This window comes from Gordionus sp. m RMFG-2023, chromosome 3 (assembly GCF_954871325.1).
Source record: "Gordionus sp. m RMFG-2023 chromosome 3, tfGorSpeb1-WG-v2, whole genome shotgun sequence".
Classification (NCBI taxonomy): Eukaryota; Metazoa; Nematomorpha; class Gordioida; order Chordodea; family Parachordodidae; genus Gordionus; species Gordionus sp. m RMFG-2023.
Genome location: NC_088777.1, coordinates 28,246,449 through 28,534,806, shown reverse-complemented (window position 1 = coordinate 28,534,806; position 288,358 = coordinate 28,246,449). Strand labels below are relative to the sequence as shown.

Genomic DNA, 288,358 nt, shown 5'->3' with positions numbered 1-288,358 from the left:
AAGATCTAAATTTTCAATTTTATCCTTGTTGTCAAATATTTCCCTTTTTTCTATAACCAAAATCTCTGAATTATTTTCAATATTTTTATCAGAACTCATAAGATTCACATCATCATTATTATTCACATATAAATTTCGGTAATTCATAAAGGCAACATTGGGATCTTTATTTGTCATATCGTAGGTGTTTATGACATATTTATTATCAGAAGATTTTGTAGGATGGTTGTTAATATTTTTAAAGGAATTCCAGAGAGTCTCGTTATTATACAGATTGTTTGTTCGAATGATAATATAAAAAAATTATTTATAGAAAAAATTATAATAAATATCTTGCATTTTTAGAAAATTTTATTAAGAAAGATTGTTGAAATTTTTGTGTTTCTTTTTCACACGGAACAATTTAGCATAGGGGAGATCGGGAATAAATGGCCATAAAGATTGACTGGCAACCTCTAAGTTCATCATACGTATATTCATAATTATCCTATGTATGTCCATATTCGGCTGATTAATCCAATCGTAATTAAAAAAACACTATAATAGCATATTTTTCTATTCTTCGCATGAAAAAAAATATTTTTAGTACCCTGTTGACAAATATTTTGTACTACCTTTTTTTGTTTAGCAAGGAATTTACTCATTCAAATTAATAATATAGATAATATCCTTAAACTTAATTATATTCATAAAAAAATTAGAACTTAAATGCTCTTAGCTATAATTTTTTGAGAAAGTTTTTAATATCTAATATATATTCAAAATCTATTTTAGGAAAAGTGGATTTTTAAACTTATTACTATTTCGAACCTGGTGAGATAGTTCGTTTATTAAGTCTCCTCTAAGATAATTATATTTATTTATCTTAATGTACAATCTTTATTGATATAAAATTACAACTTAGACTTACATATAAAATATTAATATGAAAATGATAAACTATGACATATTTTGAATATAAATATTTTATAAAAATTAAACTTAGAGAAAAAAATTATTTTATATTTTGCCTAATTTAATTGTGTGATATAATAACTATAATATTACTAATTATATATTAATAAAAAAATGTATTATTATATGATATATAAAATCTTCAAACATCAGTTAATTGGCCCGACCGCCTAATTCTTTGCTAGTCCTAAGGGTACTTCCTAATAACTTCTATAAACTATTTAATCATGATATATGATTCTAACATTTTTACAAATAACATCTTATAGAGTGCTATTTTATAAAAAATAATTAAACATATAACTTTAATAGCAATAAAATGAAATCAAGTGAAGAAGAACCTCGATCCCTTTTTCGACATCAAACATATAAAATTTTTAGAATCTTTCGGTTCACTTTCAATTTATCCGGAACTAACACAATTAGCAAGATGGAATCACGGGGGATAAACCTCGGAAAAAAATTCAAAATTAGCCACCCCCCCCCTCTCTTCAGGAAAATAAAATTGAGGTTTTTGAATTCTCTTCCGCTTACCTATAAAAAAATATTTTATGTAGAACACTAGAAATACAAACATGCTAATTATAAGTAAAAAAGTTCCATAGACAGTAGTTTTCCGATTTAACAAAAAAAATAATGGTATATTCAAAACTGTCACGTATTTGGCCTTAGGTAACTTTTTGCGTTCTTTTAATATATTTTCGGCGTTTATTAGTTCATCAAAAGAAGGACTGGGTTTCTCCCCAAATTCAGCGGTACCCTATTTTTAAAACATTATAAAATTATTAATTTAAATTTAATAATTAGAAAAGTAATGTTATTTGAGTTTATTTAAATAACGTATATCTAAATGCAATGAATAATATAATTTAAATTTACAGAGAGCACTTCATGAACACGAATATCCGTCAACCTTTTAAAATAATTAATCAATATTTAATTATTAAATTAATAATACAAATATAATCCGATGATAATTATAAAACATATTATTCTGATTAAAATAGGGAAAAATCATCAGCCTGATAAATCTATATTTCTACCACTCAATTCGTTTGAACCAAACGCTCACCACTTTAAAGTTACCATTCAAGATGAACTAGAATATAAAGGTCCCAGCTGAAGGTAACACCGTAATAATCCTGCATATAAATCTCAAAACTCTTCTTGGAATATTCCATATTACTCCCACAAATTCCCTTATTTTTTATCACTCACAGGGTTGGGAAAATTTTCAAGAAAATATATTCGAATATAAATACAAATACATTTCAATAAAAAGGTATTTGAATATAAAATACGATTAAATTTGTTTTATTCTAACTGTGTAATTCCTTAATAAATCGACTGAAATAACGTGATTTTCGGACGACCATTTTTAAAATGAATGAAACTTGACACTTTCTATTTTTCTTTCAGGTTGAATAACAAATCAAAATTTTAATACTCTGGCTATAGTATATCCTGAGTTATGGACTTTCAAAGTTCGATATAGCAGTCCTTTCCTTTTAACGAATATCAAATTACTCAACATTTTTATCTAAAGTAACAAATTATATATCAATTTCTCAAAATTCTCCTTTAGAAAATGCAAAAATTATTTTAAAATCTTCACTGTCATTGTATTTTCGGTAAAACAAAAAATTTATGAGAAGGGCCTAATTTGGAATAAAGAAACTCACTAAATATGTTTACTACCAATATATTTAAATATTTAAGTAAAAATATTAATGGAGAAAATAAGAATTTAAATTTTACTTAGTTTTTTTAATTTAAAAATGAAAAATCATTTCAAAGGGCGTTTGCAACGAAGAAGCTCATCAATTATCTTTATTACCAATATATTTAATTAAGTAATTTAAAACGATGAAGTTAATGAAATGTGTTTATTACCAATATATTTACATATTTAACTAAAAATATTTATGTAAATAAGCATTTAAATTTTATTTCGTTTTTTAGGAATAAATAAATCACTTATAGAGGGCGCTATTTTTAAAATAATTATACTGTCTTTTAAATAAAAATATAAATTTTATATTATAAATTATCATTAATATTTCTATATTAAAAGAAATACATTTTTTTTAAGTTCCAATAAAAAGAAAATATATTATAATTATCTTTATAGATAGTATACCTTCTATAATTGATTTTTTATTCCTAAAATATAAAAACAAAATAAAATTTGAATTCTTATGTTTTCCAATATTATTTTTACTTAAATATTAAAATATAAAGGGTAATAAACATATTTGATGAGTTATTGTTTTAAATGTCTTTTATATTCTATCCCTAAAATTATAAAAACTAAAAAAAATTTAAATTTTTATTTTCTCCATTAATTATTTAGTTAAATATGTAAATATATTGGTAATAAATACATTTCATGAACTTCATCGTTTTAAATAGGACAATTTTCAAAAAGCATTTTTTGTTTTACCCGAAATAAAATGACACTAAAGATATTTTAAAATAATATTTGCAATTGGGCTACAAATGATATATAACTTGTTAGTTGTTAATCAAGACCAAAAATATTTTGAGTATTTGATATTCGATAAAAGAGGAAAAAACTCCCATTAAACTTTGAAGGTCCATAACTTGAGATATATTTGAGTTAAGGTATTAAAATTTAGGTGTACATAAAAGATACATTCTATTTAACTTAATATCAAGTTACATCCATTTTTAAAATGGCTGTTCGAATCACTGGTTGATTTGCCATGGAATAACAAAAAAAATTATATATGAATCTACAAAAAATTTAGAAAATCTGTTTAAATACAAATACCTAATGAATACTTTTTGGAAATGGTTTTTTTATAGAATATACCATTGGCGTACGCAGCGGGGGGGGGAATTAAACCTTCCAACTCTCATCTTATCTGATTACAAATATCCTGATCATCCAAAATTCCATGGCAGCTAGCATCATCATCGTGTAACGCATATTCTTCAAATATGGGATCAAATTCATCTTCTTCGTTGTCAGTTAGTGCTATATCATCCTCCGATTCCCAATCAAATGCCATAGACTCATTGGCATACGCAGCAAGGGGGGCAGGGGGACAACCCCCCCCCCCCCCCCCAAAGCCAAAATGCAGATGCCGGACATATTTTTCAAAAATATTATTTTTTATATTTTTATATTTTATTATAATTATTCATATCTATTTCTTTTTAAATTTTTATATTATTACCTTTTTCATTTACTAATTTACTTTATCAATTAATTTCATTTTCAAGTTTTCCTTGTGGCGTAATATTTATCTATTATTTTTAAATTTCCCGGTATTATAATTTTCAAATTTCTAGTCATGGATATTAGACTTTTTTTTAAAAACGCTGAAGGTGAAAATCATGCCAAAAAGCAAAAAAGTATAGTATGATAATTTGAAGTATTTTGTGAACGAGTCGTAGACATTATTGTTTAATTTATCGTTTTATTAATATCAAGAAATTATTTTACAAAAAGAAAAATCAGATATATCTAAACTATAAAAAATTCAACATTATTTTAAACATAAAAAAGATTAATAAAGATTTTCAAAATTATTTTACAGGAAAAAATAAAGTAACCCTAAACTATAAAAAATTCGTCCCTTTTATAGGGAAAATAAAAGGCGCAATTATAAATTAAAATTAAATTGGCGCAAAGTGAAAAAAAGAACGTTTTTGTGGAATCGAGTTGTGTTAGTTTTATCGTACATAATTGGGGATAAAACCTACCCCCCTAAACTTACCGAAACTCAAAATATACCTTGGGATGCAGGGTGGTCTCCCGGACCCAACGGTCTAACTCATATTTTCGGATCACCTTACTGAGGACTCCTAAAGTAAGAAATCCAGTAAAGTGAGAGAAAACACAAAAGCTATATGTTTTATTTTCACTGTGTTTAATTTAAAACAAAAGAAGGACCAAAAAGAGAAACCTTTTTTTTAACTTTCATTTTATTGTAAACAAAGGAGGGGTATTAAAAAAAACTTTATTTATCTTTAACATAAACAAAAGAGGGGGATTAAAAAACTTTTTCATCTTAACCATAATAAAAGAGGAGGATAAAAAAAAACTTTTTTTTCATCTTTAACATAATTTAATAAACAAAAGCTGTGAACTGATGATTTCCTCAAAAGAATCAATTCGAAAGGGGGATATGATTCCCATTTCATCAATAATTGATAAAAATAGGGTTAAAATTGCAAAAGAAAATAGAGGCAAGATAAAATTAACTATTGAGGCTATTTTATATTGTGGCTTGCAAGGCCTAGCACTTCGTGGCCACAAGGATTCAGGAAGCTTAAATTTTAATAATAATGATAATGAAGGTAATTTCCGTGGACTTTTAAAATTTAAAGCATTAGGAGATCCTGTATTAATGGAGAGCCTCATTAGTACCAATAAAAATGCTACTTATCTCAGCCCTAGGATATAAAATGAGATAATTGATATTTGCAACAATATCATTTTAGAAAAATTGATTGTTGAAATCAATTCTGCCCCATGCTTCTCAATTTTGGCAAATGAGACCACGGACATTGCTGGCATTGAGCAGATGTCGTTGTGTGCGCGATATGTAGATACTCATAAAAACATTATCAAAGAAATGTTTCTCCAATTTATTCCTGTTTCAAACATGACTGGGTCTGCTTTAGCTGATGTAATATTTGTGAATCTTAAAAAATTAAAAGTAATAATTAGTCTTATTATATAATTATTTAAAAAAATATAGCTAAATATAAACATGATACGTGGGCAAGGGTATGATGGAGCACGTGCAATGAGTGGACAATTCAATGGGCTTCAGGCATTTATTTAAAAAAATGCCCAACAGCTATATATGTCCACTGTGCTGCCCATTCACTCAACTTAGCAATATCGTTCTTTACCATTAATATCAAATTGCTTAGGTTTTTAATTATTAAATTAAATTTTTTATATTTATATCAGGTAAAATATCTAGCATCTATGAGATGTTTAGATACCCCAAGCGTCAAAATATTTTGAACAGAATTATATCTGAAACTCCTTGCCCAACAAGGAGAAAAAAATTGCAAAAAGCTTGTCCAACAAGATGGAGTCTTCGACATCAAGCAGTAACAGCTTTTATCGAGTTAGAAGAGCCGATTATTAATGCTCTTATAGAAATATCACAATGTCTGAAAAAGATATTTCTTCAGAAGCAAGCAAGTTACTGAATTCAATACTTATACCAAATTTTTTTTCCGCATTAGAATGTATTAATAAATTATTTAATTATACAACTATTTTATGTAATACTTTTCAAAAACCTGATATTGATTTGATTGAGATGATGAGAATAGCAGAGACAATTTCATTAGAACTCAAAGAAATTAGAGCTAATGCTGATGAGGAATTTCATATTTTATATGTTAATGTTGAATCAAAAGCAGAGCTATACGAGTTCAATATTTGTCTCCCTCGACTTACAGTAAGGCAAACTTATCGTCCAAATATTAATATGCAGATATTACTTCCGCAAAAGCCCTCTGAATCTTTTTCAGATGGTCATAGAAAAAAAATAAAATATTTGGAAGATTTTTATCATGAAGACATTAATGTATCTCATGATGCTTTATTGAATGCCAACTATGGTATAAAAGATTAACTATGGTTGATATAGTCCCAAAAAAGGCTATGATGCTTTGCATCATTTCAAACATCTTTTAGATTATTTTCCCAATATATTGAAATTATTATATATATTAGCAACTCTTCCCATTAGTACTGCAACTAATGAGAGAACATGCTCTTCTTTAAGAAGATTAAAAACGTACCTAAGAAGTACAACTTCTGAAAGTAGGTTGAATGGTCTGGCCCTTTTGAATATTCATAGGCATTTGACGCCAAACACGGATGAGATAATTGAAAAATTAGCTCCCTCCCAACGAAGATTGGATTTTACATTATAAAGATATAATGTTTCTATAATATTTTTTGTGCTATCATTTTTTAATGTCATATATTTTTCTTTTACATAAAAAATATAATTATTCATATTTCCAACATTTAGATTTTTTATACTTTATATATAAATTTTAAAAGCTCAAAAAAATTTAAATTTCTATTATGGATTATTTATTTTATAGTCATCATATCCTGGTTATATCCACTTAATATTTTATAATTCAGATTTATTTAAAGTATTTATATGCCGCCGGTTATATTCGTTTAATATTTTTTAAATCAAATTTATTTTTATATATCGGTTTATATATTTAATTTTTTATAATTCATATTAATTTAAATTTGTATATTAGAAATAGTTATTAGTCCTAATAAATTTATGCTTGATATTTTTAAATAACAATAATTTTATTTTAAAAATTTGAATTATCCCCCCCCCCCCTACACACTAAATTCCTGCGTACGCTACTGGAATATACCGTATATAAAATTTTTGTAAAGATTTTTATTATCTATTTTCTAACTAATAATTATGTAAACAACATCATCGTATAGAAAAATTTAGAAATATTATATTTTTATCAGGATGAAACGGATGATCTTTATTTCTTCTAACTCAGATCATAAAATTAATATTTAAAATAAATAAACTGTAAATTTTTTATTTAGAATTTAATTTATAATATTCTTGTGAAAAATTAGGATTGACAGATTCTTCCTCAATCTAAAGTATCAGATAGATATATTAATATCGAAATTTGCAAGCTGTTCTTTTTACGACTAAAACGAACTCTTCACGCCATTGGTACTCATTTAAACTGCTTGATAGCCAACCCAACCTCACAATTGCTTAGACTTCAGCTCACTTGTTGATGTAAAAGAACCACACAGCCTTTACAGTCTCTCTTAAAATGGTCGAATCCTAAAACACACTCTTTGTATTGATCATACAACGGGCACTGAAATTTGCTCAAATGTCATCTATTTAAAAATCGCCAGGTGATAGAAATGTCCTCTGACAGAATTTAAACAATACTTTGGAAGAGAATTGGAGAAATTCTTGTATCAAACCCTTGGTTACCTCCATTAAATAATATATATAATATAACATGTTATTACCTGTGATTGATATGTTTTTTACTATGTTACCGATACTTGACGGTTAGTGGTATATAGTAGTGTGTAAATCAATTTTTTTGCTTGTTGCTGCACGACAGCAGGTTAAGTATATTTAGCTTATTAACTCTTCTTATACAACCCAAAGAATCCAACCTTGAGCAGATAGACTCCATTATACCATTATAATGTAGTCGTATTCTTAATCTAGAGGTCTAATGTATCAATTTAACCGTAGGCACATAGGTTTTTTCCTCATAACAGTTTGGTTGCAGAAAATAATATGGCTGGCTAGGTGTCGTTCCGAAGTCCTGCACTGAAGAATCCTTATTTAGTTTTCTTAATGAGTAATTACACATTCTTATTTATACTTAGGAACAATCCCAACCCCCATAGAATAGTGGGCCCCTGACTGATCTTAGGGGAAAGATGTTACCCGATCTAATACCCCCCCCCCCCACCCTCAATTGTGGAATGTAAGGGATATTAATATGTTTAGGTGGCACATAATAAAAATAAGACTCTTTTAATTCAACTATAATATACAATTATACTATATATATTTCATTCATTCATTCCTTCTTGCACGGCAATCATAATAAATGAAAAAAAATTTTTTATCAATGAAAGATCACAGAATTAGGATGATTTTTTTAAATATAAGATCGCTAAGCGACAAATTGACTATTCTTAGACAAGCTATAAAAAATCAACGATACAACATCTTCCTTTTACAAGAAACTCACCTGAAAGAAACCGAAATGCGAAATCTCTTAGGATACACCTTATACTGCAGCTCGAATGCTGAACACATATAATTCCTCTGGAACAGGACACGCTATATAGGCATAGCGTTATCTTCCAAGGATATATTTACCGGACATAAGACTTTTTTTTTCTCTTAAATAATAATCTAACCAGGCGTCAGGTACATTATTATTAATATTGTTTTAGTTGTATTACATGCCTTACATTTTTTTAACACTATCCTGCCGGTAACGGAACTCATAGATCACCTCTTTCTTACTCCTCTCTTCTTCACTATGCTAGCTGACTACATAGTGGTACCGTCCACTATAATAAAACGGGTATACATCATGTATAGAATCTCTATATTAGTGATTATACCTGGTGCACGCTACAACTCCTGGTGGATGATAAAATTGTCGTGCAATTTCTGGCGTGGTAATGAATAAATAAATGAAATTTAGCTAACTCTCATTGTTGTAAAATATTTACCCGTCCACCGAATGATCCACCACCAAGCGAGGTAAAACTCGCCCGTTGCAGACGTCTAGGTGTAATATTATCTTATTATAATGTAAACCTAGTGTATAAAGTTTAAATTTTTTAAAGACTATTTTGAATTAATAAAAAAGACGAAGGAGGATTCTTCAAAATAAATAAATTCAATTAAGCCCAAAAATGGAGATAGAATTAGAACTTATACAAATTTCTGACATAACTGTTGTTTGAATAAGGAAGAAATAAAAATTTCATTTAAAAGAACAAAATATATGGGAATACTTAATATAAATGGATATTAAGGATGAATTATTTTATTTATTTTTTTATGCTATGTAGAAAATTTAAACCCACATATGTTCTAGAAAATTAAAACATTTTACGATATTTTTATGCTAACCTAACCTGTGATTTTGATCATCCCATCTACCATAACATATATCCAATCCACCTAGAAAAGCTATACGTTGATCTATGCAAACTATCTTTTCGTGATGAGACCATAGAAAAACTTTAGATAACAGATGGTCTGGGTGCCTCAGAACCTTTAAATATTTAAAAAATATTTATTCCTAAGTTTGTAATTTGTAATTTTGGATAGGAATTCTAAAAATAATGGCATAGTAAAAGAGTTTTAAATCAAATTTAATATAATTTACATATATATTATAGGGGTGAACATTTGATAGAAAATTTTCTGTATAATAACTGTTGATTCCAAGTGCGAAAGGAAGCTCTTTATATACCAATATAAATATCTTTACCCCCTGTTCCTAAATATAAATATTACATAATTTATAGATGACTTATATTAAATTAAAATATATTAAACTCCACTCTTATAAAAAAAATTTATAAGATAATTTTTTTAATATTAATTTTGGGGAAATCACATGTTATTTTGGGAGTTTATCTGTCTTTACATCAAAAATATCAAGAAGGAATTGGCATCACTATGAGCATTAACATGAAGAATTTCACCTGGTCTTAAAATTATGCTTTAAATTTTTAATATTAATGATTATGAAATGTATTTAGAACAATAATATAAAGTGATTTATTTCATATAATAAAATATATATATATGTTTTTCTATTTTTATAAATTGTAATAAATTGTAGCTTTAAGCAAATATAAAAATCAATTTATTTAAATACATTACAGATTACAAAAAAATATGTAAAGTAAGTACACCTGTATCCTATAAAAAGAATGATGGGATATTATTCCTGGCAATGAAATGCTGGTAAGAGACCGGAAGACCAATAAGTAGGAGAATAAATATGTTATCTATACAAGAGACTAGATGGATTGGTTAAGAAGCTTGGTAAGAAGGTAGTCGTTATTAAGTAATTTTACAACAAAGACATATGTCTGGATAATTTTCTGCTATATTCTTAAATGTAATTTAAAAATGGGGCACACATTCTATCATAACAGCAAACCTAAATTCATAACCATCATTGTAAATGCGTAGAAGGTTCTTAAAATAATTTATATTATAAAAATAACTCTTTGACATTCACAATTTTTTTGTTAGTTTGTAATAGAGTATTGATAATGTAATATATTATTTGTAATAAATATAAAAGGATTACAGTTATTTTAAATTCGTAATTAATAGGTAGGAATATAGCCAAAAGGCGGCAATTTTTTTTAGGGAGGTAGGCATAGGCTTTTGAGAGAGGTTTATATTTAATACATTTTCTGTCATGCTGAGTGGGAAAGACTAATGATATGAATAAACTAAGATAAGTTGAAATAGCTTTAGTGTAGAGAGGGACTTAGCTAAATTAGAAATAAATGAACAAAAATACCGAAAGTAAACTACTTTCGTGTTATAGTATTATATTAGTTATTTATTTTGATATTTTTTTTTCTCTTTTAGCATTCACCTTTACTGGTGGTAAGCTACTTCAATATTTCTCTCCACTTTATGTTATTCATACTATCTCGTTTATCTAATTTATAGTTCTTCATATTGCTCTAACTTTATGGCCCCATTGAAGCTTTGGCCTTCCTCTTTTACGTTTACCCACAACTTCCAAACTCCTTATTTCCTATGGCCTTCTCATTGTATGCCCATACCACCTAAGTCTGTTTACCATTATCTTAGTCTTAATGGGCACTACCTTTAAACTTCCTAGTATTCTTGTACTTAGCACCTTATCCTTTCTTGTTACCCCAGAAATTATCCTCAGCATTCTCATTTCCATAGTTTGTAGACCTCTTTCGTCTGATTCTTTGGTTGGCCATGTTTCCGATATATAGAATAGTTGGCTCTGTTTTATCTCCTCCTATCACCATATACTCTCTCTTTTCTCTATTTACTTTTAGTCCATGCTTTTCTATATTTATCCAACTCACTAATCTTTCTTTCATTTCATCCTTGGATTCGGTAAGTATCACAATAACATCTCCAAATATCATATTCCACGGGACTGTTTATGGTATAGACTGTGCTAATACATCTATTACTGTTTTGAAGAGAAGTGGGCTGAGAGCCGACCCTTGATGCTCCCTAGGCTATTGTAAAGCCTGCTGAAGTACCAGTTGTGCTACGGATCATTGTTGTAGCCCATATATACATATATATACTATATTATTCTTATATATTTTTTCGGGACTCTTTTTGTGGCGTAGCGCCCACCAGATAGGTTTTCTTTGGATTCTATCGAAGGCCTTTTCTAGATCAAGAAAGACTATGAGTAGCTTTTTATTCTTTTCCCTGTATTTTTCACTCATTTGCCTAATTGCATGGATTGCATCAGTTGTTGATCTTCCAGGCATAAAGCCAAACTGAGTCTCTCCTATTTCGATTATGTCTCTTAATCTTTTTTCTATTACTTTTTCGTAGAGTTTAAGACAGTGTGAGATTGGTTTTATGCCACTGTAATTTTGACAATTGTGTGGATCCCCTTTATTTTTGAAGATAGGAACTAGATAGCTCTGCCTCCATTTTTGAGGAATCTCTTCATTTCCCAGTATTTTATTGTACAGATTTGTGAGGAGATGTATTCCATCATCTCCTAATGCTTTAAGGCTTTCTATTAAAATATCATCTGGACCCCTATCTTTGTTATTTTTCATATGCTTGAGGCATGCGATTATTTCTTGTTCTGTTATTGGTTGTACAAGGTTTTGACAAGGGGAGTGTTCATCTAGATGTAGTATGTGGGGATTAAAGTTGAGAAGCTCCTGAAAATATTCTTTCCATCTATTCATTATTTCTTTTTCCTTCATCATCAATTTCCCATCTTTATTTTTGATTACTTTCGGAGCTCCGTTTATATCCCTAGAATTTTTTTCTCGCTGTTTGGCTAATCTGTATATTTTATTTTGCCCTTCTTTGGTATGTAGATCTTCATACATGTCATCGTATGCCATTCTTACCTTTAAGTGTCCCAAAATTTAAACTTGTTAACCTTGTCTTCTTTGCTTTGATCTTTATTTTAATTTTCGCAGGATGGAGGTCTACACCCTGCGCGTCGCTTGGATAGCTTTCATATTCATATTTTCATTTGTGTCCTTTATTTTTGTTTATAGGACAAGTATCCTTAGCACCCGGCTGTCCAAGCCTGTCGGTGACCGGGGTATCATCTCTAAGCTCCGAAATTCATCCTACTATATGTCTTTACACATCAGTCATCGAAGAAAAATCGGAAAATTTTTACGTTCCTTTCCAGGATTGAACCTGGGACCTTCTGTTTCCAAGCCTACATCATAACCCACTAGGCCACCCCGGCGATTTATTTGATTTACTATATTTTGATAAAATAAAATCCTCTCTTTAATTCATCTAAAATAAATTTAAGAGTATTTATATATAGATCACCTAGTCTTTTCAAGTTTTCGAATTACCTTTTAAGCGAATTAAAATAATCTCCCTAGACATCTCCCCCCCCCCCCATCTTCTCATTCTAAAAATCATAACAATATGTTATTAATGATATAAATTGAAAGAAGTAAATACAAGCATTTCTTTCAAACATTTCCTTATCCCTCTTAGTTCCTATCGTATAGCCACATTCCTGTCCTCTTCTTCTTCATGTTGTTCTTACTGTAATTAATTTGGCATTTTTTTAAAAAATAATTAAATATCAACTTCTATGGCTTTAGAAAACAAGTTCTCAAATCAAATTTATCGGTCGTTTTACAACGGATGTTTTATTTTTATTTTATAAAGCAGTTTAATAACAAAATCAAGGACAATAATTTTAAAAAAAATTAAGTATAAGATACTATTTTTTAAAAAAAGGAGGGCCTAAAACTCTCCAATAAAATTTATGAGGAGTTCAAAAATCTCCCTTATGAAAATCTTAGTTAAAGTGGATAATTTGTTTTGGTTAAATATTCAAAATATATAAATTATATATTTTATACATAATCAATAACTCACAGCTTTTTTTTTCAAGATTGTATCTAATCTCCAATTGTCGCAATCATAACGCAGTGGTCTTTTTAAATACAATTGAGGACTCAACCTGATTTTTAACACATTTTTAAATTATATCAATTTTCAAATAAAAGAATCTATCTTTAAAAAACATATCTAATACCTCTAAGTTAGATTGGCTTAATATTAATACCAAGTTTCACTTTCCATAATTTTTTTTAAAATTCCAACAATTTCATTTGTTCCTTAATCCCCCGCTATTATGATCATAAGTTTAGAGATTTCATAATTACTTTAATTTAATTAAACCACTACCATTTTTAAAGTTAGGGGTGCTTTAGTGAGTTAAATATCTTTTGACCTGAGCAAATTCCCCCTTTTAATTATATAAATGCTGTTTAGGTATATACTATGATGGATTGAAAGTTAATTGAAATAATTTTATGAAGTATTAATTTTACATAAAGTTTGACGGCTTTATTGCAGTATTTATAGATATTACAATAAGTCAATATAATGCAAAACATAAATTTAATTTTTTATCAAATAAAAATACCACCAATCACATATGTAAATTTCTTTTGTAGCAGAGTACAGAGCATCGGCTAAGGTTGAAAAGTATTCGGATCCATCTACGAACCTAAATATAGAATATATATGCAAAATAAGGTTGCAGGATCTCTTTTCTTTCTTTTTCTTTTTCCTTTTCTTATTCTTACATTTTCTTTCTTTATTATTTATTCAATTTATTTTACCAGTAAGCGTGACAATTAAATCTCTCTGGCGAGAAGGAATTGTACCGATACTCCAGTCTGCTTCCCTCCATTTTAACAATTTCTTCATATTTTTTAAATATTTAAATTAATAACATTTGTATTTGTAAAGAAATGTCAGTGGGAGTTATTTTACGGGGTTTCATCAACAATTAATGTAGAAATTTTTAATGTTATTTATTTATAATAAAACAGTTTCATTTAAGAATACAGAAAGTATAGATATAACAATTAATAAAGTCCTAATAATATATAAAAAATTGAATTAAATTAAGATAATTGAAAAGGGCAAAACTTTAATATTATACCAATCTCTTTATCTTTTATGACATGAGTTTTATTTGCATAAATATCGTCATCGTTACTACTGACTGGCTCTTCTTTAATCTTAAGGAAATGGGAATAACCGTGAAGACATTTTCGACTTTTCCATAAAATATCTGCTAACCATTCTTTAGCGCTTTTTTCCTCGTAGAATTTCAACTTAAAAATTCTTTTTTTCCAAATTACTTTTTTATAAACGTTTTATTCTTTTTTTTTTTTATTTCATGTCTTTTAACAAAACAATGCACTTCTGTTTTGAAACCTTCAAAATTTAAAATTTTTTTTTAACTATATCGATTCAAAAAATATTTTAATTTTGATATCATATACTCAGAAATTCTAAATTAATAAATATTTTATTTGTTACCGAGTTCTATTTATGACTACTAAACTATTGTGTGACTTCAGGGGAACATCAATATGCAAATTATTGTCCAGCAATAGTACGCCCCCTATCCTCTGGTCTTTCATGTTTATGTAGGCCATGAAAGGTGTCTTCAATACTAACAACCTTTAATACCATAAATGAATTAAGCTCTATGATATGATTTTTTTGTAAGAATTTAAAAATTTGAAAGAGTTTCAATCTTAAAACGTGGTCTAACAATATAGTTGTTTTGATGTTATATTGTTCAATCTACACTTTTTCACGATTAATATTTTGGGCCCAATAAATTTTTTTTTATAAAATTGATGCTAGAGCTTAATTTTATTACTAAGATAAATTATATTAAAATAAATTATCGGGTTAAAAGATTGGAATAAATGTATCCAAATTTCAAAAGTGGATAATAAATCATGTACGGATAGGTAATCTTATGATTTTTAAATTATCATTTTTTACCTACTCCATATTCAGAATTTCAGTATTTTGCCTTAATGATAAACGCACAAAATAATGCCAAATATGTTGTTTTCTTTATAATAAATTAATGTTCTATCTGCAATTTTAAATTAAATCTTTTGATATTTCTATTTGGTACACTGAAATTATAGACGTCTACAGAGCCTACTCTGATATTTTGCCTAAAGAAGATCAATCGATTTTGCAAAATTCAGCAAGGATCCTTACGCCTTTCCCAACTTCAACAAAGCAGAAAGAGTGAGATGCTCAGATGTTGCAGGTACCGTTGATTACCTTAGTGTTGTTAAACGACTCGATTTTTAAAAACGGGTAACTCAATATTTTAGCCAAAAATATTACGCAAGCCTGGAGATTTTGTTCATAGATAGTAGAAAGGTTTAGATATCTTTTAGCGAAATCTCGAGACTTTCTTAATATTTTTTGGCTAAAATAATGAGTTAGCCGTTTAACAACACTATGTTCCTCCTTGGCTGAATTGAATAAAGGATAGAGGCTCATAATTTTAGAGACAATCCCATCCAAAAATTTTGGATTGAAACTTCGAGACCAAAAACTAGCTTTGCTTTAAACGGCAAAATAACTCCACCTCATAATTACGTGAGATGCCACAAACAGAAAGACATTGATTCAATTCATTCGAAGTATAATATATGAACCATTCGTCACCCTTCTTTTATTCATTGATTAAAGGAGCCCAGAGGTCAGTAGATTTTCCCTCAAGCTCGAACCTAGTCTTTTTGCTAATAATCGGATTACAGGATGAGGAATGGCTGGCATTGCGGATATATTAGTTAGTATTCTACTTGTGTCAATTCTCTGCTCAACATTGATGACCAAGAAAGGACTCATCGTAATGATTTTTTTCATATAATCATTCTTTCATATATGTTATTTTTATTTGGATATATTTCATCTAATTTAATATAATAAATAAAATTTGAATTCTTTTTTGAATTTTAGTCATAGAGATGAAAAAAATAAAATGCTTTTTTTTATTAATTTTTTTATGAGGCTTATCCGATATTTCTTTTTCGTAAAGAAATATAGTTTTATTGTTTAATGCTTAGTATTAAATTTTTATTTAAAAAATTTCATCAATTTTATATTTAAATTATTAGGACAGATGGTGCAGAAATTATGCCAAAGACTTTTAGTCCCTTAACATTTTACGGCAGATGATTTATCTTAATACATTTTGTCATCCTGAAATTTTGTCTAGTGGACATTTTTTATGCAATATATTTGTAGTTATGAACCCCTCCCATTAAAAAATGTATAATTTTATGAACATAGCAATATAAAAAATAAAAAAGCGGAGATTGAACACTATAAAAAATCAACGACATTAGGATTCCATTATTTATGGTTCATGTTTTGTTACTAAATTCTTTCGGTTTTTATGTTCTCTTATTAAAATTCAAAGTAAGATATTTATTTGAAAAATAATTTTTTTATTATAGTATAGAGGAAGAAATATTTAAAATTGGGTATTCTAAATATAAAATGAAAAGAAATTTAATGAAGTATTACAAAAAGTAGGTGGAGATTTAATATAAATTAAAACCTTCTTTGCCATCCTAAAAACCAATAAGTACAACTATTTTTCAGCTTAAATCCATAATAACCACCAGGTCGCTTATCACAAATTTCTTCTCTCCCCTTCTCAGATCCGTATTCCTTGCTGAAAGAGATATAACTAACATTGCAGAACATCAACTTTTTATTTATATAAAAATGGGTTAATAATAAATAAAACCTCGAAATATAACTTTAAACCATTATATCGCAATTTTTTTTAAAATTAGATGAATCAATGTTTTTATAACAAGATAAATAGATAACAATTTCATTAAGTTATTTTTATAATATTCTCAATTTCTCATTATATTCATTTTGAAATAAAAAACTATGAGTAAAGAAGTAATCTTAATATTATAGTATGTAACAAATAGTGACAACTAAACTGTAAATGCTATTATACCTTATTTGCTTTGCTTCGTATCAAAGATGTTTAAAAAATCAATAAATAAAGTTAATATTTTTTAAAATGAAAGACAGATATCTAATATAATTCGAATCATATTTATCACTTATTTCTTTGATGATTGACATAATACTAATCATTTGTAAAAAAAACTTAACTGTTTGTTTATGATTTTTCAATTCGACGCATGATAGGATTGTTTTCATATATCCCTCCAACATTTCCTATATAATTTTATTTTAATAGTTAACTCATAATAATATAAAGTTATTACTTTAGGCATACCAATGCCTCAAATTTCACTATAGATAAAAACCAGATAAATTAGAACTAGAGTTGATAAATTATAAAAATTGGTGATTTTTTTTTATCCTTAAGAAACCCTGTTCTGCTAATGCAGTAATATAACTGGAAAACTACAAATAAAAGGAAAGTATATTTTTCGTGTTTTAATTTGTTAATCATGTTTTTTTTAAAATATAAATATAAATCCAAATTAAGAAACAGATTAGCCTTTGTCTTCAATAGCAATATAAAATGCACATATTCGCACATTTTATTTTCGCAAATTTTTGAAAACAATATAAACAGACGTGAGTGTCCTAGCAAATGTTTGCGCATTTTATTATGTGCATCCAGGGATTATAACCGAACCCGAACCTGGAGAAGAAAACCCGGGTTTTTAGGAAAAAAATCTGAACCAGAACCCCGTTTATAAAATTTCAATGAACCTAACCCGGGAATTTTATTTGAACCCGGGTTCAACCGGGTTCAGTGTATTTTTAAAATCTATATTAAATTATTTGTATAATGTAAATACATATATTAATAATTTAATTGAAATTTTATATTATTTTCAATTTCAAATTAAGTGAAATGTTAATAAATTTTAAACAACTTAATTCATATACGCCATTTTAGATTTTTTAAAATTTATTATCAAAGATTCCTATTGGAGTGTTAATAATTTTTAAACAATTAAATTCATTTACGCCTATTTTTAATTATTATTATTGGTAAAAACTTAAAGTATTTGAGCAAGATTGAGCATTTTTAATTGATCAATAAATATATTCAGAAACACCATTAAATTTGTAGTTTGATTATTTATATATCGATATATAATATGTATTTTTAGAAAAAGGGTTAATTAATATATTTTTTTTACTGCTGGGAATGTGTTAAATAAATGTAAACCTAAATATATATGCAAGAAGAGGTAGGAATAATAATATATTAGAAAAATATTTTAGTCGACATCTAGATTTTTTGGTTTGGGGAGGGGAAGGGTGTCTCCTGCCTCTCTCCCCCTGCGTACGCGCTTGGTAATTAATTTAGATACGGCAAACGCCAGTCCATAGTTATCTTTAAAAAACTCAAACAGACCCAAGAGAAAAAAAAATGAAAGTCTTATACTTCCATAATTTTTTAGGTAAGATTCCTGAATGGGCCGGGCTTGGCAACAAATATAATTAAAAATGAGATATGTATTCGGCAGGGCTTCGATTTTAAATTTTTTATGGGCTTGGGCCGAACCTATGTTAAATATTATGTTTAAAAAAAACTATCCTTAATTTATAAGTAAAAAATGTATAAATTTAGAATGAGGGACGGGTTGGGTTTAAATTTTTAAAGTAATTATGGGTTAGGGCCGATATAAAACTGTTTTATTTTTAGACTGCTGGAAGGACCGAGCATAAATTAAAATATTTTATTTTCAGGCTTGGGCCATACCACAAAACCTCAGCCCTTAGAAGCCTCTGTTTTGGGTTAGCGGAGACCTATGGGTAATATTATATTAGAGAATAATAAATTATTTGGGATATAAAAATTATATTAAATTTGAAAAGGAAATTTTTATTACGATTTGGTGAGCACTTGAGTCATTGTTGGCAGGGAGACTCTTGAGGGTAGCTGAGTAATCTCTTAAAAAGGGAATATATTTAAAAAAATAAAAAAATTAGAATCAATTCTTTCTTTCTTTCTTACTTAAAAAATCTATATTTTTTTAACCTTGATAATAGTTTCTTTTTGGATTTGGAAATCACTAACTGGAAATTCAAAATTTTGAAATCAGATAGAGATCTATGAATTTCCCATTTGAAGATTCCGTGTGAAAATTTTATGTTGAATCTTAATTACGTTATAATATATAATTAAAAATGCATTGAAATTTACTCTTATTTTATTTCTATAAGCATAAATAAAAAAAATATCAACATAGCAAAATTCAGATTAAGGTTATATAGCAATCATACTATGTACAATTAATTTAATAGATATAAGTCATTTAAGAATCGATTAGAATCAAAATATGCCTTAAACAACATCAACATAATAATATCACATCATATTGTTTTTAGAAACATAGCCCTAAAATGTCATTTTCATTTTTAAAATACTTTATATAATAATTTTAAGATGTATAAATAATTCTCCTTTGTTCTTCATACATTATAATGATCTTAAATATAATAATTAAGAATGTAAATGAATATCTTGTAAAAGTATAAAATGCTATAAATATTCAGTTTATTTATAAATAAACAATTTAGAAGACGTGTCCAACTTCTCAATTCTGCAATAGATTGGGACCTTGAATAACCAACAAAAATAATGAGGCGATACCCATTTATATCTAAACACCTCGTGGATTAGCTTGAAAGGTAGGATCAATTCAGATTCGTTTTCTATCTTAATCTCGTTCGGGAAAACTATAATTCATTATATACATAAAAATATTATTGCTAATATAGAAACTAACGCCATGCACGGACCTATCTTAATCCAACCCAACTAAACCCAAATCGGTCGGATTCGGATAGATTTTCTCTGATTCTGTCTTACCCTATCTTGATCATATAGTTCTCAGCCAAACTTGAACTCCTGTAAAATTTAAAATTAGTTTTTTTCCTAATGCTTTTATTGATATCCTATCTAAAACAAATACATAAATCCTTCCTTCCTTCCTCCCTTCCTTCCTTCCTTCCTTCCTTCCTTCCTTCCTTTAGACAGATGATCAATAAACTATGATACATGCTAAAGAGTCATAATACACAACAAGCACATATTGAAATAGTTAAAATAAAATGAGAGCACGACATGCCGCAAAAGTCATCTATTCAAATTTGTATAAAGCCACCAAAGACATCGAGTACATATTGATTGTGCTGGACCATTTTAACTAGAAATATTCTCCATGACTAGTACAATTACAGAAAGCACGATAAAAATATTAAGAAATATCCAGATTCGGATTTTTTAGTATAAATAATTCAATGATTTTTGTTAAAAAAAAGGATTGGTACACTGAAGTCCATATCATCCACAGACCAACGGTATGAATTTTTGTTATTTGAATACACACGAAAAATGGATTATATAGTGAAATTTGAAATAAAGTAAAAAAAGTTTTTTTTATTGCTGTATATGCGTGACCCTTTTTCATTTATCATTTTGAGTGTAATATTTCAATTATAATTTCTCCTTTCGAATATTGTTCTAGTAATCTTCTAGACTTAATTTTTAATAGTTCTTTTTGTTCCTCCACTCGAATATTTGTTCCAGCTATCCCTTGGGTTTAATTTTTAATTGTATTTCTGATGGACTTGATCATTTTCTGTCCCTTGTGTACGGTAATTGTATATGAAAGTAGTTAAACTGTTTGCAAATTCCTCCTCGTTTCTTATTCATGCTATGTTTATAAGTCCTAACCAACCGTTCAAAATAGTGTTCATTGATGTTAATATATAACATTTATCTCTAAACTAATTGGTTTTATCCTTATGATTTTAGGATAGAAAGAAAGAAAGAAGGAGAAAGAAAGAAAGAAAGAAAGAAAGAAAGAAAGAAAGAAAGAAAGAAAGAAAGAAAGAAAGAAAGAAAGAAAGAAAGAAAGAAAGAAAGAAAGAAAGAAAGAAAGAAAGAAAGAAAGAAAGAAAGAAAGAAAGAAAGAAAGAAAAGAAAGAAATAAAGAAAGAATATAAATTTTAACAACTTGATTGTGGATAGGATAAAATTATGAGTGTTGCAAAACCTCTGGGAGTATTTTAAAATTGATAGCGTATTTTTTATTTACTCCACGTGGGCGAACCGTTAGATTTTTAAAGAATCCTATAGAGACTTAACAATTTGCTAAATTGTAATTTATAAGTTACCAACACATTGGGAGTCTTTGAGGACGAGCTCTTACTAATAATAAAAAGCCTCAATAAAAATATAACTCTAGACACCGGAGATTTCGATAAGATTTATTACTACAATGGATCTATTTAGAAATCTGTAGATCTAATCTCCTAAGGAGAGTACAATTATTCCTTGGATAACTTCATATCCTAAAAAAAGATAATTGTTTTGGTTATTTTTTTATAGTCCCTTTTTGTTTTAGCCTCCTTATAAAGCTTTAAATTAAAAAAAATCATAAATAACACGAACTTATTAATATTGACATCAAGATGATGGTTTTTTAGGTCATGCTTTTTCTGCATGTTGATGAGTCTATGTACAAATTCATATCTGACACTAACCTTAACTTGACTCTAATTTACTATGGCCTTAATATGCACCCGTTAAACTTCAATAACTCCCATCTACGATACTTTTGAATCATGATAAATCCGATAAAAATTAATTAAAAATAAACCCTAATTCAAACAAAATATTTCTAAAATAAGTAATTTATATCTTATTTAAAAAAAGAAATGTCTAAATAATAAAAACATTTTTATTGAATGAACATGCTAAAAACGGTGTATAAATTTCAAATTTTCTCTTTTCTGACTTTCTTCATCAAAAAATAAATGTAGTATTTTAATTACTTAATTGATTCATTGCTTAATAATGTAGGATTTAGAATTTTAGAAAATTGATACTTCTGTTATTTCTATCATTATCGAATAATTATAGCGTCGAAAAATTTAACGAATTTCTAAATTATAAAAATAAAATGTAAAAAAGTTATATTTTGTTTATGAATTTAATACAATACTTTTATAATAAATTACAATTTATATTTGACCAGAATTATTAATAACAATAACCTATATACTTCACTTTACCTAATTTTAAAAGAGTGTATAGATTGTATAAAAATTGTCAATCTTATTTTATACCAAAAATTGTTCTCAAGGGCAAGTTTTCGTTTGCTAATGGCTAAAATTATTTTAAAAAGATAAAGGGAGGAAAAAACTCACGTAAATTTTTCTACTAAAAAATAATTTAGAAATAACCAAAAGGAAAAAATATTATTCTTTATATGATGATTTACATTTTTAGCATATATTTAAGCACAACTTGTCCTGAGCGAGTCAGTAATCTGCATCGGTATTCTATATTTTTTAAATATTAAAAAAATATCAAGGACATATAATATTTTACTTTACATGTCCGATAGGTTTCTTTTTTTTAAACTTTTAATATATGTATATTTTTTATGGAAATTAGCGAATAATTTATAAATATACTATTCTTTATAAAGAATCAGCAATGAATGAATAAAGCCTTATTTCGTCAAATATATTTATATGAAAAAACATTCTATTTGTTAGGAAATTTATTATCAGAAGAATATGAATGGGTTTATTTTGTGAGTTAACTAGAAATCTCAGTCATTTAATTTTAGTGTTTCGTTAAGCTATTTAAAAAAGGAAATTAATTTTGAAAGTTACTTTTAAAGTAAAAATTAATTATACGATTCTTAAATTAGACTTATAAACATTTTTCATGGTTAAAAGTAATGAGACAATAGCGTAAGCTGTCTCATCAATATTAGATAAGTTTTTATAATTATACTAAATTTTTTATAAACTTATTATGCTAACGAAGTTTTTTAATGAAATTTAGACTTGTTAAAGAAACTAGTTTCTACAAATTTGTTACAGGATTAATTTAGCCAAACTAGTTTATATGATTTTTTTTACAATCTTAATAAACATGAAATATTTTCTTTTACTAAATTATAAAAACTCTCGTAAGACGACAGGAAGAGAGACACTCCCGACCGTAGTTCTAGCTCTCATTTCTGTTAATATTTAAGGTAACGATTTAAGTTCAAAGTTGTTTATTTTATTATTATATCTTTTTGTAAATATTCTAATTACATATTTATTATAATTGCGTCAGATATTCATGAATCTTAATTTTATTTTCATATATTACCTATAATTCAAATTCTTCTTTTTTATAAAAATAATAATAATTTAATCACCATTGATAGCGCGAAAATGAGAATAATTTAATTTAGTAAATAAAAGTTAGTTATGTGGTATATTTTTTTAAAAATAAATTTATTTTTCTTTATTTTTCAGCTTGAACCTACCCGGATTCAACTAATAAGTAAATATCCAATATTGTGTATCCTTAATAGAAAATATATTCGTGATTAAATTAATGATATTGATTAATTATGCAACATATTGACATCAATCAGCATGATTAATACTATTAGAAACAATTTTTCCAAAGGACATTGAAAAATAATATATTATAATCCGTGTTTTTGGCTAAGCTGGCTGTAATTTTATAGAAGAAAAGAAGACTGTACAAAACTAAACTTAATTGATTGTATTTGGATTCTCCTTAAATTTTTGGTTGAGCAGAGCCGCAATTATATTTCTGTTCCAACATCATTATCTTAGGTGCCCCTATCCCCCCACTATGTATGGATTTTGCTCAGAATTAAGAATAGTGTGTAGGGATTTTAAGTATCGTGTTAGTAAGAGTTAAAATTATTTATTTACGTAATACAATCAATAAATATTATATGTTTTTTTGTAATATAATTTTACATTTGCTTATATAACAAGAAAAATGATTATGTCATAGCAGTAGAACAGTAAAAATAAACACTTACATACAGAGCTAATATATATTTTTTTAAATTGATATATTAACTCTATTTGTCTTTAATTAAATAAACAGTATATCAAAATATATGCAACACATGATCGTAAATATAATTAAAGATAGAATTAAGTACTAGCATGGAATCTGATGAGTATGCCATAGAAGCCTGATCGATGGTTGCAACAATCCATATAAAGGAATATTGGATAAAGGAGTTGTAGTTCAACAAAGTACATATAATGAAATACATTTTAAACTTATCTTATTTATATTTTTTTGAATAATTAAGAAAATAGATTAATCATGACTAATAGAGATATAAAAAAATGGTTATAGAGTATTATATTAGTTGCATGATATTTGTCAATATTAATTTCTAAGAATTATTTTGCCTTGCGCGGTTTTTGAAAAACATTATCAATTGGAATAAATAAACATTTTTTATCACTTTTATAATTTTTAGTTGCGAATTTTTATTTTATCTACAATCACAAATATTTAATACTGTAAAAAAGCCTTGTAGGAAAAATGGATTTTTTTTTTCACTGTTGTAATTCTTTCTTTACTTGCAAAATTCTCTGATATTTGAAATCACAAATATTTAATGCTCTTTGATATTATAAATTATAATATATTTTAGAATCGCGAATATTAAATACTGTGATGAGTAGATAATATTTTATATTCAAAAATATTATCTTTACCAAATGTCTTGTATTGTTTTTGTAGTAAAGAAGTAATCTATTGTAATATTTTATCATATTATATATTATATTTGCCAGTTAGATATGATTATATATATATATTTATGATTAATATAATAGGTGTTGTTTAACTTCCTAATGTATTATGTACACATCAATCTATTAACGTGTAATTATATATCGCCATTTGTAATTAAGTTGCACCTTATGTTTAATTATACTGAATAAAAATGAAAACTGATACTTATTGTAAATGAGTTATAGAAATAAATAAATGTAATTAATGGTTCTACTTTCGTTAAAGTTTTATTTTCATTATTTATAGGCTTAAATATGTATGTATAATAAATGACAAAATCAGGAAATTTCAATTTAAAAAATATAATATATTACCTACAAAGGGGGTATGATAAAAACCTCCATAAATTTTTTTTAGCTGATATTATTTATTCAATTTTTATAATATTCTTGGACGAGAAATAAATAATAAAGTTTCATAGAAAATTGCAAACTACCGTTCCGTTAAAGACAACGACTAGGAAAGAAAATTGATTGATTATTTCCTTAATTCATTGTCCAAAATATATTATTTAACACTTATATAATAATAGTTTTTATAAGACTCACTATATTTCCCTTTCAAGATGGTTCTTGGTAATCCTAATACTATATATCTCAAATGTCGTATTTTAAGTTTGGCTATTATTTTAATTTAATAGACCGAGGAAAGTTTATCACAACAATATGCTAAATGAATAAATTTTATATCATGCATTCATAATCAGTTGCATATATTAGATAGTCTCTCACCCTGTCTTGAATATATGTTCTAAGTTAGGCAATTTTTAAATTTAAGGGAATGAATTATAGAAATAAAATAATATATCTTGCTTCATTAACCTTGAAAACTAGCTAAGTCCCAAACCCGTACTACCTGTTAGTTGATAAATGGTTTGATATATCTTGTATTCTAATAAAAATTAAGTTTATATTGAATATAATTTCTTCAAAATATATCCGGTTAAAAATATTTTTTTCCTTTTCCCCTTTATACTATTAAATATAACATATAACGAGTAAATCAATATTCCACTCTAATGCTTATGTTTTCTAAATACCTTATAATATAAGATAATAACCTGATCGGATGGCCCTGCCCTCCCCTTTTACAATATTTGAAACCAAGGATATCATCCGGAATATATCTTATGAGTAGCACAAAAAAATGAAAATGAATATATAGTTTGATTTCTTTATCTCCGATAAGGATTATCACTTGAAATATATCTTGTATAGAGATGTAAAGGTAGAGAAATTTCCCGGGAAATAACGGGAAATTTCCCGGGAATATTCCCTGGGAATATTCATATTTTCCCGGGAAATTTCCCGAATTTTCCATTAATATAAATATATTATTTATTTGCAAAAATTATGATTTATATTTTATAAAATATAATATTTTATTTCAATAATTATGATTTATAATTTAATTTATAAATAATTTTTATTTTCCTCGTGAGTCATTAAACTTATTTTTTTTATTAGTGCAATCATTGAGTGCAATTTTTCAAATCTATAAATTTAAAAGTACAAAAATAAAGGTAAAATGTTTCACATTATATTCTCATACATAATATTAATGTGATATATTAATGAATTATTAATAATTAATGATATATTTAGATTTGATATATAATAGTGAGCACAAATTGAGCGTTTGCAGTATGTTTGTTAATGTAACGCATCTTTGTTTAGATTGAAAGCAGTATGTTTTTTATTAAAGTTTTTTTTATAATTTCTTAAACAAAAAGAGTTTATTTCTTAAGGAAGTTTAATTATATTTGTTTATTTAGATTTCCTAAGAATTTATGATTCAATCAGGGTTTTCAAATTTTTTTGTGGCCTTGGATGCAAAACATATGTATATAAATGTTTCTTTGTTTATACTACCTTAATTTATATATTTATAATAATCTATATATTTTAATAAAAATGTGAAATAAATTTTGAATAGTTTGCATATTTATATATTTTATATTTTATTCAAGACACTAGATATAAAAATAAATAGATTTAGAAATATTGCTAATCAAATTTCAAATTTATGATATAATTTGATTAAATCTATCTAATAATTGCTAAATAAATTTTGAATAGTTGCTTATTTATATATATTTTACAAAATAATTTTAATTACTACATTTTTCAATCTTTAATTATGAAAATGTACACCATAATAAGAGTATTAAATGTCTTATTTAATAAAATAATTTTAATTATATTCTTCAAAAATGGACACTAGAATATGGAATAATATAACTTTCTTATGTATAAATAAATAGAATTACAAAAAAAAACAAATCAATTTTCATAGATATAATTTCATTAAATAATGAGGTTTGATTTGCAGGTATATCTGTTGAATTTGGAGGCCACAATTCAATTTTCCATTAAAGTATAATACAATGGAGATACTTCATTTTTGAAAAAATATGTTTGATTTATATTTTATAGAGAAACATTCTATAATAATGTTAAATTTATAGATAAATATATATATTACTGGCTCTCAAGGCACCCTTTCCAAAAGAGTCAATATATCCAACAATGCATTTAATTTTAACCCACTTGCCTTCCTTTGGTAAAATTTTTTTAGGACTAAGACTATCCTCTATTGTTGGCTCCATGAATATAATGTAATCATACCATCTGTATGAGAGTTTAGAGCCAGAAGCTCCTGAAACTTTGCACAATTATCTTGGTCTTTAAAGTTTTGCAACTTCTTCTTTATTCATTATACAGTTGTATCATGCAATAGAAATTCCATCCCCAAGCTATTAAAAATATAATTTATCATTATTTATATATATTTACCTTAAACTACTGGTTAATAAACCATCTAATACTAATATAGAATTCGTATGGTCTGGACGCTGCTGGCTTCAGACCATTTGTTGAGTTTCCAGTAAGGTACAAAATTTTTTAGTAACCTTATCATCCCTTCTAAAATTATAATATGTATCCTAAAATTATATAAATATAAATTCCAAAATTATATAAATAATCATTTCTAAAATTATATAAATATCAATTAATATATTCTAAATAATATAATATCAATTAATATATGAAATAAATTATACCTACAATTTGTATCCATTTTTAAATTTTAGCGCAAAATTAAAAAAGCATAGAAAAAATCTAACCAGTTTGCTTTTTTATTAACGTTTGCCGTAAAAAAATCCAAGCTGCACTCTACCATATTAGCTTTTAAAACGGAGAGTTGCAACGCTCAATTTGTGCGCACTATAAGTATCATTATATGTTAATCATACTATATAACTGATATAATGATTTATGATGTTTAATATATAATCATACTATATAACTGATATAATGATTAATTGATGTTTAATTTAAATTAATATGATTGCAATATTTTATAGATGCCTCGGAAATCTTCCAATATCTGGAAACATTTTATTAAAGATAGAGCTAATAACAAGAAAGGATACATATCAATATGCAAATATTGTCAATTAACATATAATTTCCCAAATTGAACAAAGATGTCTCAGCATATCAAAAAATTTCAAGGGTATATTAACAGTTTACAATTTAATGAAGTTGATCGTGATAATAATAATTCTACTGAAGAGGATGTTGTAGTATGTTTACCAGATTCCAGTAATCCTAATAAAATTATATCCCAAAAAAACATAAATAAAACCATTCTAAATACTTTTAAAGAAAATACCAATAATTTTAATGCTGGCACATCTAAAATTAAAAATTTTTTCGACACTATAACCGAACAAAATCAAACGCAACTTGACAGTGCTTTGGCATTGGTTATTTTTATGCCAAATTGCCCTTTTAATTTAGTTGAAAATAAATATTTCATCAATTTTTTAAAATTAATGCGTCCAGCCTATAAAATTCCTTCTAGACATGCAATTAGTAAAACATTACTAGATTTTGAATACATTAAAGTGAAAAATATCATTAACAATAAATTCAATAATTTAAAAGATTTTACTCTCATAAGCGATGGCTGGACAAATATTCGCGGAGAGTCCATTATTAATTTTATAATAATGACTCCAGAACCAATTTTTTTTAAATCCATGGACACAGGTTCCAGTGCTCACACTGGTGAATATATCGCATCTGAGTTGATCAAGGTAATAGAAGAAATTGGTTGAAAATTTATCTCACTAGTAACTGATAATGCAAAGAATATGAAAAAGGCCTGGAGTCTTGTTAAGGCAAAATATAATTATATTGAATGCTTTGGATGTGCCGCACATGGGTTGAATCTGCTTATTAAAGATTTATGCCAAATACCTTTTATTGAAAAGATCATCAAAAAAACCAAGCAAATAATTAAATATATAAAATTTCATGGTATTTTATTAGCAACTTGAAAGGCAAATATTGAAAGGATATAAATCTTCCTTAAAAATTCCAAGTCCGACAAGATGGGGAGGTTTTGTTATAATGTTGCAAAGTGTTGTGAAAAATAAGGAAGTTTTGCAAGAAATTGCAATATTTACAAACAAACAAAGAAGGCTTATTATATTAGACAAAGAAGGATACTGGGATAAATTAGAGTCTGTACTGACCTTTTTGGAATTTATTTATAAGAAAATTATATTTGTAGAATCGGATTCAGCGGTATTATCTGACGTTCCAGAAATATTTTGGGACATAAAAGATAAACTCAATTCATCAACTTTTATTTTTAATGAAAATCATTTGAAAAGTGTTAAGATGCATATTAAAAAACGAAAGAAATTTTGTTGCCGAGAATATCATTATGCAACAAATCTTCTGGATCCTCGATATTATGGTGTGAAATTAACAGACCGTGAATTAACAGCAGCTTTAAATATAATAAATATTATTTCAGGCCAAATTAATTGCCATATTGTAAAAATTATGGGTAATTTAGCAGAATATCGCTCAAAACAAGGTTTCTATAAAGGAGCTGGCATATGGGAGAGCTCAATCCATACCAAACCACTCATATGGTGGAGAGGGTTGTGTACAAATCAACCCCTTTGTCAAGTGGCAGTAAGATGTCTTTCGATACCACCCTCAAGTGCCTCTTCAGAAAGAGTCTGGTCAGTATTTGGAAAAATTCATTCAAGAACGAGAAATAGAATAAAGAATGAAAGAGTCGAAAAATTAATATCAATAAGGCATAACATACATTTAAAGGATCATACAAATACATCAAGTTCGGGATATCATTAAAAGAGTTCAGATTCCGATTTATCAATATCAAGTGATAATGATGATATTTCAATTTCATCCCATGAAGATATTGATGCTATTCCATTAGCATCCCAAGAATTTTAAATATAATTTCTTATACATGCCTTTTGTAATTAATAAAGTTATTCAAAAAATGATGTTTATAGTGTATTTATTTTTGTCTTTATTGTTTAATTATATTATTTTCCCTTAGTTCCCCAAATTTAATAAAGTTATTCCATAAAAAAAATTGAAAGGTTTAAAGTATATTTTGTGGTTATTTTTTAATTTTCCGTTATTTCCCGTTTTTTCCCGTTTTTTCCCGTTATTTCCCGTTTTTTCCCCCAATTTTCCCTTTTTTCCCCAATTTTCCCGGGGAAATTTCCCCTGAACGAATTTTCCCGGGAATTTTACATCTATAATCTTGTAGGTAGCACACAAATAAGTAATGGAACTTTATAAACTATATTTACATCAGAATGACATAATTGAAATGAATATATATATATTACTTTTTTCTCTTTCCCTTTCTCTGTTACAGAATCGGCACAGTAATCATAATAAATTTTAAAAAAATTTTCAATGAAGGACCTCAGTATTAAAATGATCTCTTTAAATATAAGATCCCTGAATGTCAAATTAACTATACTTAGTCAAGTCATGAATGATTAACATTATGATATCCTCCTTTTACAAGAAACCCACCTTAAAGTAACTGAAGTAAAGAACCTCTTAGATTATACCTTATATTGCAGCTCGAACGCTGAACACGTATGGGCTGGGGTGGCGATTTTAATACATAATAAATTAATAAAATTCGTAAGCTTCAACCCAATCTCCAGTCGAATATGCTGCTTTACCTTAAACTTAGGATACAAAAAAATTCATTTGTTTAACGTACAGTTAAAACCGTTTAATTGCATATCGCTTAAGTGCAAAAACTTTTAAATGCGAAAAAACCCCACGATTTTGATAATAATTACTATGGTATAATGTTAAATTACATTTATAATTTCGAATCGGTTAATTGCGAAATATCGGATAATTGCAAAATTTTCAGGTCCCATTTATATGACTATAACGGTAATTTAATCGGATAAGTGAAAAAATAAAAAAAAATTATCGAAAAAAATTATTCATCATTTTTATTATTTAACCTTTTTCCATTCATTCATTCGTTACCACGCCAGAAATTAATATAAAAATGGTAAAAAACACATTCCATACATTAACCCTGAAGCTTAAAAAAGAAATAATTGATAAATTAAACACTACATCAAAAACACAATTAGCATCAAATTACAATTGCCACGTCTCGAGAATCTACCGTTTAATAGCGAATAAAGAAAATATATGCTCACAATTTCTAAGGAATAAACCTCCTACAACTAAAAGAGTTAGAATGAGTTGTTACCCAAAGACAGAAGCAGCTTTATTGGTTTGGTTTACCCAAATGCGAAGTAAAAATTGCAGTCTAAATGGGCCAGTGATGTTAGAAAAAGCTATATTTTTTAGCCAAACATTCAATGAAGGTAATTATAAGTTTTTTTTAATAATATATATATATAAATTATAGGCATTCCTACTAGCAGCTGGTTGCAGAGATTTAGGAAAAGACAGAATATAAATTTTCATAATGTTTGCAATGAAAAGGGGAGTGCAGATATTATAATGCAAATGAATGGAGCAGAAATACACTCCCATCTCTGATTAAAGATTATCAAAGGAGTAATATTTACAATTGTGATGAGACGGGACTATACTACCGAGCATTACCAAAGGGCACAATGGAATTTGGTGGAACTCAGCCACTGGGCTTCAAACCAGACAAGGAAAAGGTCACAGTTCTATTTATCATAAATGGGGATGGATCTGATAAAAAGTTATATGTTGTAGGGAAATTTAAAAACCCTAGGTGCTTTAAAAATAAAAAATTACCAGTAAAATACTACTCCAATAAAAGCAGCTGGATGACAACCTCAACTTTTGAAGATATCCTAAGAGAATGGGATTCCTCATTAATGAAGAAAATTTTATTGTTTTGTGACAATGCATCTTGTCACAAAATAAAATTAAAATTTAACAATATAAAATTAATTTTTTTACCAGCAAATACAACATCATTAATTCAACCTTTGGACATGGGTGCAATTAGATCCTTTAAATGTCATTATAGATAGGGTATCATGAGAAAAATGATAACATTGATGGAAGGAAATGACACCAGCTCTTTTTATAAAAGATTTACACTCTATGATAGCCTCTATCTTATAAAATTTGCATGGGGTGAGGTGACAAGTACCACAATCATAAAATGTTTTATTGAAGCTAAATTTTTTGATAAGTCTATGCAGTAGCGTACGCAGGAATTTGGTGTGGGGGGGTGGGATAATTAAATTTTTTTAAAATAAAATTATTGTTATTTAAAAATATCAAGCATAAATTTATTAGGACTAATAACTATTTCTAATATACAAATTTAAATTAATATGAATTATAAAAAATTAAATATATAAACCGATATATAAAAATAAATTTGATTTAAAAAATATTAAACGAATATAACCGGCGGCATATAAATACTTTAAATAAATCTGAATTATAAAATATTAAGTGGATATAACCAGGATATGATGACTATAAAATAAATAATCCATAATAGAAATTTAAATTTTTTTGAGCTTTTAAAATTTATATATAAAGTATAAAAAATCTAAATGTTGTAAATATGAATAATGTAAAAGAAAAATATATAAGACATTAAAAAATGATAGCACAAAAAATATTATAGAAACATTATATTTTTATAATGTAAAATCTAATCTTCTTTGGGAGGGAGCTAATTTTTCAATTATCTCATCCGTGTTTGGCGTCAAATGCCTATGAATATTCAAAAGGGCCAGACCATTCAACCTACTTTCAGAAGTTGTACTTCTTAGGTAAGAGAATGTTCTCTCATTAGTTGCAGTACTAATGGGAAGAGTTGCTAATATATATAATAATTTCAATATATTGGGAAAATAATCTAAAAGATGTTTGAAATGATGCAAAGCATCATAGCATTTTTTGGGACTATATCAACCATAGTTAATCTTTTACACCATAGTTGGCATTCAGCTAATAAAGCATCATGAGATACATTAATGTCTTCATGATAAAAATCTTCCAAATATATATTTTTTTTCTATCACCATCTGAAAAAGGTTCAGAGGGCTTTTGCGGAAGTAATATCTGCAGATTGATAAATGTTTCTTGATAAATTAAAAACCTTTCATTTACTTGGGTTATAAATGTATCCAAAAGTGTTATAAAGACATTTATTTTATAATATTCTTCTATTGACCCTATACTAATATTTGGACGATAAGTTTGCCTTACTGTAAGTCGAGGGAGACAAATATTGAACTCGTATAGCTCTGCTTTTGATTCAACATTAATATATAAAATATGAAATTCCTCATCAGCATTAGCTCTAATTTCTTTGAGTTCTAATGAAATTGTCTCTGCTATTCTCATCATCTCAATCAAATCAATATCAGGTTTTTGAAAAGTATTACATAAAATAGTTGTATAATTAAATAATTTATCAATACATTCTAATGCGAAAAAAAAATTTGGTATAAGTATTGAATCCAGTAACTTGCTTGCTTCTGAAGAAATATCTTTTTCAGACATTGTGATATTTCTATAAGAGCATTAATAATCGGCTCTTCTAACTCGATAAAAGCTGTTACTGCTTGATGTCGAAGACTCCATCTTGTTGGACAAGCTTTTTGCAATTTTTTCCTCCTTGTTGGGCAAGGAGTTTCAGATATAATTCTGTTCAAAACATTTTGACGCTTGGGGTATCTAAACATCTCATAGATGCTAGATATTTTAACTGATATAAATATAAAAAATTTAATTTAATAATTAAAAACCTAAGCAATTTGATATCAATGGTAAAGAACATGAATCCGATATTGCTAAGTTGAGTGAATGGGCAGCACAGTGGACATATATAGCTGTTGGGCATTTTTTTTTAATAAATGCCTGAAGCCCATTGAATTGTATTGTCCACTCATTGCACGTGTTCCATCATACCCTTGCCCACGTATCATATTTATATTTAGCTATATTTTTTAAAATAATTATATAATAAGATTAATTATTACTTTTAATTTTTTAAGATTCACAAATATTACATCAGCTAAAGCAGACCCAGTCATGCTTGAAACAGGAATAAATTGGAGAAACATTTCTTTGATAATGTTTTTATGAGTATATACATATCGCGCACACAACGACATCTGCTCAATGCCAGAAATGTCCGTGGTCTCATCTGCCAAAATTGAGAAGCATGGGGCAGAATTGATTTCAACAATCAATTTTTCTAAAATGATATTGTTGCAAATATCAATTATCTCATTTTATATCCTAGGGCTGAGATAAGTAGCATTTTTATTGGTACTAATGAGGCTCTCTATTAATACAGGATTTCCTAATGCTTTAAATTTTAAAAGTCCACGGAAATTACCTTCGGCTTCCTGAATCCTTGTAGCCACGAAGTGCTAGGCCTTGCAAGCCACAATATAAAATAGCCTCAATAGTTAGTTTTATCTTGCCTCTATTTTCTTTTGCAATTTTAACCCTATTTTTATCAATTATTGATGAAAAGGGAATTATATCCCCCTTTCGAATTGATTCTTTTGAGGAAATCAACAGTTCACAGTTTTTGTTTATTAAATTATCATACTATACTTTTTTGCTTTTTGGCATGATTTTCACCTTCAGCGTTTTTTAAAAAAAGTCTAATATCCATGACTAGAAATTTGAAAATTATAATACCGGGAAATTTAAAAATAATAGATAAATATTACGTTACAAGGAAAACTTGAAAATTAATTGATAAAGTAAATTAGTAAATGAAAAAGGTAATAATATAAAAATTTAAAAAGAAATAGATATGAATAATTATAATAAAATATAAAAATATAAAAAATAATATTTTTGAAAAAATATGTCCGGCATCTGCATTTTGGCTTTGGGGGGGGGGGGGGGGTTTGTCCCCCTGCCCCCCCCCCCTTGCAGCGTACGCTAATGAGTCTATGGCATTTGATTGGGAATCGGTGGATGATATAGCACTAACTGACAACGAAGAAGATGAATTTGATCCCATATTTGAAGAATATGCGTTACACGATGATGATGCTAGCTGCCATGGAATTTTGGATGATCAGGATATTTGTAATCAGATAAGATTAGAGTTGGAAGGTTTAATTACTTAAAATTTTAATTAATCTTATTTTTTATAGAAGGTTATGAAAGCTCCGAGAATGACGAAGGGAACCTAGAGATATCTGATCATTTAATTACAAAAAATCAGGCTCTCAATGGTTATTATACTTTTCTTGAATATGCTCATGAACATCTAAGGGATCAAGATTCACTAAGAAAGCTAGAGAATATTGTGGAAAAAGAATTATTTACTCCAGAGTCTAGCCAAACCCTTATCACAAAATATTTTTATTAAATCTTACATTACTTTATAATAATTGTGATGCATGTATAATAAAATTAATTAGAATAAAATCTTATGTTAACAAAGCATTAATAAACTTTCATTCCAGCATGGTCTGTTAATACATTTACATTTATAATATTAGAATTCATAAGATTTGAATAGGCACAGGATTTTAAATCAAATATCATGTGAATGAAAACAAAACACTTAATTCTTTTATATTAATCTTATTGTTTCCAGTTTTTTAGGCAAAATATTTTAAAATTTGGCTTTAATAATAAATTAGAATTTAAAAAGTGATAATATAATTGTGTAAAATTATATTTCAGTAAATTTAATGAAGGTAAAATGCCAAAAGTATTTAAAATTAATGGAAATAAATATTAGGGTATTGTAAAGGAAAAAATGTTATTATCTTCCACAAAAGCTTTTTTTTGCTTTAATTCTTACATATCTTAAATAAAAAATGAGATAAAATCAAGTAAACAAATTTAATTTGAAATAATTTTATTCAATAAAAAATTATTTATTAACAACTATAATGCTAATACATAAATAATTGCAATCATTTTATTCAATAAAAAATAATTTATTAACAACTATAATGCTAATACATAAATAATTGCAATCATTTTATAATTAAAAGTCTTGTTTTCTTTGTTCCTTTCTGTCTATAATCATGTCTAGATCTAAAGAAAATATAAATATATTTATCAAAATATGTCAAATTACTTTCAAGTGCTTCAGATATTTTAATATTATTTGATTGATCTAAATTTATTGAATACTTTTTATAAAATAATAACTTGATGAATTGACATAAAAATATAGGATTATTGGTGGGAAGAAAAAAAGAATTCGGTACGAAACAGCGAAAACCAAAATAGCGAAAAATAAAAAAACATTCCCATTTATGTATGACTACACTAAATAATTTATAAATTTAAATAATACATATTTTATTTTTATATTAATTTTTTAAAGATATTATAAAAATTTTTTAATCTAGAGCAATAAATATGTATTAAATTTTTCCCATAATATAATATGTCTCTAAAACCTGTAATTATTAAGATATATAAAAATATTAAAATATCTTATTGATATATATTTCTTTTTAAAGTCACATCCTATAAGTAAAACTATCATAAAACTGAGAATTTAGGTTGTTTAATTATTTATATTTTAAATAATAACTCATTTACATTCACGATATATATAAACTATTTATATATTCCATAGAAGGATTCATCATTTTTATTTGCACTGGATAATATATAATATTATAATAAAACAATCATATAGAAACAGAATAAATAATTTATATAAAAATTCATATAAAATATAGATCTCAACAATATTTATTATTTACATTTTAATTGTATGGATAGTTATTTGATTAATTGTTTACATTATATATATTAGCACTTAAAAATAAAACGGTGACATTTATAAAGGTATACGTATTAAGAATATTTAATTGAACAAATTGCGATATATATGCCGAGAATAATGTTTATAAATAAAATATAAATCTAACATTTTAATTTAACAATTTTAGAAATTTCATCCAAAAATGTTAAAACATCTTCGGTTCCTTCATAAATATCGGTTAAGTTAGCGATCTTCCGATCCTTTATTTCATATGCGTAATTAATACGATTCACAGTTGACCCATTACTGGTGGAATCTTCTAAGTGATTATTAGTGTGAGGTCCTGCTACTCTATACCTAAATTAAAAATATATAAATTTGATAATATATAATTTTGAATCTTTTATACCTTGACCAACAGAAAAACCAAAATGATCACCTCAAATACCGATGCCAGTCACTTAAACCACTTTAACTTTGAGGGTAATACGATAGAGTTAGTGTCAGATTTTAAATACCTAGGAACCAGGATAACATCATTAGGCCTCACTTTTTTAGATACGAAATTGAGAACGAATAATGCTAGACTCCGCTATCATCAACTGTCGAAATTATGGTCATCCAACCAAATATCAACTAATTTAAAAATAAGACTCTTCAAGTCCCTAATTGTACCCATTTTTACCTACGGCCTGGAGACTTGGCAGGACTCAAAAAGTAACATCAACACAATTCAGACATTTATAAACAAATGCCTTAGAAGAATCACCAAAACGTATTACCCATACAACACATCAAATACAACGCTCTGGAATAGATGCGACATCCTATCAATCAATCGTCTCATACCCTTGAGGAGACTAGAATTACTAGGTCATAGCATAAGACACTCGCAGGAAAATATGATATTCTCGTCCTTGAAATGGTGCCCTGACGGTAGGAAGAAAACTCCTAAATACTATTGGTTGGCGAAATGTTTGAAAGATATGGACCTGATTAACCTCTCGTTTGCAGATTTCATGGCGCTCAGCAAAAACAAGAAACACCTAAAGGAACATTTACAATACATGTTAAAATATGGCCTAAATTAATATTGAAACCGTTAAATGGAATAAGTATATTTGATAATGAATAACCTGAACAACAACAATATAACTTAACTTCCTTTTATTAACCCACGACCTTCTTTTCTGGACACACGATATCGGCGACGATAACGATAACAATTACGAAACTATAAGTTGTATAATGGACAATGAGAAGATAAACTGGTTATAATAATAACGCAATAACTCGGACGAACCCAAATATCATTGGCACAGCACATACAAGATCTACAGGACATACGATATTTGGCACACCGAACAACAAACAAGGAATCTTCATGCAAACTTAACATAAACTCTCAATACTTACCAAGATATAAGGGTTATTATTTTTTGTTGCCTCACTAAATACCACTTAAGGATGCAGGTACATTTTTTTATATGATATTATTTTTTTTTCCTTAACACTATTCTGCCGGTAACGGAACTAATACATCACCATTATTGTACTTCTTACTTCTTCACTTTTCTAACTGGCTACATAGTGGTACCGTCTACTATAATAAAACGGGTAGACATCATGTATGGGATCTATATACTAGTGAAAATACATGATGCACGCTACGGTGCAATTTCTGGCGTGGTAATGAATGAATGAATGAATTTTCGTAAGATGTCTAAAGGTGCTATAAAAGTTATCAAAGAAGTATAAATATTCTTAATATAAATAAATGTTGTACCCTATAGATAGATGTTGTTGTGGTAAATAATCCTAATGTTTTATTTTTTATCTTGCAGGTTTATTATAAAATAATATCTCTATGTTAACCTCTTATTAAATAAAAATTAGTTCCCCAACAAACCTTCAAATACTACTTTGAATCAGGAGCCTATTTTATCGTCACGACTTTCAAATTTGAAAGATGAAGTGCATTTTATTTTCTCTACATTTAATATGAACATTTTTTAAGTTGGAAATTCATGTTGGACTTGACCCATTTCATTCAAGTCATTATGATCAAATGAAAGGGGAAATTTTTGGTAAAAATTACTCAAATATTGAAGAAGTTTTACCCAGCAAATATTTAGAAAAGTAATTTAAAATTTTTTATAATATGAATTATTTTATAGAAAATTGTACAAGTCTCAACATACATTATTAGAGGCACAGTCTAACTGCTTTGTTGGAGTTTTCAAAAATGGTAATATTTGTAAAAAAATAATTGATAGTCTAAAAATAACTTGTACCTCAAAAAATAATTTTATCCTATATCATCAATCTTACTACAAAAACACAACTAACAAATGGTAAACTAAACAATAGAAATTTTATAATTTAATAAAACTTCTATACTATACTTATTTTATAATTCGATAAAAATATGTATATATTTCATAATCAATAATTTTATTTAAGCCTTTGAGGTATGGAAAAATAGTGCCAATAATTTTTTATTTTTGCTAGAAAAGTTTTATTTTTATCTATATTACTTGGGGACCTGCAGAGGTACCAATTGCACAGTCTGCCCTGGATTTGTAAAAAATATTTTTTTTAAATATGCATGATAACTCCTAAAAATAGAAAAGCCTTTTATTCTACTAAAATGTTTATAGCTCTATATGTCTTTTATACATTATTCATGATATTTAAATAATTATTTAGCCATGCCAATTATTGAAAAAATTATTAGAAAAATAGTAAAAGCATAATAGAAAATAAAATTTTGAAAATTTGAAATATTAATTTTGATAACCAATATTTAAAAAAATTTAATTTTTCTACAATAATTATCAACAAAGTTATTAAAATTAGATTTAATATTCAAAATAATTTGGCTTTTAATTTAAAGCTTATTTTTTAAGGTAAAAAATAGATTTTTGTTTATTAATCCGCATTATCTCTGTGGGAAAAGCAAGAGATAGCTACAAAAGGCATCATGATGGTTTTGGGAGAAAGAAATGATGAAGGAAAGCATGTACTGAAATTTGACCAAGCCTTCAACCTTGTTTTAACCAACACCTACTATAAGAAAAAGGACAGTTATTTAATAACATATGAAGGTGTAGTAATACCAACTACTAATTATAAACAATACGACCACTGATTTATATTTCAATTTATTTTTGATATCAAATTTTTATTTATTATTTTTCGAATGTTCGATTCTGTTTTTAATATACAATATACATAAATAATCATTTATTAATTTATTACATTTCCTTCAAACAATTTAAAGTTAGATTTCTTCAATAAATCTCTTTGTAGGTTTACGGTTTCTTGATGAGCAACGTAATGTGGTATTTGTGTTTGTATTTGCTTCATTCACTGGCACAACCATTTCTGTAACTTCCAAAGAACTTTCATGATTTGGGATAACTAAACGATTTCTTAACTGATCTGCATGCTTCCGTAATGTTTTCCCGGAAGATTCAACAATATAAGAATAAAGTCCTATTCTTTCTTTAATTACTCCCTCTCTCCAACCATTGGTATTTTCATTATTTAACCATATAGGTTGTGAGATTTCAAATTCTCTTTCCTTTGAATGTAAATCATGATGAAGGCTTTGTTTATCATTAGCCCTTACTATTTCGTGTTCGGCATTTGGTCGGATCCAATCCAGACTTGTTTTCAATTGCCTCCCAAACATAATTTTAGCAGGAGATCTCCCTGTGGAACTATGCTCTCCCAATCGGTAGGTTGTTAAAACCTGTGTCATAGCTTCTTCAGGATCGCTAATTGAATCTCTCGTTGCATAAAACCGATTTTTCAAAGTTCGTACTGTACGTTCAGCTAATCCGTTAGTTTTTGGATGATAGGGTGCTGAACGTATATGACGTATGTTATTTAAATCACAATACCGGAATTCCCCAGATAAGAATTGTGGTCCATTGTCTGACACAATGTACTTGGGTATTCCAAACCTAGCAAACCATTTTTTTAGTCGTTTTATCATAGCATCAGCAGAGGTATTTTGCATTAGATCAACTTCTAACCATTTGGAATAGGAATCGACACCTATTAGCCAGTATCGCGAATCTACTGGTCCAGCAAAATCAATATGGATTCGCTCCCAAGGTTCCTTTCCAACAGTCCAAGAATATAGAGGTACTTCTTGAATACTAGGTCTATTTTTCTGGCATCCAGAACATATTTTGATAAAATTTTCTATATCAACATCACATCTGGGCCACCAGCAATACAATCTAAAAATAGATTTCATTACATTTTCCCCAGGATGTCCCCGGTGAATCATTCCTAACACTGCATTTCTTAATTTATTAGGAATAACCAATCTCCCATTCCATTCTATAATATCACGATCGACAGAAAGCTCTTCCCGTCGATTATAAAAATTAACTATTTCTTTATCTTTATAACGATCAAAGTTTCGCCAACTTTGCTGAATATGTATGGCTACTTTTTTTAATATTAAATCTTGCTTCGACTCTTTTCGTAGAATATTTTCTGACAATTGCATATCATCCAAATTAATACTTCGAATATCCAAAGCATGTTTAGAATCTTGATTCTCTTCCGTGTCTAATATTGGAAGCCTTGATAATGCGTCGGCGATTACATTTTTATTACCAGGTCTATATTCTATTGTAAAATCATAAGAAGCCATCTTCCAGGCCCAACGTGTCAAACGATTATTAGAAATTTTAGGTAAATCGCGTTTCTCCCCAAATAATCGCTCTAATGGTTTATGATCAGTTCGAAGTAAAAATTTTCTACCATAAATAAATGAATGAAATTTTTCAATACCAAATAAAAGTGCTCGAGCTTCTTTATCAATCGGAGCGTAGTGTTTCTCTGATTCTAATAAAGTACGTGACGCGAACGAAATAGGTTTTGTCCTTCCGTCTACTAATTGATGTAACAGCACAGCCCCTAATCCTGAATCAGATGCGTCGCATTCCAAAATTATAGGCAACTGCCCGTTATAAGGAATTAACGTTTCCTCGGATGACAATAATTTCTTAACCTCATCGAAGGAATTTTGTTCATCTTTCGACCACTGCCAAGGTACTTTCACGCTCGTTAATCTATGTAGTAGCGCCGCTTTAGAATGTAGATTGCGAATAAAACGTTCATGATAATTAACTAGTCCTAGAAAAGATCTAAGTTGTTGTATATTTTTAGGTTTTGGTGCATTTCGGATAGCCTTCACCTTTTCCGGGTTAGGATGTATACCGAATTTATCAATTATCACCCCTAAAAATGAAACCGATTTTTGTAAAAATCTCACTTTTGTTAATTTCGCCTTAAGACCTGCTGCATGTAATCTGTCTAACACTATTCGCAAATTATTTAAGTGCTCCTCATCATTTCGACCAGAAATAATTACGTCATCTAAATAGCAGAGTTGTTAAAAGATACTTTTTAAATGGATCTAGATACAGATACAGATACAAAGTCTCAAAAGTTATCTAGATACAGATACAGATACAGCGTCTAAAAAGTTATCAAGATACAGATACAATTTTTAAATGTATCTGTATACAGATACATTTTTTTATGCTCTTATAGGTTTGCATAAACCTAAATTAATATTATATTGTGAAAATTCATGAAATGAGCTAAAAATTTATTGACGCGATATAACATTTATCAGAATATAACTAAAATTATAATTTTAATATAATATATGAAAATATATGATTAAATAATTATTAGATTTCAGTAATAAAATATTTTCAAAATTTTGATCATTTAGGCATCCTCGTTTATCTGTGAAGACATTTTTAGCAACACTAAATAGTCTTTCCACAGGGGCGCTTGAAGGAATTGTAGTGTTATATTTAATAAATAACAATTTTATATCAGTTCTTTAAAAATGCTAAAATCTCTACATTTATTTTTGAAAAAGTTATTTAAAATTTGTTGATTATCAAAATTTAAATCATTATTAGAAATTATATCTGCTGTAGGGTACTGAAAAAAATCTGAAATTAAATTATTTGTTTTTTTTGGCAGGTTATTTGCTTGCAGTGAGTTGATGACTTTGATAATTCACCAGCTAATCTTTGTATCAATTGTTTTCTTTTATAATGGCTGCATGCCATCTATAATAAAAGCAATAATTAAATCATCTATAGTGCCTTGAGTTAAAGTCAAAGGTCTTTTAGCAAAAATATTATTGGAGGATGAGCCTTGCCAATATTTTCTTTAGTATTTTATTTTCCTTCCCCTTTTTTATTTTTGTTAACAAGGTTGGATATTTTCTCTTAAAATTTTAATTAGAATTTTAAATATATAATATCTATACCCTTATGTGCTTCACGATATTGCACGTTGAAGTCATACTGACGGATATTTTTGTATTTTTAGGTAGACACGGCAAACCTTTTACCATCAGAGAATTAATTGTTTTCTTTGTTTTGAGATATTATTTTAAAATATGCTCAATTTGGCCATGGTAAAGCAATAGAACTTGTTGCTTCCTCTTCTTCATCGATATAGATCTAAATAAATATATAAACTTAAAAATTTAGTTATAAAATAAAATTTACCATTTCCATATTGTAATATTAAAATTTGTATGGTTTATTGATAAACTCGGACATAATATTTAAATTAATGAATATTTATATATATTTTTTATATATAAGTTTTAATATTTTATGTATATATAATTCTTTATTATAGTATTAATAAATATTAATATATAATATATATATATTTATTTATTTCATAAGCTCATATGAAATAAAATAAATTTTACAGTCAAATATTTTTATTTATAATAAAAAAAGGGGTATATAAAATGTATCTTAAAAAGTATCTAAAAACAGATACAGATACCTCTAAAAAAATATCTAGATACAGATACAGATACCTTTCTAAAAAATCTATCTTGATACAGATACAGATACTACATTTTTATATCTAGATACAGTATCTAGATACTTGTATCTAGATACTTTAACAACTCTGCTAAATAGACACCAGTCATTTGGCAATCTTTTAGTAACTCATCCATATATCTTTGAAATATAGTTGGTGCACTTGCCAATCCAAATGGCAATCGTCGGTAACGGAAATAGCCCTTATGAGTCACTATCGTTAGTAGTTCCTGGGATTCCAATTCTACTTCCATCTGTAAATACGCATCTTTCAGATCTATCACGGTAAATTTATCACCACCTTGGATTTTCTCTAATAAATCGTCTAAGGTAGGAATAACATGATGGTCATATAATAAACACGGATTGAGTGTAACTTTGAAATCAGCACAAATTCGAATATCGCCATTACTCTTGCGCACATTTACGGTTGGCGTTGACCACTGTACCCTGGTTATAGTCGAATCAATCTTTTCAATAATTCCTGCAGCTACTAATCGGTCTAATTCCATTTCAATTGCTTTGCGAAGTGGAAATGGTACCCTATGGGCTGGAAACGATCTTGGTACAGCGGTATCCTTTAAATGTATTCGCACTGCAAAATCACGTATATGTCCCATCTTATCATCAAAAATTTCTTGATGTTTATTAATCAAATCTCGAATTCTAGAATCTAGTGTTATGCAACATTTTTCTTTTTCAATATTGTTGACCAAATTGCGTACTTGTTTAATCATAACCTGACGAGGCATTTCTAAATTGAATGCTATAATCCATGGTAATCCGAAAAGAGGCACCCCAGTTGTATTCATTATTACCACTGGTAGAGTCCTTGTCTGTGATCCAATTCTAACATTGACTTGGGTCTCGCCCTTAACGTCTAACGGATGATCACCATATGCAGTCAATGGACTGGTTGGCCTAATTTTTGGTCGCCCAATACTTGTCCATATATCAATTCCTATCAATGACGCTTGTGCACCAGTGTCAAAATCAAATTCAACATCTAACCCATTTATCTCTGCAGTTAGTTTTGCTCGATTCTCTCGATTTTGTTGAATCTTCCAAATATTATGAATAGAATCACTTGATGACACTCTTATATAATTTAAATTCTTTGATTTACAGCAAACTGCAAAATGACCAATTTTTTTACATTTATTACATGCCGCATTTGTAGCTGGACATCTCACTTCTCCGTTATGAATAAAACCACATTTATAACATTTAAGTTTATTATAATCTTTATCATTATTATATTTGTATTTATTATTCTCTTTATCAAATGTATTATTATACTTGACTTTATTATAGCCTTTATCAATTGTAGTCGTCGTTTTTATTGGATGTTTATAATTATTATCATTATCATTTCTTTTGTTATTAACATTTATCTTATTAACAACTGGCATATTTTTATTTGCCATTTCTTTATCTGCTCGCTCAGAAGCTAATGCCAGATCAAGAATAAATTGAAAAGTCAGTACATTATTATCTCTATCAAGACCGTCGGGATATAGAGCTCTAAGATCTCTTTCCAATCCCGGTATTTCCATGCCAACCATAAACTGATCACGTAAACGCTCGTCAATATCATTAAGATAATGACAACGCTTGCCAATTGTTCTAATTTTATCTGCAAATTCAGTTATGGTTTCAGTTGTTCTCCGTAATCTAACGAAATCAAATCTAGAAGCAAAAGCTGTTGACGTCGGTTTAATTAGTTTAAAACATATTGACTTAATTTCCTTAAAAGATAAAGTTTCGATCGAATCAGGATAACAAAAACGGTCCACCAACTCAATATTCTTATTGCCAAAAAATGTTAAAAATATATCTTTATATTGACATTCAGATGGGCTTACGTTTTTTAACCGAAAACTGGCTTCCCATTGAGAAAAATATCTGTGGATAGAAGTATCCAACTCGAATTTATCAAATTTAATCGTAGATAAATCGGCTATTTTTTTTGAATCTCCATTTAAGGAATTATTTTCTCCATTTAAGGAATTATTATCTCCATTTAAGGAATTATTTTCTCCATTTATCGTCGCCATTTGTAGTAATACCAACTACTAATTATAAACAATACGACCACTGATTTATATTTCAATTTATTTTTGTAATCAAATTTTTATTTATTATTTTTCGAATGTTCGATTCTGTTTTTAATATACAATATACATAAATAATCATTTATTAATTTATTACAGAAGGTACAAGGAAAACCCATATAGATTACATGCTTATCTCTTGCAGAAGATTAAAAGATGTAATAAACTGCAAAGTCATCCCAGGAGAAGATATTGCCACACAACACAAACTACTAGTCATGGATTTACACATCACAGATAAATCCACTCAAAACAAGATAAAACTTGAACTATGCATCAAATGGGGTAGATTAAAATCAATGAGAGATGCCTTTGCAATTAAAGCAAACATTGAAACAATAGATTCCTCACAAGTCAGTGAAAAAATGTGGACAGACCTTTCATCCAGATTAATAGACACTGCCAAATCGACACTAGGCTTGACAAGGGGAGACAACAAATCATACAAAGAACTATGGTGGTGGAATGTAGAAGTACAAACCACTATACAGGAGAAAAAAGCCCTATATAAAATATGGTACAAATCCAAAAACCCAGATGACAAGACAAATTACAAAAAATCTAAGAGTACAAAGGCGGTGGCTACTAGGGCATACGATGACATGTATGAAGAACTATATTAAAGAAAAGCAAAATAAAATATACAGATTAGCCAAACAGAGAGAAAAAAATTCTAGGGATATAAACGGAGCTCCAAAAGTAATCAAAAATAAAGATGGGAAATTGATAATAAAGGAAAAAGAAATAATGAATAGATGGAAGGAATATTTTCAGGAGCTTCTCAACTTTAATCCCCACATACTACATCTAGATGAACACTCCCCATGTCAAAACCTTATACAACCAATAACAGAACAAGAAATAATCACATGCCTCAAGCATATGAAAAACAACAAAGATAGGGGTCCAGATGATATTCCAATAGAAAGCCTTAAAGCACTAAGAGATGATGGAATACATCTCCTCACAAATCTTTACAATAAAATACTGGGAAATGAAGAGATTCCTCAAAAATGGAAGCAGAGCTATCTAGTTCCTATTTTCAAAAATAAAGGGGATCCACACAATTGTCAAAATTACAGTGGCATAAAACTAATGTCACACTATCTTAAACTCTACAAAAAAATAATAGAAAAAAGGTTAAGAGACATAATCGAAATAGGAGAGACTCAGTTTGGCTTTATGCCTGGAAGATCAACAACTGATGCAACCCATGCAATTAGGCAATTGAGTGAAAAATACAGGGAAAAGAACAAAAAGCTCTCATAGTCTTTTTGATAGAATCCCAAGAAAACTTATCTGGTGGGCGCTACGCCACAAAAAGGTTCCTGAAAAAAATATATAAGAATAATATAGGATATATATGTATATGGGCCATACAACAATGGTCCGTATAACAACTGGTACTTCAGCAGGCTTCACAATAGCCGAGGGAGTTCATCAAGGGTCGGCTCTCCGCCCACTTCTCTTCAAAACAGTAATAGATGTATTAGCACAGTCTATACCATAAACAGTCCCGTGGAATATGATATTTGGAGATGATATTGTGATACTTGCCGAATCCAAGGATGAAATGAAAGAAAGATTAGTGAGTTGGATAAATATCCTAGAAAAGCATGGACTAAAAGTAAATACAGAAAAGACGGAGTATATGGTGATAGGAGGAGATTAAAAAGAGAGCATTGATATAAATGAATGGCAGATATCGACAATTGAAAAAGCAAATATTTGGGCTCCACTATATAAACAAACGGCACAATAGAGAAAGAGATAAAGAGTTAAATTAATCAAGGGTGGTTAAAGTGGAGATCTTTATCTGGAGTGCTCTTTGACAAAAGAATCCCACACAAATTGAAGGGAAAAATTTACAGTTCCATAGTACAACCAACTATTCTATATAGTTCGGAAACATGGCTAACCAAAGAATCAGACGAGAGAAGTCTATAAACTATGGAGATTAGAATGCTGAGGATGATTGCTGGGGTAACAAGAAAGGATAAGGTGCGAAGTACAAGAAAACTAGGAAGTTTAAAAGTAGTGCCCATCAAGACTAAGATAATGGTAAACAGACTTAGGTGGTATGAGCACACAATGAGAAGGCCTATGAACTACATAGGAAATAAGGTTGAGTTTGGAAGTGATGGGCAAACATAAAAGAGGAAGGCCAAAACTTCAATTGGGCCATAAAGTTAGAACCAATATGAAGAAATATAAATTAGATAAAAGAGATAGTATGAATAACATAAAGTGGAGAGAGATATTGAAGGAGCTTACCACCAGAAAAGGTGAAAGCTAAAGAGAAAAAAAAAGGATCTCAGGTAATATAATTGCTAATGAGCTATTTCTTTTTAGATATTACTTGAACATATATAACATAATCTTACACATGTCATTCATTCATTTACATAATTTCCAAATTAACTTCTCCGTTTAATGGCAATTTTCAGTTTACCCAGATTTGACAGTTTTCCCTCTGATTTTTCTTTTCCATTTTTGATGGTCCTGAGCATCAGTATTTCTAAAATTTATCTTTCTCATATCCGCTGCTATCACTTATCCACGTCATCTTGGGCCTTTCTTTATTTCTCCTCCTACTTCCCTCAAGGTTCATCCCTTTAGCCAGTTATCTTTTGTCTTACGTTCCACATGCCCAAACCATCTTAGTCTTTTTTCGCAACCACTCCAATCATTTCTAATTCTTTCTCCTCCTTGGTAGTTTCTTTCTCTCTTAGAGATACCCCACACTTCCCTCATCTCTGTTCTTTCCAATTTGGCTTCATGTACCACTTTCATTGCCCATGTTTCTCTGCATAAACTATACAACTCTTCACACAGATTACATGAACTTTCTCCTTTAACTTCAGAGAGACTTTTTTATTTGTTAGAATATAGGGGTGTACCGATACCACTTTTTGGAGGCTGATCTGATATTAAATTGATACCGGCCGATTACCGATCCGATATCTTATCTAATTTTGTATTCTGTAAAGTTACCAATGGTTTTAATTTTTAATATACTTTTTATTAGTATAAAATCTATAATTTAACTATACCATAACATGTCATTTAAATATATTATAATGATCAGTTTAGTTTATATTCAATTCATTTGCAATTCTAAAAGAATATATTATATTTTTATTAAAAAATTACTTATTTATGTAATAAGTAATAACATTAATCTATTTACATAATAAGCAAATATATTATAAAATTTGAAATAAATATTTAAATTAATATATCTAAGATTTCTTTTTAAAAATACCAAAATTTCCAATCAGAGGTCAGTCTGCGGTGATGGGGACCATATCACTAGCTTCACTAAAAACAGATTCTAAGAGATTATTGCACACTTTTATAAACAGAATGCAAAAAATATAACAATATGGCAGAATGTTTATTAACTAATTATTACTATTAAAAAAATTAAACTTAAAAATGGATTTCGATTTTATTTATAAAAATAAATGGTTTTTAGATATTACTTTTTTTTTAAATTTTATAATATTTTATTTTTGTTAAAAACGCCATTTTGTATTTGATCGGATCGGAAAATTTTATAATATTTGCCGATAACCAATATTTTAAAATAGGTGAAATATTGGTACATATCTATTAGAATGACAACATCTCTCTGAACTTCTTCCTAGTGTTGTTAAACGGCTCTATTTGAGCCGATTTTTAAAAATGGCTAACTCAATATTTTATCCAGAAAAATATTACTCAAACCTGATGATTTTGCTCATAGATGGAACAAAGGTCGAGACATCTAAAATCTCTATCCTTAGGCATTATTTTTTTAGCTAAGATATTGAGTTAGACGCTTTTAAAAATCGGCTCAAAATGAACCGTTTGCAACAATACTTCTTCCATACTTGTCTGGCCATTGCAACAACATATAATCTATGCCATCGTCTGTGTTTAGCATATCACCCAAATAGCAAAACTTTTCCACTTTTCCCAGAGTTAATTAATTGCCATTATCCAAACCACCATTTTCTACGTTATCAGTATTATGTACCCCTTTTATGCACGTTTTACAACTAGAGGTCATTCTTGCTAACATCATACTTCCTTTTATCCCGCTACATCTTTTATGCACCCATTTCTGGCACCTGGTTATTGAATTAAATTTTTAGCAACTCCTTACCCACATACACCACACGGCCTGTTGCTGGATTCCTCCGTCTTCAGATTTTCCCACCAATCATCACCTTTGTCTTTACTACATTCATTTTCAGGTCCTTTGCTTCCATAGCCATCTTCCATTTACTAATTTATCCGTCAATTCTTCCTCACTGTTTGCCATTAATACAAAGTTATCTGCATATAATCGCTCTCAAGGAAATCTATCACGCATCTCTCTAGCCACCACATCCATTACTAAGATAAATAGTAACGGACTCATCATGGATCCTTCACTCTCTTCATATCCGTATGACAGTTTGTGCTCCTACAACATTGCCATCACTGCCATAACCAACCAGTCTTCCACGCCAGATTTTCTCATGGGCCATCTAGCAACCTTGCACGGCACTCTGTCAAATGCCTTCTCCAAATCAACAGACGCATAATACAGTTTCTTTTCCTTTGCAAGATATTTCTCCTGTATTTGTCTCACCACAGAGATTGCATCTGTTGTGCCTTTCCCTGTTGTAAAGCCAAACTGCATTTAATTAACTTTCATTTTTTCCCTTATCCGCTTCTTTAACACCCTCTCAATACTTTCACTGCATGTTCCAAGAGTTTAATGACTCTATAAGACCCGCAATCTAAAAATCACCTTTTCCCTTAACTGGAATAATTATACTTCTCCAATCCTCAGGAATAGTTCCTTCTGTGACAGTTAGATTGGTTAAATTCATTTACATTTAATTTTCTAAATCATCAGAACCATCAAATATTCTAATATCACTTTTGTTAAACCCGCTGCCTTATCTTTTTTTATCTTTTTCAATGCTCTCTTAATTTCGTCCTTGACAAATTTACACCCTGAACCTTGCACAACTAATATTATTATCCCAATCATTCTATTCGTTCAAAAGTCCTTCCATGTAGATCTTCCAGGTGTTTTTAATACAACTACTATCAATCATCATTTTTCCTTCCATATTTCCAAACATTTAACACCTACCCCATCCTGCCTCTTTTTTGCCATCTGCTTTGACCACTGACCATATCTCCCATTCCTTCGGTGCATTCCATTTCTTTAACAAACTCCTGCCTTTGTTCTTCTTGCGCTTTCGCTATTAATTTATTGGCATTTCTTTTCGCCACCTTGTAAATATCGTTATCACTATTTTCTTTACTATTATACCATTCTTTGAAACACTTCCGTTTCTCGTCTACAGCTTTCGCTGCCTTCGGATTTTACCACCATGTCTCCTTTTGTCTAGGTGGCCCTTTTGTCCATCCACATACTTCCTCAGCTGTCTCACCCAAGCTTTCTTCATGGTCCCACTTGTCATTTATCACAGATGTCAGTGCCACCTCCGCCTCTCTTATCGCCAATGTCATATTGAATTGACGTCTAGTACTCACCTTCAATTTTCAAATCTTCAGCCTTGCACAACTTTCTTTTAGACATCCTGGCACCTTTAAAAGTGAGATCTCGTATAACTAGTCTAAATTGATGAATACATTCTTCTCCCGGTATCACTTTGACATTTTTTACTATGTTTCTATCACATTTCCTCACCAATATTCCACCGCACTTTTAGCACTACCCGACTTGTAAGTCACCAGCTTCTCTGATTCTTTCTTAAACATTCTATTACAAACAATCATATCCATAGCATCACTAAAATACAAAATTCTCTCCCCTTCCAGATTTCTCATCCCATAACTAAATCCTCCACACAATCCCTCAACACCAGCCAGGTTAATTCCCTCTTCATTTGTCAGTTTTGATGTCACCTCCAATAGACTTTTCCAAAATGTATCTTTCTCTTCTTCACTTCTTCCAATCTGAAGAACATATGCTAAAATAATATTGCATAGCTTTCTACCAAACATCATCTTGATTATTATCTGGTTATCTAATCTTCTCCTTTCAATTACTTTATCCATCAATTTCTCTGCAACCAATACACCAACCCCAGGCTTACCATCATTACTTCCTTGCTAGAAAAATTATACTTTTCACTAGTCCTGCCAATCATTCTAGCGCTATTACCTTTCCATCTGGATCTATGCGCCTTCTATGCAGTGCATCGATCACTTCTCACTCTTCCCGTCATGTTCCCAACATGCAACTTTTACTCCATCCCCTGAACTGGTTTCTCCACTTATTATCAGGTCGTTTATGACCGTCATATGTTTCATTTTCACGAATCATGGTTCCACCAGGTTTCCCATACTTCTTTTTGTCGTAGGTGGATGAGGAGGCCCACGGGATACTTGGGACTGTACCCCGCCCATGCTTTGCTGCAGGGATGTGAACCCTAAATCCTCGTATTTTGGCTGTACCCAAACCCGGACTCGGAGTGTTTTTAAAAGCAGAGGGTCCAAGGGTTCTAGGTGTCATCAATATTTTAAAAAAATAAAATTATATTTTTAAAATATAATATAAATTTTATTACCTTTTTTTGTGGAATCATTTATTTTATCTTCCCGTTTTTCTTTCAATTTTCCTGGATTTACATTTTATTTAGAGATTGATATTATAAATTATTTTCTAGTGTAGGTAATAATTTATTATGTAAAATTATTAATATGCTATATTATAGAAATACGTTGATTATTTTGAAAGTGAATTATTTTGTAGTACAAGTAATAATATTTTAATTTAAATGATAATGCACAACACGCTTGTCCTTAATTTGTATGATGCTAGAACGATTAAGTTTGAAAGATTTCTGTAATGATTTTATTAAAGGAGCATGTGAATCATTTTGTCGAAAGATGATTGGTGCCAAATAAAGGACCTTACTAGTGTATTAGTTCCTTTAAAAATAACGATATTAAGATTACAATCAGAACAATTATGTTTATTTGATTTTTACGGCATATGGATTAGATGCCGATTAGATTTAGAAAAATTTACAGTCCTTTTTATGCGAAATATTAGAAAACATGAAAATTTGAGAGCAACAATATTTGCAAAATAGTATTGTATACGCTTCTATATATTTAGACCCTCGATATCAAGTTTTGGTATTGAGCCAAAACAAATGGCTAAAGACTATCTTAAGGATTTATGGCACATGCAAAACTCCATTATTTACACTATATAGGAAGATACACAATACCTACTGCTTGTAGTGATAATAATAATTATGATAGCAACATTGATGATCTTGAAATTTTACTTTTAGATAGAAAAAAAAAATCAAATTATCAGATAGAAAGGAGGATCAAAAAATGCCTATTGTATCTTTAATAGAAAAGTTCTCAGAAGTTAAGAGAATAAATAAGGATACAAATATTTTAAAATTCTGGAAGAAAATTCTTCAATATATCCAGAATTATATATCTTATCTACCAGAATTATATATCTTATCTAGAATCTTCATAGCTGTACCGGCGACACATTTTATAAAGATAACTATCTATTTTAGGTAAGGGTAGAACGTGAATTTTCATTTTGAAATATATATTGTCTAATTTACGTGGAAATCTCAAGGATGATATTTTAGAAGATATTATAAATGCGCGATTGAATAAAACATTTAAAATATAAATTACATTTGTAAATTATGAATATGTATATTAGAGATCTGCAAAAGTGTTCGGGCCGGGCTCGGGCCTATTTTTTAAAAATAAATCGGGTTCGGGCTGGGCCGGGCCTAATTTTTTTATAAAAATTCGGGCCGGGTCGTGTCGGGCTTAGGAAATATTTTTTAATATATCTAAATTTATTAATTTTATGTTGAATTTTTAATGTAAAATTAAATATTAGATTTTATTTATAGAAATTAGACGCCATATAACATATATCATTTATTTTGAGTAATTATAAAAATTAAATTTTATATTTAAATAAATTCTAGCCGGGCCTGTAAATTTTTTTTAAAAAAATTCGGGCCGGGTCGAGCTTGAAAAATTAGGCCCTGCAGATCACTAATGTATGTATAATAATAAATGAATGAAAAAAAATCTTATTTTGAGTCATTATTCTTATGTTCCTTGGACCCGGGTCATTTTAAAATTTTATTCCTGTACCCGGAACTGGACCCTTTTTTTTGTCGAAGGGTTTACATCCCTGCTTTGCTGTAATCATTAGGAAATTTTGGAGCTAGGTTTTTACAATCCGATACCCTTCCTGACATCAACCACTTTAGGTGGTTTTAACACCCTGTTGAGGAGACGGTGATCTTATTCTAGTCCCAGACCAGAGGTAACCTTTTAAACCTCCGTTAGTTGCCAAAAGACTTGCCACTCCCCAGCCATGATGAGACTGAAGGTAGTATTTAGAGAGATAATTTCCAGATTAACGATTTCTTAAATTTATATTTTGGACTAGTTAAAACCTTACACATCAGATTCTATCAAGTTATATAAAATATTTATTATATTATACTCTTAGCGGGTAATACCATACCAAATCGATAACTTTTCGGCCCGACCCTTGTAATTTCGATAAAATTTGCATACTGAGAGAATATCATTAGAAAGCATCGAATCCAAAATTTTCTCCTAGTACTCATAGTTCCTGAAATATCAAAGTGCCAAAAATGACCTTTTTTCGAAAAATACGATTTTTTGAAATTGAGATAAGTTAAAAAATATTGATTTTAAAAATATAAGTTATATGTCAGTTTGTAACTTTATTAAAGGCCTTTTATTAAATATTAAGGATTTTTTTGAAATAATATTTTACGGTTTTTATTTACGTTATAAATTTTAAACATAAAAATTCCAGGTGTTTCGCTTTCCAAATTTTTTTAAATTTAATATTTTCTTATTCTCTAACCTTATATCTATTCATAAAAAAAATTTAAACTTAGGACAGCCATGGGTTTTTTAATTATTACGATTTAAAAAATCAAAAAATAAATATTGTTTTTAAAAATAGATGGCGCTCTTTTATAAAATAACGTGTTTTGTTATATTATTTTTTTAAATTTTTTTTCACTTTTAAACATAAATAATAAGATTTTCCAGCATTAATATCAGGAAATGAGATTATTTAGCTCCGGTTATAAACATTTTTTTTATAAAAATTTTTAAATATTTTATAAATTTTGAAGATATAATAGATAAATTAAAATTCATGAAAGATATTACCTATTTTCGGTTTTTCATTAATTTTTGACGCCATGATAATTTGATTTTGCGATATATTATATGTACGTCCAGTAGCCGTTGATGGGCTAACTATTGTTAAATAATTATTTTTTAATATGAAAAGGATATCTTGTGCCGCAAAAGAATTTTCTGGTCCTTTAGGGTGAACAAAATTAATTTTTAATTCATCTCTAATTACACTTCTTGTACAAATCTTAACCACCAATCGTTTTCATATGCACATGTTACATATCCTCTAATTTCATCGATTAACAGATCCTCACGTGGATATACTATATTCTCCACAATAAATGTCTGCGAATTAGAATATAGTTTAGTGTTGAGTTTAGTTAAGCCAATCGGAAACACTGCATGAATTTTTTATGTCCCGGGTATTGAGATAGATTTACTAAATCTCTCACTTAGCCTTATCTCTCCTCATACTCAGGTATAGTGGCATAAGAAACATTTATACCTTTTATATACTCTTCCGCATATTTATAAAATTGTAAAGGTGTAATTATTTGATCAGTATAAGGTCTTTGTAAGCTTGCCTTGGCAACTAAGCGTCTTACTGTGCTGCCTATGCCGTTGAAGGCACTTCTACCATGTGCCGTAGGAAAAAAATGCCATTCTGCTTTGTTATGTTCTATCCCCCCCCTTATTTTTTTTTTGTTTCTTTTGTTTTCCCATCTTCCTTTATTTTGTTATGAAATTAATATATTATACCTTATTTTTATATTGCATTTGAAACTGGTTCTTACCAGTTTCATGAATGAATATATCGCGATTAAATAACAACTTTTTTTTCCCTTTTGTTTTAAAAATTATAAAGGTGGAAAGAAAAACACCATTAATTCATTAACGATTTTTCGTGCGTTTCAAATTGAATTTCTTTTTTTGTTGTAATTTCACTTATTTGAATAAACTTTGAAAATATTATTTTAACTACGTTATCCAAGTGATTCCAGGACTAAATCGATAAAACCCGGCCCCCTGGATTCCGTCATCGACCATCCCGGACCCCCGATCAGGACTGTATTTTCCCCATTCAGACTGGGGGACCCATCGGTCCAAATATTACACGCTTAAACACCAAAATCGATTTCATGGTAGCAAACATTGATGAGGTTTTTCCTATTTTTATATTGCGCTGCTGAACCATCAGAAAAGTAGTGAATTTTTTCTAGTGTGGAGAATTTATTTTTTAAAAAATGAATCAAAGATTGGAATAAATGGAATGAAACAGGATTATGAATTAAGGATTCCGATATTACCACAAAACTTAGATTGTTTATTTGATCTCTTATTTTATAATAAATTGAGAATGGATGCAACGTAACTTGCGAAGTTGTCCAATGATAACCCTGAACTTCGTCTTGGACAATAAAGGAATAATTTTTTGAAAAGTCACTTAATGATTATTTTCTAAACTATTTTTAAGGATATTGTGAAATGAACTTTGTTGTTTACAAATAAATGAATGGCGTATGAGAATATTCATTTTATCGAAAAAATAATTAATAAATTCGTCTGACGATTGAGTAGTCTCCAGAGTTGTTCTATCTACCGAAACCCACTGTTTAAACATAACAAGATATCCTATTTTATAAATAATTTTGCAATGCGTTCTTTTCAGAGTGCCGAGCCACATTCGTTGCAGTCACCAAAATAACATGTGGGTAACGGGAGATTGTAAATCATTCTACCTATACATCTCTATAAGTTGTTATATAAACCTCACCATTTTTAGTCAATGTTGCTAATTCACAGCTTAAAATCATAAGTTTAATCTTTTGGTGTATGCTACAAATGCTTACACTATGTGTTCCGCTAGCCCCTGCTAATATACAATTTTTTGGTCTTAAGCTAACAAATTTCAAAAATCCAATTGTTAACTTTGAATTACTCGCCTTAAAATGATTATATAATTCTTTCAAATTATTAAGAACTAACCTTTTTGAGCGTTCACTCGTTCCCCCTTTTCAATGATAGATATGCAATCTTTTTTTCATGGTAATACCCTACTAACTTTATCACTGCAATTTTAACAATATCAACTGTTTTTTGAATGAGATATTTTGCAGGCTTTCGATTTGGTTGAAAGAATCCCCTTTTCTTCTAAAATGATTTTGGAATTATATGCCAAATGATATGTAGCGTTGAATGTCGTTTTTATTTTACTTGCGCTCCAAAGGAGGCAGAATGGTCAGCATTTGATATTTTTTATTTTTAGATAAATTAGGATATTGTAATTTCATGATATTGTGTATATCATTATTATCTTTTGTATCCGATTCTGGATCGTTAATTATTATATCTTAAATAGCTTTTGATATTTTCGTTACCTTTTTTTTGAATAATTTTTTTTCGGTTAGTTTTTTTTTAATAGGAGATATTCCAAACCCATTACTGAACGGAGCATATATACACCACCTCCTATATATCATTTTTAAACATAGTAGTTTTTATTTTAAAAAATAATAAAAAAGATTTTTATATAGTTTAGACATTTTACCTCAAAACTAAAAGAAAAATATGAAAATTTTTTTTTATGTCCCTAAGAAGCCCTTAAACATGGCGAATTTATGAGGTCTAAAATGCAAAGTCTTCTAGGTGATCTCACGAGCATATTATGAAAATATTTCGATGAAAACTAGTGTCTATATTTTTTTTATAGATATATCAATATTTATCAATCATTTTTGAAATTTTAAATAATTAAAATTTAAACGGTGCATATATGCACCGTTAACCATCTAGAAGTATAAATTATTTAAAAAAATTTTAACAAATCAAATTTAACATAATGAATTATAATTTTTTATATTATACTTAAAACTATTACCATTACTAAGGAGGTAAGGGGAAAGGAGGTGGCTCGAGCCCCCTTAAAGTTTTGAAAAAAAATTTCATACCCAAAAAAAGGTCTTTTGAAAATATTTTTGAGCCTTCTGAGAATCGAATAATATGTTTCTTTTATAATTTTTTATCTCGACCTAATTACATGAAATTATTCGCAAATATTCGGTTCATAAATATTCGAAAATTAAAATTATTCATAAAAATTTTTAATTATTTGTACCCTCTTCCTTGCTGAACATTTTTTTTCTTATGCACCTGTTTTGTCAATTCAATCAAAATTATCAAAATAATTCATGACTAATTAAAAAATCAAGATTTTATAAAATAAATTAATTAAAATTTTTAAATGAATCGTTTCTAAAATGACTTAACAATTGACGGAGTTTTACCTTCAGATACTGCTGGTGAATTGGAGATACGTAATTCAATTGTTGACGACATTCCAGAACCATCTGCTACAAGAAGCTATTCTGTAATTTCTCCCCATTTAAAATGGAGAAAACATATAACTTATATTCTACAATCCCTTTCAATGGGGAAAATGAAGATATAATAAAACTTGAAGACAATTTGCATGGTAAAAATCCATCAGATATATTTTTTAATTTTCGGCGAAGACTTATATTCCCTAATTGTAGATCAAAGTAATATTTATGCAAAACAAATGAATAGGTCTAATAATGTATAACCATCCCAGATATTAAGAGATTTAGATTCTATTATTTACTGGATATCATTCGCTCCCACTGTAAAAAATGTATTGTCAAATAATAGTGATATTTCTATTCCAATAATCCGGAATACAATGTCCCATACTAAATTTGAAATATTCATTTGACAGACAATAAAAACATATACATGATTAGATTTTATAAATTTAGGCCTTACAAAACCAAATTATCATAAAATATATTTTGATAATTTCTATATCTCAATTAAACTTTTGTCATACTTAAAACAAATGGGATATTTTACAAATGGAACTGTGAGGGATAATAGAATGGAGCTTTGCCCAGTTGAATCTATAATTGCTGTAGCAAAAAAAGAAAGAGGATATTATGATCATAGGTTCGAAAAATTAAACGAAATATTTATAGTTCGTTGGAATCCAAGTAAATATCTTTTAAAATAAAAATTCCTCAACCAAATATGATCACTGCACATGAGCGGAGTTGATCTATGTGATAATCCCATATCTACTATAGAATAAAAAGAGGGGAAAAAAGGGCGGTGGCCAATATTCACCAATCTTATCGATGTAGCTTTGGTAAATTCGTGAAAAATTTGGAAATTCATGAATCGAGATGAGAAGAGATTGCTTGCATTTAGGAGAAGTTACTACTTCCTTTGAATATCAATAAAAATTGTTGAAAAAATTTAAGTACAGGGCACGCAAGCCAGTTTGCATTACAGAGCACCCTAGTGATTCATGGAAATTATTTATCCAAAATTATAGATGGAAAAAGACGTAGATGCCGATATTGCCATACATACTCAAAATATATGTGCCAAACATGTCAAATCACACTTCATACTAAATTTTTTAAGGATTTTCATAATAATCATTTTCTCGTTTTTATTATAAATTACAAAAAAAAGAGTTAAGATTTCTATTGTTTGTTGATCTTATAGTATTATACATAATTTATACTTTTCTAACTTCTTAATGGTTAACGGTGCAGATATGCACCAGGCTAGATTTTCTATTTAGGATTATTTTTTTCGGCTGATTTTTTTAGAATATCATATTTGAGCATTAATCAATATAATTTGAAATAATTGAGCATTTTTATCCACTAGAAAAATCTTAACCATTAATGGGTTAAAGTTATATTGATTTTATCTATGTTGCTGTGCTGTTATTTACATATTCACTATAGAATTTATATTTTCAATATTTTTTTGTGATAACCGTTTACGACATTTATCACAAATATTGTTCTGCCTCAATGTTTGGATATTGTGTCATCCACGTCATGACTTTACGCAGGTTCTTTTTATAATTAAAGTGTTTAGATTCTTTAAAATACACATTTATATTTATACATTATAAATAATTTTAAGATAAAAAATAATTAATATCAAAATATTAGTAAAATAAAAATGGGCAGGTGCATGAAAACATGCTTTTATCTTTCAACAATTAATTATTATTTTCTTGTATGAGATATCGGAATCTTAACTATCTTTTTAGGAAATTTTATCATTTATTATAAAAACTAATTTTACAAGACGATCTATATAATATTTTTTCCTGATAGTAATGCTTGTAAATCTTATTATTTATGTTTAAAAATGGAAAAAAGTTTAAAAATAATAATTAAAACAAAACACGTTATTTTATAAAGGAGCGCCATCTATTTTTGAAAAAAATTTTTATTTTTGATTTTTTAAATCGTAATAACTAAAAAACCCATGGCTGTCCCAAGTTTAAATTTTTTTATGAATAGATATAAGGTTAGAGAATAAGAAAATATTAAATTCAAAAAAATTTGGAAAGTGAAACACCTGAAATTATATAACTCATATTTTTAAAATCATTATTTTTTAACTTATCTCAATTTCCAAAAATCTTATTTTTCGAAAAAAGCTCATTTTTGGCACTTTTGACCATTGATATCTGGAACTATGAGTACTAGGAAGCTAAAATTTTGGATTCGATGCTTTTAAATGATATTCTCTCAGCATACAAAATTTTATCAAAATTAAAAAGGTCGGGCCAAAAAGTTATCGATTTGGTATGGAATTCGCCAATATTATGGAATATTAATCTATAACAGTTATGAATATTTTTTTATTATATATTTAAATCAAACCTCAAAATAATTTTAATCGGGTTGGGCTGGGACAAAATTTTGTGCTCGGGTTGGGCTCGGACAGGAAAATTATTTTTAAGTCGAGCTTGGGCCACTAAAAGATTGCAGGTTTCGGATATAATTACAGTATAATTTAAATTTTTCAAAAAGGTGATATCATGGATTCCACCACAATTTTAAAAAAATGATTAAATAAATGGGAAATGTTTCATTGATTTCACTTTCATCTTATTAAATATTTTTAGTCATCAGAATTAATAATTTTATAGCCTTAAATATAAAATCTTATCTTTTGAAAATTTTAACATAATTTAAAAATAATAATTGTCATATATAATTAACTCCTGTTTCAAATATTATATTATATAATTTTGTAATAAATAGAAAAATATATTTAGTTTGGTATTTTGGTGGTTTTAGATGAAATAGTTTGTACTTGTAGCAGAAATATGATTACTAAATTGTAGTTTCAAAACTGCATTGTGCCCCTCAAAGGGTTATTGGATGTTTATATTATAAAAGATATTAATATTATTTAAATAGCTTATTATCTTATTAACCTTGGAATATTTAACATTTTCTGAATTATGGCATTTCGGCATACTGTATTAAAATCATAGCCAGGAATTGGTTGGGGGGGGGCTCAAAAGCACTATTGGGTTGTGGGTTTTCCCAATTGGGGGTCTTTAGATCCTCCTATTGTTGACCTTTGACTATTTTTTGTTTTCACTTTTTTATAAAAATACTTATATATAAAAAATTTGGATTGTAGCTATTAGTTAAAAAATTATTAACTTTTACTTATTTCTCTTTAAAATATTCTTTATAGTGATATATTATATACATTTTTGAGAGAGAGGGGGGTAGGAAATGTGCAGAAAGAAATTTTTATTAGCTTAAAAATAATTTTTAAACTCGCCACTCATTTGGTTAAAAAATTTCAAACCCATCCGCTCGGTATGAACAAATATCGCCCATTAAGATAGGCTGGCGTGTTAAGAACCTGCCCATTGCAGACCTTTAATAAGTATACCTATTATGATAATAAATATTTTTTTTAAAACTAGGTGTATTATATTTGATTCCCATTCGTCACTTGTTGCAAATGAGGCCTGTTTTCAATTACCTTGATAAATCGAATAGAAAGGATCCAAGTATTTCATAATTTTATTATAATAATAATATGAGAAATATATAAATTTAATCAACAACATATTTATGGAATGAATTCTTATTTATAAAATCTGATAAACTTTATTTACTTTTTAGGCAAAAATTTAATTAATAAACTTTCGAATTAATGAAAACAAATAAATAAGCTATTTTAAATTTAAAAATATTAACATGTCCAAAAATAACATTGAATTTTAAAATTTGATTTTCAAACTTTTTTATAATGGTTTTGGAATAATATAATTTATTTTCCCAGCATTCATGAATTAATCCGTATTAGATTTAGAAACCTGCAGGAGAAAAAATTTTGATCCTGCATGTGGGATGAAAAACTTATCTGACCTACAAACCCCCAACAAATAAAAATATTGGCCTACTTACACAAAAGTATTCCTATTATCCCATCCTGACTTGAAAATCAAATATAAATTTTTTTTACTTGCAATATCTTATTTTTAAGCTATAGAAAACAAAATTGTAAAATATTTATCGCCGCCTATGGACTAAAATCAGGCTGACGGCTGCCGATTTTCATATTGGCTATGCATAGACACCTTAATTTTGTTTTAGAAAAAATCTATTTTAAATTTTATTAATGATTAAAGAAAGTATAATCAATAATAAATTTTTCAGAGCAGTGCAGCGTTCGAAGGTTTAAATATAATTACAATCGATATCATACAATCTTACTTCATATTTGGAAGTGAAATTGAAAACTATTTAATAGTGAATGATGTCAAAGTTATTACACCTATTACTAGTGTTACGTAATCGGTTATTTTGCCTAAGCCTAATTAGGCTTAGCCTTAAAATCGGTAAAACTAATTAGGCATAGCCGAAAAATTGGCTAAACATAATTAGGCTCATCAAGGAGCTCCTAATCGTCCATCGGTTTCATGTAAGATAAGTATAACCATAATTATTATTTATTTATATTTATTAAAATTATCTTTATATAATTATTTTATTTATATTTATTACTTAACGCTGATGGACGATTAATTAAGTGCCTTAGCCTATGCTAAATTTTTAACTAACTCGGCTAAGCCGTTTTGGAGTCAGCTAAAATTAGTCGATTTTGCCTGCCCTAAAAATTAAATATATTTTTTAACTCAAGCTATATCGTTTTTATACAAGGCGATTTAAATGTTGGCGAAATGGAAGATAACGAGATCGAAATGGGCAAAGCCGAAATAATCAATGTTAAATTCACCAACCTAAATATCCGAAATTTTGGGTTATATAAATTCTTTATATTTTATTTCTTTTTTTACATTCTTTAGACTTGTCTAATTTAAATGGCGAATAATATCAATAGATTCCATGACAAATCGACCATTGATTTAAACGACCATTTTAAAATGGATGAAACTTGGTATGAATGTTAAATAGATTGTATATTTTATATAAATCCAAATTTTAATACCCTAGCTCAAATATATCCCGAGTTATGGGCCTTTAAAGTTCGACGAGAGCCTTTTTCTTCTTTTAACGAATCTCAAAATACTCAAAGATTTTTTTTCTAAAGTAACAAATTATATATCATTTTGTAGCCCTTAAAATTCTACTTAAGAAAATGTAAATAAATAAAAATATCTTTAGTGTCGTATTTCCGGTAAAACAAAAGAAAATTATTTTTAAACGTAGCCCATAAAACGATGAAACTAATGAAATTTGTCAATACATTTACATATTTAAGTAAAAATATCAGTTGTTATAAGATAATTTTTAAATGGATCTAGATACAAATATATTTTAAATAATGTATCTAGATTCCGATACTATTTTTATCATACATATATACAGGGTTCGCCGTTGTTCTCTAACAGAAACCCTTATTATAAGAGCACAAAGCGTAAAACACATTTTTATTTTTTGTTTTCATTCAATTCGAACAGAGTTGTTAAAAGATACTTTTTAAATGGATCTAGATACAGATACATCGTCTAAAAAATTATCTAGATACAGATACAGTTTCTAAAAAGTTATCTTGATACAGATAAAATTTAAAATGTATCTATGTACAGATACATTTTTTATAATACTCTTAGAGTTTGAATAAACCTAAATTAGGATTCTATTATAAAAATTCATGAAATAATCTAAAAAATTTATTGACTCTATATCACATTTATCAAAATATAACTAAAATAGTGATTTTTAGATATTAATATAATATATGATTAATATAAATAATGATTATATATCATTAATAAAATAATATAATATATGATTAAATTATTATAAATAATATTTTAGTAACAACCACTGTCTCTCGGCAAATTATATTTTTTTTGTGGAGCTAATGTTTTGATCATTTTTATAAATGAAGGATTTTCAACAATTGAAAATGGCTGAATGCTATCTATAATAAAATCAGTTATTAAATCATTTAAAGAGGTATGGGTTAAAGTCAGAGATCTCTTGGAAAAAAAATCAATGGACGATGAGCCTAGTCCAATATTTTCTTTAATAGATTTTTTCTCCTTCCCCTTTTTTATTTGGATTAAGAGTGTTTGATGTTTTCTCTTAAAATTTAAAATTTAAATTATAAACATTTATTTAGTATCTATACCCTTAAATGTTTTACAATGTTGCAAGTTGAGGTAATGCTAACTGAAATCTGTATATTTTTTGGTAGACATGGCAAACATTTAACAGAGATTTGTTTTTTTTATTTTGAGATATTATTTTAAAATATGGTCTATAAATTGGCCATGGAAGAATGTCGTCATTTTCGTCATTAATAATATTAATCTTAAAAATTAATATATAGAATAAAATAAAATACCAATTCCATTGCAATTAAAAATGGCAAATTCCTTAAGATGGATTGTAATATCAGAATTTGCTTGTTATTGATAACTCGGACATAATATTTAATTAATATCTATATATTCTTTTTTATATATAAGTTTTCATATTTTACATATATATATATAATTTTTTAATATATATATTAATATTAAGTTATATACTCATATGAAATAAAATAAATTTTACATTCAAGTTTTTTATCTATAATATAAAAAAGCGTTAAATAGAAGTATATCAAAATGTATCTTAAAAAGTATCTAAAAACAGATACAGATACCTCTAAAATAATATCTAGATACAGATACCACATTTTTATATCTAGATACTTTAACAACTCTGAATTCGAACACTAAAAAAATGTCTATACCCCTTATTTTTACCGTTCTCGATCAAATTTCATTTAAAACTAGCATTTATTAAAAAACTTATAATTTATTCATTAAAAGGTAGCGGAATATCTATAAAGTTATTTAAATAAATTTATTTGCTTAAAATAATTTTGTGTATTAATGGTATTGTTTTTAATAATTAATGGGCATCATGGGTAAGCACTTCATAATCTTGAACCGAAATCTATCTATTTAAACGGGAAAAAAAATATTTAATGAATATTTATATATTTTATATATAATTATTATATATTTTTTTTATTATATGGTATTAATAGTTTTTAATATATATATATTTATTTAAATTATATGCTCATATGAAATAAAATGAACTTTGCATTCAAATATTTTTATTTTTAAAATAAAAACGCGTTAAATTATTAATATATATCTTTAAAGTATCTAGATATGGATACCGAAACTTTTTATAATTGTTTATCTAGATATAGATACGACATTTTGGTAAGATACCTTAACAACTCTGTAAAATATTAATATAAATTTTATAGTCTGTTATAATTTTAGGAATAAAAAATAAATTTTAAAATACGTTTGTGTTTATTACCAATATATTTAAATATTTAAGTAAAAATATTAACGGAGAAAATAATATTTTAAATTTTATAAATAAAAAAATCAATTGGCACTATATGAAAATAATTATAATTTATTTTCTTTTTTTTATAAAAAACGTTATTTTAAAAAATTTCTAGTGTATGTAATAATTTTATAGAAATATTAATGGTTATTTATAATAAAAATGCCTATTTTTATTTATAAAATACATTTAATTGATTTTTTATTGAAATTATAAAAAACTATATAAGATTTAAATTTTTATTTTATCCATTAATATTTAAGTATGTTAATAAACTTATTTAGTGTGTTTTATCATTTCATATTAGGCCCTTCTCAAAATAATTATTTTTTGTTTTACAGAAAATACAACGATACTGAAAATATTTTTAAAATAATTTTTGCATTTTCTGAAAAAGAATTTTGAGGGCTAAAAATTGATATTGATATTAAAAATATTATCAGTAATTTGATATTTGTTAAAAGGAAATGGCTCTTATCGAACTTTGAAGGTCCATAACTCTAGATATATTTGAGCTAGAGCATTAAAATTTTTATTAATATAAAATATACAATCTATTTGACCTGCAAAGTTTCATCTATTTAAAAATGGTCTTCCGAATATAATATTATTTTGGTTGATTTGTCATGCAATTACCCCAATCTCTTATCTTAGCAAAGTTATTATCCAAATTTAAGAATTAAATATGCAAACTGATTAGGGTTGTGTAAAATTCTTATGCACCTAATATATTACACATCTATTTAATATTTCTTTCTGTCTAACGCAGTGGTGCTACTAATTCAGGACTTTCCACAAGTCTCACTGGTCAATCAAAAACCAAGATTCTCAACGATACATGGGAAGGATGCGAAATATCGAAGACAAATTTTAAATCTCTTGAACAGCTTGAAAAAATCAAAAGCGAAAAAGCATGGACACAATTAAATTACGTTCCTTATACATCAGAGGTTTAATATATTATTTTGCGTTTGAAACATACAGCTTGGCAAGAGCAAGAAACTTCTTTAAATTTATCAGCACTTTTGTAATTATTCTACGTTATACAGCAATTTTATAGATATTGTAAATTAATTAATTATTTGGATTCAATTTTAATTATGAATGATATTTTTTAAATATGTTTGGTTTGAACATTTTAAATTTTTCCTTTGCAGAATAGTTTTTAATATTAATTAGAGATAAAATGATCTGAGAATAAATTACTTATAGAGTTGCTGGGAAGGAGAATTGGTCATCTTTATATATCTGTATAATTTATTAAAACATCTTTTGTGACCGTGATGTGTACAGAAATGACTTCATGATTCAACAACATTTTTAGAATAATTAAGTATCAAACCATAAAATTATAGAAAATGATATTTCTTAAAATAGTTCATTTACTTTTATATAAATTCTGCAATTATTCTTTTACTAGCTGATAGCCCGTCAATGACGGGGAATCAGAATTTTCTTCGTATCGATAAATAATAAATTTTACCTTCATTTGACGATGGATGAATCAGAATAGTCAAATGAGAAGAATAGATTATCCTTATTCATCTTTCCAAGATTTCTATAAATTTTTAGAAAAAAGGCCAAATATATTATGGAAAATATAAAAAAAAAATATGATTTGTGAGTTATGATATTTATCAATTCTTTTAAGAAATTTTCCACATCCAGACGCAATGGTTTTTTCTCTCTCAATTCGTAACATTCTTCTCAAAGAATCATTTAAATGCTTTTAAAACCTTCCTAAATACTCTTTTAAAAAAACCGTGCCACCATAGATTCGAATCAATTATTGGGGTAAATCTGATCATCTCACAAACACTGTGGGGGTATCCATCCCATTGCAATGGACTATTTAGAAGATTATTATCAAAAATAATTGCCACGGGTCAAAACCCAGGGACTTAACTTATTAAGTATACGTATTAATTAGGATTTGGTGTTAAGGGAGATGGCAAATAGTTTCACATGCCATTTGTATTCCAAAATCTCCTCCTAACTTGGCTATTATCAAAGTAGACTTTAAAAATGCTTTTAATAGCAAATTTCGTGAACATTTCATGAATTGTTTTTATCTCAAATTTCCTGTTTATTCAAAATTCCTAGAGACATATTGTAACATTAAAACTCCTTTATTCAGCCCACATGTCATAGATTCTGATGAAAGGATCCAGCAGGGGGCAAACATCCTCGTTTATTTTACCTTGGTATTCATTATCTCATCCATTATCTTAAATATAAATTTGATTTGGATATAAATATTTAATATCTTGTTGAAACAATCTGTCTCTTTCTAATATAATTGGTTTTTAATGTCTTGAAGCCAATTAAAAGACACATTCTTATTAAGTCCAAATTTGAAATCTCTTTCCATGATAACAATATACAAAACCCTCATTTAGCAAAATTAAATTTTTTATTGAGTACATAAATAATAAAAATTAAAAAAATTAGGAAATTAATATAATTAAAATAAAGTATACAAAGTTGGATTAAGAAAAAAATATTGCGGGATTCAAACCCAAAGCCATCAGATTCGTAAGCGCTGTTCTTGCCGATTAGGCCACAAAAGCTTTTCTAAGTTGACGATTTTTTAAATAAAATATATATTATAATTTGTGGCACTGTGACTGTGACACGGCTTTTATATATATTATTTATTATTATTGTAGATAGATAGATAGATAGATATATAAGATTGTTATATATTATTATGGATGCTTTGTTGAATGAGTGTTTGATATGGTATGATGCTATAAGAATACTATTGGCTGTTACTTTGTGAAATATTTAAAAATATAAGAATACCTATTTGATAGTTTTGATTTTAAAGTAGCAACAAATTTTGAATCGTATGTGAATATATCACACTTAATTATTTTATCTTCTATTTAATTAATTTTGCCAGATTAAGGAAAAAAATTCTTTCTGGGATTCGAACCTATGACCCTCACGTTTGTAAGCGACGCTTTAGCCGATTAGGCCACAGACGCTTATAAAAAATCTTGAATTTTTAAATATATACTCTTTTATAGTAAACTTGTTTAAGTGAAATTAATAAATCGTAAAAGGTAAAAAATTATATTATTAATATTAGTAAATGACTATTGATCATATTTTGACATAATGTTCGGTTAATATAGCCTAGAAAACAATAAAATAAATATTCGAAATTAACAACTTATGTTTTTTACCAAGCGTTATATCTTCCCTTGGACTTATGTCAAGCGGAACTTTGAATTTTTAAAAAATATAAGCAGCAAAATCAGACCCAATATATCAGAAACCTTTCTAAAACATAAAATTTAAATTACTATTTTAAAATACAATTATTCATGTTATGGGGGAACTTGTCCCAAATCCATTTAAATATGTATTTTTTAAATTAGTATATATAAATATATATATATAAAGTATTATAGCACGAAGGTTAATAAGTACCCCTCTTTTTTAAGTTTATTATATATTACTTTTTAAAAAAAAAAATAAAGGGGGAAGGAAGCTTATATTACGTCATTTCTTTATTTTAGCATGTAGAAAAAATGATCCCCTCGATTTCTCAAAACTCCTTAGAAAAGGGTGCCACAAGCAGCGACCATACTAAACCAACATTTATGGGTAAAACTAAATACATGACATCTTTAATTCATAGCCTAGGGAATCATTACCCACAAATAAACCAAGACACCTATCAAACTGGTGCTAAAAAAGCTGTAGGCATGAGAACCGAATGGGAAATACAATTATTTCAATTGTTGAAAAGAGGTTTGTTTTTTAAATTTTTTTCCTTCCATTTTTTTAGGGACTTGAGTTTAAAAAAAGAAAATTTGTTAAATGAAAAAAAAGAATACTAATGAATACATATATGATTGCTTAACTTTTATCCTCACTTTTGGTCATTTTCAAATAAAACGTTTTTGCAAACGGAAATAAGTAAACATTACATATATTTCCAAACTCAGTTTTAAATTTTAAGCTAAGTTATTTTTTTCCCCCGTTTTTAAATTATGACGTATTTGGAAATGGCCTTACATTGCTCTCATGGTCACCTCTATTATAATTGTTTCTACTTTGGCTTCAATTGAGTTAAGATTATATTATTTAATATTAATTTCTAATTTACTTTACTTTCTAAAAATGAGCTAATGCCTTCTCTAATTTTCAAATATTATTTTCTTTTATATTTAGTAAGTTTATGAAATCGGATTTATGAATATAACTAGTGAAACCTCTGAGGTGATTACTGATCCTATCCTCTTCATATTGTTCACTTTTTTTTCTTACCTTAGGTCGGCCTATGGCAAGCTCCTATCAAAATGTACTATCTATTAGACACCTCTATATTCTTTAAATCAGAGATTAGATATCTGCAATGGGCGGGTTTTTAGCCAACAACCCGCCCACTCGTTGTTTTGAAATTTTTTAATCCGCCTCTTAAAAAAGTTTAACGCCCATTTATCTATAAATTTTGTTTAACCCGCCCGCCTTATTTTTAATCACTATTTTAATGACTGGTTTTACTCTTTGTTTATTTTAATGTATTTTTAATTAAACATATATGATATGCAATATTATGAAAAAAATTTTAACCCACCCGCCTAATGTTGAAAATATTTTAGAAAACAGGACCATGCCCGTCCGAAGTATGCCTAGGCGGGTGGGCTAAAAACCCACCCATTGCAGACCTCTACTTTGAATATTAATAAGACTTTTAAACTGTAACATCGTCCATTGACACGTCTGCTTATGTAACTCCCAGACAGACATTACATTCTCTACAATGTAAATCAAAGATAGAAACGTATGTCACCTAACCTTATCCATAAGGTCATTTCTTCCGCTCACATTCCCCGTACTATAGAACTAGTGGGGCTTAACACACCAGATAATAAAAGACCTGGTGGTATAATCACGTTTTGGGCCAAAAGACAGCCCTTGGTTTGTGGATAAACTTGTATTGGCCCATTGCCAGCCAAATCTAATGCCTAAAACATGAGTTGTTAACATTCCTTTTTAAAAGGGGTTAGCTCCCGCCCTTACCATTTAAAAAGGAGCTAGCTCCCGCTCCAAATTAAAAAAAGGAACGCCGACGCTCCTTTGATTTTAATTTTTTTAAATACAAAGTCATATTTTTTTCTATATATTTTATTCAAAGAAAATGGTGCATGAAAAATTTCATGATCTTTTGTTTGCTTTTAACAGTAGCCAATTTTGTAAATTTGAATCTGATAAACAACCATACCTCCCCTAAAACCTATTTAGCAATACTAATGAAGCGCTCAACAGGAGCTCGAGCGGGAACAGGGTTATTATATATTAAATAATATTTTTTAAATTATTAGAATTATTGAATATATTTATTGTAGTATTTGTAAAAAAAAATTTGTCTAATATATTTTCTTCCTGATAATCTATTTAATTGACTCCAAAAAATCTTTTAAATCATAGGAAGGCATTTTTTATGTGATTATAGGTATATTAGGAATTTCTTTCGTTATAAAATTAATCAATTTATTTTTTAGTTCTCTATTATGCTGGTTGAATAATAGCAGCAATAATATTATCACCATTATAAACATTTGAAAATCTGCAAAAAAGTTATCTAAAAGTATATAATTTATTTTTAACAAATTATAAACCTTTTATTAATTCCAGTATAAGATAATCTACAAGAGGTTGGCAAAATTCTAAATCTGCAAAATCTTTTAAAATTTGAAATAAGTCTAGAAATACTTGTAGTTAAAAAACCCATATCCTTATGAAGCTCACCTTCGAGGATTTTCAAGATTTTTGCCAAAGGCTCGATAATCTGAAATTTATATTTTCGAATATTGTATTTACTTGGCTATATTAATAATTTTACGTTTTTGGGAGATAAAGCGAATATCAATTTATAACATAAATGATCAAGATTTTGCAATTTTTCGCTAAATATTTTATCTAACAATATGGATTCATAATATGAATTCCATCTTGTGGTATTTGGGCATATCAAATTTCTCAAAATTAACGGCCATATTTTATTTATTCCCCAAAACTAACTTTTATGAGCTTTGGAATATCATTTTAAAATTTTCTAAAACTTTCTACGCATCAACTCTGGCCACTAAATTAATGTTGTGGCAGGCACATTTTGAATACTGTTGTAGGACATAATTTTCTATTCTGTTAGTCAGGATATCAGTGATATCCACACCTTGAAAATCTTCATCTATTTCAGAACTTTTATCCTCAAGCATTTTAATAAATAAATATAAAGTAATTATAATTTTAAAATGATTAATATAGAATATCCTGAAAGCCTTCACAGAGTGTTTAACATTGTCAGTAATTGTTTTTTAAAAAAAATCTTATTCTGGATATTAAAACTTCTACATATATCAATTATAATTTTGGCAAATACATCAAAAGTGTGCTTACCTTCAACACGTTTTAAGGCTAAGTTGCAAACTTTCGTTGAGATGATTTGAAGTCGATCCAATGAACTGTTGCACCCATTTGTTTCATTAAGATCAATAAGATACACCTCTTTTAGTAGAGAAAAATAGGATGGAAAAGGAATTTTATTTCACCCAATTCAGTATCTTCACAACAACACTATATCGTCTTTCATTTTTATGATTTGAAAAAGAAAATAAAAAAATAAAATAACAAATCGCTTAAAATCTAATATATAGTTAGTTTCATAAATTTAAATAAATATATATTATTTGTATTGTAATTCAATAAAATAAATTTAATATTTAATACAGTTTTTTAAACAATATGCAATAAAATTAAATCCAAGAAAGGAGCTAGTGCTCCTGATTTTTGAAATATAACGATACTCCACGAGTTTTGAAAGAAATATAGCAGCGTTTTTAACAACTCTGTTTAAAACAAATTAATCGTTATAGCCAAGATATCTAATCATAATAATTTTGCTCATCTAAAAAGCCTAATTTTTACCGTTCGAAGAAGAAGTGACTCTTTTTTTAAAGTAGGCAGAAAATCTATCATTGCTGGGACTCAAACGAAAACCTATATCCTAGACACAAAATACCATTAGAAATTTATTTTTCTATTTTTTGCTTTTGGTCCGAACTCTAGCTATTGATATGAATTAACATGATTAATTAATTATGTTTTTTTTCAACAGAATTTGCACGAACCTTTAATTTTTTAATTAAATTAGTTTTTTGTACAAGGTTTCAATTTATTTAAAATAATGAATTTTAAAAAAATATAAGAATTACTCCTTTCCCTTTTACCAAAACCCATCCAGATAGTGGTCACCTTGAGGGTTTATTCAAATGTATAATATTTTTTATACTGTGTTATATGCGCCATTTATAATCCAACTGGGAAATCTTTTGACTTTGTGATTTTAAAAATATTTTTTATTTTATTTATACCCCTTGGATATTTTAGCTCAAGTTATACCCTTCAATCAAATTTGGCGTTATGCTCTTCAAAATTCTGCAAATAGCATCAATACACCCGATCATGGCGATATTTCGCAGTTTAAAAAGGATATAATAAATTATCTCGTCAGTATAGCAGATTTGGTTGCTGGTTCTTGGGTTATTAAAAGGTTTTTTAAATTAAATTTTTTTAAAAGTTAGAAAAATTATTTTCTCTTCATTTTATTATCTTAATATTCGGGAGAAAGATAATTTGGATTTTAGAGAGAGACAATATGTTTATTAGAATGAGACCTAATCGCAGTAAATTTTTTATATTGACTTTTAAAATAGTTATTGCACGTTATATATACATTTATATTAAAATATTTGTTAATATTTAAGCGAAAATAAATTATTAAATAGAGTAAATAAATTTATTAAGGTTTGGGTCAGTATTAAATCCCTACAGATTCAATTTTTTGGCCCCAGTCCAGTTTGAATTTTTTATTTTATTTTGAGCCTGATCCGAATTTTATTTTTAGATTCTAATTTTTAATTGCAAAATATATATTCAACACATTTTAACTCGGGGGGTTATGGGGTTATGACTATCAAAAATTATTCAATTTAATTTGAAATTTGTAAACGAATAATAAATGATTCTTAAAATTTAGTAAATATTTGAATTATTTGTTAATTTTAGATTATCTCTGTAATATTTAGTAATTAAATTTTTTTTAAATCAAGTCACTCTAATCAAATATTTTATTGTGATAGTGATTGTTTGAAATTTCCTAAAACCAAATTATAAAACAAAAATTGTAAGTAAGCACTCATTAAAGAGGAAATGATAGCGCTTTTTAAATATTGTGAGCCTAGTTTTATAGATATTTAAAAATCGATATCTAAAAAAAGTGACAATTAGGAAAGCCTTATGCCTTTTTAATATTATAAATTTGACATGTAATTAGTTAATTGAAACTTATACTTTATTATTATCAATTTTTTATAGGCTTAGGTGGGGTAAATACCCGACGCTTTTTTAAATATGTAGATATTTTAGCCTGGTTTTTATTAGTTTTCGCTAAGCTAAAGTAAATGTTTGCAAAATTATTATGCACTATTTATGAGTTAGTGGTAGATCTGTGTGCGATGAAAGGTGCCTTGAATTAGAAGACAATCAATTGATAAAGAAAACCCTGTTTTCCGATATATGACTGTTCCTATTCATTCATATTAGAATCAAAATTTGTATTTGTCATTGAATGTTTATTTGCCAATTTTGTTAGATTACTTTTATTTAAACCCCCCCCCCCATCTCCTCCGTCTTTCATTCTCTTACTAATTGAATATATCTTTCTCGAGAAAATTAAGATATTTTATAATAAATTCAGTCGACATTCAATTTTGTTATGTAACATATTTTGATACTATGCTTAATTTTTGAAATCTGGGATGTAATAAAAAAGCAACTCCTAGTTAATTTAAGTAACAAAAAAGTTTCTTCTCCGTTTAATGGGATCAGGTTGGGCAGTTGATTTTTCTTTTCCATTTTTACCGGTTCTGAGCATCAATATTTGTAAGATTCATTTTTCACATACTTGGGCCTTCCTCTAGGTCTTGGTCATCCTACTTTACCCAGTCATCTTTTGTCTTACGTTCCACATGCCCAAACCATGTAAATTAAAAAAGTATTTTTAATTTACGTAACTAATGGGGGGGAATCCCCCCCCATCGCAAATTTGACATTTTTCATAAATATCATTTTAAGCTAATAAAAATTTTACCCCCCCCCCCCCTTAAATCAAAATTTTACAAATATTTGAATATCAATTTTCCAACATTATTCAAAAATATTAATAAAGTGGAAAAATATTTAGTCAAAGAGATTGAAATCAGATAATAATTTATTTTATTATTATATATATTTATTCTATTAAATTCAAAATTATTAGTGAGTTAGAATTAATAAGTATTTTTTATAATATTTTAATTATTAATAAATATCTATAATTTTTTAAATATTTTTCATTTTTACTTCCATTTTGTAGAACAGAAGAAATAGAAATACAAAAGTTAAATAAGGCTGAGCATGAAAAAAAGTAATATGTCGTCAGAAGTGATATCATTATTGAATTCAATTGATCAATCAGAGTTTTGCTGCTAGTTGCATCAATAAATTATTTTTAGCTCACTACTTTGTAGAAATTTACAAAAACCAAATTTAGATTTGGTTCAGGTTATTGATTTGGCGGAAAATATCTATGAACAGGTAGATACAATAAGAATGAATGTAGATAATTATTTTCATAATATTTATCTAGACGTTGGATCGAAGGCTAAATTTTATGATATAACACTAATTAAACTTCGTCTAGCACCTAGGCCATTATTGAGATGTAAAATAAATATTGGCTCAACTGAAGAATATTATAAAATATCCATTTTCATCCCATTCTTAGATACTCTTTTGTCGCAAATAAAAGTACGGTTTTTAGATAAAAAACAAGTCTTTAGCAATCTTCAAGTTTTATTACCTAAAGATCCTTCTTCGTTTTCTAATGCCACTATTGGTAAAATTAAATATTTAGCAAAATTTTATTCCTATGAGATTGATACTGAAATAAATTTAATCAGTGAATTCGAATTGTGGTATAAATATTTACTACGTTTAGCTATTTTACCTGAGCATGCTATTGATGCGCTCAATTGGTGTAAAGAAACCTTGGCTCAATTTCCTAATATTTTGAAGTTGTTTTATATTCTTGCATGTTTGCCTATTACAACATGTACGAATGAAAGGACTTTTTCTAACTTGAGAAGGTTGAAAACATATTTACGAAGTACTGAATCTCGGCTAAATGGGTTAGCTCTGTTAAATATCCACAGAGATTTGGTTCCAACGACAAACGAAATTCTTGATGAATTTGCAACATTCCCACGAAAATTAAAAATCACATTATAATTATAGAAAATATTTTGTTTAATATTGTATTTGATAAGAAGTTTAAAAAAACTTGTTAATTTAATTATTTTCTAGTCAATATTATTTTCAATAAAAAAATTATATTCTACTTATATTGTATGAGAATTTAAGCTGAGGCTAGTTTTTAAAGCAAATTTTATAAAAAAAATGACATTACACTTTATTTCAACTTTACATTTAAAAAAACTTTATTAAATATAATATACCAACTTGAAATAATATAAATAGGCTTGTAATATCCATAAGCACGAATTAGTAAATAATAGTTAAAAATAGAAATATAATTATGAATAATTTAATAGAATAGCTAAAACATAAGACCCGGCCGAAGGCCGCGGGAAAGCTGGTCGAAGGCCAGGTAAAAGGGGTTTGGGGGCGAAGCCCCCAAAAAAAGCCCCCCCCCCACCCCTATAAGAAAATCCTGGATACGCCACTGTCAGTAGGGCTATTTTTTTATTAAATTTACCACTATAAGATTTAGTTTTTATCTCAAATTTTTATTCCTATAATAAAAAAAGCGAATACATCTTTCCTTGCCCTGATGAAGATACTAACTCTGAGTCCAGTACGGAAACTTTAGATCATATATCTCACACACTTAAAACAGATATTAAACCACACATATCGTTGCTTAACAAACAACTCAAAAGTTCTAAGAGACTTAATAATTCAAATGTAATTTCAGACCCTCCTTGGGATACCTTCAAGATACTGAGACAATGCCGGGATTTTATACTTTTTTTATTTGATTTATCGATTCAAAACACATCAACTACTAATAAAAAGGGGTTAAAACAACTTATAAATAAAAAATGCGAAATATATTTTACATAAGGCCCTTGTTTTAATTCCCAAGTTTTCTCATTATTACTAGATATTATGAGAATTTATATACAAAATAGATAATGATAAAAAATTTATTATTTAAAGATTTGAGTTATATTATTTTAAAGTAAATTTAATATAAATCAATTAAACATGCTTATATTATTAGCATTGTATTTCCATATAAAATCTAATTAAATTGATAAAATTTTATCTGTATTGATTATGCAATTTTATTTAAAATGATTGATAGGTGGTACTTTTGTTATCCCTGAAATATTTTTTGAGTTTAGTTTTATTTATCAACATTAAAAAATATAAATTAATAAAAGTAAAAATACCAAAAATTCACACCATTTATAATGGATGAAAGCGACGAAATATCATAACTACCATCTAAAAATTTCAAGGATGTAAAAACAAAGAAGGAGTAGTCTTAAATTGTATGCTTTTACTAATTATTAAATTATATTAGTACTTCTAAAAATGGGTAAGTGGATAGCTATTTGCCATTAATTTTAATACAAATCCTACCCAATCCATATCTCTAGCCTCTAACTTCACCTAATAGGTTGGTTTCAGAAAAATATAGGGTCGAATAAAAGAAGAAGAAAAAAAATAATGGTTTAATTGCTACCACTTCCTAAAAATAATATTTAATTGTTTAAATCGTTACATTAATCCTATTTTGGTATATTTTTAGCGATGTCTACTGTTGTATGTATTTTAACAATTTTTGCTATAGAACTTTGAGATTTCATCTCAAAAGTTGTTAATAAAAATAAATATTTATACATTTTTTAGTTATTTTGCTACCAGAAATGATGATTCGAACTGCGAAATAGTAATTACAAGGCAAAAATTAAACCACTTTCTTAATATACGGAGTGAAGATGTGCAAGGCATATTAAAGGGTGTGGCGCTATTAAAGTTTAATTTTCTTTTTTAATGAAAATTGATTTTTTCCTAAAAAACTTGATAACAAATGTTTTAAAATTTGATATAAGTATTGGAAAATTTTATAAAGAGGCTGTAAAACCTCCGATAGTGACCGCCTCATCGTACTGATAATATTGAAAAAGAAAGAATGCAAATAACAAAAAGAGACCCGTATTTAAATGATAATCAAATATTTAATATATTATTTAACCACCAATTTTTTTTTCTGTTACCTTTCTTTCTCTTAGACCCAAAATAGGTTGGGTGTTTAAATTCGATCGAGATACTGAATTCATTAACTCAACTTTAGACACCGATACTTTACGCCGGTTTGAGATACTTAAAACGCTTAGAAAAACCCAAATTTATAAAAATATCTCTTCGCACTTATCAAATTCCTTTAAATCAACGAATCATAATGTATCCTTGAACGATCATATGTTAAGAGAATTTTTTGATCCACAAAATTTAGAACCTTTTCAGAAAAAAATAGACGAAATAACAAGTTACGACTCTCCTAACAAACCTATGCCAGTCGATAACCAAAATATCACAATAATAAATGCAGTTAATGGCACTGAAAATTGCGAAAATGATAATGATGAAATAGTTTTAGATTTGAAAAAAGAATCGGTTAAAAAGGAAGAATATTTTATTGTAAATTCAGAAGATAATTATTTTCGCGGGAAGAAAAAAGACAATAAGGTTTCGCCTAAAAAGAAATCGCGAGGAAAACGTTAAATATTGCTCTACCTTTTACGTTAATTAATTTTAGGTTTATATGGAATTTTAAAAAATCCAAACTTAATACACATTAAAACAATTGCTATTAGTGCTAAGGATTTCAATTTAGGCGCTCTAAAAAAAGGCTAAGCCAAAAAATATTACCTAAACCTTTATTATATTTTGCCTATAGATGATAAAAAGGTGTGGCCCTTTTTAGACCATATAAATTAAAATTGTTTCTAATAGCCATGAAGGCATATAACTATTTTATTTGCTTATGGGAGGAATCGTTTTTATAATATTATTCTTATATCTGGATTATAAAATTTTCTAATCACGATAAATTGTAGATAAGTATATATTCGTTATATCAATCGCATTTGTAATGTAATGAATTATAATTATGTAAATTGAATCTTATTTATAATTTTACGCGAATTTTATGCCATATTATTGTTTCATTGTAATAAAAAAAATCGTTAGTGTCTTGCAGAATAATTTAATATTACCGCTCTTTTCCTAATATAGTGTTAATGAATTTGAAGATATTAAAAAAAAATTTGACCTCAATTTATTCAAATCTCTAAAGGTTAGTTGGCTAACCTTCGGAAACTTCATTTTAAATCATTTACCGAGGGCGATTTTTAAATTTAATATAAATTAAAAGTAATTTAATAGTTTCTGGTAAAATTGATTATATGAAGTTATTAGAATAGGTATACTCTACACATGTTGGATTACATTTCCTGACATTTTTCAAATTTAAAAATCATCCTCGGTAAATTATTTAAAATTGATATTCAAATCCCCAAAACTTTATACATTATATTAGAGGTCTGCAATAGAGGGGTTTCAACCCACTCGCCCATTTATTAAAAAATTTAGTTAAACCGCCCACCCAATTTTTTAAAATTCTTTTATTTGTTGATTTGGCTCATTTATTTTAATGTATTTATACTTAAACTTATAAAATATGCAATATTGTGAAATAAAAAAACTAATTTTTAATAAATAGAAGTCTGTTCTGCTCATTTTGCCCGACAAATATTTCAAATTCACTGGCCCATTATTTTTTGACCCGTCCAATGTTTAAAATATTTTAGAATTCTTGCCCACGCACGTAAAAACGTGCCCATTGCAGACTTTATATAATGTAGACAAGCAGATGTCATAATTTTAGTCCCAGCCTGGATTTGAAAAAAATAGTCTGATAAAAATAATTTATTTATTAACTCGGCCCAAAAACATGGTGGGTGATTCCATATCAAATCAATCACTTTACAACCCGACCATCTAAGATTTTGCTTAAATATATAAGTTAATGAAGTGTTGTAATTGACGAATCCAAAATATTAGCCCCTTAACTCTACTAGAACCGGAGATATAGGGTCTCAAAATAGCTCTGCTAGGTCATTTTTCGAAAAAAATAATTTTTTAAAATTGGGATAACTTTATTATTAAATGTAGTATATTTATCTATCACATTTTATAGGCCTAAGTAAACTCTTCCACATATTTTAAATGGAATTAATTTTGAATTTATAAATTTTTTTTAAATTGCGATCAAAAATTTGTAATTAATTTTTTTAAATGTTAGTATAAATTTTTTTCCAATTTTCAGATATTTTGTAAAGAGTATCAAGAACTGTTCATATAAAAATTTTCAGAGTGGTAAAAAAAGAATTAAGTAGAAAAAATCCAAAAAAAAAACCGCTAGATGGCGTTAATAATTTTAAATTGCCTAAAATTTAATTTTTGAAAATATAAGTCAATCTACCTTTTATTTAAATCCTATAATATAATATTTATTGAATAAAATCGCATTTTGGCGCAAAAATAAAATTCCCGCTAGATAGCGCAAGTATTCTAAAATAGATAAATATGATTTAAATTAATTATCTATATTACAAAGTTAATGATTCATTGAATCATATAAGTTATGTTGCCATAGAGTCGCTGGAACATAATACATGATTATTTCAAAAAAAATTACTTTTTATCAGAGTCTAAATACATTTATTATTATTCCAATGGGTCCACGGCCCAATATAAAAACAGGAAAAATTTCATAAACTTGTGTTATCATCAGGTAGACTTCGTTATCTCAGCATAATGGCATTTCTTTGCTACTGCGCATGGGAAAAGTGCCTGCGATGGAATAGGGGGAACTGTGAAACGCTTGACTGCACGGGCCAGCTTACAACGACCTTATGAAAATCAAATAAAATCTCCTTGCAATATCTTTAAATTCGCTGAGGAAAATATAAAAAATATTCATTTTTCTTATACATCCCATGAAGAATACCAAGAGGAGAAAGAATTTTTAAAAGATTGGTTTTCAAAAGCTCTTTCCATTCCTGGAACTCAAAAAATTCATTCAGTTTATCCTGTTAGCTTATCACAAATAATTACGAAAAAATATTCCAGTGCTATATTCAAAATCGAATAGGCGAGGTATCAACCAATGATATAAAAGGGTATGTTACATGCTTTTATGATGATGAATGGTGGGTGGCTTATATATACTAGCCATTATTAGTCCTGAGGAGGTAAAGGTTATAATACACCCTAATGGAAAATCTAATTCCTTTTATCATCCATCGATACCCGATATTCTTATTCTTCCGAAAATGATATTCTAACTGTTGTCCAACTTTTGACCACTACAGGAAGAACTTATAATCTAACTTGTGAAGAATCCGAAATGGCTGTAAAGAAATTAAATTTATGGAAATCAATACCAAGCTTCTATACTATAAGTAATTTTACTATGAATTAAATTAATAAATATTAAAGAATAAATAAAAATATCTACTGACATATTTCACAAAAATGAGGTTTTTATCTATTTTAGAATACTTGCGCTATCTAGCGGAAATTTATTTTTGTGCTAAAATGCGATTTTATTCAACAAATATTATATTATAGGATATAAATAAAAGGTATATTGACTTATATTTTCAAAAATTAAATTTTAAGCTATTTAAAATTATTAACGCCATCTAGCGGTTTTTTTATTTTTTGGATTTTTTCTACTTAATTCTTTTTTTTACCACTTTTATATGAACAGTTCTTGATACTCTTTATAAAATATCTGAAAATTGGAAAAAAAATTTACACTAACATTTAAAAAAATGAATTACAAATTTTTGACCGCAATTTTAAAAAAATTTATAAATTAAAAATTAATTCCATTTAAAATATGTGGAAGAGTTTACTTAGGGCTATAAAATGAGCCATGATAGATAAATAAGTTATCCCAATTTTAAAAAATCATTTTTTTCAAAAAATGGCCTCGCAGAGCTACTTTGAGACCCTATATCTCCGGTTCTAGTAGTTAAGGGGCTAATATTTTGGATTCGTCAATTACAACACTTCATTAACATATATACCAAATTTCAGCAAAATCTGAGATGGTCGGGTTGTATAGTAATTGATTTGATATGGAATGACCCTGGTCTAAATTAAATAATCTGGATTGTTGACTTATAATTGTGTCTTAACCTATTCAACAATACTATATTCTTATCACTTATAATTTACCTCATGGCCAAACCAATTTTGTAGACTATTCAACATAATTTTTATTTTCAGCGTCAATTTTTAATTTAATAAATTTGTCCCATAAATATTATAAATGACTTCAATTTTATACTAAAATTAAATAAAAGCAAATATTACATATTTTTACATTTAATTTATAACAATCGGGAATAAATTGTGTAGAATGAAATAAATAATTAGTAGGAATAAAAAAATATGGGAAAGGCCTTGATAAAATAAAATCGATAAATTTTAATCAAAAAAGTTAATCAGGTGAAGTGTTGCCACCAAATAACATAATAAAAATTTTCCAGTATTCAATCACTATCATTAATTTGATAAAACCTGTAATTATTAATGTAGGCTAATTTCGACTTTCAAATAAGTATAAAAAAAAATATGATATATTAGTAATGATGATAAACGCCAAGGGGTGATGAATAGACAAAATTATAATAAAATTGTCAACATCATTAAATATTTATGCAATTTTTCAATCAGCCGGCAATCCACAAACTTCGCAAGCATCTCTACTCAAGCGTTCATTAACGAAAGTACAATGATTGCAGGTCCATTTTTTATGGGTATTGCTGTTATTACCTTTTAAACTAATTATATGATTTATTTGAAAATTTAAATGTGAAAAATAAAAGTTATCATTAATATAAATCTTTTAGACCAAAAAATTGGTTCAAATTACAATGATATACGAAATAAATTTTACTTTGGAGGAATATTCTGAGCCAAGGATGTTGTATTGTTTATGTTGGTGGATTGAGAATTAGCAGGAATGGGTGAAGCTTTATTGTGAGAATGAAATAGAAAATTTTCGCTGAATGGTTGTGCTACTCTAGTAAGATTTGGATGATTTGTATTACTAGTGGACGGATGGGAAGGCAATTGTAAGGTTGGCCCTGTTTATATATATATATAATCAAATAGATTAATGTTAATCTATCTTAATCCTATTCAAAGCCCATTTTTAACTTAATATCTATTTAATTTAATTATTTAAAAAAAAATATTATCAAAAAGTATTGCTATAATGCGAATTTTTAGTTTACGAATTATTTAAATAGTTTTTGAGAGTTTTTTATAAAATTTATTTTTTCAAATATGATTTTACCAGATTTAAGAAATAATATCGCCTAAAAATTCAAGGGCGAATAAAAAAATAATTTTCAATATATTTAGGTGTTTTTGGAAATTTTTCATAAACGTCAAATTTTTTGTTTTCCAGCTTCTTAATTCAAAATTAAAGTTTTTATGCAGTATAATAGTTTAATGTGCAATATATTGTATTGCTCGTTAAACTATTATTATTTAAACTTCAATTCCATAATTGAAGGACTTAAAAAAATTAATTTAATGTTATTTGAATAATTTAAACCCAAAAATTCACATTTAAAAATAAAAAATGATTTTTAAATAAAAACTAAGCTGTTTTTTCTGTATTCCCAGCCCTATTTGCAAGGAGAAGCTGCAACTGACAATATATAGCCAATCTTACATTATAAGATTTATAGGGTGTTTTAATAATAAGTATCAAAACTGATTTTTTTTTAGGTGGAAAGAAAATTAACAAGCCCAATTAATTTTGCAAAAGGAACATCTTGTATAAATTTTCAAATTTTATCGGGTAGGAAGAAATATGGAAAACCGAATATATAATTATTTTTAGACTTGCCTGTTACGGCCTGCAATTATTAATTTATATATTTCGATGCGTGTTAAAAAATTAAAATAGAAAATAAAATCTAGTTTGAAAATTTTTTATAGTCTTAATAATTTAAGTAAATAAAATAATAATATTGATTTTTAAAACATTTGGATTATTTAAACTGCCAACTAGTGTAATCGGCTAATTTTAGCCGACTACAAAACGACTTAGCCGAGATTTTAGGTGGAAAAATCGGCTAAGCCTAATTAGGTAAAGCCTAAAAATCGGTTAAACCTAATTAGGCTAAGCCTAAAAATTGGCTAAAATAAATTAGTCAAAATTCTGCATTAACATTAATTATTATTTATTTATTTTAGTAAAATAATTTATTTTATTTATATTTAATGTAAATATTTTATTATTATCAACAAATAAACATGATATGATTTAATATTTTTTATTTATATTATTATATTTTGAAATGAAAATATATTTATTTATTTAATGTTTTTTTAATAAAAAAAATAATATGCTGCTATATTGTAAAAATGTAATATTCTTTTTAATAATTTATTAGTGATTTTCACAATCTTCTTTGTAAATGCATCTTTTATTGAGGAATTATATTGTGAATTTTATTAGATAAATAAACAATCTTTTAGGTGAAATCTTTTATCATTTTTTTAAAATTATCTATTTATTATTAAATGAGGTGGATTTTATGAAACTTTTTTGATGTTATTTTATATGATCTTTTAAGGATAATATTTCAATGTGACAATTGTCATAATCGTTCTTTTATAAGTTTTTTGAATTTTTTTAATGAAAATTTGTTAAAATAAGTATTAATAACATGTGTAAATATAAATTTAGTGAAGATGTACCATAGAAAAGTCACAATTGTCATAATCGTTATTTTTCAAGTTTTTTGAATTTTTTTGACGAAAATATGTTAAAATAAGTATTAATAACATGTGTAAATATAAATTTACTGAAGATGTACCAATGAAATATGACAATTGTCATAATAGTTATTTTTAAAGTTTTTTGAATTTTTTTAAAGAAAATATGTTAAAATAAGTATTAAAAACATGTTTAAATAAAAATTTAGTGAAGATGTACCAAAAGTGACAATTGTCATAATCGTTATTTTTAAAGTTTTTTGACGAAAATATGTTAAAATAAGTATTAATAACATGTGTAAATATAAATTTAGTGAAGATGTACCAATGAAAAGTGACAATTGTCATAATCGTTATTTTTGAAGTTTTTTGACGAAAATATGTTAAATTAAGTATTAATAACAAGTGTAAATATAAATTTAATGAAGATGTACCAATGAAAAGTGACATTTGTCATAATCGTTATTTTTAAAGTTTTTTGAAGAAAATACATGTTAAAATAAAAATTTAGTGAAGATGTACCATAGAAAAGTGACAATTGTCATAATCGTTATTTTTAAAGTTTTTTGACGAAAATATGTTAAAATAAGTATTAATAACATGTGTAAATATAAGTTTAGTGAAGATGTATCAATGAAAAGTGACATTTGTCATAATCGTTAATTTTAAAGTTTTTTGAATTTTTTTAACGAAAATTTGTTAAAATAAGTATTAATAACATGTGTAAATATAAATTTAGTGAAGATGTACCATAGAAAAGTGACAATTGTCATAATCGTTATTTTTCAATTTTTTTGAATTTTTTTGACGAAAATATGTTAAAATAAGTATTAATAACATGTGTAAATATAAATTTACTGAAGTTGTACCAATGAAAAGTGACAATTGTCATAATAGTTATTTTTAAAGTTTTTTGAAGAAAATATGTTAATATAAGTATTAAAAACATGTTTAAATAAAAATTTAGTGAAGATGTACCAAAAGTGACAATTGTCATAATCGTTATTTTTAAAGTTTTTTGAATTTTTTTGACGAAAATATGTTAAAATAAGTATTAATAACATGTGTAAATATAAATTTAGTGAAGATGTACCAATGAAAAGTGACAATTATCATAATTGTTATTTTTGATATTTTTTGACTAAATAAGTATTAATAACATGTGTAAATATAAATTTAGTGAAGATGTACCAATGAAAAGTGACATTTGTCATAATCGTTCTTTTTAAAGTTTTTTGAAATTTTATTGACAAAGATATTTTAAAATAAGTATTGATAACACGTTTAAATAAAAATTTAGTGAAGATGTACTCTAGATAAGCGACAATTGTCATAATCGTTATTTTAAAAGTTTTTTGATTTTTTGACGAAAATAGTTAACTTGCATTCATATTGATTTTAAAATAGAAAAAAATGTTTACCCAAATTTTAAACAAGATTGTCTGGTGAAAATTGGTAAAAAAAAAATAATTTCTAAATTAGGATTAGATATTATGATATTAATTTTGCATATTAATTTCCGACCCGATGAACGGATGTAATAAAATGCCAATTTGCTCCTGTTTTTGGGGAAGAATCTATTATTACCATATGTTTTTTCTATGGCATATACTCAGGCAATTTTAATTTTACAATCTATATTTTTACCCATTTACATCAAAGAAATTTTAAAAATAACGATTATGACAATTGTCACTTTTCTATGGTACATCTTCACTAAATTTTTATTTAAACATGTTATTATTACTCTTAACATATTTTCGTCAACATCAAAAAACTTATAAAATAATGATTATGACAATTGTCGCTTATCAAGGGTACATCATCACTAAATTTTTATTTAAACATGTTATCTATACTTATTTTAAAATATTTTCGTCAAAAAAATTCAAAAAACTTTAAGAATAACGATTATGACAATTGTCACTTTTCATTGGTACATCTCCACTAAATTTATATTCACACAATACTTATTTTAACATATTTTCGTCAAAAAAATTCAAAAAACTTTAAAAATAACGATTATGACAATTGTCACTTTTCTATGGTACATCTTCACTAAATTTATATTTACACATGTTATTAATACTTATTTTAACAAATTTTCGTCAAAAAAAATAAAAAACTTTAAAATTAACGATTATGACAATTGTCACTTTTCATTTATACATCTTCACTAAATTTATATCTACACATGTTATTAATACTTATTTTAACATATTTTCGTCAAAAAAATTCAAAAAACTTTAAAAATAACGATTATGACAATTGTCACTTTTTATTGGTACATCTTCACTAAATTTATATTTACACATGTTATTAATACTTATTTTAACATACTTTCTTCAAAAAAATTCAAAAAACTTATAAAAGAACGATTATGACAATTGTCACATTAAAATATTATCCTTAAAAAGATCATACAAAATAACATCAAAAAAGTTTCATAAAATCCACCTCATTTAATAATAAATAGATAATTTTAAAAAAATGATAAAAGATTTCACCTAAAAGATTGTTTATTTATCTAATAAAATTTACAATATAATTCCTCAATAAAAGATTGTGAAAATCACTAATAAATTATAATAAAAAGAATATTACAATTTTACAATATAGCAGCATATTATTTTTTTTATTGAAAAAACATCAAATAAATAAATTTATTTTCATTTCAAAATATAATAATATAAATAAAAAATATTAAATCATATCATGTTTATTTGTTGATAATAATAAAATATTTGCATTAAATATAAATAAAATAAATAAATAATAATTAATACTAAGCATCGATGCAGAATTTTGACTAATTTAATTTTAGCAGATTTATATAGGCTTAGCCGATTTTTAGGCTTAGCCTAATTAGGTTTAGCCGATTTTTAGGCTTAGCCTTATTAAGCTTAGGCGTAGTTTTTAGCCGATTACGCAACACTACTGCCAACCCTATTTCCAAAAAATAGAAATTTTTAAGTAACCTTCCATTTCAATCAATTTTTGAAGGGTTAGCCAATTATCCAAATTGCACCACTCTTCAAACATAGCTAGATCTTTGTTTTTAAGCGCTAATAACAGTTTATCCATATCATTCTATAAATTAAAATATTTTTAAAATATTATATAGTAAAACTAACCTTCCTTTTTTTGTTGATATAAAAGTCTTTTTTTATTATTAAATGACTAATTAATTTAAATTTTACCATAACATAGATATTTCTTAATTATGGATATATTGCTTTATAAAATATGATAAATAAATTTTAAAAATATTTCATCCAAAATAATTAGGATCACACAATCGTATAGATTTCGATAATTGATCCTCTAGTCGTTCCGCCAGCTTCAAAATTCACACTCTTCTTATTTTGCTGATGACTCACTTCCGATTAATTTTTGACAACAATCTGTTTAAAGAATACAGAGGATCAAATAAAGCACTAAATAATTGCCAAAACGGGAAAATGATTGCATTCATTTTAAGTTTTAGCAAAGTGTCAAAAATTTCTTATTTTGCTTAACTCAGTAAGAGTTAATTCCGCCGGTGTCCAGGTTGGAGAACAATTAAAGGGCTATTCAGTTGTATAAATTTAGAATTTGATCCTTCAAGTCATTCCGACAACTTTTCGCTTTTTTACAAGTTTAAAATGCTATAACTCAGTAACGGTTAGTGTAACCGAATTCGGTTTGGAGAATATTAAGGCGAATCTTATTTTTGTTATAATCGATTTTTGTGAAAACTGAGGATCAATTAAGGCACTACCTATTTGCCCGAACTAGAAAAGATTGCTTTATTTTAGATTTTGACAAAGTGCTAACACCTTTCTATTTTGCTTATAACTTATGAACGGTTAATTTTACCGGTATATGGTTTAATGATTCTAAGGACGAGTTACACAAGGCATGAGTTTCAGAATTTGATTCACACTTTTTTCAAGTCATTTCGCCAACTTCAATCTTTTAAATAGATGCATCTCCGTAATGGTTAGTGCTACAGGTATCCGGTTTGGAGAATATTAAATCACAAATTTAGTATTAAATAATGGACAAGTTTCAGAATATGATCTCTCTTATTTTCGGTTTTGGAAAAGTGCCAAACGTTTTACTTGTAATTCACTAACGGTTAATTTTGCTGGTGTCCTGAATATCAATTAGGATAAATTAACAGAATAATGGTAAAAGTTTTGGTAATATATCTTCGAGCTTTCCGTCAGCTTCAGAATTCCACACTTCCCTTATTTTGCTTATAACTCAGTAAGATTTGATTTCGCCGGTGTCAAGTTTGAAGATCAATTAAGACTCTATATATTGGCATAAGTTTGGGAATTTGATCCTCAAGTCGTTCCGCCAACTTCACGGACCTTGTAAAAAGAATTTGATTATTTTTTAAAATTTACATATAGAGTAAAAAAAATATATTTTGCACTTCTAGATAAATTTTATTTTAGTAAATCTGTGATAATAATATTAGGTGAGTACCTAGCTATATCGCCATATTAAAACATAATATTTTTTCTTTAAAAAATATTAGAAAGTGGGTATTATGGTTATATTATCATCCTAAAATAAAAAAATTATAAGAACAATTGCTCTTTTTTTAAGATAACGGTCCATTAGAAGGTTCATTATACAGGGAGACTATAAAGTGTTGGTGACATTAATGAGATAGCCATTATAACGAAATCCTGGAAATCTCATTGTAACTTTAAAATATCAAAAAACATGCCCCTTCTTCTCGTAAAAATTTTTTCAGAAAATATATAAAATATTTCTTTATTATGGCTTGAGAGCGACCCACTTACCGAATATATAGCAAACATGATATAAGCAAAAAAGAAAAGGGGGAATCTATGAATGTATTTTCTAAACTAAAAGGAAAATTACTCTCATGGGCAAAATATCCATATTAGCCAAAAATATGAGTAAATGAAAATCGTTTAGGCTTTTCATGAGCTTCGTTTTGTCGTTCAAGTAAGGCTTGACATGGTGCGCGAACGAATAGAATGTCTAAATTTCAATTATGAAAAAACATTAAAAAAAATACTTTAATTACGTTGCTTTATTCTTTCCCCATTTCCACTTTTTCATAGGTAATGGGAAAAATAACCTGTAGAAAAAAACTAGACCGCTTCCAGAAATAAAGTCTACGGAGAAAAAAACCTTAATGAAAAGAAAAATGACGGAAAAAAATCTGCGCTAAATAAAAAAAACGATTATTATTAAAGAGAATATATATAATTAATCATGAAACAAAAAATATTTTCATTTTTGGTTAAATTTTATTGTTTTTAAATATTTAAAAAATTTTTTTTATCTATCATTATTATAAATGAATAAATTTTAAACTAAATCGAATAAGTTAGAGAAAACATTTTTAAGGTGACTATTTGTTGATAAATTTTAATTGGATATTATATCAGAAAAAAAGTAGGACACCCACATCCGCAGGGAGGGGGGGGGTGTTAATTTTTTTGCGTTTTTATAAAAGAATGCAGTGTATCATAGAGAAATATAAATAATTAGTAAATGACTAAATTAGGGATATCAATTTCTCGAAAAGCTATAATTAGGTAAATTTGGAGAAAACATGGGAAATAAAAAAACTATTTCCTTCTATAAAATATTTTATAGATAAATATTGATTTTTTTTCATGTTTAGAAAACATTAACATATTATTTAAACAAGTATGATATAATTTCATTAAATTTGTTCGTTATCTTCGTTTGAAAATGAAAATAATTCCAGGTCAGAGATAAAACATTTAGAATCGAGCAATTTTCATTTAGCCCATAAGCTAGAGATTTGCTCCTATAAAAAGCAATTTCATTACCTTATCAATTTTTAACCTATTTCGAGATTTCGAAGAATATTTCCATATGAGGACCATTAATTTTTTCGATATTGATTTGATTGAAAAAATAAACCTAATAAAATATTGAATATTATCAACATAATTTTTTATTAAAGTGAGGTTGTTACTAAACTAAAAGGTATTTAGCCTTTCCACCGAGTCAGTGAATTTGTAATGTGTATAGCGTATACTTTTTTTTTTAAAAAAACCTTCATTATCAAGAAGAGTAAGTCTCTTATCTCTATCAATAAAAATATAAAGTATTGTCATTTCCAGATTTGTTAAAGTAGCGCGCTATCTTTTTTGGTAGTTATAGCTAGTAGCGGTTACTTTTTTTGTAATTATTTATTTTTTTAGCGCGCTACTTAGCTACTTTTAAAAAATATAATGATGATAAGTATAAATATGAAAATTTAAATATAATATCATAATTAACTATAATTTTTATGATTTATTATTTAATTTTGAAATTTATTTTCAATTTGTAATTTATATTTTCATTTGTATTATAAACCTAAATCACGTGTTAATAATTTAAAATGTCATCGCCTAGGGATATCCAAATCGTTGAAAGTGATTCAGACAATGATATTAATGTAATGGAAGATACCAGGGAAGAAAATGTTCTTAATAGCTATAATACAAATTTCTCATTCCCTAGATTTGAATTTTTTTTAAAATAAATATAAAAACCAAAACTGGCTATTTATTTGTTTAAAATGTAAAAAAAATATTTCCTCAAATCAATCCAGTTATAACCTCCAGAAACACCTAAAGGTAAATTGTCATTTTTACATTCAAGTAGTATTTATTTTATAATAGTTTTAAGGAAATGGAGAAATATCTAAATAATTTTGGTATAGGCGACTCTACATCCAAAAAGACTAATTCAATTCCAAACCAAATAAATTAATAATACAAATGCCAATATTTCTCAGAAATTGGCTGATAAAGTTATTGTTGATTTTATAATTGATATAGTTCCTTGGTTGATAATCCATCATTTACAAAACTCTATTCCCTGGTACAACAATTTTATGTCGCCAGACACTAATGAGTAAAATAGCAGATAACTTTAAAGTAGTGCTATAAACATTTCTACGCGTTCGCGTTCATGGACAAAAATCGAACGCGTTCACGTTCATAAAACCGTTCAAAATTTTATGATAAATTTTTTTAAAATTAAATTTAATATAAATAAATGTCTTATATTTTTTAATACAATATATTTTAGCCATGTTAAAAAATAATATAGTTTTATTTTGATAATATGATTATAAATAAAATATAATATAGCGAATAAAAAGATATTTTTATTTTAAAAAAAATTTTCTTATTAAATTTTAATAACAATTGTTTTCAAAATATTTATCTAATAGACAGGAACACTTGGCAGTTAATACGGCATTAGCTTAAAAACGCGCTCTACAGGGGCAGATGAGGGGATTGCGGTATTATACTTGTTGAGTTTGGACCGATGGGTCCCTCCGACAGATTGGGAAAAATACAGTCCGTGATCGGGGGTCCGGGATGGTCGATGACGGGATCCAGGGGGCCGGGTTTTATCGATTTTGTCATGGAATCACTCGGACAACGTAGTGGAAATAATATTTTCAAAGTTTATTAAAGTCGAAGTTACAAAGCAAAAGTAAAAAAAAATCAAACTCATCCAATAATTAATCAAAAAAATAATGTATATAAATTTCACAATCGCGAATTTCATTTTTCGTGGTCTTTATTAAAATAATAAAAAAAAGAATGTTAATAATGCAAGCCCATCTCGAAAACTGGCTAGAACCAGTTTTGAGGATGAAATCAAAACAAGCTTGGTATACGTGAACAAAGGAAAAAAAAGAAGATATACATGATAATGAGAAGAAAAAAACACATCACTTCTAATTGAATAAAGAAAATAAAAATATAAATGGTAATATAAAAACATATCACTGGAACAAAGACATAATATAATAACTATTATAAATTAGTTAAAACACAACAATACTTAATAAACAGCTCTTTTAATGTGGAGAATTAATTAAAAACATATTGTTTTGTTATTTGCAAAAAATTGAGATAAGTTATCCTCCTCGAATCCATTCTCTACTCTTGCCAAAAAAAGAATATCTCGAAATTAACAGTTCTTTAGGGTTTTCAAAGCATTTTTTTCAATAACGCTATAAGTTTATTTTTAATAGGCTCGTTCTGTGGAAGTTTTATCTATGGCCATTGAAGTTTGAATGCTGGATGTATAATTGCAGAAAGAATATATTGATCCTTAATATATGTTCAAATCTTTAAAAAAAATAAAATTTATGTAATTAATTGAGAGTGTAAGGTTTAATACCTTTTATTAATCCCATTTAATACGGCGTCTATCAATGATTGACCATATTTGAGGCCACAAATTTTTTAATTTTAAAATAACTATCATTATTGTTGGGGTCAAATATCCCAAATGCATTATTTCTTCAAAATTAATGATTTAACTTAGTTATATCATATAAAATCAAATAATTAATATTAAAATCAAATGTCGTTTTAAATTGGAACCTGAAGATTTTTTGACAATACTTTTTGGCCACATTTTACACTTGGTAAGCATTGGATTAGTTCCTTCAATATAGGATGTTAATGTAAAACATTTATCAAATTTGGCCATAGTAATGATAATTCATCTGATTTTGGATTTTCAGAATCAGATGATGAGGATTAAATAATAATATCCATGTTTATGCTAATCTATTAAATTAAAATATAAACAATAATATTCAAATTAATAAACTATGTGTTAAAAAAATTGAAATGTGAAAAGGAAATACACAGCTGATTATCGGAAATATTAAATTTTTCAAATAAATAAAAATAAAAATATTTTTAAAATTGAACGAACGTTAAATTCGAACGCGTTAGTAATAAAAAAGAAACGCGTTCACGTTTAAAGTTTGTCAAAAATAAAAGGAACGCCGTTCATCATTTTTTTCAAAAAAACGAACTTCTTACAACACTACTTTAAAGTGATGAAAGTGCTCTATTAGTAGAGTTATCAGAGATATCATATATATGTACCACGGCAGATAGTTGGGCACATAACAGAAGGTAAAAACTTATAAAATGCAATAAATTACCATAAATATTTATTTTTATTACATAATTTTTTTATAATCAAAACTAACTATATTTTAATATTTATAAATGTTGATTTTTATATATTTACTATACAATAACATTATAAGCAAAAAATACAAATTTGTTTCTAAATTTTAAAAAGTAGCTTTAGGAAGTAGCTAAAGCTACTTTTAAAAAATAGTAGCTAATAGCGCGCTACTTTTTCAAATAGGGATAGCGGTAGCGCGCTACTTTTAAAAGTAGCCTTTAATAACTCTGGTCATTTCTTGGAAAATATATTTTTTAACAGGATATTAATCCTCAAAACTATACTTGCCCAAAAAGTTGAGCTAGGCAACTTTAAGGAAACAGTCCTATTTTTATCTCTAATTAGTTGTTTTTCCTACTTATTTTAAACTACTTTTGGCCTTTCCTGGTAAAATTTGATTTGGACATATTTTATTTGTTGTATCATATGAAAGCAAATTTCCATAAGCAGAACACCCGATGCATTCGATAGTTGGTATTTATTTCTTAGAAGTGTCCATGCCTTCTTCATATTACTTGCATCATCAGTTAATACGGTGTTAATTTTTGTGTGTCCTAATTCTTCAATTATCTTAATAAATAGCGTATTAGTCCCTGTTTCAATTAATTTACAAAATATGGGGCTTGAGATTGCTATAAAATTTTGCATTCCGTTGTCCACCTATTACTAATGAGGGTCAAATTTTCATTCTTATCCAATCTTTCCATTACTGTATTTTTAATCTTTTTTTCATTCACAGTTTAAAATATCTTGAAGACATTTTAAATGCAGGTTCTAACCCCTCCAAGCAGGATAATATGAATTGGAAACTACTTATAAAATATTAAATTTAAATATATCTCTTTAATCCATAAGTAATATAATGTTTATATAGCAAAACTTTTTACTTTAACAAAAATAAAAAATTATCTTTCGCGCCGGAAAGGATTAAAGAGTGAAATAATTTTTCCCAATACACATATTGAGTTATGGAAATTGAATAATTTGACAAAGATTACTTTTGAAATTCAATATCTAGTTTACTTTGCTTTACAGATGATACACTATCAATTTCATTAAATTGTTTTGTTTGACTTGTATGGTTTTTTTAGAATAATTAATTGATTTCATCAGTCTAAATTATCTTTAAGATTTCTTATATTATTATAAATTTCATATAATTATAAATATTTTTTCTAGGCTAGGTAATTAATTTAGTAAAGTATCTTGCAAAATTTAATATCCAAAATTGCAAATAAGATGGAATAATTATTAGTTTAATCCCTATTCTTACTTGTTACTTCAGTTATTACATATTTTAATTAAATATATTTCTGCTAAGTAAATAATTTTCAAATGAACATTACTTGAGTCGAGCTATTATTATGGTATGGAGAATGATGTATACGTAAAAAAACAAAAAATAATTATGAACTAGGAGGGAAAAATATTTTAGTAAAATATAATAAAATCGTGATTATTTGATCAAAAAATATATTTTGAAAATTGGAAAAACTATAGGGTAAATTTGAATTTTCTAGGGAAATTTACCAAATTTCTGTTGTGTTACAATACAATCCATATTAAGTATAATTTATGCGATATTAATATCGTGTCTAATATTACGGTTAATTTATCAGGACATCGGGAAACAGATACGCTCGGCAATTATCACAAAATAATTTATATATTTTATTATAAGAACTGAATTAAATTATTGACAACAATTTTTTATAATATTTTTGCGATAGTTTTCTTTTCATTTAGAGTTAAAATAAATTTTAAATAAAAAAGATTGTTTAAAATATCTTGCAACATTTGTTCTATACTATTATTAAATATATAAGCATATTAAATATTTAAAACCTTGTTCTGAACTATAAATATATTGCTAATAAGGAGGGATCTGGAATGGACAAAATTTTCATTGTTATTTAATTTAAAAATACTTTTATAGAAAAGGTATAATTTTATAATTCTAATAATAAAATAATACAAAAATCAGAAAAAATTGGTTTGGAATTTTATGTTTTTAAGTTCCGATTTTCTACGGGCTAGGAAAAATGTTGAACCTATGTGCCTCAGAACAGAGACCTTTTAATCAAGCCCACTCCAGGTCCGCAGTAAAAAAAATTTATAAGGCCCAGGTCCGGCCCATATTTAATATTTAATAAAATACCCAAGCCGGACCTAAAGTAAGTTCCAAAAAATTTCCCCATGCCCGACCCAAGCTCATATCCATTTACTTAATTTATTGTATTTAATGAAAATAAATATTTATGTATATTTAGGCGACCATTTTGTTAGCAAAACTGAAATTTATTATTATTAGAAGAAAAATATTGCTATATTTTTTTTAAGTTAACCGAATGTCTTAAATAAGCTTAATTTAAATAAAAAGTTTAGGCCCATGCCTATTAAAAAAAAACCAAAAACCTTAGCCCGGCCTGGGACCGATAGAAAATATAATATTAGGAACCTATGGGCTAGCCCCATGACGGTCTCTGGTTCAGAACTCTACAAATTTAAAACAATTATTACACAGGCGTTCCAAAAGACGATTTCTACTTGCGACCCGATCGAACTGTACATCTATACATAGGTCATTAAGGCCCACGGCGTATCTTAAATATTTATTTCTATAATCTTTTTAAATTTTGTTTATAATTTTTATGATATGGTATGTATATTTTTAATATTAATAATCAAAATTTTTTCTTATGTTATTCTTTTTAATATTGAATTTGAAAATAAAGATCCTAATATAACAAAAAATGTTTGACTTTTTAATTAATATATAATAAAATAAAATATTATTAAAAAATTTTTTAATGTCTACTTATTTTTTAAATTTGTTATTTCAATCCAATCACAAATAGTCATTATAAAAATGTTTTTCCCATTATATTCAAGATAGTATATTTTGTTGCAATTATATTAAAGATTTTTTTTGAAAGTTTTTTGGTCAGGTTTTTTTCCGGGATTCCTTTCATAAAATTTATTATGAAAACCTACTTGATTATCATCCGTATATTTAATCCTATTTTCCAAAGGAAAAGGTGGAATATTGTGGTCAGAATTGAAAGTATAGACAGGTTGAAGAGGATGAGAGGCTGGAACGTTAATTATAGCAAATTCGACGGGAAAAGTGCCAGCTTGTTGGGTTACTTCATTACCGTATTCATCCTTGGTCTGTATAAAAAAAATATAATTTTATCTTATAAATAAATGTTGAAAACTTTATTTCTTGTTTTTTAAAAAAATCATTTATTTCTTTCTTTTCTTCATTCATTATCTTTTTCATATCTTTCGTTTTTCTCTTTAATAATTATTTCTTTTATTTTTTTATTCCGTCTATTCTCTTGTTATCTTATATATTAACTTTTTTTTGTCTTTTTCAAAAAAAATTTCATTAACTTGTATTGTGATATTTACCTTGTAGAATACGTCAGGCACGTATTGAATGTTAGTGGAAGGCTTGACAAATGCCAATTCCGGACACTCTTTGGTCGGCAGCAAGCAGCCATCCCTTACCAAAGCACAACACTGTTCGCTCACCTGGTAACCTTCAAAATGAATAGATTCATTTTCATCTCCTAGAAAATTTTAATTTTTTTAAGCTTTTAATATGTGATAGTAATAAATTATAATAAGGTTTAATTGCAGAAGAAAAAATAAATGGAAGAATAATTCCTGAAAACTATAAGGTTATAACATTTATCTATTTTACCTGTTACTATCACGGTAAAGAATTTGGACCCATAAACGTTATTGGTTGAAAGTCTACATATATTCGGGTTCAAATTTTGGTTAGACGCAGCTATCACGCATTCGCTAGCGCTCAAAAAGTATGTATCCTATTTCGATTAAAATGAAAAACAAAGAATATATATAATCAAGTTCAAAATAGAATGTTCTGATGAAATGAAGTATTGTAATTACATTTTTATAAATGGATGAATATGGAATATTAAAAAAAATATCAAATCAAACTTCTAAAAAAATTATCTTTTTTTGGTTTTAAAAATATTACCATCCTTAGTACCCCATAGTAGAGATCTGCAAAGCCCAGTCCGGCCAGAGCGGACTTATTCTTTAAAAAATCGGGTCGGGCCTAATATTTAAAAAAAATTAAAACCGGCTCGGGCTTTATTTTTTAAAATAATAATATTCAATTTTGTGAAATAAATTGATACATTTCAAAATTTTTGCAAGTAACAGGGCGACAATATTTTTCCATTTGCAGAATATTATTTTTACAGGGCTAGATCGGGTGTACAAATAATTTTTATTTAACTTTAGGTTAAGGTTAAATCAAAAAGTTTCGTTATGAATCAGTCCGAACAAGTTTTTAAAAAATAATTTCGGGTCGGGCCAGGCATGGTAAATCAGGTCTGATGTAGATCACTTCCCTGCAATCCTAATCAAACAATAAAAAAATTCCATAAAAGACGAGTTTTTGCTAGTGTTGTTAAACGGCTCGATTTGAGCCGATTTTTAAAAACGGCTAACTCAACATTATAGCCAGGAAAATATTGCCTAAGCTTCGAGATTTCACCAATAGATGTTCAATCCTATATGCTCTTTATGAGCAAAATCTTTAGACTTGCATAATATTTTTATGGATAAAATATTGAGTTAATCGTTTTTAAAAATCGGCTCAAATTGAGCCGTTTAACACTAGTTTTTGCAAAGGAAAATTAAAAAATCCCGCTATTACCCAGAAGGTAACCTGCATCGAAAATTCGGACTAAATCAAAATACCTCCTACCTACTGTTGCGTATTGGCTAAAAACAACGCCTAAGCCTAAAAATCGGCTAAAATAAACTAGTCAAAAATTCTGCATCGATGCCTAGCATTAATTATTATTTATTTATTTTATTTATATTTAATGTAAATATTTTATTATTATTAACAAATAAACATGATATGATTTAATATTTTTTTATTATATTGTTATATTTTGAAATGAAAATAAATTTATTATAAATTTATTTAATAATATGCTGCTATTGTAAAAATGTAATATTCTTTTTAATATAATTTATTAGTGATTTTTACAATCTTCTTTGTAAATATATCTTTTATTGAGGAATTATATAGTAAATTTTATTAGATAAATAAAATATCTTTTAGGTGAAATCTTTTATAATTTTTTTTATCAATTTTGTAAAATTATCTATATTTTTATTAAATGTGCTGGTTTTTTCTAAATTATTTTTTAAAAATATTTATATTAAACTTTTTTGATGTTATTTTTAGAGATGTAAAGGTAGGGAAATTTCCCGGGAACATTCATATTTTACCGGGAAATTTCCCGAATTTTCCCTTAATATAAATATATTATTTATTTGCAAAAATTATGATTTATATTTTATTTCAATAATTATGATTTATAATTTAATTTATAAATAATTTTTATTTTACTCGTGAGTCTTTAAACTTATTTTTTTATTAGTGCAATCATTGAGTGCAATTTTTCAAATCTATAATTTTAAAAGTACAAAAATAAAGGTAAAATGTTTCACATTATATTCTCATACATAATATTAATGTGATATATTAATGAATTATTAATAATTAATGATATATTTAGATTTGATATATAATAGTGCGCAGAAATTGAGCGTTTGCAGTATGTTTGTTAATGTAACGCATCTTTGTTTAGATTGAAAGCAGTATATTTTTTATTAAAGTTTTTTTTATAATTTCTTAAACAAAAAAAGAGTTTATTTCTTACCTTAAGGTAAAATAAGGAAGTTTAATAATATTTGTTTATTTAGATTTACTAAGAATTTATGATTCAATCAGGGTTTTCAAATTTTTTTGTGGCCTTGGATGCAAAACATATGTATATAAATGTTTCTTTGTTTATCCTACCTTAATTTATATATTTATAATAATCTATATATTTTAATATAAATGTGAAATAAATTTTGAATAGTTTGCATATTTATATATTTTATATTTTTTTCAAGACACTAGATATAAAAATAAATAGATTTAGAAATATTGCTAATCAAATTTCAAATTTATGATATAATTTGATTAAATCTATCTAATAATTGCTAAATAAATTTTTAATAGTTGCTTATTTATTTATATTTTACAAAATAATTTTAATTACTATATTTTTCAATCTTTATGAAAATGTACACCATAATAAGAGTATTAAATGTCTTATTTAATAAAATAATTTTAATTATATTTTTCAAAAATGGACACTAGAATATGGAATAATATAACTTTATTATATATAAATAAATAGAATTACAAAAAAAACAAATCAATTTTCATAGATATAATTTCATTAAATAATGAGGTTTGATTTGCAGGTATATCTGTTGAATTTAGAGGCCACAATTCAATTTTCCATTAAAGTATAATACAATGGAGATATTTCATTTTTGAAAAAATATTTGTTTGATTTATATTTTATAGAGAAACATTCTATAATAATGTTAAATTTATAGATAAATATATATTTTACTGGCTCTCAAGGCACCCTTTCCAAAGTCAATATATCCAACAATGCATTTAATTTTAACCCACTTGCCTTCCTTTGGTATAATTTCTTTAGGACTAAAACTATCCTCTATTGTTGGCTCCATGAATTTAATGCAATCATACCATCTGTATGAGAGTTTAGAGCCAGAAGCTCCTGAAACCTTTGGTCTTTAAAGTTTTGCAACTTATTCTTTATGCATGCTACAGTTGTATCATGCAATGGAAATTCCATCCCCAAGCTATTAAAAATATAATTTATCATTATTTATATATATTTACCTTAAACTACTGGTTAATAAACCATCTAATACTAATATAGAATTCTTATGGTCTGGACGCTGCTGGCTCCAGACCATTTGTTGAGTTTCCAGTAAGGTACAAAATTTTTTAGTAACCTTATCATCCCTTCTAAAATTATAATATGTATCCTAAAATTATATAAATATAAATTCCAAAATTATATAAATAATCATTTCTTAAATTATATAAATATCAATTAATATATTCTAAATAATATAATATCAATTAATATATGAAATAAATTATACCTACAATTTGTATCCATTATTAAATTTTAGCGCAAAATTAAAAAAGCATAGAAAAAATCTAACCAGTTTGCTTTTTTATTAACGTTTGCCTAAAAAAATCCAAGCTGCACTCTACCATATTAGCTTTTAAAACGGAGAGTTGCAACGCTCAATTTGTGCGCACTATAAGTATCTTTATATGTTAATCATACTATATAACTGATATAATGATTTATGATGTTTAATATATTTTAATCATACTATATAACTGATATAATGATTAATTGATGTTTAATTTAAATTAATATGATTGCAATATTTTATAGATGCCTCGGAAATCTTCCAATATCTGGAAACATTTTATTAAAGTTAGAGCTAATAACAAGAAAGGATACATATCAATATGCAAATATTGTCAATTAACATATAATTTCCCAAATTGAACAAAGATGTCTCAGCATATCAAAAAATTTCAAGGGTATATTAACAGTTTACAATTTAATGAAGTTGATCGTGATAATAATAATTCTACTGAAGAGGATGTTGTAGTATGTTTACCAGATTCCAGTAATCCTAATAAAATTATATCCCAAAAAAACATAAATAAAACCATTCTAAATACTTTTAAAGAAAATACCAATAATTTTAATGCTGGCACATCTAAAATTAAAAATTTTTTCGACACTATAACCGAACAAAATCAAACGCAACTTGACAGTGCTTTGGCATTGGTTATTTTTATGTCAAATTGCCCTTTTAATTTAGTTGAAAATAAATATTTCATCAATTTTTTAAAATTAATGCGTCCAGCCTATAAAATTCCTTCTAGACATGCAATTAGTAACACATTACTAGATTTTGAATACATTAAAGTGAAAAATATTATTAACAATAAATTCAATAATTTAAAAGATTTTACTCTCATAAGCGATGGCTGGACAAATATTCGCGGAGAGTCCATTATTAATTTTATAATAATAACTCCAGAACCAATTTTTTTTAAATCCATTGACACAGGTTCCAGTGCTCACACTGGTGAATATATCGCATCTGAGTTGATCAAGGTAATAGAAGAAATTGGTTGTCAAAAATTTATCTCACTAGTAACTGATAATGCAAAGAATATGAAAAAGGCCTAGAGTCTTGTTAAGGAAAAATATAATTATATTGAATGCTTTGGATGTGCCGCACATGGGTTGAATCTGCTTATTAAAGATTTATGCCAAATACCTTTTATTAAAAAGATCATCAAAAAAACCAAGCAAATAATTAAATATATAAAATTTCATGGTATTTTATTAGCAACTTTTAAAGAAAGGCAAATAATGAAAGGATATAAATCTTCCTTAAAATTCCAAGTCCGACAAGATGGGGAGGTTTTGTTATAATGTTGCAAAGTGTTGTGAAAAATAAGGAAGTTTTGCAAGAAATTGCAATTTCTAGTTTATTTACAAACAAACAAAGAAGGCTTATTATATTAGACAAAGAAGGATACTGGGATAAATTAGAGTCTGTACTGACCTTTTTGGAATTTATTTATAAGAAAATTATATTTGTAGAATCGGATTCAGCGGTATTATCTGACGTTCCAGAAATATTTTGGGACATAAAAGATAAACTCAATTCATCAACTTTTATTTTTAATGAAAATGATTAGAAAAGTGTTAAGATGCATATTAAAAAACGAAAGAAATTTTGTTGCCGAGAATATCATTATGCAACAAATCTTCTGGATCCTCGATATTATGGTGTGATTTTAACAGACCGTGAATTAACAGCAGCTTTAAATATAATAAATATTATTTCAGGCCAAATTAATTGCGATATTGAAAAAATTATGGGTAATTTAGCAGAATATCGTTCAAAACAAGGTTTCTATAAAGGAGCTGGCATATGGGAGAGCTCAATCCATACCAAAACACTCATATGGTGGAAAGGGTTGTGTACAAATCAACCCCTTTGTCAGGTGGCAGTAAGATGTCTTTCGATACCACCCTCAAGTGCCTCTTCAGAAAGAGTCTGGTCAGCATTTGGAAAAATTCATTCAAAAACGAGAAATAGAATGAAAGAGTCGAAAAATTAATATCAATAAGGCATAACATACATTTAAAGGATCATACAAATACATCAAGTTCGGGATATCATCAAAAGAGTTCAGATTCCGATTTATCAATATCAAGTGATAATGATGATATTTCAATTTCATCCCATGAAGATATTGATGCTATTTCATTAGCATCCCAAGAATTTTATGTAATTTCTGATACATGCTTTTTGTAATTAATAAAGTTATTCAAAAAATGATGTTTATAGTGTATTTATTTTTGTCTTTATTGTTTAATTATATTATTTTCCCTTAGTTCCCCAAATTTAATAAAGTTATTCCATAAAAAAAATTGAAAGGTTTAAAGTATATTTTGTGGTTATTTTTTAATTTTCCGTTATTTCCCCCTTTCCCTTTTTTCCCCAATTTTCCCGGGGAAATTTTCCCTGAACCAATCGGGAATTTTACATCTATAGTTATTTTATATGATCTTTTTAAGAATAATATTTTTTAATGTGAGAATTGTCATAATCGTTATTTTTAAAATTTTTTGACGAAAATATATTAAAATTAGTATTGATAACATATTTAAATAAAACTTCAGTGAAGATGTACCATAGAAAAGTGACAATTGTCATAATCGTTATTTTAAGAGTTTTTTGAATTTTTTTGACAAAAATAGATTAAAAAAAGTATTGATAACATGTTCAAATAAAAATTTAGTGAAGATGTACCATAGAAAAGTGACAATTGTCATAATCGTTATTTTTAAAGTTTTTTGAATTTTTTTTGACGAAAATAGGTTAAAATAAGTGATGATAACATGTTTAAATAATATTTAGTGAAGATGTACCGTAGAAAAGTGACAATTGTCATAATCGTTATTTTTAAAGTTTTTTGAATTTTATTGACGAAAATAGGTTAAAATAAGTATTGATAACATGTTTAAATAAAACTTCAGTGAATAATAACATGTTTAAATAAAAATTCAGTGAAGATGTACCATAGAAAAGTAACAATTGTCATAATCGTTATTTTAAAAGTTTTTTGAATTTTTTTGACGAAAATATGTTAAAATAAGTATTGATAACATGTTTAAATAAAAATTTAGTGAAGATGTACCAAAGTTTTTTGAATTTTTTTGACGAAAATAGGTTAAAATAAGTATTGATAACATGTTCAAATAAAAATTCAGTGAAGATGTACCATAGAAAAGTGGCAATTGTCATAATCGTTATTTTTAAGTTTTTTGGACAAATGGGTTAAAATTAGTGCTATAATAAATTTAATAGGTATAGAAATTAAGATACAAATATTTATTTTCTTTTAAGCTAAAGATAATTTGATTGATAAATAATCATTCATTAACTCGACATTTTCTTTTCTATTTTTTCATATAATTTGATGTAAATATTAATAAATTTTTTTATAAAATAACATCAAAAAAGTTTAATATAAATATTTTCAAAAAATTATTTAGAAAAAACCACCTCATTTAATAAAAAAATAGATAATTTTACAAAATTGATAAAAAAAAATTATAAAAGATTTCACCTAAAACATTGTTTATTTATCTAATAAAATTTACAATATAATTCCTCAATAAAAGATATATTTACAAAGAAGATTGTAATAAATTATATTAAAAAGAATTACATTTTTACAATAGCAGCATATTATTTTTTTTATTAAAAAAACATAATAAATAAAAAATATTAAATCATATCATGTTTATTTGTTGATAATAAAAAAATATTTACATTAAATATAAATAAAATAAATTATTTTACTAAAATAAATAAATAGCCAGCAGGACTAATTTATTTTAGCCGATTTTTAAGCTTAGCCTAATTAGGCTTAATTCACCTAAAATCTCGGCTAAGCCGATACCACAATTTCAATTATTAAATAATTCCATGGATCGAATATCTGATTATTTAATTCATTATTTTAAAATTGAATATTATTTTAATTACTTTATTCCTCAAACAGGAAACTTTCCCCTCTTCTCCTTCGCTTTTGTCCTTACGCATTTTACGTTTTGCTATAAGATCTGTGAATATCCAACCTACTTTACGCAATCCCAATTTTTCGGCCACGTAATCGGCCTTTGTTTCGTCTATTTTTGTTTATTCATGTATAAAAAATTTAGCAAAACGTATTACAGTTTCGATAAAAAAAGAAATCCTTCAATCAAAAATGAAGAGTTTGTTTAAAAAAGTTTAGTTATGCTTTTTTCTTTATTTTTATTAAATTATGCCAACAGATACATGCCGCTACTCACGTTATCAGCCAGTATCGATTTAGTCCGATACTTTCAATTTTAGTGGATAATTAACCCTCATAAAAAAATACTTTTTAGCCCATATTAAGCCATGAATTGATAAAAAAATTTAACCACCAATTTTTCAGATAAGAAAGAACGATATTTTAATTTATTTTTAATCTTATGTAAATATTAATTATAAATAATAAAAAATGATAATAAATGAAATTTAATAATAATATAATTTTATTATTATAGGAATTGGCGATATCGTATTGGCATCCAAAAAAGTGGTATCTACTTTTCTAATTTTTTTGGTTAATATAGGTAGGAAACATTTTTAAACAATGGTATCATTTCAGGGTAAAAATGGATATTTTGTTGCAAAATCTATGTCTATTAATACAAAATGAACTTTGTTTGAAAAAAGAAGGTTAAAATAGTAATGATATTTTTGTATATAAAATTTATCTCTAGCATAGAAAAATAAAATATAATAAAATTTAAGAAATTTTAAAGTGATAATTAAACATTATTCTAATAGAATAATAATAATCCTATCTAGTAGTAATCATAATGGTAAGACCTCACGATACCCTTAATTCAAGTGCTTCAAGCTCTGTCACTCACCATTTCCTCAGCTAAGTATATGTTCCTAGATTCTACAACAATCATAGGGGAGACCGGGGTAAAACGATAGGCATTTTGCATATTTACCATAAAAATTTTAAATAAGAGTCAAACACAACAAATTATAAATCAATGTGTAGCCCCATCTCTCTTCTACAAGATAAAAAAAAGTGTAGCCCTCTACCTATAATATTTTAGGAGCTATGATTAGTTATGTAAAACTACTCATTTTCGCCATTTTACCCTGCCAGGGTAAAATGGATAAGCACTAGGGTAAAGTGGTTAAAATAATATTTGACACATATTTATTGTTTTATTTAACAAATATTACAAATTTAAGATTTATTTATGATTTTTATTTAAAAACTAATTGATACAATAAGGACATGTAAAATAATTATCATAATTAGCACATTTAGAATGTGCCCATTCAAGGCACATTGTACATTTTAGCCATTCATCGCCCTCGCGACTATTTTTATTACAAATAACACATAAACAATTATTTTTTGATATTTTTTTTTCTCTGAATTAATAATTTTTTTTTATAAGGTGTAGATGTTAATATTTCTGAATTCTTTTTTTTAGATATTTTATCCGATGAAATATTGAATAATTTTGGAATAGGTATTATAGATGAAGGATTGAATACTTTATTATAATTTTTTGAGCATGATGGTAACATATCATGATAAGGTTCATCAATATCATCTGGAACATTTTCGTTCAATAATATAGATAAATCATAGCATTATTTTGAGTCACTGTAAGATTTTGAGTCACTGTAATATTTTCATCATTATTTTCAAATTCAATATTTGAGTTAGCATTTGAATTATTGCAGCAGATATAATCTTGTTCTGATATATTTGGGTTTAAAGGAAATATGCCACATGCTAAGAATCCATTTAATATATTATTTGATGTCACTGCCCTTGGTATTTCATTTTTTAACAGTCCTGGAATATCATAAATCTGAAATTGTTGCCCCACATGATTTTTAGATTGAGCATTATTAAAATTATGAAATACAATATAATTTCAATTGAGCATTTTTATTAAAGTTACCAAATTAATATTGATATTTAGATTGAGCATTATTAAAATTATGAAATACAATATAATTTCAATTGAGCATTTTTATTAAAGTTACCAAATTAATATTGATATTTAAATTGAGTTATTAAAATTATGAAATACAATATAATACAAACAATATAATTTAATTACTTGTTTAGGCGTTAATCCCATAAATGACCTACTTGTTTCTAATATGTAGTCACACAATCTAGATTCTTCTTCATTTGTAAATATTTGTTTATGATGATCTGAACTTTTAATACCAATTTTACATCTCCTTCTCAACGTTGTATAAGGTATGTTAAATTTTTTAGCAGACAAATTTAATGAAGTATTATTTGTTATTTTATATTTTATGGCTTCATTTATTATATTTACATCTCTGTATATGGTTTTTCTTTTATAATTTCTCATTATTTGATTGATACAATAAAAATTATAATAAATGAATTAATGAAAAATTAATGTGAATAATTTTATATTTTAACCGTTTTACCCATAACAGCTTTACCCCTAGGTGACATATATTATAAATATCGTTATTGCGTGACTTCTAATATAGCTAAAGATGTCAGATAAATTTTATTTTATAGCTAATACATTTAGGAACATGTGTGCCAAATTTTGAATCCTGAGGATATGTAAATTTTACTAAAAGCAAAATATACTAGAGAATGATTTTTATATTTTTTGGGTAAAAACAGTTTTTTGACAAAATAAATAAAACCAGGTAAGTTTTTTAAAAGATGAACATAGGTAAGAACTTAGATATAAAAATACATCTTCACACCAAATTTAAGGTCTTTATACTCAATGGTTAAAAAGTTATTCGCGTTAACATTGTTACCCCGTCAATCGCTTTACCCCGGTCTCCCCTACTCCTCAATTTTATATTTAGATGTCCCCTTCTACTTTACTTTACCCTAACTTTTTAGTCTTTCAATTTTTTTTCTAATGAATTCCGTTCTCCTTTCTACATGATCAAGCCAACGCAACTTTATATTTGAAGTAATCATCAACGTTCCACTAATTTCATTCCTCAAATGCTAAATTTATCTTATATCCAATTACTAATTATTGATTCTTTGGCTTATAATTACCTAAATATTTCAGAGACTTGCAAACATATACCATTCCCAATCTAGCCCAATTAATATGGGAATATTTAAATAAAATCCGAATCAAGCTATTTTGCGACGATTTAGGGTGTGTAAATAAAAAAAAATTTGATTTAAACCGCGAATTAAATCAATTAAAAAAATCTAAACCAATTTTTAGGTTGAATTATAGCGACCTTTAGGGTTCCTTACAACAAAGTCCTTAACATTAATAAAACAAAGGGACATTTATTGGTAAATCTCGAATATCTACATTTCAGCCCTTCTGAATTCGGATCTGGGACTATTCTTATATCGCCCTATGAGGTCTATAACAAAACCCTCAACATCATTGAGACAAAGGAGCATTTATCGATAAAGCCCTTATCAATTCCGGTCTGGAACTATTCTTATATTGTTCCATAGAGTCCCTCCAACAAAACCCTTAACATTATTTAAACAAAGGGCATTTATCGGTAAAATTTGGATGACTACAAATTCAGCCTTATTTACACTTCCCTAAAATGATCCCATTTGTAAATACAAATTAAAAATTTATTTTCAAGCCAGACCCAAAATTTTTAAAATTCGTTATTTTTAATAATTATGACTGTAGTTTGAAATTTTTTAAAAGGCACATTTTTCAAAATTAAAATAATCTGAACCCAACCCTTTTTAAAAGTTTAGGGAAAATTGTTTTCTTTTATCTATCTTTTGAAAGATATCATGAAAATTCGCTTAAATAAAAATTTTTATTTTTTAAAATTGTAATATATTATTCTAAATATAATGGTGATAAACTATTTTATTTTTCTGGACTCTGAACTCGTACCGGTTCAGGAAATTTTTATTGAATTCGGACTATTTTTTAGAACAGAGGTTCCCAGCCCTGTTCGAAAATGTAGAGTAATTAAACCCTTAACAAGTTGAAAGACATATGTAAGTTTAGTTTATTTTTTATTACAATACCCAAATATAGTTCGATAAGTAATTTAATATTATTTAGTTTCTCTGATAATAATACTCGATATCAGAGATGAATATTTTTTCTTAGTTCCTCTTTTAATTTCACAATCTTCTTAAACAATTTTTAAGCAATTTAAAACTTTTCAAACTTAGGCTCTATAATCTAGGATAATTAACAATATAAACAATTCCTATTCCATCGATATTTAATGAAATATTATAAATATCGAAAAAAAAATTTAATAGGGGAAACCGTGGATAGTGTTATCTTGAGGCAGGTATTCCTTTATCAAATAATTCTAAGCATAATGTACCTTGACATTATAAGCTACTTAAATGGTTCTAAAAATGTTAAACAAAAATTTTTAAATGCAAATTTAAATTTCAACATCTCGAAATTAAATTTTTTTATAAAAGTTTAAAGTAAATATCTATTCTAAATGATTAAACATTTTAAGTAAAAGTATTGACAATATTTATGTCAATTTAATATCTTAAAATTAACTTTTCATTTCATGTGAATGGAAGTCGCTGGTTCATATTAGTCATTATTAAGCAGATATTTATTTTTAAGACCGGGTAATTCCATACCAAATCGATAACTTTTCGGCCCGACCTTTTTGATTTTGATAAAATTTTGCATACTGAGAGAATATCATTAGAATCCAATCCAAAATTTTAGCCTCCTAGTACTCATAGTTCCTGAGATATCCATGGTCAAAATGCCAAAAATGACCTTTTTTAGAAAAATATGATTTTTTAAAATTGAGATAAATAATAAGATTTTAAAATATAAGTTATATGTCATTTTGTAACTCTATTGAAGGCCTTTTATTAAATACTAAGGATTTTTTAAAAATAATATTGTTGCGGTTTTTATTTACGTAAAAATTTTAAATATGAAAACTCCAGGTGTTTCGCTTTCCAAATTTTTCCAAATTTAATATTTTCTTATTCTCTAACATTATATCTTTTCATAAAAATTTTTTTAACTTGGGACAGCTATGGGTTTTTTAGTTATTGCGATTTAAAAACCAAAAAATAAATTTTTTTTCAAAAATAGATGGCACTCCTCTTTATAAAATAACGCGTTTTGTTAAGATTATTATTTTTTTAAACTTTTTCCCATTTTTAAAAAATAATATAATAGATAAATTAAAATACATGAAAAATATTACCTATTTTCGGTTTTTCATTAAATTAAATTTTTTTGACGTCATGATAATTTTGTTTTGTGATAAATTATATGTACTCCTAGTAGCCATTGATGGGCTAACTATTGTTAAAATATTATTTTTTGGTATTAGAACTTGTGCCACTGGATAAACAAAAGAATTTGCTGGTCCTTTAGGGTGAAGAAAGTTAATTTTTATTTCATCTCTAATTAAATTCCCTTCTTGTACAAATCCTAACCACTAATCGTTTTCATACACAGGTTACATATCCTCTAATCTCATAAATTAACAGAACCTGAAACAAAAGATCCTCAAGTGGATATACTATATTCTCCACAATAAATGTCTGCGAATTAGAATAAATCGGAAACACTGCGTGAATTTTTTGTGTTCCCAGATATGGGGTGGATTTACTAAATCTCTCATTTAGCCTTATTGGTATGATGGCATAAGAAAAATTTATACCATTTATATGCTCTTACGCATATTTATAAAATTGTAAAGGTGTAATTATTTTATCAGTATAAGGTCTTGTAAGCTTGCCTTGGCAACCTTTTTACTGTGGCGTCTATGCCGTCGCGGGCACTTAAAATGTCATTCTGCTTGAACACCAAAATCGATTTCATGGTAACAAACATTGATGATTTATATTGCGCTGCTGAACCATCAGAAAAGTAGTGAATTTTTTCTGGTGGAGTGTAGAATTTATTTTTCCAAAAATGAATCATGCGATTAGAATAAATGGAATGAAACAGAATTATGAATTAAGGATTCTGATATTACCACAAAACTTAGTGTTGTAGTTTTGTATTATTATGATATATATTTATACATATATATTATAAAATGTCAATCAAAAAGAATATATTTTATTATTAGTTATTTCTCGAGAATTGATATTCAAACACTTTGATTTTTTTACTTTTAACTTTTGACTTTTTATAATAATTTTTATATTGAAATTTTAATAAAAACGATATCTCTCAAATTGGTGCCATGACCAGAATCGAAACACTAATTAGGGAAAAATAAGAAAATTAAAAAAAAAATAGTGAATATTTTGTGAAAAGAATTTTAGATATGATAAAGGAAGAACAATTTCTAGCGGGTTCCTCAAAATAATAGTAATTCTGGATATGGTAAAAAATTTTGTTTTTATTGAATTATAAATTAAACACAACGCAAATTGGAAAGTTTTTTTTTAATAAATTAATTTTTTAGGATTTTAAAAATTTTATTTTTGATATAAATTTATGAAATCATGGTTTATCCTTTTATTACTGTACATAGGAAGCCTGATTTTAATAAAATTTTGATTTTTAAGAATAATTTTAATAAAATTTTTGATAAGAAATTTAATGAATTGGATGTGACCAATAGTGCGGTTACAGCTTTCATTTTTTCTATATTGTATATATTATTAATTGGTTTCAGACAATTAATTAATAAAATTCAGAGAAGATCAGTGAATAATAAAATAATTAAATTAGGTGAACTAAATAGTAATAAATCTTTAGATATTTCTGAGGATATCAAAAATAATTTACATTTAATATTATTAGAATTAAAAAATTTAAATGGTAAAAAAATTGTTATACCGGAAGAACAATCAGGGAAAATAATATATACGGGTGAAGTATTTAATTTTCCTCAAAATATTGACATATCGGAGGATATAAATAAAAAATTAAATTCAATTGTGATAGAATTTAAAAAGCAAATATCTGAGGTTTTAATCGAGAAACCAGTAGAAATTTTGAAAAATAATAATAAAAATAATACTTTGAGACAAAGTACCGAGGAATCTCTAATTTTATGTGAAATTAGAGAAATGAGAGAAAGTATGAAAAATTTGTCCAGTGAAGTTTCTAACTTAAGGATTAAAAATAATAATATGATTGAAAGTTGTGAACTTTGTGGAAGAAAAGGACATGTTGGTAAAAATTGCTATTCAAGAGATAGAAAACCCAATGTGAATGTTACTGCAAAATCAAGTGAAAAAAATGACATAGTGTGTCATAGATGTGGTTTTGTGGGACATATAAAGCGAAATTGCATGGTGAAAGAAGCCAATTTCAAAAGTAGATTTCCTCAAGAAGCCAATTTTAAAAGTGGATTTCCTCAACGAACATCGGTAGTGATAGATCCAGTGGTTCGAAATATACAAAATCCTAGTATTATAAATGTGGATAAAAAAGAATTATATAATACAAATAATGATCGAATGTGTTTCAGATGTGAGGAATTGGGACATATTGCAATACATTGTATTCAAAGTGTGAGTGGGCAGTGACTATTTGATTTGAAAGAGAATCATATAAAAATAAATAAATTATATTTAGAGAATATTAAATTTTGTGATATATATAGTTTTATTAAAAATTTTGTGGATATATATATAGTAAAATAGATAATCATTATGAGAATGATTATTATACATTGAAATTTAACTCGAATAAAAAGAGTTGTAATGTAGGAAATTTTTATTGTCATTTTGATGAAATAAAAAATTTTAAATTAAACAATAATTTGAATAAAAAGGATTATTGTAATCAAACAAGTGAGAAATATACATGGGAGATTTTTAATAAAAACATAAATGAAATTCAGAGACTTTTAAATTCTGAGGTGAATTTAGGTATGAATATTAATTATAGCGAAAATGTGATTAAAATAAATAATATTCAGCCGATTATAATGCATAAAAATTTAATAACTGAGGGAGTAAAGGAACAAAGTTAATGTCCTCATATTAATTTAAAAATTGGTGGACAAATGGTTGATATGTTATTCGATACCGGGGCAAGTATTTCAATCATGTCTTGTGAAAATTTTTATAAATATTGGCCTAAATATAGTATTAAAAAAATAAATATGTGTATAAAACAATTTGATGGATCTGAAATCGAAGCTTTGGGTAGAAGGCAGTGGGATGTTCTTTTCCATGATATTCCTATAATTTTGGATTTATGGATAGTAAAAAAAAATGTTGAAACAATTATGGGTTGGGATTGGATTATCAAACTGGGACCTAGAAATAATTATTGGGATTTATTTATCATTGATAGCGAATTGGCTAGAGATAATGCCGAAAGAAAAATAATGGCTTATGAAGTCAGGGAAAAGCTTAAAGAAAGGGAAATGAATAAATTAATGAGTGAAGCGAAAGAATCTATCGTTAATAAGAATATTTGTGAATATCCTGCAAAATTAATAATAGATTCAGATCATAGTGAAGTTGATAATGATAAAAAAATTAATAATGAAATTAATGAATTAAATAGAGTTGAAAATGCTATACCTATTTTAGTTGAAAAATATGATACAATTTTTGAAGACACTTTGGGATGTCTAAATGATTATCAAGTGGATTTAAAATTAAAAGAGGGATTTTCACCTATTTTCTTAGCATGTCGTAGAGTTCCTTTTGAGTGGAAAAAGGAAATCAACGAAGAATTAGATAAATGGGTTAATGATGGTATTATTATTCCTGTGGAATATACACCATTAGTACTTGTTAAAAAATCTAATGGAAAACTTAGATTATGTGCAGATTTTCGAGTAACACTTAACAAATGGGTTGTGGAAGTGAAATATCCATTACCTCGAATTGAAGAAATTTTGGCAAATTTAAAGGGAGCCAAATATTTTTCAAAAGTTGATTTTTCATCAGCATATTTACAATTGCCTTTGAAAGAAGAAATTCGTAAATTGTTGACAATAACAACGCCTAAAGGATTATTTGCTTTTTGTAGATTACCTTTTGGGTTAAGTGTATCTGCACCGATTTTTCAGAGAACGATGGCATCAGTTTTTCAGGTGGAAGGTGTATTTTATTATATGGATGATGTGTTGATAACTGGAGTGAGGCCAGAACAACATAATCAACGTCTTGAAGAGGTTTTCAAGAGAATTCAAGATAAAGGTTTAAAAGCTAGTAAAGAGAAAAGCATTCTTGGTGTCACCGAAATAGTATATTTGGGTCATCAAATTAATGGAATTGAAGTGAAACCACTTGATAAAAATTTAAAAAATATTTTAAACATAAATCAGCCTAGTAATAAAGCTGAAGTACAATCTTTTATGGGCATGATAAATTATTATCATAGATTTGTGGATAATTTTGCAAAAATAGCAGCTCCATTATATGACTTATTAAAAAAGGTGTTAATTTTGAGTGGAAAATTGAACAAAGAATTGATTTTGAAAATTTAAAGAGAAAAATTGGTGAGGAACCAATTTTAGTGTGTTTTAACAATGACTTGGAGATAATTCTTGCTGTTGATGCATTAAATAAAGGTGTCGGAGGCGCATTATTACATGTCATTGATGGTTTAGAGAGACCAATTATTTTTTTTTCACGAATATTTCATGAAGTGGAAACTAGATATTGTTATAGAACAGGAGACTTTAGCGATTATTTTTGGGTTGACCAAATGTCGCGAGTATTTAATCGGGAAAAGATTTGTGATTTATACAGATCACAAGCCATTAATTCATTTGTTCAAGAAAGATAACAAAGAATTAATGATGTCCCCGTGGTTACAATGGTGGTTGTTACTTGTGGGAAGTTTTAATGTGGAAATAAAATATAGGCGAGGAAGAGAAAATCATTTGCCAGATATATTGTCGAGATTAAAGGCAGGTTGTGCTACTCCTGAAATAACTGATAACATGATTATAGATAGAGAAGATGCATTGGTGCGAACTCTATCATATATCTTAAAAGGAGGTCCCACAGATTGGGAAACTCTTAAAATGAATACTCTAAAAGATAAAGAATTGAGTCAAATGGTAATAATTATAAAAAAAATTGAAAAAGAATTGTCCGTGGTGGATGATTGTGTAATGCGAGGAAATAGAGCTATAATTCCTTTGAAATTACGCATTAAAATTGTGAATTTATTACATGCCAGACATCAGGGTCGAGATAAAATGAAATCTTGGGCTCTTGAATATGTATGGTGGCCTGGTATGGGTAAGGATATTGAAAAAATTACAAGGAAATGTGTTCCATGTAATACATGTGCAAATATGCCCCGCAAAGAGTTAGGGCAAACATGGCCTAGATCAAAGAAACCGTGGGAACGTATTCATATAGATTTTTTGATTTGGATAAAAGATCATATTTTTTAGTGGTGGATTCATATTTAAAGTGGATAGAATATACAGAGGTACATGGTTATACAACTAAAATTGTTGATAATAAATTAAGTGAATTATTTGCAAAATTTGGTTTGCCGGACAAAATAGTGTCTGATGGAGGTCCAGCCTTAAGTGAAAATTTTAAACAATTCTGTGATGAATTAAAAATACAACACATACTTACTCCACCTTATCATCCTAGCTCGAATGGGCAGGCTGAAAAGATTAGCTATGGTAAAAAATTGGATAAAAAAGGCTAAACAAGAAAAAGGTGATATTTGGTTAGCGCAATTATTTTACAATAATTCAAAAAATAAGGAGAGAGTTACTCCTGTAGAGTTATTTTTGAATAGGAGAACAAGATTTCTTTTGGATTTTTTAACACCAAATGGAAGTAATAAAATATTACCTTGTGAAAAGGCCATTATAAAATTTCCGGTGGGAAAATTAATATGGGGTCGTATTTTTAATAATAAAGATCAGAAATGGGAGAAAGGTATTGTACTCGAAAATTTTGGATTAAAAATGAGTAAGGTTAAATTTTGTGACGGAAATATTGGGATACGTCATAACGACCATATGAAAGTAAGGAATCAATAGTGAATATATTGATTGTTAATTTTTATTTATTTTGAATACCATATAAATGTATATATTGGTTATAAATCAGTAATATTTAAAAAATACTCTATTAATTTAGATATAGTTATTATAAATTAATTATTGGGAGAATATTAGTGAATATAGTTCCAATAAATGCTTAATTATTGAGAAAAATTATGTTTAAATTGATTGGGAATTTAATTAGTGATTTATATATATTGTGCATATATGTAATTATGAAAATTTCTTAAATGTTTTCCATTAATTCTAAATTATTTATGAGTAGATATAGTTTCAATAAATGCTTAATTATTGATATTTATATAATGTTTTCCATTAAACGGAATTATGTTTTTAAATATGTGATTTAAAATTAATTTCGAGAAAAATATGAGTGGATATATAAAAAATACTTAAAATACAAACTTTTAAATATAATTAAATTCATATTTTTTAAATTAACATATGCGAAAATGAGTTAAATAAAAGAAAAATTTTCCAGTGGGAACAGTGAATTTAAAATGAAATTAACTCTTAGAGTTGATTATAATTAAATTTTTATAATAAAAGATAAAAAAAACATAAGTGAGATAAAAATTTATTATTATAATCTTTGATAAAACAGTTATAATAGAAAATAAAAAAAAACTTAAATAAGATAATCGATCTCCAGTGGTGTGAAAAGAAATAAATACGAGTGTATATATATTTATTTTTGTTTAAAAAAAAAGTAGTGTTCATAATTGGTTTAAAGGACCAAATGTGAAAGAAAAGAAAATATTAAAGTGTATTTTATGTTAACAAAATAAGTGTATATATGTCACAAAATTTATTTTACAAATGTTAACAGAATATTGTATATATGTCACAAAATTGTATTTACAAATGTTAACAAAATATTATATATATGTCACAAAATTATATTTACATATTATTATTAAATTGTACATTATATTTACATAATTATATTAAATTTTAACAAAATAATAGCGTAGATCACAAATTTATTATAATATGTAGTTTAGTATAATTATGTTAACAAAATCATTTTTTTTATAACACAAATGTAAATGAAAATTCAAATTTCATTTGAGACCAAAATATTGAGTAATTATGTTGGGAAAGAAGTAATATTTAGAAATTTCATAAATTTTGATTATAATATTTTGAAAATATATTTATCATATATGTTACATATAACCCGGATGTGTTGGAAGATAAGAAAATGATTGAAATATGGGAGTAATGTTGACCAAGAGCTATGACACAAATGAAAGGCTTGAGGATTATGAAGGAATGATATCAAATAAATGAAGAGAATTTGGAGATTATGAAAATGAAGCGAATATTATAAATTATATGAAATTATATTTAGGGATAAAGGAACACGTGGCCTATGAAGGGTGGGCGTGTTGTAGTTTTGTATTATTATGATATATAGAATATATTTTATTATTAGTTATTTCTCGAGAATTGATATTCAAACACTTTGATTTTTTTACTTTTAACTTTTTATAATTTTTTTTTTTTGATATTTTAATAAAAACGATATATCTCAAACTTAGGTTGTTTATTTGATCTCCCATTTTATATAAATTGAGAATGGATGCAACGTAACTGCGAAATTGTCCAATGATAACCCTGAACTTCGTCTTGGTCAATAAAGGAATAATTTTCTGAAAAGTCACAAATGATTAGATAGTAATTATTTTCTAAACTATTTTTAAGGTTATTGATGAATGTTGTTCACAAATAAATGAATGGCGTATGAGAATATTCATTTTATCGAAAAAATAATTAATAAATTAGTCTAAAGATTGAGTAGTCTCCAGAGTTGTTCTATCTACCGAAACCTGTTTAAACGTAACAAGATATCCTATTTTATAAATAATTTTGGGATGCGTTCTTTTCAGAGTGCCGAGCCACACTCGTTGCAGTCACCAAAATAACAGGTGGGTAACGGGAGATTGTAAATCATTCTACCTATACATCTCTATAAGTTGCTATATAATCCTCACCATTTTTAGTCAATGTTGCTAATTCACAGCTTAAAATCATAAGTTTAATCTTTTGGTGTATGGTACAAATGCTTATATGTGTTCCGCTAGCCCCTGCTAATATACAATTTTTTGGTCTTAAGCTAGCAAATTTCGAAAATCCAATTGTTATGATTGAATTACTCTCCTTAAAATGATTATATATTTATTTTAAATTATTAAGAACTAACCTTTTTGAGCGTTCACTTATTCCCCCCTTTCAATGATAGATATGCAATCTTTTTTTTCCTGGTAATACCGTACTAACTTCATCACTGCAAAAAAATTTTTTTAACAATTTCAACTATTTTTTGATTGAGATATTTTGCAGGCTTTCGATTTGGAGTTGAATGAATCCCCTTCTAAAATGATTTTGGAATTATATACCATATGATATCTAGTGTTGAATTCCGTTTTTATTATATTTGCGCTCCAATTAGGAGGCAGAATGATCAGCAATTGTTAGGATATTGTAATTTCATATTATTGAGTATATCATTATTGTCTTTTGTATCCGATTCTGGAAACTATTATATCTGAAAGTATCTTTTGATATTTTCACTAGCTTTTTATTTGGATAATTTTTTCTTAATAGGAGATATTCCAATTTCGTTTAAAGTTATATTGATTGTATCTATTGATGTGGATGCTGTGGTAATATTATTTACATATTCGCTATCAGAATTAATATTTTCAATATTTTTTTGTGATAAACGTTTACGACATTTATTAGAAATATAGTGTTCCGCCTCAATGTTTGGAAATTGTGTCATCCACGTCATGCCTTTACGCGCGTTCTTTTTATAATTAAAGTATTTAGATTCTTTAAAAGGATTTGCGCATTTATATTTATACATTATAAATAATTTTAAGAGAAAAAAACTAATATCGAAATATTTGTAAAATAAAAATTAATTAATATCAGGGCAGATGCATGGAGACTTGCTTTTATCTTTCAACAATTAATTATTATATTTTCTTGTAGGATATATCGTAACGTAACTATATTGTTACGAAATTTAAACATCTATTATAAAAACAACTTATTTTTATAAGTCATCAATATAGTAATAATAAATAGTAAGCTTATCAAACGATCTAAATAATATTTTTTCATGATATTAATGCTGGAAAATTTTATTATTTATGTTTAAAAATGGGAAAAAGTTATAGAAAATAATAATCTTAGCAAAATACGTAATTTTATAAAGGAACGCCATCTATTTTTGAAAAAATATTTATTTTTTAAATCGCAATAGCTAAAAAACCCATGGCTGTCCTAAGTTTAAATTTTTTATGAATAGATATAAGGTTAGAGAATATGAAAATATTAAATTCAAAAATATTTGGAAAGCGAAACACCTGGAGTTTTCATGTTTAAAATTTATAATGTAAATAAAACTGCAACAATATTATTTTAAAAAAATCCTTAATATTTAATAGAAGGCAAATAGAGTTATAAAATGACATATAACTTATATTTTTTAATTTATCATTTTTAAAAATCGTATCTTTCGAAAAAAGTCAATTTTGGCACTTTTGACCATTGATACCTCAGGAACTATGAGTACTAGGAGGCTAAAATTTTGGATTCGATGCTTTCTAATGATATTCTCTAAGTATGCAAAATTTTATAGAAATTAAAAAGGTCGGGTCGAAGAGTTATCCGATTTGGTATGGAATTACCCGATCATATTTCATAAAAACCAGAAAATATGAATTTCTCTAGGGCCGAATCATAATATGAAGATGTTTTTTTTCAAAATTATGACAATTTTTACATAATTTATTACCTATTTCTTGGATCAAAAAATATTATTATATTTTTAAAAAATACGGTTAGCTTTTCTCGCTTGCTCTCTAACTGTTTCATAAAGAATGAGACTTGTTAGCATAGCGCCTTGGGGTAAAATTAAACGTTTAAATTAGTTTAGAGACACTGCTTAATTAATAAATATACCCAAGCTTATAGTTGGATATAAAAGAAAGAAATAATACTCTAATTATAAATTTAATAATCTAAATTTAGTTTTTTAGTTAAATATGTATATAATGTTGCCTGAGTCATATTTATATAAAAAATTTTCAACCCTTGCCCTATTATCCACTACTATAAGATTTATAAAACTCGTTTTATGTGATTTTTTTCGATTTTGGCAAAAATAGCCTCCTCTTTAGCCAATCTTTAGCTAAATTTTCCACCTATACCCAAAATCTAAATGCTTTTAGTGAAATTTATTAATTGAGCATTGTTCGCTCCACGCTAACTCGTATTCTCTGTAAAACACAGTAAAAGAGCGAATGTAGGGAACTGGCTTATATTTTATAACTATTTGCTTGAATGAAACTTATTTTTGAAAATGTATATAAAGAACGAAATTGTTATAATAAAACACTAAAATTGTTGATTTAATAAAGATATGATTTGAAAATTTTGATAATTTTAAAAATAATAAAAAATTATCTAAAATTTAGAATATCTACCACTTATTAATCGGGTCGTTTTGAAAAATCGACCCAAATCGGGCTTTTTAACAACACTCGCTATTGTTATCAGCTTGTTTATTTGTTTTTATCATATATTTAATCAGAGTTTAGAATCTAAACGAAAAAGGTTTATGGCAAGAGTTCTGCATATATAAACCAGGCCTGGCATGAAAAATATTCGCAGTATACCCTTGATGAGTATTAATTTACTATAATCTCCGATTTTGATCTAGCCTGTGAGCGGAGATATGTCCCTTCATTTTTAAAATAATTTAGATATTGACTTTTTTGATTGTATATATATATCTCATATATGGAATAAAGATCACAGAAGACTACAAAGGCGTTAGACATCACATATTATTAGCTTTCAGAATATTTTAAAAAAATAAAGTCAAACCCGAAATAAAATGATGAAATGCATCCATGCAAAAGAAGACAATGTTGAATTTTTTTTAAAAAAAATTGTCAAAATTAAGGTTTTTATATTGCTTAAGACATGCAAAAAATTTATTTGTTAACTCAAACTGTCTTTAAGGTATACAAGAATAGATAGAGTATTTATTAAATTTGATCTTTATTTTTTCTAATATAATTTTTTTAACGGTAGAGGTCTAAAATTAATATTTCTTTTAATTATTTGATTGTAATATTCACTGATATTTATTTATTTCTATGAGGAACCTTTATTTACTTAATTTAAATTTTAGTTCACCTTTTATATTACATTTAACACTAACAAAGTTTCCTTTTTGAAATATTTATTTAAAATTAAACATTATAAAAATTCAATATTGATATAACAAATTACACCAATTGTTTTTTAATGAACCTCATAATTCAAGATGTCTTAATTTCTATAATATCTTGTTTGCTGAATTTAAAACTACACGAAAAATATTGATTTTCTGAAAAAAAATATAAAAACTTTTCTATGTTAATTATAATTCATAAAATAAATATTAACATTATTCTTCGAAATGAAATAATAAAGAAATAATATGCTACTGAGAAATGATACATTATTAAAATTGATGTATATCATCTCTTCACCCTCTACTATCGCACTAATCTGATCTACTTTTTCCAATAATCCCTGGGCTGTGCGATATTGTATATATATCATTATACATTTAACACAAACCACGTGTCCTTTAAAAACGATCTGATCGATCTTCTGATGTGAATCTGTTTCCATATCATCCTCCGCTACGATTGAGCTGTAAGGCATTAATGTTTTAAACCGAGTACGTACTTTCATTCCATATATCATGTAAGCTGGTGTTTTCCCAGTATTTGGATGAATTATGTTCCTGTATGCTAATAAGAATTGGAATATCATAAAGCTTTCACGAGGTTATACCATTTTCCTCTATAGCTTGTTTTTATTGTTTTCACAAATTTCTCGGCTCATCCATTTGAACAGGGATGATAAGGAGGTGTTAAGATGCGGTTTATTTTTATGCTACATGCAATATTTTTTACAAAGGATGCTCGTAAACTACGGCGAGTTATCTGATGCTAACAATTCAAGATACCCCCATTTAGAAGATAATTTCCCTAATGTATCGAAGGTCTTTCTGAAGGGGTGGTTTTCCTCTATATTAACTCCGCCAATTTTGTAAAAGAGTCGATTAGTATAAACTATATTGTGTTTTTAAATGGCTCTACATCTATAAAAATTTGTGCTTTTATATCTGCAATACAATTCATTTATATTGCATAATATTAAATGTTCGGCCTATGTACAGGATTATCATTTTTTATCATTAATAAAAAAGACTACATTTTTCCTATTATTCTGATATTTTGTTTATAATGTAATATTTTTTAATTTCATTATTTATAAGCCGTCTTGTAGAATTCAGTTTTTAATGCAAATCAATGAAAAATACCGATTGAAAATTTTAAATTTACAAAAACAAGGTTACTTCTACCGTTATTAAAGGAATCGTCAACCATGTTTTCGCTATCGTGAATGAACTCGATGTGATCTCTGGCACTCTCTTGCGGAGGTTCATAAAGGGCGCAGACGATAGCTTGTATAGAAAGTGGCGGCGGTATATTCGAATAAATATTATCGTTAGATTTTCTGATAGACCAAAATCAAAATTGTGTAAAAAATATTTTTAATCTAAATCTTCTAAATTTATTGTTGATTTTAAATAGACATAATTAAAGCTCGGCAACCAAAAAAACCTAGGAATTTCACTTTTGTTTTATATATCAAAAAGTAATCTTTTTGCTTTTAATAAAAATTTCATTTAATTTTTTAATTTATCACATTAATTAAATATAAATTTAAATGCAATTAATAAGACACAGTAGGTCTGCAATGGGAGGGTTTTCGGCACCCATCTAAGTGGACGAGCAGGCTAAAAAAATATTAAAAAAGGGAAGGCGAATAGGTTAAAAAATTTCAAACTATGGGCGGGTAGGTGGGCAAATTAAAAAAATTAAACAACTTAAGGAAATATATTTCTTAAAATTGGAGAAATGATAAAAAATTCCACTTGCTGATGTATTACTGATATGGGATGTGAGGATTTTACTAAAACCGATTATATATCTCTATCAATCCATTTTATACAAAATTTGAAATTAGAAAAAATATTCTTTTTATTTCACAATTATCTATAATATAAATCGAATATTTTATTAAAACTTTTTGAGGTGCAATGCTGAAAGTGATTTATTTTTTTTATTAGATGCTTAAAAAATTGAAAGAATGGTCATAATAAAATTTTATAATAACTGACTTGGGTTAAAACTTTTTATAATAAAACATTGGGTGGGCGGGTGAACTAAAAACCCTCCCAATGCAGACCTCTAAGATACACTACTGTCGATTCGCTTCAAATAATTTTTAATAATGACATTGCGTTGAAATATGTGAAAGCGTTTTAAACGTAGGTTCCTATATTAGTTAACAGAAAATGATATTTAAAAAAAGGAAAGGGATGGCCTGGACTTCTTTTTATCTATGAATGAAAATAAAAAATTATCCCCCACAAACTTAAAACTGCATTTACGCAATGGCATGTATACAGTTTATATCTTATGATTCTTACAAAAAATATTTTTCGATTTTGGACATATTCAAACTATTTGCCTGAGAATTATATGAACACGCAAAAGATTGATAATGTATCCAACAAAAAGTTATACAAACTCACAGAGGAATCTTCCACATAGTCACAAGGTCTACATGATAGAAAATAAGTTAGATGCAAACCCCCCACCAGACTCCTACAACCTCCCAATACGGCCTAGTCCAATCTAGCGATTGGCGCGACTAGGACCTTAATTATTTTTACCCTATGTGGAGGGGCATACAAAAGATGGGGATAAAGGTAAAAAGGAAGAGGGAGGTCGTGAAGATCAAGAAAGAAAAGCGGAGATATATGAAGAATTTATATACTATAATAAAATACTAAAATTTATTTATAATTATAATTAATTTTATATTATAATCTTTAATTTATATTTCAGAAAATGCTTTATAAATCTAATTTATGAGATCATTTATTTAAAATATTAAATGCCACAATAAAATTACACTAATATGGAATTACCTTTCCCCAAATTTACAAAATATTTTGAACTCATTAAAAAATTATAAAGGATTTAATTTTAGATAGCGATAGACAATATCGTTCAATAAATCAAGCAGCTTCAAATTAAAAAAAATGTAAAGATATTATTCATAATTTTAATAAAATTATTATCGACTGTTTTAAATATAGAATGTCCACATCAAATATTTTAGGGATTGAAAGATATCTAGATAATATTGGTTACTAGAAGTATGGTTGCTAAAAGCCAGATTCAAGTACCATCTATGAGCAAAATCTCCAGGCTTACATAATTTTATTTTGGCTAAGATCTTAATCGGGTCGTTTTTAAAAATCGACCCCAATCGGAGTTTTTAACAATCAGAGGCTACATCCAATAAATCAAATTTGTCCTAACTAAATAAATTAATCCTACAACATGAGAACCAGGGGTTCAAAAATTCGCTGAAAAAGTCATAATAATTTCCTAATTAATACAGTACAGCCAATTTCCTTGGAATAATCCCTTATTTATCAATCTGATACATCCATTTGTTACTAAGATATTCTGCTCACAGATGTTATTGACAAGAATTTTAGATAATTTTCAAGAAATGAAAGGGTCTTTAATATTAGATTTATCAGGTGCTTTTTGCATTTGTTGGTGGTAATAAAGTATTTATGTTTCAATATCTTATTAACTCAATTGGAAAGAGCAGCTAAATTGGCTATTGGTAACGTTAATTAATCTAGTACCAACTATACATTGGCTAATAAGACGCATTTTTAAATCTAAAATAATAAAATAAACATTTTAGGTCATTTTTCTTAAATAAAAAGTTTAAAAATAAAAAGATTAAACACACCACTTTGCACTCAAGTGCTACAACAATTATTTAGTAAGGCAAAACTTATACTTTCTGATGCCCACTCTAGCCTTGGATATGATAATATAGCGATGATTTTATTATTAATAATAAGCAATAAAATAAATAATGCATATATTTTATTTTTTCATATTTTTACATGTTGTGAATTTATGATTATATATTATGGCGCACTACTTTTAGTTCCGGTAAATAGGCCAATGGCGTTGAGACTGTGAGCCCTTGAGAGTTTTTTAAAGATCTAAAAGCAAACAAGTCAGGATTTTATATTTAAAGATTATCCTAATAAAACTAAGTGTTATTCAGAAAGTACAACATAAAACTAACTTACAGTGCACTGGAAATACTTTTTGCATGGTTAAAATGTGTTTACGGATACTAAAACCGTTTTTCCAAAGCCGAAATGAACTCACGACGGAGGCAGGGTGTATATTATGGATTGCAAGCAAATATTTTGTCTTTTTTGAATATGGGGCATCAGGGTTATACTAAAACAAAATTATTGGCTCAAGAAAACATTTGGTGGCCGAATATTAACAGAATTGTGAATTATGACAAACAAATAACCTTGGCGGTAAAATGATTATAGGAAAATGGCCCAAATAAACGATGGGGAAGAATTCAGTTAGATTTTGCCGGACCAATTACCTGAGATATATATCTAGTAATAATAGATAGTTTTAGTAAATGGCCTAATACAAAAATTGTCGACAAATAACTTTACTGAAGTAAGAAAAATTTGTTAAGACTTTTTGCTATTTTCGGTAACCCGAATACGATTGTTATGGATAATGAGCCTCCATTTCAAAGTAAATAATTTAGTTAATTTTGCAAACAATTATCAATAGAAATGTATATAGTGCCCCGTACTACTCTAGAACCAATTAAGAAAGAGAGCGGTTAGTACAAACTTTTAAAAATTTTTAACAAAACATAATGATTCTAATAAAATACAAGATTTTTTGTTTCATTTTCGAAATACGCCACAAATAACCATAAAACAATCACCAAGTTCAATTATGCTTAAATTTCAACCCATAGGACCCTTACAATTAATAAAACCAATTTATCCTCATCTATACATATCCCAGTTACCAGGTTTTTTAATATAAATGAGAAAATATATGCAAAAGATTTTAGAAAAGATATTTGGATACCAGGTATCATCGTTAAAAGAACAGTACCAATAACGTTTTTAGCTGAGACTGTGGAGAAGACATATTAATCAGTTAAAACAATAGGTTTGACGATTCTGATTTAAAAAATAGAGAGGAAGGAAGAGAAAGAGAAACGATGCAAAATGCACCACGAATGAATGAAATTGATCCTATACAAAACTCGATAGCCAAAGACATGGATTCTATATAAGACTCGATAACCAAAGACATTGATCCTATACACGACTCGATGACCAAGACATTGATTATACAAGACTCAATAACTAAGGACACCATCATAAATGAAAGATTGAAATCGACAGTACAGATCAACTCAACCCGTGGTAGAGAGCGAAAGTACAAGTAGCCGTTATCCAAAACGGATGAGAAAACAAACACTGTTCCAAATAGAGAGCCCAAAAAGGAGAGTATACATGTAATAGAATAAATTAACCTTAAAGGCAATTGATAATATGATTAATTGTATTCAAATATATTGTTAATTGTGTATGATGATTAGTTTATGTTTTAGATTGATTTGTAAAAGATATATAAACTGAAATACAAAATATAATAAGGCAGTTAAAAATATAATAAATTGTTCAACAGTTAGACATGTGCGCTGCAGGTGATTTTTGACCACGCCTAGGCCGCCGCCAAAAAGTGTCGAAGCTCTACACGCCGCTGCCGATGTAAAAATTCGGCGTGATAGAATTGTAATTAGAAGAAAAATAACTTTAAAATTTTTTGAATAATTAAAAAATACTATTTTATTTTTTAATATTAATATATATTATTTGCTATAAATTTGATTGTAACAATCCATATAATACAAGTTCGCTGACTTCGGGTAGGTCTGACTAACGTGCTAGATAAGATAAGATTAGGATAGTAAAACAGAAAAGATATTGAAATACTATTATATATTTTATTCTTTTAATTTTTGATGTTTCAAATATTTTTTATAAGACCATAAATTATTATATAAGGAGTAATACAATATTTTCTTAATGCAATCTACAACTCATCATATAAAATTTCTTTTTTATCATAAAAGTGAATTTTAACTAACGATTTTTATTTTATTGCCATTATAACATATATAAAAATAGAAGGACTAAAACAATTATAATGGATGCAGCATTGCAATACCCTGTAACAAAATATAGTATACTATGCAAGCAAAACCTTCTTTTGCATGGGAACATTTTGGATCCTTAATATTAAAAACTGAAAGAAATAATAAGAGAACCAGCAGTCTTTTGTAATATATGCTTGCAAATAGCACTTGATAAAGATGGTGAGGATATAATTATTCATTTTTAAAGTAAATTTTTTAATTATTTTATTTTAATTAGTTATCGAATCAAATCTTTTTCAAAAAATATCAGCACATCAAACATAATAAAACATTTACTTGACAAACATGATAGTGATTTATGAAGATCGTTTGGGGTTTGATGCAGATCAAAAATCATATGAGAAAAAACATAAAACCTTAAAATTAAATGTGCCTACAAGTTGGCATAGTATTTAAATAATGCTGGAAAGTGTGACTGGCAATAACAAAAATCCTATAAATAATATATTAAATGTATGGAGAAACCGGAGCTCAAATTATTTAACTCCGATTGGGACTTGGTGCATGAACTTTTAAATTTTCTTAAAACCTTCAAAAAAACTGTTGTATTTTATCCATCCAAAAAGGAGTTACTATATATTTTTCCTTATTATTTCGTAGTGAAATTAAAAATCATTTAATTGTAAAAGAATATGATAGTCCTCCCATAGCATCCTTTAAACAAAATATGCTTACCGAATTTGATCATAGATTTCCAGTAACCGATCTTCAGGTAGTATTTTAAATACAAAAATTAGTTTTTTTTAATATTATTACTCTTTGTTTTATTTTTTTTACTTAGGTGTTAGGAGCATTTTTGGATCCTCGTTTTCAAACTATAAACATAGTAAATGAATATTTAAAGAAAAAAATATTACTCCGATGCAATTTTTATGTCAACACGCTACTTCTCTACGGCCTTACAAGGACGAATTAAACGAATGTGAAACGACGGAAGTTAATTTAAAACTCGATTATCTTAACTCATTGGCTACGAAACATTCATTTATTCATAACAATAATCTGTAACAACAAGACTATTTAACTAGTTTAGAAAATGAGTGTTATTCATTATTTTAGCCTTATAATTTAGAGATAAAAGATGTCTTAGATTTTTGGAAAACTTTCAATATTAGCTAGAAAGGTCCTGTGCGTTCCAGCTACGAGCACACCCAGTGAGCGTGTATTTTCCATATCTGGGCTCACTCTGAACTCTAAATGATCATTATTATGTCCCATAAATCTAAATATAATGATATTTATACATGATAATTATAACTTAATAAAATCATTAAATTATAGTTACAAACATAATAAAGCATAAATTTTATTTCAAAAGTGTTTCCAATAATTTATAATTTTAATGCTGTCAGCGCACATGTCTAATATCAAATATGTCAAAGCCACACACACCCAGAAAAGGAATCGTGGATTTAAACTCAATGCAAAAATGACTTCTTTATGTCCCGCGAATCTTGAAATTCTATTTATACATGACAATTATATAATTTTACTAAATCTTATTTCTAATTTATTATATTTCCTACTATATAATTTGCTTGCATTACAAATTTATATTTTAATTTGTTTTAATAAAATCGAATATTACTAATTATGATTCTGACCCGAGTAAAAATGCAATTCCTTGCTCTTTTTCTAAGAATGAGAAAATACATAAATTTAAATAAATAATTTAAGAAATGAATTAAACTTTAACAATGTGTTAGAACTAAGAGCGCCCAAATAATGTAATACATTGAATTATAAATTAACATATAAAATTGTTTAAATAAATAGCGCGGCGCGCCGCCGAACGCCAATAAAAAAAATAAAAAGACCTCCACCGTCAATTGAGGCTCCGGCACACAGGTCTAAGAAAATGTATCTTGAAAAAATTATTTCTATATATTATTTATTTTTAACTTTATTATTCAAATCTAATTATAAATTTTTATTAATAAAAAAAAAATCTTTCCAGGGGGAGGTGCCAAGTCAGAGGGATATCAAAAAATATATTTTCAAAATGCTTAAAAAATTTGATTTTGATTATTATCTTAAATTTAATTTGGAAGAATAAAGAAAAATCATTTCTTAAAACTTTTCATTAAGACTATAGTCGTGGTTGTCAGCAGAATTACCGTTTGTAGTTGTGTAGTACCCATAACAAATAGCTGATCTCTGTAATCCCGTTCGACGCCAGAAATCCAGAAAACGTTCCACAAGGGAGCTATTCTCAAAGACTATGTTGTCCACATGGCGATAGGGCTGAAAATTTATAATTAATTAATGAATCTATTTTTCTATGTATTAATTATATTTTCATGCATTATGAAAATTAATTCATGTTAATTTTTCTTATTCCCTTTGAGTGATTCCATGTCAAATAATCCGATAAGTGGCTTTAACTGTTAAAGACGTTGACCGTTTAAAAAGACCAGTAACAAAAACGGATACCATTTTAACATCTATGTATTAGTTGAGATTCAAGGTAAATGTATATTACCCGTTAATTATACGAATAAAATTATATATCATGAATTTATAATTGTAAACAATGGTATTAATTTGATAGGTAGAAATTTAATAAACCAATTAAAGTTAATAAAAATAAATAAATGTAATACAGTTAATGAGGTTTGGGAGGATAAAATTGAACATAAATTTTCATCATTATTTACTAAGAAGTTAGGTTTACTAAAAGAGTTTAAAGCAAAGCTATCGGTAAAACCCAACCCCAACTTTCAATGTCTTAAAAGCAGACCGATTCCATTTGCGTGGAAGGAAAAACTAGAAACGGAATTGCAATGAATGGAATCCATGGGAGTTATGGAAAAGCTAAATTACTCGAATATCGCTTCTCCGATTGTGCCGATACTAAAAAAAGATGGATCCTTACAAATCTGTGGTGACATCCAACAAACGGTTAATGCTAATATTTTGATTGATAAGTATCCTTTACCCATTAGCCACACTAGGTAATGGATCCAAATATACAGTATTAGTTATCCGAAGCATATTTTCAAATAGAGCTAGACAAGGTAAAAAGGCTGTTAGTGATCAACACGCCGAGTGGATTATATCGCTTCACACGACTTCCGTTCGGGGTAGCCTCAGCGCCAGCCATTTTCCAAAAAGCAATGGATTCTTTATTAAAAGGACTACCCGGGGTAGCGGTATATTTGGACGATATAATAATTACTGGGGAATCAATTGAGAATCATAAAAAAAATTTGATAAATGTGCTAAATACGTTAGAAACAAATGGTATGAAATTAAATCTAAAAAAATGTATTTTTTTAAAGAAAAGATTGAATTCTTAGGTCATACCATTAGCGAAGAGGGAATCACAACAACAAATAAAAACGTCAATGCAATTTTAGACGCACCGTTACCGAAAAACGTTAAAGAATTAAAAGCTTTTATCGGTATAATTAACTATTATCAAAAATTTATAAAGAACTGTTCAACAATGGCCGCGCCATCGTATCGACTGTTACGAAAAAACGTGCCATGGAAATGGACGAATAATGAAACAATAGTAATTAATAATTTTAAAAAATAATATCAGAAGCACCAATTTTAACTCATTAAAATCCGGGAAAACCGATAATTCTAGCTGCGGATGTGTCGCAACAAGGAATAGGGTCCGTTATATCTCATATAATTAACAACGAGGAAAAACCAATTGGATTGGCATCTCGAGCATTAAATGCAGCCGGACGAAATTATAGTCAGATAGAGCGTGAAGCTTTAGCAATTATATTTGGACTAATTAAATTTAAACAATATTAAATTGGCAAACATTTTATTATTATTACAGATCATAAACCACTGATATCGTTACTCAATCCACATAAAAGAATAACAGATATGTCCTCAAGATTAGTACGGTGGTCATTATTGCTAGCCAATTATGATTATGAATTGCAACTGAAAGGGACAAAAAAAAATAATAATGCGAATATGCTATCCCGGTTCCCAATTGACGGTGAACCATCTACTTGGGAAGAGTTAGATATTAATTTAATAGTATCGGATGCTCCACAATTTATTTCAGCGTTAGATATAAAAGCAAGCACAAGAAATGACACGGTATTATCAAAGGTGTCATGTTACATTGTAACTGGGTGGCCGAAGATAATAGAGAAAAATCTAAAACCGTTTTTCCAGCGCCGAAATGAACTCACGGTGGAAGCAGGATGTATATTATGGGGTTTAAGAACTATAATTCCGAAAAAACTACAAGTAAATATTTTGTCTTTTTTACATATGGGGCATCAGGGGTATACTAAAACAAAATTATTGGCACAAGAGAATGTTTGGTGGCCAAATATTAACGAAGATATCGAATTACACGGTAGGAATTGTGAATTATGTCAGACAAATAATCCTGGAAATAATCATAGGGAAATGGCCCTCCGCAAATAAACCATGGGGAAGAATTCATTTAGATTTTGCCAGACCCATTAACGGAGATATATATCTAGTAATAATAGATAGTTTTAGTAAATGGCCTGAAATACAAAAACTATCGACTAATAATTTTACTGAAGTAAGAAAATTATTGTTAAGAGTTTTTGCTATTTTTGGTTGCCCCAATACGATTGTTAAGGATAATGGGCCCCCCTTTCAAAGTAGAGAATTCAGTTTATTTTGCAAACAATTATCAATTAGAAATGTATATAGTGCGCCCTAGAACCAACGGAGAAGCAGAGCGGCTAGTACAAACTTTTAAAAAAATTTTAAAAAAACATAATAATTATAATAAAATACAAGATTTTTTATTTAATTATCGAAATACGCCACAAATAACCACTAAACAATCACCAAGTTCAATGATGCTCAAATTTCAACCCATAAGACCTTTACAATTAATAAAGCCAATTTATCCACATCCATACATACCTCAGCTACCAGGTTTTTTAATATAAATGAGAAAATATATGCAAAAGATTTTAAGAAAGATATTTGGATACCAGGTATCATCTTAAAAAAACAGGTCCAATGACGTATTTAGCTGAGACTAGATTAGGGTTATGGAGAAGACATATTAATCAGTTAAAACATATGTTAAATGATTCCGATATTAAAAATAGAGGAAGGAAGAAAAGGAGAACCGTTACAAATAACACCTCAAATGAATGAAAGTGATCCTATACAAAACTCTATAGAAAAAGACATTGAGCCGATACAAGACTTGATGACAAAAGATATTGATCCGATACAAGACTCAATAACCAAAGATGCCATCATAAATGATAAGAGTGACATCGACACGACTGATCAAACCTTTTTAGAGAACGAAAGTACAAGTAGCCGTTATCCAATACGAATAAGAAAACAATTTATACCGTTCCAAATCGAGAGCCAAAAAAAAGGGGGAGGATAGATGTAATAATGTAATAGAATACCTTCATAATAAAAAGATATATTTCAATTAAATTAATGTATTTTAAAAAAAATGCATTTTATATAAAAGGACATAAAAAACAAATAAAGACATCATTGAAATAAAATATCATATTATTAAAATAAAATATTATATAATTACGACAGAAATATATAAATAAAATAGATGACGTAGAAGTTTATCTAAGGTTCAAATATTATTATGATATAATTTTTTTTAAATGATGTAAAAAATTTATGCTTAACATATCAATGCTAAAACAAGTTAAAAAAGTTGACCTGGTGAGACCTCAAGCTCCAAAAAACAAAATTAATTTTGACTTTTAAAATAACTATTTAAACAAAGCAACAAATTATATATCAATTTATAGCCCTTAAAATTCTCTTTAAAAGAATATTTTAAAAAATTGAAAATCTTTCTGAATGTTATTCCCAGTAAAATAAAAATTGAAAATTTTTGAAAGGGAATATTTTGAAAGATGAAATTTACCATAAATGTTTATTATCTTAATTTTTTTCATAAAAATTTTCATTTTATAATTAATTTTTTTTTTAAATTTCTTTTCTTTTAATTATATATTTTTATATAGATATAGATAATAGTATGTTAATTATAATTTTAATGTTCTTTTAATAAATATTTTATATATTTTTTTAAATTTTATTTTAATTTAGATTTATATAAAATTATTATACATTCGAAATTTAAAAAATATAAGATCTCTTCTCGTTATTATTTAGAGGATATTGTCTAAAAAAATAAAAATAGTTACATATTAACCTTGTCTTATTATATTCAATTTTATGGATATTGATATAATTTTCGTTAGGTTTGATTTATATCAATTTATTGGTGGAATTTTAATTAATCTTTTTTACTTTAAATATAAAGGAAAAATAATAAACATTTTAGGTAAATTTATTAGTTCAAAATCCTCCAAAAATTCATTCCAATAAAGATTTTCAAATCTTTTTAAAATATTTTCTAAAGGAGAACTTTGAGGGATACAAACAATCTACAAATGTAGCATAAAATCAAAATTTTGTCAACAGTTAATTAATTTATTCCAGTTAAAATAATTTGCGTCATTTAAACAAAGGGTGACATACATAACTAAATTTTAAAAATTATGAATTTTAAATGTATAAATGTATATGGTGATCGTTTTTATTGAAACAGGCGTCACTCTTTAATTTCATGATAATTTAGGTACGGCTAGAGAAAAATATCTGTTTTTACGTTTAAGATTGTTATGTAAAGGATTGTAGTATAATAACTTTATTGTCATAAAAGTTCATTAAAAATTTAGATCTTTATGTGTTTTTTTAATTTTCTAAAATTATGTGTCAGGTGAATTTTAAGGTGGCGTATTTTCCTCTAAATAATAAGATTTAGATACAAGTAATTTAAACCCTCTTTGAGTGGAAAATATTTGTAGAGGGGGTTATATATATAAATTCTTTTCGAATGATCAGCATTTCGTGGCAAAATGATTTTAAAATTATTATAAGAAAACGGACAAACTATAGTTTAAGCTCCATTCATTTTAATTTTTGGTAACCATTATTTGTTTATTTTTATAAAAAAAAATTACATCGATAAATAGTAAATCAATGTATAAAATCTAAACACATCATACAACTAGGAATATGAAAAATAATTAAACAATATATTTTAATGAGGAAGACCGATTCAAAAGTCTAAATATTTTTAATCAAGTGATATAAAAATTTTAACTTTAATAGTAGTTCTTAATTAGTCAAATTAGTGGATCATTCCAAGGGTTCTGTGGACCTTTCAAATTGAATGATCTTGCATGATTATATATGTTGTGAGGGTCTATGAAATTTAAATTTTTAAGCTCAATTAGTTCAAGAGGACGGATCAATAATAAAAAATGATGCCCTTTCTTAATTCGGAAAAACCAATTAAAAAAAGAATTAATCAAAAAATTTAAATTTATAGAGGCCTATATTTGGTAAGTTTAATTAGATAACTTTCCAACATGTTTAGAATGGTTCTACCCCTTAATATACCCTCCATATAAACGTTTAATATCAAGCATATATTTTGGTCATATTTTTTCATATTTCACCAAAATATATACTGTATATTTTTCTTCTTTTAAGATATATATACTGTGTAAAAAAAAGTTTTATAAAAATGTAATAAAATAATTTTGTTGATAATAGTATTTGAGCAAAAATAATGATTTAATATTAGCATGTTTAATTAATTAATATGAAAAAATTACTTATTAATAAACTTTTTTATTTTTTTTTTATAATATCGATATGTGATTCCAAATATATATAGATTTATATATTTTTTAATTAACTAGTAGATAGCCCGTCAAAAATGACGGGGAATGAGATTTTCTCTTTATTTTTATGATAGTTGTTACCTGTTATTGAAAATAATATCCAATTTTTATTCTTTTTACCCCCTCCTCCCTCCAGGCTAGTTCAATCTATTATAACTAAGTGTAAATAGTGTAAATAACATATTTTGAGTCAAAATATATTTAAAGCTTTTACTTGATAATAAGAATATTATTTGTAAAATATTACTGATAACCTATGCCTAATATTTAATATTAAAAAAAATTCCCAAGCAAGGTACAAAGCCATAATTTTGAAAAAATTCTTCCAAGCCCAATGAAAGATCATAATAATTTTGGTAGTTGAGAACTGAAATAAAATATTTAAAAAATCATAATGAATTTAAAAATACAATCAAAATCAGATTTACATGGGCCTCGGTTTTTTGATCAGGCCGAGCCCAGGCCTGCAAATAAATTTGTTTTAGGCCAATGTCTGACCCATAGTTATTAATAAAAAAATTCCCAAGGATCCAAGCTGATAATAATTTTGTAAAAAAATTTCTCAAACCTGGCCACCCATAGTAATTTTCAAAATTTTTTCCCGCTTTTTAACCCCGCTCATCCCTACTTAAGACCAAGGCCAACCCATTAAAAAGTGAATACTATTTTTTTGATTAAAAATTTATTTAAATTAGCTTTTACCTGAGAGCCATATAAATATTCTGTGTTAAATATTACACCTATGCCTAATATCTAATATTAAAAAAATTCCCAAGCCAGGTCTACGGGAAAATTTTCTCAAACCCGTCAACGACCATAATATTTTTGGTATTTGAGAACTGAAATAAAATATATAAAAAGTCATAATGCGTTTAGCGTTTAAAAATACAATAAGAATATGAAATTGCATGGGCCTTGGTTTTTTGATCGCCTGACCATCTCTTCAAAAAAAAATTACAAGCATCTAAGACCATAATAATTTTGAAAAATTTTTCCTAAGTCAGGTCCAAGCCCATATTAACTGTAAAAATATTTCTCAAGTCCAGCAAAACCCATAATAATGTATTTAATCTCTCTAATATGTATATTTTTTAGCCATTTCATATTATTGGGAAATTTTTTTCAAAATAATTTAATATCATATGAAGGAGAAATATCTGATCCCATCATTCTAAAGATTAGCTCCTGGTATTTATATGAAATTCATGAATACATATTAAAGTAATGCCTTATAAAAATCATTGAAAATATGTACATCCTAATTTAAATTTAAACAAACCACTACGCCTCCAAATAACAAATGATTTATTACTTAGGAACAAAATAAAATATTAAATTTAAGACATTGTTATTAAATTACAATAGAAAAAATAAAAATATATCTAAGTTAACAAATTATAAGGAGGTTAACTTTAGTCATAGTCAAATTATAAACAAAAAGGTTATACATTTAATCAAAAATGTTAAGAATAACATACATTCAACAAATATGAAGTGATGAGAAAATATACAAAACTATGGAATGTAGAAAGTTCAAATCTTCAGATAAGAAGTAGGTATTCAGTTGAAAGTTGCATGAATAACATGGAATATCCTATACGATAGCTAATATGGTAATAAATGGCAAAAATTTAAAAATATCAGCTATGCTAACGGCAATTGAGTTGTATTAAATAATAAAATAAAAAATCTGCTTCCATGATAACAATTCCAATGATTTACCAAGTTGCAAAATAACAGACCTATGATATTTCATAAAAGTGATAATTCATAAAGCATGGTTTTTAATTTAATTCATCCATCATCAAATTAAGGAGAAAATTCTAATTCTTTGTCAAACTTGATGACCTATCAGCTAGTAATCAAATAAATGCAAATATTTACTTATGCATAAAAATTACCTAATTAAAAGATATATAATTGTATAAAATTCTGGGATTGGATCATTCCTTAAGGGTTATTAATAATGGAAGGCACAAAGCACTCCTTGGTAAATTGTTCTCCAGAGTTTTGAATAAGTTTGATTTCTCATGATGTGGATCCATTCTTCAATAAGATCTTTATTGTAAAAAAATATATTTGATAATTTAAACATTGATACTGTAAAAATCTAAATATTAACCATCTAATGAAATGGCTAAGCTATATTTTTTAATTTGTAAGATTTTCATTTATTGATAATTTATATAAAATCATATGTAACATAAATTACCAATATCTTTAACGTTTTCTGGTGAGGTATCTTGGGTATTATATAAAATCATCATTAAAAATATTAAAAACATCATATATAATCACACGGAAATTGGCTTAACATTTATGTTATTGGACGAATATTTTTTAAAATAATAAGATTGACTAAATGTTGTGACACGGCTTTTATATATATTATAAATATTATAGATAGATATTATCATCTCCCCAAGGATGGAACCAGCATGTTAGCTTAAGAAAAAAAAATGATATTTGCTGGGATTCGAACCCAAAACCATCAGATTTGTAAGCGACGCTCTTGCCGATTAGGCCACAGTCACTTTTCAAAATTCACGATTTTTTATATATATATTATAAATTATGACACTGTGACTTTGACACGTTATATATTATAGATTAAACATGCTCAACATTAAATTATAATTTTTGATCAAATATTATAAGTTTTTATTAACAAAATTAACATTTTTATAAAACTATTTTATATTTACATTTTTTACACAGTATATATTTAGGCTAAATGTAAAAAAAAATACAGTATATATATTAAACTTAAACAAAGTTATAAAATTTATGATAAAGGCACGATGCAGCTTATTTAGATTTCCATGGATTATAGAATTTATAATGATAAAGGGCACTATCAAAATGATTGATGCAGCCTATTTAGATTTCCATGGATTATAGAATTTATGATAATGGTAAAGGGCACTCTCAAAATGATTGATGCAGCTTATTAAGATTTCCATGGATTATAGAATTTATGATAATGGTAAAGGGCACTGTCAAAATGATTGATGGAACCTATTTAGATTTCAATGGATTATAGAATTTGATGCAGCCTATTTAGATTTCCATGGATTATAGAATTTATAATAATAAAGGGCACTATCAAAATGATTGATGCAGCCTATTTAGATTTCCATGGATTATAGAATTTATGATAATGATAAAGGGCACTATCAAAATGATTGATACAGCCTATTTGGATTTCCGTGGATTATAAAATTTGACACAGCCTATTTAGATTTCCGTGGATTATAGAATTTGACTTATCGTTACCAACAAATGTAAAAATCAAAATGATTAACAATAGATATAAATATAATCAGACGAAATCAAATCAATAATAACAATTGAACTCAAAAAGGAAGGCAAACGGGTTAAGCCAACAAAAAAATTAATAGATGAACTTGAACTTGGTAAATAAAAAGATTGGTAGACGATCTTAACTTCGTGGGAAAGAAGATATGTTACATCTGAATATTTATTATTGTAAAGGTTAAGATATATTTTAAAAGGTCACGTTATATATTTTAAAAGGACGTTATTTGTATTATATTATAACTTTCCGACATGTAATATTATATTATCGAGGTTAATCAAATTGCATATTATTGGAAGTTAAATTGGATAATAAATAAAATTCATTATCGTTTTTTAAACTTTAATCGATTTAATAGATATGGGCGTTTAAAGTGTGGAAAAATGGTATATTTTTGACAAAATGCACACCATTTATTTTCAAATATCTCGAGAAATAATTATGTTAGAGAAATAATTTAAATTTTATTATGTAGCTTAATAATAGTTCTTTAATATGTCATACAAATAAATATGATAGATACCTGATTAATATCGATAATCGGATGTATAAAACCGGAAATAGCCATTCAAAAAAGGTATATTTCAAAAAAAATTTCTGTAGATAGATATCAATCACACTGCTTTATATTTGTACCAAATCCTAGACTGGGGTGAATATGGGTCTAGGAGTTATGACTCTTTATATGGATTAAATTGATCAAATTTAATATAAATATCATCATATTTAAATTTAATGAATAGTTATGAAATGTTTATTAAAAAATTATGTCTAAATGATAGACCCTTACTTTTTTTTTATCTTTAATAAAATATTTGAGAGGTGGATGGGATAATGTGCTTCAACATTTTAAATTTTGTCTCGAAATTACGTGACAAAATATTTCTAAACATATTTATAGCTTTATTTGCCTCAAATTTTATAATTACATATAATACAATCAAAGATCTATATCTATATCTATTAAATCATCCAAACCATTTGAATAAATTTTGACTTTTGTTTTGACCAGGAGAATAAAAGCATGAAACTTTTGTGTTCCAGAAATTCTCTTTACTCTCAAAAACCTACTTTCAAGATGATTTTATATGTTAATATATTCATTATTGCTCACAAATATAAAATTTACCCTATGGAAATTTTTTTGCTTAGTTAAATAAATCCATTGTTGTCATATGTGAACAAATGGGCGTTGCAAGCTTGCTCGAGCTGCTAACTGTTTAGTTACGCCCCCTAAACTGTCGCAGGGACTTTTACCATGTGCGGTTTCAAAAAATGTCACTCAGCCTTTATCCCAAAAACATTTTCATGATTGTAAAGATTAATGAAGTCTTATTTATTTTTATATTGGGTTACTGCCCATCGGAAAAATAATAAATTTTAGCCACTCTATTAAATCTTTCTTTCAAGAATAGGATCAATTTTGTTTGAAATAAATATTATGCACATACTTTGTGCTTTAAACAATCGAATATATTATGTTGTCCTTGCAGTAAAAAATCATAAAAGGGTTAATAGTGGTCTGATTATTGGTACAATTAAATCCTTGTGCATGGTCCTGCACTACAAATAATCTACGTCGGCGAATTTATAAGTGTTTCAGTTCGATTGATAGCTATCCATTGTTTGAATGTTATATAATCCATTGAATTCGCGTCAAATAATATATTAAGTCTTTCTTTCATTTTTGATGATAAGGGGAAAGAATTATTGTTGAATGTTAATTTTTGGTAGATTATTTTATGATAAATAAAATATTTAAAATTATTTTGTCAAGTTATTGGAGACAAAATTTAACTAAAGTTTTAAATAAAGCACAATAACCCAGCCACCTCTAAAAAAATTTGTTAAAGATAAAAAAAAAGTAAGGGCCTATCATTTGGATATAATTTATAAATAAACATTATTTCATAGCTAATTTATGTTAAATTTGATCAATTTAAGCCATATAAAGAGTCATAACTTATTGACCCATGTTCATCCCAGTCTAGGATTTGGTACAAATATAAAGGAGTTATATATCTAACTCAGGGTTGTGCATTTGACTGGTAAAATACGTTTCGGTCAATTGACCGATATTTGACAGGTCAAATATGGTCAAATACGGTCAAATTCAAATATATGTTTTTTTAAGTTAATATTAACTTTATTTTGAATATAATAGTAAAATGAATCTATAATATTAATTTTTAAAATTCATTGTCATTCAATAACTAACATGTAGCTATCTGTAGCAGAGTTTTGTTCTAATCTATATTCAATATTATCATTTTCTTTAATATTTTTTAATCAATTTTCCTGATGTCTTAGATTTTCAATCGATTTCTATTTTCATAAGAATATTAACCCAAATCGACCTTTTTCTTTCTAAGGGAGAAGTAGAACTAGGAATTGTTAGTCTCTTAATGGGCAGGATGGACAAAGTTTAATCTATTAACTAGGTCGGAATTGATTGTTTCTGGAAATTACTTTCCACATAATTTGCTAATTAAACATGCTGTTTTTGCTTCTGAAATTAATTATATCACTTAAAATATTTTGGTCATCACAACCTTGTAAAATAGCTAATTCTTGAATTATATCACATACTTGTGAGTTTTCCTCTTGATATTGTGGACACAAAAAATAAGCAAACATCGTTTTTCCCTTTTTTAAACATATTTTTAATTTATTTTTCCTTTAAATTTTTTAGAGTATTTGACAGGTCAAATACTTCTAGGGTCAATTGACCGGTCAATTGACTGAATTTGACTGGTCAATTGACCGACTTGCCAACCCTGCTAAATACAGGGAAAAAATTTTGAAAAAAATACTTTTTTTCTATGGCTATTTCCGGTTTTATACATCCAGTTTTCAACATTAATCAGATTTCTATTATATTTATTTTTATGTCATATTAAAGAACTATTATTAAGCTACATAATAAAATTCAAATTATTTCTCGAGATATTTGGAAATAAATGAGGTACATTTTGTCAAAAATGTACCATTTTTCGGCGCTTTAAACGCCCATATCTTAGCGGGTAAACAGTGTTGGAAGATAAAATTTCATTTTTTTCTTAGTTATAGTATTTACTACCAGTATGCAAAATCTAAGAAAAATTAAAAGGGGTTTGGTTGAAACATTGATGATTTGATATGAAATTCACCTTATATTATGATTTTGCTATCAGCTGTATATGCTCTTCTTTGGCTTGTAGGTGTGGAGTGTCGTAATCACTTATATTTAGTTGTTCAGTGGCGTATCCAAGATTTTCTTATGGGGGGTGGTTTGAATTTTTTTTTTTGGGGGGGGGGGAGGGTGCCTTCGGCCAGGTCTTATGTTTTAGCTATTCCATTAAATTATTCATAATTTAATAATAATTATATTTCTATTTGTAACTATTATTTACTAATTGGTGTTAATGGATATTACAAGCCTATTTTTTATTATTTTTAGTTAGGTATATTATATTTAATAAAGTTTTTTAAATGTAAAGTTGAAATAAAGTTTAATGTCATTTTTTTTATAAAATTTGCTTTAAAAACTAGCCTCAGCTTAAATTCTCATACAATATAAGTATAATATAATTTTTTTATTGAAAATACTAATAGTGGTGTGTATAAAATATTAATGTTGTTAAACGGCTCATTTTGAGCCGATTTTTAAAAATAGGCTAACTCAATATTTTCGCCAGAAAAATATTAACTAAGCCTCGAAATTTCGATACTATATGTCAAGACCTTTGCTTCTTCTATGAACAAAATTTTCAGGCTTGCTAATATTTTTCTGGATAAATAACTGAGTTAGCCGTTTTTAAAAATCGGCTCAAAACGAGGCGTTTAACAAAACTATAAAATATTGACTAGAAAATAATTTAAAAAACAACTTCTTATCAAATACATAATTATACAAAATTTTTTATTAAATACTATAATTATAATGTGATTTTTAATTTTCGTGGGAATGTTGCCAATTCATCAAGAATTTTGTTTGTCGTTGGAACCAAATCTCTGTGGATATTTAACAGAGCTAACCCATTTAGCCGAGATTCGGAAGTAGTATTTCATAAATATGTTTTCAAACTTCTTAAGTTGGAAAATCCTTTCATTCGTACATGTTATAATAGGCAAACATGGTAGAATATAAAACAACTTCAAAATATTAGAAATTTGAACCAAGGTTTCTTTACACCGATTGAGCGCATCAATAGCATGCTCAGGTAAAATAGCTAAACGTAGTAAATATTTATACCACAATTCGAATTCACTGATTAAATTTATTTCAGTATCAATATCATAGGAATAAAATTTTGCTAAATATTTAATTTTACCAATAGTGGCATTAGAAAACGAAGATGGATTTTTGGGTATATTAAAACTTGAAGATTGCTAAAGACTTGTATCTAAAAACCGTACTTTTAATTGCGATAAAAAAGTATCTAAGAATGGGATGAAAGTGGATATTTTATAATATTCTTCAGTTGAGCCAATATTTATTTTACATCTCAATAATTGCCCAGGTGCTAGATGAGGTTTAATTAGTGTTATATCATAAAATTTAGCCTTCGATTCAACGTCTATATAAATATTATGAAAATATTCATCTACATTCATTCTTATTGTATCTACCTGTTCATATATATTTTCCGCCAAATCAATAACCTGAACCAAATCTAAATTTAGTTTTTGTAAATTTCTACAAAGTAGTGAGCTAAAAATAATATTGATGCAACTAGCAGCAATGATAAACTCTGATTGATCAATTGAATTCAATAATGATATCGCTTCTGACGACACATTACTTTTTTTCATGCTCAGCCTTATTTAACTTTTGTATTTCTATTTCTTCTGTTCTTTGAAGTAAAAATAAAATATTTAAAATATTATAGATATTTTAATAATTAATATTAAAAAAAAATACTTATTAATTCTAACTTACCAATAATTTTGAATTTAATAAAATATTTATACATAATAATAAAATAAATTACCATTTGATTTCAATCTCTTTGACTTAAAATTTTTCCATTTTATTAATATTTTTGAATAATGTTAATGTACTCACAAGGAAAGGAAATTTTAATAAAATTTATTTATAAAAAATAAGTTTTATGTTGGAAAATTGATATTCAAATATTTGTAAAATTTTGATTGGGAGAGGGGGGGGGGAAGGGTGGAGGGTAAAAATACATTTTTATTATATATAAAATGTAATCACTTATGATTTTAAGATATTAAAAATTAAATATTTATTTAAATTGACCCCGTTCGAAAAAAGAATTTCTTTTAACAATTTATTTTATTGTATTTTTATTATTACTAAATTCCGAATAAGAAACTGGCTCCTCAAAAATCAAATTTTTTCATAATAATTAAAATTTATAATTTAAAAAACAACAATTACTTAGTTTTGAAATAAAATATCATATTTAGTCATTGATTTACATTTTTTGGTTTTTAAAAAGTCTATGGAGGTAAGCGTGTAAGTACGGCGGATTGCTATTAGGGCAACTACAATTCCTATGTTATTGATATATGAATATAATTTATGTTCATTAGGTAGAATTAAAAAGGATGGAGAGGTAACTTCCACTTCTTTCACTATTTCATTTATAAATGTTACCGTACAAACAAGTTACATAACAGTTACATAACTATAATTCACTCGAAATCTCGTATTTTGATAAGTAATAATTTTCACTTTATTTGTGAGCCTTTGAATAAATTTTTGTTATAATAGTTCTCAGACCTAGTGGAATAACCACGTGTATATTTTGTGTGCCAGTTATTGCGTGTGCTTTACTAAGTTAAAGTGGAAAATATTACGTATCAATCAAGATACGAGATTTAGAATGAATGATATTAATTGCATAACATGTTTGCATGATAAATTTTGGTGGCTGTTGTAGGTATGAAATGGCCAAAGAAAAGAAAGGTAGCTTTCTGCATCTACATGGACCCTCTCCAGCTTTCATTTTCCATCTAATAAAGATAAATGATTATATACATCTGTCAATGACATTGTAGAAATTGTACAAAAGAAGGGGCTGCTTATATCCACGTTTAAAACCACAACAAAATGGAAATCAGTGACTAAATAAATTTATTTCAAAATTAAGTAAATGTTGGTTTTTTAATTATATGTAGAAAATAATTTACTTTTTTAACACATCACCATCGACAATGCCTTTTTTATCGATATAAATAACTAAAAAAACAATGGTTATCCAAACCTAATTTTTTCAGCATCAATTGATTTAATAAACATATATACCAATTTGTAGAAAATTTTATGCTCAAGTAAATGTTAAAATATCAACCTTTACCTTTCCCGAAATAAATAAACACCTGAGATTTTTTTATATTTAATTACGGATTTAAGGACTATATAATGATACCAAATATAGGTCTCTATCATTTATATTTTTGAGTAATGTTTATTTATATCGGTTTTGTCGAATTAGAAAGGGAGTCCATTTTTATCTTTGATTCGCCATATCTCCGGATCTAATTAAATTAGAGCTTAAAAAATTTAATTGTACAGGTTTTCACAACATATATAATCATACAAAGTGTCATTCGATTAAAAAAAGTCCATGAAAATGACCCTTTTTTGATCGATTTTTCAAAGTTGTCTTTGTCCTTCTTAATTAATCTTTTAAAGTTAATTTGCGTTTTCAAGACCTTAAAAAAAATTAATTACTAGTCAAGATTAAATTTGATATATATAAATGGAGGCTTCTCTATATTTTCATTTCAAAAATATATAGCATTTATTGAAAAGTAATTACTTGTCCAGTTAAGGTTATAGCATTGGGTTGGCACTTGGTGCATATCCCCTTAGGCCAAGGTTTGTGTTCTTTGCAACCAGGTTTTATTTTGCAAGCTATAGGTTCAAGAATCAAACTTTTGTTCCTGTCATCATAAATATATATTTTATTCTTTCTTTTTTTCTTTGGATTATGAAATAATTATAAATTCTCAACTTTATAGGAGTTTTCAAAAATTCATTGTTTTATTTTATAAGTTTTCAAATGAAAAATTGATATCATATAAGACCACGTCCTTTAAACCATGGCTGTGAACTCTCCAAGAGGGGTTCGACGAAAATCCGAATGAGCATTTGGTTAAGCTTTAAAGGGCATAAAAATAAACGCTTAAAATTTATTTAACTAACATAACACAAGGTTTTTAAAATATTAATTTTATCAAATTCTTCATAAATAAAATTTATCGCCATAGCCAACAAAAAATAATATTATATTTTAATAAATCTATTTAAGCAAATGATAATAATATCTCCCAAAATATCTTCATCAAGACTTTCATGTTTTAGCAATATGTAGACCTGTGCGCCGACGAAACTATCGGCGGCCGGCGATGCGCCGATTTTTAGCCGCCGTCAACAAAAGCGGCGTAAATCGGCGAAGTTATGAATTTATAACATAAATTTTTTTAATTGCTTAATAATTTTTCTTTTAAAATAATAAACATAGATACAGATATCAACATATTTTTTATTCTTTATTTAGAAAACTCATTATAAATCCAAAATCGATTTCGTAATTTTATAATTATCATGTATAAAAATTATATTTTCGGGACATGATGATTTCCTTGAATTCAACGTCAATCTAGCGGTAGAGAAAACTCTTTCATTGGATGTGCTAGTCGCCGGAATACAAAGAATTATTTTAACGAGTCTGGAAAGATAGGGAAGTTCACTCTTCTTTCCTCTCCAAAAACTTAGAATATCCATATATTGTGAATGTCGTTTTCCAAGAAGAATGTGGCATTCTTGTTCTAAGTCACCTAACGTGGAATCATAATTTGTATTTTGTTGAATGTTTATTTGCCAATTTTGTCAAATAACTTGAATTTAAATTCCTCTTGATCCTCAATAGCTATATTTGTACCTGAATATCATCATTCTCTATAGGTTTAAGATGTTATATTATAAATTCTGATGCTGAGCAATTTTGCTCTATTATATACTTTGACACAATTGTTGAAATCTTGGATCTAAAAGAGAAGCTAATACCTAGATAATTTTTTAAATAAAAAATAAATTAATGCTAAAATGTTGTTTGACAAATGGTTACAATTAAATTTTATCTATAATATTTTTATTAAAGTTTCTTCTTTTAGTTTATAAAAAATAATGATTTGTAATACACTTAAAGCTTAACATATAATGAATAAAATAATATAATTCTACCCAATTTTTCCAAGAATATTTGTGGTTCAGTGAAGCCAAACGACTTTTTTTTGGTCATTTCGACGTTACACAAATATATTAATTTAATTTTTTTTTGAAATTTTAGATTATTTAAAATTTATTAAATTTCTTAAAATATTTTTTTTTTATCTTTTAAAAGTTTATAGAAATTTGACAGTTTCTTTAAATTTTGAAAGAAATGCTAATAGTTCTTCTACCAGATCAGATTCATAGTTTAATAGTTTGAGAAAGTGTTTCCCAATTCTTTTCAAAAGATTATTAATTAAATTCTTATTTAATCCAATAGGTTTTCTAGCATAATTAATATATTATGCCAACGTGTTGGGGCATTTAATTTTAAGGTTTTCATATGCGTGGAATTATTATTATTATCATTGGTATTGCCAATTTAAAAATGGGTATCTGGGTATGGATCAGTGCTATCAAGATCTAACATGTCTGATGTTAAATCTATTGTACTTAGGCATTTTCTTTGTTCTGCCTTGAATTCAAATTCAACCTCTGCAGTTTTATATCTTAGAGCAGTAATAATTTCTCAATTCTTTTGATGGGGATTTCAACAAGGTGAATTTTTTAACTATCTCCAGATTGTGTAAACCATGACCCAAACATAAGTGGTGTTCATATTTACCTAATCGAACACCTTTTCTAACATTAGGCACAGCATCCATTCTTCTTTTTTCCTTTTTTAAATTCCTCTTCTATTTTATCAATCTCAGTTAGAATAGTCTAACCTGTTTTATGGGTCATATAATGAGTTGCTAAATTAAAGTAAATCATTTCAAAATTATCATTTATTAAATGAAGTGTAAATGTAATATAGTTTCTTCTTCTGTATTGATCTGTCCACATATTGAATGTAATTGAGCAAAATTTTGGCCCTGAGTTAATTTGTTCTTATACATGTGCATATTGATAGGTAAACATCATTAAGAGCAGTACGGCTTAGTGTTGTTCTGTCAGGAAAATCAGTATTAGAATTGATAACTTAATATTTCTAAAATAAGTATTTTGAAATTTATAACAGAAAATCATTTATCATTAATTTATATTAGACAACAAATTTTGGAGAATTTATCAAGAAATAAATTTGTTATAAATTTATTCTGGGTTGTAAAGCTACACAGAAACAGAGATGTTTAGGACAAATGAATATGCAATTATCCAATATTATTTAAATCATTCATGTTTTGTGTAATCATATTGTTAGCATGGCTATGAAATTCAACTATTGTAAACCTTCCTCAGCAGCCAATGCTATTTTACTAGAACAAAAAAGACATAAAGGTAGATCTATTATAGATAAATATATCAATTTTTTTATAAATTTGATATCTTCAAATAATCTTTCACTCCTATATTATCAATTGATTGAAAAGGTAATAAGTCAGCACAACATAATAACACAGTTTCTTCCTAGAAACTATTTTTTAGGATTTAGAATTTGTCTGGAATTTTGGTTTGGATATAAAATATTTTCTTAAGTTTTACGATTTTGATAAAGTATCTTCTTTAATATTATGATCAGAAGTCAAGTGTTTTAACAAATTTCCTGTGCTAATGTTGATTGAAAAGTTTTGAATTTTATATCTAGATTATATTTTACAAAACATATATTTTAATTTATTAAAGAATTTGGCTTAATACGAGAAAATAATATTTAAAAAAAAGACTGTGAAAATGGATTATTTAAATCATTATCGTTTACAATAGCCTTTTCTAAGCAACAATTATAGTAAAATTTGTCAGAATTTATGGAAATTGTTTTTTATTCTCTCTTTTTAAGTGTAAGAAATTAAAAAACTTCCAACCAAATGATTTTTTATTTTTATTATTTACTGTTATAATACTAAAATTATTAATAGATTTATAAAATGTAGATGCATCCTTTTAAAAATATGTAAAATTATGGTAACTTTTGGAATTTTAGATTTTTGATTGATTGAATTCTATAATGACGTCTATATAATTATGATTTTAAAATATATAAAAAAAACAATTAATTAAAACCCTGTTTAGCATTAAAAAAATTAGAACAGTTATGTTGACCAATTATTAGAATAAAAAGGTATATATTTAAAAAAATTCTGCGCCGGCCGTGCGCCGCCGAGATTTTCATAAACGGCGGCGTTTTCGACGTAACCAAAAAAGTCGGCGGCCGGCCAACGACCGACCGGCGCACAGGTCTAGCAATATGTAATTTAATTTTTAAAAAACCAGACCTAGCTGACAGGGGCAGGAGAGTGTTATATTTTATAAGGTTATATTCAACGCTATTTGAATACTATATTTGTCATACAATATTATAATTTTCCTATATTTAATAGTATATTATTAAGGTCAATCTAATTGCATAATATTAGAAGTTAAATTACATAATTATAAAATACTATATATATAGATAAGAATTTAAAATAAAGATACCAATTGTTTTGACTATAAAATTTGGCGACGAGATAAAAAAAATTAGATCATCGGTCAAGTTAAATATTAAATATAATTGTATATTTTTTTTGTTTAAAAAAATATATATATATATATCTTTTTAGAAATTAGGGAAAAAATTATATTAAATGAATTCAAAAAAGAAGAATGTTCTCTAGACGACTATGTAGATTACATTAAATATATGCTGAATGTAAAGAATCATCAAACTGACGCCACTTTGAAAAAATTATTCATAGCTTATGGAGAAATAAATATTATAACTGATATAAAAAAATTACTATTTCTAAGAAAAATTGATGATGTGGTATGGGCAGATCTATACAAAATTGCCAAACAACTTTATAAAGATGAAAGAACTGTTTTGGCATCGAGAATTGATTTCATTAAATTAAGTCACGGACCAACAGAATCCGTATTGAGTTATTTAAAAACTATAAAGGAGCTAGTCTGAAGATGCGAATTCGAAGTTAATATAGAACTAAGAATTCGCGATCAATTAATCGCTGGACTAAAGATGAACTAAATAAAGAACTACGTTTAAGATACCCAGATACTAGAGACCAAAACCAACCGTTAGGCAACAAAGTTACAGAAATAAATAATACTATTAAAATGGTTTATAAAATCAAAGAGACGACTTAACATAAAATAATAAACGATTCAAAAATTATAATAATAATAATTGATAGAATAATGATAATGATAATCGGCAATATCAAAATGACTATAAAACATATGTAAAAAGAAAACCAGTGCAAGGTTATAATAACTACACAAATAATAATAATATAAGAAAACCGTGCTATTTTTGTAATCGTTTTCATGCTATTCGGAATTGTCCAGCATACGGAAAAACGTGCAACAAATGTAAGAAATCAAAACACTTTGCCGTGTGTAGTAAAACTAGAGGAAAGGTTTACGCTATAAATTTCAAGTCGACGACGATTCAAATTTCTCAATAAGAAAAGTCTATAAATGTGGACAGCACCCAACAATTACGGTATTAACCCTTCACTACATAGGTGAAAAAAACTCCCGCGGTTACATAGGTGGGGTCTATTTTACCCCAAATTTTAAATAGCTATATCTCAGAAAATAATAAAATTTAAGAACTAAAATTTTATATACTTATTGTAAAAATATTAGAGATAATAAATACAAAATTTCTAGATTTACATTTATTTCTAAATAAAGTTATGATATATTTACTAAAGCTGCTCAAAAAAAAATCTTTTTTTTGGAACTTTCCTTAATCATATGATATGACCAAAAATAAATGAATGGAAGCAAATTTGATTATATATTTTATTAATTCAATATTTTATAGTAATAATTAAATAAATTTTATAATAAAACATCAGATATTAAAAAAAATATTTGATATTAAAGTTCATGCATTTTTTTTAAAAAAACATTCACGACATGTTACATACATATGATCTTTGCATATTTTTGAACAATTTGGACAAATAAATGAGGATTTCTTGTCCCTAACCCTTGGACAAGAGGAGCACCTTCCTTTTTGTTTGGTTGAAATAGGTTTTAATTCCTCTATATTTAGCATGTTCCCAATATTATCCCTTAGTAGTTTATTAACATGTGGGTTTTCATATCTATTACTCATTAATAGAGTTATTAGCTCCATTGCTAATAATTTTATAAACTTTGATCTATTAATCTCCTTTAAATTATTGGATTTATAAATTATTAAAGAATTTATGCAAGATATATTCAACAAATTATAAAAAATTGTCATAGGCCATCTATTTGTTATTCTGGATATTGAATAATTTGAACATAGCTGATCCACAACATCAACACCAGCTTTGGTAAGATTGTAAAATGTGATAATTTCTGGTTTTTTCAAATCCCCAGTTGATGTATCAATATTGTTATCATAGTGAAGGGTAGAAAGCATCATGCTTATACTTTTTTGGTACATATGATACTAATGTCATATTATCTTAGCAGGCAAATAAACTTGAACAAATATCTCTCTTTTTAAAATTAAATGATGTTGGAAACTGCTATTTATTTTTTCTTAAAGTTCCTACTATTGTTAATGAATAGAAATTTAATAAATGTATAGCAAGTTCATAACTGGTAAACCAGTTATCTGTGGTGACATTCCTATTACTCTTAGAAATGGGCTGAATTAACCTTTCAACCACATCAAAAGGCTTATTTCTCAATTTATAAGGTCCTTCAGGCTGATTGCCAGCATATAATTCTATTTTCAAAGTATAAAATGTCACTAGAATAATTGAAATTAAAAATCATATGTTAAATTTATGATTTTTAACTACACCGAAAAAATAAATAATATAAAATTTTCAAATTTAAAGCCATATATATCAATCAAAAAATAGATATAATTATATTTTTTTCAATTATATTTATTAACCTGACATACATAAATATTAGTAATAAAAAAAAATTGGATTTTAAAAAAAAATTACATCATTACATAGGTGGGGTATATTTTACCCCAAGCTCAACAAATAGCATATATCTCAAAAACTATCAAATCAATAATCATGAAATTTGGAAGTTGTATTCCTTGTTACAAAATATTAAACTACTGAAAAAATCAGGTCGGAATATCTTCTAGCTTTTGTATTATAAAGATTATAAAAGTTGTGGGGTCCTATTTACCCCACCTTTGTAGTGAAGGGTTAATAAACAACCACGAAATTAAAAAGGAATATGATATAGGATGCAACAATATGGAATAAAATAGGGAGGCCAAAACTTAGAATGGTTATAGCTCCAACTTCATATTGAAACAATACAATAAAAATTATGGCAATTAGATGATAAATAAAATGGCCTCCGTTATTAGTTACAACAACAAATGATGCAGTGCTATTTGGATTTCCATGGACTACAGAATTTGATCTATCATTACCAAAAAATGTAAAAAATCAATATGATCATCAATAAATATGATAATAATAATAATGATAATGGTAACGTGAATATTGAAAAACTATATAAAGAATTTGCTACGGTGTTTGATAATAAATGAAGATTAATAAAAAATGTCGAACCAGTAAAACTACAATTGAAAGAAAATACAAAACCAATTGCACTACCAGCTAGAAGGGTACCGTTGCCTTTAAGAAATTGAAAATGAACTGAAACGTTTGAAAAAAAATAATATAATAAAGAAAATAGATCCATCAACAATAAGAGTAACCTGGAGTACTCCAATTATAGTGGTAAGTAAAACTTCAGGTGAACTACCATTATGTGGTGATTTAAGTAACATTGAATAAATTTTTACTAAAAGACTATCACATTCTGCACGTTTGAAGGATTAATAGCAAAAATCGCTAATGGAAATAAGTATACAACATTAGATCTAAAAGACGCATATCTACAAATGAGCATTGACGATGGCCAAATGGATACTAAGGCTATTTACGATTATTTTTTGGTATAGGTACAGCACCAATAATATTTCAACAATATATGGACGATTTACTGGCTGACGTAAATATACAGCAGTTTATTTAGATTTTATAATCACAGGAAAAAATGATACATAACATATAGAGAATATAAAACAAGTCCTCAAAAAATTATAAAATGCGGGATTAAAAGTCAAAACAAGCAAAATAAATTTTAAGAAAGAAAAAGTATCATATTTAGGATACATAATAGATCATATGGAATACACCCCAGATAAAATGAATAATAGCAATACAAAAATATCCAACTCTAAAAGATAGACATAACATAAAATCATTTTAAGGTATATTAAACTATCATACATGGTTCATTCCAAACTTATATGGAATTATAGCCGAATTACATAATAAAACTAGTAAAAATGTTAAATGGAATTAGATTAAAAAAGATGATACATTATTTGAAAGAGCAAAAGGAATAGTAATAGAACAAAATACTATACAGTTTTATAAACCGGACCTCGAGTTAATATAAGAAAAAGATGCATCTAACCAAGGATTTGGAGCGGTACTCCTGCAAAAATATGATAATGAAAAAGAATTTCCAATACTTACACCTCAAGAACTTTACAAGACGCTGAAAAGATTTATTGTACAATAGAATCTAAAGCAATAATAAACGGCGTAGAAAAATTTAATAAATATTTATATGGACGAAAGTTTAAAATACGGACGGACCACAAACCTTTAATAAAGATATATGGTAATAACAGATTTAAGCTCATTAACAAACTAAAGATTATTACGTTGAGCTTATAAATTATCTGCATATGATTATGATATAATGTACAAGAATGGTGCTAATAATATAATTGCATATGCTTTATCGCGAAATCCAATAGAAAAAAATGATGATAGAATAACAAGCGAAAATAATACAGTGAAATATATAAGAAATCTTACTTATGACACATTAACTCTATCTAAAAAAGAACTTAGAGATGAAACCGCGAATGATCCCATTTTAAGAAGAGTAAAAATATTAATAAATGGTACAAATATACAAAATAAAGCCAGAATTACAAGCTTTTAGAAGAATAGATAAAATAAAAAATGATGACGGTATTTTCTTTTGGAATGACAGATTAATCATACCGTACTCACTTCAAAAAAAAGTTTTACATATATTGCATATGGAACATCCGGGTAATGAAATCTATTACGAGACATTATATATTGTGGGAACAATTAGATAAAGATTGTCGAAAAACTAGTTAACAAAGGCTTCGTTTTTATGGGGGGGGGGGGCTTGCATGCCCCTTTTGTTACAGATTTTAAGCCCGTGGCGACCAGGTTTCCTTTAATGGCGTATTCCTATTTTACATTGTTTCTATCATTTCTTATATTTTTGAAAAATATCTATAAAAATTGTCTTTCCATAATTCAATTTATTACATCATTTATAATTTATGATCAAATTATTTTCCTATATATTTAATGAATATTAATAAAAAAATATGTTCAATAAAGATTAGAATTCTTGAATATATAAATTAGAATCCTATATTTTTGATATATATCACGACCATGTGGGCAAAATACCTACTTGGACAGGGCATTGCAAGTCCCAACATATCAACATCTATTCATAAAACTATTTTTATTGATTTGATGTTTTTCTTATCTTCGGTATTATTTAATTTAATAATAGAAATAATAGGACTGGCTTAGATTTTTAAATTATCATTTTAAATAATTTGGGCTGCATATTTTAAAGGGTCTCAATAGGAAATAAAAATATGAGAAGAAAGTGAATTTTAAATGATTCACTAAGGGATTTTACATTGTTTAATTCATATCACTTAAATTTATTTTATCCCTAGCCGGGTTCATATTTATTTGGTCTGACTTGGGTTTGCAACTTTTTTTATAAAGTCCAGCCCTGATTTGAAAAATCATACCATCAGTCCATTCCAGACAGGGCCTAGTCTCTTATTTATATATTAAATCATCAGTATAGAATTGGAGTGCTCCACTCAACATTTTCAAAATTTTTGAGTTAGAAGTGGATAATATCTTATTTATTACCAATATATATAAAAATATAAACTAGATTAAAAAATTTTAATTTTGCATGTCAAAATTGATCAATAAGCTTTTCCTTATTTGATTTTAAACTTTAATGTTGATTTCCTTCTCATTTTAAACATTTGCGCAAGTGAAGCACTCTAATTCTAGGCCGACAAAATAAGATATAAAAACAAAATGGAGGTAAAAAATTTAAATAATTTAAGAAATAATTCCATAAAAATAAAATTCTATGAAAATATTTTTCTAGAAAAATAACCCAAGACCATAAACCCTATATTTTTAAAAGGTTTGAGAATGCTAAAATTATGAGTGTTCTGAGTTATAGAGTTCAGGTCCACAGCCCGGTTTAAAACTTAATTACCTTATTATAATTATCAAATACATAAGAGGCTAAATACATTGCATTTATTAAAAATAATTGTATGAAAAGTGATCATTACTTGTCTCCTGCCATCAATTTACGTAGATAAGAATGAAACGACATATATTTAATAGGAGGAATATGATTCTTCATATAGTTTTCGTCGTAAGGCTAATTTAATCATTTGTTTTATGTAAATTTTAATTATTGGTATGTAGAATGTAATGTATCACGTTAATTCGGCGCTGATAATTCAGTGTGAGAATTCGGCTCAATGGTAACAATCAGGCGCAGCGAAAAATCGATGTAACGACAATTCGCCGCAAATCTAATTAAGCAACGATTTATTTAAAAATCATAATTTTGAAAAAATTGATTGGCATTTATAATATTATAGGGTGTGTTGATGGTTGAACGTTAGTCCTATTAATTGAATCCTGGACATAAATTTCCTGAACAAAAATACCAAAATTTTAATTTGAAAAATAATTAATTTTATTAGAAATCATATCTACTTCGTTAAAATCTAACATATATATAGGGCTGTTGAGCAGCGCGAAGCAGCAAATAAGTATTTATTAATTTTTATAGAACTAAGTTCAGGCTAAGGTATGATACCAAGCTCGTGGACTCGGTTAGCTTAGGTCTATAAACAAAGATAAGGATTAATGTTTTTAATAAGAAATATTAATTTAATTAGACAACTAACTCCCTGCATTCGGTAATATTTAACAGATATAAAGCTACTCACCAATAAGTATCTATTAGTTTTTACTGAACTATGCAATTCAAGGTCTGATATCAAGGACGTAGAGAGCGTTAACGGTTAGCTTAGTATTATGCAACAAAAGTAACGGTTAGTGTTTAAATTAGATGAAAAGAAATACAATTTTTATTAGACACCGCAATAGATTCTGTAAGATCTAACAGATACTTAGAATGGTGTAGAATAAATAAATAAAAAATCCTCTTGCTAAGAATATAAAAAATTTATTAAAATTTGAGTATTTTTCTCAGTTGTTTCTTGTCCGAGTGTATTTTTAACTAATTTTTTTCCGAGGATCTTTTTGTCCAAGACATTTATGTCCGATATTCATTTAATAGGACAAACGTTCAACTATCTATTTTTTTAAATGCCAGATAATAATCAATTTGTTTTTATATTAATAAAATGATGATTTATAAATAAATCGTAACTTAATTAAATCCGTGCTGAATTATCGGAGCCTAGTATTCCATATAGAAATGTCCTGCGCCACTTTAAGTTTGAATAAAACATTTAATGAAGAGTTTTTAAAAGATTAAGATAAGGTAAATTATAAAATAATCATTTTTGTGGATTTCATAATTTCAAAAAATTATTATATTATTTGAAATTTTTTCAAATAAACTAATATCCATGCTGATAGAACTAGTTAATGTATGTGGCCCAATGGTCTTATTTACATACAGATATTATAGCCATTAGGCCAAATCTTTGATTTTGAGTCTGGTATCACATTATATTTAACCCATTAATGGTCAACGTACCAAATCTGCAACAGTTGTTATCTATTGATTGATTTTCAATTTTTTTGAATTGAAATAATTTCAAAAGCTTTATGATTGTACTATAACATAAAAAAAACATTTTTTAAAAAATATTTAGGTTTGTGCTAGATGCCATTGAAGTTCGACAATTTTAGACTATAAAATGCCATAAGTTCTAGACTCCCTCGTTGAAATAATACTTTTTTTAATGCAATTGACATAAATTTATTTTTTAGAGATACTTTCTTCTTCTTCTCTATATGATTTCTTATAGATGCCTTAACTTATTCTAATTAATTTTGGCCCATCATTCTATCTATTCTCAGATTTATAATCATGTTTTTTACTGTACCATTTATGCAACGTTGACTACATAAGGGTTCAAAAAAGGTAAATTTTCTAGAAAAAATTATATAAAAAATTATATAAAAAATTAGCATAATATTTTATTATAAATTTTTGTTTATATTATTACTAAACAAAAATACTATTTTTTCATCATAATATTTTTTATTTACAAAAAAACCCAGAAAATTCAATTTTATTGTTATTCTCATTATATTTTTTCATTTAAATATAAAATTTATTTGTAAATTATTTATTATCATCTTATATTTGCCAAAATAATATTAAAATGACAAAACAATTTTTCACAGTTGTTGAAGCCCTATCCATGCTTTTCGATGAAGGCGTTTATAAAACCGATGCTGTAATTATACCTCCTAATGCTGTCTTAGTTAGTGATGAATAAGATTTCGATGAAAACGATCTAACTGACACCTAATCTTCCAGGGGGATCAAAATTCAATATTCAGCAGACATTGATATTGTCTCAAAACCCTAAAGCAAATAAAATTTTCAAAATAATTTAAAATGTAGAAAAATTGATCCTATTTACACATCAAAACCTACTGATAATGATAATGAATTATTATCGAATTTCGATCGGAAAAACTACAATAGAAATATTTTAATTAATTTTTGATTAAGAAATGTATTCACTGCTTGTGGATCAATCATATAATTACAAACAAAACAACAGACCAAATTATTATAAAAGAATCAGATATGAAAAGATTTATAGGAATTCTTTTGCTGACTGAATATCATTCCTTACTACAAGAAAGAATATATGGTCGAATGACAAAGATATTACTATAGAAATCGTTAGGAATTCAATGACACAACATACATTTCGCGATATCAAAAGAAATCTACATTTATCTAATTACTCAACTTTTGATGAAGAGATAATCTTTATAAAGTCCGCCCATATTCAAATTTACTAAATAAAAGTTTCACCAATTCGGTATATATTTACATAATTTATGCAAAGATGAGCAAGATAACTTATCGAGGAAGACATTCCTGTAAAATGTTTCTTAGGTAAACCCATTTGATTTGGAAATAAATCATTAACCCTTACTTCCTTCGATGGATATATATTTGCATATATATATATCAAGGTAAAAATAAAAGGCAAATGGCTTCGAATCTTGGATTAGGAGGTACGGTTTATACAAATAAGTATCTTCTTTGCATTCTATTTACTTCGATAACTTATTTTACATCTCGAAGGCTTTAATCGTATTTGAAGCATCTTGGATTTTTCGCAACTGGTACTATAAGAGAAAATTGACTTAAAAATTCTCCCCTAGAAACAAATAGTTATAGCAAAAAAAAAGAAAGGAGCTATTAAGACTACCGATATGAAAAGATATATGAAATATTTGTAGTTCGGTGGAATGATAGTTCAGTGGTGACAGTTGCATCAACATGTAAAGCTCTTAGCCCGCTATGCAACGTATCAAGATTCTCTCGAAAGATTTTCTCAAAAATAATTATTACAACCTAATCTTATAAATTCCTAAAATTCACATATATGGGTAGCGTTTATCTATGCGCCTAGTGTCAACATATAAAATAAATATATGAGGTAAAAAATGGTGGTGGCCTAAGAAATTTTATTGATCTAGCAATAGTTAATTCAAGTTATGGAATCGAGTGAATCTTGATGATAAAAAATCATTACTAACATTTCAAAGGGAAATAACTAAGACACTTTTGAAAACTCCCCTGGTAAATAAAAATATTAGTACAAGTAGAGACCATCCTAGTCAATTGTCCAAACTTCCAAACTAAGTGAAACACCTGAAAATTCATGATCATTATGTTACATCGATAGCAAAAGGCGACGTTGTAAGTTTTGTCATAGTGAGACAAGATATATATGTAACATGTGTCAAATATTAATACGATTGTTTTAAAAAAATTTGATTAAATATAAAAATTCAAAATTGTATCTTATAAATATAAAATTAGTTAATAAATTTTAAACTATCCAGGGCAGTAGCCAGGAATTTTCAGCTATGGAGCCAGCTGCTTACTTAGAGGGGGGGGGGCACTATTTTTTAAAATAAAACAAATATTTAAGCATTCATAGAAATTTTTTATACGACGATTTTTATTTTTAAATTTTAACATAAATGAATTAAAGGATAAATTTTGTGTTATTTTTTTCCATTAGCCATCAATACTAAATTTTGCTTACGTTGATCTTTCACGACTCTCTAGTACTCGATAGAACTCTCTTTAGTGTAGAGAACGAGGCCTCACAAGAAGCCGTTGATACCCCAATGATGATGGATGCTGAGTAGCAATTATACAATTTAAATGCATAATGATATTTTTTTATACATAATATTTAGGATATTTTTAAAATAATGTGTTTCTTTAACTTCTGCAGCTAATAATCCTTTAGCTCTTCATGATATAAAATTTCCATATTTAAGCTTAATAATGATTCTAAGGGGGCCATTTATCTGATAAAAAATAATCAAGGTCAAAGAGGGGACAATGTATTAAAACATGATAGAAAATTATAATCATCTTGTGTAAATTTATCTAAAAAACGATCAACAAAGTAATCAATAATTTCATAATAATTCCTTTTTAAAGAATTTCAATTGGAGTCTTTTTCACAATCAAATTGTAATTTGGTCTCGACTAAAAAATCTTGAAATTTATAGGCATTTTAAGTACCCTTGAGGATTTTTGGGGAGTGAGGCTAATATTTTATCAGCTTTAAATAAAATCAATTGCCTGCATATTTACAGGATACGTTAAAGCGCCTATTATACAACGCATTGGATAAATTAAAAAAAATAACAATATTATTATACCAATTTTAAACCATAAGATGCAACATGTGTTTGTAGCAATGTATAAAAGAAACTTTTTTATTAATTTTTTTTTGAAGTAGGATTTGCACTCCTTCATTTCGGCCAGACATAACGTCTGCCCCATCATATGCCTAGCTTATTATATTCGTTGAATTAATATTTAACTCATTAAGTTATTTTAAAATGCAATTAGTAATGCTTTCAGCAGAAAGATGTAAATTAATAATTCCTATTAAATTTGTTTGGACTTCTCCAGAAAAAATATAGCAAATAATTACGCTCAAATTTTCACAACCTTATGCAGCATCTATTGTTTCATCAGTCTTAAGACAAAAAAATGCATCTCACTTATGTTATATTTATCTGAAATATATTTCTGCCATAATAGATATTACTTCGTTTTGAATCTGGGGTGGGCATTTTTGGGTATAAATTTCATAATTTTATATAATTCAGGATCTTTTTGGGTGGTGTATGAAAACATTGCCATGAATAGTCCAGAAAAATAAATTATGTTTTCATCATTTGCAGCATCTGTAATTTTAATTGAACCAGTCCCACGAAAAAATAGCTCCTGAATGCTAAGAAATAGCATCAAATCAAATATTGATTTAGATAGTAACGACTTCGGTTAATTTGTTGGCTTACAAAAATTGTTGTTATCTCAGTATCCTATTTATATTTAGATTTTTATCATGCCAAATTGTTATTGAATTTAAATGAGCTTTTAATTTATGTTTTAGCAATCTCTTATTTGCAGCTAATGCATTTCCCAATTTCTGAATCCCTTTTGTCTAAATTCATCACTTGGGATATATAAGTATTTCCTACATGGAAAACAAAAAGCTGCGTCCGCTTATACCCTGTACTCCAACCAGTCTGGATCTCTATACCATGATATTTGAAGCCTTCCATGGATATCTTTTATCACGTAATTGTTTAATTTGATTTGCTTTGGTTCATTTTGGCCAAGGTTACCTGGGATTTGAATTGAACTAGAATTCTTAGAAGACTTTTTTGACAATTAATGGGTTAAACAAGAAATGCGCCAATACTACTTTTTTTGACGATAACCTACTACAGCCAATATCTGGCTCAAATAGTAATATTTAAAAACTTACTTAAAAAGAACTATAATTTATGTAAATTCTAATGACCATAAGTCAGTCTCACGGCGTCTTTAATTTTTAGAACGGGGCACGTTCCACACTAATCTTGGGTGGGTGGTCCATGTCCTTCCCCGTCCTAACTTTCCATTCCAATAATTTTTTAAAAATATAATATAAATTATTTTATATTTATCTAATTTATAAAAAATATATATTCAAATTTCTTTTATAAAATTCGAAAGAAAAAACATATTAATAAATCATAATGTTATGTTTTGTAAGAATAGACAGAACAGATTTAGTTTCGTTTAAATTCATTTTAAATATGGACTTATAAAAGGCAATTTTTAAATATAGCCTACTCTTAGATTTTTATAAACCCATTCTCAGTAATTCCTTCTTCCATTAATAAGTATGCGAAGATGTTCATATCATAAATATATAAATAAATGCTATTTTCAAAAGATGTTAGGTAGTAGAGAAGATCAAGACCGTATAACAATCCCCCATAATTTTTTGGGATAAAATGGTGCACTTAAAACATTAACCATTTTGTGTTTAATATTTTTTTAGTTTTTTTTTGTTTTCTTCATTTAATGTATTTTAAAAAAATTATAATTATATAATTAAAAATAAAATTCTATAATTGAGTCCCCAAAAAGGAACCATAATTGTGTCTAAAAATTTCAATTTGAATTTTTTGCCGAATATAAAGAATTCGCTGGGTTCATTTGTAAAAAGCCGTATTTTATTTCCCAGAATTTTAAAAACTTATATGTTGATGGCGATAAATGCCTGTTCGTAGAGGTCACTACTGAAGTGAATATGAAGTTTTTAAAATTTTTATATTTGTTGGTCTTTTTAATTTCTGCCTGTATTATTAGATTAAAATTTATGTTTGAGGGGAATGACGAGACACATGTGTAATTTCATATAAGTGATTTACCGAGGGCCCAAAGTATGGTCATACCATCAAGTCTTACGCCATCTACTTGAGATAAATTTGTTGGTTCAAGATTGTTCAGAATGTGGACAGTTGTTAGGCTTCTATTTATTACATGGTTTACTGCTGTGTGGCGTTGATGTCGCCCTTGATTAAATATACAATTAAGGCCATGCCTACCCTTTGAATAGACGGGTGATTTGCATTTGATGCAAGCATGATGCTGTACGATGTCACAACCTAGACGTTAACAAATGGTTACAATCAATTGTTCATCTGATAAGAGATTACCATGGTTACGACTAGGGAGTGATTCTAACCATTCAGTACCACCAAGTCTGTCAGATAATTGAAGAAGTTGAATGCAATCTAAAGGTGGGTTGACTGATATATCTCTGGTATTTCGAAATTAAAGGTGTGAAAAAGTGTGTGATGATTGATGGTAAGTCAGTGTTAATGGGTATATTTGCCTTCCATTTGTCAAGCGTCATCTAACAAACGATCAGTAGGGCATATGAAGCCAGAAATCATAAAATTGTTTGATAATCTAGATGATATGAATGATGATAAGGATAAAAGATTGAGTGGCAAAAAATCTAAACCGTCTAGTTTAAAAGGTAGCTGAGCAAGTGACCAATTGAATGAGTTTAAATTTATGTTTAAAATTTTTTCTAGAAATATTTTAAATTTATCCTGAATTATAGATATGAATTCGTTGTTTTTGAAAAAAAAAATGATGATCGGAAAATGTGCAAATTTAGGTATATAAAGGCATTTGCGCATTAAAAATAAACTTTGGTGTGCCGGTAAGTGACATAGAATGGGCTCCATGCTGTAAAAGTTTTTAAAAATGTTATGAAAGAAATCTTCTGACTTGGTAGCATTAGCTAATGGGGACCCAAGTAGCGTTAAACTATCGGGAGCAATGATTTGTCATCCAACTCTTGTGGCTTATTGTTTAAAAAACACAATTCTGTTTTATTTATGTTGAGTACCAGGCCGATAGCTTGGGAATTGATTTCCAGATGTTAAGGCGCTAAGCTAAATACCATAGATTAAGATCTAGGTCAAAATTTTGTTTAATTTGATAGATAAGATAATGGATTCCAAAACAAATTAAAGAGGTCCTAATGGATCCCCTTGTTGGATGCTTTCTTAGGATAAAATCTGAAAAGATCCATATGTCAGAGGCGTCTGAAAGCCATATGAGGATTTAATGAATTTAGAATAACAGGGAAAAGTTTCATAGAAGAATTTTAAAAAAGAGGTACGATGTAGGCTATTGAAGGCATTTTTGAAATCTAGTTTACATATTACAGAGTCTGATGGTGGGTTTTCTATGTATATTCTTAAGGTATGAGCCGCTATGTCGCAACCGCCCTTGATCCCAAAACCTAGTTGATAAGAATGTTGACAGCAGTGGCGTAGCTAGGAATTTTCCTTAGAGGGGGTCTATACATATAAAATCCTGGGGGCTTCCCACTAGAACCCCTTTAACGGGCCTTCGGTCATTTTACCCGGCATTCGGCCGGGTTTATCTTAAAAATCATAACCACATTTTCGACAATATATAATAAATATTTTTTTTTAATCCATGAATAATATGTTATTATAATTTAGTAGATTATTCTCAATGACTTTATAATAATACTACCCAGTATAATTTCAATAGTAATATAATATCCTTCCACAAACATCAAAACCAGAAAAATATAAATATTAATGGTATTTGATACAAAGTCACTTTTAAGTCTTTTGAACGTATAATCTAAAATTCTCTAGGAGGGGTCCAAACTCGTAAACCACCCCCGTAGCTACGCCACTGGTTGACAGCATCATGTTTGATGCGTTGGTGAGTTTGTATTAGAATATCATTATTAATTATTTTATTACAAAAAGTGGTTAAAATCTTGATGACAGAACTATGGGAAGGATTTTTTGAATTAATAAAATTTATATATATATATTGTAGGTTTCGATAAGCTTCTATGGCCTAGTCGGTGAATGTGTAGATAACTTACCGTATACATCTTGATTTAAATTCAACAAAAATTATGTTTTTTCTGAAGCTAATTAGGTGGTTGATGTGCTACGTGATATGATAAACATAGATCGGAAGCGATCGCCTGATTCCATCTGTATATTAAAAATGGGTCTTATTGTATTTAAAAAAATTGGTTATTGTGAAGCAAATTTATATATCTTCGGTCTAGAATTGAAGTGCTCTACTAGCAAAATTGTTGAAACTGATTATAAAGAAACTTATAAATTAATATAGGTAAAAAATTGGGAGGCAATTCATAGTAAAACTTCCAAATGATAACCCAATTTTTTTTGCAAGGAGTTTATTTAATTAAATCAAAAATTAAGTGGTGTAAAATAAACAATTTATGAATTTCAAAATGCTCCATTTCAATTTTATTTATGAGAATTTATAAAATAAAAGCAAAATAAACAGAAATCATAAAATTATATATAATATAGACATGTAATATTTATTTAATTCTAATTTATTCATAGAAATAATAATTTAGCTGATAAATAATTATTCCAATATTCGATTGATAATTTATTAGGGTTGTGCCGATCCACATATTTTTCACCGATCCGATTCGATATTGCTTCAAAATCGATCCAATACCTATCCGATATTTATACTGATTTTTAATCACCCCCGTTTGAACCAAATGTAATTAAGAAATCAATATTTTTTATGCAAAAAATCGAATTATGAATTTAATTTAATTTTTTTATTTCTACAATTAAGACTATAATAAAAAAATATATATAATAATATGTCCATTTTATGTTGGTATGAATTATAAAATTGTAATATTTAATATATAAAATTATAATATATTAGATTTTATAAATAAATATGAGAGCCTCCAGATTTTCTAGGAATAAGCTTCTATGATATGGACTATCTATATCTCCTGCCGTACTGAAGGCAGACTCAGATGATTCGGCAGATAACGCATTTTGCAAAATTATCTTTATCTTTGGTAAAATATTTCCATAATTCAGATACCATATTTAAAAGAATTCTTTTATTTTAAAATATAAATTAAAAAATTGACGTTATTTAAAAAGATTTAAAATAAATAAAACTTTGGGTGTTCCTTTCTATTTTTTAAAAAAAAACTTTTAAAATACTATAAATCTAATTTAAAAAAGAAATAAAATTTAAAAAAATTATTTAGAAAATAATGATAAATAAATATACATATCATAGAATAAAATAAAATAACAAAAAAGTAAAAAAATCGGATCGGATCGGTTTTTACATGTATTGGCCCGATCCGATATTTTCGGAAAACGCTAAATATCTGTACCGATCCGATCCGATATTAAATATCGGCACAGCCCTATAATTTATTATATGCATACTATATTAATTTTTTTATAAAATTTAAAAAGGTGCACAACGGTTGATTATAAAATATGACAACGTCATAGATATTGTATATATTTGAATTTCATATAAACACTTATTTATTTTTTAAATAATCCTGTTTTAGGTCGCTGATCTCTAGGCTTATTTGAAACCTCAAATATTTTCAATAGGATTGAGATCTGCTACTCATGAATCGGTCGACTCATTTCGATTTTATAAAAATTTATATACAGGCTAACGTTCATGTAATGCATATTTGGGCAATATTTTAGCCTCCTTACTTTCGAAGATATCTAAGATCAAAGCATAAAAAATAAGTTTTTTATGACTCTCTGATCAATAAATTAATGATTGATTCAAAATTACCCATAAATTTAGTATCAAAATAAGGTCTATACTTTTTATTTTTAGAAAATAAGTCAAAAATTAAAAAATTATTTTTAAAATCCTAATAAAGGAAAATGAATATCTCAGATTTTTATAAAATTTTAGATAAACATATCTATTATCATTCAATATGATATTAGTATAAATTAGAATGGAGCCTTAACAACTTCATAAGCAAAATAAAGAGAAATTAGTAAAAATGAAAAAAAATTTTTCATACATAGATGGTGTTTTATTTCAATTAGTCTAATATTCATAAAAAAAATTTATATGCCCAAGTAGTGTTGTTAAATAGTCGAGTTCTCCTGACTTCGACTCCGAGTTGAAGTCGCAATAATCGACTCATTTTTACAACTCAAGTTTTGAACTTGAGTCGTGAACTCAAGTCGCGACTCGAGTTATGAACTTGAGTCGTGAACTCAAGTCGCGTCTCGAGTTATGAACTTGAGTCGTGAACTCAAGTCGCGACTCGAGTTATGAACTTGAGTCGTAAACTCAAGTCGCGACTTAAATTATGAACTTAACATGAATTAAAGTCGACTCAAGTTGTGAACTCATGTCTATATACTTGAGTCGACTAGATAACGAATAATTTTATGAACTTGAGTCGACGACTAGAGGACGAATATTTCAAATTAATTATTAATTTTAATTAAGATATATGTTGTTTTACATTTTTTTTATTTTAGACTTCCAACTTGAGTCGTAAATAGGAATTATATACTTGAGACAATTAGAGGACAAATAGTTCTATAAATTTGATCGACTAGAGACTAGACTCTAGTATATTTCAAATTAATTAGTTATTTTTAATTACGATATTTTTGTTTATTATTATTAAATTTAAAATTAGATAGTCGAGTAATCCTGACTCCGTGTCGAAGTAGCAATAACTCGAGTCATTTTTACGACTCTAGTTCTGAACTTGAGTCGTGAACTCAATAAATAGGTTAATTTAAATTTTATGAAACTCTATTACTTATTATATAAGTGTTATTTATTGGTTGGTTTTGTAGGGGCTTGGATCCTAAAATCGACTTAACTAGCTATGAGCACGAACCCCTAGCACAGATTAATATATCTTAAGTTGATTTTTCTTGACCTTATTAATATATATAAATATATGGTTATTAGAGGTATCAATCGCTAGCTGATTAGATCTATTGAATAGGTTGCAAACCATGTCTAGATGAGTGAAGCTATTTCTACGTAGGTCAGGAATTATTTTATCAGCACCAAATATTGATATGATAATGGGTGGGTATCAAATAAGTATAGTTCTACCTTTATATGGTGTATATAATTTTGACCTGGGAGCGGGGGTAAAAAATATGGTCTCAAATTTGTTCGTGAAAAAAATTGACATGTCTATATCATAACATTTAATTGTTAAAAGATAAAAATATCTGCTAGATTACCAAAAATTAGGGTTTAATTTAGGTTCAGGATTTTTAAATTCTATATAAAGTAAATTTTGATAACATGAATTTAATCGAAAAAATCAATTCCTATATAAATATTGGAAATAAAAAAAAGTTGCTAGTAACATCAAAAACCGTTTGAAAAAACGTTATGTATGTAAATTGTCGTCGTATTTATTATTACCTCTAATTGAAATTGAAATATAAAAGATTATAATTTTCAAGGATGAGGTAATAAGAGGCAAATTTTGAGGTCAAATACTCCTCCGGTCAATTGACTGATTTTGACCGGTCAATTGACCGACTAAAAAGTATTCAAAAATCATCTTTAAAACCTAGGTTTTTAATTAATTTATGACGATTTACAAAGTTAGGAATTTATTGAATCCTTTGGATGTGCAGCACATGGCTAGAATCTGTTTATTAAAAATTTATGCCAAATACGTTTTACTGAAAGAAGATCATCAAAAAAGCCAAACATATAATTAAATTATAAAATTTAATAATATTTTATTGGTAATTTTAAAAAAAAGGCAAATATTTGAAAGGATATAAGTCTTCCTTAACCCTTCACTACAAAGGTGGGGTAAATAATACCCCACGGCTTTTATAATGTTGGTAATAAAAAAACCTTAAGATATTTTGACCTAGTTTTTATAGTAGTTTAATATTTTCTTATAAAGAATATATCTACCAAATTTCAAGATAATTGATTTGATATTTTTTAAAATATTTGCAGTAGTATAGGTCCCACCTTTGTACTTAAGTAATTTTTTTTTTCACAATTTTTTTTTATTGATAAATATTATTGTATATTACAAACTAAATTTTATTTAGTGATAATACCATAATTAAAGGAAGTACTCAAAAAGAAATTTTATTTCAGTAACTTTAGGAAAATTTGTCTAACTTTTTTTGGAGGTAAATATTAATCTAAGATTTAGTATTTATTATCTCTATATTTTTTAAATATATACTCATAATTTTAGATCTCAATTTTTAATATGTTCTGAGATATAGCTATTTTTATTATAAATTTTACATTTTTACAAAATTTTAAATAAAAATATGGGTATTGTATTAAATATATTCTAAAAATAAAAATTAATGTCTTTTCTTTCCTTAGGTGGTCTGGTATATTCTAAAAATTAATAACTTTTCCTTTCCTTCATCATTATGTTGGAACGAAGTAAAATAAAAATACACCGCCTCCCCTCCCCCTTTGTTAACTAAAATAAATTTATATTTAACAAAAAACATCTGGGGCTGGGCATATAAAAAATAATTTTAATAATAAACATTAAATTTGATACAAAAAAATAAAATTATTCCCCCTCCCCCTAAATGATGAGGTGCCAGCAAGGCGTTAATGAATTTAAATTTATTTTTTCAGAGAAGTATTTAGTATATAATAATTTCTTATAATTATAAAAAAAAAATTTTTCTTTACTTATTTTTTTGGATTATATTTTTTCTTCAATATGATGATAATGGAAACAGAAATAGAACAAGTAATAACAAAAAAAACTGTAGAAATAGCTTCACTCATCTAGACATGGTTTGCAACCTATTCAATAGATCTAATTAGCTAGCGATTGATACCTCTAATAACCATATATTTATATATATTAATAAGGTCAAGAAAAATCAACTTAAGATATATTGATCTGTGCTAGGGGGTTCGTGCTCATAGCTAGTTAAGTCGAATTTAAGATCCAAGCCGCTACAAAACCAACCAATAAATAACAGTTATATGATAAGTAATAGAGTTTCATAAAATTTAAAATTAACCTATCCTATTTATTGAGTTCACGACTCAAGTAGTAAAAATGATTCGAGTTATTGATACTTCGACACGGAGTCATGATTACTCGACTATCTAATTTTAAATTTAGAAAACAAAAATATCGTAATTAAAAATAACTAATTTGAAATATATTAGAGTCTAGTCGATCAAATTTATATAACTATTCGTCCTCTAATTGACTCAAGTATATCTATTTACGACTCAAGTAGGAAGTCTAAAATAAAAAAATTATATCTTATTTAATAATTAATTTGAAATATTCGTCCTCTAGTCGTCTACTCAAGTTTATAAAACTATTCGTCCTCTAGTCGATTCAAGTTCATAAAACTATTCGTCCTCTAGTAGACTCAAGTTCATAAAACTATTCGTCCTCTAGTCGACTCAAGTATATAGATATGAGTTCACAATTGAGTCGACTTTAATTCACGACTTAAGTTCATAATTTAAGTCGCGACTTAAGTTCACGACTCAAGTTCATAAGTTCACGATTCAAGTTTATAACTCGAGTCGCGACTTGAGTTCACGAATCAAGTTCATAACTCGAGTCGCGACTCAAGTTCATAACTCGAGTCGTAAAAACAAGTCGATTTATCGACTCAAAACTCGACTTGAGTTTTGGGTCGATTTTTTGACTAAAAACTCGACTTGAGTCGTAGTTAAGTCGACTCGGCTGAGTCGTTTAACAACACTATGCCCAAGCCAACTCACGGCCTAATGGTAAATTTTTTTAGATCTAGGCCCAGCTAGGCCGATTGTAATCAATGGTCTAAATTTTGGAGAATAATTATAGGGAGGTATTAAAATATGTATTTTATTCTATATGTTTATTAGGACTGCATCGATCCACAATTTTTTCATCGATCATATATTTATTCTAAAATGCACAGATACTGATCCGATACCGATATTCACAATGATTTTGTCATTATATTTTATAAGATAATAGAAAAATCTGTGTATAAATTTTTAAATAGCGTTTTAGACATCAAAACCCTTCATAAGCCTTAATTTGTAAAAAATATTTAAGACCTGGCCTTTATTTAATTATTTAATATTCAAAAAAAAATTCCAATCCCGGCTCTAAGCCCATAATAAGTTTCAAAAATTTTCCAGCCTGGCCCAAGCACATATCCAAAAAATGAATATATTGTATTTAATGAAAATATACAATATTTCAGTTCTTAATTATTATAATAACTTTTGGTGCTATATCAAATATAAAACTGGTGTCTAATATAATTATAAATTTGGATACTTTAAATTCAAAAATACTTACAAAAGTTTTAATTATAGTTAAACTTTAAAGAAAGAATATTTATTAACTACCTTAAAAATAAAAATTAGTTCGATCAGATCTTCATTTGAATGTGGAATTGATGCCTTAGAAGAAGGGTGTATTTTCTATCTTTAATTTAGAATGATACCTCCATTAAAGATAAATTTCAAAAACAGTCACAGCCCAGGTCACCTAGAAAATCTATTATTAAACCCATACATGGCCCCATGAAAAGGGTTACCAGGTCAAAATTTTCAAAGAGAGGAATTTGGTAAAAAAATTTTATTTTAAGGGAGAAATATGAAAATTGCTTATTATAATTTTTTTGAGGCAACCGAAATGGCTTAGTACCCCCCCCCTCCCCTTTAAATCTTATAATTACTTTATATAGATATTAACAAAGTCAGTAAAGTTTAATAATATTTTTCAAAATAGATAAAACATGTTTGAATATTTTTTCTAAACGTGGGTATTATCGTTCGTTATTACAAAAAATTATACTCATTTCTATAATGCTTTTGGACCATTTATTTTGGAGTATTCTGGAGAATCATAATAAATAGAGAATATAACAATCTCTTAATATAAGATATCAATATCTAGCGGTATTTTTAATATATTTATCATTGCATCCATCAATGATGGTTGCTGTTTAAATGTAATAACATTCATACATTTGTAAATAGAATCATTAAAACCAAATTTTGATTGCCAATACTCTAAAATTGTTTTAGTAAAATATCTGCTTCACTTAAAAGGCCATTAATTAGGCCAATATTTAAACAAAAGAAATATTTTTAGCAATAAGCCGTAAAATTTATTATCAATTTTTAACTGTAAAGATTAACATATCTGTAACATATTTTTGTGAGTCTGTATTAACAAAGATTCTGCCGATTGCAATTGCATATTAACAGCGTGCAGATTTCCTAAATTTTCTTCCACCAATTCATTTTTAGAAAAATTCTTTCAAAATATTTGGACTGCTTTTATAATTTAGATTTCATGATATTTTAAAATTCTACCAATGGTGGGCATTAGTAATAATCATCTGATAGGGACATGTCATACTAACTCACATCATTCCACATATGTGGTTCTTGTGATTAAATTTTTTGAATAGGAATTAATTAATGATTGTTTCTTCATAATTCGAAAATATTGAGGACAATACTATGTTTTAAATAGCTGGTTATAATCAATTGCGCTCAGAGTGAACTATAATAAATAAAATAATTATATTATAGAAATAAGTATGATATAATTTATAATTATGTAATGTATTAAAATAATATAATAATTTAATTAAGAGAAAAGGATAAAACCACAAGGAAAGATAGTCCAGTTCAGATAAAATGTTCCTATTCTTATTTCCAATTATGTAACACAAACATATGGTATTATGATGTTGTGTTATTATTTGATAAAATATATTAGGGAAAAGTAAATTAGCTTACTAGACTTGAAAAAAAATTTTAAATTTGTTTTAAAATATATATAAAAATAATCAAATACTGTTTCTCAAAATAATTATTTATAAATTAAAAACGTTTAAAATGCTAAAAAAAATTAATGAAGGAGAAATTTTAAAATTGCAGAAGTTTTGCGAGAAGAGACCAGGTGTAAACTTAATAATTGCTGGAGTCTTTCATTGATGGGGGTTGGCAACCCTGTTTGAAAATAAAAATCAATTTTATGTAAAAGATTTAAAGCGTAAATTAAATCTAGTGATTTTTTTAAAAAAAATTTGTGTTTATTTAAACATTGTAGCAAGAGAAAATTGTTTAATATCTGTTTCATACTAAATATTAATAGTCTTCAATATATATATTGGGATATGGTCTTTATGACTTAAAAATTTATCAATTATCCTGAGAGGAAATAAAATTTGTAGTTTTTAAACATGTATTTATATTAATATAATTTTAAGAACCTCAAAATCATATGTAAAGGAGATACAATTGATATTTCAACATTCATTATTTAAATATTATCATGCATTTTCTTATTTTTAGTTGCATATTTGGGTAATTCCATGACAAATCGACCAGCGATTCGGCCGACCATCTCAAAAATGAATGAAACTTGGCATGTTAGTTATTTATGTTGTAAATGTTAATAAAATCAAAATTTTAGAGTGCTAGCTCAAGGATATACGCCTTCAAAGTCGAAAATCGCGAAGTGCGTGATTTCATTAAATCTTGTTATTTTAAAAAATACTTAAGATAGCGTTACAGATTATATATCATTTTATAACCCTTAAAATTTTACGTTGGAATATATAAAAAAAAAATTAACATTGTTAGGGAGGGATTTTTTTTGGGTGTTAATATATTCACTTAAAATGTTTATTACCTTTATATTAAACGATTTAATAAAAAATCTCGATAGCCATTTTTATTTTTTAAATTTTATTTTAAATTTTTATTATTTTTATAAATAAAAAAATGTAATATAGATGGCGTTATATTAAAATTTTTTTTATAATATATAATTTTTAATAAAATTATGAATAGTATTGTGATTAAAATTAAAAAATCAATTGAGTATAACCAAGAATGATGTCCTGGGGCGAAATGTAAGCAGGCAGCCTATACAGATATGATTTTACTAGGACGCTTTATTGTAAAATAAACATATTTTAAAATTTTATACACAAACAAATAAAAATAAACATATTTTAAAATTTTATACACAAACAAATAAAAATAAATATCTCTTGTTTTAATCTTATCCTATTTTGTGCTTATTAATAAAATTTCTTGAGACGATAATTTGTAGGTATGTCCTGTCACTGTAATAGGATCTACTATTGTTATTATTTGATTAATGGGTAACCATATCTTTTATGGGGATGTAAAAAGGAAATATATATTTCCTCAGTAATTTCATTCTTTTTTAGTATTGTGGCTAACCACCAAAAATCGTCATAAACACATGTTACGAATCCTTTAATATCGGCAAAAGACAAATTATAGGCATTTGAGATATTGTTAGTTTGAAAGTTCTCTGCATGTGAATATATTTTTGATTTAAGTTTACTTAAACTCAAAGGAAATGCAGCATGTATTTCCCGAGTTCCTGGAATGGGACGAGCTAAATTGAATCTTTATCGTAGTTTAATCTCTTGTGAATTGTATTGTTTTGGTTATATATGTAAAATTTACTGATGGCATGTTTTGTTTTGCAAATTGATATAAATCAACTGGCGTTAAAATGTGTCCAGAACTGATGCGATGAAGGCTTGAACGTGCTAATCTTTTTATTGTTCCGCCAAGGCCATCATATGGACTTTTCCATGGGATGTAGCTGAAAAATGCCGTTCAGCTGCTACACCAAAATCTGATTCATGATAACACAGATTTATAAAATATTTCCTGTTTTTATATTGTGCAGCTGATCCGTCAGAGCAGTAATTATTTTGTTTGGCCTTTTGCTGAATTGATTGGTCAAAAAATTTTATCATTTTAGTCTGGTATAAATGTACTGCAATAACATATGTTGAAGTGACACTGATATTACCATATAATTAAGGTTTTCTATATTATTATAATATCCTATCATTAAATGGATAGTAGCTTGATTATTATTCCAGTAGAATCCTTGAATAGCGTATTGGATTATAAATGAATTTTCAGAGAAATCACAAATTATCAAAAATTCATTTGGTTGTAAAAAATGTTTAAGTTTTGAAATATATGATGATTGATTGGTAGCGATGATAGGAATAAAAAAATAAAATAAGCTGATAAAATCGTTATTTTCAAATAATAACGATAGTAGATCCACAACAATGAAAGGATATATCTACAAATTATGGCCTTAGGAATTTCTATTAATAAGCGCAAAATTATAATAGTTTGAATATAAAATTTTAAAATGTTTATTTTACAATATAGCGTCAATAAAATAATATCTTTATGGGCTGCCTGCTTACATATCGCCCCAGGACATCATTCTTGGTTATACTCAATTGATTTTTTAATTTTAATCACAATACTATTCATATTTTTCAGAGTTGTTAAAGTATCTAGATACAAGTATCTAATAAAAATGTAGTATCTGTATCTAGATAGATTTTTTAGAAAGATATCTGTATCTGTATCTAGATATTTTTTTAGAGGTATCTGTATCTGTTTTTAGATACTTTTTAAGATACATTTTATATACCCCTTTTTTTATTATAAATAAAAATATTTGACTGTAAAATTTATTTTATTTCATATGAGCTTATGAAATAAATAAATATATATATATATATTATATATTAATATTTATTAATACAATAAAGAATTATATATACATAAAATATTAAAACTTATATATAAAAAATATATATAAATAAAATATTCATTAATTTAAATATTATGTCCGAGTTTATCAATAAACCATACAAATTTTAATATTACAATATGAAAATAGTAAATTTTATTTTATAACTAAATTTTTAAGTTTATATATTTATTTAGATCTATATCGATGAAGAAGAGGAAGCAACAACAAGTTCTATTGCTTTACCATGGCCAATTTATAGAGCATATTTTAAAATAATACCTCAAAACAAAGAAAACAATTCTCTGATGGTAAAATGTTTGCCGTGTTTACCTAAAAATACAAAAATATCCGTCAGTATGACTTCAACGTGCAATATCGTGAAGCACATAAGGGTATAGATATTATATATTTAAAATTCTAATTTAAATTTTAAGAGAAAACATCCAACCTTGTTAACAAAAATAAAAAAAGGGAAGGAAAATAAAACTACCAAAGAAAATATTGGACAAGGCTCATCCTCCAATAATATTTTTGCTAAAAGACCTTTGACTTTAACTCAAGGCACTTTAGATGATTTAATTATTGCTTTTATTATAGATGGCAGGCAGCCATTTTCAATTGTTGAAAATCTTTCTTTTAAAAAAATGATCAGCACTTTGGCTCCACACAAAAATATAATTTGCCGACAGACAGTTGTTGGTAGAATTTCCCACAGATAGGAAAATGAAAAGAAAGAAATAATTAAAAGTCTTATAGAACCATCATTAATATACAAAACAGCAGATTGTTGGAGTGCCTATCGCCGGTATAGCTAATATTTAAATTTGTATAATAATTAATTAAGAATAAATTATTTCAGCAATTTTAAGAAATTTTAATTTTTAGTTCATACATAGGAGTAACCGCTCACTATATAAATCCAATAAGTTTGGAAAGAAAAAATATAGCGTTGGCTTGTAAAAAAATGACTGGTAGTCATACATATGATAAAATAGCAAATTTACAAGATATAGCTAAGGATTATTGCATACAAAATAAAATTTCAAAGACCATTACAGATAATGCCAAAAATTTCATAAAATGTTTTAGGTTTATTTTATTATAAATAAATATAAACACAATATATGATTGATTACTTAATTTATTAAAGAGTTTTCAAGCCAATTGAAAATAATACAAGTGAATCAATTGATGATCTGGAAGATGAAGCAGTTGTGCCAATTTCTATATCAAATCTTTATAATACTGCAGAGGATTCTGAATTATCAGAATCATTTAGTTTACCTCATCACCAATGTTGTGCCAGTCACACATTGAATCTTATAGCCACTGTGGATGCCAATAGAGCCATGCAGTGTAAACAATATCAGAGGGTAAAACTAATTTTAATTAAATAAGTATATTTTCTACAATTAGATATATTGCACAACACTACATAAATGCCATAATATATGGAATAGGCAAAATAAGTCTCCTATTTCATCTGAGATTATTAAGGAATATATTGGTCGTTATTTTATATGTCCTAATATAACTAGATGGAACTCCACCTATAATGCCTTACAATTAATGTCAGAAATTATAAAAGCTAAATCTGACAAAGTGGACAAGATATGTGATGGAATAAAACTACCTAGGTTTTTACCTAATGAATGTGATTTTATTCATGAATATTGTTTCGTAAGTTATAAATAATATTTATATATATAGCATTATTTTAAATTAACTAATGAAGCCAATAGCTAATTCCCTTGATATTTTGCAGGGAGATAAGTATATGTACACAGCTTATTACTGTGCAACTATTTCACAACTTATTATCAAATTAAAGAATTTTAAAGAAATGAACCTGAGATTCTGTTTACCACTCTTAGATGCCTTACTTAAAGGGATTGAGGATAAATAAATTAATATAATAAATTAAAAATATTTAATAATTCTAGGTTTATTGTGACCTTATTTGAAGATGATAATATTATAGCAACCATGCTCCACCCTTTTTTTAAACTTGATTGGACATGGTTGCAAATGGAAGAAAATCTTAATAAAAGAAAACAATTGATACAAAGATTAGCTGGTGAATTATCAAAGTCATCAACTGACTGCAAGCAAATAACCTGCCAAAGATTTTTTTCAATACCCTACAGCAGATATAATTTCTAATAATGATTTAAATTTTGATAATCAACAAATTTTAAATAATTTTTTCAAAAATTAATGTAGAGATTTTAGCATTTTTAAAATATACCCTGATATAAAATTGTTATTAATTAAATATAACACTACAATTCCTTCAAGCGCCCCTGTGGAAAGACTATTTAGTGTTGCTAAAAATGTCTTTACAGATAAACGAGGATGCCTAAATGATCAAAATTTTGAAAATATTTTATTACTGAAATTTAATAATTATTTATAATTATTTAATCATATATTTTCATATATTATATTAAAATCATTATTTTGGTTATATTCTGATAAATGTTATATCACGTCAATAAATTTTTTAGCTCATTTCATGAATTTTCACAATATAATATTAATTTAGGTTTATGCAAACCTATAAGAGCATAATAAAAAATGTATCTGTATACAGATAACTTTTTCGACGCTGTATCTGTATCTAGATAACTTTTGAGACTATGTATCTGTATCTAGATCCATTTAAAAAGTATCTTTTAACAACTCTGATATTTTTATTAAAAATTATATATTATATAAAAAATTTAATATAACGCCATCTATATTACATTTTTTTATTTAAAATAATAAAAATTTAAATAAAATTAAAAAATCAAAAATGGCTATCGAGATTTTTTATTAAATCGTTTAATATAAAGGTAATAAACATTTTAGTGAATATTAACACCCAAAAAAAATCCCTTCCTAACAATGTTAATTTTTTATTTTTACCGGAAATAAGAAAACACTTGAAATTTCTTAATTTTTTTTTATATTTTCCAACTTAAAATTTTTAGAGCTATAAAATGATATATAATTTGTAACTCTATCTTAAGTATTTTTAAAAATAACAAGATTTAATGAAATCACGCACTTCGCGATTTTCGACTTTGAAGGCGTATATCTTTGGATCTAGTTGAGCTACCACTCTAAAATTTTGATTTTATTAACATTTACAACATAAATAACTAATATGCTAAGTTTCATTCATTTTTGAGATGGTTGGCCGAAAATCTCGTTTTTTTGGTCGATTTGACGTGGAATCACCCATATCTAATATATGTAATATCGGTAATCAAAACATGAAAGTTTTCCTATCATCTTAAAGTATTAAAAGTTTAATTCTTTGATTATTTACACAAATTTACATGGGTTTAAATGAATTATTTTTAAAATAAATTAGAAATTTATTTGCATAATGGATAACCATTTTTAAAAAATTTAAAAAAAGTAGTATGAGCAGTGTTAATATTTAATTTCAAAGTTCTATGTAATATAATTTTTAAATACATTATATATAATTTGTAAATGCTATGTAAATCCATAAATTAAGTATTATATATAAAAAATATACTTAAAAAAAATAGTTGATCAAGTTCAGGATGAAAAATATAATGCTTGTAGTGATAAAATATAAATTAGAATTTCTTTTAAATAACAAAAATTATATTTTGCAAAAAGTACATTTGTGTATTTCAAGGTATGCAAAGCCAATTAAGTGTTGGATGGAAGAATTTACATAATCTAAGATTATAAACAAGAAAATTTGTAGCTTTTGATATTTTTGGGTAAAACAGAGTACCCCTTAATGATGGCCCAAAAATTTATATTGAATCTTGCCATTTTATCTAAATGGGACATTTATAAGGTTATAAAATTTCCATATATATAAGGGTAATATATATCAGAGGTCTGCAAATAGCAAAATTCTCAAGCCTGGCCCAGAAAATATTTTGCCAGCCTAGCCTGGCTTCAATATTTTACTGAAGTTGCCCAGCCTATTTTTTAATGTTTTCTTTAATACCAGGCCTAATCTAATATATATTTGTTAAACACCAAAATAAACAACGACAGGCTGGGCATTGTAAATATCCCAAGTATATTAGTATTATATTTTTAAGAGATTTATAGGAAATAAATATTAATATATATAAATGATGAATATAATTTTAATACATGCATTAAAATTATATATTTATCAGAGACCTGCAAGTTCAGTCCACCTGGGCACATGCAGGCCATTTTTTTACAGGCCAGGTCAAAAAAAATATTTTTTATATGCATACATAGGCTGCGGTTAAAAATTTTTTTATAAAAAGCAGAATTGGACCTAATATTTTTTTTTTAAATATCCAGACCAGATCTAAATTTTATAAAATAAATATACAATATATTATACTTGCTGATAGCCTGTCAAGAATGATCTGGAATCAGAAATTTTATCATAAGGTGTGATTTAGAAGTTTATTTTTATTTTGATGAGGGGTTATTCTAAAATTTTCCATTATTTTTATAAAATATTTTAATGAAGTATATATTTACTTTTAAATTATGTGCACAATAAAAAATCTTTTTAACTAAATATGAATACAAACTGAATAAAAATTTTGTTGGAAAAACTTTATTGTGCTCATAAATATACAAAATATAAACATCATAAGAGTGATTCATTTATCATCAAATAAAGGGGAATTTCTGATTCTTTCAATCAAATAAAGGCAAAAATTCTGATTCCTCATCATTCTTGATGTCAGATAGTATTTTGTGTTTCCCAAACCATATAAGAAGTCTTTATATGATAAAAATTTTTGAATACTGCTTGATTCTTCTTATTCCAAATAATTTGCCCTATGACCCCATAAATGAATAAGAATGATTTAAAACCTAAAAGGGGACTCCAAATTTTGGCATGATTTATATAATAAAAATGAAAACATTCTTTTTCCAAGTAGATAAATAAATAATAAAATTTTATTATACTTTTTTTTTAAATTTTATTTGGACTTTAGTTTAAAAATAGATAATAAATAAAAATGAATCTAAATATTAGTTTGGATTTATATCAAAATTGGATCGGATCAATAAAAATTTTGTTGATTGTCACAGCACTTATTTTAATATTTTTAATGGTAGTAAACATTTTATGCTTTTAATTTCATTAATATTTTTCTAATGATAAAAGTTAAAATTATAATAAAATAATTTTACCTCCAATTGAGTGCAATGTACACATTTGCTATTCTTTGGATGATGGCAACTATTAATAATATTAGTTTTTAATACCTTTAATTACATAATATAAATTTAATTTTGTAAATAATCATATCCAATGACATGAGACAACCTTATTATGAAATAAACAAACTTTATTCAAAATAATTACAAGAGAAGCCAGTTTCTGAAACATTAATAGATATTATTTACTTTATTTTTAATAAATAAAATTAGCAAAATAATGTATGCTCATATAACAAAGGCATTATTATCATTTTACTATTTTGGATCAGGTTTTCTTTTGATTTTTCCATCCATCACCCATAATCTAAGATCAATCTCATCTTCTTTCCTATCTTTGTACTTATTTGCAACTTGCTCTAAATAAACAAATTATATATCTCACTCAAACTAAAAATTAACCCTTTTTCTCTATTTTAGGTGTTTCTTCTCTATTTTGAAGTGCATGAACATCATCAATTTTGTTATCTTGTATAGGTGGTACTTTATTTTTAATATCAATAAACAACATATCTCCATTGCTAAATTGAAAAAAAATATATAATTTGGTTGAAAATTATTATACTTAAGTTTATAAGTATTTAAGGTTGATCTTGAGCGTGTACTTATTTCATGACTTCTGTTCTGGTCTAAATAGAGATGAAATTCCTCATTATTTAAGAGATTAAATTCTGCTTTAACCTAAATAAGATAAAGATCAATTTTTTTACACATACCATACTTGATTTATTAAATTTATAGTTTTTTCATTGGCTTCAAAAATTAATCGTTTTGTCCCTTCCGGAGAACGTATTCTTAAAACCTAGATTAAACTTATTTTTATACAATTCATTTTATAGTTTTACAATTTTCTTATTATCGGGCATCATAAGAGAAATGATATATAGCGTTGAACGTTATTGTTTTTTATTTAAAATAGTAGCGTAATTGCGATCGCGACTTAACACCTGATCGATTTCTAAAATCTGTTTAGTTCATTTTTCATTATTTATATCATTATTAGATTATTATAATGAATTGAATTAAAGATAAAATTAATATTAAAATTGATCTCATAAGCAGATTTTAAAAATCGATCAGCTGTTAAATCGCGATGGCAATCGCGTCACTATGAAATCAAGATAAATAGCATTGTAATTTTTCTTAGCTTTTTAATAGGTCAAATGTTTAAATATAGCACAATATATTATCTGATTTTATTGATAAAACTTAGTAATTATTTAAATTAATACCGATTTGATGTTGAACTGGTTGATATAATTTGCATATGTAATAAAATAGTTTCAAAGTAAAACTTCACTCCATTTCCATTCATAATGTTAATATAGAATATATATAAAAATCTTGCAAATATTGCTAAAATATTTTAATAAATATTGGATAGACAATGATTAAGACTTCCTCTATACTAGTTAAACTTGGACACATTTATTTGGATGTCAATTTTATAGATAATTAATCGGCTTTATGTATAATTCCAATTGAAAAATGATCATATCTACTTAAAAAATTAACAATATAATTTATGGAGTCTATGACTTATCAGATATAATTTAATATTATAACAACTAATAATGTCTGCAATTTACAAAAAAACGTCTTTTCAGAAATGGATACTAATTTGACAAGTCTTCTCTAGAAAAACACCAAATATAATAATCTTTGTTTTTATTTGACCATTAGCTCATGCAAATATGGGAGCAGGGCTCTATATTTTAGAAGCCTATAAATTTTGTTTCTTAGGCCACATCTAAACAACAGAAAAAAAATAAACACTACTTATATTCCTCGACATTTGGTTAAATAGGCTGTGTTTATTTTTTCTTGCTTTGAAAACGCTTGGAAATGACCCTATCCCAAGCCTTAATAAATTGTAACTTGGAAAAAGTACATATGTTACATAAATAATGCTTAATATTACCTAATTCAGTTCATTTAATTGCTTAATATCTTATATAAATATATATCTAATTTATATCTAAGCTGCTTATTTATGAATCTATTTTCAATAATAACAACTCTAGTTCTTTACTTTATGATTCTTTCATAAATTAAAAGTTTACCCCGGGCGTCCAAAAGTCATAGCCGGATCACCATTATATATATGATTTTAAAAATTAATGATAATCTTTTTAAAGTAAATTATAATAGGTAAATTAGAAAAAAAAAGAAAATATACTTAAGAGTTGAAGCAGTGACGAGGCGTCAAGTTTACTACAAGGGAAGCAATCAAAAAAATTTTTATTTTATTTATTAGTCAAACCATAAAAAATTAAGATTTATAAATAAGCGAAATTCGTCTTTGTTTTTGAGTAAAATGATCAAGTACTGAATTATAAAAGTTATTACTAGATTTTAAATTTTTCAATAATTTTTTTTCAATAGAAATCAAAGCTAGATTCGATAATCGATTTTGACTCATTCTGTTTCTACAATAAGATTTGATTATTTTTAAAGATGAAAACCTCCGTTCTGCACTTGCTGTTGTTGCAGCCAAAGTTAAAATGAATTTGCATAATTTAAAAAACTCTTTAAAACTTTTCATCAAATCGGTATTAATTAAAAATTCAAGTATTTCATAAACATTTTTTCTCTTTCTAAATTCATCGTCACGAAACATTACCTTTAATTCGGTTTCCAGCTTGTGTAAGTCGAAAATTGAGAATAAGTGTCATTTAAATTGTCTAATAAATATTTTGGGAAATTTTGATTAAATATTTATTTACTAATATCTAACAATTCGACGAATTTGATATTTTTTAATGTATCAAACCGAAAATCAATTTCATTGATTATAGTATCTATTATTTTAATTATCAAATTTTTATAAAATTCTCTTGTATTAGGCAATCCGGATCTATTACGTTTTTTATCTAAATTGTCTTCAATATTTTCCTTTACAATTAAATTTCTCCAAAAAACATCAAAGTTTTCTATGTTAAATTTAACTGAATGAAATCGTTAATACTTTTAAGACAATATGATACATCGTTAGTTTTAGTTTGAAGTATATCAAATAATAAATCAGATTCTGGAAAAACTTCTTGAAAAAAATATAACAAAATTAGAAAATTTGCATCATTTAATATATTTAAATAGCCACGAGATGTTATTAGAACATCATTATCCCAAACAATATCAGATTCTTCATCAATCATACTTTCAAAAAAACGACTAGATCCTTCAAATAATTGAAAACTGTTTGAACCAGCCGACCATTGTATTCCCATCTTGTTGGGGCTACTCGTGGTAATCTTTTTTTAACATATTTATCAAATTCCGCTGTACGCTTAGATGATGTACTAAAAAAACTGGCTAAACCAGATAAAGTTGCAAAAAAAACCTTACATTCTTTAATTTTGCTGCAAGATTTTGATTGATAATATAAGATTTAACTTGTGGGCAAAACAATGAATATAAAGTCAGAAGGATTGACGTCTCTAATTTTTGCTTGCAGTCCATGTGAATCACCTGACATAACAGCTGCGCCATCGTAACTTTGACCTATCAATTTTTTCATAATTTTCTTATCATTCAAAAATTTAATGACAAATTTTGATAAAGAATTAGCATCACGATGCATTGTTAACATCAAAGAATTCAATAAATCTTTCATATAATGTCCCGTTATTTAAAACATATCGAAGAACTACAGCCAGTTGGGATTTATTATTTATATCAATTGTTTCATTTAATATTATTGTTATAAATTCCGTTTCTTCCAATTCATCTAATATTTTTTGGTGTACATATGAAATGGAGTTAATTAAATCATTTTGGATATCACTTGATAGTCCAATAAAAGTTGTATTATTTTCTAAATGATGTTTTAATAGCAAATTTTCTTCCGCGAGCAAATAAATTAATTCAATATAATTTCCTCTATTTACTGAATTAGGTGATTCATCATCACCACGGAATGCGAGCTGCTGAACTCCAAGAAAACATATAGAATTGATTAAAATTTTCAATATTTCTCTATTTGATTTAACTTTCGAATTATGCTGTTCGATTGATATTTTGCGATCGAATCTATCATATTTTCAATACGAATTTCGCCAAATGTTTTTAATTGAATCATCGACTGCAAATGAGCTATTGATTCTTCATGTCGTTTAACTGCCTTTGAAAAATTAATAATATCCGAAAATCCTCTATCATTCCAAACATATTTTTCCTTTGGGAATAATAAGCATGACCAACAATATAGAAAATTCACATCCAGTGAGCCATTCATATTTATCATATTTATCGATAGAAAAATTACGAATGCAAGATTTTATTTCTTTTTTTAAATTTCTTAAAATTGGCTTTGGTCTTTCTTTTACAATAATTAATTTTTTGGTATCAAAATTTCTTGAGCTAAATGATAATATTAATAAATTTTCAATAAACAATTACAATTATTAAACATTAATTTAAAGGAAAAAAAATTTTTTTTTAAAAAAGTAAAAAAAAATTTAATATAAAAAATTTATTTTTCTTTTATAAAAGAATAAGCAATTTTTATTTGCTTCCCCAATGCTTATTTTTTAATCGTAAAATTAAACAATATCATAACATGATTTTCTATTTATTTATTGAAAAAATAAGCAATATTAGATTTGCTTCCCTCTTGTATATTTTTTTAACGTAGTAAAAAAATTACACCAAAAAAATATCGTATGAATCATGATTTATTAGTATATTTATTATAGGAAAATAAGCAATATTAAATTTGCTTCCATCATTTTTTAACATAGTAAATATAATAGTAAATTTTTTTACGTAGTAAAAATAATAGTAAATTTTTGAACGTAGTAAGAATAATAGTAAATTTTTTAACGTAAATTTTTTATCGTAGTAAAATATTATAAATCTTTTTAACGTTATAAAAAATATATTAATTATTTTAAGGAAGTAATTTTATTTTTTTTTAGCATAGTATAAAGATTATATTAAGTTTATCTAAGAATTTTGTAAAAAAAATTTCAAGGGAAGCAATGCTTCCCTTGCTTCTATAAACCTTTATTTCAAATGTAGTTCAATTTATGAAACTAACTTCCACCAAATTAATTATATATAAACCTTTATTTCAAATGTAGTTCAATTTATGAAACTACTTACCCACCAAATTAATAATATATAAACCTTTATTTCAAATGTAGTTCAATTTATAAAACTACTTACCCACCAAAAATTAATATCTTTAACATGAAATATTCACTGGTCTTACCTTTCTTATCCTTTACATTGCATTGTATTCTCACTAATCCCTAGATAGATCCTGGGTCATCGGCAACAATATTTACGTCTACAATATTTATATCAAAATCTAAGTATTCCAAAATCAGTTTATTATCATATTTATACAATCATCATTTAAAAAAAATGTATAACATATTTACTCATATTTACGTATTAATATACATATACAAACAACCTCCAAAAATCCATACAAAAATCCATCAACAAAAGAACATCAGGTCCTATTAACAAAAGAGCATGTGATCTTCTTCTTTTCAACAATCCTCTTAAAAAACATAACTCAAAAGATCACTTTTGATTGACATTTCATATATATCATTATAAATATATAACAAAAATACCTACAACAAACCTCTTTCGTATTAGTCTGTTAAAACTAATAGCCTTTTAACTAGACGACTGTTTAGAAATAATAAGAGGGTTGAAACGGTCCAGCCCTAAGTATTTATTCACTTTTACCAAATTCAGTAGGTTTGGTGACTAATAAAATACTGTATTTATCATACTCTAATACAAACTTTTACCTTTATTTTTGTAGCACAGCACATACTATTTAGGAAAAATTAAAATATTTTTCTAATCCTATTTCTCTAGCCAGGCAGTAGGCAGAAATTTTCTAGAGGGAGGGATAATTTTTTTTTTTAATTAAAATTTTATTTTTTGGTACATTAAAAATTTACTAGAATTAAACAATATAAAATTTATTATAACCAATCATATCAAAAATGACAATTTCGAATACAAATAATAAAATATTGGAAAATATAAAATATTTGAGAGCCATATAATATTGTTATAAAATGTTATAGCTATAACCTATATTTAATGTAAATCATAGTAAAATAGAGAATTAAACATTATATGATGGTTTAAAAAGTTAATCAAAATATCGTTCATAAATGAAAATTTAATCTTCTTTGCGCCTAATTTTTCAATAATTTGTTCCGAATGGGGATTAAATCTTAATATAAATTAAGTAAAACTAGTCCATTCAATCGATTTTAAGATGTCAAACTTTTGAGATGTTTTTATTCTAATGAAGAAAAGATCCTCTCATTTGTGTTTTTATCAATTGATATTGTTGCCAAAATATACGGTAATTTTAATATATTTTGAAAAAAATCCAAAATATGCAATTCCATTACGTTTATTGAGGATTCTTAGCTAAAATTAATCTTTCTAACCAAGATTTAGATTCTGAAATTAATAGGCCTTCCAATATATTTATATATTCTAATATTTAGCTAAATATTTAATATTTTCAATTATTCTAAAAATGATTTGCTGGTAATATTATTTATAAATTGGACAGAGCCATTTGATAAACATTGATTGATTTAAAAATGTATCTAAAGTGGAATAACAACAGTTGTTTTATAGTAATCCTCAATTGAGTCTCACGTTAAAGTTTTAACCATCAGGTTGTTAAGGTGCCTTGCGAATCTCAAAATCATATAATTCTGCTTTCGCCTTAATAATAAATAAACCTCCTGAAGATATTATCTTTTAGTTTTCTAAGTTCTAATATAATAATATCCGCGATTCTCATGGCCTCAGCCAAATCCATATCATTTTTTTTAAAAATTTGGCATAAAATTATAGTGTAACTAAATAATTTATTAATGCATTCCAATGCAAAGAGAAATCTTCTGTCTTATTGAATATAATAATGTATCTGCTTCAGAAAATATCTGGTTATTATCATTCTAATATTTTCCCAGTACATTCAAAATAGGCTTTTTGAGATTATGATAATTCTTAAGTTTAAAAATTTTAACTTTAAGATAATTATAAATAATCCGAAAATAATAAATTTAAAATATTATGAAGGCATTTAATTTAAACAAAAGATTTTCATTTTTAACAATATTTCAGCACATCCTAGAAAAAAATCAAAATATATTTTACTTATTTTTTAAATATGATTGGCTTAGAGCGTTTGTTGTTTTAGGTATTCATCAGGTTACCGGCTTGACACCATACAACCGATGAGATATAATTACTAATTTTACAAGAGGATAAATTATATAATAAATATTAATATATAAAGACTCATTACATTCCTTCAAGATAATTTTTTATAAATTGTAATCACTTGGATACATTGAAGATATAAGTAATACTTTTTCAGGGTCAGCCAGCATTAAGATATTTTGTATTTGTTATTAAATAAAATTATAAAAAAATATAAATTAACTTTGTTCTAAAAGAGGCTTTTATAATCTAATCGCCTCACTGGCTATCTCTAAAGTAAATAAATTATTGATTTTATTTGATAATAGATTTTAATTTATAATATGTAATTATATTCCAATCATAAAAAAATAAAAACGCTCATTCTATAAAAGGGACTACAAGTTCCTAAATACAGAGTTGTTAAATGCTACTTTTAAAAGTAGCGCGCTACCGTTATCGCTATTTATCAAAAAAAGTAGCTCGCTATTAGCTACTATTTTTTAAAAGTAGCTTTAGCTACTTTTTATAAAAAAAATTTACAAACAAATTTATTATTTGCTTATAATGTTATTGTATAGTAAATATATAAAAATCAACATTTATAAATATTAAAATATAGTTAGTTTTGATTATAAAAAAATTTATGTAATAAAAATAAAACTAGTAGATAGCCCGTCTAAAATGAGGAGAATGAGAATTTTATTCGTTTTTTTAAGAAAGATGTTACCTTTTATTTAAAAATCATATCCAATTTATATTATTTTTAACCCCCCAACCTCCCCATTTATGTCAAGTCCAACCAATGCCATTGGGTCCAACCCATTAGGACTAAGAGTGGAAACTATTTTTTGAGTCAAAATATATTTAAATGAGCTTTTACCCAATATCAAAATTATTTGTAAATATATTACTGATTACGACTAACATTTAACATTAAAAAATTTCAAGCCAGGTCCAAGCTCATAATATTTGGAAAAAATTTCCAAGCGTCCAAGACCTTATAATTTTTAAAAAAAATTCTCAAGCCTAGCTCAACCCATAATAATTTTGAAAATTTTTTCCTAGCCCGGCCCATAATAATTTGTAAAAGATTTTCCCAAGGTGCAAGCAAATATTAATCTTGAGGAATATTTTCCAAGCACAGTCCAACCCATATTAATTTTCAAAACTTTTTCCCAAACCCGGAGATAGTTAAATTTCTAAATAATTTATCATCACATGAAGGGGAAATCTCGGATTTACCAATTAGTGGGTTAATTTCTTTTATAAAATTTGATAAGGGCTATCTATATCTTTATGTTAAGTACAAAAAAATGCTATCTATTTAAATTACAAAAATGCCATTCAATACTAATGAAACTTATATGCAATTTATTTATATATTTTTTAAGAAATTTGTTTTTCTTGCCATATAAATTTAGGTAATTTTTTAAATAAATGATGAGGATTAATTATTATTTAGTGTGTCTCATAAAATTAAGAGCAAATCCTTTATGAAATTTTAATTTTTGATGGAAAAAGCGACAAAATAAATCTGGGAAGTCGTCTGCAGAGGAAATAATTAATGTATAATATCATCCCATTTAGGGTTGTAGGTGAAAGTAATGAATAATGACGGATTACCAAAGCATTGTACAACACCCATTGCGTCCTGATAAAGCTGAGGCCTTGGGCTACTGTTAAAAGAAGAACGCAAAATGATATTTCTGACAAAGTGTCAGTTTTGGTATCCCCCTCTAAAATAGAATCATGAACGATCAACTCAACCATAAAACGGTCGTAAGTATTGTTATAAAGGCCATGACAAAACTACCGCATATTTTCCCATTAATAATGTTAATGAAATTGGCCACACTACACCTTCACGTTTGAACATCCCTCTAAATATTCATGAAAGTTCCTCAGGGAATCGGATAAAGTATTATTTATATTAACTCCTAGTGAGGTGAATGATAGTGGAATTAAATGCTTATATTTGTTGAAAATTAGGCAGAGGTGGCATAGGAATTGTGGTAGTGGTGATAGAAATATCATTTGGAGGCAACTGGGTGAATATAAAATAAACATATAGATGTAAAACATTAGATAAAAAACAAAATAAACCTCCAGAGGAGTTCAAAGTTCCTTATTATCTTGGCCACCAGTTACTTTAGAATGGGTAAGTCGTTTGTTGAATCGCCATTTTTTTCTTTGCTTATCTTTAATAATAGATTCATCATGTTTTGTAACAATGTGAGGGATTAAGATTGGGTTAGCCTACACAAATAAAGAAATCAGCACCAAATATAAATAAACTATTGTTGTAATTAAACAAACATTAATATACTGTAAACCTGTAGAGGAGTCAATATTAGAAGTATATTTCTAGTTGTTGGGGAGCTATAATAATAATAAAGATTTTGGGGGGATCTATCAAGCCTATCATGTTCTTCTAAAGGTTTATATTGCATTTGTTCATTATTAATGACTGATATATCAATATTTGAACAATTATAAAGAGGAAATAAGATGGGGATATATATATATATATATATCAATTAAGGCTTAACAATTTAAATCTTTATCATTTTTTTTTAAATTATTTTGGTCAAATCAATTCTAAAAATTTAAATTTTATAAAGATATTATATTTATTCTGTTAGATTTAATCAGCTATTTTTCCACAAAATAATATTTTTTAAAATTTATGATTTTAACATACTCAAGTGTAAGTTTGAAAAGAAATAAATGTATACTATCACTTTTTTAAACTTTTCCAAGTATTGTCAATAAATGAAGAACTTGTGGTTTCTTCCTATTATTAAACATTCTTAGAATTATTTACGACGTTTTATTTTGAACAACAATATCATATTTCTCTACTATTAGACTTTCCATTCAAGTTCCTATAAAATAAAAATGTAATATAAAAATAGAAATTTAAAAAATTTGCATGTAGCCTAGCCTATTGCCTGAAGTCAAAATTTGTAAAAAATCTGCTTAAGGCCCGCGAATTCTTTCAAATTAACAATATATATTACTTAATTTAAATAACAAATAGCATATAAAAAATCTATAAATGAAATTGCCTAAGCACAAAAAACAGTTATAAATAATAAATCAAAATTAATATTTTTCACATATTACTTAATACTATATAAGATCTAGACAAAAATATCAAAAGAATTTTAAGTAATAACGTTTTTACCTTGATTTTCTTAATATAAATTTTTTTTTTAATTTAATCAAATATAATATTTATTTTTTATGAATATGAAATATAAGATAAAAAAACTTATAATTAATCAACTTTCAAATATCATATCATATAATAAAAGAAATAGTTTGTTTTTAATATTAGATATTTATTATTAAGAATAAATCCGAAGCCCGGCCCAAAACCATAATAAGTTTCAAAAATATTTCCCATGTCCATATCCAAATATTTAATTTATTGTATTTCTAAAAAATAAACAATATTTAAGTGTATTTAGACAATAAATTTGTTGGCATTACTGAAATTTACTATTAAAGGAAAAAATTGCAATATTTTTTCAAGTTAGTTATATTTAGACATGTGCCTCGCCGGTCAAATGCGCCGCCGCCGGTGATTTTTGACCACACCAACGCCGCAGTCAAAAAAGTGTAGGCGTTCAACACACCGCCGCCAGTGTGAAAATTCGGAGGCGTGACAGCGTGATATATATTTAATATATAAAATAAATAATATTTATTTTATATATTATTTATGAATTGTATATTTTTTGAATTATTAAAAAATGCGATTTTATTTTTTAAAATTAATATATTAATTGCTATAAATTTGATTTGTAACAATCCATATAATACACGCAGTGGCGTAGCTACGGGGGGGGGGGGGGGGGTCGGGTTTGGACCCCCCCCCCAGAGCAATTAATTTTTTGTTTTAGAATATTCGTTTAAAAGACTCAAAAGTGACTCTATATCAAATAAATACCATGAATATTTATATTTTTCTGGTTTTGATGTTTGTGGAAGGATATTATTACTTTTAATTTTAAATATATATATAAATTATTCTGTATATTATTTTAAAGTCATTGATAATAATCTATTAATTTTAATAATATATTATTGATGCATTTTTAAAAAAATATTTATTATAAATTATCCAAGATATGGTTCGATAATAATAATATGAAATAAAAAAGTGCATAATCTACCCCCCCCCCCCTCAGAGCAATTTTTTTTAGATTATTCGTTCAAAAGACTCAAAAGTGACTTTATATCAAATAAATACCATGAATATTTATATTTTTCTGGTTTTGATGTTTGTGGAAGGATATTATTACTTTTATATATATATAAATTATTCTGTATATTATTTTAAAGTCATTGATAATAATCTAATAAATTATAATAATATATTATTTATGCATATTTAAAAATATATTTATTATAATTTATCCAAGATATGGTTCGAAAATAATAATATGAAATAAAAAAGTGCATAATCTACCCCCCCCCCCCCTCAGAGCAATTTTTTTAGATTATTCGTTCAAAAGACTCAAAAGTGACTTTATATCAAATAAATACCATGAATATTTATATTTTTCTGGTTTTGATGTTTGTGGAAGGATATTATTACTTATATATATATATAAATTATTCTGTATATTATTTTAAAGTCATTGATAATAATCTAATAAAATATAATAATATATTATTTATGCATATTTAAAAAAATATTTATTATAATTTATCGAAGATATGGTTCGAAAATAATAATATGAAAATAGTGCATAATCTACTTTCTCTGCTTTTATTTCTAATAATATATATTTGGTTTATATTTTGTAGCATTTTTATAAATGAAATTATTAAAGAGATTAAATTTATGACTAAAAAGTAAAGATTGTTATTTCCTATTTACGAACTTTAAGATTGAAGGAAATGGACATTAGAAAATATTTACTAAGTAACAAAAAAAATTTACCAGCTAATATCTCATGCAATTTATGCCCTGTTGAAAATGATAAGCATGATATAAATACACGAGGTTAAAAAATATTTAATCCAGTGTACTAATTAATATCTTATGCATTATAGGCTCTATTGAAAATAATAAGGATGATGTAAATACACCAGGTCAAAATAACATTTAATATAAAAGATATTTAAAATTAATAGCTAACTATTTTTATTTTAGAATTCAAAATTAAACACCTAGTCATAGTTTTAACTAAATTAAAATTGCCAGTACAAACCACTTTGGGTAATTTATTATTTTAAATAATTTTGGCTAACCAAAATATTTTAACATTTATAAGATATACCCAAACGTAGGAGGGAAGAAAATGATCTTGATACACTCATTTATATACCCAAAGACCATATAAAATCACTACCTAGTACAAGTAATATAATCTATTAAGATTTAAATATTTTTTATTATAGATTTAGATATATCAAGTATTACATTTAATAAAAATGATGATAGTCAACAAAATGAACATACCAAATCACTAATTAATATAGAAAATCAAAATTTTAATGATGAACTTGATATCATAAGCAACAATTTACCACCCACATCAGGTATTTTATAATGACCTTATTTAAATGAATCACTAATTAATATAGAAAATCAAAATTTTAATGATGAACTTGATACCATAAGCAACAATTTACCACCCACATCAGGTATTTTATAATGACCTTATTTAAATGAATCACCAATTAATATAGAAAATCAGAATTTTAATGATGAACTTGATACCATAAGCAACAATTTGCCACTTACCTCAGGTATTTTATGAACTTATATGACCTTATTTAAATGTATTCATTTAAATTTTAGAAATACCTAGATACTCTATAAAAAATTATGATAAAAATAAGCTAAATACACTTGATCACTTCAAATCTCTACCTAGTAAAAGTAATGTTAACTATTACCTTAAAATATTTATATCATAATTTTAGGTATATCAAGTATCACATTGAAGAAGAATGATAGTAGTCAACAAAATATTATAGGCTGTATCAATTTAGAATTTAAAGGTTATCTAATATGTTGTTTTATTTTAATTTATTTTTATAGGAATATCTCAATTAATATTCACACCAAGGGGTAAAAAAAATAGTGATAACAAACAAAAAAATACACTAAGTCACAACAAATCACTATCTAATAAATGTAATGTAATCAATTACTTATTAATATTTACATTAAAATTTTAGATATATAAAAAATCTAGGGAGAATTTAAATGGAAATGAAGTTCCACTCATGTCAGGTATTAGTCTTATTTAAATTATATTTATTTAAAATCTTAGCAATTCCCACATACTCCAGAAAACTAAAGGATAATAGACAACCAATTATACTAGATCATTTAGAACCATCACCTACTAAAAGTGATATAGTCTATTACTTTATACTTATAATAATCAAAAGTTGGTTCCAAAGCTAACATGTCATCTATGATTATTAGCCTAAGTTTCTCAATATTAATTTTAAACATCTATCATATATTGGTAAAAAAATATTGCCAACACAATTTTGATTTTTTCACTTTGAAGGATATCGACTTAAATTTACAGTTTAAAAAAAACATTTATTTTTTAATCTATAGTTTTAATGTGTTTACTAATTAATATATCATTTATTATAAAATATATCATTTATAATTAAGGCAATATAATATTTATAATTAAAGCAATTTATATGGTAATACTAATATTTATAATTAAGGCAATATAATATTTATAATTAAAGCAATATAATATTTATAATTAAAGCAATATAATATTTATAATTAAAGCAATATAATATTTATAATTAAATCAATATAATATTTATATTTTAAATAATCGCTTTTTATTTGTAAATAACTTCTAAAAGTATAATAAAATGAAACGTATATCAATAAAATTGTGTCAATGTGTTATTTTAATTAAAATTAGTGGCTCAATTTTAGCCGATATAGCTAACTCAATATATTAGCCAGAAAATTTTGCTCATGGAGATACAAGTTTTATATTATTCGAGAAATCTCTAGTCTTGAACAATAATTTTTTGCAAAAATATTGAGTTAGCTGTTTATAAAAATCAGCTCAAGTCGAGCCGTTTAACAACACTAATTAAAATAATTAATAATTCTAGGACTTTTATATTATAAGAAAAACCAATATGATTTTTAAGATAAACCCGGCCGAAGGCCGGGCAAAAGGGCCGAAGGCCCGTAAAAAGGGGTCTGGGGGGCGAAGCCCCCCAGGCTTTTATACATGGACCCCCTCTAAGGAAAATTCCTAGCTACGCCACTGAATACACGCTAGCTCACTTTGGGCAGGTCTGTGACCAACGTGTTAGATAAAATAAGATTAGAATATTAAAATAGATTGATATTATTCTATATTTTATTCTTATTTTTGATGCTTTAAATATTTTTAATTAAACCATAATGCAATTTACAACTCGTTATATAAAATTTATTTTTTATCATAACAGGAAATTTTAATTAATGATTTTTATTTTGTTGCCATTATAGCATGTATAAAAATAGAAGGACTAAAACAATTATAATTGATGCAGCATTGCAATACCTTGTAACAAAATATAGTATATCCTTGCAAGCAAAGCCTTCTTTGCATGGAAACATTTAGGATCCTTAATATTAAAAACTGACACAAATAATAAGAGAACCAGTGTTGCTACAGATAAAGCCTTTTGTAATATATGCTTGCAAATAAGATGGTGAGGATAATAATTATTCATTTTCATAGTAAATTTTTTGATTATTTTAAAAATATTTGTAAATTTTTAAAATCTTTTTCAAAAAATATCAGCACATCAAACATAATAAAACATTTACTTGACAAACATAACTTATCATGTAAAGAAGAAATATCTAAACAAAATTTAAAATTATTTTCCAAACCCATTGTAAAAGATACAACTGACCTATAAAAAAGGGATTCTGGTAAGGAATTATGTTCTCATAAGTTGCAATGATTTAATGCCATTCTCTTCTATAAATAATACTGGAATGCAATATTTTCTAAGGTTATTTGTAAAATCATTATAATTTTTGATAGGGCAATCTTAATTTTTATTTTAACTCTTAAGATATTTAATTATTTTATAATAGAATATTTATATAAAACTGATCTCATCCCACATTTATAATTTTTTATGGCATAATATTTTTATTATTAACTTTTTATTATAAAGAAATATGGCATTATTTCAGATACAAAAGATTTACCAGATAGAACAACACTTAGCCGGAGTTAGATGATGTGTATTTATCAATGAAAGCATACATATGCCAACAAATTAATATAGGTCCTACATTTTGTGCTATAACTTTTAATATGTGAAACGACAAATATAAACGGCGAAATTATATTACCTTTACATTTCATGTCACTCAAAAACATAGCTGAAATTATTTTTTCCGAGATCGAAAAAGTTGAAAATGAATTTGATTTAGGGTCCAAGAAAATTCAAATGGTTACGGATGCAGGGCCCAGTGTAAAGAAAAGTGTACGTCTATGAGAATATGACCATTATTTATATTTGGGGCATGGATTACATAATCTAGTGACAGTCGATGGAATAAAAAAAGTTAATAAAATAGAAAATCTCATTAAGAAAGTGAAAGAAGTTATAGTTGCCTTAAAATTCAAAACAGCGGATTTTAAAAATATAAACGATATCGAAAATAGAAAATGTTTTAAATCGATATTATATACATCGGATATTTTAATTTGGATAATAATGATTATTTTTGTGAAGATCGTTTGGGGTTTGATGATGATAGTGCAAAAAAATCATAAAAGAAAAAACATAAAACCTTAAAATTAAATGTGTCTACACGTTGGCATACTATTTTAATAATGCTGGAAATTGTGACTGGTAATAATCCTATAAATATTCTATTTAATAGAATGGAGAAACCGGATCTCAAATTATTTAACTCGATTGGGACTTGGTGCAGGAACTTACAAATTTTCCTAAAACCTTCAAAAAAACTGTTGAATTTTTATCCGTCCAAAAAGGAGTTAACCATAAATTTATCCTTATTATTTCGTAGTGAAATTAAAAATCATTTAATTGTAAAAGAATATGATAGTCCTCCCATAGCATCCCTTAAACAAAATATTCTTACTAAATTTGATCATAGATTTCCAATACCGATCTTCAGATAGTATTTTAAAATATATAAATTATATTTATATATTATTTATCTTTGTTTTATTTTTTTTTACTTAGGTGTTAGGAGCACTTTTGGAACCTCGTTTTCAATCTATAAACATAGTAAATGAATATTTAAAAGAAAAATATATTACTCCTGTGCATTTTTTGTATCAACGCGCTACTTCTCTACGGCTTTACACGGACGAATTAAACGAATCTGAAACGACGGAAGTTAATTTAAAACTCGATTATCTTAACTCATTGGCTACGAAACATTCATCTATTCATAGCAATAACCTGGAACAACAAGACTATTTAACTAGTTAAAAAAAGAGTGTTATTCATTATTTTCTCCTTATAATTTAGAGATAAAAGATGTCCTAGATTTTTGGAAGATACAAGCATTAGATCTATCTAAACTTTCAATATTAGCTAGAAAGGTCCTGTGCGTTACAGCTATGAGCACACCCAGCAAGCGTGTATTTTCCATAGCTGGGCTCACTCTGAATTCTAAAAGAACATTATTATGTCCTACAAATCTAAATAAAATAATATTTATACATGATAATTATATTATAACTTAATAAAATCATTAAATTATAGTTATAAACATGATAAAGCATAAACTTTATTTTAAAAGTGTTTCCAATGAATTTATAATTTTAATTTAAAAAAATTTAAGTTAGAAAATTATTTGATGCCACTGCGCTACCGCCGATTTTTAAGGCGGCGTCTAAATCGATTCGCCGCCGGTAGCCGATCATTTTTAAAAAAGAAACCCCGCTGCCGAAAATGCTGTCGGCGCACATGTCTAGTTATATTTAAAATTGAAAAAAATTAGGAACAAACATATTAATAAATTCAAAAACCCAGACCCGGCAACCCATAGTTCTATGAATAGCGGGCCAACCCATAAAGGTTTCTGCGGCCTACCCCATTATAATTTTTGCCTGGCCCGTTTTATATTTTAAAAGTTTTACCGGCCTAGGCTTAGCAGATATCTACATCAGGTTTACAAACATAGCTGGCATCAAGCCAAGCTACCTTCCAAACATGGGTTTCTTGCTTCAAGATCCTCGCTGTCAATCTCAATTTCTCAAAGCTAGCCACCTACGGGCAAAGACATCAATCGACCAACATTTATCAGTCCTCAATATTTTTTAAATATAACTAAGACGGTCAAATATATTGCAAACAAAACCGAATTCCGATTTCAATAAAATAGAAAAATTGAGATCTACCACTTGTAAAATGTCCATTGATTACCCTTTTTCGAGTCTTTCACTTTTGACTAGATCCTCAATAAAATAAATATATTTTTAGAATTTATTCTATCTAAAAATCTCAAACTTAAATTGGATAACCACGAGCTCAATGCATTCTCATTAGTCATTCATTACTATATAGACGTCGAAAATGTCATTATGAAATATGGCGCGGCATGTTTTACATTATAATCGCAATCCTAGCACTCGATAAATGTCATATCTGAAACTGAGATCAGCTGGTTTTCTTACCTCATTAAAATTATCCCGATAGTTGATGTTCATACGCGAATTCCATGATTACAAGGCCAATTTTTAATATAGGATTTTTTATACTTGAGCACAAATTCCCTTTCCAACATTAAAAAAGACGCTATAAACAAAGCTAATAATTTAATGATTCCCAAAAATGCAGATTCGTCAATTTACATATTAGAACATCTGCTCCTATTTAACAGAATATGAAGATTTGGCTAAATTTCTTTAATGACTTCGGTCGACAATCAGAAAAATTCTCGTGAGCCCTGTGAAGGCTTTTACCTAAAAATCGCATTAGTCATTCTTAAGAATAATTAGTTTTGCTTTATTAATTCGATCGATCATGATGATTAGTATTTTTCCTCTTAAAGGCAATGTAGCACCTCTTTATATATCTAAAATTTCTAATTATTCGACTACCGATTTTAGTTTTATCTTAAATTAGAATCTAAGAAATAAAGTTGTAAATAGTGCTCTAACGTCATTACCAACTGTTTTATCTTTTTTTGAAGAAAAGGAACGCCATTCATTACCTTCTTTTAGAACAAGTAACGGTAACGCGTTTTTTTTTTGAGAAACGGTGCAAAACGTTACTCGTTACCAAATTTTTCTTAGAAAATATGAAAAAAAACATATATTGTAATATAAAATTACTTTTATTAATATTTTAACCTCAATTGTGGAATAAAGTGCAGCCATTTTTAAAGAAAAATGGATTAAACTGGTTATAATAAGATGTAACACTTTCTATAACTCCATGAAATTAATAAACTTAAAGAGAATGGCCACAAATTTGGCGAATCTTGTGATAAATCCGAATTAGTGTATGGGGCTATAAGGTTATTTTGATTTTAGAGAGAAAAAATAATGCATTTGGAAAATCTCACTTCCACGATAACTATTATAATATTTAAAAAAGTACTTTAAATTATTTCATCTTGTAAGTCACTTATTAATGCAAATCTGCACAAAAATAAAAGGAATACAGTTGAAATTTGTTCACAATTTATATTTTGATAATAATTTATTTCAATTGAATATATATTATCAACAATAATTAACCTGCTATTTAAATCACTGGCCCTCGTAAAACTAGATGTGAAGGAAACTTGAACTTATTTCATGTTCGAGAAAGATCTTGACAAAGAAAAGGCAGATTTGATTTCTTTAAAAAACACACTTACAGATTATTTTATAATAAAGATTAAAAAAATAGGTGAAGATTCGTTTGAGGATGAACTAAGCTTTTTTTTAAATAAAGATTATTCTTAAATTTTTAATAAATTTCCTCAATTAAAATTTTAATTTTTACAATATAACACAACCCTCCCCATCCTCTGCGCCAGTTGAACGTGTTTAGCACAGCTAAAGCTATGTTTAGTACTAAGCACTCGTTTATTTGATCAAAACTTTTAAAATCAATTCTTCTTAAAAATAAGTAAAAAATTACTACAAAAAATATCTTATCTTATAATATATTATTTTATTTATAAATTTTATATAAAAAAAATTGTTATAAGAGATAATATTATGTTATTTTTTGCAATTTTTTCTTTTTTGAAGTAACGTTTACAATACTAGTTGTAACTATCAGAAGAAAAAAATAATAAAGTATTTGTATTTTAGTAGGCATATAAGAGAAGCAATAAAAGTAAATAATAAAATTTTACCTAGATTATATAAATCTTTTTACATCAATTGGTGAAACTGGTAAAACCGATTTAAGCTTAGATAAAAATAAGTTAAAAGAAAATTTTTACCTCTTATAATGGGCCGGCTATTATATTTTAACAAACTATGTCCTTAAATTTTTTTCAATAAAGTATAAGAAAATTTTTTTAATTAGATGCTCAAATAAACAATTTATTCAAATAAGTATTTTAATAAATCTAAAAATGATCTTACCTACCATAAATGGGACACCATTGATTTTTAAGTTATACCATACCATTTCATGGTAATAAAATATCAACAATAACAATTAAGCTTTGTAGATGAGCAGAGATTGAAGGGAAATAGAACCCCCCAAAACGAACATATATCTAGAATTTAAAAATCAATAAAATTTAGAAAAAAAAGTTTTATCTCTTATGAAGAGCCAGCTATTAAGGATTAACGTAAAACGACCGCGTAAAATTGTAAATAAATAAATATCTGTCAAAATTAAACAGATAGGAATAAATTGACCCCCTCCCCCCCACCCCCATAATTTAATAAAATGAAGTTCATAAGAAATAAAAAGTTTTACTTCTTAGTACAGGCTGGCTGTTAAATAAGTACCACGACCTCGAAAAAAAAAATAAGTGTAAAAAATATATCAATCAATATTAAACTTAGTAGATAGGAAGTTGGCGAAAGAATGAACTTAGAAGCAGAACCACCAAATAAATGTCTTATCCATAATGAGCAATAAAAAAAATTACCTCTCATAATTGGTTGGTTATTTAAGATTAAAGTATCAAGGCCTCGAAAAATATTTAAAACATCAATTATTACCTTCGGGTATAGGAAGTGATGAAAAAAAAATTGTTAAAACTCCTCCCCTTCATGGCAAAAATCATTTAGATTCTAGCCAAATCAACACATCCCTTAAATCACAAACTCCGAAATGCTTAAATATTATATTTGCTGAGTTCTTAAAAACTTTAAAAAATTCACCTACTATCTCCGTTAACCCCAATGGCAGAGAATAGAAATATGCAAATCTAATTGCTTATCCATCCATGGATCAGTTGCTTTTTTTAAATGTAAAATTTTGTATTTTAGATATTTTTAATCATTTTAAATATACCGAAAACAGGAAAAATCGAAACAACAAACTCGTTTCGGCATCTGCCGCCAACAATTAAAGAATAATAAAGAAATAAAATATTAGGATAATTGACAAAAATTAATTTCTAAAAATATTATAAATAACAAACAATTTTGCTTTATGAATGGGAAGAGAATTTTCCTTTTTTTAATTGCACCTTTCCTTTTTTTGAACATTTTTCCTTTACTCTTTATTTGATAGATCTTTTTAATTTTTCGATGGAACCTATTCTAAGTCTTTGATATTTATACTTTTTTAGAGTGAACCTTTTGCCTTTTTGATCAAAATTTTTACTTTTTTAATCGGACTTTTCCCAATATGGTCGAACTTTTTTCGTTTTTGAATGGCTGTAAATTACGATTTAAGATTTTGATAAACTTCTAATGCAAAAATTTATAAACATAAAAATCCAAATTTAAAAATCGAATATAATTCATAAATTTATTATGGCTAAGAATATTTACTCGATTGTTATCTACCTATTCATATAAAATTCCACTTTAAAAAATCGATTTTTGTTAAAGTTTGATTTAAATTACATTCATTGGCCGACCTTATACATTCATGAAAAATCGCATTAAATTATATCCATATCAAGAATAATCATGAGATTTATTAAGAGCATATTTCTTACATATTTTATTTTTTACTACACCGGGATGAGGCAACTTTCTTTACGTCTATAAGTTCTATTCCAATTTTCCTCTTTCTTAATTTCGATTTATTTTGTTCTAGTATTTAATAATATTATATAAATAGAAAAAAATAATTTAATTATTACAATTCAAATTAGTAAAAACATCACATTATCTCTAGGTAAAAAATCATGGCAAATTTTTTAAATTATAATAAAAATTCAAATAAATCAAAAATGATAAAAATGTTTTTTTATAATTTGGTCATTGGACCTACACCATTAATAAAATAGGATATGTATATATATATTTACTTTAAAAAAATATTAACCTGAAGTAATTAATAGTGTATAATTTAGCGAAACAATTTTTATCTCGCAAAGAATTTTTTTTACAATTATTCAAGAAATAAAATTTCTAATTATCTATAGAAAACTTAGAGAAAATTTATATCAAAATAATAGATTTGATTTAAAAAAATGAGCTTGGATAACCCTATTAAGGCGATATAGATCATTCATCGTGACTTGAGTATTGGAATCAACTATCCAAAGATGAGCTATCATTTAAAAATTTTGATAGAAACCATTACCTTTTTTATCTAGAGAAAATAAAAAGTAAGGAGAACTCTTTTTTAAAAATATTTTATTAAATTATGATTCGTAAAAACATCTATTATAAATCTCAAAATGAGAAATATTAGGATATAGATCCATCCAATGCTCAAGCGTCGATATTATAGTAAAATAATAAATTATGATGTATCACAAAAGTTAATAGAGATATGTGTAATGATGACTATAGTTAATGGTCATGATAAAAGTCATGGACTAGAATAGGATTAAGGGGGAAAAAATTAATATGATAAAAGATGCGGTGTTTAGTTTAAAAAAAATTATCCCTGATTGAAAAATAAAATTCAAATTTAATATCAATGTATATTTTATAAAAAAATATATAATTAAATTACCAGTATAGAAAGAATATAATATTTTGCTACCACCTTTGAATTATTTTTAAAAATTATAATTGACTAGATCTATAAAAAAATTAAAAATAATTCTGATATCGAAATACCAAATTAAAAATTAATTAATGGCCCTAAGTAGGATAAAATTCTTTAAGTTCACAAATTATAAGACCTATTATATAAGTTGACTAAATATTAATTGGAGTATCTTTCGTTAAATTTAATTAATAAGAGCATGATTGAGGATTTACACTATTTTATAAAATACAATAAAACACATTGGTGAGTAAAGGCAACCATAAACCAACAAAAATGATTTTAACTGTATGTTTAGTAATCTGTAGTTAAAATGTTGATACCAAATTGCAATTTTAGATTTCACATAAAGTATACTCTTATTTTTAGTTATAATTTTTTTTGGCTTATGAATTGGTGGCAAAAAAAATCGTGATTTATTATAACAAATATTTTGTTTGTTTGATTTTGGAGGAAACTCAAAATTTTAGCTCAAGCCATCAAGACATTACTGTTAGATCCACTATCGGTATCGTAAGAGTGCATCAATTGGAAAAACGGGTTGTTATTGTTGCCATTGTTAAGATTTTCGGTGCTCAATTCTGCTATTTTATTATTTTGGTGAACAGCAGAATTCATTTTATTTAAGTTGCTTCCATTATTTGTGTTATTCGTTAGTTTTGGCGAAATTGAAATATCAAATTGTTCTACCTTGATTTTAGGGGAGGAGGACTTTGATTCGGCGTTTTGACATGAGCCAGGGGAAAGATACTTGTCCAAGTCTTGTTGAAGTCCGTTCAAATTAAAATTATCCAGGGAATACCTTTTATTTCTTGCTCTGCTTACTTGGAAGTTGGTTAAATAACCAATGTCTGAACTCCTCATATGATAAGGCGTGTTTGTTCTCATCTCGACGTTAGCGATGTTTTGGTCTCCGCTAAAGTTTCCGTTTAAATTATTTAGGTTATCACCTGGACAACTATTATTGTTATATTCGAAATTATAGTAATAGGCAAAATTTCTGCGAGAAGGTTGAGTCAATTCTTTCCTCAACAATTGGGCGTCGAACGTCGATTTGGCAAATAGTTCAGTGTTTTGTCGGAGTAATTGAGGAATTTCATTTTCGTGTAGCAATTTAGAAGGGGGCAGTATCGACAGACGATGTTGATTCACGACATTTCTTATTTCTTCATCGGGATTGAAGGGATTGCATGCTGATAAAAATTTAAAGACACGATTATTTATTTGGCAAGTCCTTTAAAAAAAATTGTACTCTAATAAAATTACAAAAAGAAATAATCAGATGAACATTAAATCATTAAGTTTTACTAAAGGGCATTATGAATTTCAAAATAATTAGGGTTGTCTGGTCATATTATATGACTTTGTCAAAGGCACTAACAACATTGCCTCTCTTTTTATTCAATGTAGCTAGGCCTTTAATTAAGTCTCTAAAGATTTTATGGGGTATAGCCGCACCCTAGTATTTTAAGTTCGTTATTACAAGAAAAGCTATAAATATTTTCATCTGGTTTTCTAATAATATTTACAAAAATTTAGTGCATTTTTATCGAATAGTTTTTAAGGTATAAACGTTTTCTGGGGCAGAAAAGCACATTTTAACTCTTATAATTTAAACAATTATGAGATTTAAATAATAATTAAATATATTTATAAATATGATATCTATGATAGGGCTATTAAAAACCTAAATTTCGGTGATTTTTAAAAACGGCTAAATTAAGTTTAGCCAAAAAAAATATTACAGAAGCCTCAAAATTTTATCTGCCATGTCTTGTCAAAATTTTAAAGGTTAGCAAATATATGTTTGTGGAAAATCTTGATTTCGCCGTTCTTTTTAAAATCCCCTAAATCGAGGTTTTTAACAATACTAATTTATGGCAGTTGCTTTATTTTTACAATCAAAAATTATTATAAAATTTATAATAAATAGTAAAAATTTTAAGTATAAACAAAGTTTTATTTAATTAATAAATGCTTAAATAACAAAGCTTAATATAAAAATTTGAATGAGATATAATAATTTTAAAATGAGAAAGATTTGATTATCTTAAAACTCAAAATATGGATAAACAGATCATTCAAAACTAATATTTACTTACTTAGCAAAGATTGGTGGCCACCACTAGCTTTAAACTCTTCGATAGGTTTATCATTGGGTACATTATTAGAATTGTTAGCATTAACATTATTGTTATGACTTAGCAATGTGTAAGGTGCGCTTCCTCTCCGAGGCCTTTTGATACCTAATGCTGACGCGGGTTCTAAAAATCCATCCATCTCCATCATATCATTAGTGCAAGAGGCATTGTTAGTTTCCAATTTTTCGGAACTCTCATTAAAATTGCTGTCTGCGATTATATTATATGTATACTAATTTCACTTTTATATATAATTTTAATTTAACGGGTAAACACAAAGCCCGGTCTGTCCCGTCGCAGGGAAAATTTTAAAAATTATACTGGGCCAGACAATTTATACATAAAAAATAGATCAGGACCTCGCAAATCCCTGAACTTGAGTAAAATTTTAATTAGGCCAGCCCGTGCATAAATTTTTTAATATATTTGAAAATAAATTACAATATAAGTATTTCTTTATATTTTAAGAGCTGTCTAATCTATAAATAATATAGTAAATTCACAAAAAATTAAACAAGCTATTATTTGATTCAATTGCAAATATATAATATAAATATCAAGAACATTGGTTTATAAAACGGTTATTTTAGAAAGGGGATAGTCATAGATGTATAAAAGCCTTAATTGATATCGGGAAACAATTAGATTATGTATTTAAATGTAACCAAATAATTCGTACAAAAAGGTAAATTTTTTATAAAATTATAACGAGTCGGACAACTTGTACAAAAATTCTAAACTGTGGGCTTTGCTAATATCTATATGGCAATCCTAAATGATTACGGAAACAAAAAGTGCAAATTTTCATAGAAACAATGAAATGGGATCATTATTATTAAAATTATCCAGAACTCTAGGAGCATGTGGAATTCGAACCCAGGCATGAATTGAAAGACCTACGATACAAGCCATATTTATATTATTTCTTTTATGTATTTTCTTTAACAATTATTAAGCACTGCATAATATCTTTATAAGCATCGATGGTATCGGCCAAAAAATGTGCGCCTTTTTTAAAAATATCCTGGTTAACTTTAAAAGTGTCGTTTAAAACTTAAAGAATATCAGTAAATATATGCTGGTAAAAATAAGTAAAATATTTTACTATTGTTTATAGTGTTTGGTATGTTGAGACTAGATGATACCGTAGATAGGTTGGAACAACCAGACCCTCTCCTAGCAACAAAACTGGAAGGACAAGGAGAATTATTAAGACCTAATAAATGACCTTGATTATTACTATTCTGTTGCAGTGAGTTCATATCAAAGTTAACATTACTATCTTCGCATTGAGAGTTAAGGTTAGTAGAGACAGTCAAATTTTCCAAATTATTTTTGTTGTTAGGTGTACGGGGGCTGTTGTTATAAAGATCTATAGTATTTAAATTCGCTGAATTGTTCGCATCACTTGCGTGTCTGTTGATTTCGGCATTTTGACAGCGAACAGGTTTGGGATAATGGTAATTGGAGGTAATATTTTGGGTTTGCGGGTGGTGATGAAGATTAAGGTTATTATTGTTGAGATCCGAGAGCAATATGTCGTTATTATCCATTAGGGAAGAGTTGTTGAGGTAAAGTGAAGATATGTGATGAGAGTGTGGGTGATTTAAATTGAGCGACGGTTGGAGGTTCAAAGGAAGATGTGGGTGGGGATAAGGATAAGGATGGTGAGCCAAAGATACAGCAGATAGAAAAGGCGACTGTATCATATGTGTTAAACAAGAAGGACATAAAAATAAATTAAATAAACGTATATTTTATATGTTGTCATATATGAAAATTGTTTCGAATGATAAAGCTTCAGTCCGGTCTTTGCAATTGGTATTCGATCCGTTATAAGATATTTAATATAAACATTTTATAAAATTTAATTTATGAGATTTCTAGTATTTCCTCTATATTAATAATAAATGATTTGCAATTATATTTATAAAAAAAATTTAAATAGGATATCTATTTAATAATAATCAGAGACCTGCAGGCCCGGCCCTAAACCCGGCCCGGGCCGTATTTTAAATTTTTTAAATATACCCGGGCCGGGCCGGACCGGGCCTAAAAAAAATTTTTTTAAACATATCCGGGCCGGGCCTAAAAATTTTTTTTTTAAATATATCCGTGCCGGGCCGGGCCTAAGATTGTTAAACCCGGGCCGGGCCTTAATATTTTTTATAAAAATTTTTACATTATGAGTTAATGGTTATAAGATTATATTATATTATTGATAAATATAATATTGGGTGATGGTTAACACTACCTAACACCCACAGATCGATCTAATTATTAATTTCCTGCAAATTTATTCAAAGTATTATTATATTTTTTTATAAATCATATCTAAATTTTTACAACATATTTTACCAAAACAATCAAATAAAGGAATATCTTAAATAAGCCCCAATATTCAAGTATTATTAATATATTTTTTTATAATTCATATCTAAATTTTTAGAATATATTTTACCAAAACAATCAAATAAAGGAATATCACTTCTTGAAGTTTGTAATACTTTTCAAAGCGAAAAAGGAGAAATAAAATTGATTTTACTTAATATAAAGCATTTTTTAATTGAAAAATTTGTTTTACACAAGTATCATTTTATTTCTATTTTTCTCTGTCCCAAATTCAAGCAATTACGTATATAGTCAGGGACAGATCGCAAGATGACGGAAAACTATATAAAAGATTATATTAAATTACAAGAGGCTCAGGAAGTAAATGAAATACCATTGACCAGTCATATTACGACTGTTGTTAAACAACTGAATCGTTTTATGACAAATGGGGCGATGGTAATTCTGGTAATATGTCAATACCCGATGATGAATATTATAATTACATAAATAAAAAAATAAAAAAATAGATGAAACAAGGTGGATAATTTGTTAGAGTGGTGGGCGGCTCATCAAAACGAATTTCCAATTTTAGCAAAATTGACAATTCCTGCTTCAAGTGCAAGCTGTGAGCGGAATTTTTCCACTACGAGAATTCTTGAAGAAAGAAGAAGTAATCTTCAACCTGAAAAGGTAGATATGCTTCTCTTTCTTCATGATAATTTGTAAATTTTTAATATCTTTCTTGAGTATAGGGTTTCGTCAATCATGCTGGTTTTTTACTTTGCAAACTGTCAAATTTGCATTTATTATATTTACCTTGAGTCATGAAAGTTTTTAATCCAACATTTTTCATTATTTTTTTTTACAATATTATATAATACAATTATCTTCTTTTGTTAAAAATTTATATTATAAAATAAATTATATTAATATTGTGCAATTAGATTATATTTTCAAAATACTATTTATTTTTCCTACATTTTTTAAATAGCGATTTATTTTTATTTTATAAATTAAATAGTAAATTAAATACAATATATTATATTCTCAAAATATTTTCCATTTTTATAAATTAAATATTAGTTTTATTATTTTTAAATGCAATAAAAAATATAGTATATGCTCAAAATATTATTACCATTTTTATGAATATTAGTTTTATTTTTATAAATGCAATATAAAAATAGTATATGCTCAAAATATCCATTTTTATAAATAACAGTTTTATAATTTTTATAAATTCAATATAATATTCTCAAAATATTAGCTTTTTACATGTATTTTTTAAATAATAAGCGATAATACTCGCTGAAAAATATGGTAAAATACCTCATAGGTGAATTTTTGTATATACCAGGTCGAATATAATTTTTAAAAATTCCGAGCAAGGCCTGAAATTTTTTTTTTAAAAAATATCCGGGCCGGGCCTTAAATTTTTAAACCGGGCCGGGCCGTAAAAATTTTTTTTAAAAAATATCCGGGCCGGGCCTTAGATTTTTAAATCCGGGCCGGGCCGGGCCGTAAAAATTTTTTTCAAAAATATCCGAGCCGAGCCGGGCCGGGCCTAAAAAATTTAAAACCGGGCCGGGCCGTGCAAATGGTACCTCTGCAGGTCTCTGATAATAATATTAAATATTTTGCAATTATTAATACTTTTGTGCTAATAAAATTAATTTTAAATAAGATAGAGAATAAGTGCATCTTATTTCATTATATTTCAAAATGAAATCGAAATGGTTTAAATATTTTCTTAATTGTAATGAATCTTCCTTGTTATCTTGACTCCTTAAGGTCATTTGCTCTGTTATAAAAAATACCTGTAAAATGCTTTATATATAGATGGGTGGCCACTTAATGGAGGTTTTAAATAATTTTTTAAAAAGTTGGGGATTAATCTTTTATTTAAATTTTTTAATTAACTAGTAAAAAAATTTGTTAAGAATTATCTCAATTAACAGAAAAAATTTGATTTATAAAAAAATCTTAAATTTATTTTTTGTACATAAGAAATTGGTATCTGAGATTTTTATTTGATTATGTGTTATTTATTATATGCAATCATTAAAATTCTTATTATAGATATCTTTTAATAAATCTATTTAATAGTTTGAAATTAAGAAAAAGAATAAAATGATAAAATTAATCACTTTTTTATATAACATATTTGAAATTTAATGATGTTTAAAAAATTTTATTATTGATATATCTTGTGAATTACGTTTCTGGATATGACTTGAAAATAGATATGTTCCCTAATTGATTCCTATGATAGGGTTAAAAGAGTCCCGAAAGAAATTCCTCAATGACCTACTGGGCTGAGAGGCAAAATAATATGAATATCCTGATTCATTTCATATCGGTCACTCAACAATGCTACAGCCCCCTGTAAATCTCAGTTGAAAAGCGTTCTCGAGGCTCACAATGTCTATATAAATTGTAAACTTTTGAAAAAATATTCAAGGACTTTTACACCCCTTCTCCAGTTAATGATTTACCCATTATCCACCTTTTATCAAATCAAAATTAACAAAAAAGAATTTTAATTAAAACTACCTCCTACCCTTTTACAATTTATTCAAATGCCATTCCCCTTCAATTTCAATGACGATCTTGACTACCCCACCCACTCCGTGATAGAAGTCCCTGGACATATTGCATATTTGTACTAATCATATATTTCTCTAATACATTTTCTCATAAAATCAATTCAGACTTTTGCATGTCTTTCTATATTTTTAATTTAAAAAAGTTGATATTAATATTACAAGCATTTAAAACCCCAAAAAGCCTTTATTTTTCTAAAACGTAACCAAACCTTTTTAATTTCAATCAGTTGAACCGTAACTTACATAAAAAAAAATCCCTGAACCGTAACGGAACCTAGATATGGTTAGGGTTTCTGCTTATTATCAATTTACATAACGAGAAGTGTAACCAGAGTTGGGCAGTAGAGTGAATACTTGTACTTAAAATACCATACAAATACTTTTTTGCACTTGTATTAATTTGAATGTTTCCGGAAGTATTTAGTATTTATCAAAAACCTGCAAGCCCGGCCTATTTTAATTTTTTTAAATATACCCGGGCCAGGCCTAAAAAATTTTTTTTTTAAATCCAGGCCGGGCCTTATATTTTAAAACCAAATATTTGATCGCCATTATTAGCTATAAAAATCAAAAATAAATAAAATATATTTTTAAAAAAAGCCGGGCTGGGCCGAAAAAAATTTTTGAAAAAAATCCAGGCCAGGCCGTTTAAATGGTACTTCTGCAGGTCTCAGTTATTTATATTTAAAATACTAAAAAATAAAAAGTGCTTTACATTTATTACGATTACAGACGAATTTTTTAAAAAAATGTAAATCTAATATTTATTTATTTACATATTAAATTTGTGACCACATTAAGAGAACAAATAACAACTTATCCGTTCCCATTTTATTTTTAAGATGAGTATATACGAAAGTGAAACTTAAGATATAAATTTTTTTGAAGAAGTAGACTGCTATGTTTACTTTATTATACTATTGTTAACTCGGAAACTAAATAAAAAATTTGGAAAAAAATATTTAGAATTATGTTCCGTAGATTTTTATTATGAAACAACATTTAAAATGAGATTAGTGTTGTTGTTTTGGATGTGAGGAGTAGGGGGGGGGGGGAGGTTGGAGGGGGGTTAGAATTGAAATAAATATGAATTATCTTCAAATAGAATCAAATTTTCATAAGAGCTAAATATAAATATTTAAATGAGGGGGAACCTTATTCTGTTTGGACAGCAGATAGTCGAGAGGGTTATCTTCGAAAGTATCAATACCATTAACATTTCTCGCAGTTAAATGTCTTCTATTATCGTAAAGTTGTAACCCATTTTCGGATTTGACGATAGTACTCACTATTTGGGCTATTTTTATCATTAATTCAAGTAAAACTTTAAAATGATTTAATAATTAATAATGTCCAATCAAACTCCGTTAATAAACCACTAAATTACACATTTTCTAAAATAATATATAGCATTTCAATCTAATGTCCGTCGTTGTAAACGTTATCAATTTTACAGCATTAAAGCGAATAATTAACAGAGAAATAATATAAGCCTGCTGACCCCACCTGGCATATTTGTAACATTCTTTAATAATTTCTTCCCCCAATGCTGCGCAGAAGTCATTTCATTGGCTAAAGAATTTAAACAATTCCCATTTTTGGTAACTTTTAACATCTGGTTTGATATAATAGCAGGTGAATTTAGAAAGTAAGATCATGCGAAGTGAAATTGAATTGGAAAGAGTTTACACTTATAGAAAGTACCCAAGATATTTTAGATCGCTTTAAGGAAAACGGCTTTCATAATTCCTTTGACTCAGTGTGAGAGCATGTGCATGAAACGGAAATGAGTTTAGAAGAGCATCTCTTTCCTTCAATAACATTAATTTGTAGACGGATGGTTTTAAAACAATTTTTTTACGAAAGACATGACAAGCCTAAAAAGGAATATGAGATTGAATTTTTCAATGCATTACTAGATCAAGCGAGAAATTCGTTGGAGGAACGTTTCTAGTAGTTAAAGCACTTTATTTTATTTAATATACCAGAATTGATAAATGCACTTAAAAGAGAGCTAAAGAAAACATGTTGTCAATTAAATATTTTATTCGCAGATTAAGATACTTTAGAAATTGAATTATTTTAGTGAGTATATTAAGCAGGCACCTCATAAAAACTCCATTGGAAATTTTACGCTATGTTAACACATAGGTTAAACGAAGCCTTACCAAATATATCCATTGTAATAAGGATTACTTTAACCATTCCAACTAATCCGCAGAACGCAGCTTCTCGCTCAAATTAATTAAAACTTACCTAATATCCTGCATGGCACAGTCTTGTTAATCTCTCTTTAATTTCAATAGAAAATGATATCGACTCATCGTTAGATTATACTGATATAATATCCTCTTTTGCATATAAAAAGGTGAGGATGATAAATAAAATTGCAATATTTTAGTTTATGATTATATTCATTAATAATGTGCGTTACTCTTTTATGATTAAAATTTAATAGATTGAGAAAAATTATTAAAAAAGCTTAGGTAAATTGTGTTTTTTTAAGGGGCAGCCAAAAGTCTCGGCACCACGCTGATTAGTACTGAGCATAATTTCCCAGATTTTTAAGTGAAAAAAATAGTCAATAACTTCGTAAAAACTTAATCTGTATTTGCAATATTTTTGAATTTAATTTGATAAAATAAAGTATATTTTTAGGTAAATTGAGTCTATATATGATTTTATTTAGAAAATGGTTTCAAAAATTTGCTGTTTCTTGTGGGAATGAGGAAGAGTAAGTTGATATGTCATTGTTAATCACGTTAAAACTTAAAATATCGTAAGAAAATATTGATAGAAAAAAAAAATTTGTGGGTATAATATTTTTTTACAGTATGTATCGTTAATTTTGTTGATGCCAAGGTGTGGTGGATGATGATTGGTGGTATTTATATTATTCATCGATTCTTCGGGTAAGTCTTCATCCTCTTCTGTAAAAAGGCCTCCGTCTTGAGCCATCATAAATGACCCTGGCCCGGGTAGCCCCTTCTTGCCTAAAGCCTTGATTTTTATCAGATAAAAAGGGGAGATAATGTGTGATAATTCGATAAAATAAATTTTTAAAATTCTTTTCTCTCTTTATATTGTATTACGAGAAAATGAAGAAAAGAAAGATGGGAGGAAATAAACAATAAAAGAATAAAAGTATGAAAAAAAAAGAAAGTAAAAATGAAATAAAGCAAAAAAAGAAAAATAAATAAAAGTAAACCTCCATGATATCCTTATTGGTGCGGCTCTCGTGTGGTTCGTTGTATTCCGTGTATTTAAGTAGAATTTTATCCATATCAGTACTGGCGTATTGGAAAAGCTTGTTGTTGGGACTGAAAATTATAAGGGCAATTTCACAATCGCATAAAACGCTCAACTCGTAAGCCTTTTTCATAAGGCCGAATTTACGTTTGGTGAAAGTTACCTGTATTTAGAATAAATTAGAGATTACCCAAAATTTTGTATCCATTTTACTTTCATTTTGCTTATTTCTTTTTCCTTTCCTTCTAAACTTAATTTATTTTCTTCCATTCTTTCTTGCTATTTCTTTTTCTCTTTTTTCTCTTTCATTCATAATTAATGGATAGTTGAAACAAAACTATTCAAATATTCTCATTAATTGAGGGAGAAATTAACATTTAATATGTTTTTTAAGATTTGAAATAGGAGTCAGAGATTTGAAAATTTGTGAATTTAACAATATTCATAAATCGGTATTATATCTATATAAAAAAAACCTGTCTATTCCTTTCATCCCCTATTCGCAAAATTTTAATTTTCTTTCGTCCCATATATAAGAATTATGTTTTCAATTAACGTGAAACGTTAAGAAACGTTTTTTGATACTTTTTATATTTATTTTTTTAACACTAGAATTTTAATTAGAAGAGAAGTGGATTGGTATCTCATATAAGTCCAAAATATTAGTACCGAAGTTATGTGTTGACTATAATTAAAGAATAATCTAACAGAAGGCTATTCTATGTTGTAATTATACTCTCGAACGTGTTATGATATATGCGTGTAATTTTAATTGAAAGAGGCTAAGGTGATAGGGTAAAGGATCACGAAATTTTTCCGATAAGGCGATTTGGTATAGCGAAGTGCACATTATACTTCGAGTTTTTTATGGGAATATATGTCAAGCTTCCTAGAAAGTCTTATAAACTAGTTGAGTACTTGCATTACACAATCTTTGATACCTAATAAATAAAATGATTTAATTTAAAATGGGCTGTGTGGTGTGATTTAACATATTTTTAAAAAATTAATAGCTCAAAAAAGATCTAAAAATAGAATCAGGTTTTTTTATGAATTGTCAGTGAAAAAACATAAATTTTTTAGAATAAAAATATGATTATTTGAGGATAAAAAACAATGAAAGTTAAGGTATTATATTGAACTCCCCAGTTCATCAATTAAAGATGTAAAAATATTTTAAAAAATAAGCCAACTAAGGCATGTTTTTATCTTTTTATTTTTGTTAATAAATGGTTCAAATTTTATAAAAGATTAGGGTTAAAAAATATTTTAAAATTTTAAGTATTTATAAGCAATAATTATCAATATATATTTTAAAGCAGTATTTTATGTATAGAGAAAACTTCTCTATTCTGAGCATTATAAGAAGAGAAACCCCATTCATATTTTTTTTAAGCAAAGAAATACATAACTAACTATTTTATATATTCGATATCTTAATGGATGCTTGGCTAAATAACTTTAAAAAAATCCTTCAATAAAAGGGAAAGAATAAGACTCACAAAAATCTTTCAATTAGAAGGATAGAATAAGACTCATATTAGGGACTCGAAAGATATTTAATGTTTTTATTTCATTCCGGCCAAAAAATTCCTCTATTCCTGTTTTGGTAAAGTACTGGAGGTTTCCTGAAAAAATATCGTTTTCTTAATTCTAAACATTTTCATTCAATTGAAAACACGTTAGGAGACTCTTCTGAACTGTTTTGTGACTGGGTTAATTTTTTAAAAGAATTCTGAGTAATATCTATTTCCAGAATTTATTGAACTTTTCAGAATTTTGGCTGTGTGTTATATCAAACAATTTTTTAAAAATTCTTAATAAAAATTGAACTTTTAAGAATTTAATGTGCCTAGAAAATACATTTATATTTAGCATTGATATTATATAAATGCCAAATTAAAATAATAAAGGTATGAAAATGGGCTCGAAATTATATTAAAAAAATAATAATTAAAACTTGGGAGATTAAAATGTAATCTGAACTGAAGTCATGTACTTATTTGAAGTGCATTGGACTTTAGGAAATATTGTTAAGATAAGAATTTGTATAAGATCACATAAATCGACCATACCATAACATAAGTCATTTAAAATATACTACTATCAAATTTTAATGATCTTATTATATTAGCTTATTTATCAATCTAAAAAATATAAATGTTCATTACCTATTCAAAAACAAATACAAATCGAACAATTAATTTCGTATTCGATTCTTTTGAACCAATCGAATAATTCATTTTACTATTCGCATTCGTATGATACGAATAGTATAATTATTCGATTAGTATAATTATGAATAGTAAATTATTCAATTCGTTAATAATTCATTAATCGATTCGTATTCGTTTTTAAATAAGTTTAATATTCATAAACCTTATTTATATAACAAAATCGTTGTAATCTCCAAAATTCTTTCTTATTCATGATAGATGTAAATTGTTGCAAATTTTTTTAAGATCATTTAGTTTTAAAATAATAAACACCCTATAAAAATAAATTATGTGTTCTATTATTATTTTTGCATATTTTTAATAATTTATTTAGCTTTTTAAAATTTATCACTTCAAATATATAAGAAGGGTTTGGGCTAAACTGCAAATGCCAAGGTAAACTGCAAATGCTTAGGTAAAAAAATAATTTTATTTCCTTTTATCTCATAAAAGTTTAAATCCTTTAATAATATAATTTTATTAAAATAATTATAATTACTTTTAAATTTCAATGATATTAAATACGCAAGTTGGTGTATGATTATTTTATGAAAAAAAATTTAAAATTATTTTTTGTTTTATTAAATTTAAAATCATATTATATTATTACTTAAAAAGGTGTTTGACTAAACTGCAAATGCCTAGGTAAACTGCAAATGCCAAGGTAAACTGAAAATGTTTAGGTAAAAATTTTTGATATATACTCTCATTTTCTTATGATATAATTAATTTAAATAAATAATATGCCAACTTACGGATTTAATTATATTGAAATTTAAAATGTAATTATAATTATTTTTAATATAATTACATTAAAGGTTTACACTATTTAATATGAGATAAAAGGATATTATATTCCTTTATTATTGAATATTCTGATAATTTTATATAGGAAAATAAATCTCTCTCCAATTAATAAAGAATATATCAAAAATTTTACCTAAGCATTTGCAGTTTACCTAGGCATTCGTAGTTTAGTCAAACTGATATAAGAATGTTCTTAAAATTTAATAAATGAATTTTCTTAAATGTTAAAAAATTAAATATCAATGCTATAAAATTTCCAAATTAAGACATTTTATCGGATCGGAAAATTTAATAATATCGGCCGATCGCCGATGTTTAAAAAAAGAGGAATTAGGCCCGATTAGATAAAAATATCGGTATATCCTTAACATAAACTAAAACATTTTAAATTCATTTGAATGTATGGATTAGCTAATCCGACATGGGCCTATTAAAGAAATCATATTTGTGTTCGATTTTTGAAATATCCACGCTGCAAATATTTTTTATAATAGATATATTATTGTATTTCCTTTAAGCCATGTGAGTATATTTATCCATGCTCAAGTTTTACTTTTACGTAGAATATCAAAGAGATAATTTTTGATAATTATATACTTAGTTATTTAAATATAGTGATAAAAAATTTTTAAATTTGCATATAAATATTCTTTCCGGCAATTTTAGAACCGTTGCGGTATATATCGCCCTGATTCTATCCATTTTCTCAAAATCCATTAGTCCCTGTTTACATTAAATCAAAGAAAATTTATATTTGGAGCATTTAGAGGCGCAAAAAGCGCATTGCATTATCTGCTTTAGTTTTTTTTTAATTTTAAATTTAAGTTAAAGCATTTAAAATAATATATATATATATATACAGGGTTTCTCATTTATAAAAAAGAAAAGTTTCGATCAAAAAAGGAAAAGGTATAAAAAAGAAAAAGCGTCAATCAAAAAAGGAAGAAGTTTATCTTTTTGACTTCTACCTCCAAGTAAATTTATTTTCCTTGTCATCTTTCTTCAATTCTCTTTTTCCTTTTTTCACCATTATCTTATTACAATTGCGGGAAATACAGTAATCATTTAGTAATAAAGTATCATTTTAAAATATAAATTTTAACTATAATATCAAACTGAATAGTTACATATAATTCAGACACCTACGAGTCCATAAGCTCAGTCTCTGTGGCTGATTTAAAAATGAAGGTTACAAATGAAAAATGATAAAAAAATTAGCGAGTAGAAAAAAGATGAATGAAAATAAAGAAATATTTTTTAAAAAAATGAAAAATAGAACTAGGAAGATAAAAAAAAATTATTCAAAAATGAAAAAAAATGGAGAATACAAAAATATATTAAAAATGGCATAAAATTAAAAAGAGATCGCTAAAAAATGAAATAAACCAAGAAAGAAAATTAAAAATAACCAAAAATTATAGAAAAATGCCAAATAATCACATTTCAGGCAGGGATGTGAACCCGAATGGACCCGGACCCTCCTGAACCCTCGTAAACCCGAAACCTTTTTAAAAGTGGAGGGTCCAAGGGTTCTAAGTGTCATAAAAAATTTTAAAAATAAAAATATTTTTTTAAAAAATAATATAAATTTTATTAAATTTTTTTGTGGAATCATTTATTTTATCTTCACGTTTTTCTTTCATTTTCTTCCTAGATATTTAGAGATTGATATCGTAAATTATTTTCTAGTGTAAAAATATTTTATTATGTAAATTCTTTAATATGCTATGTTATAGAAATAAGTTGATTATTTTGAAAGTGAATTATTTTGTAGTACAAGTAATAATATTTTAATTTAAATGAACGTTGGTCCTTAATTTGTATGATGCTAGAATGATTATTAAGTTTGAAAGATTTCTGTATTTTATTATAGGAGCATGTGAAGTCATTTTGTAGGAAGATGATTGGTGCCAAATAAAAGACCTTACTAGTGTATTAGTTCTTTTAAAAATAACAATATTAAGATTACAATCAGAACAATTATGTGTATTTGATTTTAAGGCATATGGATTAGATGCCGATTAGATTTAGAAAAATTTACAGTCCTTTTTATATGAAATATTAGAAAACATGAAAATTCTAGAGCAACAATATTTGCAAAATAGTGTTGTATACGCTTCTATATATTTAGACCCTCTAAATCAAGTTTTATTGAGTATTAAGCAAAAATAAATAGCTAAAGACCATCTTAAAGATTTATGGCATAAGCGAAACTCCATTATTTACAATATATTGGAGGCTACGACAATACCTATTGGTTGTAGTGATATAATAATCATAGCAACAATGATGATCTTGAAATTTTATTTTTAGATAGAGAAAAAAAAATCAAATTATCATCAGATAGAAAGGAGGATCAAAAAATGCATATTGCATCTTTAATAGTAAAGTTCTCAGAAGTTTTGAGAATAAATAAGGATATATATATTTTAAAATTCTGGGAAGAAAATTCTTCATATCCAGAATTATATATCTTATCTAGAATCTTCATGACTGTACTGGCGACACAAGTACAATAATTTTATAAAGATAACTATCTATTTTAAGGCATGGGTAGAACGTGAATTTTCATCTTTGAAATATATATTGTCTACTTTACGTGAAAATCTCAAGGATGATATTTTAGAAGATATTATGATTGTGCGAGAATAAAACATTTAAAATATAAATTATTTCATTTTTAAATTTTTCATTTGTAAATTAAAAATATGTATATATTGAAGTATAATAATAAATTAATGAAAAAAAAATCTTTTTTGAGTCATTATTTTATGTTCCCTGAACCCGGACCCGAACCCGGGTCCTTTCAAATTTTATTCCTGTACCCGAACCCAGACCTGGACCCTTTTTTCTGTCAAAGGGTTCACATCCCTGATTTCAGGATTATTAAAACAGTAAATTTTTTTTATAAAATAACGATTTTCCTATTTATGAAATCAGGAATCTTTTGCTTTTTTGATCGGACATTTTCCTTTTTTGATTGATACATTTCCTTTTTTGAACGGACCATTTCTTTTTTGGATTGGGACTTTCCTAAGTTTAATTGGGATTTAAGTCTTTGGTACTTTTCCCAATATAATATTTATAAATGATTTATTTTGTTAAATTGTAGATATTATATTAAAAAGTATGAGATGAGTAGATGTATGCATTAAAAATTAAAATGATTAGTATGTTTACAAAATACAAAATCAATGATATCGGATGGGATCGGTAATCGGCCGATATCAATTTATATCAGATCGGTGTACAAAAAGTGGTATCGATACACCCCCCCCCCTCCACTATAATTAATATAGTAAATTCACCAAAAATTAAACGTTATTAATGATATGATAGAATAAATATGATATAAATATCAAACAGATGATTCATAAAATGGTTGATGTATAAATTGATCCATAGAGAAGAGATATAAGAGCTTTAATTGACCTTGGGAAAATTTAGATATAAATATTAAAAATAAAATCGTATAAAAAATTATAACGGGATGGGTCGGAAAATAATTTAATGAGCTGGGCTGGGCCGAGTAAATTGTGCAAAAATTCTTAACTGGTAGGGATTTGCAGATCTCTAACAGGGATATAAAATCAAATCAACCAATGTTAATAAACAATACTATGATTTGTTTAGATAGAACCTTCTGATTCTCATTTTAATATATAATTGATTTAAATGAGAAGACAAAAAGTCATTGACGACAATGTAAAACAAAAATAAATTTTATAGGAATTTTAAGACGTCATAAAATTTCATTAAAAATAGCAATACCTATTTGTTTTTAAATAGCTATATATAATTTTTTTTAAAAAATAGCAATATAACCTATTATTTACACACTATAAAATTTACAAATCAAATATCAAATCAATATAAATGTTTTTTTAAATGGACGAATTTTCTTATTAAAGTGAGAAATAAAGAAATAAAGACCTAAATAAAAAAAAAGGGAATAAAATAAATAAATGAAATATGAAAGGGAGAAAGAAAAGACGTATCACGTAATTACCGTAAAAATTTTTTTTCCAGGAATGTATTTTAGCGAATATATTACAGAAAACATTATCGCTAATGTTATGCGAAAACATAACAATGCATTATATAGATTACCGCGAAAGCAATATCTCACTCCATTACCACGAACATCATGGCGGATATTACGGCGAAAAAATTATTCGAATATATTACTGCGAATACATTATTGTATTACCAATCGAAAACAATATTGTCAATGCATGGCTGTAACGCGAAAACATTATAGTTATTGCATTTGGTGGATATATTATCGCGAAGCAATATTGCAAATGCATAACAGGGAATGTATTACCGCGGAAGCAATATCGAATGGATTACAGCAAATGCATTACAGCGAAAACATTATGGCAAATGCACAATAGCGAATATATTACCGCCAAAACGCAGCGAATGTATTTCCTCAAAAACATTATTACAATATATATTACCACAAATGCACTATCACGATTTTTAGAAATTTAGTCATTAATGACAAATGGTTGATATAAATTGTTAAAATTTCTTTTATGATACTTGTGCATTTAATATGTAAATCATATGATATTTCGAAAACGATAATTTGTTAACTTTTGGGAGTGCTGGCCCCATCATGTCAGTTTTTCCTAAAAATGTTCTTCAAATAGTCTACTTCTATACTCTAACCTATTTAGCAAAATATAAAAAAAAAATTTAAAAAAATAGGGATATGGAGATCTGTGAAAAGGCCAACCCTAAGAATCTCTTTTCTCATTGCGAAGGCTTGCTACGGCAATTATTCACTTTAAATGTCTTGTTTTTATCTCTTTCATCGAATAATCTCATTTCTAGTCAATAGCATGATCTTCTCACCTCTACACGCTTCATATCCAAGGTATCCTTAAATATACCTGGTCTTATCGCCCTGCAAATTTAATTTATTTCGGCTCGAGCCCGACCGAAAATTATTCTTAGGATCGAGCTGAGCTGAAATCTTATTTTTGAACTGTGCCGCTTGATCAAAATTTATAATTAAAAAATATAATTAAACACTTTTTCATACCGTTAATAAAATAAAATGAATAATTGCTATAGCCTAAATAAAAATGTTATTCTTTGCCATATTGCATTCTCGATCGCGGTAAAAACATGTAATTTGAATGTAAGTTACAGCATAAAGTGAATATGTATTTAGTTACGCATTGTAATTTTCAATTTCAAATTTACCAGTGAGATAATTGTCGTGGGAAGAAAATGAAGGTAATAGATTCGCCGTGATGCAATTGCGGTAACATATTCGCGAAAAAATGGTAAAAAATGTCTTCGCTTAACATATTTGTGTAAATGCATTCGGGATAATACTTTCGGCTCAATACATTAGCTGTTTTAATGTATTCAATATAATACATTTGTGATTATATTTCACTGTTGTAATGTATTCGCAGTAATACATTTTTGCTGCATTCGATATTTGCGGCAATGCATTCGCGATAATGTTTTTTGAAGAAAATTTTCGCTGAATAAAAAAAAATCAGATAACCTACATAGTGCTAAAACAAGGTAATAAGGCGCTAAGACCTCCTAAGGGGCTGAATGCAAATATCACAAAACTACCGTATTTTTAAATGTCTTATTCTATCTCATTTATTAAACACAATTTTTTAAATTAGATCTAGATCAGTTAAAAATGATTCCTGCGATTTAAAGCATTTACTTTTATAATAAATAGTTTAGATTGTTTTAAACTCATAAAAAATTATTGTCCTGCGAATGTTGAGTGCTTTATTGCTTAGTTTCTATCTTTGATTCTTTCTTCCTTGCTTATTTTCTGGTTAAATTTATCATAAAAATATATCGTCGATATCAAATTCCTTAAACCTTAAAAAAGAAAACCATAAGTTTTTTTGATATTGGGATTGAGAAGATGTTTGTTCAAATCTTTAAATTGCCTTTTATAATGATAATCCAGGGAATATTCTAAATTAAAGATAATTAAAAAACCTCTCTAAGATGAAAACTCGCCCACAAATAAATTACAAATTCATTATAAATATGATAACCTCGATAATTTTATAAAATATAGCCCCTTCCTCCCACCCCCCCCCCCACCCCCCAAAAAAAAAGAATTTTTTTTACAAACGTCATCATCACATTGTAAAAAAATCCATTCAAAAACATCTGGGAAAATCAATACTTTACACTTGAAAAAGGGGGGAATGGGGGTGTATTTGTTGGAAGAGGGAAGGATATTTTTTTTATTTTAACACCTTGTTTTTTTTTGAAACAACAAAAATATAATGATGAGCCTTAAAATAAATAATACCCTTCTTCCTTTCTTTATCTGTTCAAAAATATTTTCTTGAGTTCATGTCTGTTAAAATTTGCATGTATCACCCAAATAAATGGCAAAAAATAAAATTGGGGTTAGGGTTCCCCGCAATCCGACCTGCGTAAAAAAGATTTTCGGGCCGTGTAGCATTTAAACTATTTTACGAGCCGTGCCGAAAAATTATTTTAAAAACTTCTACAATGAAGATTCACCGATTTTTAGTTAGGGAAAGATGCCAATTTTGAGTTTAACAAAATATTAAAAATGGAACTTTCAGAGCTAATATAATAAAATTAGCGATGCAATAAAACTTAAAATCAGAGTCGACACTGATTCTCAGGATTTTATAGGCGATTCATTCCTACATATAAAAGAGTATTTTAATAACTAAAACTTTAAAAATTATAGGTGTTCCGTTCTTTTGATTTTTAATTTTAAAATTATTTATCACAATAATTTATATAAAGTAAAAACTTACCATTTTGTACAATTTTTATTTTTTTATACCAATATTTGGTATATTTTATCTTTCAAATCATGCAAATTGATAATAATCATAATAATTGTTTCTTGGGCCTTGATAAACGTTTTCTTATTTAAAATATTTTAACGCTAGCTAAAAAGATATAACATTTTATTGTGCGGTATTTTTGAAGCGATAATTTATTTATGTGTATAAAATCGCGTATTAATAAAATTGTGACCAAAAATATACCGTTAGTGATCAAGCCACAAACCGAAAATAAGTTAGCTATCGCGAGAAAAATAGAATAATGTTGTTACTTATTATATAAAAGCGATTTAACAATAAAAATATTTTAAATACTTTTAGAATTGCAATAGAATTGAATATAAACTATAATTGATTATTATAATATATTTAAATGACATAAGTTATGGTATAATTAAATTATAGATGTTATACTAATAAAAAGTATATTACAAATTAAAACCATTGGTATTTTTACAGAATACAAAATTAGATATGATATCAGATCGGTAATCGGCCGATATCAATTTAATATCGGGAATATAGGATAGGATCGGCCTCCAAAAAGTGATATCGGTACAACCCTAGATATATCATTTAAATAATTTATCATTATTAAATTTAATATTGATATTTTATTAGTATATAAAAAAAAGATTTTATAATTAATTCAAGTTTTATTTTCTAAATTTTGATGTATGTGTGTGTATACAAGTAATTTAATAATATAAGTTGATTAATTTGCATTTTTAAATTAAAAATGATTTTTTTTTAAAAAAATGGTTTTCATAATAAACAAAAAAAGCATCAAAAAATAATTTAAATAAAAAATTAATCATAAAAATTAAAATTGGCAGTATCGAAATCAAATAGTATTGGCTAGTGCTCTACCGAATATTTGATATTCGATAGGATTTAAATATTTTCGATTTTATATACATAATCAAATTGATTAAATTTTGGTTATTCGAATAATTTCATTTTATTCATGAATATTATTCAAATAGTAAAATATTCGAATAATATTATTTTTAAATGTACTCATAAATTTTGTTTTAGTTAAAAATTTATTATAAGATTTTTTTCGGTCTCACATTTAATTTAAGCCATAAAAATGCTTTTCAATTTTAACAAAGCTTGTAGTCGAAATTTATATTTTTGTATGTTCATTTTTCTGCAAGTGATCCATTTAAAAAGGTATCTTATAAATTGATCAAATTACCGTTTGACGCTAGAAACCCTTTTAAAAATAAATTGGTTTGCTTTTTTTAATACTTTTTATAATTAAAGGCTAGGATTTTTTCTGTTTCAGGTTATATTCCGTATTTTTTGTAAAATTAAAAATCCCGCTCCAATTTAAATAAGTGATGCATTGTTATTATAAAATGTACGCCAAAACGCAAAACCTACATTTTTGCGAATTGTAATAAAGTAAATTTCGCAACAAAATTTTAAAAGTAAAAAAGAAATAAGAAAAGAATTTCGGTTTTATGACGGTTATTTAAAAGTAAAATATTAGGCAGTCAAGATGGAGCCTAATATTAAACGCTTTCATTCTTCTATTTAAACAAAAAAATCTTATAAATTCATGGCTTAATTAAGCCAATTTTTAAAAAAATTAATACAAGTTAATTATCATTTTGGGTATTGGTCACTGGTATCAGTTAAAATAAAAAGTATCGGACGATAGAAATCTCTGAAATCAAATATTCATTTCGTCGAGTCAGTTTATGTTCTTTTCATAGATTACTAATTTATATATCTTGTATTACGGATGCAATTTATTTTATATTTTATGTGTTAATTTTTTAAAAAATGTATATTTATTATTTTAGAATAAACAATAAAATATTTGAATGTATTATAGTGCTTTAAATTGACCAGAAGCATTTATAGTTTTGTTTCTCCTAAAAAAACCTTTGCTTAAATTAGTGATATTTTCTATAAAAAAAATGTTAAAAACAAAGTATTTTACGTGTTTTTACCATTTAAAGTACATTATTTGAAGTAAAAAGCAAAAAGAAAAAGCTTTAACTTGTAAGCCCTATTTTGTCCATTTCAGTAATAATTCAAAATTCTTAACTTTAAACCAAAGCAACCATATTTTTTATAATGGTTATTGAATTGAATTAAGTTTTTAATATTATTATAATATTCGAATAATATAGTTCAAATTATTATTCGTATGAACGAGTCAAATTATATTCGAATACGAATATATTCGATCGATTCAATATTAGTATTGTCATTTGAGGTGCATCGTAATATATAGTATAGTTTTGGGAAGGAATAAAGTAAGAAAGAAGGTAACGAAATCAAATAAAAAAGAAAAGAAAGACAACAAATTAATATAATACTTTTCTAAACTTTGGCAATGTATCAAAGCACGTTCTTATTAATTATTTTCTCAATAAAAGTACGAATTATTTATAATGTGAATAAAAGGTCTTCCGAGCTATAATTGTGCATAGCTTTTAAAGATACTTGTCTGGGCCTTCTAAATAATGCTCTTTCTTTTAAATAATATTTTTTATTTTTTTTAATTAAATGCATAAATTAACATTACTGTCACCTAAAAAAAATAGTAATATATTTTGAAAAAAGTGGGAGGGATCAATCTTATTTATTGTAGTAATTTACAGACTTTCTTTCTTTCATTCTCATTCAGTCAGTCAATCGACAACTTTGTTAAAGCTATTTTTTAAAGGGGAAAATCGCCATAAGTAAAATCATATTAATTTATAGAAATTTTAATTAACTTTCTTCTACATAGATGGCAAGTTTTGCAGAAAAAATAAATCGTAGAAAAGCAATAAGGTATTCTATTTTTAAATCAAGAAATGAAAATAAATATTGTAAATACGAAGATAACATAAAATGTTTGTTTTAGTTTTTCCCCAATTCCTTTATATTTGCATTAAAATAGAGATAAAAAGCCTAATCAGCAAATAAATTTTCAAAGAGGAAAATAATATCTAAATCAACTAAAAGATCAATAATATTGGGATAGGAAGGCATTTTATCTATCGATATGGGTAATTTAGGCGTGTGTATATCACAACTTCAAGCCCTAAAATGGTGAAAATTTCCTTTCTAAATTTTTAAAAAATTACTACAAATGTTTTTTAAAGGAATAAACAAAGTCATATAAGATTGGCAATTAGTCAAATATTATTTATAATACCTAAAAAATTAATATTAAATTAAATAAATTATGAATTTTTTTAATATGTTCTCATCTGAAAATGTGGAAAAGAGGTATCATCGGCCCAATCATTCTTTATTTTTTTATAGATATCAGCCGCTAAAAGGATCTCAAGGAGAATTATGGAGAGGATGATGGAATGATAAAGGTGATTCCAAGATTATATCAAAGATTAATATATAAATTTTTAATTTATTAATGTAAAAAAAATATTATATTTTTAATGGTTTTTTCATAAACAGAGTTTTTCTATTTAATTCTAGTTTGTCTAAGAATATTATTAGCAATTACTAATTAGTAGTAAGTATATTTTTTTTATATCAAATTTTAAATAATTTTAATTATTTTGTGAAGCTATATAAAAAATAGAATAAAAAAATTTTCGAAATTTTTAAGAAAAATATAATTGGGTTTTTAAGAAGGAACAATCAAAAGCCTCAACAATTTTATATTCTCGTCAATTGCAACTTCCACTAATACACAGTTTGCTAATCACGTTTTTTAAAAAATTTATATTAACACCAACGCATAGATATAAATGATAATCTTTAGAAAATATCCTTAATCATAAAAATAAATTAATAAAATTTGTATATTAATAAATAAAAATAGATATAAAATTAGACATTTTTTCAGGAACGCGTTCAGGAACAATCTGAAATGTAGAACAGAACCTATTTTTGGGCGGAACGGGAACGAAATAGGAACACTAAAACATCTCTATTATAGGTCCATGAATTTTAATGATTCAAGAAATTTTTTTTAAAAAATTGATAATTAAAAAGGAACCAAAATATTTGTAATCGTAATATTTAAAAAAATCGAATTATTTTGAAAGAAAGAATAGCTAAAAATGTGACATTAGTTTATTCAAGAAAAGAATTTAAAATATTTAACGAGTCATAATCAGCAATAAACCATTGCCTATATTTTAAATAAAATTATTAACTTTTTGAGAATAAAAAAATAAAATAAGCTTATCATTCGTGACGTGAAAATGACCAAATATTGCCTTAGCCATGAGAAGCGAAAAATTTTTAGGTGTTTTTTTGTTTTTCACATTGTTTTCAAATAAAAGTAAATATTTTTTGCATAGAAAATATTGATTTTATCAATCTAAATAGTATCAATATCGGATCGGGTTGGTGAAAAATTCATAGATAGACACAGTCCTCAAAATAGCCCATTTGTTTAATATGTATATTTATTAATTGATATAGAGTTTATTATTATTCCTATAGACATTTCCCATAATGCTTATTATTAAAAATTTCAATCAAGTGATATTGAAACGGCCAATATCATCTTGATTTTTAAAAAGCATCATACCTCTAGATATGCATAAGTGACCATTACCTCTATAAAGTGGCAATTGTTGTGCTTCAATTTTATATTAAATATAGCATTCATTTTTAATGCCCACTGTAACTACAAAAGAAAAGGAAATATTAGGTTAAAATGTAAGAATTGGGGGGGGGGGGGTTATGTGGAAACATGTATAATACAAGATAAAATGTTTTACCTGTCTTGATAATATTGTTGTGTTTTACTAAAATAAAACAGTTTTCGTTTATAATTACTATTTTCACCAAATAATATTGCAATTTTAGGTTATTTATATTTATAAAAAAGGCCTGAAAATAGACATAATTTAATGGCATATTTATAAAATAAAATCATATTTTACAAAAATAAGATTTTGACAATTTTTGTTTGAACAGCTAAGGTGTAGTATATAAATATAGACATTTTTTTATAAAGTAAAATTATTATTTGATGGTAACTATTAAAAGAACATATATTTTTTTTTATATATCAAAAATAGTAGTTAGGTTATACAAATATGGCCAACCACATCTAAGAGTGCTCATCAAACTACAAACAATATGTGTAATCTAGGGCATTTGTTTTAATCTTATTTGTATGCAATATAAAATGTGTTATATTTCACGGATAAGATATTTGCAGCAATGTAGACTAGAGCTTCAGGGCATGGCACAATAAGAATTTTCACAAGTTGGTCCATTAAATTTTTTGCACAGCCTGACCCAAATTTTTTTTTTTAATTTGCCTAATTCAACCCAAAATTTATTAAAAATCAAGCTCGGCTTGGAATTTCTGAAAGTCAGGACTGGGTCATTTAACCAAAATTTTGCCATGGCCTAAAATTTTTTGAATTTTCTGGTCATCATATTTTTATTATATCTAATTTTTTCCTAATATCAATTAAAGATACTTATATCCCTTCTCTATGGTCATCTAATTCTTCAACAACAGTTTTATAAATCATTAAAATTTGCCACCCCAAAATTAATGAAAAGTCAAGCCTGTCCAGCTAAAAATCTATTAAAATTCTGCTATGAACCCTAAATTAGAACCCTTGGTATTTTAATGAACTTTTTAAGATTTACAGTTTATGGTAAAAAATTTGTTTTAGACATGAATTTTATTTATTTAATAAAATATGTTAAATTTTTTTTTATAGAAAACTATAGTAAAATTAAATATTAAAATCATCATAACTATTTTAAACATAATTATTATGTTTTATTTTTAATATGAAAACTATTTTTAATATGAATTTAATTTTTAGTGTAATCATTTTTTTTATATTTTAAAGTACTCCAGGTAAATATTTTATAATTTTACCAGCATATATTTATCCTTGTTTGTCGGATCATTTTAAAAGACTAACAAATAAATATTAAAATCAGTAAATCGTTTTGTTAAATGCAAGTTGCAATGTGCTGTCAAAGTTAGGCATAAAAAATCAATAGTTTAATTATAGTATATAGATTTTGGAAGATATTATGATAATTTACTTATAAAATTTAAAAATTATTTTTACGGTCAATATTAAATATAGTAAGATAAGTTCATTTTTACTAATTTTAAGACTTTATTTTTTATAGGCCCAAACCAAGTTCAGAAATATTTCATTGAACTAGAACCCTAACACTTTTTCTTAGGAGGTTCACAGCCCTGCTTAAAATACAAAGAATGTTTATCACATGTTCCTCAATAAAGAAATTTAAAAGGGAAAAGTAGAATGAGAGCTAGTGATCTGCAAGGCCCACCTACCCTCCCCTTCCCTCCCAAATCCAAATTTACTTTGGGTTTAGGTGAGCCTAATTTTTGAAAATAATTTTAATTCAAGACAAGAAAATTTTTTTTAATTGGGCCGCGTCTAATATTTAGGCCCGATGGAGATCTTTAATGAGAACAAATATTAGATATAATTATATGAAAATGAATATATTTATCAGGTAATATTTTATTTAAATATGTGCTTAAAATATATTTAATAATAAAATATGCTTGTATTAGAAGGTTATTTTTACTTTGCTATATTAAGATTTCTTTAATTTTTGAATATCACTTACACCTGATAAAAAATATTGAATGCATGATGATTTTACAGTTTTTACGAATGAATGGATAAATATTACATCTTGATTATTAAAAAATATATATTAAGACATAAAACGGTATGAAAAGCATGTTATATATTCTTCACAATTAAAGATTTTAAATTACACTTTATTATTTTAAATGGAAGACAGTGAATTGTTTCAAGTTGTTTACGCTTATATTTATTTTATGAATTTTTCACAACACTAAAACATAAGCTGCATACAATATATCAGAATAAACAAGAATTAAAAAGAAGAATGCATATAAAATTTAATGATTTTTTAAAAAAACGACTATAATTTAAAATTTTTAAGAAAAAAAGAATTTTTATATAAAAAAAGTGTAAACTCAAAATTATTTTTATAAAAATTTATTAACCTAAAGACCTCAAATAAAACTTTAGTACTCCCTAGCAAACTGGTTACGTATATGTGTCAAATGTGTTCTCATTAATTTAAAACCCCGTTTTGGGTCGATTTTTAAAAACGATCCGATTAAGATTTTAGCCAAAATAATAATAAACCTGTAGATTTGCTAATTAGAAATCCAAACCATTCTGCCAGTGTTGTTAAACCGCAACCCAATATTTTAGTCGAAAAATATTACGTTATCCTCAAGATTTTATTAATAAATGTCCAAACCTTTCTACCTTTAATAGACAAAATATCTAGTATTGCTTGATAGCTTTGTGGCTAAAATATTAGGTTAGCCGTTTAACAACACAACTTTCTGTCATCTATCAAAATCAGGTTTACATAATATTATTTTTATATAAATCTTAATTAAAACTGCTTAATTGCATATCGCTTAAGTGCAAATTTTAATTGCAAAAAAAATGCGCCATTTTGTTAAAATCTACAATGGCATAATGTAAATTATATTTTTAAATGCAAATCGGTTAATTGTGAAATAGGTTAAATGCGAAAAATTTAAATCCCATTTATATGTCAACAACGTCATTTTTATTGGATAAGTGTAAAGCGACGATTTTTGAATTGGCGATTAGCACTAACTATGTAAAAAATTATTTTTGAATTACATTTCTATTATTTTATGCTTAAGAATAAATTTAAAACATTGACACTTAAACTAAAGCTGAAATTATTGATAAATAAGATACATCCACGAAAGTGCACTTAGCAAAAGTTTTTAATTGCCACATCTTTACAATCTACAGAATTGAATCAAACAAAAAAGTCATTTATCGCAATGCCTTACAAATAAACCAGCTGCAACTAAGAGAATCAGAAATAGTAGTTTCCTGAAAACAGAGGAAGCATTTTTAATTTGGTTTGCATAGATGAGAAGCGATTTTGCCTTGAATGACTCTGTCATGCTGGAAAAGTCTAGAAAATACAACAAAACATTTTATGAAGGTAGTTCAATTTTTATAAATATCTATAATTTTGTACATTCTAGGGATTCCGACTGCCAGTTGGCTGCAAGGATTTAGGAAAAGGCATAATATTAATTTTCATATAATCTGCAATGAAAGAGGGAATGCGGATCTTACTAGTGCTAAGATTGGAGCAAGCAAACACTCCTTCTCTTTGTTTATGTTCGAGGCAACATATATATAATTGTGATGTAACTCGACTATAGTACCATGTGTTACCAACGGAAACCATGGAATTTAGTGAATCCCAACCATTAGGGTTTGAACATTGGCGTACAAAATGCAGATGCCGGACATATTTTTCAAAAATATTAATTTTTATATTTTATTATATTTATTCATATCTATTTATTTTAAAATTTTTATATTGTGGGCAAGGGTATGATCGAGCACGTGCAATGAGTGGACATTTCAATGGGCTTCAGGCATTTATTAAAAAAAAATGGCCAACAGCTATATATGTCCACTGTGCTGCCCATTCACTCAACTTAGCAATATCGGATTCATGTTCCTTACCATTGATATCAAATTGCTTAGGTTTTTAATTATTAAAATTAAATTTTTTATATTTATATCAGGTAAAATATCTAGCATCTATGAGATGTTTAGATACCCCAAGCGTCAAAATATTTTGAACAGAATTATATCTGAAACTCCTTGCCCAACAAGGAGAAAAAAATTGCAAAAAGCTTGTCCAACAAGATGGAGTCTTCGACATCAAGCAGTAACAGCTTTTATCGAGTTAGAAGAGCCGATTATTAATGCTCTTACAGAAATATCACAATGGTCTGAAAGAGATATTTCTTCAGAAGCAAGCAAGTTACTGGATTCAATACTTATAAAATTTTTTTTGCATTAGAATGTATTAATAAATTATTTAATTATACAACTATTTTATGTAATACTTTTCAAAAACCTGATATTGATTTGATTGAGATGATGAGAATAGCAGAGACAATTTTATTAGAACTCAAAGAAATTAGAGCTAATGCTGATGAGGAATTTCATATTTTATATGTTAATGTTGAATCAAAAGCAGAGCTATACGAGTTCAATATTTGTCTCCCTCGACTTGCAGTAAGGCAAACTTATCGTCTAAATATAAATATAGGGTCAATAGAATAATATTATAAAATAAATGTCTTTATACCTCTTTTGGATACATTTATAACCCAAGTAAATGAAAGGTTTTTAAATCATCAAGAAGCACTTATCAATCTCCAGATATTACTTCCGCAAAAACCCTCTGAACCTTTTTCAGATGGTGATAGAAAAAAATTAAAATATTTGAAAGATTTTTATCATGAAGACATTAATGTATCTCATGATGCTTTATTAGCTGAATGCCAACTATGGTATAAAAGATTAACTATGGTTGATATAGTCCCAAAAAATGCTATGGATGCTTTCCATCATTTCAAACATCTTTTAGATTATTTTCCCAATATATTGGAATTATTATATATATTAGCAACTCTTCCCATTAGTAGTGCAACTAATGAGAGAACATTCTCTTCTTTAAGAAGATTAAAAACTTACCTAAGAAGTACAACTTCTGAAAGTAGGTTGAATGGTCTGGCCCTTTTGAATATTCATAGGCATTTGACGCCAAACACGGATGAGATAATTGAAAAATTAACTCACTCCCAACGAAGATTGGATTTTACATTATAAAAATATAATGTTTCTATAATATTTTTTGTGCTATTTTTTAATGTCTTATATATTTTTCTTTTACATAAAAAATATAATTATTCATGTTTCCAACATTTAGATTTTTTATACTTTATATATAAATTTTAAAGGCTCAAAAAAATTTAAATTTCTATTATGGATTATTTATTTTATAGTCATCATATCCTGGTTATATCCACTTAATATTTTATAATCCAGATTTATTTAAAGTATTTATATGCCGCCGGTTATATCCGTTTAATATTTTTTAAATCAAATTTATTTTTATATACCGGTTTATATAATTAATTTTTTATAATTCATATTAATTTAAATTTGTATATTAGAAATAGTTATTAGTCCTAATAAATTTATGCTTAATATTTTTAAATAACAATAATTTTATTTTAAAAAATTTTAATTATCCCCCCCCCCCCACACCAAATTCCTGAGTACGCTACTGGGTTTGAACAAGATAAAAAAAAGTAACAGTTCTCTTTATTATAAATAGAGATGGTTCAGATAAAAAACTTTATGAAATTGGAAATTTTAAAATCCAAGATGTTTCAAAAATAAAAAGTTACCTGGTTAATATTATTCTAATAAAAATAGTTGGATGACAATGCTAGTTGTCACAATTAAATTAGAATTAAAAGATATAACAATAATTTTTTTCACCTCCAAATACTACTTCATTAATTTAACCTTTGGATATGGGAGTTATTTGATTCTTTATGTCATTACAGAAAAAGTATAATGAAAAAAATGATCAAATATATAGAAGGGAGTGACACAAGCAATTTTTATAATAAATTTACCCTTTATGACATCCTTTTCTTGGTAAAATTTGCTTTAGGGAAGGTCACAAGTACAACAATTATATAATGTTTTATTCAAGCCAATTTCTTTGACAAAACAATGCCATTAGATTGGGAATCAGGAAATGAAGTATGTGAATCTGGTGATGAATAAGAGGATGAAATTTCCATGTTTCTATCTTATGCCTTACATGATGATAATGCAAATTGCCATGGCATAATAGTTGATCCGGATATTTGTAACCAAATTAGATTAGAATTGTAAGATTTATTGTCTTTTATAGATAATAGAATTTATCTTATTTTCTAGAAGGATATGATAGTGCAGAAAAGAAAGTGATAACTTGAATGATGTTATAGAAGAGATACCTGAACCTGATAATTTACCTAATAAAAGTCAATCTATGAAGGGATATGACATTTTAATCTAGTATGAACATGCAACCCTGAAGGACCAAGAATCACTAAGAAGGCTAGAAATCATTATAGAAAAACAATTATTTGCACCTAATTCAACCCAGGCATTAATTACAAATTATTTAATCAATTAATTTATTTTATAAAAATTATTCATCATTTTATTTTATAATTGTATACATATATTTTGAAATGTTTAAAGTTAATCTTGTCACACTATAAATTCACATTTTTACAAATTGTTGTATATAAATATTATAACTATATAAATAAAAGTATCTATATGTGCAATAAATTCTAATCACTTGAATGAATATGTATTATTAATCATAAAAGTAAAAGTTTTATTTAAAAATTCTAGGTGATTATGTTAAATTATTAATCATAAATATAAAAAAAAAATATCTGCAGTTAAATTTTTTTTTTCCATGTCTAAATAAATATTTTTTTGATATCCTTGATTGTTGAAGTTGCTGAATATTAGAATTGGCTTGATGGTTGAGGGGTATCATTATATTGATTACATATTTCTAAAGAATCATTATTTAATAAATTTGTTGCTTGGGTATTATTATTGTACTAGCTGATAGCCCGTCAAAAATGACGGGGAATCAAAATTTTCTCCTTTATTCAATGATAAAATAATAAATGTTACCTTTATTTAACAATGGATGAAGAGGTGTGATTTAGAAATTTATATTTTTTAGATGAAGGGATATTCTAAAATTCATTATTTATATGAAGTATATGGTTAGTAATTTTCATTTATGTGCACAATAAAAAATCTTTAAAAATATTTCTTATTCATTTGTATTTGTAATTTAAAATCTGAAAAATATATTCTTGCTAGATGAGAGCATAACTTATCTTCAAGTAACATTTGAAACAGATATTAAAAATGGACAAAAAAATTAAATAAATTCAATGATAATTTATTGAATGCATAGATATAGAATTTTATATTTTGCTCTCTAATCAGAACCTTTGTAAAGAATTGGAATGTTTCAAATGGATGAAAATTAAAATGTTCCCAAGGCAGATTTAGAAAAGTATATAGATTTTTATAAAAAAATAAAAATGTTTCTTCAAATGACTCAAAGTTGTTGAGCCAATTTTGCAACTTTAATTGTTTATTACAAATAAAATCAGACGTGTTGAATATACAAAACTTGCTCTTCATCAAAAATGGGTCTAATTTCTTTTATATCCCAATCTTTCACCAATGTAGTGAACTGCTATTATAGCATGCTTTTTTTTCTATATCTGCTCATAATGCCAACGTTGAAAAAATCTTTTCTTTAATCAATAATAAAATGAGAGGAATAGATTATCCATATTTATTCTTCCATTTTATCTATAAATTTTTAGAGAAAAGATCAAATATATTAGGAAAATATGGAATAAAAAAATATGATTTATAAGTTATGATATTTCTAACAAATTTTTTACCCAGATACATTGGTTTTTGTTCTCACTTCTTATAAAATCTGCACTCATCAAGAATCATTTATAAGCTTTTAAAACCTTGCTAAATTAAAAAAGACCTGCCATCATAGATTAAAATTAATTATGGGGACAAACTGATTATCTCATAAAACACTGTGGTAGTTTCTACCCCATTGCAATGGGCTATAGCAAAAATAATTGCCAAGGGTCAAAATCCAGGGTATTAATAAGTATACGTATCAATTAGGATTTGGAGTTAAGGGAGAAGGCAAAATAGCTTCTCATGCTATTTATTTATATCGCCGAATTGACATGGAACCATAAAAATTACTTTTTTAATATGTTCAGAAATTTAAAGAAAAACAAAAATATATAATTGTATTATCGCCAGAGGTCTGCAAATGACAACATTTTTAGGCCCAATAAGAATTTAATTAATGCCCATTTTAAGTTTTGCTTAGCCTAATTTCAATTTTTTTACTAAAGTTGTCTGACCTTATTTTATATATATTTGCTCTGATATTTCATAGAAGTGATAATTCATAAAGTATAGTGTTTTTAATTTAACCACTCTCCAATATTATAAATAGTGTTTATTTTGGTGTACAGCAACATATATTTTGGTATAGGCCTTGATTTAAAAAAAAAGCAAAATGCATGATATAATAATGCATAAAAATTATTTGTTAAAAATTATACTTTTGAAAAATGAAAGATAAATTGGCTAATATTACTAATATCTCAACATCATCTGATATTGATATGGCATCTTTGAATTTTGATTAATTAGGTTTTAAAAGGTAAAAAGAAATTTTTTTAAATAAATTTAAAATATAAGAACTTTTACCTTGGTATTTGTGATCTTATCAAAAATAAAATAATTGAAATTTAACTTTGAAGCCAACTCTCCTTGATTCAGCCCAGATGTCATAAACTCTAATGAAAGTTTACACATTAAAAATAAAATAAATGAAGAATATAGTGTTTACTATGGTGTTGAGAAAATATTTCAAAAATTTTATCTAGATAAAATTTGTTGAAAAAAGAATATTTTACATGCAATGGCAAATTTGATATGGATATTGTGTTTCGCCATATTATATATCACATGGGAATTACTAATGGCTTAAAATTTCTATGATGATTATCATTGGACAAATATTTTTTAAAAGAACTCTATTGGTTAAACTTGATTGACGTTTTTTGAGGATTATTATAATAGATATTATATTTTTTTAGATTCATAAATATATTATAACCATGTCTAATTGACGTATATAATAATTCATAATGTATAAATAGACCTGTGCGTGTACGAAACTATCGGTGGCCGGCACAATTTGTCGCCTGCCCTCGGCGCGCCAATTTTTAGCCTCCGTCATCAAAAGCGGCGTAAATCGGCGCAATTATAAATTTTTATAACATAAATTTTTTTAATTGCTTAATAATTTAAAAAAAAAATGAATATACACTATTCTACAGATATCTCGGCATATGTTTTGATCTTTATTTAAGAGAAAACTCACAATAAATCCAAAATCGATTTCGTAATTTTATAATTATCATATATAAAAATGATTTTATTTAAATTTTTGGATCTCCTTGAATTCAACGTCAATCCAGCGGTAGATAAAACTTTTTCACTGGGTGTGCTAGTCGACGGAATACAAAGAATTTTTTTGGCGAGCTGGAAAGATTGGTTCACTCTTCTTTTCTCTCCAAAAATTTAGAACATCCATATCTTGTGAATGTCGTCTTCAAAGAAGAATGTGGTATTCTTGTTCTAAGTCACCTAACGTGGAATCATAATTTATATTTGTTGAATGTTTATTTGCCAATTTTGTCAACTTGAATTTAATAATTCCTCTTGATCCTCAATAGCTATATTTACTATCTGAATATCATCATTTTATATAAGTTTAAGATGTTTTAATATAAATTCAGAAGCTCAGCAATCTTGTTCTACTATATACTATGAAACATTTGTCAATTTTTGAAATCTTAGATCTAAAGGAGGAGAAGCCAATACCTAGATAATTTTTGAAATAAAAAGTGAATTAAATAAATGAACGTACTTATATATTATTACTTGAAAATCACAAATCGGAAATCGTAGCGCAAGTTTTTTTTAGCATATTTTCCTTAAGTGAAATGATTTCAGAACTATCACTGTCATTTACTATTAAATGTGTTTCAATTTCACCTCTAAAATGTAACGCCAAGTTTAACGTAGGCCCTTGTACTGATAGAAATTCGACAGTTTCTTTAATTTTTAAAAGAAATGATAATAGTTCTTCTACCAGATCAGATTAATAGTTTGATAATTTGAGAAAGTGTTTCCCAATTCTTTTCAAAACATTATTAATTATATTCTTATTTAATCCACATATGGTTTCTAGCATAATTAATATACTATGCCAACGTGTTGGGACGTTCAATTTTAAGGTTTTACGTGGAAATATTGTTATCATTATCAATGGAATTGCCAATTTGAAATCGGGTATCTGGATATGGATCAGTGCTATTATGATCTAACATGTCTGATGTTAAATCTATTATACTTAGGCATTTTCTTTGATCTGCCTCAAATTCAACTATTGTAGTTTTATATATTAGAACGGTAATGATTCCTATAATTCTTTTGATGAGATTTTTAAATAAGGGTACCTTTTTAATACCATCTACTGTAACCAGATTGTGTAAACCATGACCCAAACATAAGCGGTGTTCATATTCACCTAATCAAACACCCTTTCTAACATTAGACCCAGCATCAGTGACCATTTGTATTTTTCTTTTTTAAATTAAATTCCTCTTCTATTTTATCAATCTCAATTGGAATAGTCTCACCTGTGTGTTTTGGGGTTATATAATGAGTTGCTAAAGTAAAGTAAATCATTTCAAAATTATCTATTATTAAATGAAGTGTAAATGTATTATAGTTTCTTCTTCTGTATTGATCTGTCCACAATTAGAATGTAATTGATCAAAATTTTGGCCTTTGAGTTAATTTCTTATTGTACATGTGCTTTCATTGATAGGTAAACATTATTAATAGCAGTCGGGCTTAGTGTTGTCCTGTCTGGCAAATTAGAATTGATAACTTGGTATTTCTAAAATAAGTATTATGAAAAGTATAACATAAAATCATTATCTTTAATTTATATTAGACAACAAATTAGAGAGAATTTATCAAGAAGAAATATATTTGTTAAAAATTTATTCTAGGTTGTAAAGCTACACAGAAACATAGATAATGAATATGAATTATCTAATATTATTTAAATCATTCATGTCTATGTGTAATCTTATTGTTAGCATGGCAATGAAATTCAACTATTGTAAACCTTCCTCAGTAGCAAATGCTATTTCAATAAAACAAAAATACATAAAGGTAGATCTATTATAGATAATATATCAATTTTTTTTCATAAATTTGATACCATCAAAAAGTCTTTCATTCTTATATAATTGATTGAAAAGATAATAAGTCAGTACAACATAATAACACCATTTTTAGAGGTTTTAGAATTTGTCTGAATTTTGATTAATTAGGTTTTAAAAGGTAAAAATAAATTTTTTTAAATAAATTTAAAATATAAGAACTATTACCTTGGTATTTGTGATCTTATCAAAAATAAAATAATTGAAATTTAACCTTGAAGCCAACTCTCCTTGATTCAGTCCAGATGTCATAGGCTCTAATGAAAGTTTACACATCAAAAATAAAATAATTGAAGATTTTAATAAATATTGTTTACTTTGGTGTTGAGCAAATATTTATTACTAATATCTAAACATCATCTGATATTGATATGGCATCTGACTTTTGATTAATTAGGTTTTAAAAGGTAAAAATAATTTTTTTTATATAAATTTAAAATATAAGAACTCTTACCTTGGTATATGTTATCTTATCAAAAATAAAATAATTGAAATTTAACTTTGAAGCCAACTCTCCTTGATTCAGCCCAGATGTCATAGACTCTAATGAAAGTTTACACATTAAAAATAAAATAAATGAAGAATATAGTGTTTACTATGGTGTTGAGCAAATATTTCAAAAATATTATCTAGTAAAATTTGTTGAAAAAAGAATATTTTACATGCAATGGCAAATTTGATATGGATATTGTGTTTCGCCATATTATATATCACATGGGAATTACTAATGACTTAAAATTTCTATGATGATTATCATTAAACAAATATTTTTTAAAAGAAATCTATTGGTTAAACTTGATTGACGTTTTTTGAGGATTATTATAATAGATACGGATTAATTTGCCTTTGTATTTATCCTTAGTATATGTGAATTTATGTTTAAAATATTTTATAAAAGTAATCTTTCTTTATCTTTATTAGCATTTTGGTCATAGACGTGCCCAAAGGTGAGCGTACGTGAATTATATGAAGGCTCATCCTCCATATAATTATGCCGATTTTTTTATCAAGGATACAAACTAGTGTTGAAACGGATCGATTTAAGCCGATTCTTAAAAACGGTTAACTCAATATTTTAGACAGAAAAATATTGTATTAACCTCGAGATTTCGTTAATAGATGTTCAAACCTTTGTGCCACCTATGAGCAAAATCGTAAGGCTTGCATAATATTTTTCCTAATAAAATATTGAATTAGCCGTTTTTAAAAATCAGTTCAAAAATGTGCGGTTTAACACTAATACCAACAAACTTTGTTAACCAGATATGTTTAACAGTTCCTCATAACTTCACACCCATTAACCTATCCGGGTTCACACATCTTGGATCTCCAATAGGCGGCAATAAAGCAATCAAATATTTCAAAACAAAATTTTTCCGTAATTTCCACCTTTTACATAAAATCCTTCAAGTCCCTCCTTCCCATCAGCTTTCTTCCTTCTCAAAAACTTTTTCTTTATCCCCCAACACTCCTTCAACTTTTCTTATTCCCGGAAATTCTCACTCAAATAGAATCAACAATCAAAGACTCTTTAGAAAGCATCAATATAAAATTCAGTCCTAATTCTTGTATGCAGGCCTCCTTACCCTCGAAATTTGGGTGTCTCGGCCTAAGATCACCCGCGTCACTCAGCTTTGCTGCCTTTTTAGCCTTAAGCGGCCGCTTAATTATTCTATCACTTAACAATAACCCCACAGACCCCCACCTTCCCCACGCCCTAACAATCTGGAAAGAGAATTCCCTCTCCGCTCCAATCCCCACATCACGAAAGCAACATGACTGGGATCTTCCCTTAATACGCCACTCCGTTGAATATCTAATATCGAGTGCTGCTTCTAAGGGATCCCCATCAATTCTTTCACATTTATTATCTCCCATTGCAGTTGATGAATTCTTAACAGTTGATCATCTCTCTCCCACAACTGCAAGTTCCACAACTTTTGCCTTCCCTATCGGGCTATGAATGGTTAGAAGCTTTGCCCAGCTCAAACTTAGGACTCCTCTTTACAAACGAAGATTACGCATAGCAATAGGTCTCCGCAGCGTCTACATGACAGGATTTTTACTGGATTCTAACCCCTTTCTAAAACCTTTGCCTACCCCCCTAAAAATTCTCGCAGCCTTCGGCGGCGTCTTTCTATTATTATTTTCACCTTTTTAATTTATTGATACTCTTTTCAGAGAATTAATAAAGGATAACTTAAATTAATCTATCTTTACTACCAACCATCGATATTTTGTGAATATAAAGAATTTATTTTTTAGATAATAAATTCAATTAAAACCTCCATTATTTACAATGAATTAATTATTATGGCATTAATAGCTTGCTGAAATATCTAAACCTTTTAAATTACATTACAAAGGATAGCAGAAAGTTTTATTTGGAAAACAATGTGTATGTATTTGTAATATATAGATTTGGTCAATGAATTGTATTATAATAATTCTATAATAAAAGTATTAATTTTTACCGAAATAAATTTTGTCCTATTTGATCTCAAAATTTAATAGATAACCCCCCAAAAAATTTATCATACCCCCATTAAAGCAGCCTACCCATTCAAAAAAATAGGATGCAAACTGTTCCTACCCCTCCCGCTCATGTAGACGCTGGGTCTCCGTCTTGGTTGTAAAATACAGGCTAACTCCGCATGTACATTATGTTTCCAACCCGTTGATTGTTTCAGACATCATCCTCTTCACTATCGATTCTCTAAAGGAAGACATTCTCGACACAGTGCAGTTAACGGCACTATTCTCCGTGCTCTACGCTCAGCTCAAATTTCCGCAACTCTTGAACCCTGTGGCCTCTCAACCGAGAATAATATACGGCCAGATGGGCTGACCTTAATACCTTGGAGTAATGGAACTCCGTTAGCATGGGATTATACTTGCATCAACCGATTTGCTCCCTCGTTTAGTAACAACTCATTCGTGCGAGCGGAAAACTCTAAAATTAATAAATGCACTTCCCTAACTAATTGCAATCTCATACCAATCGTATCCGACACAACCGGTTTTTTGGCAATCATGCCCTATCCTTCTTCAAATCCCTTGGTAAAAAAAATCGCGCCATCACTGGTGACCCACAGGAAGGCTTTTATCTCAGACAGCGCATTTCTATTGATATATGTAGATCTAATTGCATTGCCATCCACGGTTCCTTTTTCTGACTAATTTATTTTATTATACAGTTTTTATTTTACAAATAGTTTACATGATATTTTTAATATATATTTAGCTTAATCTTACCATTTTATTTTTTGAAGAATTTCATAACATATTGTATTAAGGGTTTATTTTTTAAATGATGAAAATAATTTTCTTTTAAAGATAGTCTCTTTAAAGAAATTAAATGTTGATATCAGTCTTACAAAAAAATAAAATAGTTCATTATAAATTAAAAAAAGAAATAATATGCATAAATTACAAAAAAGATTTATAGATAGCATCAATATTTAGGTTAATGATGCTTACTACCAAGTAAATGTATGGAAATATTCTAAATACCAACCTAATTTGCTAAATACCGCCCAAAATTTATTAAAATGTAATAAAATCATTATTATTTAATATATTAATACGGAATCACGTGGTCGAGTCCGGCCTCCTATATATTATCCCCCCAAGGATGGAACCACCAAGTCAGAATAAGAAAAAAAACATGATCATTCCTGGGATTCGAACCCGGGACCATGGATAAGTAAACCAAGCTCTTGCCTACTAGGCCATAGAGGCTTTCCAAAAATCACGATTTTACAAATATATATTATAAATATATTTGGTAGTGCCTATCCAAATGAAAAATGAACAAAATTCAAATTTGATAGATGGTACCTTAAGGTACCAAGCATCATTAACCCAATAATATTTAAATATATACAGTTACAATATATATTTAATTTCTTTTTAAAAATCAAATATAAATTAAAAAAGATCACATGCTGATATATTTATTATCCTTATAGAATGGCTTTTGTCAGCTTCTGCCTAATGTTGGTATTTGCATTTGTTTTGTCTATCTGCAAAATGATATAATCTTTGTTTATATAACGTTCAACTATTAATGTTAATAATAGTTGATAATGGCTAGATGTTTCTTCTTGATCTAGCATGATTATTTAGGTATCAGTTTTTGAAAGATATTTTCTCTTATAAAAATATTTTTTATAATATAAATATTGATATTTTATAATTAATATTTAAATAGAGAATATTAATAAATCACACAAGCTTTTTAATAAAGAAGGCTTACATGGCTAGCTGGCCTTCCAAATTTACAAATTCAAGATTATTTAAGGTGTAAATTGTTTTTGGAAAATTTTTTCTCTTAAAAAAATATTTTTTATAATATAAAGGTTAATTTTTTTATAAAGTAATAGTGTTTAACCTTTCTGGTTAAGGAATAGTTACTAGCAGCTTAGATATGATCATTTTTTTCTGTAGAGTTTTAAATTGTAAATATATTATTACTCAGATTATTTGTTATCTTTTACATTTCAAAATAAATAAATATATGTATATTTTATCAGTTTTGTCAATAATGATATTAGGTATTTTAACATAAAGGAGGCTCAAAAAATATTAACATTAGTATTTTTTATTGAAAAATTAAAATACTTAGAGATCAAAGGGACTAAATCTCCTATATTTCCCCTCCTAATGACTATGTTGCATGGGTTAGGATTATAAAATATTTATATTATAATCATATATCCTGTAGATTGGATTTATTGAAAATGGAAGGTATAGATCTTTTCTTTAAACTATTAAGCCCTGTAACAGATGGTATAAAGCAATCACTGTAAAATGTTCACCACATATTTTTGAATTATATGGTAGGATTTGAAATAAGCTATTCAAATTAATTATTTTTTAAAATATTTTATTTTTTTTATTATGTCTAAAAACATAGTATATATATATAAAAAAAAGTTAATTGAAAAATATATAATATCACGTTTTTGTGAATAGTTAAATTATATCAAACACATCAATTTATAATATAAAATTAACTATTCAAATTTAAGATTAATTCTTTAAATTTATATATGATCAACATTCCCCCTCTTCTACAAAGACCGAAGCTTCTTCTCAGCAGTCATCGAGAGCTTGTTAGCGCATAAGTCTCAAATGTTCTCGTAGGCTTGATTCTATCACGTAGGTTTGATAAAATCGTTTATTAGAGTTGCATGAGTTTGTACGTTTTTTGTAGGCTTGATATCCTTATCGTATGTTGTTCACATTTCTCAAAATTGTTATTATTATGTTTCATAATTAATCCAGTCGAATATTGGAATTTGGAATAAATCGGAATATGTAATTTGGAATAGTTGATCAAATCAAATGCACGAATAAATTTTGAATTTCGGAAAAATATGTAATAAGGAATGATAATTTAAGGAATAAAATTTTAATCCAGAATAAGGAATGATAAATCATAACGATTATTATATTATTTTTTTAGGTGTTAGGTTAATCATAGCGTTTTATACTTTTAGCGTTTTATACTTTTAGCGTTTTATACTTTTAGCGTTTTATGCGTTTTATATTTTTAGCGTTTTATATTTTTTTTTTTGCGTTTAATTTTTAAATTTTAAGCACGTAATCTTTTAAGTAATCAGGTTTATTTTTAATTCTTATTGGTCTAGTAATTGGTATCTTAATCTCATTCTTCGTGTCCACACTTCCCCCCTTAGAGGAATTCTTAGGGTCAATTTCATAATATTTTAAACTGTTGTAACATTCTCTTTTCCTTAACTGATCAAGATGCCTACTTACTATCCCTTTATCAGTATAAACTTGAAACATGGTGTTACTCTCTTTAAGCTTGATGCTGCCTTTGCACCACGTATCATCACCCTGTTTCTTATACCAAACATAGTCTCCTCTATTAAAAGTTCGATTTCGTGGTAACGACATAAAGACTTCACCAACTTTATCCTCCAAAGGTTTTAATAAATCCCACTTTATTCTAATGTCGCGGTTAAACATTGGACAGTGTAACTCCCGTAGTGTCATTCGGCGTGTTTCTATAGTTAAACAAAAATCTGTCCAGGGCAGTTTCTAAGTCAATCTTTATGTTTCTTTTCATATGAGCTTTAAATGTTCTCACCATACGTTCAGCTTGTCCATTAGATTGCTGATGGTAGGCCGACGTTAGTACATGTTTTATACCATAATTGCTGCAAAATTTTTCAAAATCTTTGCTCGTGAAATTGGTACCATTATCTGTAACAATGGTTTCAGGTATACCAAATAGTGAAATAGTTTTATAAATTTCCTTTAACGTGAATTCAGTCGTAATACTCTTTACCGGAACTATAACCGGAAATTTACTGTAAGCATCAACGATTATCAACCAATTCTTTGTAAAAAACGGACCCGCATAATCTATGTGTATCCTTTCAAATGGTTTAGTTGCTGCTACCCATGGATTTTGTATTTTCTTTGGATTGTTATGATAAATATTACAATCATCGCAACTTTTGACTTCCAAATCAATGTCGTTGACCATACCAGACCACCACATACGATCTTTGGCTAAGGATTTAATTTTACCTGCTCCCAAATGACCTTCGTGTAACGCCTTCAGTATGTTCTTTCTCAGACTTGACGGAATTATTATTTTGTCGCATTTGTACAGACAATCTTTAATGATACTTAGTTCGTATTCAATATTTTCATATATTTTATTTTGGATAGGCACATTATTTCTTATGTCACTCATAACTTGAGATAATTCAAAATCTTTGGACGTTTCATCACGTATTCGGTCAAAACTAAGAGGTATATCGCCAAAGTCATTTATAATCGCGATATCATCAATAACGTCATCATCAATTACTTGTGGTAGTCTTGAGAGGCAATCGGGAACAACATTGTATTTACCAGCTTTATATCTGATGTTAAAGTCGTAAACCCCCAAAATTATACTCCACTTCTGTAACCTTAATGACATGGTGCTATTATCTTTGAGCCCTTTGGTGAAAATATGGATTAGCGGCCTGTGATCCGTTACAATAGTGAACTTAGTCCCTATCAAGTATTCTTGAAATCTCTTGATAGCAAACATAATGGCCAGAGCTTCACGCTCAATATTGGTATAGTTTGTTTCGGATTTTGCTAAAGTTCTTGATGCAAAAGCTATCGGTTTTTCTTTGCCATCTTTTTCAGTGTGAAACAAAACAGCTCCTAAACCTCTTTTAGATGCATCAGTCGCAATTCCGATAGGTAGTTCAGGATTAAAGTACGTCAAAGCTGGAAGAAGACTAATCAATGTCTTTAGATCATCAAAACTTTTGGAGTGTTCCAAATTCCACTCCCATTTTTCTTTGTTAACAATCTTGTATAAAGGATCAGCTATTTCAGCCAAGTTGTTCAAAAATTTTCTGTAGTACCCGGCCATACCTAGAAACGTTGACAATTCCGCGGCTGATTTTGGTTCCGGCATTTTAACGATCGCCTCGATTTTGTCATGGTTGGCGTGGATCCGCTTGGCGTCGATGTCGTGTCCTAAGAACCTTAGACTTTTTTTGAAAAATAAGCTTTTTGCAAAATTAGGCACTAAACCATGAGATAGTATTCTTTCAAAAACCTTCTTTATGTTGTTGAGATGAACTTCGTCACTACTTCCCGTAATTAGTAGATCATCAATATAAAATATGACATCTTTCATGTCACCGAAAATTTGATCCATAATTTGTTGAAAAATCGCAGATGAAGTCTTTAACCCAAAAGGAAGTCTGGTAAACCGGTAGTACCCCCTGTGTGTAGATATAGTTAATATGTCTCTGCAGGTTTCGTCGATGGGAATTTGTAGGAACGCATCCTTGAAATCTATCTTGGTGAACTTCTTCCCTTCCTTGAGCTTAGCGATAAGATCATTTATTCTTGGAAGTGGGTATCTGAAGTCCTCAAGGGCTGGGTTGACAGTGTCTTTGAATGCGCAAACCCTAACGCTCCCATTATCCTTGTAGACAGCGGTTATCGGACTTGCCCATCGGACATCTGTTACCGGCTCAATGACTCCATCTCCTATCCATCTCATAAGTTCTCTAGTAACAGCGTCTATCTTTGAATAAGGTAACCGTCTAGGTGGTATGATTTTCGGTTTGGCGTCATTACGTAGATATATCTTGACATTCCCTTTGTTGATCGGTTTTTTAGTCAGTTTAGATTCGCAATCTTTTATTAATTTCTTTATTTCATCTTCATAGTTGGTATCAATGTTTGCTATAAATTTGTTCAAAATATTACTAAAGGCATTAATCCACATACGTCCCAATAACGCATTTTTATTAGATTTAACGACGGCTTGCAAGTGTTTGGTTATACCTTCGTAGGTTACTTTAACTTGAGTGACGCCAATAATTTGAAATAAGTTTCCATCATAAGCTGTGAGTTGTAGAGTGGACTTTTTAAGATCTTTAATACCTATTTGTTTAGCCATATCATGAGGTATAATTGTGAATTTAAATCCAGTGTCGACTTGCATTGTAACGGTAACATCGTTTATTTTTAAGGAAGTCATAAATGCATTGTCGTTAAGTTTATGCTCGGTTAAATTGTTGATATTAAAATCACTATCATTATTATTTTGTGTAACATTATTTTTATTATCCACAATCTCTTCAATATTCATATTACAATTGTTGCTATTACTTTGGCTCTGATCATGATATTGTATTTGTTTTCTTAGATTATAGTTTTTCCATGTATTGTTTCCACCATCTCTATTATTGTTATGCCAAGCATTATTTCTATCATAATTGTTTGAATTGCAATTATCGTGCCACCTGAAGTTTCTTTCGTTATAGTTTGAATTGTTGTTGTTTTGCCAGGCATTGTTTCTATCATAATTGTTTGCATTATTGTTATTGTGCCACATGGAGTTTCTTCCGTAATAGTTTGAATTGTTGTTGTTTTGCCAGGCATTGTTTTTATCATAATTGTTTGCATTATTGTTATTGTGCCACATGGAGTTTCTTCCGTAATAGTTTTAATTGTTGTTGTTTTGCCAAGTACCTCTACCATAATTGTTTGAATTGTTAATTTAATCTTGCCGTGCGGTGTTCTTACCGTAATTGTTTGAATTATAGTTAAAATTTTGCCGACCGTTGTTCCTACCAAAATTGTTTGAATTGTAGTTGTTTGAAGATTGATTATTACTAAAATTTCTAGAGTGACTATCGTTATTTCGGAAATTACTGTTTTGGTAGTTTCTGCTATTTATATCACTTGGCCTAAAATTATTAAGATTCTCCCTACTATTAAAAGTTTTAGAATCATTTTTTATAAAATTTTCGTTTTTATCTATATAATTTGTATCGCTAATCTCCGGCTTAATATTGCTGCCATCTAACTCAACTCCTAATTTCATCATCTTATCTAAGCCTTCGTGCTTATGTTTATTTAACTTCCTTCTGATATTATCATTTAAAGAACAAGTTATTAATTTCTCAATCATTCTCGTATCGTTATCAAAATCGCATCTTTTATGAAGTTTTGAAATCCTAAAATAAAAAGTATGGAAGGACTCCTCGGCACCTTGTACCGCTAAGTTAAAGTTCTTTATATTTACATTAATGTCCTCACTTGGAATTAACAGTTTCAATTTACCAAAAACAATATTAAAGTCTTTTAACTGTGCTTTAGAACATATCGACGTAACTTGGTCTACAATCTCAATTGGTAAGCTACATAGTAGTGTCCTAACTTTAGATGAGTCTGACTCGATATGTCCCTCAAAGTATGTTTCAATTAAGTTAAGATAAGTCTCAGATAATTTTCCTGATAACTTGGGAAATTTAGGAACATATTGAGTGTGTGTAAGAGTTAATTTTTCGTCCATGATAAAATTTTATTTAAGTAAAGTAAACTTTCAATTTTTAAAATCGTAAAAGCAAAACATTGTAGTCCATTAAAATCAAATTTAAGTTGTCTAAAAAATTTTTTAATTTTAATCAAGAGAATGTGGTTCACTAAGTTTCAATAGTTTATCTATAAAAATTCTAATTCAAATTCGTAAAGAGGATTTAGTCGACTAAGTTTTAATTTGAATTATCTATAAATATCTAGACTTGACTCGTCACAACTTTAAGTTATGAAGGAAAAAAAATTTTTTTATTAATATTTTTTAGACTGTCTGTTAAGCATCGCGTAAATTTTTATTTAATAATGTAACATAGGGAAAATTTTCTATACCCTATAAATGTAGTATGTCAAATATATATAGCGTATAATGATTGCAAAGATATTTAAGATTTAACATTTAATTTCTAATATTCCGTAATTGCACAAAATATAAAAATGAATTTATTTTCATCAAAAACGTAAGGCTTTCTATTAAGAGACATATAAGTATTAATCATCTCTCGGAGGGTTTTAAAGTAAAAGTGAATTTCATTCGTCCTGTTATTTCGGACATAAGAGAATCTACTGCATCCTCCCATTTCCCTCAACATCTTATCAATAATTATGCAGTGCGGTATGTTAAAAGCTTTGAAACAAAACATCCTAACGTAGAAATTGAAAGATTTTGATGAAAAACTATTTTTTATCATATTACTCTTTTATTTATATATATATATTCTATTTTATTTTTTTTATTTTTTTTACCTTTTATAATTTTGTAAATTTGGATAAAATTTTGACTATCGAAAAGAAAAGTCAAAAAATTTTATTTGTCCTTTTATCATCTCCAATATCGAACGACGAATTTGATAAGTAATTCCTTTACTTTTTATTTTTACAAAAGAATTCAAGGTAAGGATATTTTTTTAATTTTTTTAAACTTTTATTATTTACTTTATTTTATTTTTTTAAAGAGAAAGAAAAACGAAAAACGTACCACCGTAACCGGGGCACCATGAAATAAGCTATTCAAATTAATTAATTTTTAAAATATTTTATTTTTTTTATTATGTCTAAAAACATAGTATATATATAAAAAAAAAAGTTAATTGAAAAATATATAATATCACGTTTTTGTGAATAGTTAAATTATATCAAACACATCAATTTATAATATAAGATTAACTATTCAAATTAAGATTAATTCTTTAAATTTATATATGATCAACAGGATTGAAGTTATTTCTATTGATTGCCTTTATCCATTTTGATAATATGATTTTATACTTGAGAGGGAACCTGGAGAATTTAATATTAAAATATTCTTTATATATAATAAGTAATGTGATTAAAAACTAACCTATGAAAATATTTTTTATTATTATTAATAGATCTTGAATTGCATGATATTGCACAACAATAGCTCATAATCTATTCCGGTAAAAGAAATAAAAAGAATTTTTATTCATAAATTATTAATATACTTTTTAGGAAAATATGAATAAAAATCTTTTAAAATATAATATTTTCAAATAACATCAATCTGGATCATAAAATTAGGATAATATATATTTGTTGTTTTAATTTTAAATTTAGAAAATATATATTAGTTTTTAATATGAATATAATAAATGGTGGGTCCAGCTGATTTGCATTCAACGACGCTTAAATATCATTTTAATGAATGAATCATCAGTCTAGATATTATTATCCCATGGCTCTTTGATACAATTCCATGAGTATAATGGTAAACGTTTGGCCCATTTGACATTTAATACAAATTTTATATACCGTTCGATGTCCTCTTTACACTTAGGTCACCAACAATACAACCGAAAAATAGATCTCATTAGTGGCGAGGCTAGGGGGGGGCGCAGAGGCTCGAGCCCCCTAAAAAATTTAATAGCCTCCTGAAGCAAAATTTTTTTTTAATGACTCCTTAATATCCCCTTGAACTAAAAATAAATTTTTTTAATTGCTCCCTGAACAATTTCTTTTATAATTCTATTGAGTAATATAGATTTAATTTTATTTAAAAATTAATAAGACTATCTAAATTTTTATTAAATGAATACTATTTTAATTATTAGATTAGATTAATACATATAAATTATTTCACCATGTCAGCTTGCGATCAAATTCTTGTTAAAAATATATCAATATCACTCACTAAATATTAATTTAGCCTTAACAGTTGAATCTTAATTTACTTTTATTATTTAAATTATTATATAACCCTAATTAAATTAATATAATCATTATTATTAATTGAAAATTAACAAATTTAATTGTAATTAGCCGAGTTTAACATTATTAATCAACTAGATTATTGATTTTTAAATTTAATTATCATGTCTCTTTCTAAAATTATTTTCAAGGTCCAAATCCAAATAAGTATAAGAGATTTATTTATAAAAAGTAAGTAGACATATAGTTTATAATCCTCTATTATATATAATTATTTATAAAATATTAGGTAAAATGCCACTTTTGTAGACGTATTTGACAGTTACAGTCAAAACCGTTTAATTGCGAAAGCTTGATACCAAAATATTTAAAAATTTCGCAATTATCCGATTTTTCGCTATACGATTAAAAATAATTTATTTATTAAAAATCAGTTTGTGTTTTTTATGCAAATATTTATCATCTATATATATTTTAAGCATATAAATCATCAAACTTTGTAATAAATACATTTTTTAGTTAATGTACTAACTATATATTTAAATTTAAATAAGTTATAAAACGAATAAAAAAAATCATTTTAAAATTTATCTAATAAGTAACATATGTTTTAATTGCCTGCGTAATAATTTTTCTTGCAAACCTATGATTATAAATGTGAAACACTTATACAAGCAATTCAAATTCATAAAAAATTGTTCAATTAGAAAAATATAACAAATTTATATAAATTAATAGTATATATATATATATGGCAATAAAATAAAGACTGGTTTGTAATAAATTTTAAATTTTATCATATTGAAAAAAGCCAGCCTGCCCTATTTTTTTTTAAACTCAATAATATCACATTTATTTCAATTCTAATTGTTCTGTCCCAAACTTAAAATTGTATTTTAATAAAAAAAGAAGCAAAACATTTTTTTGCTGGTTTTCTTAATTTGCAATTTCTATTTAAAAAGTTTTAAATAATATAACCAATAATGATATCAATGACATTAGTATTAATGTCATTGAATGATATTTACAATTTTTATCATAGAGCAATCCAGAATAATAAAAACCTTTAAGCTAAGTATTTTATAAATTTATAAACTGACGACATGGTGCTTATTTTAATTTACATGACTTAATTTTAAATGATAAGTAATTAAAAAATAAATATTAAAAAGCAGGTTAGGCTTAAAAATTTAAGTTTATCAAAAGTGGCATATTTTAATTCACATATTTGATTTGAAATCTCTGCCTATTCAAAAAAGGTATATCCATAAATAGATTGTTTTTTTAGATTAAATTATAAGATCTTTAGATTTACTTCACCATATCAGAACTTTAATTACCTTCTATATTATCTAATCTTTTTAAAATGAACTTATATCTAATATTATAAATGTAAATGTATAAACAGGCCATGCTGGAATGAAAGTTTATTAATGCTTTGTTAATATATTCAGAAAATTGTATTCGGATACAGATACTTTATAAAATTTTGTATTTAAGATACAAGATACTTTAGAAAATTTTTAATAAGATATAAGATACAAGATACTTGTATTTTTTTTAAAAAAAGTATCTAAGATACAAGATACTTTTTTTAAAACTTTAAATAGTCAAAATCAAAATGTATAAAGCTTTATTTTTTATCTATAATATAAATTTATAAAAAAATATTTAAAATAAATTGTAGAAAATAACAAATTTATTATAAAAGATAATGCGATATTCCATTTAATAATTATATAATTAGTAAATAATAATAAATCAGCATTATTTTTTAATAATATTTATTTTTCAAATAATTTATCGTTCAATCTTTGACGATTTGGTCTATTAACTATAAAAAAACATTCCCTTACCTCTCCACCTCCTTATCTTACTTACTTTCAAACCTTCCGGAAAAGAATATTTGATTTGCACTACTTTATTTTCTGAATATTACCAGATGATTTTACCGAATACAAAACAAAAGAATCCAAGACAATGATAATTAATAATTGCTCCACGAGCAATATATGTATAAACATTTCATATATAATATTATAAATATATGTATGAATACAAATAACGTTGAAAACAACTGACATCTCCTATATATAAATATATATATATATGTATGACTACATATAATGTAGAAGTTAACTGACATCTCGTATCTAAAATTATATATATGCGTAATTGTAAAAGTACAAAACACAACATGCTCGCCCTTCAAAAAACCCGGTGTTACATTATCCCAAAAGTATTATTATTTTTTTTTTTTTAAATTTATTGTATACGTTCGATTCATTTTCATGTAATTTTGCCCCTTTGCTTCATCTCTCATCGTTTATTTGATCATCCTCACATCGTTCCATCATTACGTTCGAGTCATAGCTCTTGATAATAATTTTCGTCTGAGTCATAGCTCTTGATCATTATTGCTGCCACACTTCCACTATTTGTATCTTCCAACACATCAGGGGTCAAATGAGACATATATTATATATATTACTTTCTCAAAATAACAATCAAAACATTGAATCTTTTCAAAAAAATATATGAATGGTAATATTTTATTTGAACGTACCAGTGAAATTTCAAAAAAAAAAATGTATGATACAATAAATTTCATTGTACAAACAATAACAGATCTACATATATGTTATTGTTACTTAATAAATTTTAACCCCAATTAGGATACCACAGGAATATGGTAATACAATCATTAAAAAGCTACATATCAAAATGGGCTCAGAATAATTCTTACCCAACTTACGAAAATATTTTTGAATAATGCAAGGAAAACAACAATATCAACATATCATTTCATTGAAGATTAATATATATGTTATTAATGTGATGGTTTATCTCAATAAACTCTTAGATTTTAAAAATAAAGTGCAAAATATTTCACTCAATTATTAACATTGGTGGAAATATTAAAATATATGATTGTCTGACATAAACATAATGAAAATATTTATTACAATCTAAAATTTAAATTTTGAAACAAATAAAATAAGTATCAAAAATTGTTACATATTTATTGTGAAAATAAAATATAAAAAAAAAATCTATTAATCATGCTAAAATCATCACCAATAATGTTCAAAAACAATGCAACCTGTAAATGGATCCCTTCTCACATTTACCCAGTGTCCATCCACATTATTCCATAAACTTCATTCAACTCAATAACCTAATCATAAAACTTCCTTCATATACATTTTGCAAAGAATAAGGAAGCTAACGTGTGGCGCTAAGTTCGAGTCAGTACAAATATATTTTATTAACTTGATTATATATATTAATACTGTTTTTTCCATTTCACACTTCTATTATATACATTTTTAATAAGTCCAAATTAGAATATAAACGAAATACAAAAAAGTAAAATAATATTAAAAAAGTAAGGTTACGCCGTTTATAAAATAAAATTAGATTATAACAAAAAATAAAATTTATATTGTAATAAATAATAAAATTAGAATAATGCAACATTCTCCTTCTTCTGATAATTTCATCGGAGAAGTCATAGAGAGTTTGTTGTTCAAGTGGTTTATCGTTTTGGTAATCAAGTTGTATCACAAATCGTCATAACGTTGGCTTGTCCCAATCGTTGGTTTGATCAATTCGATTTTGCACGTTGGTTTGTTTAATCACAAGCTTGATATCCATATCGTAAATTGTCTCCATTAATCATAGCTTGTTTGATAGTACTCAATTGTTATTATCATTTTTCCAAAATTGTTATTATCATAAATAAGTTGCGAATAAGAAATAATAGTTCATCATAAGAATAAATGAAGAATGATAAATCAATAAGATTGTTATATTTTTAGCGTTTTAATTTTTTGCGTATTAATATAAGCGTTTTAATATTTAATTTAGTTTATGCAATTTAACATTTATTTTATATTTTAAGTCACATAGTCTTTTAAATAAGCAGGTTTTTTTTAAATTCGCACAGGTCTAGAGATAGGTGTTATATCGTTATTATCAGTAATTTTTATATTTTTGTCCATACTTCCCTCCTTAAAAGAATCCTTAGAGTCATAGTTAATAATTGTGTTAAAACAGTTTCTAATTCTTATTTGATCTAAATGTCTCCTCAAAATACCTTTCTCAGTCTTAATTTGGAACATCATATCACTTTCTTTATGTGTGATCATACCTTTGCACCATTTATCATCACCTTGTATTTTATACCAAACAAAATCTACATTAAAAGTTCTACTTCGTGGTAAAGTAACGTTTATTTTATTCTCCTTCTCCACCATCGGTTTTAATAAGTCCCATTTAATTCTAATATCTCGATTAAACATTCTCTGTGATGGTGTAACTCCTGTAGTATCATTACGCGTATTTCTGTAATTAAGTAAAAATTTGCTAAGTGCGATATCTGGGTCTATTTTAATATTCCTTTTCATATGTGTTTTGAACGTTCTAACCATGCGTTCAACCTGGCCATTGGATTGCTGGTGATAAGCAGATGTAAGCACATGTTTAATACCAAAATTGTTGCAAAATTTTTCAAAATCGTTACTCGTAAAGTTAGTGCCGTTATCAGTAACTATAGTTTCAGGTATTCCGTATAGCGAAATAGTTTTAAAGATTTCTTTTAAAGTAACATCAGTCGTAATATTTTTAACAGGAATAATAATTGGAAATTTGCTGTAGGCATCGACTATTATCAACCAATTTTTTGCGAAAAACGGACCCTCATAATCTATATGTATCCTTTCAAACGGTTTGGTAGCCGAAACCCATGGTTTTTGTATCTTTATAGGATTATCATGATATATATTACAATCGTCACAACTTTTCACTTCCATAACGATATCATTATTTATACCAGGCCACCACATGTAATCTTTGGCTAAGGATTTGATTTTTCCTGCTCCCAAGTGACCTTCATGTAATGACTGTAGTATAGTTTTTCTCATAGAAGACGGAATTATGATTTTGTTGCTTTTGTAAAGACAATCCTTAATTATACTTAATTCCAATTCAATGTTTTATAAATATTATTCATTATAGGTCTGTTATCATTTATGACTTGTTTTAATTCCGTATCTTTCAAAGTTTCATCACGAATTTGATCAAAGTTAATAGGTAAATCCTCATATTCATTTATAATGGTTACATTTTCAATAGTTTCATCACTACATTCTTGTGGTAATCTCGAAAGGCAATCAGGAACAACATTATATTTACCGGCTATATACTTTATATTAAAATCATATCCTCCTAATGTAATATTCCACTTCTGGAGTCTTAACGACATGGTGCTATTATCCTTAAGACCCTTGGTGAAGATGTGAACTAGAGGCTTATGGTCAGTGATAATTGTAAATTTTGTGCCGATTAAATATTCCTGAAATCTCTTTATAGCGAACATTATAGCGAGAGCCTCACGCTCAATATTGGTATAGTTCATTTCAGACTTTAATAAAGTTCTCGACGCGAAAGCTATAGGTTTTTCTTTACCATCTTTTTCAATATGAAATAGTACAGCTCCTAAACCACATTTTGATGCGTCAGTGGCTATCCCTATAGGTAATTCAGGGTTAAAATATGTCAAAGCAGGTGGAAGACTAATTAACTTCTTTAGATCATTAAAACTTTTAGAGTGTTCTAGGTTCCAAGCCCATTTTTCTTTGTTGACAATCTTATAAAGAGGATCGGCAATTTCCGCAAAATTGTTCAAAAATTTTCTATAGTAGCCAGCCATTCCCAGAAATGTTGATAATTCAGCAGCTGATTTTGGTTCTGGCATATTAATTATTGCTTCAATTTTGTCGTGATTAGCATGAATCCCCTTAGCGTCAATATCATGACCCAGGAACCTCACTTTATTTTTAAAGAACGCACTTTTATTAAAGTTAGGTATTAGCCCATACGATGATATCCTATCAAATACTTTTTTTATGTTGTTTAGGTGGGCTTCATCGTTTTTTTCCAGGTATAAGTAAATCATCAATATAAAATATAACGTCATCCATGTCACAGAAGATTTGATCCATAATCTATTGAAAAATTGCAGATGAGGTCTTAAGCCCAAAAGGAAGTCTAGTAAATTGGTAATATCCCTTATGCGTAGATATGGTTAAAATATTTCTGCAATTTTATCAATTGGAATCTGTAAGAAAGCATTTTTAAAGTCAATCTTCGTAAATTTCTTTCCTTCCGAAAGTTTAGCAATTAGATCATTAATTCGTGGTAGAGGGTATCTAAAGTCTTCTAGAGCTGGGTTTACAGTATCCTTAAAATCAGCGCTAAGCCTAATGCTCCCATCTTCTTTGTAGACAGCGGTAACAGGACTTGCCCATCGGACATCATTCACCGGCTCAATTATTTTATCATGTATCCATTTTTTAAGTTCATTACTAACAAGATTAACTTTTGAATAAGGAATGCGTTTAGGCGGTATAATTTTAGGTTGGGCATCACTTCTTAAATGTAACTTGACACTTGCTTTGTTAATTGGCCCATTAGTCAATTTCGATTCACACTCTTTAATCAATTTTTTTATTTCATCTTCGTAATTAGTGTCAATATTTGCTATAAATTTATTTAAAATAATGATAATAACAATTTTGGAAAAATGATAATAACAATTGAGTACTATCAAACAAGCTATGATTAATGGAGACAATTTACGATATGGATATCAAGCTTGTGATTAAACAAACCAACGTGCAAAATCGAATTGATCAAACCAACGATTGGGACAAGCCAACGTTATGACGATTTGTGATACAACTTGATTACCAAAACGATAAACCACTTGGACAACAAACTCTCTATGACTTCTCCGATGAAATTATCAGAAGAAGGAGAATGTTGCATTATTCTAATTTTATTATTTATTACAATATAAATTTTATTTTTTGTTATAATCTAATTTTATTTTATAAACGGCGTAACCTTACTTTTTTAATATTATTTTACTTTTTTGTATTTCGTTTATATTCTAATTTGGACTTATTAAAAATGTATATAATAGAAGTGTGAAATGGAAAAAACAGTATTAATATATATAATAAAGTTAATAAAATATATTTTTTATTTACCTGCACCATTTACATGGGGCACCATGCAAAGAAAAAGGGAGCTAACGTGTGGCGCTAAGTTCGAGTCAGTAAAAATATATTTTATTAACTTGATTATATATATTAATACTGTTTTTTCCATTTCCACTTCTATTATATACATTTTTAATAAGTTCAAATTAGAATATAAACGAAATACAAAAAAGTAAAATAATATTAAAAAAGTAAGGTTACGCCGTTTATAAAATAAAATTAGATTATAACAAAAAATAAAATTTATATTGTAATAAATAATAAAATTAGAATAATGCAACACATTTAATATTTACAATGTGAAAAAATATATTTAAAAAAATGTGAGACCAAACAAAAATCTCTTATTGATATATTGAATATATATAATAAAATATGTGTTATAAAACTATGAAAGTATATTTTATAAAATAAAATTAAAAAAAAAACATGTCCAATATCCAACTGAAACCTATTTTCTTTTTCACATAATTTGTACACCATTTACAAATAGATTCCTCACATTAAATTTCCAATAATCATCCAAAACATATTGTTACAAAAACTCTGATTAACCATATTAGCAAAGCTAAATTTCAACGGGGCTGAGGAGGGTAATATTGTGTTATATTTAATAAATATTTCTTTTATATATTTATAACTATTTAACATATTTATACTCCGCCTGTCATCTTTCATATAATTAAGGACCTCTATTTCAATATCATTTGAATTATTAGAATTGGATGTGGTACTTTTAAGCAAAAGTAATCATCATCTCAGTGGCGTAGACAAGGGGGGGGGGGGGGTTTGGGGTCGAACCCCCCCCCCCTCATGGAAAAAAAATTTTTTTTTTTAAATTTTTTTTTTTTTATAAAATAAAAAATTATTATTTTTTTATTGCGAATAATTATATTTAAAAAACGGTTTCAATTTAGAGAAATAAGATAATATATTATATATAATTATAAAAAAAGGAGTTTTAATTTTAAATGATCACATCGTTTAAAAATATATATAAATTATATGAACTAAAATATTAAATAACAATAAAAGAAAAAAGATATATTGTATGTAAATAATTTCTGGCATAGTTAAATTTATTAAATAACAATAAAGATATTTTGTAAATATTTTCTGGCTTGGCATAGTTAAATTAGATATTTATGAATTTAATTATTAAATATATATTTTTAAACTATATAGATAGTTTGTAAATTTTAATTTTTTATAATTTTTAAATATGGATATCCGTAAGTTTTTTCGTCAACAACAAAAAGAAAAAGGTATATAAAAATTTAAGTTGTGAAATTTGAATTAGAAATATATATAGATATAGATGTTGCTCTTGCTAGTAAAAATCAGCCATCAGTCGAAAATTTTAATTATCATCAAAAAAATAAATATCATCTTAATTCCTGTGAGATAATGGATTCTTTAAAAGAAATCTCAATGAATCAAAAGATATCAATATCCAATGTATTGAATAAAAAAATTTTTGATATTGTTACAAAAAATCGATTAAGAATAATTATAATTATTGATGCTATCATTTGGTTAGGGAGACAGGGCTTGGCGTTAAGAGCTCATAGGATATCTCCTGGCCTTCTAACACTTACATCCCCTTCTCACAATGAAGGAAATTTCAAGGAATTATTGAAATTTTTATGTAATAATAATGACAACTACCTAAAGCTTTTTGAAAGCTCCTCTAAAAATTCTACTTACCTAAGTCCCACTATTCAAAATGAAATAATATCAATATGCAATCAGTTTATATTAAAGGAAGTTTCTTCAAAAGTCAAAGCATCACCATTTTTTAGTGTTTTGGCGGATGAAACTTCCGATATTGGTAATATTGAACAACTATCCATAGCAATAAGGTTTATTGATATGGAATCAGGTAATTATAAAATGAAGGAACTATTTGTTCAATTTATTGAATTACCTGACACTAAGTCAGAAACGATTGCTAATCAAATTATTAAATCACTTCAAAACCTGGATTTAAATTTAAATCTACTGAGAGGCCAAGGGTACGATGGAGCTCCCTCGATGAGTGGCCATGTTAAAGGGGTCCAGTCAAGAATTAGAGAGCTTTATAGCACAGCTCTTTATGTTCACTGCAGTTCACATTGCCTGAATTTGATGATAACTGAGGCATGTGAAATTAGAGACATCCGGAACAGTTTACGTAAAAAGATTTAGATTTAATTGAAATTTATTAGATTTTATTATGTATTATAGATATCTTTATATAATTTTTATATATTTTTCAAAATTTAGAAACAATATCGTCGGTTTGTGACTTCTTTACCCCACCCAAGAAGAAGGAGATTTTTACCCAAACGTTCGATGTAATTGATTCAAAAAGTTCAAAAATTGAAAGACAACAATCGGTGAAGGTTTTCATCGAGTTATATGAGGTTATTTTTGCGGCACTGGAATCATACATATTACGCAAAGAAAAAGATTCCGCAGATGCGGAAAATCTTTTACAGGCTATTACGAAGCCTCAATTTTTAATTTCAATTCAATGTGTTTATTTTTATTTAATTATACATATGATTTTAGCAAAATGTTACAAAAAATTGCTTTGGATTTAAGGGAGGTTATGAATAGGGCAAAGGATATTGTTGAAATATTAACAAATATCAGAGATAATGTGGATGAAAAATTTCACGAAATATAAGAGAAAGTAAAGGAGATCGCTAATATGTTTGGGATTGAAATTTTTAAACCTAGAGTAGTTTCTAGACAATCCAATCGCTCAAATATTGATGCATCTACGATTGAGGATTTTTATAAAATTAACATTTTTATTCCACTTATTGATACATTTTTATTTCAATTAAAGGAAGGATTTATAAGTCACAAATTTATTTTAAAAAGATTTTATTTTCTTTTGCCGGTTGAGTCTGAATTGTTGATTACACTTGAAACGCGAGAGGATATTAAGAACATCTCAGAGTTTTATTCTGATGATTTATTAGGGTCGTATGATAAGTTACTTTGTGATGTCGAATTTTGGTATAAAAATCTTGGCAGAATAGAGTACTCTTTGAGACCAAAAAATGCTTTGCAGGCCCTTTCCATGTGTAATTGCACTTTAGATTCCCTGCCCAATATCAAAACATTGTTTTTTATTTTAGCTACTTTACCGATTAGTACCTGCACTAATGAAAGGTCTTTTTCAACTTTGAAAAGGTTAAAAACCTATTTAAGAAATAGCACCGGTGAAAACCCCCAAACCTCCCTTATCTGGCCTTCGGCCAGCTTTCCCCCGGCCTTCGGCCGGGTCTTATGTTTTTATTTGTAACTATTATTTACTAATTCGTGCTAATGGATATTACAAGCCTATTTTTTATTAATTTTAGTTAGGTATATAATATATAATAAAGTTTTTTAAATGTAAAGTTGAAATAAATTTTAATGTCCTTTTTTTTATAAAATTTGCTTTAAAGCTACCCTTAGCTTAAATTCTCATACAATATATGTATAATATAATTTTTTTATTGAAAATATTAATAGTATTGTGTATAAAATATTAATGTTGTTAAACGGCTTGTTTTGAGCCGATTTTTAAAAACGGCTAACTCAATATCGCCAGAAAAATATTAAAAGCCTCGAAATTTCGAAACTATATGTCTAGACCTTTGCTTCTTCTATGAAATTTTTAGGCTTGCATAATATTTTTCTGGATAAATAACTGTTAGCCGTTTTTAAAAATCGGCTCAAAACGAGGCGTTTAACAAAACTATAAAATATTGACTAGAAAATAATTTAAAAAATTTTAACTTCTTATCAAATACAGTATTATACAAAATTTTTTATTAATATAATTATAATGTGATTTTTAATTTTCGTGGGAATGTTGCCAATTCATCAAGAATTTTGTTTGTCGTTGGAACCAAACTCTGTGGATATTTAACAGAGCTAACCCATTTAGCCGAGATTCGGGTAGTACTTCATAAATATGTTTTTAACCTTCTTAAGTTGGAAAGTCCTTACATTCGTACCTGTTATAATAGGCAAACATGGTAGAATATAAAACAACTTCAAAATATTAGGAAATTGAACCAAGGTTTCTTTACAACGATTGAGCGCATCAATAGCATGCTCAAGTAAATTAGCTAAACGTAGTAAATATTTATACAACAATTCGAATTCACTGATTAAATTTATTTCAGTATCAATCTCATAGGAATAAAATTTTAGTAAATATTTAATTTTACCAATAGTGGCATTAGAAAACCAAGATGGATCTTTGGGTATTAAAACTTGAAGATTGCTAAAGACTTGTTTTTTATCTAAAAACCGTAATTTTATTTGCAAAAAGTATCTAAGAATGGGATGAAAGTGGATATTTTATAATATTCTTCAGTTGAGCCAATATTTATTTTACATCTCAATAATTGCCCAGGTGCTAGACGAGGTTTAATTAGTGTTATATCATAAAATTTAGCCTTCGATTCAACGTATATATAAATATTTATCTACATTCATTCTTATTGTATCTACCTGTTTTCATATATATTTTCCGCCATATCAATAACCTGAACCAAATCTAAATTTGGTTTTTGTAAATTTCTACAAAGTAGTGAGCTATAGGAAAATAATTTATTGATGCAACTAGCAGCAATGATAAACTCTGATTGATCAATTGAATTCAATAATGATATCGCTTCTGACGACACAATACTTTTTTTCATGCTCAGCCTTATTTAACTTTTGTATTTCTATTTCTTCTGTTCTACAAAATCGAAGTAAAAATAATCTATTTAAAAAATTATAGATATTTATTAATAATTAATATTAAAAATACTTATTAATTCTAACTTACTAATAATTTTGAATTTAATAAAATAATTATATATAATAATAAACTAAATTACCATTTGATTTCAATCTCTTTGACTTAAAATTTTTCCATTTTATTAATATTTTTGAATAATGTTAATGTACTCACAAGGAAAGGAAATTTTAATAAAATATATTTATAAAAAATAAGTTTTATGTTGGAAAATTGTTATTCAAATATTTGTTAAATTTTGATTGGGGGGGGGGGGTGGAGGGTAAAATTTTTATTAGATTAAAATGATATTTAAGAAAACAGTCAAATTTGCGATGGGGGGGGGGAAATTTCCCCCTTCCCCCCCCATTGGTTACGCGCCTGGATGCAACTACAGAAGAAATCGTTTAAAAAATCCAACGATATAGACAGCGTCTACATGACAATATTTTCACGGAATGCAAACCCCCTTCAAAAACTTTTGCCTACCCCATAAAAAATCCCCGAGCCTTCGGCGGCGGTGTCTCTTTATCGTTATTTTCACCTATTTATTTCTTGATACTCTTTTCAAAGAATTTATAGGATAACTTAAATTAATCTATCTCTACTACCAACTATCGATATTTTGTGAATATAAAGAATTTATTTTTTAGATAATAAATTCAATTAAAACCTCCATTATTTACAATGAATTAATTATTATGGCTATGAGCTTGCTGAAATATCTAAACCTTTTAAATTACATTTAATAGTTTATTTGGAAAACAATGTGTATGATTGTTTGCAATATATAGATTTGGTCGATGAATTTTATTATAATAATACTATAATAAAAGTATTAAATTTTACAGCAATAAATTTTGTCCTATTTCATCACAAAATTTAATAGATAACCCCCCCCCCCCCCCAAAAAAAATTAATTTTATTTTTATTTTACCCCCATTAAAGCAGCTTACCTCCTACCTCCTCAAAAAAATAGGATGCAAACTGTTCCTACCCCTCCCGCTCATATAGACGCTGGATATAGATAACCACATAATGGTATAATAGCTGATTCAGGGTTATCAATGAGTTGCATGTCAGCACTCTGCGCTGATAATGCCTCTGTGAATTTTGGCAAAAACCAAAGTATATTTATCGAATTGAGGTAGAACAACAATGACTTAATACCAATTGGCTGCATATGCCATATACTACATAATCTTGCAAGGCAATCAATGTATTATCTATGGATGTCGAAATAATTGTGATGAAATGTTTTAACGAATTTATTTTATCAACTAAAAGAGTTAATGAATTAAGAGAGTTGGTGGAGTGGTATGACTTGGAATGGTGTGAGTTGTTGCGACATGTCCCTATCGCAGAGGAGAAATGGGTCAAATTTTTTTGTAATAATGATAAATCCCCATGTTTGAAAAAATATGCTATGTTTTCTCCTTACCTCATTCTAGTGCCTCATCGGAGCGCATTATTAGCCCGATGAGGACTGGAGAAAGGAGAGAAATCGGATTGCTTTAACAACATTAGAGGCCGAGCTAATTGTTAAACAAATAAATATATTTTTTACATTTAAAAATTAATATTTTGAATATTCTGGCAAATCAAAAATAGAGAGCATTGCAATCTCCTGTAACAAGACATCAATGTCTATCGGTATTTTGAAAATACTTGAACACTTTAATAAAATTTTAGTAATGGCGCCATAAAATTTATTGTTAATTTTTAACTGTAAATTATAAACACATCTGCAGCATAATTTTGTGAATCTTTATTAAAAAAAATTCTTCTGATTTCAACTTCATATTAACAGCATGTAGTAGATTTCCTACATGTGAAATCATTCCTGAATATACTTCTGCCATTCATTCTTGAAAACTATTTTCAAAATGTTAGGACAGCTTTTGTAATTTATTTAAGAAATATTTTTTTTAAAGGTTTGGAAAATTTTAAAATTCTATCGATGGCTGGTATTAGGAACATGTCGCAACCAACATTGGGCTGACTCAATTCTGTAAATACAATGGTTTTGCACCGAGGCATTATCATATCAGAAAGCTGACATGCAATTCATTGATAATCCCGAATCTGTTATAATTACCAATATATGGTTAATTATTTCTTTGGATTATTCACTATTTGAGGGGAAAAAATTTAATAGTTTTATTGAAACGAACTTAATAATGTTGGAATAGCGGAGGACCACCTTATTAGATGCATCTATTAGAATTGCATATGTATGCCGATCTTTCAAATCGTCAAGAATTGACCTCCTGGGTTTAAGTTCTAAAACATTGATGATAGCCTTGCTCATTTTTGTTCTAGAAGTAAAGTTTTCATTTATCTCGGAGGCGTTAATAATTATGGGGAAAAAATTCTATCCATATTGTGAGGATAATTAGCTCTGTGAATGTTGTACTACATGATAAGTGTATACCATTGCCGCAACTGTAGTTGCATCTGCATTATTTCTTAGAACTCCCCAGTACACGAGGTACTGGAGAGCCCTGAGGCCACGCCGGGCCATCTAACTATTTTATTTATTGTTTTAATAATAATAACATTTTCACAATAATGATGGCGATATATAATATATACGCGGATTTATACAATTTAGATATATTTATGTAAACATGATGATTGACGTCTGGGGGAAAATTTTTGGGTGACAGGGGTCAAGGGGTAAAGCAATTTATTTCGTATAATAATAAAACAATCGAAAAACAATTGTTTATTCCTTGACTTGCCTATTTATAGGCATAGTACTTTATTTTTCCAGCCTATAGTTTTTAGGTTGGATCTGTACCCTTCACAAGATTTTTCCCCCTAGACGGTTGTTGGGACTTAGCTTAATAGCTGACAGAGGAGGGGTATTGCTTGTCCTCGTGTCTTCCCCCCCCCCGACCAGGACTGCCTGGGACAGCAAGACCTCCAGAGGAGAGTACCTCTGAGACCGGGGGGGGGGTTTGTGGCTATTGAGCCGATGATTTTAACAAATACGGGTTTTTCGATGATGATAATAAAATTTTTATTTATAAGATAATGGTTAACAAATATTCTATTGCTAAAAATATATGATGTGTGCGAGGGCTAATGTTCCTCGGGACCGAAGCTTCTTTATTCCTCGTTTGCTAGGAGGATTGCTGATGCTATGGTCTCGTCTGTGTCTGTTAGGTTGAGGGTATCCTCGAAGATGGCCGGGTCGAAATCGTGTTCCAGTGCTTCGATATTTGATACCTCGGGAAGGGTGAAACCTTGGCCGTCGATTTCTTCGTCCAACCTGAGTGGAGTGGAGGCTCTCATGAAGGGGAAGGCTTGTTCAATTGGGAGTAGGCCCTCCACATTGATATCGTGTAGCACGTTGTGCGCTTCCTCGCTTCCCGTCCATGTCCTGCTTGGTTGGTCTGCCAAGTTGTCCTCCGATGCTATCCAAGTTAGATTTGCTAGGTGGACGAAGTTTAAGCCAATGGCTAGCATGATTTTTGTAACAAGGAATTCGCAAGCCGGGGACCTTGATCCTCCCTTTTTAATGATGGTGTAGGCGACTTGGCTATCTGTCACCAGGGCTGGGACTGTGCCATATTTGTTGAGTGCGTACTTGCATCCCACCCATATCGCTAATAGCTCCTTTTGGTTGATATGATGAGTGGATTGATCGGGTATCTCTAGGGCGTGTTTGGCCTCTTCGAAGGTAAAGGAGAATCGGTCCTCAATTTCATCTGCGATGCCGATGTGAGTGGAGGATGCGTCGACATGAATGATAGCGTTGACCGGGAAGGTAAACGGGAAAGGTTTCATTAATGCTTTGATCGCCGCTACCGCCTTGGGATATGCTTTGATATAATCGATTGGCGGTGCTTCCTCCGCGTTCAGCATCGTATGGTAGTAAGGCGCGAAACCCCTAGACAACCCAGTGATGGAGTAGGTATAATGATTTAGGATTCCTAGAACCTCCAAGGCTATGACGCGCTCGATCGCCATTGCTTGTAAGGTATGTTTATAGAGTACAAGTTGACAAAACCTTAACCGTGTTTTGTTCTCTTTGTCCACTGCTGCGGTCTTTTGCTCGAAGTCTATATCAATTCCTAGGTAACATATCTTTTCCGTTGGGATGGTGATGGACTTGGTGTGATTTACCGTGAGGCCCCATTCCACCGCCAAATTGAGGAAAGCTATTGTGTCCTGGAATATGACGTGCTCGTCTGCATGAAATATTATGACATCGTCGAGATAGACTGAGTAATTGGCCGACTTAACTGATTTAGCGCAGAGGTCGAGAACAATGTTTTGGAGGGCATATGGGGAGAATTTTGCTCCCATTGGTAGGGTCTTGTACCTATATTTGTTATTGGCTGTAGCGAAACCAAAGAAGCGACGTCTACTTTGGGCTAAGGGAATGGAATAGAAGGCGGATTTCAGGTCTATTTTTGTGGCCTTTCTTGCTCCTGCCAACATGGGAGCAATCATCGGGATCGTTTTGAGTTCGAAGGGATATTTGATGAAGTTTTTAGATACGTTGGAGAAGTCGGAAATGACCCTCGGGGTCCCGTCCGACTTCGGAATTAGGAATAGCCGGGAGCAAAACGTTGTGTCCGTCTGCTCGATCACCCCTCCTTCAACTAGTTGGTTGACAATTGGCATATATTTAGTGGCTAACCTGATAAATCTGTTTCTGAAGAAACCTCCATTCCCCGCTATAGCTTGGTTGTCGAATTTTGGGCAGAAGCCCCTAATGGCTATCTTCCTAGTAAAAGACGATTGGAGGGGGTGTGGCTTTGAAATGACCATGGACAGGTCCAATCGGGCTTGGAGATTAAGTTCGGCTCCATCCGTTGTATCTATGCCCATGAGTCGCAGCAGCCTGTGAAACCGACCGATCGTGGCGCTATCTACCGTCGGCGCAGACGGGGGAAGAATAGCGGCGCTATAAGGCGATATCCTATATGAGAATATATTAGCCATGATGATCGGTTCGCCATTAACGTCGAATTGCTCCGTTATTGGTAAGTCGACGCTAGAAGTTTCACTGAGGTCCTCCTCCAATTCGTCCCCATCAGCTGGTTCAGCGTCGGATATCGCCCGTTCTGGCGAAAACTTCTGGCGCCTCACGTCTCGGATCCAGCGTCTAATTTCTTGTTCGCCGATTTCCGAGATGCAGGTATCCGCCCAGGGCGCTAGAGCCTCCGCGACACCAAACTCCAGCGCTGATGGTGGTAGGGCATTCATAATCTTACCTACGGTTGGCCGGCTTCTTTCCTCGTTGAGGGAAACCGCTCTTTGAGACCGTATCGGAAATCTCAATGATATCCTCGTCGTGTGCGGCGACGAATTTGTCTCTTCCAGCTCCCCCTGCCTTTCTGCCGCTTGATGAGGCGGGGGTAGTACGAAAGGGCTGGAGGTTGGGCATTGGCGGCATTCCTCCAACGAATTTGCATAGGTTGCTTTGCGATTCGAAACGGATTTGCTCCCAACCCCACGCGCATGATTTGGCGTATATTTGCGCCTTCGCCGCGACGTCTCTGAGGAATTCCACCGATGAATTAAGGCTCATCTCTTTCACATAAAGCTTTAGGGACGGGAATTCATGAGCATCTCTCCCTTTTGGTTGGTAGCCGGGGGCCCTCTCGGCTAGGCATATGGCGTTTCGGAAGTGACGGGCAATCCTGATTAGCTTTGCTTTGTCCGTCTCTGCCATTATGTTCAGAGTTCTAATCTCTTCTTTGGATAATAGGAATTCCACGGAGTTCTCCGGACTGTCCGAGGGCAGTTGTAGAACATCAATGACCGTGAATTTGCTGATATTGCTAGGTCCTGCCACATTTTGGTTTTGGTTGGGGGATCCGGCAATTATGGGAGTCTTGGAATCTCGATTGGAATCCATTAGGCTCAGTAGTCTCGTGATGTGGTCCGTGGCACTGGTTAGTTGGGCCTTTATATTGGACATCTCGTTAACATTAGCTTTTTGTCCTTCCAATACTAGGTTTTTGACTCGCTCAATTTCTTCTTTGTGTTCGTCCATGGCTTTTTGCGTGGATCTCGTAATGGCCGTTTTGCGGTATTTTATCCAACGGATATTGCTACCAAGTCTTGATTTGTGTAGTCGCCGAATTTTTGGGTGACAGGGGTCAAGGGGTAAAGCAATTTATTTCGTATAATAATAAAACAATCGAAAAACAATTGTTTATTCCTTGACTTGCCTATTTATAGGCATAGGAACGTAATACGTGATAATTAAGCGCCTATCTCTATAATGTTATTCACAAATACACGATAGATTTCCAATTGCGGTAGTTTTGCGGGACTTTCGCATAAAATATATTTTTTACATTTGTAAAATTAAAATCGTTTGTTTTTTTTATAAAATTAATATATTTTAATAAATCAAGATGTTATTTTAATAATAAAAATAGTATTTAAAAATTTTGTCGCGTACTATAATTAAATATTTTATTTTGAAAAATAGTTATTGACTTTGTATTATAAAAAGAATAGGCGGATAACTAAGTCAATTCAAAATCCCGATCGAAGAAAATTTTTTTTTAGCAATGTTTATATTTCTACCACAATTCACATATTTCTCCCGCAAAATAATAAATTTCTCTCGCAATTTGAAAACTTTGACCTGGCAACCCTGCCCCTCTCCCATCCACCCCCAGACCATGTCATACCCATCAAGACCAAGAATGAAGATTTTCATTCAAAAGATATTAAAATTAGCTATTATTTGATACCCATATCAGTGGCGTATCCAGGGTTTTCCTATGGGGGGGAGGGGAATTTTTTGATGGCTTCGCCCCCAAACCTCCTTAGATGCTTCTGCCGGGTTTTATGTTTTACTATTCTATTAAATTATTCATAAAAATTATATCTCTTTTACTTTTATTTACTAATTTGTGCCTAATGATATTACAAGCCTATTTTTTATTATTTTAAGTTAGGTATGTTATATTTAATAAAGTTTTTTTAAATGTAAAGTTGAAATAAAATGTCATTTAAAATTTGATTTAAAAACTAGCCTCTGCTTAAATTCTTATACAATATAAGTAGAATAAATTTTTATTTATTGAAAATACTACAGTGTATAAAATATTGACTAAAAAATAATTAAATTAACAAGTTTTTTTTAACTTCTTATCAAATACAATATTATACAAAATATTTCTATAATTATAATGTGATTTTTAATTTTCGTGGGAATGTTGCCAATTCATCAAGAACTTCGTTTGTCGTTGGAACCAAATCTCTGTGGATATTTAACAGAGCTAACCCATTTAGCCGAGATTCAGTACTTCGTAAATATGTTTTCAACCATCTCAAGTTGGAAAAATTCCTTTCATTCGTACATGTCGTAATATGCAAACATGCAAGAATATAAAACAACTTCAAAATATTAGGAAATTGAACCAAGGTTTCTTTACAACGATTGAGCGCATCAATAGCATGCTCAAGTAAATTAGCTAAACGTAGTAAATATTTATACAACAATTCGAATTCACTGATTAAATTTATTTCAGTATCAATCTCATAGGAATAAAATTTTAGTAAATATTTAATTTTACCAATAGTGGCATTAGAAAACGAAGAAGGATCTTTGGGTTATAAAACTTGAAGTTTGCTAAAGACTTGTTTTTTATCTAAAAACCGCATTTTTATTTGCGATAAAAAAGTATCTAAGAATGGGATGAACATGGATATTTTATAATGTTCTTCAGTTGAGCCAATATTTATTTTCATCTCAATAATGGCCTAGGTGCTAGACGAGGTTTAATTAGTGTTATATCATAAAATTTAGCCTTCGATTTAACGTCTAGATAAATATTATGAAAATATTTATCTACATTCATTCTTATTGTATCTACCTTTTCATATATATTTTAAATCAATAACCTGAATCAAATCTAATTGGTTTTTGTAAATTTCTACAAAGTAGTGAGCTAAAAATAATTTATTGATGCAACTAGCAGCAATAATAAACTCTGGTTGATCAATTGAATTCAATAATGATATCGCTTCTGACGACACATTACTTTTTTTCATGCTTAGCCTTATTTAATTTTCGTATTTCTATTTCTTCTGTTCTACAAAATGGAAGTAAAAATGAAAAATATTTAAAAAAATAATTATTAATTCTAACTCACTACGAATTTTGAATTTAATAAAATAAATATAAATAATAATAAAATAAATTATCGTTTGATTTCAATCTCTTTGACTAAATATTTTTCCATTTTATTAATATTTTTGAATAATATGTTGGAAAATTGATATTCAAATATTTGTAACATTTTGATTATAAGGGGGGGGGGGGAGTAAAATTTATATTAGCTTAAAATGATATTTATGAAAACAGTCAAATTTGAGATGGGGGGATTTCCCCCTTCCCTCCCCTCATTGGTTATGTGCCTGCTATATTATACATATCTTATTTCATAAGGCCAAAAAAAACAACATTGAAAATTAATAAATAACAATAAAATTAAAAAGAAATAAAACGAAGCGAAACGAAACGAAACGCGTGTAAAACGCTTTTTAAAATAAAATTCCTCTTTATCACGATTAAAACGTGATAATACCATATTATCATACCTTAACTTACAATCCTTGTTTTTTAATTATCCCTTTAAAACCCGTGATGATCCCGGATAGTTCAGATCACTTTAAAAATTACGACATATATATATTGGGAATAACTAAGTTATTATCCACTTCTATTCTAACTATAAAATCTTGAAAATTTCAAGTGGAGTGGAGCACTCCAATTCTAGACCGACGATATATAAAATCTTCAATTTACACTTTTTATAAAAAAATGCTTAAAAAAAATTTTCTAAGTCAATAACTAAAAATAATAATTAATAAAACAACTTCAAAAATATAAAAAAAACGCATCATGAGACTTTGCCATTTTTCATCATAAATTATAAATTTACAACATAATTTCTTTTTATTATTCATACATGCATGACTTTAATTTTTATTTTTTGCCCATATATTTTATTTTACCCCTTATATTGTATATTTAAAAATAATAATATTAATATTACTCGTTTCACTTCACTGTAATCGGAATTTATGTGGGGGATTTGTTTATAAAAAAAAATATACATAGTTAAAAGAAAGTAAAATAAAAATTAATTATATTTTAAATAGATTCTGTCCGTGCCAGTAAATTCTTTTTTAAAAAAAATCGGATTCGGGCCGGAAAACTTTTTAATCAAAAGACCCCAAATTTAAACAAATATTTAAATAGTAAGAAAATGAGATTAAAAGCTTAATTAATTTAGAATGTATAAGATTTAATTTAAGATTAGAAAATGTGATTTATTTTTTCTTGCTTTTCATTTATCCGAGAGGTGTAATCCATAGGTGGGTCTGGACCCTGGGTCTGAATCTCGGGTCGGCCTGAGCACATAAAAGGGTCGTAAATTTTACAACCAACAAATTAACAACATTAAGTCTCCCTTCTCAATCTAGGGTAAGAATGGGCTAATACTAAAATTAATAGGCCTGATATTAACTCAGCATTAAATATTTTATTAATTATTGTAAATATTCATTCTTAATACATGTATATATTATGCTCTTCACAAATAAATATTAAAACTGTATTAGTTTATAAACTATTCTAATTTAATTGGTAACTATAATTTAAAAGTATCTTGTATTTAAGATACTCTACTTAAGAAAAACATACAAGTATCTTATCTTGTATAATTTTGATATTTAGAAATAATAGTATTTGTATCTAAGATTGATATTTTCACAAAGAATCTGTATCTGTATCTAGATTCTTTTTCCAGAGGATCTACCCAACTTTGGTGGATATATTCATAACCTTTATAGCTTATGAAATTATGTCCTTTTTGAGTTTTCTAATTAAATTTTATGTACAAATAAAAGTTTATATACTTGAATATCTAATTGTCTATGCCTAAAAACTGTTTTTAAATTTTCTGCGACTGTTGGGATTTACATGGTAAAACTAATTATTTAATTTTCCATATCGAAAATGTTTTCCACATTGGGAATATTTTTTAGGAATATACCCTGATTTTAGCTGTTTTGGTCTTCGCTATATCGTGCCAGTGCCCAGGCCGAACAGGTCTTTATTTTCCTGCTGTCGGTGTCTAGTTCTTTAATTTTATTAATGCGCCCCATAACTGAAGCCAACGCTCGATGGACCCATTTATCAGGAATTTTTCGATTTTATCTATATTTATAACAGTATTGGTTTTGGCTTGAGGGATAATTTTTAACAATTAATAAACTATTTTATTACTTGTTTTAATTAGAATACTAGAATCCTTAGATTACGCTAATTTATAATAATTATGTCATATTATTTATTTATTCAATTTAATGCATATCAGAAACCTCCGGGCCCGGTTTATAGCCCTGCCCGGGTACATAGACCTTGCCGTATTTTAATTTTTTTAGAAAAAAATATCGGGGCCTGTCCGGGCCGAAAGAAATTTTTAAAAAAAAAATCTGCGGCGGGCCGAAAATTTTTTTTAAAAAAAAGTCATGCCGTAGGATTGTGAAATCAATACCCATTGTATCTTCAATATTGTATTGATATTATCATTGTAGATTTATACCATAGTGGTATTTTGGTATCGTAGAATCAATATCGTATTGATTTTTAAGAGATGTTTTCATCGATTCAAATATATTGGCGGCCATTAAAATTGTAAAATATTTATTATTATTATCTATTTTTTCATCACTTCAAAAATATTGCAGGTTATATTCAATTTGTAAAAATATAATAGATTTAATAGTTTTAAATATATTTAAATGATTATAAAAATGATTTTCTATTCTTTTATGTAATTTTTTCAGGGAATTTATTTATTTTACAATTCTTGATATCCTACATAATTTTTATTTGTTTACTCATAATTTGTAATAATTTTCTTCTTATGATTAAAATTACATTGTTTATTTAAATCCATCCTGCAGAAAATTTTAAATAATTACATAAAATTTTGTGATGTGCTCTATAAGTGTTGATTCAAAATTTTATAAATGACATTATGAATTTAAATAAATTATATGTACTTTAATGATTGAAAGAGAAATCTATAAAATTTTGTGATGATTAATCGATAAAATATTGTGATGTGCTCTATAAGTGTTGATTAAAGTTTTATAAATGATATTATGAATTCAAACAAATTAAATGTACCATATTGATTGAATGAAAATCTATAAAATTTTGTGATGTGCTAATTTTAGTATCGATGTCATTGGCTAATTTATAAATGTCGATTCATCAATAAATGTCGATTCAAAGATTTGTAATTTATATTTTAGATTTTATTGGTAAAAGTTAAGGTCCGGTCATAATAAATACGGTATTGATTTTAAATGGTATCGATTTTGAAACTACACGGCCGTGCAAATGGTACCTCTGCAGGTCTCGGATACATGTGATTCTCAGACATAAAATATTAATTCATAGGACATTGTATTAAAGATTGGTGATCTCGATATATGCATAATATATAAATAGAATATCACACTATATTACTACATTTCCATTCCATATTTTACAAAGCTATCTTTCAAGATTATTTAATTACTCAGTGAAGAGTCAGAGAAGTAAAGGTTTGAACGGTAGGGAGTTCATCTAGCTGGATTTTGTAAGAGGCATTTTAGCTATATAAATAATTTTATCATAATTTTTTAATAACGTTTATTAATAAAATAAAAAAGTGTATATCCAAATTACAAATTATTTTTAAAAAAAACAAAAAATAAAGTATATTTTTAAGTATAAAAATTTTTCCCTCTATAGGGAAAATAAAAAGCGCAATTATAAATTAAAATAAAATTGGCTCAAAGTGAAAAAAAGAACGTTTTAACAAAAAAAGTTGTGTTAGTATTATCTTACATAATTAGGGATTAAACTTACCCCCCCCCCCCATACTTTCCGGAACTCTAATTATACCTCTAGATGCTGGGAAATCTCCCGACCTAAATGTCTAACTTATATTTCCTGAACACCTTACTAACAACTCCAAATGCAAGAAAATCCCTTAAGGAAAAGAAAACACAAAAACCATATGTTAACCTTAAGTGTACTTAACTCCAAACAAAATAAAAATTTAATTTATTTTTATGAATTTAAGACAAAACAAAAGAAGGGCAAAAAAGAAAATCTTTATTTAATTTTTATATATTGAAAACAAAACAAAAGAAGGGTAAAAAAGAAATCTATTTTTAATTGAAATTTATAACACTCAGGATGCTTGCAATTAATCAAAATAATTTTATAACAATACAATGAAGGATATAATAAGGCATGCAATGACACTACTTAAATTATTTTTATATTTTATACTAAATGATAAACATAATCAATGTATTTATTTAATTACATATATTATAATTTTTTGATGAAATAAATATTGTGATTATTTAATAAAATAAAAATATATACATCCAGTCCCAAAAATGACAATAATCTATTAATTTAGACATTCTCTTTTTGCCCTCTTATATATCAAACGTATCAACCTAAATAACTCAAATATGAAGATATTGCCATGTTTTCAGTCAGGTGTATAGCTTAACTAATTAAGTAGTTAATTCTATTCTTTATTAAGTCAGTAAAAATAATCTTATATATTTAACTTATTTTTCATATAAGTTTTATGTTTTAATATAATATTAAATTCTCACGCTTTAAACTTATTAGGGGCCATGGACGCCATTTTAGCTTATTTATCATTTGCTATTTTTTAATATTAGAAAGGGTGGACCCAAATCAAAATATATTAATGCGACATACATCATACCTCTGTAAAATTTTTATTTTGTTTAACTTGATTTTTCCAAGTGAGCTTAAATTATAAAATAATATATCTTATACGATTATTGTAGATTTTTCAATCAAATGCTATAATTGTAGTTCAGATCAAAATCCTCAATGTGGTGAAAAATGGAATAAAAAGATTTCCAAAATACAACCTATTGATTGTTCATATGTAATAGATGCAAAATATTGCATTAAAACTAATGGCATATCTGGAGGTATCAAATTTATTCAACACTAATAAATTTATTTTCTAAAGGTCAAATTATAACCAAAAGGTTTTGTTCATCTTATGATATGGGAAATCAATGTGAATTTATTAAAAGAAAAGATGACTGGACTACTTATAGATCATGTATTTACACCTGTAAACATGATTATTGTAACTCAGCCCAAAAAATGTCCAGTTATTTTTTTGTGATATTATCACAATATATACTTTTGAGTTATGTTTTTAAAATAATTTTATAAAACATATTATATATTTTATCAAAATGATGGCATTTTCTTGTGATAAACAATCCTTTTAAATTATATTATTAGATAAATAATTTCCCCAATATTTAAAAATACCTATATAAAATTAAACAAAAATAAATATATGAAATATTTTTATAATTATATTTGGTATTAATTTTTATTAATAGGCTATAAAATAGCAAATTGTTTATTTTTAAATTTATGAAATTGGCAATAATTTTTGGTTAGTTCATATCAAATATTTAAAATTAGTAGTTTTTTATAAATGAAAAAGTTAATATATATTACAGACTGCAGAACAGAGGTTAATTTTTATACCTAGACAGATTTTTAAAAAAAATTGGACTGCTGATTTTTTTATAATATTAAGCCTAACCCATAATCATTTTATAGTCATTGAAGTAAACATCCTGTATTTTTTTCAATTTAGCATACACATTGTTAACCCTCTATTGCATATATCATACTTGAATACACATACCAAAGGTATAAATTTAAATATAAATTTTTTTACAGTTTAATACACATGATGTATAATAGATACACATATATTTTATTTATTTCTATAGTTAATTTTGTCAAAAATGAAAGACAGCGATTAATATAAAAATTCTAAAATACATAGTTTAAAACTTTTGAATAGTTGCATTTTTCCCATTTAAAAATTATGCCATTTCTCTTGTATAAATTTTTAAGGAACGGGAAGTTAAAAATCCTATTAATTAAAGGTAAAAGAGATGTTTTATATATAAATAGATTATAGTGTTTAAATTTTAAGGTACTTGTACCCAGATACATAATGCACACAAATGCAATATGAATTTGTGCTTTTTTGATTATTTTTTTATATTATTAAATGTTCTTTATTTGCTATCTATAGTCAAAATGTACTGTATTCCAGAAGATAGTTCTGTTCTGATTCTAATCTTAGTGGTTCATCAGATGAGGAAATTCTTGATTCAAGATCAGCCGATGTTGATTCTAGTAGAAATGTGGTATCTCAGCTATTGGTACCACTACATTCCAATCTAAAATTGTGTTTTGTTAATTGGTTCTGTGGTATAGAACTTCAAGTAATACTCACCCAAAAGGGAGTATTTCTACAGCGAAGGCTAAAAGAATTTATAATTGTCTGTTTCCAGCTGAAAAAGAATTCTAAAAGATGGAGCGTGGATTCACATAAGATCACATAAATGGTATCACTATGTAGTATTCCATATACTTGATATTATGCTCATAAATCATGGTTAATGTAAGGGCTAGATTTTGTAGCTTTAAAGGTAAGGGTAAAAGAACAGATGTCATTATTAACATTTAAAATTTCAATGGTTTATACTCTGTAAATGTAACAAAAATATGAAGGCTATAGCGTAAAAAAACCAATATCAATTGACAACAAATATAAAGAAAAATCTAGAAAGGGGCCAACAAGTCTTATTGCGCAGAAAGAAGTAAGACAGGATTTAATAACACATTGGCCAAAATATAGTAAAAAGACACTATGCAAAAACCCTGGGTGCTAATTGGTTACGAAAGTGATCCAAATATGGTGTATCATTATGTTTTACTATAAAAAACGATTGTTTTAAATTATTTCATGTAAATTAATATAAATGTTTTATTACATTATTTATCAGGGATGTAAACCCGGACCCTGAACCCTCGTATTTTGGCTGAACCCGGACCCTTTTAAAAAGTGGAGGGTCCAAGGGTTCAGGGTGTTAAAAATTTTTTCTTTTAAAATTAATGTAAAAATATAATTTTTAAAAAATAATATAAAATTTTATTAATTTTTTTCGTAGAATCATTTATTTTATCTTTGCATTTTTCTTCCTGGACTTCATTTTATTTAGATATTGATACCATACATTATTTTATAGTGTAAGTAATAATATTTTATTATGTAAATTTATTTGCTCTTATTAGAAATACTTTGACTATTGTTTATCAGATTTTTATGGCATATGGTTAAGATGTCGATTAGAGTTAGGGAGATTTACAAGTTCTTTTTCAAATGAAGTATTAGTAATATGAAAATGAGAGAGCAACAATATTTATAAAATAGTATTGTATATGCTTCGATATATTTAGACCTGCGATATCAGGTTTTATTAAGTAGTGAGCAAAAACAAATGGCTATAGACCATCTTGAAGATTTTTGGCATACTCAAAACTCTATTATTTACAATATATTGGAGGCTACAACAATATCTACTGGTTGTAGCGATAACAATGATAATGATAACGATATTGATCATCTGGAAATTTTACTATTAGATAGAGAAAAAAAAATTTAATTATCATCTGATAGAAAGAGCAAAAAATATCTATTGTATCTTTAATAGAAAAGTTCTTGGAAGTTAAGAGAATAAATAGAGATGCAAACATTTTAAAATTCTGGGAGGAAAATTCTTCAACGTATCCAGAATTATATACCCTGTCTAGAATCGTTATGGCTGAACCGGGGACACAAGTACAATAATTTATTATTATAAAAATGACTATCTATTTTAGGTAAGTGTAGAACGTGGATTTTCATCGTTGAAATATATTTTGTCTAATTTACGTGGAAATCTGAAGGATGATATTTTAGAAGATATCATGATTGCGATTGAATAAAATATTTAAAATATAAATTATCTCATTTCGAATTAAAAATTTGTATATATTGAAGTATAATAAAAAATGAATGAAAAAAAATCTTATTTTGAGTCATTACTTTAATGTTCCCTTTGGACCCAGGTCCTTTTTAAATTTATTACCGGACCCGGACCCTTTTTTTGTCGAAGGGTTCACATCCCTGTTATTTATCAAATAATAAAATTATATATATTTATTTTGTAATAGGTTTGAAATCGAAAAAATATGATACTTTTTACACGCATTGTGTTAAATACACACACACTAAAAAAAAATTTATGGCTTAAAAATTTTTTTAAAAATAATTATTTTTAGTTTATTAAGAGCCCTTTAAAGACAAAAATAAGTTTTTTTAAAAAATTATATAATTTATTGATATGTTGCACAATAGAGGGTTAAGCATTTTAATCTATCCTTCAAATATACTGGTCATACACTTATACTAGAATTTGACTGCTCATTTGGAGTCATCTAGTATTATTTATAAGAGTTTTGAGACTATTAATATTATTTTACTTTTCTGATTCAACTTTTGACTCAAAGATTTCTACTAATGATTTAGTCAAAACCATTAATTTATATATTGGCTATTGTAATTTATGAAATATTAATAACAATTAATCAATTAAAATTAACTAATATATTTAAAAAAATAAAAGATATGAAAATAAATTTGACCTTATAATAAGGTAGGATTTTTTTCAAAATTGAATCTGACCATTAAAAAATCCTCAAGTGTTAATAAGTTGTCTAAAAATCTTCATGATTTTTTGGATACTAATGGTCTGCATTAAGCCTAATTTTTCAAGCCTCCATTTGTCCTACCCAATTTTGAACATTTGTTTTTTATTTGTCCTAAAAAACCCAACCCAAAATAAAAATTGCCAAGAAAAAATTCAATATTTTTTTAATTGGCCTGTAATTTTTTTAAAAATAATAGTCCTAGCCTGAACTGAATTATTTTTAAAAATTAGGCCTGACCCTGAGCCCATTTGGGTTAGGCTGAGATTTGTGGATCTCTAATTAATACCAAATTAAATTTGATTGTGAAAAGAACTCAAAACATAGTTCTTAAAAAGGAAATCTTTATAAAAAGATTAATTAATCTTCAAATATTTTTAGGAAGATTTAATGATGATAACAGATAAAGTTGCTTCAATATCTATTATATTAAACCTTAATATTGAAACATTACATTACAAAATCATAAAGGAATTATTAACGGTTAGTGGAAAAAAAAATACACACTTTGAAAATATGTAGAAAAAGTATCATATTGCCTTTAATTAAATGCTACTTAACAGCACTTTTCACTGGAGTATCAACAGCTTCTTGTGAGGCCTTATTATCTACACTCAAAAGGGTTTTATCAAACACCAGAGATTGAAAAAACAATAATGAAAATAATAATATAAAGCTTGACTTTTAATTTGTTTAAAAATAAAAATCGTCTTAATATTATAATATTTTGAATGTTCTTAATTGTTTGCATTTACAAATTTCAATAAAAATAGCAAAAGTAATTCAATGAGTATTTGACTGTTTTATTTAAACAAAGTTGGTCTGAAAGTTTCATCTTATTAATATTTTGAATGTTCATAATTGTTTGCATTTACAAATTTCAATAAAAAAAGCAAAAGTACTGGCTCTAGGCCTATTATATAGTTATATTTATTTTTTTTAAAAAAATACTTAAAATTATTTTTGTGTAATTTTTTTAAAAAAATTAATTTTAGGTATATTATAGTGTAATTAATTAGGGCCCTGCAAATTTAATTTTATCAGCTCAAGCCCAGTCCGAAATACTTATAAATTTTTTAAGCCCAATCCGAGATAGAATTTTAATTTTAGGCTCAAGATAAGTCCTAAATTTTTAATTGAACGCCATTTTAACAAATGAAGTAAAAATTACTAATTTCTTTGGCCTTATTATATATAAATTAGTGAAAGTCAACGGTCTAGTCCTATTGTAGACTGGACCGATCTTTTTTGAGAAAACAGTCTGGACTGGTATCTTTTATTAATATTTAAGTTTGCTATACTATTCAATTAATATAATTTTTTTGTATATTTTATTCATGCTAAAGAGGAGTTATTTTAGTTCATTTTTATTTTGAAATATGAAAACCATAAGTTTATCAAAGAAATATTTTACTTATATTCCCAATAAAGAACTAAGATTATGTCGTCACTGCTGTACCAATATCGTCTGCAACATGTAACAAAATAATTGCCTGATTTTTTGTGCAATAAATTAATCAAAATAAGCAGTATTTTTTTAAAAATCTTATCATCATTATTTATATGGTTCTATTTTTTCTTATGAAACTGCCTGAATAATTTATCGTATAATTTAATCTTATTAATAAAAATAATTAAGTAACTAAGCAGACATCTGATAAAACATGAAATTTATACTTCAATGATGAAAATATCTTGAAAACACAATCTACTCTCCACGAGTACAAAGTCACTTTCCTCAATTTATTAGATGAATTTTAAACTGAACATATTTACCATTTAATAACAAAGTGGTTAATAATGGACTGTCTTAGCCGATGAAGACTTTTAAAAGTTGGTCTTCATAATTTAATTACATATTTTGAACTCAACTCATGCAATTTGGTCTAAAATCAAAGTTAAATAGTTTTATACAAATAATTTTGAAAAACTAAAGAACCCATTAAGTGAAATTTATTAATAAGTTTACTGCAGTTATGTGGAGTAGTTTAAATAAAATTCATTCTTTGGCATTACTGCACTTTATTGATCCATCATTTACGTTAAAAAATAAATTGTTTGATATGAACCATATCCCATTTCTTTATACTTCTGGGGAAATATCCCTAGTTATAAAAGAAGTAATTGTTGTATATTAATTAGAGGAGATTATACTGGCTGGCACTACAGCTGTGTCAGTAACATACTAAAAAACTTTTCGCAGAATATTTATAAAAAGCAAAAATTAAAAATCTTCAGGTGCTCTGCCCTAAACCTAATATCTCAGGAAGGTTTGTCATCCCTTACAACTATCCTAGAGAAGTGCAGAGACATAGTCTTTTCTAAAAAAAAATCAAGCATATGATATGCGAAAATTAGGGTATTAAAAAATATCCTTAGTAGATGGGATAGAATTCATGAGGTATTTACATTTTTATCCAATTATTTTAAAAATATTTATTTTTAGAACATGGATGCTATAGAAGAATATGCAGGTATATCTCAAAGAATTATTTTGCTATTCAACATTATTGGATCCGAGATTAAAACAAGTTTACATGCCTATAATACTCCTAATTGCAAAATTTGCACTATTTAAAGAAAATAAATATAAAAAAATACAAGAACAAAACAATTCAGAACTTCAAGTTTATTTGAATGAACTTGTTTCATTGAAGGATGACATGCTATTATGATGGAAAACCAATAATGAAAGGTCTAATATTTTTTTAAATAGTAAATATAATTTATTCTCTCTCCAGCTGCTAGGAATTTTCTAGCAATTCAATCAACATCTGTTCCCTATGAGCAAATATTTTCTAAAGCAGCAGATCGTGTCACAAAAAATAAGGAACTGGTCTTCAAGCAAAACAGTACATGCTTTAGAATGAAATAGATCTACAACCTCCATTTTGCATTCTGAAAACAAAGATATTAGCATATATATCTAACTAAATATTTGTTTTATTTATTATAATATTCATAATTGATTTTATATTATTAATATAGTACTCTTATGATAAAACATGAATTAAATTAGATAAAACAAAAATATTTTTAAAATAATAAAAAAATAAAAAGACCGGTCTTTCTTTCCTGGACCTGTCTTTTTATTTAGAACCACGGTATTGGATCGATCTTTTTCTATCAACTTGTTCCGATCCGGTATGAATTCATCGGGTTGTACCAACGACCGAATAGTGACTTTTACTAATATAAATGGCTTATATTATTTCGCTCAGCATAAAATCTAAAACGCTCAGAATTTTTTTCCTTAATTGTTTAAAATTAAAAAAAATACTTAAAACTCAGAATCTTTATTGAATTTTACAGATATTTTTCCTAAAATCTAAGTTTTTTTTAGCGTTTTATAGAGCGATTCATTTTTTAGTCTAACGCTTCAGTTATATATGAGCATATGATTTTAGATTTAATAAATAGCCATTTACTGTTTTTAATAACAGTCTGATTTTCACAATATTAAATAAATTTGGCATTTTTAAAGATGGCGATATATCAGAAAGTAAACCGATTTTGAAAGTAAAATTTTAAATTTTTAACATAAATTTATAAAAAACATTGAAGAGATCGGGTTGAGATTCGAGTTTTTTACATATCATCACTATACTGCGAATTCAATGGGGATTCCAACAATATAAGGCTATATTTAATGAATCAAACATATACATTTCTTGGTTATAATGATTACTGAAAATGTTAATCCACAAAACATTTTATATACATTTTTAAGAAAACCTTGAGCATGTTCGGAAACCCTTTAAAACTAACGCTTTACAAATATTTTTTTGGAAGGAATATAAAAAAATTATTCATGAAAATCAGAATATTTAATTTTTCAATACATTTATTTTGAAACACTAATAGTAAAAATGGTAAGCGGTAAATAATTCCCCAGAAAAAAAATTCCCAATAATAATTCTCCGGAATCGATTTTTTCAAAATTTTAAAATATACTATTTGAGGATTTTTATTCCATGGATATATTTATAGGGAATTTTTTCTTCTATTTAATTAATTTTGTAATTTTTAAAATCTTAGAAAACGGGGATTTTTTTTCCGGGGAATTATTTTCCTAGATTCCATTATATCATGCACATTTTTATATAATCGCAATAATTTTTTAATTGGATTGTTTTCAATTTAAAAATTTAGTCCGGGTTAAAATAATTTTTAATTCGGGTTCGGACAAATTTTATTTATAATGGGTTGGGTCGAGCTGTGGAAAAATCACTTTGCAGACCTTAATAACCTACTTCACCATAATATGTTAAAGTTTTTTTATCCAAACCGACGAGAATCCAGTCGACTCTTTCCAGAAATTAGATAATCTATAGTAGATGGAAACAATTTTTAAGAAACGAACATTACCTAAACGACAAACATACAAATTACTACAAACTCTAATAATATAACTATATATAATTATTTTTGAAAATATTATAAAAATATATATATTGATAAGAGTTGCACCACACGAGTTTCACAACAGATCATCTCTGAACATGTGTCATTTGCATACAAATACACGTTGTTTTTTGGGAAAACTCCCTATTCCCCGGAAAAAAACCCCAAGATTAACATATTATAATGATATATCAATAGTATCACATAGTAAATAATTGTATATAATGAGGAGCCGAGTTTGTCAGACTTTAAGTCTTCTTATCTTCACCTACAAGCTGCTGAAAGCGCTCTTTCACTGCTATCTGAGGAAGCTGGGATAGCCAGGATTTTAAAATCCAAAGCTATATTGGGAAAGTTGTTTTGATAAACCACCAATTTAAGATTTGGTAAACGATTTTAAATATTAAAAACTTGAGGCTATATAATTAAATATATTTTAATTAACCTGATAGATTATGATGTAAATAAAATATTTAATAACACAAAAATAAATAACAAAATTGTTAAACATGTAAAATAATAATTAAAAATGACATGTTAGATTGTCATTTATTTTACTGATGAAAATTTGTTAGACTAAAAATGATATTGATATGAATTAAAATGATTATTTACGATATTTATATTGATTTATCTGGTCGGATCGGGCTTTGGGTCAGATACTTCTTACATCCTGATCCGAACCCTAAAATATAAAGTTTTTTAAGTAATGACCCGAGCTGGTCGGACTATGGGCAACCCGTGCAGACTTCTACAGGTTATACATTTTCGTTATTATTGCAAAGTTGAAGATGCTTCTTCTTTCTCATTGCGTAGTACGTGATTGAATGGGTTTGAATATTTGGTACATAGGCGTAGTCAAGATTTTCCTAGGGGGGGGATTAAAAAATTAGCTTAGCCCTCAGACCCCATTTCGGGCGGGCCGCTGGTTACCTTAGTCTATCTATAGTCATAAAGTATTTTTACAAGATAGGAGGTTAATTTTAATTAAAAAAAAAGCCTGGAACAAATATAAAATGTATTTTTTATTAGTTTCTATAAAATATAATAAATTACTTGCATATGCATGAATATAAAAGCATGGTAATAATTTATTCCAAACAAGTATAAGAAATTTATTTATAAAAAGTAAGTAGAGATATAGTTGATATACCTCTATTATATAGAATTAGTTACAATATACTAGGTAAAATTCCACTTTTACAGACATATTTGACAGTTAGATAATATATTACAGTTAATATTTTAACAAATTTTACTAATCAATACTTTTGATAATAAATATTGCAACAATTTGCATTCAATTATTTAACGCCTTATTTTGAATAAAAATGATATTAAAAATTAATCTTTACATTATTCATCCCAAAATGTCTTTAAAAGATATTTTCTGATGTCCTTATCAATATTTTATAGTTTTCTGTAAAATATATAATTCGCTATATTGGTAAAAATTACTTGATTGTCATATGATAATTGATAAAATTAGATATACTGTAAATCTACGACATATAATATTCCACTGTTTGTATTGTGCTTTAATTTTTTTATTTAATTTATGATTAATTTTATCAATAGTTTTATAATTATATTTTACTTTTACTCACTTTATAAAAAATTATATTTGATTATTATATTATTTAGCAATTTTATGGATCTATAATTAATAATTATAATACATTTCACTTTTGTCTTAAGAGAGACTTATCTTTGGCTTATATTTCTTAAAAAACATTTTTGGTTCACTTTTTTTATATATATAAATGCTTTTTTCCAAAAATGTATAAATTATGATAAATATTTTTATAAAAAATATTAACTTTTACATTCTTTCTTTCAAATTATTGTTTAAGATAATTGCCAGTGACCAGTGGCGTAGGCATGGTGGGGGGGGGGAGTTTAAGGGTTCAACCCCCCCCCCCCCCATGAAAAATTAATTTAATTTTTATTTTTTAATTTTTTTTTTTTAATATTTTAATTTAATAAATTCTTAATAAACGCTTGATTTTTATGTTTTAAATTTATTATAAATAATAATAGATATACACATTTGATTATTTTTATATTTATTAAATAAATTTTATATTATTTTGCATTTTATAAAAGTTGTCTAGTTTGTCATATTCCATTTTATAAAAATATATATTTCTCATTTTCAATATGAATTTCACACCAACCAAAAAAAGGGAGTTATTTATTCAAACATATCACGATATTGACTCAGAAAATCAAAAAAAACTGAAAAGATTTTGTCCAACCAGATTCATCGAAAGACAACGGTCGGTGAAATTCTTTATTGAACTATATGATGTTGTCTTTGCAGCACTAGAATTTTATATACAAGCAAGGAAAAAGATTCAGCAGATTTTGAAAATCTTTTGCAGGCTATTATTAAGCCACAGTTTTTAATTTCAATTGAATGTGTTATTTTTTATTTAATTATACATATGATTTTAGCAAAATGCTACAAAAAATTGATTTGGATTTAAAGGAGATTATGAATTGAACAAAGGATATTGTTGAAATATTAACAAATATTGATGCATCTACGATTGAGGATTTTTATAAAATAAACATTTTTATTCCCCTTATTGATACATTTTTATTTCAATTAAAAGAAAGATTTATTAGTCATAATTATATTTAGCTTTTATTTACTTTTGCCGGTTGAGTCTAAACTGTTGATTACACTTGAAACACGAGAGGATATTAAAAAAATCTCAGAGTTTTATGCTGATGATTTTGTAAGTTCATATGATAAGTTACTTTGTGATGTCGAATTTTGGTATAAAAATCTTGACAGAATAGGGTATTCTTTGAGACAAAAAAATGCTCTGCAGGCCCTTTCCATGTGTAATTGCATTTTAGATTCCCTGCCTAATATCAAAAGATTATTAATTATTTTAGCTACCTTGGCAATTGCACTAATGAAAGGTATTTTTCAACTTTAAAAAGGTTAAAAACCTATTTAAGAAACACAACCGGTGAAAAACGTTTAAATGGATTAGCCCTATTGAATATTTATAAGGAGATTATTTTAGATTAAAATTTGATTCTAGATGAATTAGCAAAATCTCAGAGAAAAGTATATCTCTCTTTTTAAATTCAAATCAAAAAATAGCAATAAAATTTTTTTAGTTTTAATATATAATCAATTTTGTAAAAAAGTATTATTTATTAAGATAATATCATCATATTTTTTTAAATACCATTATTTGCATAATACATTATAATTTTTAATATTAAAATCTGTATTATATAAAATATCAACATTTTGAAAATATTTCTAAACCCCACCCCCCCCCCCCCCCATTATAAAATCCTGGCTACGCCACTGCCAGTGACGAAGCGTCCATAGAAGCAAGGGAAGCATTGCCTTCTCTTGAAATTTTTCTTACAAAATTTTTAAATAAACTTAATATAATCTTTTTACTATGCTAAATAAACTAAACTGACTTCGTTAAAAAAATTAATATAATTTTTATAACTTAAAAAGATTAATATAATTTTTATAACGTTAAAAAGATTAATATAATTTTTATAACGTTAAAAAAATAATATTATTTTTAGTATATTAAGAAATACTATTATTTTTACTACGTTAAAAATGTTACTATTATTTTTACTACGTTAAAAAATTTACTATTATTTTTACTACGTTAAAAAAAATATACATGAGGGATGCAAATTTAATATTACTCATTTTTTTTTAATAAATAAAGAGAAAATTATGCCATGGTATTGTGTAATTTTACCATTAAAAAACAAGCATTGGGGAAGCAAATAGAAAAATGCTTATTTTTTTAATAAATAAAAGAGAAAGAAATTTTTTTATATAATATTTTTTTCCTTACTTTTTTAAAATAAAAAATTTTTCGTTTTTAAAATCCTTAATGTTTAATAATTGTAATTGTATTATTGGAAATTTATTAACATTATCATTTAGCTCAAGAAATTTTGATGCGAAAAAATTGATTTTTGAAAAAGGAAGACCAAAACTAATTTTACAAAACTTAAAAAAGAAATCAAAACTTGCACCCGTAATTTTTCTATAGATAAATATGAAAGGCTCACTGGATGTGAAGTTTCTAATTCTTATATTATTGGCCATACCTATTAATCCCAAAGGAAAAATAGGTTTGGATTGATAAAAGATTTTCGGATATGAATAATTTTTCAAAGGCAGTTAAATGGCAAAGAATCTACCGCTCATTTTCAGTCGATGATTCAATTAACATTTGGCCAAGTATTGAAAATATGATAGATTCGATGCGCAAAATATCAATCGAACTCCATAAATCTAAAAGTCAAATCAAATAGAGAAATGTTGAAAATATTGATCAACTCTATATGCTTTCTAGGAATTCAGGAGATCTTATTCCGTGGTGATGATGAATCGTCTAATTCAGTATATAGAGGAAATTATATTGTAATAATCTATTTGCTCGCGGGAGAAAATTTACTATTAAAATAAAACATCATTTAGAAATAGTGCAGTTTTTATTGGACTATCAAGCAATATTCAAAATGATTTGATTAATTCTATTTCATATGTCTTACACTAAAAAATATTAAATTCGTCGAATTATTAGATATTAGTAAATTCCAAATAATCAATTTCCCAAAATATTTATTAGATAATTTAAACGACACTTATTCTCAATTTTTCGACTTATACAAGCTGGAAACCGAATTAAAGGTAGTGTTTCGGGATGTTGAATTTAGAAAGAAAAAGATTAATAAAATACTAAAATTTTTAATATGCATCGATTTGATGAAAAGTTTTTTAAATTATGCAAATTCATCCTTTGGCTTCAACAACAAAAAGAATCAAATCTTTTTGCAGAAACAGGATGAGCCAAAATCGATTATTGAATCTATCTTTGATTTCGATTGAAAAAAAATTATTAAAAATTTTAAATTTATTTTTATAATGCAGTACTTGATCATTTTACTCAAAAAAAAGATGAATACCACTTATTTATAAATCTTAATGTTTTTATGGTTTGAGGTTGACTAATAAAAAAAAATTTTGATTGCTTTCCTATTAGTAAACTTGACGCTTCGTCACTGATATATGCATACATTTTTGGGGGTCAGGGAGTGGGGGAAGACTAAGGGGGATATTTTTTATTAGCTCAAAATGATATTCATAAAAAGTGATAAATTTCTGTGACCCCCCTCCGGCTACGCCTATGATTTGGTAAGAGTATGTTTAGAGACTTGCAGGTCAAAATTAGCATCTTTATTGTCAGTAATTCTTTCCATTCATGTGATATATAAACCATAGTTATCTCTAAAAAGAATCGTAAAGTATCTATGCTGTCCTTCTATGATTGATCTTAATTAGATTTCTGAAGCATTCAAGTAGGCTGATACTCTGTTTATTATAAACATTTTCATGTTGCATTTTAAACACTTCATATTATCTTTGCTTTGGTTACCGCTTGTTCTGGGTTATTTAGTGCCATAGTGTTATTGTGGCCAAGTACGGTGTAAAGATTCTCGTCATATTGTATCAGTGCAATAATCAAGTGTAAAAATTTCCGACATCACTGCTTATGTGTCAGTGAATAGC

The 288,358-nt window shown here is 27.0% G+C and overlaps 3 protein-coding genes and 5 long non-coding RNA genes across 11 annotated transcripts; 4 read left to right on the top strand and 4 right to left on the bottom strand.

Annotated features, from left to right (window-relative positions):
* Window positions 1–1,375: 1,375 nt before the first annotated feature.
* On the bottom strand, window positions 1,376–9,704 carry LOC135926474 (uncharacterized). Its single transcript, XR_010571886.1, has 3 exons — window positions 9,650–9,704; window positions 1,834–1,867; window positions 1,376–1,714 (listed from the first exon to the last, which is right to left on the bottom strand). It is a non-coding gene; the product is annotated as an uncharacterized LOC135926474 (long non-coding RNA).
* A 29,241-nt stretch (window positions 9,705–38,945) lies between these two features.
* Window positions 38,946–79,491, top strand: LOC135925714 (DNA-directed RNA polymerase III subunit RPC5-like). Of its 3 annotated transcripts, XM_065461173.1 has the most exons (14): window positions 38,947–39,021; window positions 39,063–39,113; window positions 39,166–39,243; window positions 39,287–39,408; window positions 39,447–39,517; window positions 62,256–62,342; window positions 63,499–63,598; window positions 66,935–67,115; window positions 69,693–69,780; window positions 69,820–69,927; window positions 73,573–73,735; window positions 77,052–77,321; window positions 78,163–78,288; window positions 78,546–79,490. In XM_065461173.1, exons 1-14 carry the CDS (start codon window positions 38,974–38,976, stop codon window positions 79,036–79,038), a joined length of 1,986 nt encoding a protein of 661 aa, XP_065317245.1. In that variant the 5' UTR covers window positions 38,947–38,973; the 3' UTR covers window positions 79,039–79,490. The 3 variants fall into 3 exon arrangements, with proteins under 3 accessions (XP_065317246.1, XP_065317245.1, XP_065317244.1); XM_065461174.1 differs by lacking the exon at window positions 69,820–69,927 and having other exon boundaries at window positions 38,946–39,021; window positions 78,546–79,491; XM_065461172.1 differs by having other exon boundaries at window positions 38,949–39,021; window positions 69,693–69,927; window positions 78,546–79,487.
* On the bottom strand, window positions 43,420–43,883 carry LOC135927254 (uncharacterized). Its single transcript, XR_010572016.1, has 3 exons — window positions 43,833–43,883; window positions 43,589–43,784; window positions 43,420–43,546 (listed from the first exon to the last, which is right to left on the bottom strand). It is a non-coding gene; the product is annotated as an uncharacterized LOC135927254 (long non-coding RNA).
* A 3,227-nt stretch (window positions 79,492–82,718) lies between the features above and the next one.
* Window positions 82,719–180,390, bottom strand: LOC135927566 (nuclear protein localization protein 4 homolog). Its single transcript, XM_065463628.1, has 18 exons — window positions 180,344–180,390; window positions 180,220–180,300; window positions 180,064–180,179; window positions 179,901–180,019; window positions 179,758–179,857; window positions 179,472–179,520; window positions 155,058–155,149; window positions 145,218–145,341; window positions 129,491–129,657; window positions 122,612–122,766; window positions 105,166–105,308; window positions 97,841–97,967; window positions 97,546–97,706; window positions 97,126–97,302; window positions 90,010–90,132; window positions 88,107–88,218; window positions 83,291–83,480; window positions 82,719–83,174 (listed from the first exon to the last, which is right to left on the bottom strand). The coding sequence occupies exons 1-18, from the start codon at window positions 180,365–180,367 to the stop codon at window positions 83,060–83,062; spliced, it is 2,175 nt and encodes a 724-aa protein (XP_065319700.1). The 5' UTR covers window positions 180,368–180,390; the 3' UTR covers window positions 82,719–83,059.
* Window positions 180,391–191,876: 11,486 nt separating this feature from the next.
* Window positions 191,877–192,467, top strand: LOC135927400 (uncharacterized). The gene is made up of 5 exons (XR_010572073.1): window positions 191,877–191,934; window positions 191,990–192,076; window positions 192,117–192,257; window positions 192,303–192,362; window positions 192,408–192,467. It is a non-coding gene; the product is annotated as an uncharacterized LOC135927400 (long non-coding RNA).
* A 50-nt stretch (window positions 192,468–192,517) lies between these two features.
* Window positions 192,518–193,074, top strand: LOC135927343 (uncharacterized). The gene is made up of 5 exons (XR_010572050.1): window positions 192,518–192,600; window positions 192,645–192,722; window positions 192,763–192,858; window positions 192,903–192,957; window positions 192,998–193,074. It is a non-coding gene; the product is annotated as an uncharacterized LOC135927343 (long non-coding RNA).
* Window positions 193,075–201,163: 8,089 nt separating this feature from the next.
* Window positions 201,164–228,650, bottom strand: LOC135927661 (serum factor response D-like). The gene is made up of 8 exons (XM_065463804.1): window positions 228,548–228,650; window positions 212,646–213,110; window positions 212,129–212,332; window positions 211,752–211,920; window positions 210,075–210,217; window positions 205,086–205,680; window positions 203,942–204,190; window positions 201,164–203,032 (listed from the first exon to the last, which is right to left on the bottom strand). The coding sequence occupies exons 2-8, from the start codon at window positions 212,697–212,699 to the stop codon at window positions 202,311–202,313; spliced, it is 2,136 nt and encodes a 711-aa protein (XP_065319876.1). The 5' UTR covers window positions 212,700–213,110; window positions 228,548–228,650; the 3' UTR covers window positions 201,164–202,310.
* Window positions 228,651–274,618: 45,968 nt separating this feature from the next.
* Window positions 274,619–279,045, top strand: LOC135926639 (uncharacterized). 2 transcript variants are annotated; one of them, XR_010571939.1, is made up of 3 exons: window positions 274,619–274,733; window positions 274,775–274,793; window positions 278,758–278,867. It is a non-coding gene; the product is annotated as an uncharacterized LOC135926639 (long non-coding RNA). The 2 variants fall into 2 exon arrangements; XR_010571938.1 differs by having other exon boundaries at window positions 274,632–274,733; window positions 278,848–279,045.
* The last annotated feature ends 9,313 nt before the right edge of the window (window positions 279,046–288,358 follow it).

Bases quoted from the DNA above. Each gene is read 5' to 3' on its own strand.
- LOC135925714 (XM_065461172.1), top strand. From the start codon at position 38,974: ATGAATTTTCGTAAGATGTCTAAAGGTGCTATAAAAGTTATCAAAGAA. The intron at 63,599-66,934 runs GTTATATAAATT...TGTCTAACGCAG, and splicing joins CTAAATATCCGAAATTTTGG to TGGTGCTACTAATTCAGGAC. The intron at 67,116-69,692 runs GTTTAATATATT...TCTTTATTTTAG, and splicing joins ACGTTCCTTATACATCAGAG to CATGTAGAAAAAATGATCCC.
- LOC135927566 (XM_065463628.1), bottom strand. From the start codon at position 180,367: ATGATGCCCGATAATAAGAAAATT. The intron at 97,707-97,840 runs GTAAAATAGATA...AAAATTTTCTAG, and splicing joins CTTTACCGTGATAGTAACAG to GAGATGAAAATGAATCTATT. The intron at 90,133-97,125 runs GTAGGTTTTCAT...ATTGAAATTTAG, and splicing joins AATATACGGATGATAATCAA to ACATTCTATTCGTTCGCGCA.
- LOC135927661 (XM_065463804.1), bottom strand. From the start codon at position 212,699: ATGGGACGAAAGAAAATTAAAATTTTGCGAATAGGGGATGAAAGGAAT. The intron at 212,333-212,645 runs GTTTTTTTTATA...TTCTAAATACAG, and splicing joins GGGATGAAAGGAATAGACAG to GTAACTTTCACCAAACGTAA. The intron at 211,921-212,128 runs GTTTACTTTTAT...ATAAAAATCAAG, and splicing joins CCAATAAGGATATCATGGAG to GCTTTAGGCAAGAAGGGGCT.